Here is a 260,537-nt window from a genome sequence, read left to right as displayed (position 1 = left end):
GAGGGAATCGTGGATGAGCCCCAGTGAACAGGGATGCACTGTTTAGCTGCGTTGAGCATATGCATAGCTAAAGAGCCATGGTAAGTACGTCTCGGCAAAGGCGAGAGGTGAAGGAGGCACTGGGATGGGGTTGGATCAATGTCATATGTGGTAATTTGGGAGGTGAGTCTGCAAACTTCTCTCCAGTAATTCTGCAGTGAGGGACACGACCACCAGATGTGGAGAGGAGTTCCTCTGTCTTGGTTACATCTCCAGCAAATGTCAGTGGTGTTGGGGGCAAATTTGTGAAGAAGGGAGGGTGTGCGGTACCATCTCGATTGAATTTTGTAGCCGTTCTCTTGAACGCTGACGTTTAGAGAACCCCTGTGAATTGTATGGAAGATAGCCTCCCATTGCTCGTCATTGATTGGCAATGCAAGGTCTTCCTCCCAACGTTTACATGCAGTGGTAGAACCTGGGCGCACTCCATCAAAAAGTAGGTTGTGTGTGAGCGCTATTAGGTGTCTTTGAGGGGTAGATTGAGTGCACAGGGTTTCGAACGGAGTGAGTGCCCTAGAGCATTGTGAATTCACGTTCAGGGAGCGCAGGTAATGGGCGATCAAGATGTAGGTCCATGGAGGGATGGGTGGTCTATCAACTGAACTGGCGATGTTCTGAGCGGAAGCAAGTGTCCCCTTCTCATAAAAGTGGTAGGCGTTCAGTCTGTCTTTAGGCCGACCCTAGGAATTTAAGGAGGCCTGCCCCCTGCCAATCCAAGGTTGGGTTTGGTCAGAGCTCCTTGAATACCCCAAGCAGCTCCACCTCTCCTCCCAGAACATTCTAGAAAGAAGTGGGAAGTCCTGGTGATGCCGCTTGTGAATCACCCAGCTCTACCCTGAGTCACTCCCAGACCCAGATCAAACACCAGGCTGCCAGCCAAGCCTGGAAAATTTACCAGCTCTCATTACAGTAAAACCTTGATTTGAAAGTAACTTGGTTTGAGAGCATTTTGTAAGACAATCAAAATCTTTTAATAATCTTTGACTTGACAAACAAGCGATTTCTGGATATACAAGTAACGTCAAATCAAAACGGAGTATAAAAGAGAAAGAGAGACGCCTCTACGTGTAGCAATATAGTTACATTTAATGAAGGTTCAACATTTAGCAACTGATGATTAAAAACAGGCACAGCTAAGTATGCAAGCATCCAGGGTAAAGCTGTCCACATAGACCATCCTCCGACCACCCTCCACGTCATCCCTTCCACACTGCGCTCCACGAGCGGTTCAAGCCTCAAATTTCAGATCACTGTACTGCAGAGTAGTCTTCCCAGTCACGATTGCAGACTGACAGCAGTGAGAGCCGGCGGTGCAGAGGATGGTCTATGTGAACAGCTTTACCCCGGAGGCCTGCATACTTAGATGTGCCTTTTAATCATCAACCATGTGAGTTGCTAAATGTTGGACCTTCATTAAATGTAATCATATTGCTACACTTAGAGGCGCAACTCTTCTCTTTTATACACCATAGCTCCTGCTGAATTTTGCTTCTAATCCCCTTGTGGAGGCTGCCATTTGTGGATGGATATTTTATGGTTACACAACTTGGTCACATTGCTATAATCTTTTTATATGGACTATAAATGGAAAGCTCTATGAATAAATGGTTGTGGAACGAATCATCTGCGTTTCCATGATTTCTTATGAGGAAATTTGATATACAAGTGCCTTGGATTACAAGCATGTTTCCGGAAACAAATTATGCAAGGTTTTACTGTACTACATTTATAGCACACTAGAGGGTGCTACACATGATAATGGTAAACAGGACAAATAGGGGGACACAGACAGCAATAAAAATTGACGGCTGTTCTAATCTCTCTCCCTTCTATCCAAAACTAAAAAAAAAGTTTTGCCTTTAATTATACTTTGTTAAAAGCTTAACAAACATAGTTCCTTAAGCGCTAAGAATTGTGGATCAAGGGATGATGTGAAGCATCCAAGGAATTGTGACTCATCCAGACCCAGAGCAGCTGACCAATAACGTGGCATAAAAGAAAACAACTCACTGTCAGCGCTCCATGGACTAGATAATCAAGTGGGAGAACTACAGGAGTTAATTAAGCCACTGATGAACTAAACAAAGCCTACATCTATGGACATAGTAATAGGTTAAAAAAGGTAAAAAAGTGCCAAGGATACCACTATGATTCCCATGGGCGTGGAGTAGTTAACACCATCCAGAGGACCGGCTGATGGAGCATGGGGACGTGCCAATGTCCAGGCTGTGAAAGATGGAAACGTGGTCCAAGGGATCCCTGATGACTGAAAACCAGAGCACCGACATTCCTGAGAGATGTCACAACCGCCCGCTCAGGGATGGTGTGTGCCAACCAGGAGACCCGGCTGGGGTTTTCGGTGTCGCTGCTTGTATAAGTGTTATTGACGGTCGTGGTGGAATGGTAGAACCACCCAAGGGAGCCGAGAAACCGGTACACCTGGATGACCTGTGGCACCAACGGCATGTGTAAGGAGGAGATGGAAGCCCATTAACCTGCATGCAACGCAAGCTTGTCTGTTGCCGTGATGACACGTTTCGCTCACATGCGCTTTGTCAAAGTCACGGGGACAAAACAACCTGTTGGTGCTGCACATCATCCAGGCATGCCGGTTTCTCAGCACGGTTCCACTGGTCGGTTCTACCATTCCACCATGATCGACATGTGACGCTTCCAGAGGCAGGGACACTGGATGGCCAGCCGGGTCTCCTGGTTGGCACACACCATCCCACTGCAGGTGGTTGCGACATCTCTCAGCTACATTGCTGCTCTGGTTTCCAGCCATCAGCGATTCCTTGGACCAGGTTTCCATCTTCCACAGCATGGACATTGGCTTCCCTGGGTGGTTCTACCATTCCACCACGACTGACAATGACACTTATACAAGCAGCGACACCGGAAACCCCAGCTGGGTCTCCTGGTTGGCACACACCATCCCTGAGCGGGGGCGGTTGTGACATCTCTCAGGCACTTCGGTGCTCTAGTTTCTAGCCATCAGGGATCCCTTGGACCACGTTTCCATCTTCCACAACCTGGACATTGGCACCCCCCCTCCCCCCCATGCTCCATCAGCTGGTCCTCTGCACGTTGTTAACCCCTCCACGCCCATGGGAATCATAGTGGTATCTTTGGCTCTTTTACCCTTTTAACCTATTACCATGTCCATTGATGAAATAAACAATGCCTACATACATGGCCTAATTGACTCCTGTAGTTCTCCTACTTTATATATCTAGTCCATGGAGCGCTGTCCATGTGTTTTCGTTTTGTTAAAAGCTTGATTAAATCTCGTGTGAGTGATCTTTGTAGATTGTATAGCCGTGGCCAAAAGACTTGAGAATGACAGAAATACAAATTTTCACAAAGTCTGCTGCTCCAGACTGGGGAGCTCCCTCAAAGGCAACGACAGCCTAGCGCTCCCCCTCCAGCTTCCGCCCCAGCTGGGCTGACCCTCGCTATTTAAGGAGGCTTGCCCCCTGCCAATGCAAGTTGGGGTTTGTTAATATTTATGTCATTCTCAAAACTTTTGTCCACACCTGTATAAATATATTAAAAGAAAAGTAATGAAATTTTAATGTAAAGCAATTCAGAATAACCATAGATAAGCATTAATGAAGTCACTAAAGTGTATTATATAATTAGTAGAGGTACTGTGTATACCTGAAGGGAAAATGGCGGGGGAGCTGGACGAGTTCTAGATCTTTTTTTTATTTTTTATTATTAAATCTAGCAGTCGGCTGTTGCTGCAAGAATATTATAGAAGCTGGTTAACGTACTTCAAAATTGCTGAAAGCTACAGTATAATTATTCATATATTTTATTCAATATACAAATATCGTAATGGTGATTCCAACATTAGGAGGAAACTATTCAACCTCAGGTCACTCAAAGACACACAGCCACTCAAAGCTGGACGAGAAAAGATTCAACATTAAACTGCAGAAAGAGGCTTTTACTGTCAAAGCAGTAATGTTGTGGAACTCCCTTCCACAATCAGTGGTTGCACCAGGTAATGTAGCTCAATTCAAAAAATCCTTTGATGGACATCTTATTAAACACAATATTCAGGACTATGGTAGGGGCAGTGTGTGTATGTATATGTGTATGTGTATATATATATATATATATATATATATATATATACACACACACACACACACACACACACACACGTTGAACTGGATAGACTTTTATTCAAACTTAATGCGGAATTTCACCAGGGGAAATTCAGCTTGTTGCATCCTTCCAGAACAAGCTGTCCTGCAGATGTAGCAGTTAGAGTGCGGAGACAAACCAGGGGTGCTTACGATGATCAGCTTTTATCGATGTTAAAGAAAAAAAAAAGCCTACAGAAAGAAAACGAATGCAGTCACCACATCTAAGGAGTGGTAAGCTGCAATGTAATACATTTTTGTTTTAAATAATATAAATTATTACTTTTTTTTTTTTTATATCCACAGTTACCCCTTGTCTGCATAGGCAATTTTTTGGAATGGTGATCTGACCCTTTAAAGACTTGGTAGGATCCTGGAGGTAAGCGTGCCCACTTTCAACATGGGGTACTTGCTGGAAGTCAATATGTATATTGTGGAAGGGAATACCTTCTAATATCACAGTATGCACTGACTCAATGTTTATTCTGTCTGTGTACAAATACATTTTCCTCTATTAGTATGCCCCACTGTTGCCTTGGTATTTGTACAACTACAAAAAAAGACAACTCTTGTTTGGTGTGCAGAGCTTCAAATCCCAGCATGGCCACCCACCACTGCTACATCATTTTGCTGCTTCCTCAAGTCTAACAGACAACCCCTCTTCTCTACCACACTATTGGCCACCGGCTTCATTTTCTGAGTGACCGTCACACCCAATGCACTTCTAACATCTGCACAGATTGCACACATTTCACAACATTCCCCAAGAAATATTCATTTTATAACTAATAAGTGTATTCAGTTTATCACAAACAGCATTTTGCAAAAGGAGTTTTGTTTTTTTCTTAGGGTTCATTCGTCAGTAAAAAGATAAAAAATATAAACATCAGCACGATTCTACAAAAAACAAAACTTGCTTAACCACTTCAGCTCAGGAAGATTTTACCCCCTTCACAACCAGGCCATTTTTTGCTACTCAGCACTGTGCTACTTGGGATTGCGCAGTCGTGCAACACTGTACTCAAAGTCAATTTATATCATTTGTTACAGAAAGAGCTTTCTTTTGGTTGTATTTAATCTCCATTGGCTTTTTTTTTTTTGGTGATATGAACAATAAAAACATTTTTGAAAAAAAACACGCAATATTTTTTACATTCCAATATAAAACATAACATATCCAGTAAATAAAACAAATCTAAATTTCTTCATAAATTTTGGCCAAAATGTATTCTGCTACATGTCTTAGGTTAAAAAAATAAAAAATCCTAATAAGTGTATATTTTTTCTATACTAATAATGGTGGTGATCAGCAATAATTATATATATACATATACATACATATACATATATATACACACACACATACATACACACAGTGCCTTGCAAAAGCATTCGGCCCCCTTGAACTTTTCAACCTTTTCCCACATTTCAGGCTTCAAACATAAAGATATAAAATTTTTATTTTTTGTGAAGAATCACCAACAAGTGGGACACAATTGTGAAGTGGAACGAAATCTATTGGATATTTTAAACTTTTTTAGAAAATAAAAAACTGAAAAGTGGTGCGTGCAAAATTATTCGGCCCCTTTACTTTCAGTGCAGCAAACTCACTCCAGAAGTTCAGCGAGGATCTCTGAATGATCCAATGTTGTCCTAAATGACTGATGGTGATAAATAGAATCCACCTGTGTGCAATCAAGTCTCTGTATAAATGCACCTGCTCTGTGATAGTCTCAGGGTTCTGTTGAAAGCGCAGAGAGCATCATGAAGACCAAGGAACACACCAGGCAGGTCAGTACTACTGTTGGAGAAGTTTAAAGCCGGATTTGGATACAAAAAGATTTCCCAAGCTTTAAACATCCCAAGGAGCACTGTGCAAGCAATCATTTTGAAATGGAAGGAGTATCAGACCACTGCAAATCTACCAAGACCTGGCCGTCCCTCTAAACTTTCAGCTCCGACAAGGAGAAGACTGATCAGAGATGCAGCCAAGAGGCCCATGATCACTCTGGATGAACTGCAGAGAACTACAGCTGAGGTGGGAGAGTCTGTCCATAGGACAACAATCAGTCGTATACTGCACAAATCTGGCCTTTATGGAAGAGTGGCAAGAAGAAAGCCATTTCTCAAAGATATCCATAAAAAGTCTCGTCTAAAAAGTTTGCCACAAGCCACCTGGGAGACACACCAAACATGTGGAAGAAGGTGCTCTGGTCAGATGAAACCAAAATCGAAATTTTTGCCCACAATGCAAAACAATATGTTTGGCGTAAAAGCAACACAGCTCATCACCCTCAACACACCATCCCCACTGTCAAACATGGTGGTGGCAGCATCATGGTTTGGGCCTGCTTTTCTTCAGCAGGGACAGGGAAGATGGTTAAAATTGAGGGGAAGATGGATGCAGCCAAATACAGGACCATTCTGGATGAAAACCTGTTGGAGTCTGCAAAAGACCTGAAACTGGGACGGAGATTTATCTTCCAACAAGACAATGATCCCAAACATACAGCAAAATCTACAAAGGAATGGTTCACAAATAATAATCCAGGTGTTAGAATAGCCAAGTCAAAGTCCAGACCTGACTCCAATCGAGAATCTGTGGAAAGAGCTGAAAACTGCTGTTCACAAACGCTCTCCATCCAACCTCACTGAGCTCGAGCTGTTTTGCAAGGAAGAATGGGCAAGAATTTCAGTCTCTCGATGTGCCAAACTGATAGAGACATACCCCAAGCGACTTGCAGCTGTAATCGCAGCAAAAGGTGGCTCTACAAAGTATTAACGCAAGGGGGCCGAATAATTGCACGCCCCACTTTTCATTTTTTTATTAGTTAAAAAAAGTTTCAAAAATCCAATAGATTTCGTTCCACTTCACAATTGTGTCCCACTTGTTGGTGATTCTTCACAAAAAATAAAAATGTTATATCTTTATGTTTGAAGCCTGAAATGTGGCAAAAGGTTGAAAAGTTCAAGGGGGCTGAATACTTTCGCAAGGCACTGTGTGTATGTGTGTATATATATATATATATATATATATATATATATATATATATATATATATATTATACACACACACACACAAATATATATATATATATAGCACTGTGCAGTGGACAATCTGACACTAACCGACAGACATCACCAGTGACACTAATACATTGATCAGTGATAATACTATAAACGGTCACTGTATTAATGACACTTGCTGGGAAGGGGTTTACCATCTTAGGTACACAAGGGGCTGGAACTACACTTAAAAAAATGTACCTGTTCCAACTTACAAACAGATTCAACTTAAGAATAAACCTTCAGACTATCTTGTTTGTAACCCGGGGACCGCCTGTAATTTGTGGAGACAGCACAGCCTCTCAGAAAACATATGGTCCAATGAAGGATGACGATTCTGTGGGTCAGAACTTGACAGGTCTTCCTACACCTTAAAGCAGAACTACACTGCATTTGAGCACCACAAAAACAAAACAAAAAAAAAAAAAAACACACAATTTAATTTTTCATATTCAAAGAAAACTCACCCATCCATCCATGTCTCCATAATTTTGTTGATAAGTCCCCCTAGCATTTCAAACCATGGCCATCTTGAGTAAGGGCAAATGATTCATGTAGCATTTACTTCCTGGAATCCATCTGCCCTTAGCTCAGGAATGCAGGCAGGAGGGTGTACTTAGCTGAGAAAACTCCTCCTTGCCTCCTAAAGGCTCCTGGAATGTATAACATTTGCCTAGTCTTGGAAACCAGAAAGCAAAACAAAAAAAGTTCAACAAGGAAATGGCATTAGCAAATAGAAAGCAAAGTATATCCTAACAGCAAAAGGGTCCTTTGACATCGGTGCTCTGTTCAGTTTATCCGTTCAGTCACATTTTTTCAAAGCAAAAACGGATGAAGTTTACATCCGTTTTTCATCCGTCTTTCCATCGGCTTTTTACATCTCCCTGAGCCATTTTTTTAAGGGAAGCAAATGTAAATGGTTCATGGTCCGTTTATACCCGTTTTTCCATAGAGATGCATTGATGTCTGTTTTTCATCCACCAACAGATGGATTAAAAAAAAATCAGACAAACAGAAAACCCACAGAGGTCATCAAATACCACCAAAAGAAAGCTCTATTTGTGGGAGAAAAAGGACGCAAATTTTGTTTGAGGGCAGTGGAAGACTGCGTAATTGTCAGTTAAAGCGACGCAGCGCCAAATTGTAAAAAGTGCTCTGGTCAAGAAGGGGGTAAAATCTTCAGCGACTGAAGCGGTTAAGTAACGTTTCACTTTAAGCAAAAGGGACATTCTTTTAAGGCCAGTGTGGTGTACATTTTGGACAGAGAGGGCAGCTGGTCCACAAGAGGTGTAAAAGAGGTCATCTATGTCCAATACTAAATAAGGTTTGTGAGCATTTATCATCTGTCACACGCAAAGTATATTTTTTTTAACATCTTTACATTGGCTACATCAATGACTATGTACACCTTCAGTAACAAACAATTACATGCCCAGACTTCATGGCCCCATGATGATTAGAGCATGCATTTAGAACACTATCATTTTACAAACTATCACATCTGCCGTTACAGATTCCATGAGTTACCAATGTGGCTAAAAATGCTGGGATATGTTCTGGACACCTATTAGAACTGAATAAGCCACTTGGAAAAGTAACACAATGCTTTGAACATTACAGAGAGTCCACTTTAATGTGGGTAACCTACACCAGCTATACCATAGCAAAAAATTGGAAAAATTAAAATCTTTGCAAACATGTCCACCTAAAAGTTTTGGGTGTCCCTACCTACTGTTTCTAGTGCTTTACTCCTATAAAAAAAAATTAAAAATAATTCAGAAGAGATAGCAGGACGCCCCTTGTAATGGCCAACCCAGAAATCCATGCACAGCTTTTCTCACCAGAGATATATAAAGGACTGTGGGTGGTTCTGATATTTTTTTTGTGGATTGGCAAATACTTGGTAACTTCATATTAAAATGTGTTTTTGCTTTCAATATTTTCCACTGAAAATGACCAATTACACTTCTGCTAGTATGTACTCTCCACTCAAAACAAAAGTGCCTTAGAATTGAGCTGTCATTCACAGGTCCTAAAGCTGAACGCCAGGCAAACCGCAAAACACACAATAAAAAATAAAATAAAGAAAAAAAACACACCTGTCAAAAGATTTATATCCCTGTTAATCTAGTCCTGATATACACAACCAACTTGGATTACAAAGCTTACGTTGATGGTATACAGTGGTGTCTTTTCTCCACCCCAGGTTTTTGGCTTTACACCGAAAGGGGAGCAGCAGACTAAAACCCCTTTCAGGCCGGGTTCACACTACACGACAGTAGTAAGACTTTCATCCTACTTTGCGACATCAGTCCTACATCCATCCGACTTTCATGAACAGGATACTACTTTGATCCGACTTTTCAGATAGTACGACTTGTCTTTTGATCAATCAAAATATACACACAATGGGAGGGGCTACAGCAGGGGGCAGGAAATAACACAATGTCGGATGCCAAAGTCCGATGGTTAGGACAAGGATCCGACTTTGATCCTACTTCAATGATAGTCAATGGGCTGAAGTAGCATCAAAGTCGGACCAAAGTAGTACAGGGAGCATTTTCAAAGTCGGACCAGTTAAGACGGCTCCTATAGAGAAACACTGATTTTCACACGTCATGCAACATGAGCTCCCAATGTCGGACCGTTTGTCGTACTAGTGTGAACCCGACCAATCTGATCCACCTGTCAGTTTTTCAGGTGGATCCGATCAGACAATTAGAACACCGGCTGACATTTGATCCGTTCACTAAAAACAAACGTATAGGGCAGGGATATGCAATTAGCAGACCTCCAGCTGTTGCAAAACTACAAGTCCCATCATGCCTTTGGGTGTCATGCTTGTGGCTGTCAGTCTCGCTATGCCTCGTGGTATTTGTAGTTCTGCAATAGCTGGAGGTCCGCTAATTGCATATCCCTGGTATAGGGGATCAGTTCCCCATCCATCTGGTGGATTGGATCAGATGACAGTCCATTTCCATCCGACTGCCCATAGAGGATAGCAGGCTGTGTCTGTGTCCGCTCTGCATAAGTGGAGCAGGCCTGTCATCTGCTCAACGGGGATCAAGGCGGATCTGCTGCCAGTCTGCCCGTCTGAAAGGGGCCTACAGTGGTCATCTCTCTGTTCTGTTCTCTTATCTGCATGTTTCCTGTCAATATATTTGCATACAGAATGCCTGACTGTCTCCCAGTCCTGCCCTTCCCACTCTGAGTGCTGTGGTGGAATTGTAAGAGACTGAAGCAAAATCAAATGTTGGTCTGTACACTTAATTACAATTAGGATAAAGCTGTATTCATTTGTGTTGATAGATGCTTGGCATTCATCTTTAATGTTTTGGGTGTCAAATATTTTTTTTTTTTTTTTTTTTTTTTATTGACCTGTATAGCATGCCCCAAAAGAAATGCACTTTAGCAGATTACAGAGAAATGAGCATAAAAATATAATTTTTATCTATAAAGTATTTATTTTCTTTTAAGTTAAACAGGCCCTGTACAGCAGACACCATTGTAGTATTGTAACCAAATTAAAATAAAAACAAACAGTTACCAAACTATACTTTTCATTAAAAAAAATAATGTTATTACATAGGCATTATTTCCATAACAATGAAAATGCAATTCTGACCCCCTTGCGCTGCCTACTCACGGCAGAGAGGGTCTTTTAGGAAAGTGTTCCTTCTCTTTCTTCATTAGGCTGGGGATAAAATGCTTAAATATAATTTACAGCAAATGACTTTGGCACACCATGTCATGTAAACATACCTAAATATCAAAAGCAAATTTCTTCTTTTGCAAGGTACTGTATGTCACAATGAGAATGCAGCATTAAAAAAAGGACTAAAAAGTTAAAAGCATGGTAACTACATTTACACCATTTTTTTTTTTTTTTTTTTTTAAACCATTAATTTGCAAAACAACCTGCCAGTACAGAATACAGTAAAAATAAAGCAATTTCTGTGAAATTACAATTTTGTTCATTCATGAAAAAGAGGCAATAGATCTCACAGGCAGCGTTTGGAGCTTTTGTAGTCAGTTTAGTGGTTAAGTGTAGCAAGATGGAGATTTGCTTTACACACCATTATAACACCAATCACACTGAATAGAATAGAAAAGGGTGGTGCACAATCCTGCAAGCACTGTTACAGTATTTGTGTAGTATATGAGGGCAAACTGCATGTAATATGAACTGCAGCCAGGCTATGGACATTCATACATTTTATATATACAGTGGTGTGAAAAAGTGTTTGCCCCCTTCCTCATTTCCTGTTCCTTTGCATGTTTGTCACACTTAAGTGTTTCGGAACATCAAACCAATTTAAACAATAGTCAAGGACAACACAAGTAAACACAAAATGCAATTTGTAAATGAAGGTGTTTATTATTAAAGGTGAAAAAAAATCCAAACCATCATGGCCCTGTGTGAAAAAGTGATTGCCCCCTAAACCTAATAACTGGTTGGGCCACCCTTAGCAGCAACAACTGCAACCAAGCGTTTGCGATAACGTGCAATGAGGCTTTTACAGCGTCCTGGAGGAATTTTGGCCCACTCATCTTAGCAGAATTGTCCTAATTCAGTTACATTAGAGGGTTTTCGAGCATGAACTGCCTTTTTAAGGTCATACCACAACATCTCAATAGGATTCAGGTCAGGACTTTGGCTAGGCCACTCCAAAGTCTTCATTTTGTTTTTCTTCAGCCATTCGGTGGTGGACTTGCTGGTGTGTTTAGGATCATTGTCCTGCTGCAGAACCCAAGTTCGTTTCAGCTTGAGTACACGAACAGATGGTCGGACATTCTCCTTCAGGATCTCTTGGTAGACAGCAGAATTCATAGTTCCTTTTATCACGGCAAGTCTTCCAGGTCCTGAAGCAGCAAAACAGCCCCAGACCATCACACTACCACCACCATATTTTACTGTTGGTATAATGTTCTTTTTATGAAATGCAGTGTTCCTTCTACGCCAGATATACTTGGACACACACCTTCCAAAGAGTTCCACTTTTGTCTCATCGGTCCACAGAATGTTGTCCCAAAAGTCTTGGGGATCATCAAGATGTGTTGTGGAGAAATTGAGACGAGCTTTGATGTTCTTTTTGCTCAGCAGTGGTTTTCTCCTTGGAACTCTGCCATGCAGGCCATTTTTGCCCAGTCTTTTCCTGATGGTGGAGGCATGAACGCTGACCTTAACTGAGGCAAGTGAGGCCTGCAGTTCCTTGGACGTTGTTGTGGGGTCTTTTGTGAGCTCTTGGATGAGTCGTCGCTGCGCTCTTGGGGTAATTTTGGGCGGCCGGCCACTCCTGGGAAGGTTCACCACTGTTCCATGTCTTCGCCATTTGTGGATAATGGTTCTCACTGTGGTTCGCTGGATTCCCAAAGCTTTGGAAATGGCTTTATAACCCTTTCCAGAATGATAGATCTCAATTACTTTCTTTCTCAATTGTTCCTGAATTTCTTTGGGTCTCGGCATGATGTGTAGCTTTTAAGGATCTTCTGGTGGACCTTACTGTGTCAAGCAGCTCCTATTTAAGTGATGCCTTGATTGTGAACAGGTGTGGCAATAATCAGGCCTGGGTGTGGCTAGAGAAATTGAACTCAGGTGGGGACAACCACAGTTATAGTATGTTTTAACAAGGGGGGCAATCACTTTTTCACACAGGGCCATGATGGTTTGGATTTTTTTTCACCTTTAATAATAAACACCTTCATTTACAAATTGCATTTTGTGTTTACTTGTGTTGTCCTTGACTATTGTTTAAATTGGTTTGATGTTCCGAAACACTTAAGTGTGACAAACATGCAAAGGAACAGGAAATGAGGAAGGGGGCAAACACTTTTTCACACCACTGTACATATATATTAGTGTTTAGAAAGCTGGAAGGGGGGAGCTGAATTTACAGAAGGACCTCAGTGCTTCTGCTGTGAACTTTTAAGATTAACTATTCCACAGGGCCTGCAGGTAGAGAGGTCAGTGAAGGCTTGTTTTAAAGTTACTTTACTGATTGTTAAAAATAATAGCATTTTAGTACTTTCCATAAATACGTTTTCAGCTGGTTGAACGAAAGAAAACGAAATTGAAGCAATTTCCACCATTTACGCATTCAAGTTGGGGGGACAATCCCTACCAGGGAGCCTTCCTGCTGAACCAGCTGAATTCCAATTCATCTATGGCTAGATAAAGGGGGTCAGGGGAGTCCTTTGCAGAGACACTTCCACTTTGCCCTTCATGGACAAGGTGTTATTCAATGTCTATGGCCTGTCCACAGTTACACTCTAAGGTTCATACGCTATTGTCAGCAATGGAACTGTTAAAATCAATGCAACTCCAACTTTGCAGTGCTGCACCGATTTAAAAAAATAAAAATAATTAAAAAAAAAGGTTCCTGCACTATTTTTTGCAATTTCAGGTACGACTACATGAAGTTGCACAGATGTTAGTCAAGTTGCACCTTGAAATTGTGTAAGGGAAGGGGGGGGGGGCGCTGACAGTAGAAAGGAGGTGATAAAAACCAGTAGCTGTAACCATTCCTGACCTTACAGAAACGTGGTTACCGTTTCCCCACTCGAACGATAGACATCCATTGTTTTTTGGTGTCCAGTGGTCTCAGGAATAAGAGGTGAAGTAAATTCTACTCAATTGGAGCACAGGCAGCATTAAAAATCTGGCAAAGTAAGTTTCATCTGGGATAGCGCATTACCAACAAATACTATATATTGCAATGGGCAAAAAAGAACTTTACAATTTTTTCTGTGTGTGTGTGTGTGTGTGTGTGTGTGTGTGTGTGTGTGTGTGTGTGTGTGTGTGTGTGTGTGTGTGTGTGTGTGTATAAATATAAAAGAGGCAATTGATGGGGGTGCACAAACTGGACAGATTTCAGAGTAAGCTTTTGAGAATATACATTTAAAGTGATTGTAAACCCTTGTTTTTTTTTTTATTTTACAATAACAAACATGTTATACTTATCACTGTGCAGCTCATTTTGCATCCTCTTCCAGGGTCCCCCCTTTCGGCACTGGTATCTCCTCCCCACATCAGTATAACCCCCTAGGACATTGATGGCAAACCTTGGCACTCCAGATGTTTTGGAACTACATTTCCCATGATGCTCATGCACTCTGCAGTGTAGTTGAGCATCATGGGAAATGTAATTCCAAAACATCTGGGGTGCCAAGGTTCGCCATCACTGCCCTAGGAGAAGCACTCTGCCAGGGGGTTACCTCCGGGCGTGCTCCTGAGTCCAGCATTCAGCATCCATAGACACGAATGCCGACCTGGCCCCGCATCATTGGATTTGATTGACAGTAGCGGGAGCCAATGGCTGTGCTGCTATCCATCTATCCAATCAAGAGCCGGGACAGCATGTGTCCGCCGAGGGAAATACGGGGCTAAGGCAAGTAAAACAGGGGGCTGGTAACTGCCAGGTGTTTTTTCATCTTAATACATAGGATGCATTAAGGTGAAAAAACACGAGGGTTTACAACCACTTTAACCACACATAACATGTAAGGGAGCTGCCTCCCCACAGTTTTCAGCAATTTGATAACATAGATTGAAATTTGATATAATTGAACAGGAGACAAATATGTATTCCACAAAGCTAAAGTTATCTTCTATTTGACCAGTTTAGTGTGCAACATTTGTGAAGGTACCCATATGCAAGTCAGTTAGAAGTAAAAGGTTACATTTATGCCTATGTTGCCAATAACTGGTGTGTGCCCCTGACATTCCTGCCAAATCACTACCATTCAGCCGGGATGAAAAATCCAAATTGTATAATAGCACACAGCTGGCTATTGTGCTACATTTTGTTAAGGGATTCCCTGGCAGTTCAGAAGGTCTAACAATGACAATATACTGAATTGTCAATGTGTGCCTATTGGCAAATTGACTGCCCAAAATCAAGCTCGTCATCTTGGTTGATCTGATCTTGGCTTAATTGACTGCTGCAATTACATAGAAAATTTACTGCACCAGTAAATTGACTTTTTTTTTTTTTTTTTTTAAATCTGCCAAAACAATATATAGCTTTTAATTGTTTACCTCTTAAGTACTGTATTTGTAGAAACAAAATAGATAAATTGATGTAATTATGGTACATTTTAACAGGAGACTGGTAACTTTTCCCCCTGGTTGCTTCAAACTGACCTGAATAAAATTATACCACAAACATTTCTCAATAAAGTCTATGATAAAATAGCAGAGCATGAATAACCAAAACGATTGCGGTGGTGTACATATGGAAGTGGACCTTCTTTCAGTAGTCTGGTGTGATTAGTCCTCAGCTTCCATATATCCTGCAAGCGCACTTCAAAAGTACAGAACAGAAAGTACAGTGCCCAAATGTATTTTATTTTCAAAAGACTAGTAAATTTAAAGTACTAAAAAAGAGCTATTATTTCTGTGCATTAATTATAGGCTCCCTTATGGGTGCATAAGATTTTGACTTTTTAAAGCTGATCTGTAGCCATTCCAAGTTGCATTTATATTTCTTATGCGCAAGAATGCTGCGAAATGGATTTACCTGTGAATTTTAACCACTTCTGGATCGGCTCATGACAATAAACGTCGACACTTTGAAGAGGAATATAGTTATTATGGCAGCAGCTGGCTGCCATAACCCTGGTATTCTCTTTAGTGAGTGGTCCGGTTTCAGAAAAAAGTGGTCTCTGTGGCGGATTTGCCGCAAAATCACTTATCAGTGACGGGAGAGGGGCACCCCCCTCCCACCGCGCTCCGGTGCCCTCAGACGCTTACTGGAGCTGATGGGATCCTTGTGTGTGTGATACAGAGCTGAGTGAGGGGAAGATGGCCCCCACCCAGCTCCATACCATTGCAGGGTGGAAGCGATGTCAAAACAGCACTTCCGCCCATAGCTCTCGAATGGACTCCCCCCCCATTAAATTTTTTTATTTATATTTTTTTTTATTGCATTTTAGTGTAAATATGAGATTTGAAGTCTTTTTGACCCAAGATCCCATATTTAAGCTCTTGTACACACGGTCGGAGATTCCGACGGAATGTGTCCGATCGGACCGTTTTGTCGGATATTCAGACTGTGTGTGGTCTACATCGGACTGTTTCCGACGGACCAAGTTTTCCAACTTGTTGGTAAAATTTTCAGACAAAATGTTCTGATCGGACATACTCCGATCATGTGTAGAGAATTCCGATCGGACAAAGTGCCACGCATGCTCAGATCAAATTTCTACACCAAAGCTATTGGCTACTAGCGTGAACGTAGTCCCGTTGTAACGAAATAATGTAGTCACGTCTGATTTTCCGACAACTTCGTCCGACCGTGTGTATGCAACAGTTCGGACAAAAGCCGACGGATTTGGTTGTCGGAATCTCCGTCCGTGTGTACAAGGGCTTAGAGGTCCTGTAATTTTTGTTTTTTTAAAAAGAACAGTTTAAAAAAAAGTAAAATAAAGAAAAAAAAAAGTAAAATAAAGAAAAAAACATTTTTTTAAATGCACCCCGTCTCACCGACCTCACATGCAGAAGCAAGCGAATACGTGAGTAGCGCCTGCATATGAAAAGTGTTCAAACTACACATGTGAGGAATCACCGCAATCTTTAGAGCGAGAGCAATAATTCCAGCCCCAGACATTCTCTAACTCAAAACATGCAACCTGTATAATTTTTTAAAGATTGCCTATGGAGATTTTGGCCAGTGTGTGTAAAAGTCACTGCAAGCTTATTTTCCTAAATCCCCCCCACAGACCATTGTATATATAATTACCATGCCTGACAGCTTGGAAAGTGTGAACACTTCATCAGAAAATTAAGCCACTAAAGTTAATTATTCACATGGATATGATATCAGTAAAAATATTTCCAAGCCAGTTGCATTACATGCCATTTTTTTTTTTTAGGATTGCTATAGTTTAGCATTAAAATGGTTCTAAAGGTTGAAGGTTCCCCCACCCCAGTTTTTACCAGAGTTGGTTCACAATCCAGCAATATGTACAAGAGCAATTGCTCTCCCGGGTCTCTGCCTCCTCATTGGTTGAGAGACAGCAGCGAGATCCACTGGCTCCTGCTGCTGTCAATCAGAGCAATTGTGGAGGGAGTAGGGGCTGGGCCTAGCCCCACTGTGTGTCTTATGGACACACAGAGTGGGGCTTGGGAGCGAGCACACAAGTGCCCCCATAGCAATCGGTGAAGGAGCCAGGAACGCCCTTGAGAAGAGGAGGATTGAGGCTGCTCTGTGCATAACCATTACAACATTGCAGGTAAATATAACGTTTGTTATATTTTAAAAAAACTTTAAAAATACCAGAGTAAGCAAGTGACAAATAACCCATGAAAGGAGTGTTCGCTTTAATTCATGGACAATTGTATTAAAAAACACTTTTTTTTATTTTTTTTTATTTTCAGACTTCCCTGACACTCCTGCTGTCATATTCACTGAGCCGTGTTGTAAAACAGAGCACTTCCTATTTACTTCCCTGTCTTTCCTGCCTACATGACCTTGAGCTTTAATAAAAAAATAAAAAAAACCTAAGCATTGCTTCCATTTTTTTTTTTTTAAGGGATGTTTTGCCACATGACCACATATGAACTCTGCAGGGTACACGTGCAAAGAAAAATTGGAATAAATTAAATAAAAGACGATGGTGGATGCAAGGCTTGATTTTATTGAAATACATGGAGTGGCATTTTATTTTAGTGCATGGTCACTTGGGCAAGAACGACAGGGTGCTGTGCTGTCATTGAGCCACCTCGCATGACATGTAGGAGGGTCACGTGTATAGCTAGGGAGGAAAGAGGAAGTTCAAAGCTTCCTCACAATGAATTTGGAGTATGTAGGGGCAGATTGGCAATGCAGAAAACTATCTACTGCAATAACGTGGCCACAACCCAACTAGATTTTTTTTTATTTTTTTTAGAAAGCAACAGCACACATAGGGGTCGATTTCCTACAACTAGAGAGTGCAAAATATTGGGCAGCTCTGCATAAAAACCAATCAGCTTCCAGGTTTTATTATCAAAGTTTATTGGAACAAGGTGAAGTCAGAAGCTGATTGGCCACTATCCACAGCTATAATAAATTATGAGTGCTCCAGTTTTAATAAATATTTCCCCCTTAGTGACATCAATTATTTATGAAGTTTAATGTCTTGGGTTCACTGACACTTTAAGTTTACAAGTCTTTTAAAAAGAGCACAGTTTTTGAACTTTCAGTTTAAGATCATTAAACCTTTTTAATTTTAAACACTATACAGGTGTACAGTTAAAGTGTTTGCTTTCATTTTTAAAAACATTGCTCTTTGATAAAGAGACATTAAAAAAGAAAATAATAATTTTAGCAATGCCAAGCAATAGGAAAGCGTTCTCTTGTGATTGGATTTTCTAAATTTGTTTAGAGTTCACGATTCAGAAAGTTGGTTTAAAAAAAAAAAAACAATATCACTGTATTCTGATCAATAAAAAAAAAAGGTAAAATCATTCTGACACAATTGAAATGCACACATATTCACTCAAAGCTCAAGTGAGAAAATACAAAAAACTTCTGGCAGCGACTGGACTGAGCAAACATGATCTTCTACTGTATAAGTAATTTGATGAGGACTAGCAATTTAAAAACTTTTTATACAACACAAGAAATGGTTCTACTGTCCTGATTTCTCAGGCGTCACCTCCAACCAAGGAAGTATTGCATTTATTCAGTCTTCTGAGAAGCTGCAAACATACTTTGCAATATGTTCAGATCAAGGGATCTGGACCACTTTTCCCAATAAAGAAAATGTTTTTAGATAGATAGATATATATATAAAAAAAACTATGTCCACAGAAATGCCAGATATGATTTACCACTTCTTTTCAAGCGTGTATCTATACCTCCCCTCTTGCAGTAACATAGTTTATTTTGTTGATTTTCCTCAAGGGCCCATGTACAGTGATACAATACTGTTAACCAATCACAACAAAGAGCAGAAGAAGGCCCTGGTCTTGCAGTTCTTCTCCCAGCCTACATCCCACATTCCAATGTCAAGATGGAATACTGAGGTATATAAATTCCGCAGAACGTTCACAAATACATCTGCAATGCGTTCGGAATCAATGTCCATGAAATGATGCTTATTTCCCCCAACTTTTCCTAGCTGTTGAGACTTCCTACTGTTGCAGGTTAAGCGAAAATTTCCACTGCTGCGATAAAGAAGGACTGCATGCTTCTACTGTTAGACCACCGTTTTTGGCGTTTCGACTGTCTAGGCAAAAGTTGCTTCCGACATGCCTCAGCTTGGAGTTGTTTTCAATTTGTTCCCATTTCTAAATTAAAAGGAAAGTGGGAAATAAAAAATGAAAGTTAGAGAAAACAAATGTAGATGACTGATGAACCTACTTGTGCTTTTAAAGAGTCACGGCAAAGTCACATTATCTGTGTAAAGTCCACCCCCGGACACAATCACGATCCCCTTTTCTAGCAATCCCATGCCGCTCTCTCGTGTCAAAGCTAGGACAAAATTCTCGATGCTGCCAGGTATTGGGGAGCATGTGACCTTCAATAATTTAGTGCTTGGCCTGGCAGCTAATTACTGGGATGGAATATTGCCTCATGAGGTATAGGGTGAGGTCACCACTCTTTTACGCCAGCCAATTTGATAGGTAATCGTCAGAGAAGTATGAGTGGGTCAGGGGGCGCATCACACAGATATGGTCACTTTGCGCTGAATGAGAAACAGATTGCTAGAAATGCAAGGGAAAAGTCTCTGACCCTTTTCCTAAAAACGCAGTTGCAGGGGACCGCATGGTGCTGCAGCACCGTGTGGCTTCCAGCACCCGAAAACTCACTGTATTTTCAGATGCGTGAAGGTGCCATTAAGAATGAATAACACCCCAGCACGCCTGCTAAAGAGCAGCAGGTTTTGCCTGCAGGTTCAGGTATGCGTGCGATTTACACCTGCTCCACCATAAGTGTGAACCTAGCCCTAAGATTTACCTGTATGAAAACATTTCTAATAATTATGAAGCAGCATTGGTATACCAAGTAACAAAAAACAAAACATTTTATAACAAAAATCATTGTAATGTATGCAACCATACCTGTCAGGAAGTAAAATCAGAAAGATAAGTAGAAACAGCAGTCGGTACCTAATAGAGTTAACCTTATTATATGGTCCTATTTCTGACTATCAATTCACAGAACTAGAGTTCTTTCTGCTTTAAAAAAAAAAAAAAGCTTCAGTTTAACTGAAAATGAATAGATCACACTGAACTGCTGTAAAGGCTGTTTTTTATTTTAACTTTTTTATAGATTACGTTCAGATTTTAGTCTGCAGACATCTACAGTTTCAATAACTGACACTACTATTTTCGTAAGCAGGATTTCCTAGGATCCTTATCACTCTGTTCCCTTTCCCATAAGTCAAAGCAGAACTAAAGGTATTAAATACTCGCCTGTCTGGTGGTTCCTTGTTAGAACCAGCATCTTCTTCTGAGTGCCAGTCTTCAAGCCTCTTCATTGGCCGGCACGGAAGGATGCAACACCTGTGCATATACAGCAGCCAGTCATTCCGGCTGGGCGCTGCTCAGTTAACAGCACCAGAGAAGACAGTGAGCAGGCAAGTAAAGGAATTTTATTGCAGAAAAAACACTGCATGTCTTCTGCAGTAAAAACCTGCCTGCTTGCTGTTTTTTTTTTGTTTTGTTTTTTACAGCGGAACGTTAGTTCTTCTTTAAGGTTAAACTACAGACGGGATGCAAAATGTGGAGTGAGGTGAGAACACATGTGAGTTGTCTCTCTGCCTCTCTACCTCCTCACTTCTCCCCTGATGGACGAAATAGACAGCAATCGCTGAGCAGGCAGAGAGCGCCGAGTGAGAGACGGGAGGCTTGTGCCACCGAAGAATGGCGAGCTACGCAGAAGTATACCGGAACTCCCAGAGTGGAGCCGAAAGACGCTGCACGCTGCCTGAGGGGAGTGCTGGAAAATGAGGAAATGATGCCTCTCAAAGAACGTGAATTACAGACCAAGGGGTCTGTCGGACCATTTCCCAGTGGCTGTGTCACTAGAGCTGGGAGAGTGTAAACATCCTGGGGAGTGGAGGATAAGCCCATTTTGGATTGAACTGATGGAGGATCCGAGCGAGGTATTGGTGTCTCTGGGGGAGTTTCTTGACTTGAACAGAGGTACCACCTCAGAAGGAAGAATATGGGACACTCTAAAGGCCTTTCAATGGCACAATGATTCAACAAATTTCAAAAATCAAAAAACAGACTAAGAACTGATTAATAGGGGAGAGGGTGACTACAGCAGAACATTACATTAATGACCTGACACCGGATAGACTTAGGAAATGGATAGAGGAACAACAAAGTTACCAATTAATGACCCTCAGGAAGATAGAGAATAAACATCTCTTCCAGTAACAATTAGCCTTTGGAGAAGGGGAAAGCATGAGACGTATGCTGGCACAGCTAGTTAGGTTAAATTCCCCCTCATCCGTTTGTACCCATGATTACCATAGGAGATGCGAGGGTGTCCTCATATACATCAGAAATAGCGGGCAAGTTTAAAGAACATTACGAGGACTTGTATCGACCGCGACAGGAGGAAATGGAGGATGGAATGGATAGTTTTTTTAGGGATCTGAATCTCCCCTATCTAAATGAGGCAGCTAGAACTGAGTTAGAGGGACCTATAACGATAGAAGAAATACAACAGGTCACTACTGAGATGGCGTGACAGAAATCCCCAGGATATATCGGCAGTACGGGAAGGTATTGCTCCCCGAACTGTTGAGGGTACTGAATTGGTCACTGATAAAGGGAGCGCTTCCCCCATCAATGATGGAATCCACCATAATCATCATACATAAGGAGGGTAAAGACCCACTTTATCCTGCCTATTGCTTTTGAATTTTGACATAAAAATACTGGCAAAGGTCTTGGCAGCTAGGATGAATAAGGTTTTACTGAAACGTATCCACCCCCTGATCAGGTTTTATTCCAGCACAAATATAAGGCGGGTATATTTGAATCTCCAGGTCCCTACGGATGAGGGTGGAGAGAGGGCCATTCTGTCTTGCCGCCAAGGCCTTTGACAGTCTTGAGTTGCAGTATCTCTAGAGAGCTATGAAGACTGCCCAATTTGGACCAGGCTTCATTAATTGGGCAAAAATGTTTTATAGGGCACCAGAAGCTAGCTAGGTGAACAATGAAAAGTACGCTAAATTTGGACTAGGGAGGGGGATGAGACAAGGGTGTCCCTCGTCACCCCTCCTCTTTGCCATTGCAATCGAACCTCTGGCCACCTCCCTGCGGTCCTCTGCTCAGGTGAAGGGTTTTAGAAGAAGTGACTCGAAAGAAAAAGTTGCATTATATGTGGATGACCTCTTGTTATTTCTCGGCGACACGCAGGATTCCCTTCGGAAAGCTATGGACTTTATTAAGACATTTAGCCAAATCTCCGGATTTAAGATTTGGGAAAAATCTAGTCTTCTGCCAGTAGACCCTCTAGGACAGTGATGGCAAACCTTGGCACCCCAGATGTTTTGGGACTACATTTCCCATGATGCTCATGCACTCTGCAGTGTAGTTGAGCATCATGGGAAATGTAGTTCCAAAACATCTGGGGTGCCAAGGTTTGCCATCACTGCTCTAGGAGGCCTCTTGCCTAAGGAGGTGGCCCAGATCCAAATAGTAAATAAATTTAAATACTTGGGTATAACTATATCTAGATACCCTGAACAATATGCAGCAGATAATATAGTCCGGTTACTGGCTAAATTTAGGAGGAAGATAAAAGTGTGGGAACGCCTGCCAATATCTATGGCAGGTCATTGTAACTTACTTAAGATGATCTGGATGCCGCAGCTCCTCTATGTATTACATAACTCCCCAATTTGGCTGTATAAAATGTGGTTTCAAAAGATAGACACAGTGTTCAGGGAATTGATCTGGAAGGGCGGGTTGGCAAGGATACGACCGAGTACTCTGCAGTTACAAAAACAGGATGGAGGAGTAGCACTCTTACACCCCTTTAGTTATTTTCTTGTGTCACAACTCCAGCACATGGGGGGGGTGTAACCTAGAAGGGGGATAGGCAGGGAGAAAAACGCTTCTACAAAATACCCCACATGACTCAACGGTGGAAGCTCTGGAGGCAGGACTCCCTATGTTAAGTTTAATGATGAGAGTGTGGGATACATCGAGGCCATATTAAAGTATAGTGGATTCAACGAGTATACCCCCCTATGGGAGAATAGCAAACTGGGAAAACTGAAGAAGATGGGGGCAGTAAGAGAATGGGAGAGATGTGCAATAAAATCTATCGCTCAGCTATACCAAGATGGTGCCCTGAAAACGTTTCAGGAATTGCAAGACTATTTTGCTCTATCGAATAAATCTTTCTATAGGTACTTGCAGGTCAGGCACGCACTGAAGGAACAGTTTAGAGAGAGGACTTTAGAATAGAGCACAATTCCAATTCTCCAAAAAATAATTAACACAGAAACAGGGAAAGGTTTAACCACTTCAATAACGGGCACTTAAACACCTTCCTGCTCAGACCAATTTTAAGCTTTCAGCGCTGTCGCACTTTGAATGACAATTGCGCAGTCATGCTATACTGTACCCAAATGAAATTTTTATCATTTTTTTCCCACAAATAGAACTTTCTTTTGGTGGTATTTAATCACCTCTGCGGTTTTTATTTTTTGCTAAACAAATAAAAAAAAAAAAAAATGTTTTTTTTGTTTCAGTTTCAAAACTTTGTAAATAAGTAAACTTTCTCCTTCACTGATGGGCACTGATGGGGATACACTGATGGGCAATGATAAGGCGGCACTGATGGGCACCGATGAGGTGGCACCAATGAAGTGGCACTGACGAGGTGGCATTGATGGACACGGATGGGCGGCACGGATGGGCGGCACGGATGGGCGGCACGGATGGGCACTGATAGGTGGCACAAATTGGCACTGATAGCTGGCATGGATGGGCATGGGTAGGCGGCACAGGTGGGCATGGGTAGGCGGCACAGGTGGGCATGGGTAGGCGGCACAGGTGGGCATGGATGGGCACTAATAGGTGGCATGGATGGGCACTAATAGGCGGCATGGATGGGCACTAATAGGCGTCACGGATGGGCACTAATAGGCGGCACGGATGGGCACTAATAGGTGGCGGTGTATTATAATATACTGTACTAATGGATGCCAATCGGTGCCAAACAATAATGCATGCCAATTAGTGATGCCCATTGTGGGCACTGATTGGCATCCATTATGGGCACTGATTGGCATCCATTGGGGCACTGACTGGAATCCCTGGTGGTCTAGGGTGGCATACCTTATCCTGGGCATCCCTGGTGGTCTGGTGGCGTCCCTGGTGGTCCAGTGTGGGCATCCTCGGGGGGGCTGTGCGGATAATCAATCAGCACAGGCCCCTCGTCAGAGGAGCAGCCGATCGGCTCACAATCCTGAGGACGTCATATGACGTCCGATCAGGATTATGAAACCACTTTGCCACCGTCAATTTGTAATAGGGTGGGCGGCAAGTGGTTAATGTTGAAAATATACCCACATATAAACAAGTGGAGAATGGGAGGGATAGAGGCCCCTATGTATAAGAGGAAATAGGAAAAAGATTTGGGAAATATTTCTGAAATACAGTATAATGGAATAGAATTCTTGAACTGGCTCTGCATGTATCCCTCTCAGAGGATGTCGCACCTGTTCCTACTATATAGAACTTATTATACCCCTCGTAAACTTTTTCAGTTTGGCCGACAGTCGGATGCAAGTTGTCCCCGGTGTGGAGACATGGAAGGGGATATGATCCATATGCTCTGGAGATGTCCGTAGCGGTTTCGCTATTGGATGGAGGTGACAAGAACCATTGATCGGGTGTTTGGAACCTCCACCAGGATGGAGGCGAAGTATTGTCTTCTGGGATTAGCGGAAGGAGTAGGAAACCCAGAGGGGATGTCTGACTGTGATGTACTTTGTAAACAAAAAAAATATTTAATAAAGAAATAAAGTTTAAAAAAAAAAAAAAAAGGGTGGTTAAATTACAGGCACCTTTGAATGGAATGGGACATTGCAACATGATTTCTTAAGCTGGCCATACAACATGTCTGTACAATTCACTTTAAATGTATCAAAGCTTTGTAATAAGACAAACCTGATCAATTCAGATTTGTATCTAGTCAGATAGGACTACATCATTGTTAAGAGAATCTCCTTTAGATGTATACATCGTGGGCACAGTGTTTGGATTTTTTTAAATGTATTTGGGCCAGGCAAGGTCTGGGAGCTGCAATCCCTTCTGGCACAGATAAGTACATAGCTAATCTTGCTTGTGGCAGCAGGGATCTTATCACATATTGCCAGCTTTAAGCTTACTGCCATAGAGATTTCACTGTATAATGCCGGGTTTGAGCATGTGATTATAGCAAGGGGTTATTCTACTATTAAACAATGATTTTTAGAATGAGCAATAATATATTCACATAACAGAAGCAGAGAAAGCTCATACAGTACAGTGAAAACAGCGTATATACAGTATCTCACAAAAGTGAGTACACCTCACATTTTTGTAAATATTTTATTATATCTTTTCATGTGACAACACTGAAGAAATTACACTTTTTTACAATGTAAAGTAGTGAGTGTACAGCTTGTATAACAGTGTCAATTTGCTGTCCCCTCAAAACAACACACAGCTATTAATGTCTAAACCGCTGGCAACAAAAGTGAGTACACCCCTAAGAGCCGGTTCACACAGGGGCAACCCGGGATCCGACTTCAGGTCGCCCCAAGTCACGCTGTTAAGAAAATCAAGGTAGTGAATGGTGCCGTCTTAATGTACACTACAGCAGTCTCTCAGACTTCAAAAAAGGTTCCTGTACGACTTCAAACAGACTTCTAGGCAACTTATACCCATTGATTTCAATGGAAGTCGCCTCCAAGTTGGATCTACATCTATATTGAAGCCACAATGTCGCCTCTCTAATAAAAACTGGCATCGGTTCCCCTCCAAGGGCAAACCAGGCCCTCAGCGTCGTGTCAACATTGGAGGAAGAGAAGAGGGAAGAAGACAATGCAGAAGACCGGGCCACCGCTAGCGGAGGAGCTGGAAGAAGATAGCGGAGGAGCTGGAAGAAGATAGCGGAGGAGCTGGAAGAAGATAGCGGAGGAGCTGGAAGAAGATAGCGGAGGAGCTGGAAGAAGATAGCGGAAGAGCTGGAAGAAGATAGCGGAAGAGCTGGAAGAAGATAGCGGAAGAGCTGGAAGAAGATAGCGGAAGAGCTGGAAGAAGATAGCGGAGGAGCTGGAAGATAGCGGAGGAGCTGGAAGAAGATAGCGGAGGAGCTAGAAGAGGAGGCTGGACACGGGGAGAAGAGGCTGGACACGGGGAGAAGAGGCTGGACACGGGGAGAAGAGGCTGGACACGGGGAGAAGAGGCTGGACACGGGGAGAAGAGGCTGGACACGGGGAGAAGAGGCTGGACACGGGGAGAAGAGGCTGGACACGGGGAGAAGAGGCGGAAGAGAGCGGAGAAGTCGGAAGAGAGCGGAGAAGCCACCTAATAAATTACTTTAAAAACCTGTGTAGTGTTTTTTTTATAGATGTAGGGGGTTCCCCTTAAAATCCATACCAGACCCAAGGGCCTGGTATGCTCTTGGAGGGGGAACCCATGCCAGTTTTTTTATATAAAATTTGGAGTGGAGTTCAACCTCGAGACTGATTATTCTGTGATTGGCCACGGCCAAAGTCGCCTGGCCTGGGGCGTCTTAAAAGTCTTGTTGTAAGTCGCCCCAAGTCATGTTGAAGTCGCGCTGTGATTCATACTCAAGTCATGTCCAAGTTGCCTCCCAAAGTCACGCTAGAAGTCATGTTGCCCCTGTGTGAACCGGCTCTAAGTGAAAATTCCCAAAGTGTCAATATTTTGTGTGGCCACCGTTATTTTCCAGCATTGCCTTAACCCTCTTGGGCATGGAGTTCACCAGAGCTTCACAGATTGCCACTGTAGTGCTCCTTCCACTCCTCCATGACGACATCACGGAGCTGGTGGATATTAGAGACCTTGCGCTCCTCCACCTTCCGTTTGAGGATGCTCCACAGATGCTCAGTAGGGCTTAGGTCTGGAGACAAGCTTGGCCAGTCCATCACCTTTAGCCTCAGCTTCTTTAGCAAGACAGTGGGGTCATCTTGGAGGTGTGTTGGGGTCATTATGTTAAAATGCTGCCCTGCGGCCCAGTCTCCCAGGGAGGGGATCATTCTCTGCTTCAGTATGTCACAGTACATGTTGGCATTCACGGTTTCCTCAATGAACTGTAGCGCCCCAGTACCGGATGCAGCCCCAGACTATGACACTCCCACTACCATGCTTGACTGTAGGCAAGACACACTTGTCTTTGTACTCCTCACCAGGCTGCTTCCACACACACTTGACACCATCTGAACCAAAAAAAGAATATCTTGGTCTCTTCAGTAAACAGTTTGCTGTTTTTCTTGTGCATCATCTTTAGAAAAGGCTTTCTTATGGGACGACAGCCATGCAGACCAACTTGATGCAATGTGTGGCGTATGATCTGAGCACTGCACAGGCGGACCCCCCCCCCCCCACCCTTTCAACCTCTGCAGCAATGCCCTTAGCCCTCATACGTCTATTTCCCAAAGAAAACCTCTGTATACGACGCCGAGCGCGTGCACTCAACTTCTTTGGTCGACCATAGCAAGGCCTGTTCTGAGTGGAACCTATCCTGTTAAACCGCTGTATGGTCTTGGTCACCGTGCAGCTCAGTTTCAGGGTCTCGGTAATCTTTTTATAGCCTATGCAATCTTTATGTAGAGCAACAATTGTTTTTTTCAGATCCTCAGAGTTCTTTGCCATGAGGTTGAACTTCCAGTGACCAGTATATGAGAGACAGCGATAAAGCCAAATTTAGCACACCTGCTCTCCGTTCATACCTGAGACCTTGTAACACTAACGAGTCACATGAAACCAGGGAAGGAAAATGGCCAATTGGGCTCAATTTTAACATTTTCACTTAGGGTTGTACTCAGTTTTGTTGCCAGCGGTTTAGACATTAACGGCTGTGTGTTCAGTTATTTTGAGGGGAAAGCAAATTGTTATATAAGCTGTACACTCACTACTTTACATTGTAGCAAAGTGTCATTTCTTCAGTGTCGTCACATGAAAAGATATAATAAAATATTTACAAAAATGTGAGGGGTGCCCATTGCTGTATAAGATTGGGCTCAGGTAAGAAACGGGGGTGGGGGGCTTCAGTATAGGTGTTTTTTACCTTAATGCATAGAATGCATTAAAGGTGAAAAACCTTGAGGCTTTACAACCACTAACTTCAAGACAGGAGGTGAAGGAAAATTTCCCCTATGAGACACAATAGGATTTTTGTACCTGCTGTGAAATCCCTTTCTTGCAGTCAATTTAGGAACATAGGAGGTCTTTCCCATTTAGGATGTTCAAAAGCAGTCCAATTGATGGCTGGGGAACATGGTAAACGAATGCTAAAAGGTCCAAGAAAAGAGAAGAAATAGGGACTGCCTGCTGCTGAAAGAGCTGCCTGAAGAACATTATGCTCAATACTGGCATTAGTTGAAGCCACAATGTCTACCTGGTAGAATGTGAAAAATATAAGAACAGAAGATCGTGTGGAAGCCTTACAAATCTGGGATGCCAAAAAAATAGAAAAGCTTAGAATGCACCTCAACAGGAAAAAGTAGAACCTGATCCTTGAGACCATTAGTTTAGAAGATGGTCTACCTTAGCCACCTAGACATAGTGGAAGAAGAAGCCAGTGCACCCTAAAGTAGAGCTAAAGTCTGCAATAGTCATCAATCCCCAATGGCCAGATGTTCATGAGGTCCCTCGCCAGCATCTTGACTGGCCAAAACGCAGGAGTTCATTTATCTCGGCACACAGGCACCATGTCTGAAAGACTGAAAACAGGCAGGTATTCTTTTTTTATTGCTGATGAGCCGTTGCTCATCAGTTCTGAAATTAAAAGCCTGTCTACACATATGTTTTTATTTTAGACTGTAATTTTACGGTTTACCTTATCTGTGCCTATCAGTGCCCACCAGCGCCGCCTATCAGCGCATTTCAATGAAAGAGAAAAATTACCTGTTTGCAAAATTTTATAACAAACTATTAAACAGGATTTTTTTTTTTTTTTTACATCTTTTTTTGTTTAGCAAAAAATAAAACTCCCAGCTGTAATTAAATACCACCAAAAGAAAGCTCTATTTGTGGGAAAAAAAATGATAACAATTTCATTTTGGTAGTGTTGTATGACCGCGTAATTGTCATTCATAGTGCATCAGCGCTGCAAGCTGAAGATTGGTCTGGGCAGGAGGGGGGTTTAAGTGGCCAGTAAGCAAGTGGTTAAAGATTATATATTTGCAGAAGTGTTTTATGCATATTTATTTAATAATAGCTATATAAAAAAAAAAAACAATGAATGGGTAATGGCTAAAATGGCTAAAATGGGGTTAATCTTTTAAGTAGTTAAAAGGAAGTTACCGGTATATCACTCAGCCCTTCACCCATGACGAAGGCAGTAAACCATCAAAAATGCTAGATGCTTGGATGTGATCAAGTGCTATGTATACCAATTGAAAAGCCAGTAACCATTGGTAACTGTGGAGAGAGAACCAGGTTCTTGCGGTGCACTTGGGGATAGTTGCTGTGATATGCGCAATATTAGTGGCTTGCGCGTACCGTTTTAATCTTTAACAAACCCTTCACAAAGATTATTCTTGTTTTAAAGTTAACCAATTGAAAATCTGAGGATTGGATCAATGCGATTTGTTGAAACTCAGGAGGAGCGGTGCAGGAGGGGTGCTGAATGGCATTCCACAGCATGAGGTATGCAGCTCAGACAAGGAGAGCTCAGACAGTAAGGATGGTGGAAGAGCCAGAGAGCGTAGATGCTGGAGACAGTGCGACAGCCACAAATATACCCAGACTATTCAGGTTACATGTTGCACAGGTGTTCCTGAGCACACACAACTCTAGGGGATTCTTAGTATGCGTCTATCCAGTGCATACAGGAAAATCTGCTGGGTGTATTAGTCCCTCTTCCCCTGAGAAGAGTTTTGTAGCATAGGGATGCTTTGCGCAAATAAAACGGGGGAAGATAGGACTGTGGATTAAACTATCAACATACGAGACATAAATCATGAGATTCTGTTTGGACTTGAAGTATGTATGGCCTTTGAAGCGCATACGAACCTGTGGAAATAATTCCGATACAGTTCTGTTTATAGAAAAAAAGTGTATATTAACGGCCTATAATACACCGCTCAGCGCCAAATAAGATCTACAGCTCTCCAGCAGTGCAAGTGTGACTAACTCAACTTTCTAAACAAATGTAAAAAGAATACTACTAAGCAGCTGTTTAAAAAATATTAATATATAAAATAGTAGTATAAAAATATAACAGTCCAATTACAGTATAGTTCAAATACGAAAACAAATATCATGTGGCTAGCACAACTTCAGAAAAGTGTCTTTTGTGTGTAGTGATGATAGGAGGAAACAGTTCAAAAAACGTTATAGGTGATCCATGGTTGTCAGTGTTGTCATAGCACCTTCCAACAAAACTCACATATTTCACCACGTGACGCACACTCCCCCCAGGGGGTTAAACTCACCAGAAAAACTCTAAATGAGTCAGCCTTAGAATTAATGTTCCTCAACCAATCAAATCTGAATCCTCACGACCCGCAGAGATCCAATGACATAAAGGGCTCCAAAAAACGTCATAAAATACAAGAAGAATTGCACATAGCGTAATCCTGTTTAGACGAGTTTCACAAATGCCAAAGAACCCCCCTATATAAAACTACGTACACAGTAAAAACATCAATTGAGCAAAGCAAATGATAAAAACAGCTGTCACCGTTTCCGCCATCCAACGAGTCAGCGTGCGTCTCCTTGCAGACACTGCAATCGCTTTCTAGTATGGAGCCGGAAGTCGGTGGCGCGCAAAACGTCACTTCCGGGGATGTCGTGTGGGTCATGTCCTTACGCGTTTCGTCATTTCCGACTTCAACAGAAACACGTAAGCCAAGCAGATCAAATGCTTTTTATACAAGGGTTCCATGGTCCAGCACATTAGCCAAAGTACCCTTAGCACATGAATGGATACATGCGACAATTGAGGCTTTATAGCAAACCATCACAGCTGAAACATAATGCTACAGCCATCTGCTACATGTGCACTCAAAGAACAAGCTTAAGCAAAAAGTCAAGCTTGGCAGCAATTCGATAATTTTAAGGGATTTTGAGCAGTCGGACATGTTTTGACAATTAAGGTCACAGCCAGAATTAAAGGAACAGCGACAACAGAGCTCTAGAAAGGGCTTCCAGTGGCTTATAGGCTGGGTCCCTAAAGACAGATGAGTCCTATTCCTAAATGGTAAGCCAACCTTTAAGGCGGTACACTGCTGGACTCACAGTGGGCATGCACCACTTTTGCACAAAACCTGTACTAAACAGATAAAAGGCTGATAAATATTTGAGGGGGAGAATTCAGGATAACTCTAATCTCCATAGATAAAGAATAGGAACAATTAGTGCAAAGGGAAAGCCTTTACAGCCTTAAGAGTCTTAAATGACCCAAGACTGGAGACAGCACTGATACAAGAAACTGGTTGATCCTCTAGTTTCAGAGTGGTGCACACTACATTAACAGGAGCTGAAACAGTCTACTGCTAGACTGCCACTCCTCAGGGACAAGCCGATCAGTCAGGGACTGGAGCGACAGATATTGAGTCTCTGCAGCTGATGCTTGGAAACCGCTGAGACTCTGCAGAAATCAGATACAGGAACTGCAGGGTTGGGCAAGAAGCGTGCGTGTGGCCTCTGTTATCTGAGTCAAAAATAACTGGTTAATCTGGGTCCTTGGGTCATAAAATCTTGCATGACCATGCCAACAACCTCAGCAAAGAGTGGACAGGGCCCACACATGCTGGAGTCAAACAGCATAGAATCTAGAATCGGAGATTAGCATGATTCCAGGCTGCTGATGTCGGCCAGAAGGCACAATGCAGGCAGCCCCAGAACTACTAGCAGAAAGCTAGCAGGTGACACTCAGTTCAGGATCCCACCCCCCCCCCCTCCCCGGTGTCTAAATTTATACATGATGCAACAGCGTGGCAGTAAAAAAAACATATTGGTCCAGACCAAATGTCAAGGCCTCAGATACTCCAGAAGAATACACAGCTGACAGCAAGTGACAACCAAAGGGTCGAAGGTAATCAATGTAGGTGGGCCAAAAAAATGGACTGAAGTACAAATTTCCATGGGACTCGCTGTGAGCAAAAGCCGCATTGTGAAAATGGCGGAAAATGTGTGCTTCAATGCTCCCAGCAGATGTCAGTATTTAGTACCACATTAACCCCTTTCACTGCAGACACAGTACTCCAAAAGCCAGGCAGAACTCCAAATGCCAGCAGCAAAAAATAAAAAGAAGAATCACAGAAAAAAAAAAGAATTCTAAGAACAAAGTACTAGGCAAAAAATAGTGACAGCAGAATGGTAGAAAATACATCTGTCCTCCTAGGACATTAGCAGAAACCAGGGCATACTGGGAACATTTATCCTGGGCTTGTCTACAGTTTTTTTTTTTTTTGTTTGCTAGTTTCCATTCCCGTAGGCAGCAATAAAACCCAAAAGTAAAGACTTCCTATGTCCCTCAATGGACGAGAAAGAAGAGGAAAGAAACGAGTTTAACAGTATCTCTCAAAAGCGAGTACACCCCTCACATTTTTGTAAATATTTTAGTATATTATTTCATGCGACAACACTGAAGAGGATGCCTCTTCTAAAGATGATCGACAAGAAAGCCAGCAAACAGGTTGCTGAAGACAAGCAGACTAAGGACATGTATTACTGGAACCATGTGTCCTGTAGTCTAATGAGACCAAGATAAACTTATTTGGTTCAGATGGTGTCAAGCGTGTGTGGCGACAACCAGGTGAGCAATACAAAGACAAGTACGTCTTGCCTACAGTCAAGCATTGTGGTCAGAGTGTCATGGTTTGGGGCTGCATGAGTGCTGCCGGCACTGGGTTGCTACAGTTCATTGAGGGAACCATGAATGCCAACATGTACTGTGACATACTGAAGCAGAACATGATCCCCTCCATTTGGAGACTGGGCCGCAAGTATTCCAACATAATGACCCCAATAACACCTCCAAGACAACCAATGCCTTGCTAAAGAAGCTGAGGGTAATGGTGATGGACTGGCCAAGCATGTCTCCAGACCTAAACCCTATTGAGCATCTGTGGGGCATCCTCAAATGGAAGGTGGAGGAGCACAAAGTCTCTAACATCCACCAGCTCTGTGATGTCATCATGGAGGAGTGGAAGAGGACTCCAGTGGAAATCTGTGAAGCTCTGGTGAACGCCATGCCCAAGAGGGTTAAGGCAGTTCTGGAAAATAATGGTGGCCACACAAAATATTGAGACTTTGGGCCCAATTTGGACATTTTCACTTAGGGGTGTACTCCCTTTTGTTGCCAGTGGTTTAGACATTAATGGCTGTGTGTGTGGACTTATTTGGAGGGGACAGTACATTTACACTGTTATACAAGCTGTACACTCACTACTTTACATTGTAGGAAAGTGTAATTTCTTAAGTGTTGTCACATGAAAAAATATAATAAAATATTTACAAAAATGTGAGGGGTGTCCTCACGTTTGTGAGATACTGTAACTATTCATTACTCTATCCAATACTAAAAAGGTTTTTCCTTTCAATATATTTTCAAATAAATATTTTGCTTTGTCTAAGTTAGAATGCTTCAAAGGACATAACACGCACTTTTCCTCCCTGCAATAACTTTTGCGCAAACGAATATACGCTTTTTTTTACCAAGAATATTTAGAAGACATATACATATCGGCCTAAACTGAGGAAAAATAAATGTTTTCCTATATTTTTGTGGAGTATTTAGGGGCTATTTATTTAAAAGTAAAGTAAAAAAATGTGCTTTTTTTTCAAAATTGGTGCTCTTTTTTTCTTTATAGAGCAAAAAATAAAAACCGCAGAGGTGATCAAATACCACCAAAAGAACGCTCTATTTGTGGGAAAAAAAGGCCGTCAATTTTGTTTGGGTGCTATGTCGCATGTCAGTTAAAGCGGCGCAGTGCCTAATCGCAAAAAGTGCTCTGGTCAGGAGGGGGGTAAAATCTTCCAGGGCTGAAGCGATTAAAAAACTCCCTTCTTAAAATTGCGTGTTATACGACAATAAATAGGGTAATTATTATTAAGATCACATTTGAACCTTGGGTACAGTCCTTACTTGTCTACTGTCGTTTTCTCTGCAGCCTTGAAGTTTTATCAGAGATCCTGGTGCTCTGTCCACAACAGTAAGACAAAGATCCATGTGTTTAACCGACTTGTCTTTCGTAAGAGCCCATTCCTGAAGTAAAAAGAACACAGACAATCAGGAAAATCTAAAATCTTTTCTTACATTTCTCACTTACAACTCACTTTTTAGGTCGTTAGCTCTGCAGCCAACATATAAGTATTGTTCTTGTGATGTATTAGCAGGAAAACATATTAAAGTATCTTCTATTTTCTCCAAACACAAGCATGCCAAATCCAAACTAACGTCAAACTAAACCCTCATACAGTATATTCCCATCTGCCATCTTCTCCTCTATTTACAGTAGATTTGCAGTTCCCATGGTTCTGCACATTTGATCAGCTAGGACATCCACTATTGAGGACTTGAAGGATCAGTAGAGAGCTGACATAAGCACACTGACAACTGTGAGAAGTTATCACCAATGGCATGCCTTGACCAGTATGTGCCAGTGGGCAGAAGGTACATGAAAAAAAAATGCATAAAGCAATGTAGATCTAGTTGAACAAGCATTTAAGATTTATTGAGCATTCGCACTACTGTAGTGCATTGCACAAATGGCGCCCTTTCATTTCAATGAGCTGCCTTACAGGGGAAAAAAACATGCATCTTTTTGAGCTTCATGCGCTTTTAACCACACTTTCTTGCTCCAGCAAAACTGTTGCTCTTGCTTGGTGCGTTCATTAATAATGAATGGCATCACAAGTGTCACATGCTATTTTTTATGAGTTTTGTGAACATGTGAAAAATTACACAACTTTGAAAAACATTCATGCATGAGACAAGTGGAATGCAGGTTAAACTTGTCTTGAAGAAGAACAATTAGAAAAATGATATCCATGTTTTAGGTCATTTTTGTCCACAATAAAAAAAATGGTTACTAACAAAACATTTAACTATACTCCGAACCAAAGATGGATGCACACATTAGGTGATGTGAGTTTAAACATTGCTTCTTAACCTTTTGTTTGCAACACCACTTCAATACCAGGCACTTTCGCACCTTCCTGCCCCAGCCAATTTTCAGCACTGTCGATTTTTAAATGACAATTGCGCGGACATGCTACACTGCACCCAGACTACATTTTTATCACTTTGTTTCCACAAATAGAGCTTTCTTTTGGTGGTATTTGATCACCTCTACATTTTTTTTCCTCTTCTTTTAGCAAAAAATAAGACTGAAAATGTTGAAAAAAAAAAAAGTTTTTCTTCATTTCCGTTATAAAATTTTGTAAATAAGTAAGTTTTCTCCTTCACTGATGGGCACTGACAGGTGGCACTGATACGTACCCATCAGTGCAGCCTATGGGTGGCACTGATAGTTGGCACTGGCAGACATTTTTAATGGGCACTGATTGGCAGCTGCCTGGTGATCTAGGGTGGCATACCTGGTGGTCATGGGTGGGGGGCTGCGCTGATAAACAATCAACACAGAGCCACCCCCCCCCAGGAGAGTCGCCGATCGGCTCTCCACTACTCGCGTCTGTCAGGCGCGAGTGAGGAAAAGGCGATAAACGGCTCTTCCTGTCTACATCGTGATGTGACATGACTGATCACGTGTAAAGAGCCTCCGTCAGAGGCTCTTTACCGAGATCACTGTAGCGGTGTGTCAGACTGATACACCACCGATCACCACACTGCTCGCCCCCCACGGGTGCATGCGCCGGCAGTTATCCTGCTGGACGTTATAGGACACCCATTCAGGATAACTGAACCACCGCCCGGCTGTCATACTGCTATAGGCCAGGCGGTGGTTCAGTTATCCTGAATGGGTGTCCTATAACGTCCAGCAGGATAACTGCCGGCGCATGCACCCGTGGGGGGCGAGCAGTGTGGCGATCGGTGGTGTATCAGTCTGACACACCGCTACAGTGATCTCAGTAAAGAGCCTCTGACGGAGGCTCTTTACACGTGATCAGCCATGTCACATCACGTTATAAGACACCCATTCAGGATAACTGAACCACCGCTCGGCTGTCATACTGCTATAGGCTGGGCGGGAAGTGCTTAAATGGGTTGTTAAGCCACCAATGTAACTTTACATTTTCCTCTCAGTTTTTTACTGTAATGACTGTGCTTTATAAAAATAACGCTGTATATATCTTGTTACAGAGCACTGATCTGCGCACATTGACGCGCCGCCCATCTCCTCTCGGCCCGACAGATGCATCGGGTGGGGTCTGGGATCCCCCACTGACGTCGGAGAGGAGGAGATAGGCGGCAGCTCAATGAGCGCAGATAAGTGCTCTAAACAAGGTATATACAGTATTATTTTTCTACATCACAGTAAAAAACAGATTGTATAACAAATAAACAGTAATTTGAGCAGCAGGGCGGGAGGGGGCGGTGTGGACATGGAGCTTACAGGCAGAGAAGGGAGGGAGAAAGGACGAGAGGACACAGAGCGGCCTTCGGCTGACAGAGGCATCTATGCAGACAACGGTGTTAGGGCACAGCAGCCCTGATATATCGTGGACAGCGTACAGGGGGGAGGATAGAAACTGGCAGGATCATGCAAGCATTACAGGGGGCCAAATTACACAGCACAAGTGCTGTATAACATGCTTTATAGGCATAAGGTCTTTATTTTTTTTGGGTTAACAAACGCTTTAAATGTATGTCAAACCTTAAAGTGGATGTAAACCCGAAAATGTTATTTATTTTGATGATGTCATAGTGTAGAGTATAAGATTTCCTATCATTTGAGCCCAGTCTTGCCAGAAAGAGTTAATCCAGCTCTGAGCAATCATCTTTTATTGTTCAGTGAGATAAATCTTGACAAACAGAATAACTTTGTCAAATCCTCCCCCTTGCTGTGAGTGACAGGTGATTTACATATCTCGTGCACTAGCCTAAGAGACATGCATTATTTTTGAATTCCCTCCCACTCCTTTCTTCTGCTGCTCTGTCAGGATTGGATGTTCCCCACCTCAGCATGATTTGGCATGCTGAAGTCATGTGGTTACTTTCCTGTCTTTTCAATGGATTTTAGAGATCATAGCAGAAGTTCAGTGCAAGAAATACACAGGAGAAAATGCATATTGACAAGGGGAGTGTAGAGGTGGGCGGGGAATCTAAGGATATCACAATTCCACCCATCGAGCTCCAGACGACAAACCCACCCACAGAATCTGCAGTTTTTCGGTTCTCATAACAGACAGAGTGGAGACATTTGACAGGTAAAGATACATGCAGGAGGCATGTATATCCTTCTAGATAACCCCTATGGCAGTAGTTTAGAAAGGATGACATTGGGTTTACATCCACTTTAAGGCACCCCCAATTTAATTGGGGTCTTTCCTCTTTTCACATTAGAGTAATCAGACCAAAAACTCTGAAAACTCTGCATTGATTTGATAGTAAAACGACTTTCTAAAAAATTTCTAACAGAATAACTGTCAGCACATGTGCATGCGTGTTAAAAAAATAAATAAAAATCAGTCTGTATTGTGGATCAGGCAACAGTACCATGTAGGACTTTGACAGTAGTTTAAAGTTGGGTTCCCAGGCAGTAATGTACAGGAGTTGGACAAAAATATGGACACATTACATGATTTGCAGGTGTGAAAGCAGAAGTGATATAACATTCTTTTGCTTCAGCTGTGGGACGAGACACCTAGCTCACAGGTGGGAAGCCTCAATTTCATTATTCACTGCATACGCTGCTAGTAATACAGAGTCATGTCAGAGCTTACGGAGTTTCAAAGAGGGCAAAATGCTGGTGCCCATTTAAGCTGGTGCCTCTGACTGAAGCTGCCAAACTGCGGTGTCGTGATGTACTGTATCAAAAGGGGACAATCAATTCAAAGTTAGTTTATTGCACTGTAGACAATTAACAAGCAAGTAAAGACTGTTCGTGCTGGTAAAGACTGCAGCAAATGGTAAAAAACACGGGGCTTTGTAAATGCATTGTATTAAAAACAAATGGTACCACAATGTCTGGATGAGAAGGGATTAACATCTTCCAGAAGGCTTGCTGATCACACGTGCAGAAGTCATCTCAAATCATGTGGGGAACGGTAATATCCTGGTGGGAGAAAATGGGGTGATGGACAGCCTCTGACAGGTGGTCAGGTACTGTGGGGATCCAGAGGGATACAGCATGAGCAGGGAGACACTGGCTGGCTACGGTGGATGCTGGAACTGATGACCACAAGGATCAAACAATGCTGCGCCAAGCTATATGGGATGTAATGTGTCAGCTGCCGCTGGAGGAGCCGGGGAAGCTGAGCCTAGCCACTGGAGTCGGGCGCATAGGACAACGTCAATGCAACTCCGGAAACAGAAACCCTGTGTGTGGTGGTGTACCACAAGCTAGGAGGAGTTGTCGTGGCTTGCATGTTTTGCACGTATGCGCGTTATCAAAGCCCGGCTCCAGTGGCTACGCTCAGCTTCCCTGGCTCCATCCTCCAGTGGTGGCTGACACATTACACCCCATACAGCTTGGCACAGCGTTGTTTGATCTTTGCGGTCAGTTCCAACATCCACTGCAGCCAGCCAATGTCTCCCTGTTCACGCTGTATCCCTCTGGATCCCCACAGTACCTGACCACCTGTCAGAGGAAAGAGGGGATCCTTTTCTCCGACCAAGCTATTACCGTTCCCCACGTGATTTGGGATGACTTCTCTCCACGTGTGAATGGTGAGCATTCTGGAAGATGTTAACCCCTTCTCATCGAGACATCATCGTGACACCATATGTTTTTAATACAATGCATTTACATATACTTTTTACCATTTGCTGCAGTCTTTACCAGCACTAACAGCCTTGTACTTGCTGGTTAATTGTGTGAAAGGAACAAGAGACACCATCAAGAACAGTGTAGAATGCTGTGGCCGGGGAACACAGCATTGATAGCAAAGGACTGGCTGGGTACAGTAGTCCACCTATTACCATGTGTCAGGCCATCGGGGGAGATATCGTGCTATCTCTGGTCTGGTTAGCACATTGGTAATATCTTCCAAAGACTGTGTGGCTGTCTAACTCATTGATCCATCAGGGAGAGGTTGCGTTAGGCCTCTGGATCTTTGATGCTCAGAAACCGTCATAGTCTGCAAGGTGGAATTATTCAGAGTGATTCTTTGTCAAAATTGGAAGTGAAGAAATAGTGTTTCAGGAATTTGCTGAGAATACTAAAATGTACTACAACTTTCAAGTTAAGGCTATTCAGTATTGTCAAACAATACACCAACTGCTATGGGCATCTCATATCACCCCTTGTTCCACCCAAGTTGTACCCTTCAATAAACGCAACAAAACCCTGCAAATGACTGTTCCTTGTCTTCACTGATCGTGGGTAGTCTGGCAGTAGGGTGATTGGCGGATTGCTAAGTAACCAAATCAGCAGCCCTTACGGGGGTACTGCTACACAGGAATGCCACATTATTAAAAAGGTATACATATATGATAAGCTGAGACTTATTTTAATCATGCACACAGTGCTGGAAAAAAAAAAAAAAAAAAAAAAAAACTTTACTCCACCAGCTCAAGATTTTTCACAAAAGGTGGGAAAACTTAATGTAGATCCCTTGCAAGAATTTGGTGTGATGCCTGTATTCTTTAATAAAGTTAATTTTCTTTAATAAATCTCTACCAGTTTGATGTTACCTGGTATTTAAGGTGGTGAAAATGTAGCAGAGGACCTGACACACGCAAGGCCTTCATTTATGGGAATACCACACTGAAAAGTGGAACTAAATTCGAAATTCAAAACATCAGTAGTCAATGCAAAGCATTACTATAGCAGGTCTTGATTTGCAAGACATTTTAAATACGTATACAGTCAGTTGATTCCTGACTCTGCCAATGTTTTTGTTAATGTAGCAATGCATGAAGATGTAGGGAGTGAGTATGCTATCAGCTTTGTTCCTGCTAAATATCTGCCACTACCTTGCCTGTCAACAAAAAGCCACTCCTGACTGTTTTGGCCAATGTAAATGCCTAAAACCAACCACATATACAGCCACTTGCTTCTGCTCTAACCGTATAACAGAACTTCTGGAAGAGGGAAATCTTTATAATTGCGCCCACTCACTCCATCTATTTATTCTAGCAGCAAGCTAAGAGAAAGGCCATTTCACGTGCAAAAGAAAAAAACAAACAAAAAAAAAACCTTACAACAGTTTTTACATTTTAATATTTTTAACTGCTTGTGACCGACTCACCACAAATGTACAGGAGCCAACAGATGCAAACGGTGCAGATACAAAATGACGCCCCTTTCTTTGTCACCTCTTTCTAATGTCAACAACTTATTGAAAGGCACTCTGGTTATTAAAAGTTTAGCAAAAGGCACTCCATTTGACATACCAAGTAATAATTTCTGCTGGCGTTTCGAACATTTCATATAAATCAGAACACCTTAAAAATAATGCCATCAGTTATTTCTATAAAGGTCTAATACGTACTTGGTTACCCCCTGCATTATGACATTCATAGACACCCACAACTCCATCTGCAAAATGGCCCAATGTGTCAAGACAGTTGGTTCCTTGTTGTAAGGCTCCGAATGCAATGTCCTGATGGTCAGGAACTCTAGAAATAAATTGAAACAAATCAATGAAAATATTATAAATCTGTGTACATTACATACTGTAGCTTCAAATACGTTAATAATCAGTATTTCCTGTAACCTGTTTGTCTATTTTTTTCATTTTGAACAAAGCCAGACAACGCCATGCTGTTATTAAGATGCGGAGCTGGCGCACTCATGAGACACACACCATTTTAATTAAAGGATAAGTGTTCCCTTGTGATAAAAATAAAATTTTATGTTGTGTCTCTTCTGCACACCTGTCTGATTGAACGTCTTTAATTAGCCAGAGCCATATAATGATAGAGATTTTACAACTGGTGAGAGGCTACACACACACACGCACACACCAGTGTTTTGGAAGGCTCAATATGGGCTTAATTTTATTGATCAAGTCTCATTAAAACTTCATTAAAACTTCATTAAAACTTCATTAAAACAAGAGAACAGATGTAATAGTGATCATAGTACAACGTGGGTATAAGTTTCTCAAATTCCGACGTGTTTTGAGACAATCTTCTTCAGGAAACTGAGAAGTACATACAAATCCAGGGGATCGGATATGTAACTGTTAGCCCTTGTACACACGGTCAGACATTCCGACGGATAATGTCCGATCGGACCGTGTTGTCGGATAATCCGACCATGTGTGGGCTCCATAGGACTGTATCTGTCGGAATATCCGACCGACAAAGTTTTAGAGCTGGGCTATAAAATTTTCCGACAACATAATCCGATTGGACTTTGTCCGATCGTTTGTAGAGAGTTCCGATCGGACAACGTGTCACGCATGCTCAGATCAAATTCCTAGACCAAAGATATTGGCTGTTAGCCTGAACGTAGTCCAGTCGTAATGAATTAACTTCATCACGTTCTGAACAAACAGATTTTCCGACAACCTTGTCCGACCGTGTGTATGCAACACCAGTTTCGGACAAAATCCGTCAGACAAAATCCGACGGATTCGGTTGTCGGAATGTCTGACCGTGTGTACAAGGGCTTACAGAAACATCACACTGGAGGGATGTGCATCCAGATATGCTTATTCATGGGGATGTCTGTTCATCTATCCAAACCTATGGCTGCATGGTCTTGAAGTGCAATCCAGCACAGTCTGCCTTATTTTCTCCCTTGAGAGCCTGTGCTTGATTAACATCTATGTGATATCATAAGTTTGAATACATTTCTTTAAATCAAGAGGATGTCACTGGCTCCTAAACTGGACCATATATTGCAGCTTGAGGGCGAGAGGATTCCAGCATTTTGAAACCATTCTTTGAGATGTATGTTTGCAGATCCTGTCGGGATAAGAGGACTCTGTCCTATTGTGTGGTGGTTGTGTATCCCTCCAGTATGATAGTTCTGTAACAGGTACATGATATATGATCCACTGGTTTGTATTTACTTTACCCTGAAGAAGAGTATCTCGAAGCACGTTAGTTTATGAGAAATGTATGACCAAGTTGTACTATGATCACTATTACATCTGTTCTCTTGTTTTAATTTGACTTGATCACTAACATTTGCATATATATATATATATATATATATATATATATATATATATATATATATATATATATATATATATATATATATATATATATATATATATATATATATATATATATATATAATGCATTTGACATCCATACTTCAAAAGTCCCACTCCAACCAATTTTGTCATATGCTATAGGGGCATGCCATGTTCTCTTGGGGGTAAAACACTCACTGCTTTTTCATATTGACTGTACACATGCAAACAATCAATAGGCAGCTTGGTTTAAAGCATTCAGTGTGTTCATAGCCTTCAGCCACTCAAGACTGCCTGTGCTCATTTCTGAATGTTCCCATGTAAAAATTTGAGCAGTTAGCAAGTGGTTTCCCCATTTTATATTTTCTCCATAATTTAGCCAACACAAAGTGGTTGTAAAGGCAGAAGGTTTTTTTATCTTAATGTATTCTATGCATTAATATATAAAACCTTCAGTGAGCAGCAGCCCTCCCAGCCCCCCACTTATGCTTACCTGAACCCCATTTTGATCCAGCAATGTTGCATGAGAGGCTCAGCTGTCCGAAACTTTCCCTCCTGATTGGTTGAGACACAGCAGTGGCACCATTGGCTCCTGCTGCTGTCAAAGTCAGTTAGCCAATAAGGAGAGAGAGAGGGTGGGGCCAAACCATGTGTGTGTCTGAAAGCACACAGGGAGCTGCAGCTCTGCTACCCTAGGACCCCACTCGACAGGAGGGAAGGGCCAGGAGCACCTCAGAGGGACCCAAAAATAAGAGGGACAGGCATGTTATTTAAAAAATAAAAAATACAAGACTTTAGTATCACTTTAGGAAGCGTTCTGATTAGATTCTGGCCAGTTACCATCCGCTTAAAACACAATTGATGTCTCACAACTTTTTATCTGATAAACATACTGGTTGCTGCCCTCACAATTCAGTGCTCTGTGTTGGCAGAGCTGAATAACAGCCTGAACCCTCATCACATCTCTTCACACAAGCTTGCACTGAGGGAATGAATCAGATCAGCTCTGTTACTGAATTCCCAGAGCATTAAATCAAACTCTAGTAGTGCCTACTGATTGATACAGCCCTATATAGACCACCTACACAAACCTGCAACAGGAATATGGTGGCAAGATGATCAAAATAATGGCTGCAGCAAGACTGAAAGTGGTTGTTGGTATGGCCAAACTAAATCTCTATTCATGCGGCTTTAATTTGGCTTTGCTATTAGCTGTAAAATGCTTTAGGAATTTAGTAAACCACTAAAAGCATAAAAAATCGTGCCAGTCCAGGAACGTGCAGTTTATAAAAAAACAGTCCAGGTAGCTGCTCCTATAGTAATTTAGAAATGAATAGAAATTTTATTTTGCATCCAGAATGAAATTCACTTTGGATTCCGACCTTCAGAAGAAATGACGTCGTCACAGAAACACAAATCTTACCTGAGCTCTGGATATACATTCTCCAAGTACCACTTGAAAGGTTTGCAGCCCAGTTTTTTCTTCAGCTCTGTGCGGCTCTGAATACTAAAATTGAATGCATAAGTTAAACTTAAAATTTGCTAAAGCCCAAATACAGCCAAAACAGATTTCATTTTGAATAGTCTGAAGAAGGGTTACAGCCTCTCAAGTATTTATTGCTAATGTATTCCCCAACTGGGAAAACCCCCGCCCTCCCTCACTTCCTATTAGTATAGGAAGTGATGGAACTTTTTTTCCAAAGGAGACAGAAAGTGCTATATTTTTAGTTGAGTGAGGAAGGATTACTTATGACAAGGTTTATTTATTGCTCTCTGTGCCTCCTGGTCTTCGTGACAAGCATACCCTTTTTTCTTGAAAAAGTGTCACAAGACAAAATCTCACCAATGAAGTCAAAGACAGCACCTAAAATCTGCTGAATTTAAAGTCTCTCCTACTCTATCCCAAACAGTAGCTCATGTAGAATACATTTATCAAACATGTATGAATAAGAAATTATGGGGGGAATTTCTCAAAACCGGAACAGACAGAATCTGGATCAGCTGTGCAATGACAACCAATCAGCTTCTATCTTTAGCTTGTTCGGTTACGCTTTGAAAATTGAAGAAAGAAGCTGATTGGTTGCCAAAAACAGCCGTTTGATGAATTCCTCTACATGTGTATTGTTACTTGAATTTAGGAGCCCCTGGATTATTCCAAGTCTGCAGTATAGCAGCAAGAAAGACTCGCAACTATATTTATAAGGTAATAACTGGGTTTGCAAAAACATTTAGGGCACACCACGTGGATTTACATGTTTTATGGTTACTAAGGAACATATGTAAAATTAAAGTTTTTGTGCCTGGAGTTCAGCTTTGACACAAGTGTCTTATGCCACCTACGTATAAGCAAAAGACTGCGTCGAACAGTAAATCTGTTCTTACAGGTACCTCTGCAGTTCTTGGCTGTACTCACAAATGTATGACACAGATCACCCCCTGCTATAGCAGTGTAATTACTAGGGGAGAGAAGTCTAAGAAAATGCTTTGTCCTGCCTGCAGCAGATTGGCGACATGATCTTAGCCTAGACACTCTCACTTGAATGAAACTCAAGAAATGCTTTTTAATTACAAAAGGTACAACACTTTATAAAAAAAAAAAAAAGGTTTACTCGTTCTGTACATTGTGACATGTCAAGAATTTAGTCATACACACTTGTACAGTTACTGACCGTTCCATCTTGATTAAATAAGTTGAGTCAAAGCAAATACTTACTTTCCATAAGGTACATTTCTAGCAGAGGGCACAGCTGCATAATAAAAATTCTTGTATTCATCCATCCAAACCTCTGCTGCCCTGCGTGTGTTCCTGAAATTGGAAAATACACAGATTACAATATGTACTTGAAGGAAGAGATGTTTAATGTTAAAGTAACCCAGTCACTACAGCATCAAACCTGAAAAAATAGTTACCTGTAAAAGACGAGGCATACTAGGAGCTGAATCGCTGCTGTGATGCTGCTCCTCGTCCACTGCAAGTATTTAGCCCTTTGAATGAGTTGACTATTTCCTTTCCCTGCTGCATGCCGTGGTTCCTCAAAGCCATCACATGCACTTTAGTAATCTATTAGTTGGCAGGAGGAACCACAGTGTGCAGAGGGGGGAGCAAGTACTATACACATTAGAAAGTATGGCATACATGGAGCAGTAGTGGAGTATCACCACCACAGTGTTCCAAAATCGACCACAAGAAGGTAAGTATAGAAACTCTTCTTTTATAAAGAATTCATTCTTTCAGTCTTTACCGTGCAGGAACAGAGCCACTTGACGGTTACAACCATAACTCAATATGCTTACATCAATATGGAAAAAAATAAAAAAAATAAAAAGTGTGTATAATTGTGCTATTAAAACACAAACTTGTGAAAAAAGTCTAAACCTTTAAGATAAGATCATTTAGTTAAAGACCGTTTCCAAATCTCAAACATTTTACATTTAGGCTCGGTTCACACTGTGGCAACTTGGGGTCTCACAAGTTGGATCCCAAGTTGCAGCCGTTTGAAATCCCACGTTAGTCAATAAGAACGGTCTTAATTAGCACTACTGAAGCTCCGACTATAGAAAACGTTCCTGTACTACTTCAAGGTGACTTCTATCCGTCTTGTGCCCATAGACTTTAATGGAAGTTGCCTCCAAGTCGGATCCTCATCTACTGTATATGGACGCGATTTGGATCCAACATTACAGAAATATTACCCAGGCATTTCCCAAAAGTCTCTCCAAAGTTGCATCAAGTAGTAATCAAGTCGCCCAAGTCGCACCGCAAGTCGCAGCAGTGTGAACCGAGCCTTACAAAGATTTAAAAAAATTGTTTGCGTGGTTAGTCAAAAATTACCGATAGACGAAGTATGCAACCTTTTTATTTTTTTAAACTAATTTAATGGGAAGAACTTTCTGTAGCGGTCTGATATTATGGGTTCAAATAGAATGTTATTTTGTATACATTTTCTTGATTATGGTTAGGCTCGGTTCACACAGGGGCAACACGACTTTTGGAGAAAACTTGGACGCGACTTGGACGCGACTTGGACACTACTTGCAACACTACTTGCAACACTACTTGCAACACTACTTGCAACACTACTTTAAGTCGCCTCAGGCTAGGCGACTTGCCGTGGCCAATCAGAGAATGATCTCTCAGGGGGGAACTCCTTTTGAGAGCTGATAATTCTCTGAGAGTCGCCTCCGTATAGACGGAGATCCGACTTGGAGGCGACCTCAATTGAAATCAATGGGTACCAGTCGCCTACAAGTCGGATTGAAGTAGTACAGGAACCTTTTCTGAAGTCGGAGCGACTTCAGTAGTGTGCATTAAGACAGCTCTCATTCACTTACATTGATTTCTACATGTTGTGCGACCTGAGGTGACTTGGGGCGACTTGAAGTCGGATCTGAGTCGCCCCTGTGTGAACCGGCACTTAGGACTAAAAACAAAAACACAATAAATTAGAGACTTTCATGCAGTCAGCAGGTAGAGCCCTAGCCTCTCAAATAGAGACAGTCAGCCCAACGGCCAACTGAAGACTTGCACAACAGGCTAACAAAGCTGCAGCTAATTTAGAGGTAGTGGTACACACTAGTCTGCACCTTAACCTCTTCCCATCGGCTGCACACATATATGCACCCTCTCAGTGGGTGGGCTTTAACGCCAAGAGGCCACATATATGTGGCCTAAAAATAAACATTTCTGTGCTGGGAGCGTGCTCCTAGCACAGTTGCTGGCGGGAATCAGAAAGCTCCCACTGCATTCTTTTTATCGGGAGCTTCCCGATCATATAACCACCGTGACAGCCTATCACAGCAATCACATGACCCAAATGTCCACCTCCCGGCATCTAGAAGCTCCTAAAGGTTTTGAAGGCAGCGATGGGAAGGGATTAAACAGCAGCGGCTTAGCGTGCAGGCCGTAGACATTTTGGGCTGCAGAGCCATGTGATAGGGGCGGTGTGATGTGTGTTTTATTGCATCATACAGCTCACTTTTTATTTTTTTTAGTTTAAACTTCATGTGGAGTGCACAAAGTGACACTTCATTCATGTCACTGCACATGCAGGGCCATCCAGAGAAGTACAGGTTATGTAAACATGTTGCATAATGTCGCACAGCTCTGGAATGCATAGAAGCACCACATTCTGGTATGAATATGAGGCACAGAAAACGATGGCATTCTGTATGTCATTGCAGTTACTTGTATTTATCCACATAGTGTGAACAAGCCCTCAGTGTGGACAGTCGGCAGCAGAAAATTAGTTACTGGCTAGTTCGCTAGGTAAGAAACTTTGCAACAGATTTAGAAATTATTTGCCTCAACAATGTCATGCAGTAAGGCATGATGCCAAACATACAAAACATAGATTAGGGCTTAACATACACTTTAGGCAAACAATTCACAGCTGCTCAAAATGACAACTTATACAACAGTGGAGTTCAGAAGAGTACATCTGAACAAATCTTGAAGACATTGGCTATAGCAGTATAAGACCATACTGAATTTCACAGCTGTCAGCCAACATACGGAAAAATGGAGTCTGCAGTAGCCATAGGATCACTAATACTGGATAACTGGAAAAACATTGCATGGTCTGACAATTCTCATTTCTGCTGTGACATATTGATGGAAACAAGTACACAGGATCTCACTCTGGTTGGAGCAGGAGGTTCACAGCATGAATGTGACAAATCTGTTGGAGTGATGCAATCTTGGCAGTATTTAACAAAATCCTTAAAGGAGTGTTTTCGCCAAATCACAGAATACATGCCATAATAATTAAAGTGTTTGTAAAAGGATGTATTTAAAAAACAAAAAAATAAAAACATGTTGTACTTATCAGCTCTTTGCAGTGGTTTTGCAAAGAGAACCCCGAATCCTGCTCGTCTCTGTGCTCTGCTGGCACTCGGCCCCCCCCCCCCCTGCTGAGTGCACCCATAGCAAGCTCTTTGCTATGGGGCACTTATGCATGCTCACTCCTGAGCCAGGTCTGTGTCCATAAGACACACAGAGTGTAGCTCAGCCGCGCCCCCTGGTCGCTGGCTCTGACTGACCACAATGGGAGCCACTGGCTCTGTGACGGGATTCACTTTGGGTAGGGGGGCTTGTGGAACCCAGCTTACCTTAGAGAGGTCAGGAAACTCCTTGTCCAACTCCCCGTCCCCTCTTAGGCGTAAACTATCCTGTGCCTATTAGGGAGATAGGGTGACTGAGAACCCCAGCCTGGTATGTCTATAGGTGTGGTTTGTGTTGAAAGGATGAAGGAGCTCTTTCACTTGGGACATTAATATTTATGAACACTCTCCCTCAAGAAATATATGAAGATACATAATTCTACCTTTTAGACTGCTAGAATATTGTAGGAGTGTCTCATAGACCACTGCTAGATAGTTTGAGGTGGGGTGGGGGTTGCTATGTGTTTATGATTAAGTGGCTCTATCCCATTGTTCTATTGTTTCTGTCTGCCTTGGCAGCAAACGATTATAGGATGTATATGCTTATGTGCATTAGCTGAAGGGTTAATGAAACCACTGTCAGCCATTAGCTGTTAGAGAGGAGGGGAGATTCCTCCTGGAGCCCTTCATAAAGGCTGTTTGTTTGTCATGTTACTGAATGTAGTTTACCCGCCTTGTATCATTATGGAAGGAGGGATTGTACCCAGAGTGTATAGCTCTTTGTGTCTGTGTTTGAACAAACAGTCTTATGTCTTCCACCACCCTACACTGATGTCTCCACAAGTGACTGGGTGGGCTAAGGGATCTTGGATTGTGCTGGGATGGGGCAAGGAAAGCTTATACAGTGGCCATAAGCCTCTTGAGTACGGGGTCCATCACAGGCTCCTGCATCTCAGCAAATGAGGAGAGAGATACCTGGGAGAGCCATTGCTCTTATGCACATTGATGTATCAAGATTGGGCTTAAGTAAATATTAGTGGGGGCTGAGGGGGGAGCTGCACACTGAACATTCTTTTATCTTCATGCATAGAACCACTTTAAACTACACGTCCACCCTTAGTGAACTTGTGCTGTACTTAAAGCGGAGTTCCACCCACTTTTATAACTTTGTCTTAAAAGGAAAGACACCACCACTCGTTTTTGGTTACTTTTTTCTCTAATTCACCATTTCTGAAGTACTAAGTGTACTTCCGTTCCAGCCAGGGCGTGGCACAGAACATCATGTCCTCTTGTGCGTCGAGCCCCCACCGTTGTCTTCTGGGACTTGTGTGTCCCCCAGAGGACAAGCTGGCCATTCACAAAGCGCCACGCGACTCACACATGCGCAGTAGGAAACCGGGAGTGAAGCCGCAAGGCTCCACTGCCAGTTTCCCTTAGTCAGATGGACGGATCGGCTTCAGGGGGAGCTCAATATTGCGGGCTCCCTGGACAGGTAAGTGACCTTATTTAAAGGCAGCAGCTACAGTGTTTAAAAAAAAAAAATAATAATATGTTTGTGGCGGGAACTCCGCTTTAAGTGTCCACATCACAGTTTCTGCATTCCGGATGCATTTCTGCAAAAGTGTTTTGAATGCTTTCTAGTGCTTTATTTCCCCCTTCTTTTTTTTTTACTTCATCAATTGAGGACACATGCATTCAGGTGCGTTTTGCCACGTTCTAGATGTTTTTCCATACAGAAAAAAATGCAATGTTCTACTTTTGTTGAATGAACTAGAACACAATGCACTGGTGTGAACAAGGGCTATTGGAATCCATATTAAACATTGTCTATGCATTTATGATGCAGAATAAAAATGCACTGGACTGCACCTGTTGTGAACCAGCCCTAAGTGCAACTTGCTTGGTCGAATACTTGCACCTTTGAAAACAGTAATGGGGAACCTTTCTCTAGAAAGGTTGTACAGCCTTGGGCAAGATCAGTGATGAAAAGGAAGGGAAGTATTTGACACACAAGCTGCACTCAGGACTGGTGGGTATTTAGGTATAATACACGTTTACCAAGAGTTCAATGCAAGCATATGTATATTGTATGTGTAAAACATACATATATGCGTACATTTCTGGATGTACATGCATAGACAAGTAGCAGCTTTTTTACACATTAAAAATGGAGAGCTTTAGGACTGGTAGAATAGAATAGACCAGGAGTAGTGAATTAAAATTCACTCAAGTCACTAAAAAAAAAAATGTTTTCGTCTGAGGTCAGAATCACTAGTCTGTGCCATGAAAGATTGTACGCATCTGCTTTCCTTTTTTTTGGCGCAAGCCGTGCTCTCTGGCGCTTTTCTTACCGTTTCCTTCACACACTCTGGCATTACTCTGTAAATGTAAATGTCCCCATCAGAGTGCCCCCTTACATCAGGTGTCCCCCATCACAGTGCTACCTTACATCAGGTGTCCCCCATCACAGTGCCACCTTACATCAGGTGTTCCCACTAACATGTGCCCATCAGCATACCCCACTAACATATGTGGCCCATCAGCATGCCCCTATTTTATGTTAAGGGGCACCCTGATGGCCGTATTTTGTTAAGGGGCACTCTGATGGGTAAATGTATGTTGAGGGGCATGCTGATGGGCACATTTTGTTGTACCCATAATCGTGCCCATTTTTGTTGTACCCATCATCGTGTCCCTTAAAATACGGCCATCAGAGTGCCCCTTAACATAAAATGTGCCCAGAGTGCCCCTAACAAAATATGGCCATCAATGTGGCCCCTAACAGAATGTGCCCATCAGAGTGGCCCTTAACATAAAATAAGAGACACTCTGATGGATACATTTATGTTAAGGGGAACCCTGATGGGCACAACAAAATGCGCCTTAACAAAATATGGCCATCAGTGTGCCCCAAACAAAATATGGCCATCAGTGTGGCTCATACAAAATATGGCCATCAGTGTGGCCCATACAAAATATGGCCATCAGTGTGGCCCATACAAAATATGGCCATCAGTGTGGCCCATACAAAATATGGCCATCAGTGTGGCCCATACAAAATATGGCCATCAGTGTGGCCCATACAAAATATGGCCATCAGTGTGGCCCATACAAAATATGGCCATCAGTGTGGCCCATACAAAATATGGCCATCAGTGTGCCCCAAACAAAATATGGCCATCAGTGTGCCCCAAACAAAATATGGCCATCAGTGTGGCCCATACAAAATATGGCCATCAGTGTGGCCCATACAAAATATGGCCATCAGTGTGGCCCATACAAAATATGGCCATCAGTGTGGTCCATACAAAATATGGCCATCAGCGATCCTCTTAACAAAAAATGTGCCCAACATACCTTTAGGGCAGGATTCTACACATGTGGCAAGCTGCAGGGTGCAGAAGCTGTGAGGTCTCATACCTCGCAAAGAGTGAGACGAGCTGGGAGCTACGAGTAGCAGAGGGACAGGGCGTGCACCTGACATCAAGCCCCAACTCGCGGCCCTGCCAGGAGTAAGAGCCGGAAGCGAGAGCCGAGCTTAGCGGCAGGAGGCAGGGCACACACGCAGCTGAAATGCGGCAACACGGTCCGAATAGGAGTGTCGCTTGGTCTGTGTTCGGACCTCGGGCCGCTATTTAATGACAGCTGATGTAGACTCTTCGTCTGCCAATTCTATTGAAATGGGTAATTGTTTACTGTGGCAAGAAACAAAGGTTGTAAGCACTATAATGATCTCAATTGTTATTTTTAGTAACTGTATGTAGTTTGTTTTCATCTTGTGTAACAAGATCAAAAGGGTTTAGTCAGCCAATTATAAACCTCTCCAGGGTTAGCCACTGGTATTAACATGAATATTATAGGGAAAAGTTTTTAAGTCTTTAACGATAAAGGCAAGAATTATAGAAGGAATAGTAAAGAATATACATCATTGCATGCATGAAAGCCACCTGGGTGCTTATATCTGACATAAATGCTAGATGGAAAATGAATGTATATTATTTTCAAGTGATTCACATCAGTCATGAACTATATTTTAAGGGCCTGGCAGCCCATATTTATTAAAAAAGGCAAAAAGAAAAGGTTCAACATGTAATGTCTCCCACACAATATGCACAACTGAAAAAAACTAGCCAACCTGGCTACTCCCTTTAGCAGTACCTCTGCTCTTTATGCCTTTATCACCCAGACCATAGGTTTTTCAGTGCCGATGGGTACACTCTAACACACACACAGCTACTCACTAGCCTCTGTCCTCAAGCCGTTTACCGTCTCTTACAGACAAACATGCTCTGACTGCCTCCTGGACTCCTGGAGACCTCCTGTCCCTCTTGGGTGGAGCCGTCTCCAACGGGGAGCCCTGAGGAATTCCTAAACCTCCATTATAAGGGCTGTGTGCACCTGAGCACACACCCTGCTGGTCCTCCACAAAAAACCTGGTCACAGCGTTGCAGATTCCATCCCACCCAAGACACTATGGAATCTCCGAATTACAGAGCCCCATCCAGGAATACCAAAACCTGGAGAAAGCTGCCAACGCAGTTTTCCTTACTCCACATCTAAGCTCTGTAGTCCTGCACTGAGCCAGTGCGCACACCTTGTGTCCTTTAAATGGCCAATTTTATATTGACAGCCTCTCTTACTCTTCTAGAGACATTGCAGCTATTAATTGTTCTCACCCGGGCAGGGTGAGGTGTCCTGGGTTAAATTGGATGTAAACTCAATTCATGACATTTGAGCTGGGCACATATCTGCAGTGTTGTATCTCTCTTCAAAGCACCAAGTCCCATGGCTTTCTCCTGCTCCATTCTTCTGTTAACAGCACGATAACTTCTTACAAGTTCTCCGTCAACTGAGATAAAACCAGGCTGAATTTTGTGTCAGGAAGGTTGCTATAAATAGATTAGCAGAAAGCTAAACTATTCACAGAACAGCTCTGAGAGTCTCTGCCTATGTGGAGTGAGGGTGTGTGCCTTTTCTCCAATCAGCTGTCTTAGCTGAATGCCCAGACTCCCAGTTCTGAACAGGAAGAGAAAATCTCTAACATGATCTGAACTTTGTAAAGCATATATAAAGATGAAGATAGCAGATATACATGTAAAACTTATGTAGGGAGATTTGTTTCATCTGTGTGTATCACCTGAGGCTGTTCACTTCACTGGGTGTATGTGAGGGTTTACGTCCACTTTAAGTTTGGCTGGAAAGGACTGACCTCCAAAACTCTCTGGATTGCTAAATATGTATTACTGATCTGGGATTTTATGGGTTTCAAAGAGACTTTGGTAGGAACAGCCTCCAAACCCTGACTACCAGGACTCAAAGGAGTTAAGTCCCAGGTGAGGAAGGCTTGAAAGGCAGCAGAGGGAAAACAGCACCTGTGTCAGGGAAGTGAGTGGAAGAGAGACTCACAAGCCATGTAGGCAAGTAGGAGCTCTCAGACAAGCTGAGACGCTGCTGCTAACATCCAGTGTGACCTGCATGGCACCCTTGCTATGGAAAAACTCCTGTATGGGATCAAAAATTGGCGGTGAGCCTGCTGTTTACTTTTGTGATACCAGGAGTGTTTATTGACTTTGGCTGAAGTAAGCGGTCTTGATTTATCCGCGATTCAAATCAATGGCCTGTAAATTAGAGCTGCACGATTCTGGCCAAAATGAGAATCACAATTTTTTTGCTTGGAATAAAAAGATCATCATTCCCGTGACATAAAATCTTTCACATTATACATGGGATAACTTTACTGGTTAGTGTTTTTTTTGTATTCATTAAAGTAATTTTTTCAAAAAAATTGCATTGGAAAGATCGTTGCGCAAATACGGTGTGACATAAAATATTGCAACAATCACCATTTTAGTCTCTAGGGTGTCTACTAAAAAAATATATAAAATGTTTGGGGGTTCCAAGTAATTTTCTAGCAAAAAAAAAAGTGTTTTTAACTTGAAACCAACAAATGTCAGAAAAGGGTTTATTTAGTGTTTAAGTGCCGGTTCACACTAGTGCGATGCCAGACATTGCATGTAATTTGCAGTGCACTGCTGTTCACATTACATGCGATGTCTGTGCGGGTGCGATGTCAGCCATACAGATAGCATGGCTGATATCGCACCGCATTCGGTCCAAACACGCACAGGACCCTTTTTTCTGTTCGGACCAGAATCGGATCGCATGTGTGTTCACACATATGCGTTCCGATTCATTTCCGAACTGTCAGTTCGCAGTGCGATACGCAAGCTGAAATGGAGGTGTCGTTAACATATAATGACACTCCCCAGCAGTTCGCATATGGCAGTGTGAACTGCCGTGCGTGTCGGGAGCGATGCGGGAACCCACACATGATTCGCAGGGTTCTCGCATCGCGCTAGTGTAAACCGGCACTTAGTAGTTAAACTTTTTTCACTCACACAGTCTATTCCATTGACAAATTGTTACAATGTTTATACTTAAGTTCAACTGATAAAGAATGTTTTGATTCTTGGCAGATTGCCCAGTTTTTCTCTTCCTTTCTTTTGAGGGCTGTGGCTTCAGAAGAGCAGAGAGAATTCTTTGCATAGAAAGAATTGTGAAACACTTTAGTCAAGATTACGATAATGATTCTTGACGTTTAATTGTGCAGCTATAATATATATATATATATATATATATATATATATATATATATATATATATATATACACACACACACACAGTAGAATAAGTATTGAACCTGTCACCATTTTTCTAGGTAAATATATTTCTAAAGATGCTATTTGCATGAAAGTTTCACCCTATGTTGATAACTCATGCAATCCATACATACAAAGAAACCAAAAACAAATAAGTTAATAAATGATGTGTAATAAAATGGAATACAGGGACACAACACCAGCTGAAATCTTTCAGTAATTAGAAAGCAATCTTGCCCCTCGTCAGTGCAAATTTAAATAAAAAGGGGCCTCATTACCAAGATGTCACACAAGAAACACTCATGATGGGTAAAAGCAAAAAGCTCTCTCAAGACTTTTGCAACCTTATTGTTGCAAAACATGCTGATGGCATTGGTTACAGATGAATTTCTAAACTTCTGAATGATCCAATGAGCACTGTTGGGGCCATAATCCGGAAGTGGAAAGATCAATTCACCATAAACTGGCCCTGACTAGGTCAAAGAGCCAAGGACCAAGTTGTCCAAGAGCCAAGGACTACTTGTGGAGAGCTTCAGAAAAACCTGGAATTAGCAGGTACAGATGTTTCAAAGAAAACAATAGTTAATGCACTCATCCGCCATGGCCTGTATGAACGCTCACCATGCAAGACTCCTTTACTGAAGATAAAGCATGTTGAAGCTTGTTTAAAGTTTGCTGTACAACATTTAGACAAGTCTGTGAAATACTAGGAGAATATAGTCTGGTCAGATGAGACCAAAATTGAACTCTTTGGATTCCATAAAACACACCATGTTTGGAGGTCAAATTGCACTGCACATCACCCCAAAAACATCATACCAACAGTGATGTTCGGAGGTAGGAATATCATGGTGTGGGGCTGTTTTTCAGCATATGGTACTGGCAAACTTCATCTCATTGAAGGGCGGATGAATGGAAAAATGTACCAAGACATTCTTGATAAAAGTATGCTGCCATTTACTAGGATGAAGATGAAACAAGGGTGGACATTTCAGCAAGACGATCCCAAACACAAAGCCAAGAAAACTCTCAATTGGTTTCAAAGAATAAAAATAAAGCTGCTAGAATGGCCCAGCCAATCACCTGACTTGAATCAAATAGAAAATCTAGGGAAAGAACTAAAGATCAGAGTTCATAGAAGAAGCCCACAGAACCTTGAAGATTTGAACACTGCGTGGAAGAATGGGCCAAAATCACACCTGAGCAATGCATGCGACTAGTTTTTCCATAAAGGAGGAGTATTGAAGTGGTCATTACCATTAAAGGATTTTGTACCAAGTATTAAATACATTTCAGTTAGCGTGTTCAGTACTTTTTACCCTGTATCATTCCATTTTATTACATATAGCTTAAATTTCTGAACTTGTTTGTTTTGGTTTCTTTATATATGTGGATTGCATGGGTTGTTACCGACATGTGGTAAAAAATTAATTTTATATATAGATATATGTATAAACACATACATACACACACTGTACATTCTCAAATAGTTACCGTATTTATCGGCGTATAACACACACCCCAAGTTTAGGATGGACTTTAAGGAAAAAAAACTTCCATTTAAATGCCCATCAATGCAGCCTTATCAGTGTCATTTTCAGCTTTGCCGTTTAAAAATGGCACCGCCGGGACACAGAGCTGGATGTCCTGTGTATCTCGGCAGCAATCGGTAACTCTCGGCTATTCTTGGCAGCTTTTGGACGTTCTCAGTAGCTTTTGGCCGCCGAGAACGGCCAAAAGCCGCCCAGAGGCTCATAATTGGCGGGGGATTGGCATATAACACGCACCCATGATTTCCCCCCGATTTTAAGGGGGAAAAAAAGTGCGTGTTATATGCCAATAAATACGGTACTTTCCAAGCGCTCTGTGATTTTTCCAGTGTAATTACAAGAAGCATTACTTTAAATATTTAAGTCATTTGGCTTCGCTACCTAGTAAGCAATTTATTTTAACACATGTGCAGGACATTTCAGACTTTCCAGGTCAGTTACTTTTAAGGTAGCAAAACCAGGATTAAAATAACAGCCCTGGAGCTTAAACCTCAAAGTAATTACAGTTCCTTTTTTCTTTGCCTACAAGTTCCTTATAAGCAATAAATACAAAGAATGCGCCAAAATGCTCCTTACCTGGCAAACACAGTTCCACTTCCTCCTGGAAATGTATACGGATGCTGTTTTCGAAATACATGTCCCACTCTGCTACAAGGAATTATTTCCAGACTTCCACCACACTGCCATACCCGGAATGAAATCTCTAATTGATGGTCAAAGAGAAACACAGATTTAGGAAGAACTCAACCAATGAGAACTCAAGTGCTGGAATTAGAAGAAACATGTCAACTGCCCTCTGCTGGGTATACTCTGGGAATATATTCTGGGCCAAAAACCTTTAAATGTATCTATATCATTCATAAGGATTACAGTAAATATTAATGCACAGTATATACGCTATGTTACCAAAAGTATTTGGGTGCCTGCCTTTACACTAGGGTTGCAACTAACAATTATTTTCATAATCGTTTAGTTGGCTCATTATTGTTTTGATTAATCGGTTAATAACCTTAAAGAGTGTGGTGTATAATTTAGTGAATAAGTAAAAAAAAAAGCAATTTATTCTTAAATATCTCTATATGCAGTGGTAACTCTAAATAACCAACTATATGGTTACGGAGTAAAATCTCTAATCCACTCTGAAAACAGACAGGAGACATATACTGTATATACTATTAGAGGTTGAATCTGGTAAATATCATCAGACTCAGATCAAATTTTTTTTTATTTGAAAAATGTTAGAATGTTTTGCAGATTTTCAAATAGAACTGTAATATATTATATGCTGGCCATACAAAAACAATGTCTTCCTTCAAAACAAAATTTCATTTTATGAACGTTTGTTCGATTTTCTAATTGTTAATGTGGTCAAATGGACGTTTGTTTTCAACCCCAGTGACAGGAAAATTTAGAAATAGAAAACTTCTTGGTCAAATTTTCAGTGTATGTGGTTTTCGTTCAGAAATTAGATAAATTAAAAAAAAATGTTAAACACAAGTGAAAATTTCAAACAATATTCTTTCATTCAGCGATGGTACAAAGATTTTTCATATGCATTTTCTCATCAGAAAATTGGTCCGTGTGGCCAGTATAAGGCTCGGTGCACACCTATGCACTTTGCTTTCAATCTGTTTCTGCAGTGCTTTTTTCTGTGCGTTTTCATTTTTTGCGCATGTGATTTTTCTGTGATTTGCGGTTTTGCATTTTTTGATGCCTTTTGTTGGCCAATTTGTTGTTGGGCAGATTAAAATAAAAACACATTACATGCTTTTCTGCAGCTTCTCCATTGAAGTATATTGAACCAAAAAAAGCACAGTTTTGTTCTGAAAAAAGTCCTTGACCCTTTCCAAATAGATGTGAATGTTAAATGAACTGTAGTGCATTTCTGCAAAAAGCACCAAAAAGCACATAGTTGTGAACCCAGCCTAAGATGTTTAGTAACATAATGGGGTTAAAAAAAAAAAAATATCCCTTTAGTACAAAAAGAGCAAATAATCACTACTGTAAGGGGTTCATTATTTTACTGTGCAACAGTGAACGTAAAATTTACAGTAGCGATTTGCTCTTTTTGTACCCTAAAGGGCCAATTTTAGTTTTTTTAACCCCATTATATTACTGGCCAATTAATCGATTATGAAAATAGTAACTAGATTAAGTGTTTCAGCCCTACTTTACACGCACATGAACTTTAATGGCATCCCAGTCTTAGTCCGTAGGGTTCAATATTGTGTAAGCCCACCCTCTGCAGCTATAACAGCTTCAACTCTTCTGGGAAGGCTGTTCATAAGGTTTAGGAGTGTGTCTATGGGAAGGCTTGACCCCAAACTCACTCATCCATCTCTATATGGACCTTTTTTCCTTTTTTGTGCACTGCTGCTGAGTCAGGTTGGAAGAGGAAGGGGCTATCCCCAAACTGTTCCCACAAAGCTGGGGGCATATAATTGTCCGAAATGTCTTGGTAAGCTGACGGGGGGGGGGGGGGGGGGTGGGGGGGCAGGATACCTGGACAGGTACCCTGTTCCCACTTCCAGGAGCCACAGCCATTGACATCACCGATCAGCTCCCTCCAGCCTCCCTTCATGTGCATGTAAAGGAAAGCGCCCCAATACTTTTGGTAATATACTGTATGTTTAGCCATCTTCAGAAAAAGAATGTTTATTCACCCTTCCAAAAAATAAACACACAGATAATACAACATTTTTGTTAATAAATTGGCGCTCATGCACAATTTAATCATTTGCAAGTCCAGCGGTAATTGTTTTTCTTAAGGGCCTATTCACACTAGATGTGGCTGGACTGACAACTTTTTTTTTCCAGTGCAGCAGGTTTTGACACAAATCTCTGAATCGCAATGCCACTGCTGCAAGATATTTTAATACAGTTCTGTGCAAAAAAAGTTAACAATGCAATGAGCCAGGATTGACACATTTTCTTGATCATAAGCAAACAGAACCATCAAGTCCAATTTGTAATTGCATGTCTATGGGGATGCAAAAACCACTTGAAGTCAGTCAGAAGGTGGTCAACTCCAGGTCAAATGCACCTGGCACTCTAAATGATCTCAGAATCATCTCAAACTGATGCCATCAACATTCTCCAAAGCCTGTCAACACAGGACCTTACTCATTGGTTGTCCACAGCATTCAGTACATGCGCCCTGGCACATAACATACCTAAATTTTCACCTCCCCAAACATCCATCATCATATCATACTTTCCCAGCTCTTCAAAGTATAACTTGTCCATTACAAACAGCCCACCGGCAATCATTGGTGTTCTGGAAAGAAAAAAAGAAAATGTACAGGATTCACAGGACAGAAAATGGTTTAATCAGAGTAAAACAAATAAAACTGAATAAAATAAAACTGAATAAAACAGATTGTCTACATGCTTTCACTCACAACCAAGTAGGCTTAGCTGCTGGGAGATTTTAGCTAATATTTATTAAATATCAGAGTGTGAAATTAAAAAATAAACACAAATAAACACAAATTTCTGGTGTACTGATTTATTTACTTATTTATTTTTACTACTACTACTTTTTTTTTCCACATGCTATTTTGCGATTTTGATACATGTCTTATATCTGTTACTGCAAAAACCAATGCAATAGCTGCATTGGTTTTTGCAGTAACCAAAAGCTAAAAGAATAGGAATAACCACACCCACAGTATTACATTGTTGTTTAGTACTGATTATTCGAATACCATAACTCTTCTAATACACTCAAGACCAACAGACATGTCTGATTTTGTTGTGCATGGTGCTCTTAATGCCACTCTCCAGTGAGAACATGTTCATAAGACACACTTGATGTATGCGATTAGGACAATCTTTCTCAGGTGCGATATGTCAGTACTTTACACTCTGCACAATTATTAGTCATGTTGTATTTTTGAGGATCAATTTCATTATTGAGCAACTACAGTGCCCTCGGTCAATCCAGAACGTTAAACCTCAAACTTGAATATTTAAGTAAAGATGTGAGGTTTTAGCTTTCTTAGGTGCTACAATGCCATGAAAATGCAGCCTGAATTTTGCTGCAAGTAAACTGTGCATGATATTGTAGGGGCCACAATGACAACACTGGAGTCAATGGAGCTTGACAAAACGTTTTTAGACATTTTTATAGCATGTTTTTGCACATTTTTATACAGTGCCCTGAAAAGGTATTCAATACCTCCTTGACATTTTCCACATTTTGTCGCCATGTTATTACCAAAAAACGTAAATGCATTTTATTGTGATTTTATGTGCTAGACCAACATACACATAATTGTGAAGTGGAAGGAAGATGATAAATGGTTTTTAATTTTTTTTTACAAATATGTGAAAAAAGAAGCATGCATTTGTATTCAGCCCCCTATACTCGGATACCCCTAACTAAAATCTAATGGAACCAATTGCCTTCAGAAGTCACCTAGTTAGTAAATAGAGTCCACCTGTGTGCCATTTAATCTCAGCATAAATGCAGCTGTTCTGTGAAGCCCTCATAGGTTTGTTAGAGAACCTTGGTGAACAAACAGCATCTTAAAGTGGTTGTAAACCCTTACAAACCACTTTTACCTACAGGTAAGCCTAGATTAAGGCTTACCTGTAGGTCCAAGAAATATCTCCTAAACCTGCACGGTTTAGGAGATATTTGCCCAAAGACAGACACTGCTGTCTACGGCGCATGCGCCGTAGACAGCGGCGCGCAGGCGAACTGAGCACTCCGCTGTCAACATGCCACGAGTGGCGGCTCCCGTGCGCACGCGCGGGAGTGACATCGCGGCTTCGTCAAATGACAGCGGCGGAGCAGCGAGACCCACCGAGAAGATGGATGCGGCGGACTACAGGTGACAGCGGTGACTTCGCTGGCTCCTGTGTCAGGTTAGTGACACATAATGGACTACTATGCGATGCATAGTAGCCCATTATGCTTTACCTTTGCAGGGAATCAAAGAGGAAGTAAACCCATCAGGGTTTACTTCCTCTTTAAAGGCCAAGGAACACACCAGGTCAGGGATTAAGTTGTGGAGAAGTTTAAAGCAGGGTTAGGTTATAAAAAAAAAATATCCCAAGCTTTGAAAATCTCACAGAGCACTGTTCAATCCATTATCCAAAAATGGAGAACGTATGGCAAAACTGAAAACCTACCAAGACATTGCCGTCCACCTAAACTGACAGACCGGGCAAGGAGAGCATTAATCAGAGAAGCAGCCAAGAGGTAACTCTGGGGGAGCTGCAAAGATCCCCAGCTCTGTTGGGAGAATCTATCCACAGGACAACTATTAGTCATGCACTCCACAAATCTGGCCTTTATGGAATAGTGGCAAGAAGAAAGCCATTGTTGAAAGAAAGCCATAAGAAGTCCAGTTTTCGGTTTGCAAGAAGCCATGTGGGGGACACCGCAAACATGTGGAAGAAGGTGCTCTGGTCAGAGGAGATCAACATTTATTTTTTTGGGCCTAAAAGCAAAACGCTATGTGTGGTGGAAAACTACAGCTGCACATCACCCTGAACAAACCCTCCCCACTGTGAAACATGGTGGTGACAGCATCATGTTGTGGGAATGCTTTTCTTCAGCAGGGATAGGGAAGCTGGTCAGAATTGATGGAAAGATGGATGGAGCCAAATACAAGGCAATTTTATAAGAACCTGTTAGAGTCTGCAAAAGACTTGACTGGGGCAGAGGTTCACCCTACAGCAAGACAATGACCCTAAACATACAGCCAGAGCTACAATGGAATAGTTTTGATCAAAGCATATTCATGTGTTAGAATGGCCCAGTCAAAGTCCAGACCTAAAGCCAATTGAGAATCTGTGGCAAGACTTGGAAATTGCTGTTCACAGAAGCTCTCCATCCAATCTGACAGAGCTTGGGCAAAAATGTCACTCTAGATGTGTAAAGCTGGCAGAGACATACCCAAAAGGACTTGCAGCTATAATTGCAGTGAAAGGTGGTTCTACAAAATATTGACTCGGGGGGCTGAATACAAATGCATGCCACTCTTTTCAGAGATTTGTAAAAAAAAAAAAAAAAAAAAAAAGATTATGTGCCACTTTGTGTTGGTCTATCACATATAATCCCAATATAAAAAAAAAAAAAAAAAAACATTAAATTTTTTGGATGTAACATGACAAAATGTGGAACATTTCAAGGGGTATGAATACTTTTCCAAGGCACTGTATGTGTGCGCAATTATTGGGCAGCTACTAGTGCGCAGCATTATTATGCAACTAAATAAAAACAAAAAATTCCCACCATACTTGTTTATTATTCTCACTTTAATAGATGAAAAATTAATATTTACAGCATTTATGTTTATAAATCATTCACATAGGGGGACACTGCCATAGGAGGCAGTGCTGATGGTGTATACAGGTTAGTGTTACGAGAGCAACAAAAGGGGAGGAGGGGCGGCTCACACACAGACAGAGAGGGGAGGGGGAGGAGGGCACAGGAGCAGAGAGGAGAGCAAATAGCAGGTTACTGATGACAGAAGCACATAAACTGACCACGGTGTCTGGTTTCAGCAGCCATGATACACCGTGGTCAGAAACTGGCAGGATCGGCCAGGTTTTTTTTTAAGCGTTTCAGGGGGCCAAATGTCACAGGACAAGCACGGTGTCATATAACATGCTTTAACCACTTTCAGACCGGACCATTTTGCTGGTAAATGACCAGAGGTCTTTTTACACTTTGGCACTGCGCTGCTTTAACTGGTAATTGCGCGGTCATGCAATGTTGTACCCAAACAAAATTTGCGTCCTTTTCTTCCCACAAATAGAGCTTTCTTTTGATGGTATTTGATTGCCTCTGCGATTTTTATTTTTTGCGATATAAACGTAAAAAGACCGCAAATTTTGAAAAAAAATGATATTTTCTACTTTTTGTTATTAGAAAAATCCAATAAACTCAATTTTAGTCATACATTTAGGCCAAAATGTATTCAGCCACATGTCTTTGGTAAAAAAAAAGTCAATAATTGTATATTTATTGGTTTGCGCAAAAGTTGTCACATCTACAAACTAAGGTACGTTTTCTGGAATTTACGCAGCTTTTAGTTTACGACTGCCTATCTCATTTCTTGAGGTGCTAAAATGACAGGGCAGTACAAAACCCCCCCAAATGACCCCATTTTGGAAAGTAGACCCCCTAAGGAAATTGATAAGAGGCATGTTGAGCCCATTGAATATTTTATTTTTTTGCCTCAAGCGATTGAATAATGACAAAAAAAAAATTTTTTTTTTTTTTTTACACAAAGTTGTCACTAAATGATATATTGCTCACACATGCTATGGGCGTATGTGAAATGACACCCCAAAATAAATTCTGCTGCTTCTCCTGAGTACGGGGATACCACATATGTGGGACTTTTTGGGAGCCTAGCCGCGTACAGGGCCCCGAAAACCAAGCACCGCCTTCAGGCTTTCTAAGGGCGTAAATTTTTGATTTCACGCCTCACTACCTATTACAGTTTTGAAGGCCATAAAATGCCAAGATGGCACAAAACCCCCACAAATGACCCCATTTTAGAAAGTAGACACCCCAAGCTATTTGCTGAGAGGCATGTTGAGTCCATGGAATATTTTATATTTTGCCACAAGTTGCGGGAAAATTACAAACTTTTTTTTTTTTTTTTTTTTTTTCACAAAGTTGTCACTAAATGATATATTGCTCATGCATGCCATGGGCATATGTGAAATGACACCCCAAAATAAATTCTGCTGCTTCTCCTGAGTACGGGGATACCACATATGTGGGACTTTTTGGGAGCCTAGCCGCGTACGGGGCCCCGAAAACCAAGCACCGCCTTCAGGCTTTCTAAGGGCGTAATTTTTTGAGTTCACTTCTCACTACCTATTACAGTTTTGAAGGCCATAAAATGCCAAGATGGCACAAAACCCCCACAAATGACCCCATTTTAGAAAGTAGACACCCCAAGCTATTTGCTGAGAGGCATGTTGAGTCCATGGAATATTTTATATTTTGCCACAAGTTGCGGGAAAATTACAAACTTTTTTTTTTTTTCACAAAGTTGTCACTAAATGATATATTGCTCACGCATGCCATGGGCATATGTGAAATGACACCCCAAAATAAATTCTGCTGCTTCTCCTGAGTACGGGGATACCACATATGTGGGACTTTTTGGGAGCCTAGCCGCGTACGGGGCCCCAAAAACCAAGCACCGCCTTCAGGCTTTCTAAGGGCGTTACAGTTTTGAAGGCCATAAAATGCCAAGATGGCACAACCCCCCCCCCCCCCCAAATGACCCCATTTTAGAAAGTAGACACCCCTAAATTTAGGGGTACACTAGTGAGACTAGGTAATAAATGGCGGGTGCCCTGAAACTATAAAAAAATAACTAACCAACCAGCGTCACCTGTAACAGTTATATGGTGATCACTGGTGAAAGGGTTAACTAGGGGGCAATCAGGGGGCTTTATGCGGTAGTATATGGGGGTCCCTGGCGCTATAAAAAGCTGCGGCGAACCTAAATACCTACCTGCCTAACTAGCGTCACCTGTGACACTAATACAGCGATCAGAAAAACGATCGCTTATTAGGCTGGGTTCACACTGGAGCGATGCGGGAACGCCACGAATGCGCGGCGGGTTCCCGCATCGCATGCCTCCCGGCGGCAGTTCACACTGCCCTATGCGAACTGCTGGGAGTGTCAGTGAAATGTTAATGACACCCCCAGATCAGTTCGCATATCGCAGTGCGATCTGCAAACTTGGATCGCATGGTGTGAACACCCATGCGATCCGATTCTGCTGCGGACCAAAAAAAGGGTCCCGTGCGAGTTTGCGGCGGGTGCGACACGAATTCAGCCATACTATCTGTATAGCTGAACTCGAATCGCACAGAGATCGGATGTGATTTGCACTGCAGTGCGGTGCGAATCACATCCGTTCTCATAAACCGCTGCAATGTGAACCCAGCCTTAGTGACACTGGCGACGGGGGGTGATCACGGGGTTAAACCTTTATTGGGGGGGTTAGGGGGGTACCTTAGAACTAAAGGGGGCTAACCCTAACTGCCCTAACAGTTATTAGTCACAAATGACACCTGCCGGGTGATCAGGGGGTTAAACCTTTATTAGGTAATAAATGGCGGGTGCCCTGAAACTATAAAAAAATAACTAACCAACCAGCGTCACCTGTAACAGTTATATGGTGATCACTGGTGAAAGGGTTAACTAGGGGGCAATCAGGGGGCTTTATGCGGTAGTATATGGGGGTCCCTAGCGCTATAAAAAGCTGCGGCGAACCTAAATACCTACCTGCCTAACTAGCGTCACCTGTGACACTAATACGGCGATCAGAAAAATGATCGCTTATTAGGCTGGGTTCACACTGGAGCGATGCGGAAACGCCGCGAATCCGCGGCGGGTTCCCGCATCGCATGCCTCCCGGCGGCAGTTCACACTGCCCTATGCGAACTGCTGGGAGTGTCAGTGAAATGTTACTGACACCCCCAGATCAGTTCGCATATCGCAGTGCGATCTGCAAACTCGGATCGCATGGTGTGAACACCCATGCGATCCGATTCTGCTGCGGGCCAAAAAAAGGGTCCCGTGCGAATTTGCGGCGGGTGCGGCGGGTGTGGCGGGTGCGGCGAATGGCTGAACTCGAATCGCACAGAGATCGGATGTGATTTGCACTGCAGTGCGGTGCGAATCACATTCGTTCTCATAAACCGCTGCAATGTGAACCCAGCCTTAGTGACACTGGCGACGGGGGGTGATCACGGGGTTAAACCTTTATTGGGGGGGTTAGGGGGGTACATTAGAACTAAAGGGGGCTAACCCTAACTGCCCTAACAGTTATTACAGTCACAAATGACACCAATGCAAAAAAAAAAAAAAAAAAAAAAAAAATGACATTGGTGTCACTGTGACTGGGGGGCAGGGGTAATTGGGGGGGTGATCGGGGGGTAAAGGGGGGGTGTGAGTGTGCCTGGCATGTTCTACTGTGTGTGGGATGTGTTGGTGCAACTCACTGATCCGCTCTCCTCCGTGTCGGAACGAAAAATACCGACACGGAGGAGAGAATACATCACTTCCTCTCCTGTGTTTACATTACAGGAGAGGAAGTGATGTCACCGGGGATTTCCATTCGTCGGGAGCGATCGCGAGGGGGTGGCCATGAATGAATGGCCGTCCCCTCGTCCGGGATCGCTCCCGAACGAAAACCGACCGCCGCAGGCACCGGGCGGGGGCCCGATCGGGCCCCCGACCCGCGGGAGGCAAAGGACGTACATGTATGTGCTTATGCCTGCCCGTGCCATTCTGCCGACGTACATCGGCGTGCGGCGGTCGGCAAGTGGTTAAGGAAGCAGGATCCATTTTATATTTTTGGTTAACAAACGCTTTAAGGCCTTTACTGACTAGCCATGCAGTGGAGTACTTTGATGCATGCAATGGAGTATTGTCCTGCATAAATATTATGGTCTTCTTAAAAGAGGCAGACTTTCCTGTAACACTGCTGAATGAAAGCGTCTTCTAAAAATTGGCAGTATGTTTGGGAATTGATTTTGCATCCACCTTCAGCCCAAAAAGGTTTAACTAGCTCATCTTTAATAATACCAGCCCATACCAGTACCCCAACTCCACCTTGCTAGCGTCTGAGTTGAAATGGAGCTCTGTGCCCTTTACTGATGCAGCCACAGGCCCATCCATCTGGTCCGTCAAGAGACACTCATCTCATCAGTCCATAAAACCTTTGAAAAATCTGTCTTGAGATATTTTTTGGCTCAGTCTTGACATTTCAACATGTGTCTTTTGTTCAGTGGTGGTCGCGTTTCAGCCTCCCTTACCTTGGTCATGTCTCTGAGCAGGTAATTATTTTTTTTATTTTTATTTTTTTTACAAAAATAACAAACATGTTATACTTACCTGCTCTGTGCAATGGTTTTGCAAACAGCAGCCCAGATCCTCTTTATTACCAGGTCCCCTCTCAATGCTCTTGGCTGCTCCTCTTCATCCAGTGCCCCCATAGGAAGCTGCTTTCTATGGGGGCACTTGTGTGGGCTCGCTCCTGAGCCCCACTACTTGCGTCAGACAGACAGACTGCAGGGCACAGCCCCACCCCACGCTCCCTTGTTACAGAGTTTGATTGACTGCAGCATGAAGGTAAAAAAAACTTCAGCCTTTAGAATCACTTTAATATCACAGAAAACACCAACCAAATGCCTACCAACCAGGGCCTCACGCTACAGATAAATCTCTTGGTATGCCTCTTGTGTGGCTTGATAGAAAAAAATTCCTACATTAGTACCATGTCTTCCATCCATAAAGTCTGATCTGATGTGGGGGGAATCTCCCCTGAGGGCTAACCAGCGGGGAAGATACAGCCATGGATACAATGCTGCCCGCTTCACAAAAGGTTTTTTTTAATTACACATTAGTATTTACAACATCTTACTTTGTGGATTTCAGTTACATGATCAGCAGTGGATAAGGTAATTTTCCACAATTTCTGACTAATAGTGAACATGCATTTAAGGCAGGAATATAGTGTGCGACTTTGCCTTACATTTTGGTTGTATTTCTTGTAATTGTGACTGAATCTTTGGTAATATAATATTTTTTAGTGAGAGGGCAAGATTTCAAGTCTTGCCAAGTTTCTTTGTGCTACTTCTACACTGTGGTTTTTGTATCGGAAATGACAGAAGTTTACAACCGCCATGCATTTTTAATGATACAGAAGGATTAATGCCGGGGGCCAACCCCTTCCAGCTTGCTCACCATAAATGGTTGGTGTTGGTCCCTGGGCTATCTGAGGAGGGATGGGAGAGGCTACGGAGATTTGCCATCAGGAGTTTATTCATACTGCTGACAGATTTATTCAAATTAAGTTTATCTACCATCTTCACTATACTCCTGCTAGGTTGGCGCATGTGTGATTTGGATCTGTGGCTGCCTGTCCTCGTTTTAACCTTGGAGGCACGGATCTTCTGCATAGGTTTTGGGCTTGCACAATCCTGTCTACATATTGGCAGGATCTGTTCTCTTTTTTTGACACCACCCTTCATTTGCCAGTCCCCTATATCCCAGAAGTTGGATTGCTGGGCATCTTGAATGACATTGCATCTCGGACATATGCTCGTATTTTGATTTGTTTGCTTTTATTTTATGCTCATAAATTATTTTTGCTGAATTGGAAAAACGCAGTGGCACCTTCCATACAACACTTTTACAGTTTGGTTAATACGGATCTATCTAACTAACTAATCTAGAATTGCCAGGCCTGCAAAAGTCTGGTGGCACCGGCTTGATACTTCAGATGCCTTTTGGGGTTTCCCCACTGGCTAAAATCAATGTGTAAACTTTACATGTGTAAAGTATCATGAATTGAGCCTTTAACAATGCCAAAAGAAAATCATTTAGGAAATTGCAAATATTTTTTACATACATAGTGTGTATGCAACACTTTGTAAGTTTCCCCCAGTGTGAGTATATGTATATGAGAGACATTTCATTTCTATAGTGCTTCAAAAATGAATTTAGAGATGAGACAAAAAATGCTTACTTAATAGGGGCTACTGGATTTCCTTGTCTTGTTCTTCTTTGTTCTGGTGTCATATAGTCCCACTTGAAAACCAGGTTCCAATCAAATCCTAGAAAAAATAAATAAAAAATAAAATTAAAACAAAAATTAAGAGTATAGCGTTTATAGGTTCTTTCAACAAATGCTATTTTTTAGTTTTTTGTAGAAGCTGTTTCTCGACAGGTATAGTACAGTAAGGGAGCACATTCACCCTAGGACGTGAAGTATGTTACTGATAGGATAACTGTGTGAAACAAAGGAAAAAAGCCTGGAGAAAAAAAAAAAAAGAGAAAACAAATGAAGCCATCTAAGGACTACATTTTTTTTTCTTGATTTCATTACCACTTTAAAGGAGAAGTATGGGCAAAGCTTTTTTGGTCACTTCTCATGTGGGTCACAGGCATGCACTTCGTTCTGCACTTTTGTGTTCCAGATTCAGCCGACAGTGGGCTGCTCTGGAGGGATCCCAACCATATTATCAGGATCCACCCAGATGCTTGACAGGCAGCTGGCTCAACCTCTCTGTGCAACCGCCAGAACACTTGTGTCAGCGCTCCCAGCCACTGGCTGAGCACACTGATTGGGACATGACCAAAAAATGTCTGCCATCGGCAGGCGTCAGCCGAACGGCCTGCTTCTGTCGGACTGGCTGCAGTACACATGGGCCGAATGTCGGCCGTTTTCTATTGAGCTGACCAATGCCGCCTGACATTCGGCCCAAGTATACTAGGCTTTAGAGTCAGCAGGGGCCAACTGCAGCATCGGACATAGTCTGCATCCACATAGAAGAGAGTTAGTTTGTTCTTTTGTAATCCTGTGCTTCTTTTAAATTTTTAAGCAAATGTAAAACAATATTTAACACAAATTTTCATGGATATACAATGGCAACACAGTTCAAAGCAATGTCATGATTCAATGATGATGAATGATCAAGACCTTTATCTGCTATGAATGTATAGACTGAAACTCGTTCTGAAATAACTATGTAGGCTGACATTTCTGGCCTACATCTGAAACTGTTAATTGCCCAGCTGCCTCTGGAGTCTCTGACCCAGAGCAAGCAAACAACAAGTAAAATAAGAATTCCTGAATATGCTTGTTCTGAGTCTGACTTAGAAATAATTTATATTAGAATTTATATTAGATTACCATGATAGCCATGTAGCAGAAGTCAGCAATGACAGCCTCATACGGTACAGGCTTCCATCATCCCTGCGTATGCATTAAGAATCTGGATGCCATTGCAACTCTGGAACCAATTGTACATGTCTAGCAAATTCAGAAATAATTAATTATACAGCTTAACCTAGTGTGTAAAGTGTTTGTAAAGTGGGAAAGCATGAGAGTCTTGGCAAGGTGGTCCAGTTGCTGTTATATTCTTAAACTCCATTCATGACTGTTTTCTACAGTCACAAAGGTTTTATAGTGACCTCACGAACTCCCTTACTTGGTAACGGGAGATAAAGTAGGGTACTGTGTCTCAGCATGCATGAAAAGTAGCAGTGTTACTTCGTGTCTGTTGCCAGCTTACAATTTATTTATTTATATTGGAGATATGATCTTGTGTGCCACTGTAAAGAGTAACTGATATAACTAAGGGTAGTAAAGGTAATACAATACATACAATGTTCTAAAGACTGCTAAAAACAGTTTAGCAAAACATGATTATTAACGGGCCTTACATGTACAAGGTGATGAGTGGAAGAAAACAAAAAGGAAAAGCTAATCTAAATCCAAAAAAGCAAACATATTATAATGTATGTTACGGATTACCAGTCCTTAGTTGTGGCTAAATTTATTTTGTTTTCAGGCTTTTTTTTTTCTCTTGGAGAACCTGCCAAGAACACACTTCGTGTCCTATCTAGGGTGACAACACTGATTCATGTACTGCATCTATGAAGGAGCAGCACTGTCACCCTAGGCTGCTTTTCTGAATGGACGATAAACATTACATTACATTACAGAAGATAACTGGGGGAAAGCTCAAAACATTGGAACAGCTGTATAGAGCTACCACCTCCTGTGAACCATCCACCGCATCTAAGCCATGGCTCCCAGCCTCAAAGGTCTCTGCAAACTGCCAATCTTCAAATGAGCAAAAAAGTAAAGGCTAGAGCCAGTGGAAACCAGCTAAAATGCCTAGTCCTTTAATAACCACTTCCCGCCACCATATAGAAAAATGACGGCAGGAAAGTAGCAGCATTATCCTGATTGGACATCATATGAGGTCCTTTAGGATAAGCCAAGGAAGCATGCAGCATGCAGCATGGCAATCGGTGGTGTGGCATGTCAGTATGACACACCGCATCTCCGATTGAGGTAAAGAGCCTCTGACGTAGGCTCTTTACACTGTGATCAGCTTGCCGAACACAGCTGATCACATGGTAAACGGGAAAGGCCATTTATCGGCTTTCCCTCCACTTGCACTGACAGAAGTAGAGGAGAGTCTATTGGCTGCTCTCCTGACCGGGGGGGGATTGCGCTGATAATCAGTGCAATGATCATCATTGCAGACCAATCAAGGATGCCCACTGGAGACCACCAGGGATCCCCACTAGAGACCACCAGGGATGGCAAACAGTGGCCTTTAGGATGGCACTCTTTGCCCACCAGTGATTGCCTGTGACAGTGTCTCCTGATCAGTGCTGCCTCATCAGTGCCAATCAGTGCCGCCTCATCAGTGCCAATCAGTGCCGCCTCATCAGTGCCCATCAGTGAAGGAGAAAACGTACTTCTTTATAAAGTTTTGTAGCCAAAACAAATTTTCAGGCTTTTTTATTTGTAGAGCAAAAAATAAAAACCTCAGTGGTAATCAAATACCACCAAAAAAGAACAAAAAACTATTTGTGGGGGGAAAAAAATATATAAAAAATGTGTTTGGGTACAGTGTTGAATGACCATGCAATTGTCATTCAAAATGTGACAGTGTTGAAAGCTGAAAATTGGACTGGGCAGGAAGGGGGTAAAAGTGCCCTGTATTGGTGGTTAAATAAAAATCCAATTTGTTTCGGCTCTCAGCCATGATTAAGGCATGAGGGCAGAGATGTGTTGGCTTTTTATTGCGGTCTGTTACAAGATCTTCTACTACATGTCTGCTGATAAAAATCTACATGAACCCAGAAGTGTTCAGGAACATTTGATATAGTTACCTGAAATATTCAAAACCCGGAATAGTTTTAAGGTAATACACAAACATATACAGTATCTCACAAAAGTGAGTACACCCCTCACATTTTTGTAAATATTTAATTATAACACTGAAGAAATTACGCTTGGCTACAATGTAAAGTAGTGAGTGTACAGCTTGTATAACAGTGTCAAATTGCTGCCCCCTCAAAATAACAACATACAGCCATTAATGTCTAAACCGCTGGCAACAAAAGTGAGTACATCCTTAAAGGAAAAATGTCCAAATTGGGTCCAAAGTGTCACTATTTTGTGTAGCCACCATTTTCCAGCACTGCCTTAACCCTTATGGGCATGGAGTTCACCAGAGCTTCACAGGTTGCCACCGGAGTCCTCTTCCACTCATCCATGAAGACATCACTGAGCTGGTGGATTGTTAGAGACCTTTTGCTCCTCCACCTTCTGTTTGAGGATGCCCCACAGATGCTCAGAAGGGTTAAAGGTATGGAGACATGCTTGGTCTTCACCTTTACCTACAGCTTCTTTAGCAAGGCAGTGGTCGTCTTGGAGGTGTGTTTGGAGCCTTTATGTTGGAATACTGCCCTGTGACCCAGTCTCCGAAGGGAGGGGATCATGGTCGGCTTCAGTATGTCACATGTTGGCATTCATTAGTTCCCTCAAACTATAGCTCCCCAGTGCTGGCAGCACTCATGTAGCCCCAGACCATGACACTCCCACCACCATGCTTGACAGTAGGAAAGACGTACTAGTCTGTACTCCTCACCTGCTTACTGCGAAACACACTTTACACCATCTGAACCAAATAAGTATATCTTGGTCTCATCAGACCACAGGACATGGTTGTTTGCAGGCTTTATTGTGCATCATCTTTAGAAGAGGCTTCCTTCTGGGATGACAGCCATGCAAACCAATTTGATGCAGTGTGCAGTGTATGGTCTGAGCACTGACAGGCTGACACCCCCCACCGCTTCAACCTCTGCATCAATGCTGGCAGCACTCATATGTCTATTTCCCAAATATGATGCTGAGCACACGCAATCAACTTCTTTGATTAACTATGGCGAGGTCTGTTCTGGGTGGAACCTGTCCTGTTAAACTGAGGTATGGTCTTGGCTACTGTGCTGCAGCTCAGTTTCAGGATCTTCTTATAGCCTAGGCCATCTTTATGTACATCAACAATTATTTTTTTCAGATCCTCAGCGAATTCTTTGCCATGAGGTGCCATATTGAACTTCCAGTGACCAGTATGAGAGAGTGAGAGCGATAAAACCTAACTTAGAACACCTGCTCCCCATTCACACCTGAGACCTTGCAACACTAACGAGTCACATGACACCGAAAAAGAAAATGGCTAATTGGCCCAATTTGGACATCTTCACTTAGGGGGTGTACGCACTTTTTTTTGCCAGCGGTTCAGACATTAATGGCTGTGCATTGTTATTTTGAGGGGATAGCAAACTTACACTGTTATACAAGCTATACACTCACTAATTTACACTGTAGCAAAATGTAGCAAAATAGAAAGGGTATGGCACAGCAAACATACCAAGACATGGCCGTCCACCTAAATGGCAGGCCGGGCTAGGAGAGCATTAATCAAAGAAGCAGCTAAGAGGCCCATGGTACCTCTGGAGAGCTGCAGAGATCCATGGCTCAGGTGGGAGAATCTGTAAACAGGACAACTATTAGTCATGCACTATACAATTCTGGTCTTTATGGAATAGTGGCAAAAGCCATTAGAAGTCCCGTTTGCAGTTTGCAAGAAGCTATGTGGAGGACACAGCAAACATGAGGAAGAAGGTGTTCTAGTCACAGGAGACCAAAATGTTATTTTTTGGGCCCAAAACCAAAAACACTATGTGTGGTGGAAAACAAAAACTGCACATCACCCTGAACACTTCATCCCCACTGTGAAACATGGTGGTGGCAGAATCATGTTGTGGGAATGCTTTTCTTCAGCAGGGACAGGGAAACTGGTCAGAGTTGATGGGAGGATGGATGGAGCCAAAGATAGGGCAATCTTAGAAGAAAACCTGTTTGAGTCTGCAAAAGACTTGAGACTGGGGTGGAGGTTCACCTTCCAGCAGGACAATGACTCTAAACATACAGCCAGAGCTACAATCGAGCCGTTTGGATCAAAAACATATTCACGTGTTAGAATGACCCAGTCAAAGTACAGACCTAAATCCAATTGGTAATCTGTGGCAAAACTTGAAAATTGTTGTTAACAGATGCTCTCCATCCAATCTGACAGAACTTGAACTATTTTTTAAAGAAGAATGGTCAAAAATGTCACTCTAAATGTGTAAAGCTGATAGAGACATACCCTAAAAGACTTGCAGCTGTAATTGCAGCGAAAGGTGGCTTTACAAAGGACTGACTCAGGGGAGCTAAGTTCAAATGCACGCCACATTTTTCACATATTTCTTTGTAAAAATATTTTGAAAACCATTTATAATTTTTCTACCACTTCACAATTATGTGCTACTTTGTGTTGGTCTGTCACATAAAATACCAATAAAATACAGTTACGTTTCTGGTTGTAACATGACAAAATGTCAAAAACTTTAAAGGGGTGTGAATACTTTTTCAAGATACTGTACATGTTTTTGTGTTTTACATGCATTTTTTTTTTTTTCTATGCATGAGACCCTGCAAAAAATAAAGCAGAAATGCATGTGCATTTCATGCTCTCTCATTGAAGTCTATGGGGTCAAAAATACACTGTGCTGCACCAAAAAAGCAGTTGCACCTTTAAAAAAAAAATAAATGTGAACAGGCACTATTTGGAGAATAACATGATTTACATTGTTGTGCACTGCAATGCAACGGCATACGCAGGGAAGAAAAATAAATTTGCACTAGTGTGAACGGGACCTCAATATGGGCATCTGTTCCATGATAAAGTTGCGCAGAGACAATCGTACTTACCCTTACAACTGAAAAACTGATGTTTCCAGGAAGTGGGGATCATGGTGTTAACTCATGGACACAGAAAATCTCCTTGTATGTAGATAATGCAATCCTTTAATTGGATTGTTCGGTGAGTCACATTTTGAAAGTTGTAGATACTAAGACATTTCTCTAGTTTACAGGTCACTTTAAAATTATCTTCCCCTGATACTTTCTCATGTATGGTTCCCTTAACCTGCCAAGATCAGATCAGCCTTGTTTCATTGTGTCCTGGAGTAGACCGCCCCATGTAGGGGGGTTTTGTACAGGTAGCGATGATCTACACAGCAGTTTAGACCACAATCCTCTTTATTTACTATATTTATCGGCATTTAACACACATCTTAAATTTTAAGAGGAGAGTTTCAGGAGAAAAAATGAAATTTTAAATAAAGGACTTTGAAGTAAAGCAAGGGTCAGTGCCCATCAATGCAGCCTCACCAGTGCCCATCAATGCAGCCTCACCATTGCAGCCTGATCAGTGCCCATCTGAAGCCTCACCATTGCAGCCTGATCGGTGCCCATCTGCAGCCTCACCATTGCAGCCTGATCGGCGCCCATCTGCAGCCTCACCATTACAGCCTGATCGGCGCCCATCTGCAGCCTCACCATTGCAGTCTGATCGGCGCCCATCTGTAGCCTTGCCATTACCCATCATTGCAGCCTGATCAGTGCCCATCTGTAGCCTCGCCGTTACCCATCATTGCAGCCTGATCAGTGCCTATCTGCAGCCTCACCATTGCAGCCTGATCAGTGCCCATCGGCAGCCTCGCCTTCGCCCATCAATGCAGCCTCACCAGTGTCAGATTACATAGAGCTGGGATCTCCTGTGTACTTGGCAATTGCAGTCACTCACACTCCCAACTCCTGACTCAGCTCCCATGATAAACATAACACCGGTCCAATGACAGGACATATGACATTGATGCTAGGAGCTTGGCCAAGAGGCGGAACTATGTGTGACAATGCGACCACGAGTACACAGGAGATCCCGACTCTGTGTAATCCGGTGGTGCTTGACCCCTCCCTCCCCTCCAAGGCAGCCAGGTATCGGCGTATAACACGCACACATGATTTGTCCCCTATTTTCAGGGTCAAAAATGCATGTTGTACACAAATAAAATACGGTAATTCCTAGCTTTAAATAACTATAGGCAGAATTTGCAGCATGATCCAACCGTGGCTTGAATTCAGCAGACTTCTGGCAAGGGGTAATCCAGCCCCTGAAAAATGTACTGCTCTTCAAACATCCAAAACCATCTCCATGTGTCTCCTTGGGTTGGCGGAAGGGCTGGCACCACTTAGGGCGCAGAGAACCCTACTTACTGTGACCCTATTTTATGCTCTTAAAGAGATTTTACTGCATTGGAAGAAAGCAGAGGTCCCCTCACTAACTTTTTGAAAAGCCTCTGCTACACCTACTTTTTTTTTTCTTTCAATAGATTTTTATTGAGGGGGAAAAAAAAAAGTATACAACATTCCAAAATGAGGAGGAAAGCTCCCCGGCTGTACATAGAAGCAAATGTACAAACAATATCTTGGGCGACTTGTAAATATTGTAAGAAAACAAGTATGGCTTTGTGCAGAATTTAGGTTAGGGGTAATATCAGGGCAGAAAGAAGGGTGGCAGAGCAGGAGGAGAAGGGGCATGTGGAGGATAAGGAAGGAGAGAAAGGAGAGGGAAGGAAGCGATGTTAGATGGGCGATAGACGAGTCTTAATACTGAATAAACTTACAAGGAGAACCGATCTGCATTTTTGAAACTGAAGTGTTGCTGCAGGCTCTGTTTGGTCCAAGATCTGGGGGATATACGTCTCAGATGTGATTTTTTTTATCCGAGGGGGAATGATTCTAGTCATACTAGTGAAATGCTTCAGGGATTTGATAACCAGGGGTACCAGAGCTACACCCACTCTTACATGAGGCAGCCTTTAGCCCAGTGTTTCTCAAATCCAGTCCTCAGGCCCCCCCAACGGGTCATGTTTTCAGGTTTTCCATTATTTTTCACAGGTGATTTGATCAGTTTCACTGCCTTAGCAATTACCACAGCCGTTTCATCTGAGGGAAATCCTGAAAACATGGGGGCCTGAGGACTGGATTTGAGAAACACTGCTTTAGCCTGACACTTGGTTCAGGTACATAACACTCCCTGTTGAGGCTTGGGTGTTTTTTTCCCATTGCTGTTACTCTACATGAGGTTTTCTCCTGCCCCTTTAATGGTGTATAATGTTTGCCTGTTTGATATTGCCTTTTAATTGTCCTTTGCTTTTACATGTCAGGGTGGTTTTCTTTTTGTATGCATCCTGTGGGAGGGGATGCACTAGGAGGGCATTCGTTTTTCGTTCAGTCAATGGGCACAAATTGAAAATCAGTTGCAATGTTTTTGAGCCCAAAAAAAAAAAACACAAAGGGAAAGTTTGGAAAACTTCTGAACGGACGATCAAATTGAAAGGTTAACCACTTACAGACCGCTGCACACTGATGTACATCCTAATTTTGAAGAGGAATATCGTTATGGCAGCAGCTAGCTGCCATATCCCCAGTTATCCTCTTCTCCGGCGGTTCGCTTTCCGATAAGAGTGGTCTCTGCAGCGGATTCGCCACCAGATCACTTTTAATCCGCTCCGGTGCCCTCTGCCGCTTACTGGTGCCTTTGGCAGCGGTGGAGGCAATTGGATACTTTGTCCTCTGTGAAATGGAGATGAGTGAGGGGAAGATGGCCCCCACCCGTCTCCATACCATTGGAGGGCGAAAGCAACATCAAAACATCACTTACGCCCATAGCTCTTAAAAGGGATTTTTATTTTTTTTATGTTTTTTATTGCATCTTCATGTAAATATGAGATCAGAGGTCTTTTTGACCCTAGATCTCATATTTAAGAGGTACTGTCATGCTTGTTTTCTATCACAAGGATGTTCACATTCCTTGTAATAGGAATAAAAGTGATTTTTTTCTTTTTTTAAAGAACAGTGTAAAATAAAAAAAAGGTAAAATAAATAAGAAAAAAAAAAGTAAATGCATCTCATTCCGCCGAGCTTGCGTGCAGAAGTGAACGCATACGTGAGTAGCGCCCGCATATGAAAACTGTGTTCAATCCACGTGTGAGTTATCACCACGATCGGTAGCGCGAGAGCAATAATTCTAGCACTAGATCTCTAACTCAAAACATGCAACCTGTAGAATTTTTTTAAACATCGCCTATGGAGATTTTTAAGGGTAAAAGTTTGTTGCCATTCGAGCAGGCGCAATTTTGAAGCGTGACATGTTGGGTATCAATTTACTCAGCGTAACATTTTCTTTCGCCACATGAAAAAAAAATTGGGCCAACTTTACCGTTGTCTTATTTTTTTTTATTCCAAATTTTATTTTTTTCAAAAAAGTGTGATTGTAAGACCGCTGTGCAAATACAGTGTAACAGAAAGTATTGCAACGACCGCCATTTTATTCTCTAGGGTGTTAGAAAAAAAATGTATAATGTTTGGGGGTTCCAAGTAATTTTCTAGCAAAAAAACTAAAAAAAATTGCTTTTAAATCTCAAAAAGAGGATCAGTCCTAAAGTGGTCAATATGTTTCTCACTCATTAAATATTGGACTATTGGTACTGCACATATGTGGGAAAAAAATAAATAAATATATATATTTCTTTTTTATTATTATTTATTACCGGAGCCCCAGCTTAGGTATGCTCTGGGGGCACGCAGCAAGGGGGAGGGGCAATGAGTGCCAATGGAAGACCCTAGAAGATGAGGCTGGTGACCAGTCTGTGAAAATCCACTGCACAGAGCAGGTAAATAAAACATGATTGTTTTCAAAAAAATTACATTGGAACCTTTAGAATCACCTTAACTGAGTCAGTTGCATAAATTGCATATCGCCATTTTATATGGCCAAGCGGCTTAAAACACCTTTGGCTCCCACAGCCATTAGCTTTGCTTGTCATGCATATTTAATCCAATTTGACACTCTTTGTTAGGAGCTAGCTTACTCCCTGGAGGAAATACTACTGTCTGACTCAATGGATAAGGCTTTCGGACCCTTTATAATCTTATTTACAATCACAATCTTATCTGGACATCCTTTTCACATTCCCCTTTTAGAAAGGCCACTGAGGTATACCCAAACTGGATAAAAAAAGAAAAATGGCAAAGAAAGGATAAGTAATACAAGGATATTTGTTTTCAACATTTATTAAAATTGCTGTATTCACTGTCTTAATTTGGAAATTACATAATTTTCATGCAACTCATAAAAAGTGTACTCAAAGCTGAACTTTACTCACTTTTTTGTGTCCCACTACTTTGGTTTCAGCAAATTGGCCAAAAAAAAATTTGAGGATTATTTTTTCAGCACAGATGCAGCTATCTACACTAATTGCATTTAAACACATTAAAGCCTTGTATGCTGGGTTGAACAAAAAAAAACTGACTGCTCGGGTTAGAGCCACGGTACTAACAATCCAATGTTAGTACAGTGATCTCTCCTGCTGTTCTATTGGGTTCGGACAGGGAGACGTCCCCCGCAAGAGCACTCTGGTCAGCAGACCTTTTCAGTCATGAGCCTTTGACAGAAGCTGGCTGAACGGACCGTACCCAAACCGGTCTAATGTCAGCTGGTTTCTATTGAATGCCGGCCGGCATTCGGCTCATGTGTACTAGACTTTAAGGCTCATTCACAGGGGCACACAAGCCCATACAGCATGCAGAAGGGCCATGTTTATGTGCCCAGGAAAAATAAACATGGCCCTGTGGAGGATCTTTTACAAACTCGAAAAGCTGCAAGTAAAAAATGAAAACTCTGATTTTTTTTAGATTTTTTGATTTTTTTTTAGAGAAATTTGGTTATTCACAGTTTTGTGAACGTTTGATTATCACAATTTTGCAAAAAGCCACCATTAAAAATGTACAAATATATTTGTTATTTATTAACTCAATACTGGTTAACCACATTTGGTAGGATTTTAGCAGAAATTGTAAAATTCGCTGTGCTTGTATCTGCTAATAATGATTTAAGTGTATTTTTAGTGAAAATATAGTTATTATAAACTAATATTACAAGGCCCTAAAAATCAGTAGCATTTTCTTTTATTCTACTTCTCATGTGCTTTTAGAAAATATATGGTTTAGGGGGGTCTTTTGCAAACTCTGAAAGCTGTAAGAAAAAAAAAAAAGCGATCACGGATCACGCTCATTTACCACGTGATCGCTCTGTCAAATGATGGAGCATTTCACTTGTAAACAAACCGGCGTCGTCATGACGCCGGTTCCTCTCTCCTCTCTGTGTACCGATCGGTACATTGTGAGAGGAGAGGGGGAGAAAGCGGATGGCAGTAGCACTGTGGGCACTGCAGATCCAACCCACATCGCTGCTGCCATCCGCTGTGACAATTGCAGTCACATCCATCCATCCATGCTCTGCCATACCCAGCCATAACCAGTCATACTTGGTGATATCCAGACATGCTCAGCCTCTGTATGTGGCCAGGCTATGGAAGTCTCACACATGTGGGATCGCTGTATTCAGGAGGAGTAGGAGAATCTATTTAGGGGTGTAATTTTTGGTATGTACATGCTATGTGTTAGAAATATTGCATAAATGGACAACTTTGTGTAAAAAAACAAAAACAAAAAACATTTTAACCACTTCTCCCGGCCATCATATGACGTCCTTGACTTTGTGCGGGGATATCATGGGTGCAGCTGCAGGCATCATTCAGATATCAGGTTTTTTATCCGGCAATTTCCTACACCATAAGAATGATCATAACGGCTGTTCTGCTGCTTGATAGTTCTTACGGGAGGTGAGAGGAGACGCCCCCCCCCCCCCTTTTACCGACTCACCGCTACAATCAAAGCCAGGATAGTTTTTTGTGTTTTTATTTTTTTTTATTTCAGACTTTCCAGCCTAGAGGTGAGATGTGGGGTCTTGTTGACCCCCACATCTCACTGTAAAGAGGACATGTCGTGCCATATTCCTATTAAAATGGATATTTACATTCCTTGTAATAGGAATAAAAGTGATCAAAAAAATCTTTTTGGGGGGAAAAAAGCGTCAAAACTAAAATAAAGTAAAATGTACAAAAAAATAAAAAATGAAAGCGCCCCTGTCCCCATGTGCTCGCATGCAAAAGCGAACGCAAGTCCCGCCCACATATGAAAATGGTGTTCAAACCACACTGCGAACGTTAGAGCGAGAACAATTTTGGTCCTAGACCTCCTCTAACTCAAACCACATGACCAGTAAAAAAAATTAAAGCGTCGCCTATGGGGATTTTTAAGTAGCAAAGTTTGGTGCCATTCCACAAGCGTGTGCAATTTTGAAGCGTGACATGTTAGGTATCTATTTACTCGGCATAACGTCATTTTTCACATTATGAAAAAACATTGAGCTAACTTTACAGTTTAGTTTTTTGTAAAGCACAAAACAGTTTTTTCCCCAAAAAACGCGTTTGAAAAATTGCTGCGCAAGTACCGTGCGAGATTTATTATTTTTTTTAACAGCATTTTCAGTCTTTTTTCTTGTTTTCTTTTTTCTTTAGAGCAAAAAATAAAAAAACCAACAGTGATTAAATACCACCAAAAGAAAGCTCTGTTTGTGTGAAAAAAAAAGGACAACAATTTCATATGGGTACAATGTTGTATGACTGTTGTATGGTTATTAAGGTGGTTTAAGTGCCCAGTGGTCAAGTGGTTAAAAGTGGAACACAGGGCCTGGCACTGGAAGGGTTAAACCTCTTAATTCTTAAATGTACCACATAGAAGCATTCTGTGGGATGGAGGCGTTTTGATTTTCCTTTTTTTTTTTTTAAACCATAATACGCTTTCAGAAAGTACAGAATATTAATTGGATTGACAATAGTGATCCATTTATTCAAGGATGTAAAAATTTAATATAGAAAAGAAAAAATATAAAACTGCACCCAACCTGAAACACAACTAAATGAACCTCCTTGCAGAGGTACAAACTGTTACCACTGGTTAGACCGTAACAATCTTCTGATGTTCTTAAAGAGGAGAGCCAGATTTAAAAAAATTTTTTTAAAAGTCAGCAGCTGCAAACACTGTAGCTGCTGACTTTTAATAAGCAGACTTACCTGTCCAGGGCGCCCGCGATGTCGGCCGCCCGAAGGCTGACCCGTCCCTCGGGTCCCGGCGCCGCCATTTTAATTAAGGGAAACCGGCAGTGGAGCCTTGTGGATTCACTGCCCGTTTCCTACTGCGCATGCGCGAGTCGTGCAGAGCTTTGTGAACGGGGAGCGCTGTGTTCTGGGACACACAGTTCCCAGAACACAGCGCGACCCATTACCCAGAAGACGCCGCACAAAAAGGAGAGAAGACCGAAGATCACTGCGGAGGAGGAAGAGGCAGATTAGGACGATATGCCTAGCAACAGGCATTTCTGGTAAGTTTTAAAAAAACAAATTATTTTTTTCTGATTTTTTTGCCAAATTTTAATGTATTTTTGTTTTTCAGGGTGGCCCTCCACTTTAACTTTACTTTAGCTTAATGCAATCTACTGCATTACATCATTTTGGTCTGTTGAGGCTATGCATAAGCGGATTGCTGCATAGCTCAATTTCATGAACAGACTAGACAGAAAGTCAGCTTACTGCAGCTAAATGCTTTTTTTTTTTCCCCTCCGCAACAACCACCCTATTTAAATTACCTTTAGATTAATATAATTAAATTGGTATTTGTAAAGGTTATTAGAGCTATGAAATATATGTCCATGCATGTTAGGCTGGCCATATACTATACACATTTTATTGTAAAATGTTCCTTTAAATTTACCAAAACCATATAATAGGAGTTCATACCTTAAAAACACAATATGCAATCAGGCAAGCCCTTGAACTACATAGTTGAAGGTAAATCTAAAGGAAATTAAATAAGAAAAGTATAATGTATGGCCAAGCCTGTGTTACTTGGTGGTGGGTGCATACAACTAAGGACATCATATTTAACCAATTCACCACCCGGTCAATAGCAGATTGATGTTTGGGAAGTGGTTCTGTTATCCTGACTAGGCGTCATATGACGTCCTTCAGGATAACAGCCGCCGCACACCCATGTCCAGTCAGGGCTGATCATGATGTAAATAGGAAAAGCCGTTGATCGGCTTTTCCTGACTCCCGTCTAACAGACGCGAGTAGAGAACAGATCGACAGCTCTCTCGACAAGGGGGGTCTGCGCTGATTGTTTATCAGCGCAGACCCCCTCGGATGCCCACACTAGACCATTAGGGAAGCCCCAAGGACCACGAGGAACGGGGGCAACATGTGGATGGCCAGGTATGTACACTATGGCCATCCACATGTGCAAATGACAGCCAAATCTGTGCCAATCAGTGCCCACAAATAGGCATTGACTGGCACCATCATATAACAAATGAACTCAGTGATGCCCAGCAATGCCACCCATCAGTATCAGTGCCACCCAGTGCCCATCAGTGCCACCCATAAGTGACGATCAGTGCAGCCTATGAGTGCCCATCAGTGCCGCATATCAGTGCCCATCAGTGTCAGTGCCACCTCATTGGTGCCCATCAGTGCTGCCTTATTAGTGCCCGTCAGTGCAGCCATATCAGTGCCAGTCATTGAAGAAGAAAACACACTTATTTACAAAAAAATTTACAGAAAAAGAAAAACGTGTTTTTTTTCAAAAATTGGTCTTTTTTTATTTGTTGCGCAAAAAATAAAAGTCGAAGAGGTGATCAAATACCACCAAAAGAAAGCTCTATTTGCGGGAACAAAATGATAAAAACATTTGTTTGGGTACAGTGTTGTATGACCGCACAATTGTCATTCAAATTGCTACAGCGATGAAAGCTGAAAATTGGCCTGGGCAGGAAGGTGTCTAAGTGCCTGGTATTGAAGTGGTTAATGAATTCAGGTTCTCTGCAAGAGACTCCCTGGCTGGTCATAAACAGGTAGCATTTCATGTGCAAAAAGTTTGATTTTGGAACAATTTTCTAATGGCTAATGGGGTCAAAAAGCTGACAATTTTCAACATGCTTCCCCTCAGTGCTCAATTCTCAGTTGTAACAATAAAGAACGCAGGGTGAGAAACTTTTTATGCTTGGCTTTATCATAACTGTAAATGCAAATATTTATAAAACCTCCAGTATTTAATATGCTACATACCTCCTTTTAAATCTGCCGATGCCCCAACATACTGGAAGTTGTCCATATTAATCACATCAATTATTGGGGATACAACTCTAGTTTTGTCCTAAAAGAAGTGAAAAAAAAAAAATTCAAAAAAATGAGTACAGACTAGAAATGTGGCATTTAAAAATATTGTATATATAAGTAAATAAATAAAAAAGCGAAAAATTTTTTTACCATTAAAGTGGATGTAAACCCACTCTCATCCTTTCTAAACTACTGCTATAGTGATCATCTATAAGGATATTCATACCTTCTGCATGTATCCTTACCTGTCAAATGTCTCCTCTGTCTGTCTGTTATGTGACCCGAAAAACTGCATATTCTGTGGGTGAGTCTGTTGCCCGAAGCTTAGTGGGTGGAGTCGTGATGTCAATAGACTCCCCGCCCACCTCTGCACTTCCCTTGTCAACATGCATTTTCTCCTGTGTATTTCTTGCACTGAACTTCTGCTATGATCATTAACATCCAGTCAAAAACCAGAAAAGTCACCATATGACTTTAGCATGCCCAATCATGCTGAGGTGTGGAGCAACTAATCCTGGGAGAGCTGAAGAAGAAGAAGATAGGAGGCGGGGATCTGAAGTACACAGAATGGGTCTCTGAGGCTCCTGCATGAGATATGTAAATAACCTGTCACTCACAGGAAGGGGGAGAAATGGACTATTTCTTTGTCTTATCTTTTTTCAATGAGATGAAAATGGACAGAAGACTATTCAGAGCTGGATTAACTCTTCTTGGCAAGACTAGTCATAGATCACATGAAATCCTATACTGTACAAAGTGCAAGCCTTATTTAAAAAAAAAAAAAATTGGGAGGTTTACATCCACTTTTTTTCATATGGGCAGACCGATCGGCTTCGCCTGCCAAGTTTTTTTTTTTTTTTTTTTTTAAGACGGACCCAATCAGACCATCCATTGCCCTCTATGGGGCATGACACTCGCCGACATCTGATCCGCTAAAAACAGACAGATGGGGAATCTGTTCATCTGTCTGGCGGATTGGATGACACAAAGTTGAGCCATGATTTTACTGTCTTCCCAACCACGGTTGTACACATGCCATGGCATGAGGCTGTGCTGCATCCACCCAGCAAATGCACGCAATTGAGGTACGGTAGAGCAGCTTTTATGGCAGTGATTCTCAACCAGGGCTCAGTGGAACCCTAGAGTTCCTCCAATGGTTGCTAGGGATTCCTTGAGCAATGAGAAATTTTTGCCTCTCAATTAAGTTCCCACTGACACCAATAATCTTTTTAGCAACCTTTAAAAAGGAGGAAATTCTTCCCAATGACTACAAGGAGCTTTCCTCCCACTGGCCATCACACCAATGTTTCATGAATTGTAGATCTAGTCATCCAAGATCAGAAAGTTATTTCAATGGTTCCTCGATGTTGAAAAGCTTGAGAATGTCTGCTTTAGGGGGTTAAAACGGGCAATGAGGAGGCGATATATCAACTCCTCACCTCCTGTTAAACACTTCTGAAAAGTGCTCCGACAACTTTAATTTCAAAAGGACATCATTGGATGAACTGAGTTGAATAGATTTGCAAGAAGCCACATCTATAGTGGGGCAAAAAAGTATTTAATCAGCCACCAATTGTGTAAGTTCTCCCACTTAAAAAATGAGAGAGGCCTGTAATTGTCATCATAGGTATACCTCAACTATGAGAGACAAAATGTGGAAACAGATCCAGACAATCACATTGTCTGATTTTATTATGGTGGTATTATTATGGTATAATGGAAATTATGGCGGAAAATAAGTATTTGGTCAATATTAAAAGTTCATCTCAATACTTTGTTATATATCCTTTGTTGGCAATGACAGAGGGCAAATGTTTTCTGTAAGTCTTCACAAGGTTATCACACTGTTGCTGGTATGTTGGCCCATTCCTCCATGCAGATCTCCTCTAGAGCAGTGATGTTTTAGGGCTGTCGCTGGGCAACACAGACTTTCAACTCCCTCCAAAGGTTTTCTATGGGGTTGAGATCTGGAGACTGGCTAGGCCACTCCAGGACCTTGAAAAGCTTCTTATGAAACCATTCCTTCATTGCCCGTGCGGTGTGTTTGGGATCATTGCCATGCTGAAACACCCAGCCCCATTTCATCTTCAATGCCCTTGCTGATGGGAGGAGGTTTGCACTCAAAATCTCAGGATACATGGCCCCATTCATTCTTTCATGTACACGGATCAGTCGCCCTGTTCCCTTTGCAGAGAAACAGCCCCAAAGCAAGATGGTGCCACCCCCATGCTTCACAGTAGGTACGCTGTTCTTTGGTTACAACTCAGCATTCTCTCTCCTCCAAATGACGAGTTGTGTTTCTACCAAACAGTTCTACTTTGGATTCATCTGACCATATGACATGCTCCCAATCCTCTTCTGGATCATCTAAATGCTCTCTAGCAAACCTCAGATGGGCCCATACATGTACTGGCTTAAGCAGGGGGACACGTCTGGCACTACAGGATCTGAGTCCCTGGTGGTGTAGTGCGTAACTGATGGTAGCCTTTGTTACATTGGTCCCAGCTCTCTGCAGGTCATTCACTAGGTCCCCCTGTGTGGTTCTGGGATTTTTGCTCACCGTTCTTGTGATCATTTTGGCCCCACAGGGTGAGATCTTGCATAGAGCCGCAAATCGAGGGAGATTATCAGTGGTCTTGTATGTCTTCCATTTTCTAATTATTGCTCCCACAGTTGATTTCTTCTCACCAAGCTGCTTTCCTATTGCAGATTCAGTCTTCCCAGCCTGGTGCAGGTCTACAATTTTGTTTCTGGTGTCCTTAGCTAGCTCTTTGGTCTTCACCATAGTGGAGTTTGGAGTGAGACTGTTTGAGGTTATGGACAGGTGTCTTTTATACTGATAACAAGTTCAAACAGGTACCATTAATATAGGTAATGAGTGGAGGACAGAGGAGCGTCTTAAAGAAGAAGATACAGGTCTGTGAGAGCCAGAAATCGTGCTTGTTTGTAGGTGACCAAATGCTTATTTTCCACCATAATTTGCAAATAAATGTGATTGTCTGGATTTGTTTCCACATTTTGTCTCTCATAGTTGAGGTATACCTATGATGACAATTACAGGCCTCTCTCATTTTTTTTAAGTGGGAGAACGTGCACAATTGGTGGCTCACTAAATACTTTTTTTGCCCCACTGTATTTAATTCTAGGAAAAGACTTTGCCAATAAATATATTAATAAATTTAACAATATATTCTAATCTAAACTAGTATTTAAGCAGACCACACACAATTTTTTGTCTGCAGCATCACTCACTAGAAGAAAAAGATCACAAGCCTGAAGGGTAATGTATAGAAAATATCCAGCCCACACAAGTACCTCTATCAATAAAGCTGTGTTGACAGCTATGGATGTACTACGGTCAATGTTGTAAAGAAAGGCAGAACGCTATGGGGACAAAGCGGTGGTTCTCCAGTCTCCCATGTCCAATATAAGCTATATTATATGCGATTATGCTAGAATGTGTATAAAAACTGACACATTTAAGGAATAAATAAGCAAGAGCTAAAGATAGAATAAAATAAGCAAGATTTTAAATAAACTGTCATTAGAACATTAATAGGGCACCTGGTTTGGGAGGAGTGATGACGCGGCGTACGTGAGCGAGGAGAGGTGAGGGGAGGGGCTCGACTACGGCACCCTCATGTGTGGACGGAGGAAATCCCGCTATACCAGCGGGTACGGAGCGTGGTGAGAGAGCGCTCGGCTCCGGGAAAACGAAGCAGTCCTCACCTGTTGACGGCACCCCCCCCCCCGCCGGTTCGCCGGTCTGCCTGCCTGCTCGCCTGCCTGTCTAGCCGCCGGGTGAACGAAAGTGAAAGTGAAATGCGAGGCAAGTTGAAACAGAGGTATCAGCGTGACTAGGAGAACGCCATCTGGCGGCAGGTAGAAGAGAGGAGGCTAACCGGAGACGGAGGAGCCCCTCCTGGATCCCCCCCTTCTGCTTTCTCCCCCTTCTGATCTCTCAAAGGATGATCGCCCTGAAAAGGCTGAAAAGGCTGGACCCTGAATGGAACAGGAAGAGCTGGAAATAAGGTCAGATCGTTACTGGGCTGTATCTCTGTTATGTAGATCAAGAAGTGACAGAATAATGGACTGTTGAAATAAGTGATTCAATTTAACTGAGAGATAGGAGAGTAACATTGTGTACAGTTCGGAAGCTGGAGGCACCAGGAAGAAGCTGAGTAAAAACACAATGAGTATAAAGAGTGCTGACTAACCCTGATTACCCTCCTTGCCCCCTATTATCTTTGCAGTCTCCCTCATTTTTTGGTTGTTTCCGTTTATCCTAGTGTTTTGTATGGATAGACAGCGTGATAAAGGGGATAACATCAGAACCTCAATATTATCTTAGAGAAAGTGATGTTTAAAGGAGAAGGCATCTTAAATACTAGAAGTAGAGAAAAGGGGGAAAATATTATCGTATAAACCTGTGGTAGAAAAAGGGGAGAAGCACGAACAGTGGTGGAGAGAATTGAAAAAAAAAAAAAAAACACCCCCTTTCCCCCTCCTTAGATTTGTCTATTACAAAAAATACTGGGAGGATCGAGCATTAAGCTGTATGGACAGTTGAGCAACATGGAGTGATATAATTACTTGCAAATAACATACTATCAGCAGGTGAACAGCTAGGAATCCAGAGCTGGACCTAGGATGAAACAGTTTTAAGTGCTGGTGTCTTTACCCTCATTTTGTTTGCAGTCGCTCCCCTCCTTACCTGCGCTCAGCATGAACAACCAGTTTGGTGGATTAAAGGACATTAAATTCCACAAATAAGTAATGATTTAAAAGGACGGCACTTAATATTTACATAATCACTATAATTGCAAAAAACGTTATATAGGGGATGGTGCAATGCAGGTGATTTATTTACAGACAATATATCAAAACAGCAAACCATATGGTCGCAGCACGTAAGTGGATATAAGTGTAACAGCTCAGGAAGTAAATGAGTGACATGCCGTGTACCGAATGCTGATTGCAGGAGATAAACTCCAAGAAAATAGTGGAAAAGTTATATGTGTGAATATATGCTGGTGGAGTGAACGGTAGTAGTGGATTTCTTAAGTTATTACTTAACGCCTCTTTGGGAAGATCTCAGGCAGAAGTAGTTACTCCACTTTGGCCCCTCCCCCCCTATTCCCAAAAGCAAAAGGAGGAATCCTGGGGAAGAGAAAAATAAAAGACAACATGAGGGGGGGAAGAAACCCCAAAATGAATGACCCGAAAGCCCCGAGGGAGAGTTTAAACACAAGTACAATTCAGAAATATCTAAAGGAAACAACCCAAAAAAGCCCTGGGCTTGAGAGAAATCAAAAAGGAGTAAGAGAGAGGAAGAAAGACACGGGAAAATCAGAAGGGGCACGGGGAGGCACCTCCGGAGAGGAGACGGATTCGGATTCGGAGAGCAGAAGGAGGGAGCCAAGGGTTTCCTCGCAAATACCTACAAAAAGTGAAATGTTAGACATGTTTGCGAAACTAGAAAACACTATTAAATCGGAGATCTTAACAGTAAGGACGGATTTGGGACACTTATTGAGGCGAGTGGAAGAAGTGGAGGAACAAACAGGAAGACAGTCCAAAGAAATATCAGATTTAAAATTGCAAGCTTCGAAAATGCAGGAGGCACACAGGGAGATAATATATAAGATGGAGGAGCAGGAAAACCAAAATCGACGCCAAAACCTGAGGATCAGATCCTTACCAGAACAACAGGGAGAAGACCTGAGTGTGAAAATAGGAAAGATATTCAAACCAATCTGGGAAAAGCAGAAGATGCAGAGCTAAAAATAGACCGGGCGTACAGAGTCCGGAAACCCCCAGGGTTAAATGAAGAGGTACCGAGAGACGTGATTATAAAATTTCATCTCTTCGAAGATAAAGCTAAGATATGGAGTAAACTTAGAGGACTATCTTCAGTCCAATTTGAAGGGGAAACGCTACAGGTCTTCATGGATTTATCTCCAGGGACTTTGGCACGGAGAAGAAGACTAAAACCACTACTGGACCAATTGAGGAGAGCAAACATAAGATATAGCTGGGGATACCCAGCAGCACTTGTGGTTCAGAGGGAGGGAAGAACTGTTAGGCTTAAGTTCTTAGATGAACTGGAGGACTTTTGCAACAAAATAGGAGTTCCAACCCCTACGATTCCTTTAGATCCATGGGAAATGCAATTTTAGTGGAGAGGGGAGGGGGGTAAGAAGTTTACTCAATGCAATGGTGTTTCTTTGATTGAGGGGGGGGGGGAGCGGGGGGGAGGGGGGCGGAGGAGGGGATGGACTGCTGAAGAAGGGGGAGCTGAGCTCTAATGTTCCTTTCCAGCAGGGGGCATTTTTTTTTGCTTTCTGGGGGGGAAGGGGAGCTCAGAAGGGGGAAGCTGTAGTCGGGGTCAAACCCTGGGAGAAAGGGCTTGCAGAAGGGGTATATCTCACAATGCAAAGCAAAGGCCAGGAATGGGCCGGAGGGGGGGTAAGGATAAGGGGGGAGGGGAGGGGGGATTTGGGTAGAAGAATGGGGAAAACTAATTTCTGGCAGCTGAAAAAAAAAAAAAAAAGAGAAGAGGGGGTGCAAATAGATCATAGAAGGTGGAGATTAATGTTTCTTCCAAGTAGTTTCGGATGACAGAGATAAGGTTTGTGTCATATAATATAAGGGGGCTTGAATTCTCTTGATAAGAGAATTAAGCTCTTAAAGGAATTACAGCAATATAAAGCTGAAGTAGTGTTTCTTCAAGAGACCCACTTAACACAAGACACGAATGTTAAACTGTACTCCGATAACTACCCGAACTGGTTCTATGGAGATTCGCCAATAAAGAGGGCTAAGGGAGTGGCAATTGGGTTCGGGAAAGAGATAAAATTTAAGGTGACAGACAGACTGACTGATCCGGAGGGTAGATACCTGTTCCTGAAGGGGCACCTAGGGGAAAAAATGTTTACCTTAGCAAATGTGTATAGTCCAAACAAAAATCCAATAGGATATTTAAAGCAAATCCTGAGGAGACTTGCGGATTTCAGAATAGGAGAAGTGATACTGGCAGGGGACCTTAACTTTTGCATGGACCCGGCATACGATAGTACGTCCTGTGTGGGGGGGGGGAGGGGGAGGGGTCTGAAAATGATCAAATCCAGACTAAGACAAAGTCAATTGATAGATGTATGGAGGATACAACACGAAAAAATAAAAGACTACACCTTCTTCTCCCCAGTACATGGGACGTACTCTAGATTAGATTATATGTTGGTTGAACATAGAATGTTGGAGACTATTTTGGAAACAAAGATAGGAATTGTAACCCTGTCAGATCACTCTCCTATTATAATGAATATGAGGATACCAGGAATACAGAAGTACCCATTCACCTGGCGGTTAAACGAGGACCTTCTACAGGATAAAAAAACTGCGGAATTAATACAAAAAGAAATAGAGTTTTATTTTGAGACAAACGATACCAGAGAGGTGTCGGGTGCCTCCCTTTGGGAGGGGCATAAAGCCTATGTCAGAGGTATCCTCGTATCCATAGGGGCGGGAAAGAAAAGGGAAAAAGCAGAGGAAAAGGAGAAATTGGTGAAGGAGGTTTTCAGGTTGGAACAAGAACACAAGAAACAAAGGGGACAGCAACCGGACCTCTTTCACCAATTGATCATAAGGAGGGAGGAATTGAAAGATATATATGATCGGGAAGCAAGAAGGTCACGAGAGGGGAGAGCTAGAGAGAAATATTTTGGGGAAAATAAAATAGGAAAATATCTAGCGAGACAGGTGAAAAACAAAAAAGAGTGAGTAACTTTATTGAGAAAAATCCAGGATAAGAACGGGAAAATGGCTCACACCTCCAGGGAGATAGCGGAAGTATTTAAACAATATTATGAGGCTCTGTATAATGTAGACCAGAAAGGTGAACAAGGTAGAGGGAAAACTGAGAAAATTAAAGAATTTTTGAATAAGGCTAAATTACCGCGATTATCAGAGAGCGACGGGCAGAGTATGGATAGACCGATCTCAGAAGAGGAAATTTACAACGCTTTAAAAGAAACGGCCTCAGGTAAAAGCCCAGGACCGGACGGGTTCACGATCACTTATTATAAAAAATACAAGGAAATACTAGTACCTCATTTTTGTAGATATATAAATAATCTAGGCACAGAATATGGAGCGAGTAGAGACGCCCTCCGAGCCGCTATAACACTGATTCCGAAGGAGGGCAAAGATCATACGCTCTGCGGGAACTATAGGCCGATAGCCTTGCTGAACACAGATATAAAGCTATATGCCAAAGTATTGGCGGCCAGGTTAAAAGAAAAAATGACAGAGCTGATACACGCGGACCAAGTTGGATTTATACCTGAGAGAGAGGGAAGGGATAATGGGGTGAGGGCACTGCTCCTTATCCAAGCTTTAAAAGACAATGGGTCCCCAGGTCTATTCCTGTCGATGGATGCTGAGAAAGCCTTTGACAGGGTAGACTGGGGACTCATGTTAGAAACCCTGGAGGTGATGGGAGTGGGCCCAAGGATGATCCACTGGATCAAAGTATTATATAAGAACCCACAGGCGGCGGGGTTAAGGTCAATGGAGAAATTTCTTCACAGCTACAAATGGGAAACGGTACTAGGCAGGGGTGTCCATTATCACCCCTGCTGTTTGCGATCTCCCTTGAACCCCTGTTGGCATCGATCCGTCTTAACCCAGATATAAAAGGGATTAGGGTGGGAGAAGAGGAGCACAAACTCGCAGCATATGCGGATGATGTGCTCCTCTTCATTACAAACCCAAGAATAACGATTCCGAACTTGCTGGGGATCCTGGAAACATTTGGAAAAATCTCAAATTTGAAGATTAACCTAGGCAAGTCCGAAATCCTAAATATTAACATCAGTAACCAGGAAGCAGAGAGACTGCAAGCGGAATTCCATTTTCCCTGGCGTAAAGAGATCAAATACTTGGGAGTCTTTCTTGCAAATACTCTCAGGAAATATATCTGAAAAACTATATTCCACTATTAGAGGAAATAAAGAGAGAAATTAAAAAAATATCATTTAATTCCCTATCGTGGCTAGGACGGATAAATGTAGTGAAAATGATCCTAGTACCGAAGATCATATACAAGTTCCAAATGATGCCTATCTCACTCCCTGCGGCCTTTTTTGAAATATTAAGGAAATTGATCTCGAAATTTATTTGGCAATATAAAAAGCCGAGGATCGCATTTGCGACATTAAGGAGGAGGAAAAACCAAGGGGGACTTGCGGTTCCGGACTTGAAAAGATACTATAACGCAATGGTTCTCTCACGGGTGATAGAGTGGGCAAAAGAATTAAACGAAAAAGATGGGTTAGCTTAGAAAATATATTATCTCAAACACAATTAGGGAGAGTAATATGGAATCCGCCACAATATAGGACAGTAGGACCTAACACACATGAAATAACACGGCACGTTTTAAAAATTTGGGATCGAACACACATACAAAATAAATGGGAGTATAACTCACCCATGATTTACCTAAAAGAAAACAAATTTTTTCCACCGGGAAAGTTAGAAATAGGGGGGAATTGGATAAAAAAAAATAATGCACAATTAAAAGATATTTTGGTAAAAGGTAAAGTAAACACTTTTCAAGCATTAAGGGAGGACAACGAATTGATGAGGATTGATGCTTGGCGGTTCCTCCAACTCTGTCAGTTTGTAGCAAGATTGCCTCAACCCTTACGAGATGAAGAAGCACTGAGGCCCTTTGAACGTCTCTGTCAGAGAGTAAAATCAAAAAACAACATTGGTAAAATCTATAAAATACTTTCAGAGGGAGACGAGCTGGAGGACCCCGCATTTATCAATAAATGGGAAAACGATTTGGGGTCACAATGTAACACTCAAATTAGAAAGAACATTTTTAGACTAGTACACTGGGGGGGGGGGGGGGGGGAATAAATTGATCGAGACGAATTATAAGTGTCTGGCAAGATGGTATATCACCCCTGATAGATTGGGCAAGTTCGGAACTGATCAATCCTCGGAGTGTTGGCGGGGCTGCAAGAAGATTGGGAATATGGGTCATATATGGTGGGACTGTCCCATTATTAAAGATTTCTGGAGGAAGATTATTGATATAATAAAAGTAGTAACAAAAAAAGAAGTGAGAGAAGATCCGTGGACCATCTTGTTTCACGGGACAGAGGAACCAATAAAACAATATAGTGCCACGATAATCCCCATATTACTCGATACCGCAAAAAGCCTAATTCCAAAAAAATGGCGAGAGAAGGAGAGTCCCAAAGTACAGGAATGGATCGCCCGAGTAAATCAAATACAACAGTTGGAATGTTTAGAGGAGGAGGGAGAGGATATGACAGCTAAAGAGGAGGGACTGGGGAAATGGGAATCCTGGGAAAAATTCAAAAAATCATGGCGGTATATGGAAGAGATAACTCAATAGCATGAAAAATTAGAAACCTCTGATTGAAATGAAAAAATTATGACCCCTAGAGAAGCAGGCAGTTAGGGGAAGGGAGGGGGGGGGGGGGGAAGGGGGGGAGGTGAAGTAGGTTCGGGATTAAAGGGTTTGACGGTATAGGAATAAATTAAGAAAGTTGTAAGAAATGTACATAAATGGACGGATTGTACCGTTGGATAATAATTGTTATACTGTTGGAAAAATAAATAAAGATTATTTAAAAAAGAATAAAATAAGCAAGAAAACAATAGAAATGTTTTCTTTAATTTAAGTATTTTTTTTTTTGTATTGCAGCTTAGAAATTCTTAGATGCGGTGGCTGTGTTAGTTTTCTTTTTTATGGTTTTCCCCCCTCTGCTTTCACCTGGCGACCTGGCCAGTAACCCACCTTCTGTATTAGAGTGCCCCCACTGTGGACAAAGCAGCAACAGAGACACCCATGGACAAAAGCATAGTCAATCTGGGGAGAGGAGGTAGTGTAGATGGACTAGCAGATTTAGAAGCACTAAACAAATTGAAGCCAAACTCCAGCTAACACTTTTTAAACAGCTTTTTAAGCAACTGTGACAAACAGTTTTGTTCCTTAAACTGCTATATCTGCAGGGCAGCTTGTTCTGCTGAAAAACAACAGTTACTGGCAGCATTACCAGGTGAAAATAAAAAAGGAAAGAAAGCCCAACGGTGAGCTAAAAAAAACAAATACAGCAATCACATCTACGATTTGGTAAGCTGCAGTATAATAAAATGTTTCCTTTTGGGTTTAATAAATCTTTAACCACTTAACGACTGCGGCTCTATTACGTGAATCACCATACCAGTACAGCAATAGATACAGCGGGTGTGCTCACGCAGCGCCAATGCGCGTGGCTGGCAGCCGCATTGCCTGCCAGCCACTCCACAGAGATGCAGAACAGGGATCTGCTATTATACACAAGGCAGATCCCAGTTTTGACAAGGGACTAGAGAGATAGTCTGTTCCTAGTGGTCAGGAACAGCGGCCTCTCTGTACTTCCAGTGAGTCCACTCCCCCCCCCCCCCAGTTAAAAAGCACCTCCCAAGGACACACTTAACCCTTTGATTGCCCCTAGTGTTAGCCCTTTCCCAGCCAGTGTCATTTATATGGTAATCAGTGCATTTTTATAGCACTGATCGCTGTATAAATGTCAGTGGCCCCAAAAAATTGTCAAGTGTCCGATCTGTCTGCCGCAATGCCGTAGTCCCACTAAAAATTGCAGATCACTGCCATTACTAGTTTAAAAAAAAAAAATGATAATAAAAATGCCATAAATCTATCCCCTATTTTTTAGATGCTACAACTTTTGCATAAATCAATATGCGCTTATTGCTATTTTGTTTACCAAAAATATGTAGAAGAATACATATTGTCCTAAACTGATGAAGAAATTCGTTTTTTTACTTTATTCGATATTTATTATAGCAAAAAGTAAAAAATATATATTTTTTTTTAAACTGCCGGTCTTTTTTTTTGTTTATAGCGCAAAAAAAATAAATAAAAAAAAACGCAGAGGTGGACAAATACCACCAAAAGAAAGCTCTATTTGTGGGGAAGAAATATCAATTTTGTTTTGGTACAATGTCGCACAATTGTCATTTAATGCGGAATAGTGCCATATCGCAAAAAATGGGCTGGTCATTAAGGGGTAAATCCTTCTAGGGCTAAAGTGGTTAAGTCAAAATACAAAATCTATATCTCTGGCCAAAAAGAATTTTTAGCAAAATAGACATTAGCCAGATTTTCACAACACAGAGCTATGGATGGAAAGGCATTTAAAACTTATGCACAGTGCATACGTCCTTCATGATGAGACACAGCAAAATGTAGGAAAACATATCCAGGTAATTGGTAATAAGCTGTAGCCTCTAAAAGGCACATTGGGAATATTCTGACAGGTTGAATTGTTAGACTGGGAAAAAAAGAATTCTCTTTTAAGTGTGATGGCTTCTTTCCTGAAAACTCAAAGGTGTGCCTAAAAACGTTTACTGTGTGTGCTGTGCAATGTTTTCTATAAGCAATGTGCCGGTTTTTACTCCCTGCTTTGCAGAGAAACGAAAATGGTCACAATGCCACAGAGAAGAGAGCTCTATGTTGTTTACCTACACAGAGCTCTCTTCAGTCATTCACTCAGCCATAAATTATTGGCCGGGACCCGCTGATTGGCTTGGGCTGCAGCGAATGGCAGCAAAGCCATCCATAAAGAAGCAGATCACGTACATGATCTGGCGCTGGGGAACGCTCTGTCACAAGTGGTTAAAAAAATAATCATTTTGCTCCTGTGAATTTGTGTCCTAGTAACTTCCTGTGCACTGAACTAAAATCTCAAATAATGTTACCAGCCTTTCCAAATACAGTATATTCTATGAACTTGTCAGTGGAGACAAGGAGAGGAAGCGGAATTTGAAGTTCAAATCAGAAGACTTGCCTAGGATGTTAATGTTACTTCCTGTTAGGACAGGAAGTGAGTTGCTGGCAGAATCCTCAAAAAAAATAATAATAAAGAAAATGGTTTTACCCGTTTGGTAGGTTACCATAACATGCTTTGCTTCTCTAGTGCAGCCCAAGTAGTATGCAGCAACCCAAAGATATGCCCTGGCTAATATGTTTGCTGGCATGAGGATAAATAAATTAGCACTTTTTGTCTCAATACTGTCTGACCTAGGACAGGACACTGTTCCTTAAAATGGTTACTAAACCCAGGACTCTGCATTCAATATAGCTGGTCTCCCATAGTACACAGAACATGTAAATTTAATTATTTTAGTAAATATAAACTGCCCCTGATCCTCTGTCTGGGCAGTGCCGATTAAGGATGAGCTCAGGCGTGCTTGCATAGTCCACGTGCAGAGCCCGCCAGGAAGTCGGCGCCGTGCTATGCTAATCACAGGCAGAGAGACATTGTCCCAATGAGCAAAACAAAACATTTTTTTGTGTGTTGCGCTGCTGGGTTATGTATGTCTAGGATGGGGGGGGGGGGGGAGGCTTGTGGGAAACGGAGGGGAGGAAAATGGGATGGGGAGATAAGGGGTATATGCTGTGGCTTTGGTATATAACAGTATTAGGGTTTCAAATCTGCTGCTCCACAGAATTCTGCAGTTCTTAGTAAATATGGCAGATAATAGTCAATAAGTAACTGGCAGGTTTTGATGTAAAATCATAGGTTGTAGCCAATAGTCAACAGTTATAAGAATAGTTAGTTATAGCCATAGGGAAAAGAGGATTTCTTAGCACAAGCAAGTAGGCAGCATGTTCAAGGGTAGAAGGCACCTTTAAGAGATATACAAACAGAAGAAAAACAGCGCCAACCTAAGTGCAGTATTTTAGATCACAGGTATTTATTTGTAAAGTAGTACACTCACTCTGATGCCTGAGGAAGGAGCACGCATGCTCCGAACGCGTGCAACGACCTCATCACAGCGCGACCCCGTACGACCAACGAGCTGACCTCCGTGACGCTGCGACACGGGGCCGTGAGACGCTGGGAACCACCGGCGCCACCGGACGGGAAACAACAGCAGAAAGAGGACCGCTTCTCCCCGGGAGCCCTGTGATGTCCCCCACAAACTTTTCTTACACGTAAAACGTCATGTGCCTGAACCATTCCGACAGAGAGTGAGGCCGCGTACACACGGGCGGATTGTTTGCCCAACTAAGTTAGTCAAACAATCCGACAGACAGTCCGTCCAAATTTTGAATGAACGGACTTGACCACACACGATGAGCAGACAGTCCGCTGAAAGCGTGCGCGATGACGTGTACAGCACGTACGACGGGACTAGAAAAACGACGTCCAATACACTGCAATGCAACCTTCGGCCATGTAAATCCTTTCTGAGCATGCGCCATACTTAGTCCGTCCAACTTGCCTACACACGAGCGGACTGTCCGCTGAAACCAAGTTTGAACGGACAAAATTACGGAAATTCCGTAAGACTTTGTTCGTCAGACAGTCCGCTGAAAAAGTCCGCTGAAGCCCACACACGAGCGGATTGTCCGCTGAAACACGGTTCAGCGGAATAAGTTGGACAGACAATCCGCCCGTGTGTACGCGGCCTTAGTGTACTACTTTACAAATAAATACCTGTGATCTAAAATACTGCACTTAGGTTGGCGCTGTTTTTCTTCTGTTTGTATTGTCCCAATGAGCGGCTGCAGAGATCGGGAAATGTCTCACTGCCTGTGATTAGTACAGCGCCGCACCGACTTCCTGGCGGGCTCTGCACGTGGTCCATGCGAACACGCCTGAGCTCATCCCTAGTGCTGATCACATGCACCCTTCCAAGAAAAAAAAAGAAAAAAAATAACTGTAACTGCTTCAGCCGCGGAAGATTTTACCCCCTTCCTGACCAGAGCACTTTTTGTGACTCGGCACTGTTACTGACAATTGCGTGGTCGTGCGACGTCCTTTTTCCCCCCCACAAATAGAGCTTTCTTTTGGTGGTATTTGATCACCCCTGCAGTTTTTATTTTTTGCACTATAAACAAAAAAAACAAAAAAAAAAATAAAAAGAAAAAAAAAAAAAAAAGATAATTAAACACATTCTTTTTTACACTTTGCTATAATAAATATCCCCCAAAAATATATAAAAAAATTTTTTTTTTTCTCAGTTTAGGCCAATACGTATTCTTCTACATATTTTTGGTGAAAAAAAAAAAAAAAAATGCAATAAGCGTTTATTAATTGGTTTGCACAAAAGATATAGCGTTTACAAAATAGTGGATAGTTTTATGGCATTTTTATGAATTTTTTTTTTTTACTAGTAATGGCGACGACCTGCGATTTTTATCGTGACTGCGACATTATGGCAGACACGTCGGACATTTTTGGGACCATTGTCATTTATACAGCAATCAGTGCTATACAAATGCACAGATTCCTGTGTAAATGACACTGGCAGTGAAGGGGTTAACCACTAGGGGGCAGGGTAAAGGTTAAGTGTGTCCTGGGGCGGGTTTATAAATGTGGGGGGGGGGCATGGCCACGTGTGACACGTCACTGATCTCTGCTCCCGATCACAGGGAGCAGAGATCAGTGACCCGGTCACTAGGAGATGCTAGCTTACATTAGCATCTCCCCGCGAGGCGATCGCGGGTATCCCCACGGCGATCGAGTCAGCGGGACCCGCGGTTCGCACGCGATGGCACGTCGGCAAATTTAAAGGGATGTACCTGTACGCCCATTTGCCTGTCCGTGCCATTCTACCGATGTACATCGGCGTGCGCCAAGCGGAGGATCAGAGAAGACAGGATCACAGCCTTTTTACACAATACAGAGGATTAACCCCTTATGTTCCACAGTATTAACAAGCATGCTTTACTACATATACAGACTGAATTTATTGTTGTGGGTTTAGTAACGCTTTAATGAATAATAGAAAAAAAAATCTTGTCTCATTGCATCTGAATCATCATAACTTAAAAGCTCCCAAGGGAAATATAAAATAAAAAAAAAAGTTAAAGTTATTCTCAATAAAGCAATATAAAGAGTTTCCCAAAAAAACTGTCTCCTCCGGCATAACATTAGGAATCATTTTCAGCCCTATAAAATGCAGCTGATCCAGGAACTGAAAGGCAATGACACAGACAGGTGCATATAATAAGTGGAAATTAATTAAGGTTCTACAGTGATGAAGCCTCATTTCATCTCAATAGAAGTGTCAGCCGTCACAATAAAAGCTACTAGTCTAATATCACCCAAACTGGATGGCTGTAGACTATTTTCAAACGGATCCACAAATTATGCTGTGGACAGGGATCTTTGCTAATAGATTGATTGGGCCATAATTTTGTTCAGTAATGTAACAGGAGAAAATCTCCCCTGTAGACTGCAATCTTTTTCCATCTCTCAATAAGATGGCATTCCTTTGTAGCAGCAACACAAAATTTAGTTTCAGCAAGACCATGACCCATCACATTTTTCTATCGCTTTTCAAATGGGTAGATAGGAAAGCAAATTCCAGTCAAATCGCCTCCTAAGGCCCCTTTCACACAGACGTTTTTCAGGCGCTACAGCGCTAAAAATAGCGCCTGAAAAAAGCGGCTTCTTTCACTCCAGTGGAATGAGCCGTGACAGGAAAAGGGGGCACCCACCCCTTTAAGGCATAGGCCTGAGCTATGATCTGTTTGAGCCACCGAGAAATGGTGGTCAAGGAAACCACCAGACCTTTCTTCGGACCAGCCACCGAGACAAACCGAGGGTCTGACTTCCGGAAAGGAGCCGTAGCAGACAGCTACACCCATAGCGGTTTGCGGGGGCAAACCTTCCTGCGGTAACATTTTTGCTCACGGACTTGTTTGGGTTTGTGAAACTAGTGACCCTTTTTTCAGTCAGCAGGCGCCTTGTCGGACTGGGAACGCTTAACTGCTGACCCAGGCAGGGCGAAAAAGCAGTTTCTGAGTGGAAAAAGAGGGCCCTTGCCTACGGCGTGGCTCCTTACCCTTCTTGGGCTGTGGGAGCAATGTGCTCCGCCCACCGGTAACATTTTTAATAATGTCATCCAGCGAAGTTCCAAATAGCCTGTGACCTTGGAAGGGCAAATCCGCCAGTACTTTTTTAGATGTCTGGTCCGCAGACCAGAAGTTCAGCCAAATCAGGCATCCTAGCACCACTGCTGATACTGATGTTCTAGAGAGCAGGGGTACCGTATCCAGGGGCACATCACAGACATACTTAAGGCCATGCACCAACTGATCTGCCAGTTCTACGCAGACCAGGGAAGACTGTTGCGACACCAAGGCAGTAGCCAGCACAGGTTTAAACGCTGACCACCGTAAACATGGACCGGTCCACTGCCTCGGCCCTCCTGTCGGCAGGGTCCTTGAAGGCAGGAGTCCCTTCTACCAGAACCATGGTTACTTTATTTAACCTGGATACCGGGGAGATCAACGACCGGAGGAGACTGCCATTTTTTCAGGAGGCTCTCCTCAAAGGGGTAACGCACCGCCATTCTTCTTGGGACTGAAAAGGCCGTTGCAGGCTTTCCCATTCCTTGTAGATGAACTTATCAAAATAAGTCAAATATGGAAACACCTTAGGCGCGCGGGCTGGTTTGCGGGGCCCAAAAGGGACCGCCACCTCAGCAGAAGTTCCTGCTGCATCCTGTATCTTCAGGGTATCCTGCACCGATGTGATAAGTGCTCCTACTGGCACTTTTTCCCGCGCTAACCTGGACACAGAGTCAGAGTCATTCTCACTGTCCGAACGGTCCTGGTCTGCATCTTTTGACACGTCAGAGCAGGGGCCGCCAGTCACTGCGGGACCAGAGTCTGAATCAGAGCTCTCTCCAGAAGATGGGGGGGGTGGCGTTTTTACCCCCCTTGTGTCCACATTCCGCTTCCACCTTGGCAACAAAGGTCTCAATGACCACCGAAAAATTGTCAATAGGAACCTAATTTTGGGCAGGTGAGCCGGGTGCAATAGCAGGGATGTCTGCAGTAGAAACTCCAGCTTCTGATGCCATGCTAACCCTCTCTCACCTGCCACAACTTAGGAACTTAAGGCACAGTACACAAAATCACACCCTCCTTAGCTGCTCGCAGAATGAGGGGCCCTACGCAGGACTCCCCGCCCTGACCGAGTACTGCGCTGTGCTGCTGCCGTCCGCTCTGCCCTGTGTCAGTCATGCAGTTCTCAGAGTAAAAACTGAGCTGTTCTGAAGTACACAGACACCAGCACTAGAGGTAAACCGTGCTGAGGCTACAAGAAAATGGACGCCGGCCGTCCCCGCAAAAGAAAAAAATTCACCAAGAAAATGGCAGCCGAACCTTCTAGAAAATGGCTGACAGCATATACAATGCATAAGGTTACAGGAAAATAGCAGGCCTCTCCTCATAGCAAATAGCCTGAGTACCTCACAGTGATGGAAAAAAAAAAATCAGGGAAAGAAAGAGAGGACCCTGACAGCCAGCGAAGCCCCCCTGACAAGGCCTGGAACCCCTCCGGAGGACCCCTGGCCAGGTACATACACCAGAGGAGGGAATGAAGGATAGAGAGAGAGGAAAGGGAGAATGAGAGACCCCCTAGTCGACCTCCCAGGAAATGCACAGCTGCTCCATCCTGCTGAGACAGGGAGAGCCATATTTTCCCCTCATGTCGGGATTGCTGGACGCATTCCACCACAGACCCATCACCCGAGCAGTACTGGGTGGCTATTGGCCACAGCACACTGACACGGACAGCAGTAGCCAGGTCATATGTGCGCCCCGGAGCATATAGCTCACCGGCCGCCCCTGGACCAGAGGGGGCCTGTCGTGGCCGACCCAGCGTGTAGCTAGGGTCTGCTCACACTCGAAGGCCAGGCTCGGGAGACTACAAGGATATAGATCCAGCTGGTCATCCAGCCTGGCTGTTGATTGTAGATCACAGGATCAAAATTGCAGGGAAAAAATGAAAAAATTCCCAGGACCAATGGTCCCATCAGGGAGCCAGGTCCTTCTCCTACACTAGGCAGAAAAAAAACTGAGCTGCAGGAAGCAGAGTGAGGGGTTATAGCCAGAGGCCCCCTGGGCGGTGCTGTGCAGTCTTGCTGTTTTTACATGTTTTATATGTTCTGCCTAGTCCTCTCCTGAAGGTGGCGTGATAACCCTAAGGTCAAGAATTAAAGGAGCTGTGTACATCAATGAACGAAAGAGAAATAAGGGTTTATGAGGATTGCAAATCATTGTCACACATCATTCTGTTTTTATATAGATTTTACAAAGCATTCCAACTTTTTTGGAATTGTTCAGACAATTAAAAGGATAAGTTCACCTTTATGGAAAAAAAAATTAAACAAATGCACATTGTTTGCAGGTAAAAAAAAAATATATTTTTTTTGCTAGGAAGCTGTAAATCAGTGCACCCATGATCAGCAGATTGTAGGTGTAATGAGGTGTAATGACATGGTCCTGCAGACTCTCTGTACCTCCAATAAGTGAAGGCAGTTACACTCTGACAGGAAGACTCAATGAACTACTAAAGTGCTCAACACTAACCTGGTAGTTCATTGAGAACTACAAGCTGACGGCCACAAAGGTTGTAGTTTTCCTATCCACAGAACACTTAATGAATGACGTGGCCAGGTGGACGGAGCCCTACATGGCCACTTTTTTTTTTTTTAGATTGTGACAGCCAGTAAGGGGATAAGATCCCCCCTCGCTGTCAAAACAGGGGATTGGGGGGTGCAGGGGCCTTTGCATTTGTAACATGTTACACCCCGAATATGGGTGTAACATATTACAAAAGGTGAACCTATCCTTTAAACAAGGTTGAATAGGCAGTATTATGACACAAAGATCCTCCAAATATATAGCAGAGAATATATTATAGTTTTAGCTTTTATGCATGGATTTTACCAAACCCAGGATAGTAGCTGCGGTGCATTGACTCATCTGAAGGCCTAACAATGATCATCCTGTGTCAACAAGCTTCTGTTTGCTTCAAGAGGGTTGTGCATTTAAATACAAGTTTATGGGAATGCAAAACCCACTTCAAACAGGTCAAATGCAAATCAGAAGGAAAGCTGCAGGTCAAATGCAAATGTCAAGGATTTCTAAATCATCTCAGAAAGTCACATTATATTAATCTACATTTTATAAACTCATAACAAATCTGAAAGTACCACAGTGACCATTAACACTATCACTACACAAGTCATAGACGCCAAGTAGTATTTATCAGTTATCAAAGGCAATCTGAAAAATAAGCCAGGATTGGTAATGCTATTAATAAAATCATGTAACAGGATCATCTACGCAAATCTTCTAATCTTCTCTAGTACAGCTGGCTGCCAGAGACAATTAACATTAAATGAATATTTGGAGCATGGCTGAAAGAAACTAGTTTATGATGTACACACAAGATGTAGAATAAAAAATAAAATAAAAAAAATAAAATAAAAAAAAAGGACACATTTTCTTTAGAAAGTGATTTTTAAGCTCCGATTACTCGTGTTCCCCATACAGGGCCATGTTTTGCCAGCACGGGGTACAGGTGTTGCATGCATCCCTGTGCCAGCAGTCCCATGTATATCAATTGGGATACGCAGGTATACGGACACAGCTGCTGTGTCCCAACGTTATGTCCGTGCAGGTGCTCGTCTCCGAACACAACCAGGGTGTATTTGGGGACACTTAACCGCACCAATGTCACATTGGGACATAGCGGCTTTGTCTGTGCAGCTTCGTGTACCAATAAAGATCTATGCAGGGACGTGCAGTGAGATCAGTGGCTGGTGAGGCACTGGTTAGTATCAGAGTCAGATACAGATTACATATACTGCAATCGTTAGAGCGATTCTAGTACTAGACCACCTCTGCAACTGTAAGCACATAACCTGTAAAAAAATGTAAAGCATAGCCTAAAAAAGAAAAAGAAAAAAAAAGGCGTTTGAAAAATTGCTGCGCAAGTAAGTACCGTGTAACATAAAAAGTTGCAATGACCACCATTGTATTCACTAGGATGTCTGCTAAAACAATATTTAGGAGGGGGGTGTGACCACCTGTACGGTGCCCTGGAAAAAAAACCTTCTTTGCTTTCCCTAAGAAATGTTCTGGAAAGAGGGCGGGCTGGGGACTGGAGTGCAGGCAGTGTATATGGCCCTGGCTCAATCATTAATTTGTATGGGCAGGGGCAGGACTGATATATAAATGGAGGTCACATGCTTCCTGGGGAGGATGGGAAGAAACTGTGGAAGGACGCTGCAAAAATGTGACTCTAGAGAGCAGGCTTGAAGGCCTGGGGGTTCAAAGACCCCAGCGCTGGAGAGCAGGAACCAAAACCTGAAGGCATGAGGATTCAGACAACACCATTTCACCTAAAAGGAAACACTGGGAGAAGTGAATCAGGCATCCCGGCTGGGATGGTTCTATCCACAAGCGGGAAGTAGCTGCAAAGAGGATAGAGTGGACCGGAATGTCATCTGGACTTTCCTGAACTGACCTGGGAGGATAGCAGGAGGCAAGATGGGAAGGTGAGGCCTGGGACTTCCAGCATCCATTTACCAAGGTGCTTTTCAGAGGGGCAACGTCAGTTCATTAAGGGAGAGGGACTTAACTACTCTAAAGCCTTGTACACACGGTCGGAGAATCCGTCGGAATGTGTCCTATCGGACCGTGTCGTCGGATAATCCGACTGTGTGTGGTATGCATCGGACTGATTCCGTCCGAATCTCCGTCCAACCCAATTTTCCAACATGTTGGAAATATTTCCCGACCAACTGGGCCGGAGGGACCTAATCCGATCATGTGTAGAGAATTTTCATCGGACCAAGTGCCACGCATGCTCAGATCAAATTCCTACATCAAAGCTATTGGCTACTAGCCTTAATGTAGTCCCATCGTAACGAAATTACGTCATCACGTTCTGAAAGATCGGATTTTTCGACAACTTGGCCCGACCGCGTGTATGCAACAGTTTCGGACACAATCCATCGGACTAAATCCGACGGGCAAAATCCGACGGATTTGTTTGGCAGAATCTCCGACCGTGTGTACAGGGGCTAAGGAACCAGAAGGAGGAGGCAGCTCATATTTCCCTCTATTACCATTACACCTGGACTGCAACAAGAATAAGTTATTTGTTCAACCCTTATTGATTGTGTCTGTTGCGAATCATGCGGGGTGGAAGAACGGAGGTAAGTTAGCAGTACTGTATGAACTACCCAGCAGCTCCCAAGGGATTAGTGCGCTGCATATATAATAATGTTTGGGGGTTCTGAGTAATTTTCTAGCAAAAAAAAAAATTAAGATTTTTACATGTAGAAGAGAAGTGTCAGAATCGGCCTGGGTGGCAAGGGGTTGATTACCATAAGTAATATACAAATATTATAATTGGTGCGGTCATGCTACACTTTTTTCTCATATGAAACTTTTATAATTTTTTTTTTTGTTAACACAAATAGAGCTTTCTTTTGGTGGCAATTAATCACTACTGGGTTTTTATTTTTTGCTAAACAAAAAAATAAAAATATTTTTTGAAAAAAACACTTACTCCACTACTTAGGCCAGTAGTTCTCAACCTTTCTAGGGCCGTGACCCCTTGATAAAATTTCCCAAGTTGTGCGGGCCCCTAACAGTAAAATTATTTTCGTAGCGTGGGTTGTCAGCACCTAAGGCAAGACAAGTATATTTTGCGCCGCTAACCCAAAGACATTTAGCGCTTCCTGAGTCCCTTCCACTCAGTATTAAAACCCCCTATGGCAGTGGTTATCAACCCTGTCCTCAGGGCCCACTAACAGGCCAGGTTTTATGTATTACCTTGGGGAGATCCAGACTAGAATGCTGCTATCACTGAGCAGCAAATGATATCACCTGTGATGTATTTCAGTTACACTATCTTGCAAACCTGGCCTGTTAGTGGGCCCTGAGGACAGGGTTGATGACCCCTGCCCCATGTAATGTACCCTCCACCATGACATTTCCCCTGTCATTTGCTCTGCCGCAATTTATTTTCCCATGTCATGTCCCGTGAATGGATCAGCTCACATTAAATAGGTACGTTTTTATAAGTATTCATTTAATGTTATTTCTACAAATAATTTTTGTTAAGCTCGCTGATCAGATCAATGTTTCGTGAGCTGTAGATGTGAACATTATTTCAGGGGTTCCTCGAGAGCTCAAACTTTTTGCCAGGGTTTCCTCCAAGGTAAAAAGTTTAAGAAACACTGCTATATATTATTGGCAACTATAATCACAGGTAGTGTTACTCACTGCGTCTCCAACTTTGTGGTGTCTCGTAGCAGCGACACCTATACCGAAATCAGGAGGAGGGTCTCCTCCAGAGTAAGGGGCCAGGATCGCCCCTTACTCTGATCTGTCATCAGCAGAGTCTCATGGACTCGCTGATCACAGAGCGAGCCGCGCGTGCCCCGCAGGCATCAAATGCACGGAAGGACGTACATGGACACCCTCCCAGCAATTCAGGCCAAGTTGGAGCGGTCTTTTGGCTATAGCGTGGCCGGCAAGAGATTAAAAAGAGGAGTATGGGACTCACTTTTTTTTAAAAATCATACTTACCTAGATGGATGTAGCATCACTCCGATCCTGCACCTGTCCCCATGCCGGTTTTAAGATTGAGAACTGAGCGATCAAACACTGCTGATCGCTCAGTTCAGAGCTACATAAGCAGAGAGCTGGTGACCATCAGTAACCGCGGTCTTCTCTGCCCCTCTGCCCCCTTCCCCCCCACTCAATGGAGTGCTGAGCTGTGGATTTGGTTCAGGGTTGTGAACGGATCCCAAACAACAATGTTGCAATCTTTCCACAGCCTGGACAGGTTTTCGCCCACTGTCTGTTGAAAATGGGTCACAGGGGTGCAGAACGGACTGCACTCCTCTGATCCACATCCTTTAGTAAAATGGAAATGCTGGTGCTGGAGGCTGCAGTAGAAACCACCAACCTCCAACAGCAAGTTAATGTTATATCGAGTGGCACAACCATATCAAGGCATTAGACTGAATTTAAAAAGTGAACATTTGCCGTTATAGGAAACATGCAGAAATGTAAATTGTGCCTTAGAAGTAACCTGAAAATTAGCAGTATGCTTTCTGGTATGAGAGTGTACCTTCAGCCTCATAGCTGAATATCTGCAGTATGTTTTAAAGCACTGATGCTTCTGACTGCTAGGAAATTTGGAGTGAAATCTGGTAATGCCACCACTGTGTTGCTCACGGTTCTCCTTGCTGGAGGCTCTGACATGAGTGAGCTAAGCCCTTCCTCTACCAAAATGACTGCCTATTCCGACACAGTGCCGATTCACACTAGTGCGATGCGAGAACCCTGCAAATCAACTGTGGGTTCCCACATTGCACTCGATACGCACGTCAGTTCACACTGCCATATGCGAACTGCTGGGGAGTGTCATTATATGTTAACGACACCCCCATTTCCGCTCGCATATCACACTGCGAACTGACAGTTCGGACATGAATCGGATCGCATATGTGTGAACACAAATGCGATCAGAAAAAAGGGTCCTCTGCGTGTTTGGACCAAATGCGGTGCGATATCAGCCATACTATCTGTATGGCTGACATTGCACCCGCACAGACATCGCATGTAATGTGAACAGCAGTGCGCTGCGAATTACATGCGATGTCTGGCATTGCACTAGTGTGAACCGGCACACAAACATAAGGCTGAACGATACATGGCAAGGCAATGATGACGGGAAGATCAGCTACATGAAGACCACAGGCAATGCTGATGGCAATTCCTTTTCAATCTATATATATATATTTTTTTTTTTTTTTTTTTTTTTGAGGCACAGCTTCCAGAATTCAGACAGCAGGTGGCACAGGTACCAGCTATTATCTTTACTAGCAAGAACCCCCTCTTCTATGTGCCTCAGGATTCTGTACTAATGAGTTTTCCTTCTGAACTGAGGAACTGCAGTCTGCTCACATAATTTGAATTAAAATCATCTTTGACATTCTGAAGCTTCCCTCCAAACACTTTGCATATTATTGTATATATACTGCGATTCTGTACTTTCCAAATATGCTGCAGAAATCTCCCTCCACCAAGTCTGGCTGCAATAATTTTAACTGTGGGCAGCTGAAGCTGCTGCCTGTTCACTTCCTGGATTTACACAGATAAGCAGAAGCACACCTCCAGCTCTGCAGCTCTCATTGGCCCTTTTACGACTCACCCCCCCCCTCCCTTCCTGGCAAATGCTCACAAGAGTGAGAGAGAGCTGTGCATTATGTCATAAGCCTAGGCTTTTTACCAGACAAGGAACAGGAAGTGAGCTATATAAGGCATTTACTGGGTGGAAAAAAAATGTTTTACTATCCAAAGTTAAAACCTCAAGGGCAGAAGATTTAATAGATGGAAAGTTGAAAAAAAAAAAAATGACTGAAGTTCTACTTTAATGCAAAGCCCTGCCAACCTGCCTGCATCCTGTCCAATAAGAGCTCCTATAAAAGGTCACTAGTCAAATCTCAGCTGTATGGAAGGGCTTAGCACAGAATTTAGGAATGTACAAAAATGGCCCACAGAAGAGGGTTACATATATGAAGCAATTATACATATAGAAAAATATAAAAATCACTGTCATCTTCTCAGCTGGAGATAGAGGAGAGTATACTAAGGAATCAGATACCTCAAACTATCTTGTGCACCATCGCCCCATAAAGTGTCAGATCATCCCCATACAATTACTGTATAACGCTGGTTGATAGTGGTGCAATCCTCTAGATATACTGCACACACGCCACAGTATACCGGTGTGCAGACTCCATTCAGCCTTCACCTGTACTATGCAAGTGCACCACTGTGACTGTTTCAGAAGACTCAGCCACCCATCCATCCCTCATATACTCCACATCAAGTCTGGCCCTGTACTACTGTTGAAGTCATAGATTTGCTAACTCTGGTTAAACCGCATTACACTCTTATCTGCAGTCACTTGCACTAGTTCCTGTTTGATGCAACCATTGGATGAGTATGTGGTGCATGTGTGATACGTGTGGCCGCACGCAGCAACTTTCTTGTCTGGTTTTGACAACATCATTTTTTACTTTTTGTTAGGTTGGAGATTTTTGACTTTTTTTCATTTTCCATTTTTACACACTTTAATAAAACTTTTTAAAACTAACCAATTGATCCTCTTTGAAGATTTCTTTTAGGACCTTTAGTCCTCCTTTTTTTTTTTCCTGTAATGATTTTTATTAACTTTTCAACACAAAATTAACATGAATATTCAAATCGTCTCAAACTTAACTATCACAAAGACAGGGCTTACACAACATTCAAGTTATTACAAACTTACATTTTAACTCCTCCCAAAATCCACACCTAACCCAGCCCCTTGATGAACACACAGCGCCAACCACTCCAGTTCCGATGGTATTTGACTGGTTGGAAGAGAGTAAACACCGCCAGGAGCAAAAAGGGGGGGGGAGCATCCCCCCCCACCCCGCCGGGCTGCACGCCCGGAGGCCAGGCCAATGGGGGGGGAGAAAGCTCGCGGGCCAGGTGGGAGCTAGGCCCGCCCGGGCGCCCCATCCAAGGGGTAGCCCATCTCACTCAGCCAGGGGTTCCATAACGCCCCAAATTTCTTTAGATTGTTCTGCTTTATGTACATCACCCTTTCACACCAAATTGTGGAATTGATAACTTTAACCCATGATTCAAATGCAGGGGGGTTTCTGGCTTGCCAGTTCGCTGCTATTAACCGCCTAGCCTGGTACAGGCACCTTAGTACCGGCGTCCTTGCCGAGGAGGATATTCTACCCTCCTCCAGGATCCCTAAAAGACAGGTCCTAGCTTCTGGCTTCAACGTATTCTTAAAGGTCCTGTTTATTCGATGTACTATTTCTATCCAATACCTGTACAGCTTTGGGCATTTCCACATCATATGGATAAGATCCCCCGGTGCTTTGCATCTAGGGCATTCATCCCTAGGTTTCCTACCCATTTTCCACATCTTTTGTGGGGTATAATATGCTCTATAGGTAAAGAGAAGGTGGGACACTCTCTGTGAGGGGGATATTGATACCAAGCTCACTTGTTCAAGGATCTTCTCCCATTGCTCCTGGGTTATCAGCCCTACATCTCTAGCCCATCCCTTCCTGCTCTTGTCGGGTCCCTCTCTCCCTTTAGGGTCTTGTCCCTAAGCTTGTTATATAGTTTAGAAAGCAAACCTTTCGCTTACGCTTGTTCGACAAGTCCCTGAAGAGGGGAGTTTCAACCCTCTCTATAAATAATGACCTGAACTGGGCTTGAATTCCATGCCTAATCTTCAGGTACTTATAAAACATCCTATTAGAGGTGCCAAATTCTTGCCTAAGATCTTCAAAAGATTTCATGAGGTTCCCTTCGTATAGTTGCGTTAACCTGTTAATTCCCTGCCTTTCCCATTCCCAGGGTCTATCTATGCTACTTAATTCAACCAGATTTCCATTGTGCCATAAGGGGGTATAGTCAGTCACCCCCGTGTATCCCATAGGTAGCTTTGTTACCTGCCACACTTTCCTCATTAAGACGCTGGTAGGGCACTTACGGTCGAATGAGTTGGCCTCCAATACCTCAACCAGTGAACTATGGGGTGCGCTCTCAATCGTCATTTTGTGATTCGGACACTCTCTGCCTTGAACCCCCCCCCAGCTAAATGTTGGAGAGGGGCTGCCAAAAATATGATCTCGGATGCGGTATTGCCACTCCTCCCCTCCTAGCAGGAAGCTGCATTGTTTGCAAGCGGATCCGAGAGTGGCCCTTCTTCCAGATTAGATCCCGGAATAGCGATTCCAGGTTCTTGAACCATTTCTGGTTGATCCAAGTTGGAGAATTATGTAAGATATATAATATTTGTGGGAGCCAAATCATTTTAATTAAATTGCAGCGTCCTGCCACGGAGAGAGGAAGACAGCACCAAGTGTTCACTTTCTGTTTCAGTTTCATTAGTAATGGTACTAAAATCTCATTGACATTATAATTTACTTCACCAGAGATCCAAACTCCTAAATATTTCAGCTTTGACACCACCTCCAAACATGTAATTATAGGTGGTAATTTATCCCCAGGTCTGGTCAATAGTAAAAGAGCTGATTTTCTCCAATTAATTACTAAGCCAGATTGCTGCCCAAACTCTCCCATCATCTGTATCACATTGTTTAAGGTAGAGTTCATGTCCCAGATAAAAAACAGGACATCGTCCGCAAACAAAGCGATTTTATCTTCCCCAGACCTACGTCGGAATCCCTGGATATCCGGACGCAATCTCGTCAGGACAGCCAGGGGTTCCATAGCCAGGACAAACAGGAGGGGAGACAGCGGACATCCCTGTCTCGTCCCTCTCTCTAGCTGGAATGTCTTGGAGAATGCAGTGCCCATTTTAAATTTTTGCCCTAGGCTTATTATAGAGTAATTTTACCCATCTAATAAATAGAGGGCCGAAGCCGAATCGCTCCACCACTCCCCATAGATAGTCCCATTCCAGACTGTCAAACGCTTTAATGGCGTCTAGGGCTAATATAACACCAGGCCCATCGTTGTCCCTTGGTATTTGAATATTAAGGAAAACTCTTCTGATATTAATACTGGTTGTCCTGCCGGGAATGAAACCAGACTGATCTGGGTGTATTAATTTATGGATATATTTATTTAAGCAAATCGCCAGTACTTTGGCTAAGATTTTAACATCTGAGCATAGTAAGGAGATTGGGCGGTACGAGGAGACTTCCTGTTGATCTTTCCCTTCTTTAAGTATTAGAGTAATATTGGCTTCCAACATTGAAGTGGGAAGCTCGCCCACATCCAATGCTTGCCTCAATGTTTCCAGGAGTTCCAGCAAAAGCACTTCTCATAGCGTTTATAAATTTCTATTGGCAGCCCATCTGGGCCTGGGGATTTTTGGTTGGGCATTTCCGCCACTGCATTTTTTAATTCTTCTAATGTAAGTGGTGCCTCAAGGCTCGTTTTATCATGTTCTGATAGAGTTGGAATTCCCATTTGATGTAGAAAATCAGTGGCTATTCTACCGCTACCCCTAGTAGTCGATTTATATAAGGTTTCATAATAGTCCCCAAGTACCTTCATGATCTCTGGGGGGCTAGAGACAAGGTGCCCTTTGCGGCGCTTTAATCAACTGGATCGCTATAGGGCAGTTGTTAATTTGGATCAAAAGGGAGAGGGCACGACCCACCCTCTCCCCTTCACCAAAGTAATATTGGCGTTGAAATATTCGCCTATTCTCGGCCCTTTTCATGAGTGTCATTTTATATACCTGTTGACTATCTAACCAATCCTTCTGCTTATCAGGCATTGGATCTTCTATATACCCTCTCTCTGCTTGGGAGACTCCGTTTCTTAAGTTCCTTTTCTGTTCCCTAGTCCTCCGCCGTATATCTATAGAAGCTGGTCGGCAAGTGCTTAAAGTGATACTAAACACACAGTTTAAATTTGCATGGTCTTTTCTATTTCTATGTGTGTATGATGGCACTGCAATCATTTTAATAAAAAAAAAAAAAAAAAAAAAAAAAAAAAAAACTAAGTACCCTTTTCCTAATCGATATACAGCTGTCACATGACCCAGATCTTTTGAAGCCCGTCTGCAGGGAAGCATAAGCAGGATGAGCTTCTAGTCCTCTACTGCTGTTCACATGTGCAAAAGCCATACCTTAGAATAAGAGGGAGGTAAATCAAGATGTAATACCCCACCCCCATTGTGTTTAGCTGGTTAGTGGGCATGGAGGAGGAGGGAGGGAGTGGGCAGTCATTTACCACAGAGTATATGCCCACATAGGCTGTTCAGGAAGGATAGGGAGAAAATTCTCAGCATAGAAACTCACTGAAAATTGAGCATGTGCAGAGCTGCCACCACAGCTGCAAAATCCCTAGCTGAATTGCTGATCAATGAAGCCATTTGCATAGAAAACTAATTTCATAGTGACAGAGTATGAGTACAGCATACATTACACCATCTATTGATAGTTTTATATGATGTGGGTATAGTGACGCTTTAAATCACTGACTGGTTTACTTTAACCTCTACCTACAAACAGTCTTTAGTAACTAGTCATGCCCTTTCCGGAGGTATATTAGTCCAGTTACCAGCTGACACTGTGCGCAGCTGCTACCTGTCAGACTGGGCTGTCACTGACTGCTTTGGTCCGTAAATATTGGCAACCATATAGCTGAGATTTTCTCTATTTTCCATACTGATGAAATTATTAGTTTAGTTTAAACATCCATGGGTGCTCATTATTTTAGATTTAAAAACTCATTACTTAGAATGCAATATATTTATACCGTGCCCTGCATCATTCTCTTTGTGTACTATATTTGTTGATTTTGTTCACAAATTTAATGAAAGAGTAATATATAAATGAAAGAGTAATATATAAAAATATACTCAGTGAAATGATTGGCCTCGGGGTACACAGAAATAAACAAATCTTCCTACACAAGTTGTACCTGCTTATCTGCAGCCATCTCTCCTCTACATCCCTTCAAAATTTACATTTTACACAGCATTTTTGAGCTCTTGCAGGCAGAGGGCAGGGATCTGGTGTCACACACTGCAGAGAAGACAGCCAAGTGTAATCTGAGACCTGAGTGCAGGGAATGGATACACTCTCCTCTACACAGCACATAGGGAAACATGTACAGCTGAGGCTGTAAATCACAGGCTGTGTGATGAAGCTTCCCTATCCCCAAAATTCTGTGATGTGGGAATTACCTGTCAGAAGTGACTCATGCAGGTAACAGCGGGAAGATGCAGCAGACAGAAATCACATGCAATGCTTTGGATTGAGGCAGGTACACACTATTCTTTGTTCAGGGTTTACAACCACTCTATCCCCTGGACAACCCCCCACTGTAAATTAACATCCTCATGTACCAGGAAGCCCCTAATTAAAGTGCAAGTAAAGCCGCCTATCCTTTAGGGGGGCTTTACACAGAGTTACTGCGCTTTGGTTGCAGCACATTGTACCCTTGGTATTGGTGTGGGTTAGCTGCGCTTTGCCATAGCATTCTCTTATGTCCTGAGGATTTGGTGAATTTTCTGAAAGCACACCAAAAGTTTTGCATGCTGGACTTTTGGTGTGCTTTCAGAAAACGCACCAAAACTGCAGGACCTAGTAGAAGTCTATGCCTAAGCGCAGCTAAGCTCACCAAAATGCACTGCATGCGAGCTGCTGCCAAACCAAAGCAGGGCAGTGTGAAGCTGCCTTTACAAAGAAGCTGCCATCCAACCATCAAAATGGCTGGCATCATAACCGATCACATATGCAGCACAATGGCAACTGCAGATCCAACAGAGGGCAAGATGGCAGCTTCCTTGGTTGTAAAGAATAGGAGGACCTATTCTAACGCCTATGATGGAACAAGGAATAAAGCAATTTGACCTTATTCTCTGCTCCTTACCCATGCACTACTAGACAGAGCATTTAACCCTTACATTGGAGGGAGGGGAAGGGAGGGGAGGGAGGCGAAGCAAGGGGAGGGGAGGGTAGGGAGGCAAGGGGAGGGGAGGGAGGCAAGGGAAGGGAAGGGAGAGGGAAGGGAAGGGAGAGGGAAGGGGAGGCGAGGGAAGGGGAGGCGAGGGAAGGGGAGGCGAGGGAAGGGGAGGCGAGGGAAGGGGAGGCGAGGGAAGGGGAGGCGAGGGAAGGGGAGGCGAGGGAAGGGGAGGCGAGGGAAGGGGAGGCGAGGGAAGGGGAGGCGAGGGAAGGGGAGGCGAGGGAAGGGGAGGCGAGGGAAGGGGAGGCGAGGGAAGGGGAGGCGAGGGAAGGGGAGGCGAGGGAATGGGAGGCGAGGGAATGGGAGGGGAGGGAATGGGAGGGGAGGGAATGGGAGGGGAGGGAATGGGAGGGGAGGTGTACTGCAAGGGTAAAACATTTTTATTACATTTCTAATTCCTGGAACTGGGCTTTAATGTTAGCCAGGTGACAAACTTTACTGCTGCATGTTACAATTTTAGCAGCTTTTCTTTGCTCACAGCAACTTCCAGCTGTGAAAAGACAACAAAGACTGCATTTTCTATTTCTTGTTTTATTAAAAAAGAATAAAAAATACATAAAAATAAAAAAGCCATAGCTCAAGGTAACAAAAAAAACATTACCAATTGAAGGTCCTATATGTGCTTAGAAAATTGTATGCAATTCATTGTTATGGAAAGCAGTTAAAAAGCCATTGTTGAGTAAACCTGTGCATCCCAAAATAACGAAATCCGATCTAGTAAGAAAAATGTTTATTACCCTGGGACTTGAAAGGGTTAACAAGATGTGGGTGGTTATCAGTTTTACCAAATACTATTTTTAAGTTACCTCATCAACTCTTTCGAGGAGGGGTTCCAACCAATGCTCATTACACTCACAGTGGCTATCAAGGAAGGTGAGAACCTTGGACTGAGCTGCGTCTGCTCCTTTAACACGAGAACGCATAAGACCTGTTATAAAAGACAGCAAGACTATTAGCCCTGCTCACACGAAGAAAACCATAAAGAAAACTTTCGGAAAAAAAAAAAATCCAAAAAAAAAAAAAATCAGACTTTTAAGTAATACCAAGTGTTAGCACAAAACATAAAATTTACCCAAATTATGAGATCACCACAAGACAATCTGTATGGCTGGACCGAACAATGATCCTCACAACCTGAGGCTACCAGCAGTATGCAGCAGACAGATATCTAGGATTAAGTGGATTATTCAATATACTGTATGCTATATGTCTTGTCCTTACATCTAGCATATACAAACAACAGTGCTAGTAGCCAAGTACTTTTAGAACATATAGAGACAAGGAAAACCTAGCGTATATAAAAAACAAAACAAAAAAAAACACAACATACATTTTATTATAGCATTCAATATATGCCTAAAACACAAACTGAACAATAAATAAATGAATATAAATTCAAGTTATTTGTTTAGATCCAATAAACTCTACATGTATACTTAATGCAGTTTGATAGATTCTCTTCTTCAGAAGTACATGTGAACAATCTTTAAAAGAAAAAAACGTGCATATTAAAATTGCATTCTAATTGGAAGCACTCATGTCATTATAGGAGCATATATTTGTTAATACCAGCATGATTACACTAAGCATTTTCACAAGTACTTGTACAAATGCTCCGATACTAAAACTGAAACCTTTAGACTCGATTCACATACAGTAGATTAGATTACTGAAAGAATTGGAATGCCTGCTTTTACACGCACATGAACTTTAATGACATCCCAGTCTTAGTCCGTAGGGTTCAATATTGAGTTGGACCACCCTTTGAAGCTATAACAGCTTCAACTCTTCTGGGAAGGCTGTTCACAAGGTTTAGATGTTTGTCTATAGGAATGTTTGACCATTCTTCCAGAAGCGCACTTGTACACTGCTTTGTGCACTGATACAAATCATTTGGTGGAGGGGGAATTATAGTGCGAGGTTGTTTTTTAGGTGTTGGGCTTGGCCCCTTCGTTCCAGTGAAGGGAACTCTTAAGGCATCAGCATAGCAAGACATTTTGGACAATTTCATTTTTCCAACTTTGTGGGAACAGTTTGGGACTGTTTCAACATGATTGCTCACTAGTGCACAAAGCAGGGTCCATAAAGACATGGATGAGTGAGTTTGGGGTGGAGGAACTTGACTGGCCTGAGTCCTAACCTCAACCCGATCTAACACCTTTGGGACGAATTAGAGCCGAGACTGTGAATCAAACCTTCTCCTCCACATCAGTGCCTGACCTCACAAATGCGCTTCTATAAGAATGGTCAAACATTCCCATAGACACACTCCTAAACCTTGTGGACAGCCTTCCCAGAAGAGTTGAAGCTGTTCTAGCTGGAAAGGGTGGGCCAACTCAATACTGAACCCTACGTACTAGGACCAGGATGCCATTAAAAGTTCATGTGCATGTAAAGGCAGGCATCCCAAAACTTTTAGTAATATAGTGTATGTGTTGGCCAGTTTGCAATGCAATTTCAAAGGCCAGACTGGTGCACATATGTAAATAGGCTGTAAAAGCGCACATGAAAACTGAGGTCTCAGCAAGTGAATGTGTAGTGTTCCCATCAGTTTTCATGCATGTATGGTATGAACGAGCCCTTAAAAAAACCATCACATGACAAAAAAAGGCATCAGTAATGGTAAGTGGTATCGGCGAGTACTTCAGAAAAAGTATTGGTATTTACGCTTGGTCTTAAAAAACTGGTATCAGTTCATCCCTAGATAAACAATAAATTCACAGGAATCCTACAGATGTGTCGTCTCTTTCCCATTGGGGGGGATTGGGTAGGAGGTTCTCATAAGGTAAGGTGTATGCCAAAGGCATTAGAAAGACCTCCATGGTCACCCAAAATCTACAAGCAAGAAATATAGCGTACCTCATACTATACTGGAATCAATACAAAAAGAGTAAAGAATGTATATCTATAGGGTGTGTATAGATCAATGGTCTTCAAACTTTCTAAACAAAGCCATTTTGCCGTCTTTCAGACTTGAGAGGGGCCAGGAGGAGCAGAAAATGTCCTGGCGTCGGCAACAATACCCCCTCATTGGTGTCAGTGGGAGGAATAGTGTCCCATTGCTGGTGTGAGTGAGAGCAAGATAAGGGCAAGCAAAGGGCCGCATCCAGCCCCAGGGCATCAGTTTGGAGACCACTGGTATAGATGAAACATGATAAATTACCCAATTAGATGGACACATCAATTACAAGATAAAAAGGTACACCGTTATCCGTTTCAGAGTGGAGAACTACATTCTTTACTGTTTGTATTGAGTTCAGTATAGGATAATGTATTTTTTTTGTTTGTAGCTTTGGATGACCACTGAGGACTTTCAAACACTTTTTGCATATACCTTACCCAATTAGAACATCCTACCCCCCCCCACGGGAAAGCAATTACACACAGGATTCCAGTGAATCTATTGTTTTAGTACAATGAGAATTATGGAATTCAGCACGCTGGTATGAACAAATATTTAGGATATGCTTGTATTATGACATGAGTGCTTCCAATTAGAATGTGTTTATAATATACCTGCTATATATATATATATATATCTCTTTTAAAATCGTTCACATGTACTACTGAAGATCTATCGAAACGTGTTTTGACTTTTATTGATTATAATAAAACTTATGGTTTTTATTCATGAAGGGTTTTCCTTGTGAAAAGTTCCTCTAAACATCCCTGGCTACTACCACTCATTTGTATATGATATATAGGATTAGGCTACATTGTGGGTCTCTATTCCACAGGCACACCGAGGTCCCGGGGACCATCTCCGGCTAGGTTATTTAAGTGTCCTAATCTGTTTTTGACTGCTGCTGCAACATCATCTACATTCAGGTTGTATCAGATGGTACATTGATGGTACTTGTCCTTGAATTTGCAGTTTGGTAAAAAAGTGTGATCTACAGTGGTGAAAATGATTTGATCCCCTGCAGATTTTGTAAGTTTGCCCACTTACAAAGAAATGAAGGGTCTATAACTTATCATAGGTGTATTTTAAATGACAGAATATCAACCAAAAATCCAGAACACATGCTAAAAATTAAGTTGCCGTTCAGTGAGTTAAATAAGTATTTAATCCCGAAGCAAAACATGACTTCGTACTTGCTGGCAAGCACAGAGGTGAAGACATTTCTTGTAGTTGGTTACCAGGTTGCACACATCTCAGGAGGGATTTTGGTCCACTCTTCTTTACAGATCTTCTCTTAATCCTTAAAGTTTCTTGGCTGTCTATTGGAAACTTGAAGTTTCAGCTCCCACCATAAATTTTCTATAGGATTAGGGTCTGGAGACCACCTCTTTTGTTGGCTTGGTGGTATGTTTTGGGTCACTGTCGTGCTGGGAAGACCCACCCGTGACCTATCTTCAGTGTTCTGGCTGAGAGAAGGTTTTCATCCAAGATTTTACAAAACATGGCGCCGTTCATTGGCCCCTCAATGTGGCAAAGTCGGCCTGTGTACCTTTAGCAAAGAAACAGCCCCAAAGCATAATGTTTCCACCTCCATGCTTGATTGTAGGGATGGTGTTCTTTGTGGTCACAGTCAGCATTGTTTTTCCTCCAAACACGGCGAGTCAAGTTAATGCCAAAGAACTCAATTTTGGTCTCTTCTGACCACAGCACTTTCTCCCAATCCTTCTCTGAATCATTTAGATCAGGGACTATTGCCCTTCAACTGTTGCAGAACTACACCTCCCATGAGGCATTGTAAAACTAACATTCACACACATGACTAGGCATGATGGGAATTGTATTTCCTGAACAACTGGAGGGCCATAGTTTAGAGATCCCCGATTTAAAAGTTCATGACTGTACATGTGCCTTCTTGAGGATGGGGGATTCGCCGAGTTTGGAGGAAGAAAAATGCTGACTATGACCCCAAGAACACCATCCCTAAAGTCAAGCATGGAGGTGGAGACCTTATGCTTTGGGCGGTTTCTCTGTTAAAAAGGTACAAACCGAATTTGCCGGGACCAATGGATGGGCCCACATATTGTAAAATCTTGGATGAAAACCTTCTTCCCTCAGCCAGAACACTGAAGATGGGTCATGGATGGGTCTTTCAGCATGACAATGACCCAAACTATACCACCAAGGCAACAAAGGAGTGGTTCAAGAAGAAGCACAGCAAGGTCATGGAGTGGCCTAGCTAGTCTCCAGACGTTAATCCTATAGTAAATTTATGGAGGGAGCTGAACCTTGCAGTTGCCAAGCTGCAGCCAAGAAACCTTAAGGATTAAGAGAAGATCTGTAAAAAGTGGCCCAAAATCCCTCCTGAGATGTGTGCAAACCTGGCCATCAAATACAAGAAATGTCCTACCTCTGTGCTTGCAAGGGTTTCTCCACCAAGTACCAAGTCATGTTTTGCTTGGGGATCAAATACTTGTTTTACTTACTGAACTGCAACTCAATTTATAACATTTGTATCATGCGTTTCTTTCTGGATTTTTGGTTGATATTCTGTCTTTATCATTTAAAACACACCTATGATAAACATTATAGACCCTTCAATTTCTTCGTAATTGCACAAACTTACAAAATGTGCAGGGGATCAAAAAATTATTTTCCCCACTGTATAAACATGCAATGGGGACAAATGGGTAGCAGGAGGAAGGTCTGTGTTGGTAATTTCCCAGTTGAAGTGCTGATAAGGCTGGGATGGGGGTGGGAGACAGTGTTGTAGACACCACTGCTCTCTGTATGACATCAGCCACCAGGTACTCTCATAGCAACTAACTGCTCTAAGGGAAATTAGATTTTAAATAGTACACCAAGACCATAATAAAATAGATAATTGTGGAAAATAAAGAGAGAGCATTTTGGGAATTGGAATATAATTGTGCCGCTGCACACTGGCTCTGGGGAATCAGAATTGCTTCCAGAATATTTAATTACTGGGAGCTTTTCCAGTGTCTCGTTAGTACAAGTCTGGCTTCTGTGAAAGCATGAAGAATACAAATTCTAAATATCTTCTGAATAGTCCAACCTTGAGTTAAATAGGTCAATGCTGGAATAAATGTATTAATATAATCGACCACATTAGGAATTTAAATACTGCGGCCCATTAACAGGTCTTTGCTGTACATTTTTTAGGGTCCATGCACACTGTGTTTAAAGTGGTATTAAAGTGCTCTCTCCTCATTAGCTCACTAACTGACTGACATTAGCAGGAGCAAATGGATCCTGCTGCTGTCAATCATGCACATCGCTGGATCGAGAGGGAGCTCAGGTGAGTATTAGGGGGGCCACTGCACACAAGTTTTTTTTTTTTTTTTTTTTACCGTCATGCATAGAATGCATGCAGGTAAAAACCTTTGAGCCTTTAAAACCACGTTAAAAAAAATGATACCACTTAGGGAGTTTTGTATTTTTTTTTCCTTTAGAAGCAGCTCAATGTTATCCTATGTCTCCATGCACATTAGGACGTTTAGATGCATATTTTAAGCTCAGCTTTTAGTGGCCGGAAAAAAACCTTCCTGGATCACGTATTTGAAAGGGGCTATCAGGCAGAAAAAATTGTTAACGCACCTAAATGCGGCGTGTAGAAACGTTTGCATTTTCAAGTGTACATTGAAAAATGAGCAGAGGGTAATGTTTTGGGGGGAAAAAACGCTTGTAAAAAGCAAATGCCCATGAACTCACTAAACTTTTGTGCAATATGAGCTACTACGAGCCTTTTTTATGCTACTTTTTCTGCCAAAGGTTCTGGCATTTTTTTCAGCTCCTAGTGTGCATGAACCTTTAAGGGCTCCTTCACACAGGCGGACTCCACCAGCAGATCTGTCTACTCGGCAGGGAATCTGTCCGCTGATCCCCACTGAGCTGGTGGATGACAGGTCCGTGTCCACTCTGCTTATGCAGAGCAGACACAGCCGCTTTCCGCCTCTGTGGATGGTCAAATGTAAATGAACCCCCTGTTCATTTACATCCCATGGTCTTCTGATCTAATCCGCCAGACGGATGGGGAACGGATCCTACAATCTGTTTTTAGCAGATAGGATTGGATGTCACAGGGTGTAAACACACACTTGTCCATTTACATCCGCTGCTCCATAGAGGGCAATAAATGGTCCGACTGGGTCTGCCTAAAAAACAGAGGGGGTAGACCCAATAGGTCCAGCCATGTGAAAGGGGCCTGCCGCCTTTCTGATATCTGATGTGGCCACCATATTTCTGCCATCATATGTGAGGAAAAGTATAATGCAATTTCTTTGGCATTGGTCAATAAACACTACTTAGCATAGCTCAGTGCAAGCATGGCTTAGGAATGATCTTAAAGTGATTGTTACTTTATATAACTGATCAGGTATAACGTCATCTTTACTAAATAATATAGATATTTATTTGTCCCCACAGGCAGCCAAAAAAAAAAAAGGCAATACGATAAGGTGGGGGTTAGCTTTACTGAACAAAAATTCAAAGTCCTGCAGAATGACCTGACCATGTGCTTGCACACATTAGCTCTGCTTCCCACTTGTGCGTGGCTGTGAGGCCTGGGTGTTTCCCACAAAATAAAGATGCTTGCACCTTCTTAAAAAAGTTTCCACAGGGAAATCACATGGTACTTTCGACTATGCAATTTCCCTGCAGTTCCCAAACCTGCAAGGGCGCTGTGGGTTGAGATGCGTGGAGGTGCCATTAAGGCCCATTTCACACCAGCAGACTGACCAATCAGACCACACATTGTTTTCTATGGGGAGGTGGATGTAAACTGATGTGTCTATTTACACACGCATGCATCCAATCCGATCTAGTCCGCCAAAAACAGATGGATTAGGATCCCCCTCTGTCTAGTAAATTGAATTGGAGGACAGTCAGATGGAAACAGACAGGCGGTCCGTTCCCATCCGACTGCCCCATAGAGATCAGCGGGGCTCATCCGCCTACTCAGCGTGGATCAGTGAACAGATCCCCCCCCCACTGAGCAGGCAGATACACTACACAGAGTCCACCCCATGTGAGAGGGGCCCAAGAATAAATGGCAGCAGCGTGATTTGGTTAAGGGTGCAGGAACCGGTGCGTTTCCTGCATCTGCAACTATCCGCTCACATGCAGGCAAGTGTGAACCTAGGCTTACTGTAAACAAGCTGTTCCTGACCACCATTACAGGGTACGGTTTGGAGATGGGTGACCTGCTCTGCACTAAGCTGAATGAGCAAAAGTGTCTCCTAGGATCAAATTTTAAAGGAGCACATGATGGTGTACTCAGTCAGGAGGCTGCAGACTATCGCTGAAAACATTATCATCTGTAGGTTACTTATACTAGAATTTTTTTCAGAGGCTCCTAGGAGTAGTATAAATAAGGAGTACAAAGTTCAGACTTAACCCACGTATGAACACTTTCTTTATACCTAGCAAACTGCACGGGAAGAGACATATCTTGGTTGTAAAATTATTACTATTACTGCAGTCATTTTGCAACAGACAAAAAAAAAAAAAAAGCAGCTTTAAAAACATGCTTAAAGCCACATTTTTCAAACATGCTCAGACGCGTCAAAGTGTGTCAAGCATTTGGGCGTTAACTAATTTCATTGGTCAGAATATACATTTTTCCTAGCCATTCAAATGAATAAATGCTCCTAGGGTTTAGATGCATCAGGCGTATTTGCTGACCAAACGCTCCTCTCCTGAGCATGATTTTGGTGCGTTCAAATTTTTCTTTTCGCCTTACAGGTCCCGGTCTCTAAACACCTGTAAATGCCTATTCATGCATGGACACACAAGCCAATGTACAGGGGCGTTTAGGGGCAGAAAAAAAAAAAGGGGGGTCAAATGCCTGTAAAACGCGCATCTGACAGCTGCAGTGCGCATGTGGCCATACAGGTTGATAAGAGATGCAGAGTTCTGTTATTTTTTGGAAATTGAATAATTAAGTCTGTTAAAAAGTAACAGAACAGGCTATTACTTCACAAGCTGAAGAATTTTAAACCATCATTAATAAAGTGCCAAATATTCTTATGGTCTGCGCCCTCACGATGCAGAAAAGTCATAGAAGTGTCAGCTTTATTGCAGCTATTGCCAGTGGGGAGGTGGGCATTAAAATGCCAGAGCTATCGTTAGGTAAACTTGGCACTGCCTCAGACCAAGTTGTCCTAGTTTAAAAGTTTATCATCTCGGCAGCTTTACACACACCGCATACATGCTTACCTTGGCTGTTCCAGATTACAACAAGTAACTGTTCTGTTACTTGCTGTAACTACATTTCCAAGGTTGACATGAAGTCTTATCACGTTGGAAGCTATGTTGGCACTTTACATATGAGTCATTACTCATAAAAAGCCATTGCCATGCCCAAGTCACTTGAAAAGGGAGAAGTATGTGAGAAGTTTCCAGGTGCCATTTGTTGATAAAGGGTTCAATGACAGAATAAATAAACGTAATTGTTGCAATTAAAAACTTTAAACCACCTACTCCATCATGGAGTTTTAGAATAATGAACGTAAAGCAATGCCATTAAGTAAGCCTCAGCAACCAGACACCAGCATTCATTAGCTTTGTGTACTTAGGCTAATGTAATGTAATTTCTTTCAATTAAAGAGGAAGTAAACTGCCATACCTGACTTTTACCTGTAGGTAAGCCTATAATAAAGGCTTACCTATAGGTAGTATAAATCTCCTAAACGTGCACAGTTTAGGAGATATTTACATTACATGCTGCCAGTGACATCACTGGCGCATGCGCTCTAAAGGAATCGCCACCCATGCTGTTCCCTCCGAGGCCTGTGCCGTGAACAGTGGCTTCCGCACGTGCAAGATGGAAGCAGCTGCAACGCTGACATTGCGGTGCTGCAACAGCTTCGTTTTAAGGCATGTTTCACATAATGTGCTAGTATGCAATGCATACTAGAACATTACGACTTTACCTTGTAGAGAGAAAAAAATAAATAAAAAGGCAAGCAGTATACAACCGCTTTAAAATAAATAAAACCTGGTTCCCACTTTTCTTTAAGATTTTCGCTCACATTTCATAGAAATATTTACCAATTGGGAATGGCTGTGAGTTAAATATATAAAACTGCAAATTTAAAAAAGGAGAGATCACATGAAAACAAAAATGTAAAAAAGGGTCAATTCAGCCAAAAAATTATATATTTAGGTATACAGTAGATGGTACTCAAGGAAAGACCTAGATCAAAGAGGTCACCCGTATTCTTGGTCATTTGAGTATGTGCAACTGCAGGGCGGGTAATGTCCTGGCTGCTGCTGACCAGGTAGCAGTGGGCAGAAGTCACAACTTTTTTCCTGGTTCGGTCTTAACCCAAGTTCAGACCAAAATTGTGCTCATCCTTACGTACCAACAGAATCAAGCATAAAAAAAAAGTATTTGGTGGGTAAACGCTTCAGCATTTTCCAACAACTGAAACACCAGTTCTGTGAGGAATCGCACCGCATTCCTGTGCACATCAAATGCAATCTCTGTGCGGTGCAAATTTGAGTCATACATTTTGTATGGCTAAAACGGCATTGCATCTGCCCCAAAATGGTGCAGGGCCCTTTTTTTCTGCACATGGCACTTCTGGCAATCACACTGCGTTTTGCGAGCAGTTTCAGGGTGTTTTCAATCTAACAATGACACCCCCGCAGCAGATTGCATGGATGCCATGCAATTGCATGTGGTGCGGGAAACGCACAGAATTCGCTGTTTCCCACATGGCAGTGTGAATCAGGGCTGAATCACACAAAGATTCATAGATCCTGGCCTCTGTAACTGCAGCATCTTGCCTGAAAACTAGAGAACAAGAAGCTGTCCAAACAAAGCTTTAATTCTCAGAACTAGCAGAAAGCATACAGCAGAAAAGTAGTTTGAGCTTTTTTCTAAGTCCTTTGTCAGCAGAGCGCTTCAGCTAAAATCCACACAAACCCAATCAATAAAATCTCCAACTTTAACACAATAAAGTAAATTTCAAAAGTCAATGCTTTTAAATCTGAGGCTTCCATTAAAAAAATTGTGCCAAGGCACTTCCTGTTAAAAAGGTGACAACAATCTATTCCAATGTCCTAATAGTTCCAATGTGTTTTCACCCCATCACAGCAGTGTTGATATGCAACAGATGAAAAACGGTGAAACAAAAAAAAAAATAATTAAAAAATAATATTAATGATGTATGGTGCTTTAGCAAAGTAGAATTTTTACATCTGCTTTAAGCATTTCAGAGACCATTTTATTTGTTTTGTTAAAGTGCAATAGAGCAAGAGGAAATTATACTTTAATCAATGGTTAGGTCCACTTTATTTACAGCTTAATATAACTGACATACCTTCTCTGCGGTCATTCCTAAGGACCCGGACTTTCTCTATCCTTCCAAGCAGAGCGCCATCTTCAGCTTAAAAACAAAGTAAAATGTTAAACTTTTAAAAAGGCCACTGGCTACAAGAAATTGTCCAATAATAAATACCAAATAGACGGCCATTTAGCCTATTGGAGACATACTAAATGGCCAAACGTTTGTGGATGCCAGACCACCACACTCACCATTTGGCCAAAAGTATGTGGACACCTCTAAGTTATTGTGTTCAGGTGTTCCTAAGTAAAGGGTACAGTTAATGCTACACCTTACAAAATACAGACATTTGCATGCTTCTGGCCCTGTAAAAAATTATTGAGGAGGCTTTTTTTCTGTTCCAACAAGACTGTGCTCCGGCCTCAGACAGAATGATTTTCTTTCCTAAAAAACAAAACAGGTTGCAGGAAAGAAAAATCGCTCGATTCCGCCATCAACACAGTCAGTGATGATGGGAAGAATCCCTCCCCCAGACAGAGCTGGGTTCGAAACGTCTATGGCTGGCTTTAGTTTGAGGAGTTTGGTTTTGGAGGAAATCGTACTGTCTGTGTAGACACTGACTTCAACCCTACCTAAACGCCTTTGGGATTAATTGCAATGCCAATTGCAAGCCAAGTCTTCTCATCTTACATCAGTACCTAACCTCAAAAAGGTTTTGGCCATGTTTTGGGCTTACACTTTCACAAGTACAATCCAACCGCTTGTAGAACATTTTTTGGAAATCAATGTCCAATAAGCTCATAAAAGGTATGGTGGTCATGTATCCATAAACTTGTGGTCATAAAATCAGGGCAATGCAGTAATGTTCTCAAATATCCAGCTGACTTCCTGTCTAGTAAACTTAAAGTGGTTGTAAAGGCTTAAAGCGTTTTGTTTTTGTTTGTTTTTTAGGGTAACAAATTGATCCAGGTTCTTTAAAGCATGAACAGCACCAGTGCTTATGCTGCGTAATTTGTCCCCCTGTATCAGCTAAAATATCTGGCCGATACTGCCCGGTGCTGCCCTCCACCACGGCTGCTGAGCCCTGACACCATGGTCAGTTTACGTGCCTCCGTCATCTGCAGCTCTGCTCTGTCCTCCTCTCTGCCCTCCCTCCCTGCCTGTCAACTCGTGCCAGTGTCCACCCCTTTCCTCCTGCTGCTGAAATAATTATTTTCAGGCAGTGTTCCCCAGTGTTAGATAATGCTATGTCTCCACTGTATGGGCTTTATAAAAAAAAAAAAAGTCTCTGTATACCTTATCGAAAACAAGGGGGTTGCCTGAAAATTATAAAGCAGAGTTTTTTTTTTAAAAAAAAAGGTATTTTTTGCTCTAATGCATTCTCTGCATTAAGGTAAAAAAAAAAAAAAAAAAAAAAAAAAAAAAACTTCCATGATCAACGCAACCCCCCCAAAACAACACTTAAATACTTTCCCCAAGACGGATCTCGATCCGGCGCTGCTCTCTTCTCACTGCACATGGAGGTACCAGCGGGAGCCATTGGCTCCTGCTGCTGTCAATTAAATCCTGTGAGAAGGGAGAGGGGGCATGGCTGAGCTGTATCAAGTCCACATATCTGCCTCTCTAGAAAGCAGCTCACTAGGGGGTAGACAGTGAAGTAGAGGTTTTGGGCCACTCTGTGCAAGACTATTGCAGAGAGCAGGTAAGTATAACAATGTTTGTTATTAAAAAAAAAAAAAAATCTATATATCTATCTATCTATATCTATCTATCTATCTATCTAACGTTACAATCACTTTGATCTTCCTGAGGCCATACAATGTAAATTTCCAACATATTATCATGCCTGGTCATATTGTTGCTCATAGTAATGAATGACTGTACGTAGGTATTAGCTTTACATGTGCAAACTCTTGAGTGGGCGTAAACCTCTATGAAAAATACATACTATGTCCAAAGATTTAACACAGTGTGTTTCAGTCTTGTTTAAAAATTGGCAGTAAAAAAATAAAAATAAAAAAAGAAATACATATGCTACAGAAAGAGTAACAAATTGGAAGAAAAAAAAAAAAAAGGTTTTTTTTACATTTGAATGGGAACATTTAAAATAAACCTCAAAAAATATAGAGGCTGCCACTGCAAAACCAACCTTCTGAAAATACTAGTTGCAGGCTGTCACACAGATTCAGTGATTACAGTCATTTCTAAATCACTGATTAAAAGAAGAAAGATTAAAGGTTTTGACTACCCTTTAATCCCACACACTGCATACATGTTACAGATCAGTAACACAAAGCATTTAAGTCAAGGGGTAAACATGACATGCTGGGCAACTAGCATGTTCAGAAGAAGATCAGCAATGTAATGTCCTATGCTACTGGCTCACTGCTTATTCACTTATTACTCCATCCTACAAAACCTCCAATTAGTGCAACGCACTTGTATGGCATGATATAATTTGCCCAATTTACAATTTGGGCTAAGAATAGTGATGAGCTCAGGTGTGTTTGGAGTGGGAACTGAACCCACAGGTTCAAGCCCACAAGAAAGCGGATTACTTGTCTGGAACAATCATCTGCAGTTGGGGCATTCCCCGACTCCACATGGTATGTCCATGGTATACATTGAATGCCACAGCAGCTTATGTTTTGCCCCTTCGTGGCGAATTTGTTAAGGTGGGTTTAGATTGAGTTAAGACTAACTAAAATCACTTCAATAAAATGGTTTTCTGATTTTTGTGGTTAGGGACGCCATTCAACATTAGCATCAAGTTATCAAAAAACAGTCCCAGATCTGAAACATATGGATATTTGGAGAAAAAAATTGGTGAAATTTCAACTCTGGGGGAACAGTCCAAACATGGATACATGCCTCCAAAACTAGGGGTAGGTGAGAGGTTTGGTAGTATCCATACATAAACAGAAAAAAAAAATCCCTTCTCATCATTTAAAGTTCTACAAAAGTTCCTTTGCTGTTAAAAAAAAAAAGAAAATTCTATAAAGTGAAGATAAAAAAAAAAAAAAAGTAGTGGCGTCCGTTGACAAACATTTTGCATTTTAGCGCAATACAAAGCTATTGCATGAATAGGACACATTGGAAATTATTTTCCAGATGTCCTTCCGCTGATCTGCATTTTACAGCTGCACTAAAATGCACGGGTGTGAATTGGCCCCAAGATATTCTTCGGTTTAAAAACGGACATTAAAAAAAGAACTTGGCTAAGGAGTGTGCATACACTGGACCTATATAATGAACAATAAACTATTCTTAACATTTCATTTAGGAGATCAGCTAATTTTCCTATCAGCATTTTTTAGGTTGACAAAAATGAACACAAAAAATATTAATAGGTTTTATTTAAAGTGTTAGCTCACTTTTTCAGAAAACATTAAAAAAGGTGAACACCCTGCAACCTTCCCCATCCATCCCCTGGTTTCCACTGTACTTGCCTCCTTGGGCGATGAGCCATCAGTGACTATGCAGCCCATGTAGCATTCTGGGGATTTGAAATCCCCTACTCTTCTTCCCCCTTCTCCCTGTAGAGCATCCAAGATGGATCAGAGTCATTCTGGTCAGTGCCGGTACATGATTGCTTTGACCAGTTGGAATTGCTTTGATTTGTCCTAGAAGCCCTACAAAAGGAGAAGAAGAGCAGGGATTTCAAATCCCAAGACCGCAATACGTGGGCACTAACAGCTCATCGCCCACTGAGGGAAGTACAGCAGGAGATTCGGGGAGAAGGGGTGTAGGGTATTTGTTCATCTTTTCATTATTTCTGTAATGGAAATTTGTAGGTTCTGTATATAATTGTATTCTATTTTATATGTATTGCACAATGCCCTCACTGTGCACACGGCACTAACAATGTTTTCAGTACATGTTTTGCATTCTTTCAAGTCCAGATTAGAATTAGCCTGCCTATGTAACGCCCCTTGTTACCATAAACGTACAATTGTAATATTAATGTGATACCTACGTAATCATGTGTATAAAAGCCTTCAAATGCGTCATAATAAAGGAGAACGGTTATTTGGAAAGATGCTGAGCGTATCTTTTGTGTCTGTTCCCTACTGCAGTAGTTATTAATTTGGAACCACTAATCAATATGAGGCTAGGAGTTGCCTATCATCAAAATATCCATTTCAGTAAAACATACACTTAGCAGTTCTGACTGTAAAATTCAGAGACTATAAACATGAATTTCAGAACATAAAAAGCAAATGATGAAAAAATAAAAGGTGTTAACTCACCACTGTCACTGTAATCATCAACTAGTATAATTTCCTTTATAAGATGAGGAGGACTTTTTTTTAATACACTGAAATAAAAAATAAAAAATGTATTTTACAGGGTTTATAGAAAACAAAACAAAAAATAGCATAACCATGCAAGCCCTTATATAGTTACTGTAAAAGAAATACAGAAAGTAACTATAGAAAATGTTCAAAAGTTTATATGGTTATAGCAAAAATATTACTTAGATGGGCAAATAAAGTATACTAGAGGGCGTTCAAGTTCGGACTAGATTGGGTTGTGGCTAAAGAAAACAAATTGTAAATCTCACCACACACTACAATCGGATTGTAAAATCTCAAATAGGCTTGTAGTACTAGGGCCTGCCTGATTGCATACTTCAGGTAGGTCCTCATATTACATAGTTTTGGTATGCCTAAGGTTTATTGTTCAGAAATTGTATGCTTAGATCGCAATTAGGTTAGTTACCCCAAGACATGTGTGCTCAATGTAGCTCTCCAGCTGTTGCAAAACTACAAATCCCATGAAGCATTGCAAGGCTGACAGTTACATGCATGAATCCCAGAGGCATGATGGGACATGTATTTCCACGACAGCTGGAGGGCCACAGGTTAAGCACCCATGCCCTAAAACATTACCCTTAGACTCAAGACACCTAGAAGTTAAATTAGGCTTTAAAGTAAACCTGTCAAAAAAAAAGAAATACATATGTGAATGCCTTTGTTAAAGAGGAAGTAAACCCTGATGAGTTTACTTCCTCTTTCATTCCCTGCAAAGGTAAAGCATAATGGACTACTATGCATAGTAGTCCATTATGTGTCACTTACCTGACACAGGAGCCAGCAAAGTCACCGCTGTCCCCTGTAGTCCGGCCCATCCATCTTCTCGGTGGGTCTCGCTGCTCTGCCGCTGTCATTCGGCGAAGCCGCGATGACGTCACATGCCCCGTAGACAGCGGTGCCTGTCTTTCGGCAAAAATATCTTGGACCTACAGGTAAGCCTTAATCTAGGCTTACCTGTAGGTCAAAGTGTGTTGTAAGGGTTTACAACCACTTTAATTTCTTTCTGAAAATGCTAGATGGCCAATTGTCATACTGACTGGTTTAAATTCTTTGTGGTCAGGCCTTGAACAAGTCTGTGCAGATCAATAAAAATTCACAAAAAAAAAAAAGAAAAAAAAAGAAAAAAAGAAGAGTCAAGTTTAGCTGAATACTTGTTCTAGGTCACTATTTTCAATAATAGAAGATCATTCGCACGTTTGCATAGAGCTGTGCTGATCTGCAGCACAAAGTCTCCCGAAAACAAGAGGTGACAGAATCCTTCAATGAGGACACCTATTCTGAGGACCATCTTCACTTTTGGAGATTTCCTCTAAAATATTTTGTCTCTGTGACAAGTAAAGGAAGCTTTCTCTGATGGTACATAGACCACAAAATAAACTGGTAGGGGGGATTTAAACTTTACGCTAGCCCAAAAAATAAAAAAAAAATAAAAAAATAAAAAAAAAATTTGGCTATACATACATTTTATATAAAAAGGGAGCAGCCATTCGGGTATATAACAAATATGGAATTTGCCACTTTCAATAATGACTGCAGCAGAACTGTCAACTGCACTGTGAATAAACCTATTTAAAAGGGCTAGAATATGGGGGATGCTCTAAGACGCCTTTCACGCTGAGGCGCTTTTCAGGAATTTTAGCGCAAAAAAAGAAAAACGCCTCATGCCTCCCCAGTATGAAAGCCTGAATGCTTTCACACTGGGGCGATGCACTTGCAGGATGTGGAAAAAAGTCCTGCAAGCAGCATCTTTGAGGTGGTGTGGGAGCGATGTATACACTGCTCCCACACCGCCCCTGACTATTGAAATAAATGGGTGTCGCTTTTGAAAAGCGTTTTTGGAAGCACCGCATCATGGGAGCTTTTAACCACTTTTTAACCCCTTCTTGGGGGTTAAAAGCACCCGGCTACAGGCCGAAAAGCAGCACCAAAGCGCCACTAAAACTAGCAGCACTTTACCGCTAATGCTGGCACCTCCCCAGTGTGAAAGTAGTAGCCTTAGGGACTCAGGGGTGAGATCCATGTGCTGGAGATCCCAGGCATGTGTTCCAACTGTGGCCCATTCTCCTTGTTGTATGATCAGTTTATTTATAGGTTGCATAAAAATCTAGTAGACCCTTGGGGAGTATGTGTCGAGGCACTCCAGGAATAGGTTTTCATGTAGAATCGTCATAATACATTGGTGAAAACAAATCTTTATTATACTAGATCATGTTATTTAACACCTTCAACTTCATAGTTCTTGGGCAGCTTTATTAGGAATGGTGCATAGACACGTGTATCCATGCCAGCAGTAAGATGGCTCCTCCAGCACATAGAGCTTCCCTAGACAGTTTTTACATCAATAAAACGTGTAATGACCCCTTACCAACAGGTCTGCAGCGTTCCTACCTATCTGTATGCTGGAGAATGCAAAAGAAGCAGTGAGGACACAAATTTCTATGATAACCCATAGAAAAATGAACCATAACTATTCCATGGCCGCCATATTTTTTCTTATGCCGCGTACACACGATCAAACAATCGGGTGGAAAAGTCCGGCAAACTCAAGTTCGCCGGACAATCCCCCCCGTGTGTAGCCTCTGGCAGACTTTTTTTACCCGAAAGTACGGCGGACTTAGAAAGTAGTTTTGCACTCCAATCTTCCTGCCGGACTCGCATTTCGGCAGACAATCCGGCCGTGCGTATGCCAGTCCGCCGTACTTTTGAAATGAACTGACTTTTTTCCAGACCGGAGAAAAGTCCGCTCATTTTGAGCGCGTCTCCTTCACGGGGCCCGTGAAGGAGACGTTGCTGACCCCGCCACCTGGTATGGACTTAAAGGGGAACCCCAACGCCGAAAAAAAATCGGCATGGGGGTCCCCCCAGGTCCACATCAGACCCTTGTCCGAGCACGCTACCCGGCCGGCCAGGAAAGGGGGGGACGAGCGAGCGCGGCCCCCCCACCCCAAAGCACCTTGTTCCCATGTTGATGAGTTCAAGGGCCTCTTCCCGACAACCCTGGCCGTTGGTTGTCGGGGTCTGCGGGTGGGGGCTTATCGGAATCCGGGAGCCCCCTTTAATAAGGGGGCCCCCGGATACCGGCCCCCCACCCTATGTGAATGAGTATGGGGTACAATGTACCCCTACCCATTCCCCAGTGAAAAAAAAAAGTACAAAAAAAAAAAACAACACAGGGTAAAAATAGTTTATTGCACAGCTCCGGGGGTCTTCAGTCTTCGGGGGTCTTCTCGCCGGACTCCTCCGCTATCTTCTTCTAGCTCTTTTACTAGCGGAGGAGCCCGGCTTTCTTCCTCGCCACCGGCCTCTTCTTCCGACTTCGGGGGTCTTGTCCCCCTCTTCAGGGGTCCTGTCCCCCGCTTCGGTTCTTCTGCCGGGCCACCGCGCCTTCTTATAGCTCTTTTACAGGCGGTGGCCCGGTCTTCTGTCGCCGCTGTCATCGCCTTCTGTTCTTCTCTTCAGATGTTGCCTCGTCGCATCCTCCGCTCACAATGGCTCTGACGCGACGCGCGGCGACTTATATAGGGACATCACCGGATGATGTCCCCGCCCATTATGGTGTCACAGTCTCAGAGGATGCTGGGACTGTGACATCATAATAGGCGGGGACATCATCCGGTGATGTCCCTATATAAGTCGCCGCACACCCGGTCCCCGTCATTGTGAGCGGAGGGAGCGACGAGGCAACATCTGAAGAGAAGAACAGAAGGCGGAGACGACAGCGGCGACAGAAGACCGGGCCACCGCCTGTAAAAGAGGTATAAGAAGGCGCGGTGGCGCGGCAGAAGAACCGAAGAGGGGGACAAGACCGCCGAAGTCGGAAGAAGAGGGCGGTGGCGAAGAAGAAAGTCGGGGCTCCTCCGCTAGTAAAAGAGCTAGAAGATAGCGGAGGAGTCCGGCGAGAAGACCCCTGAAGACCCCCGGAGCTGTGCAATAAAACAATTTTTGTGGGTTTTTTTGGACTTTTTTTCACAGGTGAATGGGTAGGGGTACATTGTACCCCATACTCATTCACATAGGGTAGGGGGCCGGTTAATAAGGGGGCCCCCGGATTCCGATAAGCCCCCCGCCCGCAGACCCCGACAACCAATGGCCAGGGTTGTCGGAAAGAGGCCCTTGTCCTCATCAACATGGGGACAAGGTGCTTTGGGGTGGGGGGGCCGCGCGCCCCCACCCCTTCCCCAAGGCACCCCCCATGTTGAGGGCACGTGGCCTGGTACGGCTCAGGAGGGGGGGGCACTCGCTCGTCCCCCCCTTTCCTGGCCGGCCGGGTAGCGTGCTCGGACAAGGGTCTGATGTGCACCTGGGGGAAGCCCCCACGCCGATTTTTTTCGGCGTTGGGGTTCCCCTTTAAGTGCATACCAGGTGGCGGGGCCAGCAAGGTCTCCTTCGCGGGCCCCGCCTACCTGGAGACGCGCTCAAAATGAGCGGACTTTTCTCCGCGTGTGTGGGCGAGTCCGTTCATTTCAAAAGTACGGCGGATAGTACGGCGGACTTAGTACGCTGTATTAGTCCGCTGAAAAAGTGCCGTGTGTGGGCAAGTAGCCCGTTTGGAAAGTCCAGCGGACAGTCCGCCAGACTAAGTCCGCCGGATAGTCCGCTACGTGTGTACGCGGCATTATTTGCACCATTTACTAGTGTGGTTAATTGAACTGTTCTGCTTACTTAAGCAAACACTTTGTATGGGTAGAATAAACATTTTCTAACATTCACGTAAAACATACAGGTATGCTGCATTCAATGTATGAACAACACTAACTATAAGGGCCAAGGATTACCGACATTGATGCCCTCCATAAAGAACTAGTTTCCTTGTATTACACATTTCTAATACTGCACCTTGGGGTGTTTAATGCCCAAGCAAACAGACAGCCCTTAGCACACTTTGGTGGTGCAGCTTTCTAGTACAATAACCAAAAGAAAATGTTTCTATTATTCTGGGAAACCATCTCAGGTTTACCAGAAAATCAGGTTTTCAGTGTCAATCTAAAATTAACAAAAAGGTAAACATTAGCCCACTTACTCACCTGACAACAGTGCGGAGTAAGGCAGACCTGGCCTCATTGTGAAATGTTATGACAACACTTGTGGCTGGTAAATCCGTTTTCCAGTGCTTTTTTCGGCATCTATAAAATATTAACAATACGGTAATCAGTACTAGTAAGTATTAACAAAAAACAAAAAAAAAAAAAAAACAGGAAGGAATGCAGTTTATATCTACACTTTAGAATAATTTTCAGAGATTCGTAGCTGGGCCTCTTGCACACGTAAGCCTAGATACTGTACATCAGTTTTTAGGCATTCAGACTTTTTTTTTTACTGATCTAAATTCATCTCATGCGGTGTATACATCAGGAAAAAAATACTATATAATTATATATATACACACATACATATATATATATACATATATATATATATACACATACATACACATATATATATATATATATATATATATATATATATATATATATATTATATATATACACACACACACACACACACACACACACACACATTATAATAATAACAACAATAATAATAATATGCACATATGTCACACTTTGTTGATTATAGAAAAGATAGAATAATTTTTACACATGGTACATGCAAATACGCAGGCCTATACAGCCCATCCTCCTTTATGTCAGTAATATCTGAGGTTCATACATCTGTATCGGGTGCAAATACCCTATATGTAATGTTATATCCTAATGTTACAACATTCCAAGAACCTATATCTGTAGGATATCAAGTGCCTAGAGAAAGTTTAGAATATGAAAAATACCAGAAATAATATGATTAATCATAATAAAGCGGTAATGGATCCCTTTGAATGGCATATTAAATGGTTGACTCGACTCGCAAAACGGAAGAAGTGCAGATCCAAACAAATGCTAGTATGTACCGACAGAAATGAATAAAAAAATGAAAAAATAGGTGGATTAAATAGTCCACGGGACTTTTGAATCATTTAAAAAAAAAAAAAAAAAGTTATAAAATGTACTAAGTAAATTACATTACTGTCAATTTAAAATACCACAACGAACTATAAAACATACACAACCTTTTATTCCAGGCCTTTAGTACAATCTGATGACCAAGTATAATTAGAAATAGATCAGGAGTTTGTGCTTCAACTAGGTGGCATCCCTGTTCATAAAAATTAATCTGCACTATAGACTTAAGAAAAAATATCTGTCCATGGGTAATTCTCCCCCTGTACATCTAAAATAGCAGATTTACAAAGTTCCCGTGAATGGCAGCTCCCAATGGTGATCACAGACCTGTTTGCTGTTTCATTCTGTAACACACAGTGTCACTCAAAATTTGTGTGTCCATTGATCACATCAGTTTAACAGCAAAAATGTATCATAATCCAGTTACAGCAGCTTGTAAAATCAGCTTCAGCAGGTTGGCACAGCTAAATTCTCAGAGTTAGCACCGTGGCATCAATTCTCCACCCCAGGCCAAACATACAGCCCGATGCTGCAATCAGAACCTACATCTAGTACTGAGATCATCCTACTGCAGCCACTAAGCTCGAAACTGGTTCCAATAATGTGCATGGAACACACTGATTTTGATGACGATTTTACAAGTCCTCGTACACATTGCTCTTTGTGAAAAGGCCAATTGCAATGTCAGGAAGCACATGGAAGCAAATTGTGAATAGTTAATAAAATTAGGAAGTGGGAAAGGGTTGTTCTCAGATCACCCAAAGTTAAAAGTTAGTGTGGTGAACTGGTGCACTACGGCTCCATCAGAATGAAAAATTCAATCCTTTAAGAATGTTATTCCTGACATGTGTCTGTTGTACCATGAATTTGTGTTATAAAGTATCCTGTTGGCTGAAAAGAGTAGCCAAAATCAATGTGATGGAAGATTTGGTAGCCACAGAGAAGGGCCACCATGAAAAAAAAAAAAAAAAAAAAAAAAATGGTACACAGAACTAGTTTGAGTCTTTGAAAGCGGAGGACCAAAACGTTGATTCCTCTGACCTGGACGAAGTTTCGGGCTGGCGACCCTTCACCCTCCCCCCCCCCCCCCTTATCTCCCACTTCTTCCCTCTTCTCCTCCTCCTCCCCTTTCTTTCTAGCGGAGACCTTAGGGGTCTATTCTAATCTTTTGTGCTCATCACACGGTGTCGATCATGCAAAAATGTCATATGGGATACAGAGACTCCTTAGACCTTGACACTCATGGTCTGAACTTCAGTCGACTGTTCACAACTACATGTGTGATATCCTGTGTGATGATGATGATCATTTTATTCTTGGAATTTTTTTTTACATGTGGTCTCTGCCTACCGTATGTTCTTTTGCAAAAATAAAGAATTGGAAAAAAAATATCCTGTTCTCTTTGTATTGCTTTCTTTGTGTAAAATAAGTGGTGATCCTGCCAGTCTATCTGCTTTTCTATTCCAAACTGACCACACTAGGCATGAAAGCATTTCCATCCCAGCATGGTCAGTTTTTCAGGAACACCGGGGAGCACCGCCTGCCTGTCCTCTTCAAAAAGAAAACCCCCCTTAGATGGGACTTTAATAGTCCCATCCCATCATAGCCTGTCTGTCCTCCAACAGCCAAACTGTGTGCTCACATGCATCACCTTTCACTAGGTAGATCAAGCGTGCTACCGTTTCTTCAACTCTACAAGCCCCTTACATAGCTGAGAACAAAGATTATGTGGATTACTGATTTAAAACACACACACACACACACACACACACACACACACACACACACTTTTGCCTTTCATTTCTACTTCATACTAAATGGGTTGTTTTATAAAAAGGTAGAGGTTCACATTTACTTTGATTATATGACGCACCAACCACGTAAATGTACAATAGGAAGTTTTCTATATTTTATCTTTTCATCAAGACCCCTTTCACACTAAAGGCAGCTTTCAGGCATTTTAGTGCTACAAAATAGCCCCTGTAAAGCACCTGAAAACCGCCTCCCATACCTCCCCAGTGTGAGAGCCCGAGTGCTTTCACATTGGGGCGGTGCACTTGCAGGTAAGTGTGAGCTCCAGCGTGTTCGCACACCCCACGTGCAGAGCCTGCCAGGAAGTCGGCACAGCGCTGCGCTAATCACAGGCAGCGAGACATTTTGCAATCTCTGCAGCCGCACATCGAGACAATGTCTCACTACCTGTGATTAGCACAGAGCAGTCCCGACTTCCTGGTGGGCTCTGCACGTGGGGTGCGCGAACACGCTGGAGCTTATCCTTTCTTGGAAGACAGGGGGGGGGGGGAAAAAGCAGCATCTTTCGGGCGGTGTAGGGGGGAATGAATGGGCAGCACTTCCGAAGCTCCACAACACGGGTGCTTTTAACCCCTTCTTTGGCCACTAGCAGGGGTTAAAGGCATCCCGCTAGTGGCCAAAATGCACCGCTAAAACAAGCGTCGCTTTACTGCCAACGTGGCTGCAATCGCAGTGTGAAAGTAGCGATAGTGCCACAAAATTACGTGCCGATTCTGCCAAAAATCTTTTCTTAGTACTCTGCCTCTTCAGAATGTCATCAGTAACACTGTTCCCCACAGACTACAAAACTACAAGGGGAGGTGTTTTGTAGTCCTTATACACTTCCTGTCCTAGGGTGACAATGCTGCTTCCCCACACATCCAGTACAGTCAGTTAGCACTGTCACCCTAGGACAGAAAGTGTGTTACTGGCATGATCACAGGGTAGAAGTCCAAATAAGTAAGAAGTGACTGGAAATTATGAGTGCACAAACACCACCAACGCGTGATCCAGCACCACATAGATGTCACGCTTACCAGAAGGCAAGCTTTGTTAAAGCCTGTATAGTAGATATCAACCCAGCAACGGCACCTCCGCGGACCACCTTGGTATGGTCTATGTAGGCAAGAGACCTTCCAAATACCAAATCGCTTGGGTGCATGCTAGCCGGCCTGCGAAAGATTATTACAGATACTTGTTTTTACCGAATATATGTAAGTGCAATTTTATTATTCATTAAATGTTGTCCCACGGATTCACACTATGGTTATCCTCTTTTTCATCTCCATGAGCCTGTAACTATCGTGTGCTCCGTGTGGCTGCTGCTGTCCCTGGTTTATCATTGATGCTTGGTCAAGGAGAGGTGACGCGAGTGATTTGGTATTTTGGAAGGTTTTTGGATATGTATTATAGCAGAAAGTAAAAGAACAAAAAAAAAATAAACATTTTCTTCAAAATTGGGTTTTTATAGCGCAAAAAATAAAAAACGCTTTATTTGTGGGGGAAAAAAAAAAAAGATATCAATCTTATTTGGGTACAGTGTCACACGCAGATGCAATTGTCAGTTAAAGCAACGCAGTGCCAAACCGCAAAAAATGGCCTTGTCATTAAGAGGGTAAAACCTTCCGGGGCTGAAGTGGTTAAAGGAGCTTCAGCAATGGCTGTGTGGTACATGTGACAACAATCTCCCGTATTGTCCATGTCTGAGCTATGGGGTACAGTGGCAAGACAGAAGTCTTTTCCTACAAGGAAAAACATCCAAGCCTGGCTAAAGTTTGTAAAAACACATCTGAAGTCTCCCAAAAGCATGTGGGAAAATGTGTAATGGTCTGATCAAACCAAGGTTGAACTTTTTGGCCATAATTTCAAAAGATATGTTTGGCACAAAAACAACACTGCACATCACCAAAAGAACACCATATCCACAGTGAAGCATGGTGGTGGCAGCATAATGCTTTGGGGCTGTTTTTATTCAGCTGGAACAGGGGCCGTAGTCAAGAAAGAGGGATTTATGAACAGTTCCAAATACCAGTCAATATTGGCACAAAACCTTCAGGCTTTTGCTAGAAAGCTGAACATGAAGAGGAACGTCGTCTTTCAGCATGACAACGACCCAAAGCATACATCCAAATCAAGGAATGGCTTCACCAGAAGATGATTAATGTTTTGGAATGGCCCAGCCAGAGCCCAGACCTGAATCCGAATGGAAATCTGTGGGTTGATCTGAAGAGGACTGTGCACAGGAGATGTCCTCACAATCTGGCAGGTTTGGAGTGTTTTTGCAAAGAAGAGTGGGCAAATATTGCCAAGTCAAGATGTGCCATGCTGGTAGACTCATACCCAAAAAGACTGAGTGCTGTAATAAAATCAAAAGGTACTTCAACAATAAAGTATTAGTTTAAGGGTGTGCACACTTATGCATCCATACTGTTTTATTTTTTTTATTTTTTTTACTCCCATTCACCTAAAGGATTTCAACTGAGTTGTACAGTTTATAGGTCACATTAAAAAGGTGGAAAAAGTTCTGAAATTAATTTACCTTTGTCTCATTTATTTACATCACAGAAACCCGACAACCCAACTTTTTATACCCACTGTATGTAAACCCTACCGGTTAGCCCTACCTACCTGCTGTCCTTCGATCAATTAAATACTGAAAGTTTTTAATTAGATCTGATTAATAAAGGCAAAAAATGCCAGTTGGTTCCGCTAGAAATCTACCAAGCTTGCAACTTCGGCTGCATTCACACCTGAGCGTTTTCAGCTCGTAAAACGCTCATCTCGAAAGTTTCAAAAAGCCCAACAAGCAAAATCACATTCTTTTAAATGGTCCCTGTTCACATCTGACCAATCTGTTAAGCAAAAACGCTCAAAAAAGTACACAAGCTTTTAGGCAGATTACAGGTATTTTACATTGGTGACTTTTGGACCTCAAAACACCTGTACAAAAACACCAGAAAAAATGTCAGAAAAACGCCTGAAAACGATACGCTCAGGTGTGAATGCAGCCTTCCTGTGCAAATCTCAATTTGCGAATGCACTTGAAACCCCTTTCTGTACATAAAGTGGGCCTGAGATATTAGGTTCCGTTTACTTCAAAACTGTTTTTTTATGCGAGTCATGGGATTTATTCAATCAAAAATATGCATCTTTTTATCATTAAAAAGCAATTTGGGATATGGATGGTGTCAAAATGTTTGCTACAAAATGTCGTTAGTTTCTTTATGTTTAATGAGAACAGCACAGCCTAATTAAGAATTTTAAAAAGTACTAATGACCAAAATATTTTGGAAGATAAAGTCGTTTGTTCCTTAGCATACGGATGAGTGACATGCACAATGAGAAAAAGCCACCTAAGACTTTATCTCAAGTTTATTCCCAGGCTGCAGGTCTATAAATCGTCTAAATCGTCTAAATCTTCTTTCAACGTACTGCATTCCAAACGCAGATTGATAACTTGATTTGCTTAAATCTTTTACATCCTTCGGCAAATGCCACCAGGATATACTGCATGCATCTATAAGAGATGGTTTCCAAATTTCCAATTATATGATAAAGCAGCTCAACCTATTAAGGACACTTAAATATTTGTATAGCAACAGTGCATGAAGTATATTTACCAGGTAAACATAGAATCAGAATATCAAACAAGGTTGGTCAACCATTCACTGTAACCAATGTAGTTTGAGGACATACCTAAAAGATCCATTCAGTTAGTGTCAAATCAGGTAGGCAATTGTAGTTAGTGGTAGATATTAAGGAGGTTGTACAATCAACATGTATATGGTCAGCTTTAACCATCGTGACAAAGGACATCCTCAATCTAATGCCATGTGAGTTTTGTAAATATTTAAAGTGATACTAAAGTCAATTTTTTTTTCTTTAAATAAAAAAAAAAGAAGGTTATACTTTCTTGCTCTGTGCAACCATATTGCACAGAAAGCACCCTCTTCTGTTCCTCTGGCAGTTCACTGCTGGGGCTATTGGCCTATCCCTACTTCGGGTGCTAACTTAGAAAGCTGGAGGATAATGAGGCACCTGTGCAGGTGCGCTCCTGAGCTGGACTGTGTGCATCCATAGACACAAACAGCACGGTAAACCACAACTCTGCTGCCTCCTCAAAAATCTGACTAACAGCAACAGCAGCCTATGGAATTACTTCCCTCAGTTTCTCCTGTAAACACGAGGGGGGGGGGGGGGGCTGGGGGATACCAGCCATATGGTCTGGATTTTTTTCAGAGCATAGATTGGCTCTGTAAAGTCAGCCGACAGCAGCAGTGTTAATTTTGGCAGCAAATTTCATTTTAGTCTTAGTCTAATGCCGCGTACACATGACCAGACTTTCCGGCAGACTAGGTCCGACTGTCTTCCCGATGGACTTTCGGCAGAGTTCCGACAGACTTTCCAACTGAACGGACTTGGACACACACAATCACACCAAAGTCCAACGGATTCAAAACGTGATGATGTACGACCGGACTAGAATAAGGAACTTCATAGCCAGTAGCTAATAGCTGCCCTAGCGTCTGTTTTCATCGGAACAGCATATAGACGAGCGGATTTCTCCATAGGAACTGGGTCCGGCGGAGTTACGGCAGAAAACTTTGAAAAATGTTCTATTTCTAAAGTCCGTCAGATTTTTGGACAGCAAAGATCCGATGGAGCCCACACATGATCGAATTGTCTGACGGATTTGTTCCGTCGGACCTTTGTTGTCGAAAAGTCCGGTTGTGTGTGTACGCAGCATAAGGACTAAAATGGCATTTTAGTTTTAGTCCCATTTTAGTCATCATATTTTAGTGGACTAAAATTTCAAGCACATTTTAATTGAATAAAATCATTTTAGTCTACTAAAATCAAATGTGTTTAGTTAAATTGTAATGCATTATTTAAGCATTTCTCTAGAATTTCCAAACTCTAGACTGAAGAGGTTAAAGTGGTTGTAAAGCCTTACATATACCCAGTAAAGTGACTGGCCTCAGGTAATATACAATGAAAAAATGAAACAAATCCTCTTACATATGATGTACTTGTGTAACTACAGCTGTCTTTCCTTACATCCATTCAAGGTGGAGAATTTACACAGGATCTCTCAGTTCTGAAAAGCAGGGGATGGAGAGCTGAAGTTAAATCAGCGATGAGAGCTCTGAGAGCTGATTGGAGGGCAGAGACACACCCTCTTCAAACAGCAAGAAAGCCGAGGCTGTCAATCAGCTGGAGCTCCCTCCCCTGTTATCATTTTTCTCTTGGTTTCAACAAAACTTGTCAGAAGTGACTCATACAGATACCAGAGGAATGAAGCAGCAAAAAGAATGGAACTTAGCGCTCTGGATTGAGACAAGCACACACTATACAGGGATATGTATTGTTCATATTTCATTTTTGAGGTTTACAACCACTTGGCCACGACTACCTAACAGTTTGTAGACATGGATTCATCAAACCTAACTTCAAGGTGAAGTTCACCTTTACAGAAAAATCTGTAAGGTGAACTTACACTGGACCCTCTACTTACACCCCCCGGTGTCGTTGATCTGGAGTCCGGCGATTACCTGCACTGACATCGGGTCACTGCTTCACCGATCCGGGGCTTCTGAATCTCCTAAATGCAACACGTCAGGAGGTACATATAGGTGCATTCTAATTGGTCGACACCGTCACATAGACAGAGCTGACTAATCAGAACCCGCATAGCCCATCCTGTCACCATAGGCAAAGAGGAGAGAAAGCCTCTGGGATTTCATATACCTGAACCACCCGACTCCAGGTTAGCGGGACGAGGTTCTATTTTAAGTTGACCTTACAGATTTTCTGTAAAGGTGAACTTACACTTTAGAAAGGAGTGCTGACATACTTTTCACATTTTGTGAAGATTCCAATAGGATTGCCCACAAAAGAATCAGAGACTGTTAAATGTAATGTGTTTGTTTCAAGAGAATCAGTGTGGTGAGATTCCCATTGCAACAGAGCAAGCATAAGAAAAGGTCTGACATGAAGGAAAAGTTAGGGAGAAGAGAACAGACAACGGTTTGGTAGAAAGGAGAGAGTGATGGAATGATACATATACCATGTATTCATTGGGTTAAAAAAATACAAAAAATAAGGGGCACATTCGAGTTTTGGTTGCAGCTCAAAGCACAATAAAAGAATCTCTAGGTAAAAAATAGAGTGGAAAGCGGATGGGCCCGTTGTCAAGTTTTCATGGTCCTGTGCCCTTCTGTTTGTAATGGTGACCACTGTCTCAGAAAGACAATGAGAGAAATCCAAAATCTAAACGTTGTCCCTATAACAAGAGGTAGGGGGGAATTATCCAATGGGGACACCTGTCCCAGGGGCAAATCTCACATTTTTGGAGATTTCCTCCAAATTTCAGTTGTGCCTCTGGGACAGGAAGCGAAGAAGATTTTCCCCAATGGTACACAGATGGCAAAAATAACCTGGCAGGGGTAATAACCCTTCCTTGTTCCTTTGAAAACTAATAAAATATTTTGTCGATGCATACAATTTCATCTCTAAATAAATGGACCAGTCACCCAGGCACATCACAAATATGGACTTTGCTGCACTTAGATACTAGGCCAGTGACCATCTTTTTTGCAATTCAGCTTTGCAATATCACAAGTCAACATTTAAAGGATAAGTTCACTTTTGGGAACACATCTGGTAGTGACCGTATGAACAGCATGTAATACACCATTTGATACATATTTTTTTACAATGTTGCTTTAGGAACTCAAGTTTTAACCCTTCCCTACTACCCAAAACCAAAAAGCAAAGATTTGTCTATACATACGCTTTAGGAATGATTCATTATAACTGGGGGGCAAAAGGAAAAACAAAACTAAACTAAGAAAATGACCTAAAGCACCAGGTGTCAAATGCCATTTTATAGGGGGAACTGAAAACGAGAAACTGACTAGCTGCTGTAGACAATTCTACCTCTGTTCTAAATTTCTCCAGTTTTAATGAATCAATCCCTGGTCCCTGGGGATTAGGGATAAAAGGATGTGGTAAATTTAATGACTTAAGCAAGCGGTAAGGTAGACACAGCTTGTCAAATAAATTCATTAAACGCCAAGCAGATCTCCTACAGAACTGTTTTTAAGCGTAATTTCTGGCATATCAGAATACTCATCACCCTTTGAAAGTTTACATTAGAGCGTGGTATCAGTAGTATAATAACTCAGATTGTTCAGTTGCTATGACAATGCCCTTTCTATGGCAATACTCTGTTTCAGGTTCTGCTCTTTGTGCCATCTGCTGCAGCTTCAGTTGCTGAATGAAGGAAATGTGCTTGTCTGACAGCTGCCTTTGTCTGCGTTGTTGTGGGTTCAGAGCTGCTTCACAGAATAAAAATCTGAGGATTCTGGGGAAAAGAATGAAACTCAACAAGTCAGGGTCACAAGCAGAAAAGCTCCGTACTAAAAAGGTCAGGAATCCTAGTAAGATCTGGTAGATGGAATATTTAACAACCTAATGGTTTACAGACTTCAGTAGTGAGATGTTAGTCTTCACACCTACAATGACAGCTGCTATGAGGTCACGCATTTGCTATTAACACGATATTAAAAGGCCTGTACACACAATACAAACATTGGATGGAAAATTTGTGCAACAAGCTGTCTGACGATTTTCAGATAGTTAGTACAGTGCTTTCATCAGCTGCAGGGGCGGACTGACCATTCGGGCACTGCCCGAGGGCCCCATGCCACTAAGGGGCCCCATCAGGGTTGGCAGCCTCAATAAAACCAGGGACAGTATGTAAAAATCTGTTTTTAAAAAAAAATCACAAGATTATAGCTGCCCCGCCTCTCCAGTACCTTTTCAGTGTGCGTGTGTGTATACTGTGTGTGTATACTGTGTGTGTATACTGTGTGACCCCATAATCTATTGGGGCCACATGAGTTGTCAGTCCGACCCTGGTCAGCCGATTTCGCCTTTTCATCAGACAAAAGCTGGATGTGCAGGCTATAACATTTTTGTCGGATGTGAACTTGTCCGATTTTCGTTTCATTAGTACAGTTTTCCTAGGAAAAAAAAAAAAAAAAAACACAAGAGCAAGACAATGCACACTCAGAAACGAAAGAATACATACAGAACTATTCAAACACATTAAGTCACTTCTGGCAACGTATACTGTCGTACGAAAGTTTTCGTATTGTGAGTAAACTCTTCACTTTCGACATGAGACTAGCGTGCCACAAAAAAAAAAAAAAAAAAAAAAAAAAAAACAGACTTTCAGTCCTCCTCTTCTTGGGTCCCCCGCCTGCGCTCCTGGCCCCTCCCTCCTGACCCCACAGCAAGCAGCTTGCAATGGGGGCACCCAGGCAGGCTCGCTCCCGAGGTGCTGCTCTGCATGTCTATTCACAGACAGAGCCACGGCTCAGCTCTGCCCCTCTCTCTTTTCATTGGCTTACTGGCTGAAATTGACAGCAGCGGGAAGTAATAGCTGCCGCTGCTCTCTCAGCCAATGAGGGAGAGTCCCTGGCAAGCCAAGGTTCTTGTGCACAGCCCTGGAGGAAGATTGGACTCAGGTAATTATTGGGGGGCTGCTGCACAGAGAAGGTTTTTTTACCTACCTTTAGGCTGGGGATGCGGATATAAACTGCTAAAATACATTTTCTTATCAGCAGTATATAGCAGTCCATCAGTGTCCTGCAGAGCACCAATTCAAGCTTGTAGGAGGAGTTTTCATTCTCCTCTGACTGTCCTACGAGGCTGCATGACCCCTGACCCTCTGTCTGGACAGTGCCGATTGGCTCACATACACCATCTCCAAAATAAATGAAACACTCTACTAATACAAACCAAACTGAGCATGTGCAAAGTACACCTAAGGCTCTGTGCTATCAGCAGATGGATTGGGGACAATGGAAGGATCAGAGAAGACAAGATCAAATAGCCCTTTTACACAATGCAGAGATTTAACCCCTTTGGTTCCACAGAGAGTATAATAAACATATTTACTGCATTTACAGACTGATTTTACGGTTGTGGGTTTATTAACACTTTAATAAATCATTAAAAGTATTTTTATATTACATGCAGTGCAAGTACCCAAGTTTGACTTCATGCTAGCTCCCTGCAGTCTACTGTACAGTCTGCATCACAAATTTAAAAACAAAAAAACAACAACGGATACTGGTTTGCACTACAAAAAAAAAAAAAAAAACAAACAGATCTAAGCCATCTGCTGCAAATGGTAACAGAACTGTAAGCTGAGTGCAGCACATTATCCAGTATGTAGACACATTAAAACGCAAAAAAGTTCATGCAGAGTTCAAATGCTATACCTTACAGCTCGAGAAGCACTCTAAACTAGAAGAGATCCAGTAGCATTTAAATTTGAAAGGAAATAACTTTAACCACTTGCCAATGACCCAATAGCAAATTTACTGTGCAGGATTACACATACATACATACATACATACATACATACATACAATCCTGCACTTCTGGGCACGAGGAGGCACCACCAGCGGCTTGCTCCTGCTGCGATTTTACACAGCAGGAGCTGATCAGAGGGTCCCGCAGACCCCGATTTTCATTGGCACCTGCTGATCGTTCGGTACACATGTAGAACTATGTAAACAAGGCAGATTGCCATTCTGTCAGTACAGAAAGCATGGATCCTGTGTTCCAACCTGATCCATGCCTTCTACTAGTAAAAGCACCTCCACCACTACACTGTAACATCAGCTAGGCACACATTTAAACCTTTGATCACCCCTGATGTTAACCCCTTCCCTGCCAGTGTCATTAGTACAGCAAATGCATATTTTTAATCACTGTAATAAAAATAAAAAAATAAAAAGTGTCAGTTAGGGGTCCGATTTGTTCACCCCAATATCACAGTCTTGCTATAAAGTTGTTAATCGCTGCCATTATTAGTAAAATAAAAATTACATAAATATAGCCCATAGTTTGTAGACGCTATAACTTTTGCGCAAACCAATCAATAAACACTTATTGGGATTTTTCTTTAACAAAAATATGTAGCAGAATACATATTGGCCTAAACCAATGAAGAAATTAGATTTTTTTTACTGGAAAGGTTTTATAGCAGGAAGTAAAAAATAGTTTTTTTTTAAATTGTCGGACGTTATTTGTTTAAAGCGCAAAAAATTTGACGATCAAATACCGCCAAAAGAAAGATCTAGTTGTGGGAAAGTACATCCTATTTGGATACAGCGTTCCACAACCACACAATTGTCAGTTAAAGCAGTGTCATATCGCAAAAACTGGCCTGGTCAGGAAGGGGGGTATATCTTCCAGAGATGGTGAAGTGATCAAATCATACACTTACACCTTAAAGTGCAACTCCACTCAAAAGGGAAAGCTGCTCCCCCCCCTGCCACATTTGGCAGGTCGTTTTCTTCTTGTGTGTGGGGGGGGGGGGGGGGGGTATAGCGGGCACCTAGTTTTGATAGGCTCTCACTTCCACTCAGATTGCCTAGGTGATCTGAGTGGAAGTTCTTCCTCTCGGCCTCCCCTCCGGCTGCAGGACCAGTCTCAAAGCACAGCTCACTAATGAACAGTGGGCAGCTGGCCGTGAAGAAGAAAGCAGCATGTTTTGACTCCAGTGTCGGGAACCTGAAAGCTAGTGAAGAACTAGCCCGGGTGATGATGACGCTGGATCCCTGGACAGGGAAGTGTCCTTTTATTTATTTTCCCCAGATTGAACTTCCTTTTTAAAATCCTTCTACAGTGGCTTTAAAAAGGAGGTACTGTTTCAGGGGTAACCCCCCAACAACATGGATCGAGATCAGGTCTGTGGGGTGTGCACCAGTGCTGGAGTGCACACTACCCTCCTGCCTCTTCCTCTCATAAACATCCTCCTCGCAGCATTCTGTTGCTTGGAGATCTCATTTCGGGGAAGCTTTTCCCCTTCATCAGCCACTAGACAGTTTAAGTGGCTAAATATAGATCCAACTCTAGAACTTAACTGGCAGCAATTAATCATAATTAATTAGAGCTGCAATCAGAAACCTTACTAACTGGCAGCTTCAATGGCTTGTTTTGGGATTTCGCTTAAAGGGGTTGAAAACCTTTGTGTTTTTTCACCTTAATGCATCCTATGCATTAAGGTAAAAAAAAACACCTGTTAGGCACCGCCCCCCCCTCCAGTTTTAACTTAACCGAGACCCTTCATCTGTTCGACAGGGGAGCGCTGTCCCTCTCTCCACTGGATAGATTTATAGCAGCACAGCCACTGGCTCCTGCTGCTGTCAATCAAATCCAATGACGCGGGCGCTGGGGCAGAGTGCGGCATTTGTGTCTATGGATGCAAATGCTGGATTCGGGAGCGCGCCCCACAAGTTAACCTGATCAGGAGAGCGCTTCTCCTAGGGGATTATCTGAAGCGGGGAGCCGCCGGGGGACCCCAAAAGAGGATGTTCGGAGCCACTCTGTGCAAAACAAGCTGCACAGTGGAGGCAAGTATGACGTTTCTTATTTCTAAAGGATTTTTTTTTTTTTAATCACTTTAAAGGGGAAGTAAAGCCAAATTTAAAGAAGGATAAAAAATAGACCCTGTAAGGCAAAGGCATAATGAGCTAGATAGCCGTGGCTTGTCCCTGCCCCTTCTCTTTCCCTCCTTGGCTCATCGAGTTTGATTGACCACTGCTGTGTCTTAGCCAGTCAGGAGGGAGGGTCCTAGACAGCCAAGGCTCTCATGCAACATTGCTGGATCGAGATGGGGCCCAGTAAGTATTAGCGGGGCTGAGGGAAGAGCTGCACACTGAAGGTTTTTTATCTTAATGCACAGACTGCCGCAAGAAAAAAAAAAAAAAGCCTTCTGCCTTTAGAGCCACTTTAATTGTATTTTAAAAGCAACTGGTGTTAAAGTGGTTCTAAAGTTAACAGATGTTCTGCCTGAACTCTTTCTCTGCATTAAGGTTAAAAACCTAAGCTCATCCGTTTCTCTGTTCAGATGCCATATCAGCCATAACCCACTGCTGCCCCTTTATTTAGTGATCTCATGCATAAGTCACGTAAACCAGACCCCCCACCCCCAGCCCTTGGGAGTTCCATTTTTGCCTGCAGAAGCTTAATCCTGGTACACACTAATAGTGTTTTTTCAGGTAGAGCGAAAATAAACTGATAGCTCTGGTCAGAGCTGCTGTACTAACAGTCTGACGGTAGTGCAGCGATCTCTTCCGCAGTGCTGTTGTGTTCTGATAGTGGGACACCTACCCAGCCACACTCTGGCGGAAAAAAGCACTGTATGCTTCCTATTGTCAGGCCACTGTGGTCTGGTCACGAGATCAGTTCCTTGTGTCATCAAGCAGCAGTTTCAGGGGAAAGGAGGGAGCGCTGACAATGGATGGCCCATAGTAAGCCTATGGGTGACATCACTACTCAGCCATTCCGGTCATTGTCTAGCACTCTCTTCACTACCCTGTAGCTGCCGCTGGCTGACACATATGAGATCACATGAACAGATCGAAGCGGCCTGAAAATAGGCAAGTGTACAGATCTTTCTTCCACAGGGTAGTTAGTAAAGGTGTTAGAAGGGTGGAGGGTAAGAGCAGTTTTAAGACTAGTTGGCTTTAGGCCAGAATCCCACTTAAAGAGGAAGTAAACCCTGATGGGTTTACTTCCTCTTTTTTTCCCTGCAAAGGTAAAGCATAATGGACTACTATGCATCGCATAGTAGCTCATTATGTGTCACTTACCTGACACAGGAGCCAGCGAAGTCGCCGCTGTCACCTGTAGTCCGCCGCATCCATCTTGGTTGTGGCGTCTCTCGCAGCTCCGACGAATGACAGCGGAGAAGCCGCGATGACGTCACTCCCGCGCATGAGCACGGGAGTCGCGTCTCGGAGCTCCGACGCTGCCATTCGCCGGAGCCGCGATGACGTCACTCCCGCGCATGCGCACGGGAGTAGACAAATTTGGCAAATCCATTCTTGGACTTGCCGCATTTAGTGCGCCTGCGCGCCGCTGTCTACGGCGCATGCGCCGTAGACAGCGGTGCCCATTTTCGGGCAAATATGTCCTAAACCATATAGGTTTAGGAGATATTACTTGGACCTACAGGTAAGCCTTAATCTAGGCTTACCTGTAGGTCAAAGTTGTTTGGAAGGGTTTACTTCCATTTTAAGTTTTTACAGGTTTGTCATAACAGTTTATATACATACTGGTCATGTCGCGTATCAGGAACATTTCTGTCCATGCGCAATTTGTCACTTTCCACTTGATTAAATTTGTTACGTGCATAAGCATCCTGACCGGGTCGCACTGCAGTGACTCCAACATAAGCATCTTGATCGAAGTCCTGCCACCGTACCTTACCTAAGTTGGGAAAATAAAGGGGGGGGGGTTAATTGTCTGGTTTAATAAAACAAGTTTAAAACAGTATAGGCAGTGCAAATGCAAATCCAACTTTTTACTTAAGTATAGTGGTGGAATAAGTGAGAAAGCAAACTATTCATGGTAAGGCCCATTTAAATCTTCAGTTGAAATCAGATAAATGCATTGGGAGTTGCATTAAAACAAAAAGGTGTTAAATGTCTGAAGTTTTTAATTTTCCCAAGGCAGCCACTTCCCAAGTCGAAAATCCTTTCCAATACCAAAATGCTGCAGAATGAGACAATTACTCACTTCTGGTAAGGTTCACCATGCCCCCTGCTGAGTCAGAGCTTCTAACGAGCACGGAGCATGAGCTTTGCCAATCGCAGTTATACCCCCCGACTTCCCTATAAAAGGCATGTGTCAGACCTCTGCAGGGAGACCATTGCTTCGCCATAGGGAGCAAGGGTCCCACTCTGCAGCTGTTGGCAGGGGACAGGCTCATCTTAGGCTGCAACTGCTTCAGATAAAAAAAAATGAACTGTAAGACCTTAAAATACCTTTTGTTTTGGATGCCCCTGGAATGTATTTAACCAATTTAGGGCCTGTGTTAATAGGCTTTGGACTTGTGTTGATGGCATCACTTCTGCTTCCGAGATGATTTAAAATTAATTGATAGATGCATTTGACATCTAAGCAGGTTTTGGGGTGCCATCGACCTGTAAGGGCAAAGAGGACATTGCACAAGTTGAAAAATTGAGAATTGCGTCACAGGGGTGCAGAAGGGCCATGGATCTTACTGCCTTTCCATAAGTCTGAGATACCACCACCAAACGACAGCTCCTGACCATAACTTTCAATAAATTTGGTCTTGTATTATGAAGGTAATGTTTTACCATATATAAAACACTTAATTATTATAATATATAAAACACACACATTATAATATTATTATATATATATATATATATATATATATATATATATATATATATATATATATATATATATATATATATATATATATATATATACATATACACACACACAAAACCCGATGTTCTTGTCATATCAATTTTTGGTCAATGCACTAAAATTGCTTTTGCCAGGAATTCAGAGCAATTCACTCATCACATTCTACCCCTGCCTATAACCTGGTTTCCGTCATCTTTTTTTTGACTCCCAATTTTTCCCAGGAAATATTTAAAGCAGAGCCAAACTTTTACTTTAAAATCAGCTAAATGTATACCAGGTGCATAAAAACAAAATCATCAGAGGCCAGATACTATACTTGTACTAGGTGTCACCGACTCCTAAAGTAGTAATGTAAGGATTAGGAAGCACCTTCTAAATAAGTCAGGGGAGACAGCTCCCATATTTCTGTTCTAACAGCTTTCACTGACAATAGATATGTATTGAAAAATTGAAGTACAAAACATAGCGTAAAAGGACGGTTTGTAATTGCCGAGAAGGTGTTAGACAGCTAGAACGCAGCTGCCAAAGATGTGATAACATCCAACAGTAGAAGTAGCATATTAATAAACAAAATTTGTAGCCTGCAAGTTAGAGTAGGCATCAAAGGGCCAGAGGTAACTGTCACAGGACGTGAAATATTAAGCAGATCAAAACATCAAGTCTGAATAAACAGCATGATCTACAACAATAAAATAGGAAAGAAAAAAAAAAAGGGAGAGAAGGATGTCCACAGTAGGAAGGTGGGATAACAGATAGACAAACACAGAGAGTGTGCCGTAAATCAGGGGAGATCTGGGCATGCTCAGTGACATCATTCTAAAGAACAAAAAGGATTACAACAATACTAAGCAAGTAAGGAGATATCTTCAAGCAGTGTTCAGTAGGGTTTTTTTTATGCCGATTTACATAGGACAAAGTTGTGGGGGAGGGTTTACAACCACTTTAAGCAAGCAAATAACATTGCCTTGAAATTTTATTTTATATATATATATATATATATATATATATATATATATATATATATATATATATATATATATATATATATATATATATATATATATATATATATATATATAATGTGTGTATGAACTTTTTTTTTTTTTGAATGGGATTTATAAAGAAAATTGCCATCTTAAATTTTGGTCGAGTTGTTTGCTGCTAACAAACTGTAAGTCATTAATTTAAATTGGGTTATGACAGCTTTCAAAACAATAACTTGACCAGCCCAAATCCCCCCAAAGAAAATCCTAAAAGAATATCAAACGGTCAATCTATTTATAGAGTTCCTTAGTAGGTAGCCGGTAGTAAAAACCAACCCTATACCTATATTTGATTTCATATAACGGTCAATCTCAACCCTGTTAGGCTGCGTACACACGCGCGGACTGTTGGCCCAACTTTGTCCGTCCAACAGTTTGAGCGAACAGTCCGCTCAAACTTAGCATGGACGGACATGGCCACACACGACGGACGAACAGTTTGCTGAAACCGTGCGCGATGACGTGAACGGCACGTACGACGGGACGAAAAATACGACGTCCTATACACTGCAATGCAACCTTCCGACGTGGAAATCCTTTCTGAGCATGCGCGAGACTTAGTTGGCCGAACAAGCCTACACACGAGCGAACAGTCCGCTGAAACCTTGTTTCAGCGGACAGTTTTTCGGAATTTCCGTAAGACCTTGTTCGGCCAACTGTCCGCTGAAACTGTCCGCTGAAGCCCCACACACGAGCGGACTGTCCGCCCAAACACTGTTCAGCGGACAAGGTTGGGCGAACAGTCCGCGCGTGTGTACGCGGCCTAACACAAAGTCAGTGATTAGAGTTTTAAAACCGACAGTTAAATTTAAAGCCATCAGTATATGCCTTGAATCCAAAATAAAGATCCAGTATGCTTCTCATCAGAAAAGATGTAAAAACAATTCACGCATTATGTGCCATTTTAATTATTTTTTCTATTACTCGAAAGCCCATATAGCCATATATATATATCTTTTCTTTATGTCATTAACAATCCCTCAGCCTATCATCATCCCTCTTCTTTGTACTCCCACAATAATGAACCTGGCAGAAAAAGCAATTCAAAAAAGATATATCTCACACCTTAGAACTGCGATTTCAAAACAGTATTATTGGTTTATTTTTGTACAAAACTAATGAGGAAAATTTAAGATGGCAATTTTCTTTATAAATCCCATTCAAAAAAAAAAGTTCACACACACACACACACACACACACACACACACACACACATATACATACATACATACATATTAAAATTTCAAGGCACCAATGTTATTTGCTTGCTTAAAGTGGTTGTAAACCCTCCCCCACAACTTTGTCCTATGTAAATCGGCATAAAAAAAACCCTACTGAACACTGCTTGAAGATATCTCCTTACTTGCTTAGTATTGTTGTAATCCTTTTTGTTCTTTAGAATGACGTCACTGAGCATGCCCAGATCTCCCCTGATTTACGGCACACTCTCTATGTGTTTGTCTATCTGTTATCAGGACTTGCTACGGCACAACACTGAACTCCCAGGAGGCTGCATAATCACTCAGCTTCCTCCTACACCCCATGTGACATTCCATGCAGTGTAAACCTGGCCATTACTGCAGTCTTATCAGCTGAAGCTGATCAGACTGACACAGGCAAGCATTAGACAATCGGCACAAGTAAATACTATGAAATAAAAACAAGTCAGCTATGAACAGGGAAGCAGTGTTGCCATAGAAACATTAGAATGAGAAGGAGGCTTGGTTAACAGTACAGGAAGTGCTCCATGTAAGGGCGGAAATACACTCCACTGTGGACTCAAGATAGCGCTGCCTTACCCCTGGAAACAAGTTTTTTTTTTAAGTTTAGTTAAATAGTAAGTAATATGCGATTTGGGCTGGATTACAGAGGTTATAGTTTGATAATTACTTATTATAACGGACTAAATGAAAAGAAGCATCAGAGTTTACTTCCTCTTTAAGTGTATAGATATTTTTTTAATATTATTAAAGAAATGTAAAATTATTATTTTATTCACATTTGTAGGGAACTTCCTGTGAGCCTGAGTCTCTGGAAGCGCTGGGAACCACCGGCGTACCTGGACACATCAACTGCTACTTCACCAGCGAGTAGATAGTCTTGCCCACAAGCCGATGAATCGCAGTATTAACCCCACATGCGCTAACATCTCATAAATCTTGAGTTGCCAATGTCTTTTATGTAATGTAATGACTTTTCTCAAGGTAAGCTTCATACTAGTTTGCTGCCTATTTATTCGTAGTCCTGAGAATGCCCGGCCACTTTTTGGATTATGCTACTGCATAGGCAATAAATCTTATTAGTGCGCAGAGAATATAATGGAACCTTGGATTACGAGCATAATCCGTTCCAGGAGAATACTTGTAATCCAAAGCACTTGCATATCAAAGCTAGTCTCCCCATAGAAGTCAACGGAAACAAAAGATAATTTGTTTGCATCGACGTCTATTGCGTGCAATACCGCATGTGGCCAGAGGTGGGGGGGTGCCGGAGAGCTTCGGAAATACTCGGGGACCGCACCTCTGGCCAAATGTGGTACTGCACACCACATTAGTTGAATTCTGCTCATTTTGCGAGACAATACTCGCAAACAGAGTCGGAATATTTTTTTAAAAGTTACTCGTCTTTCAAAACGCTTGTTAACCGCGTTACTCGTTAATCAAGGTTCCACTGTATAACAACATTTTGATGAGACATTTTGAAGGGTTTAAAGTGGAACTTCACTCTCTCAATCAACATTGACTATTTTGAATCCTTATGCTATAGGATGGTATATTATATTTACTTGTTTTAACCATTTTTTTTTTTTCATTTCTTTAGTAACTTCCCAGTTTCTATGCCTAGGCAAATGTCATACATCTCAAGAGTCTCCAGGAGTAGAGGAAGGGTTTTCTCAACTAAGCACTCTTGCCTGCATGCCTTAAACCTCGTACACACAAATCAGATTTTCCGCAGACAAAACCTCTGACTTTTGTCCGAAGGCATGTGCCTGGATTTTGTCTTGCATACAAACGGCAAGGAATTGTCAGCCAACAAACACAAGCGTCGTGACGTCATACGTGTTTTTTCAGCTCTTTAGCATGACCCTTTGGGCTCCTTCTGCCAATTTTGTGTTAGTAGAAGTTTGGCAAGTGTTTATTCGCGCTTTTCAATTTGTGCTTTTTAGTTCGTTTCTGAACGGCTGTTTGTCAACCAGCCATGTTGCAGAATGAGAATGAGATAACGTGTTATTATCGGCCTTCGAGTTATTGCTTTGATCCAAGTCCAGTCCAGGAACAGGAGGAGGATTTCTTGGATCAAAAATTGGTTGCTTTATTAAATTGTGACCAATTATGTCATATGCCTTTGCTGCGGGAGCTCCAGGAGAATAATCCGGATGATTTTCGGAATCATCTCCGGATGACGGACCCCTGCTGTCACCAACTCTTGGCATTGCTGACCCCCTATATTAAGAAGCAGGACACATGCATGAGGCTTTTATTTTATTTTTTTGGTTGAATAATGATTTGATTTGTTATATTTTCTATATTTTTGGATTCATAGAATGCACGTTTTGGTTAAGTTTTATTGGCAGATAGCATGTCTAATTTTTATTGTTTGTTTTTTTTAATAAAAAAAATTCGGAGAATAATACTTGGCTAAGTGTTTTACTTCAAATGACAGTTTGGGAGTAGGCAGTTACACTTAAAATAAAAATAAAATGTAAAATTGACAAGGGACACCAAGATAGTTGTATCTTTGATCTTAAAAGATATGGGATAATGGTGTTGTGGCAACTTGCCCAAAAAAAAAAAAAAAAAAAAAAAAAAAAAAACACAACACACCATAATATTATTCTTTATATCACTAGAAAAAAAAGCCTTTGAAAATTAGTTTGCAATAACTCAATAAGTATCACCAGCAAAGTAGCTTCATTATTATCCCATTAAAGTGGTTGTAAACCCTTACAAACCACTTTGACCTACAGGTAAGCCTAGATTAAGGCTTACCTGTAGGTCCAAGAAATATCTCCTAAACCTATACGGTTTAGGAGACATTTGCCCGAAGACAGGCACCGCTGTCTACGGCGCATGCACCGTAAACAGCGGTGCGCAGGCGCACTGAGCGCGGCATTTCCAACAACGGAGCTGCCGCGCTTGTCGGCTCCCGTGCGCATGTGCGCGAGTGACGTCATCGCGGCTCCGCCGAATGACAGCGGCGGAGCTGCGAGACCCCACCAAAAAGATGGATGCGCTGGACTACAGGGGACAGCGGTGACATCGCTGGCTCCTGTGTCAGGTAAGTGACACATAATGGGCTACTATGCGATGCATAGTAGTCCATTATGCTTTGCCTTTGCAGGGAATGAAAGAGGAAGTAAACCCATCAGGGTTTACTTCCTCTTTAAAGAAGGAGAATGTGCGCTGCATTTCGAGATTTCGTAATTTGCCACGTCACGTCTCCATTACAACCGCTAGTTTACAAGACCGACCACTTCTAGCTCGTCCTTGCTTCAGAGCATGCATGTTTACTTGTATACACACGCCCGGAAAATCCAACAACAGACATTTGTCTACGGAAAATTTTAAAGACTGCCATCCAACATTTGTCCGTGGAAAATCCGACAACAATTGTCCGATGGATCCTACACAGCCTGTCATCACACATTTCCTGTCAGAAAATCTGATCGTGTGTACGAGGCTTTAGCTATGGGCAGATGGATCCCAGGAAGTAAATACTACATGAATCATTTGCCCATCAGATGGCCACTGGCAGAAATGTCCGGGGATATATTTCAAATGTACTGCACATTTACGCCTTTTTTCTCTTTTTAAACACTCTAGAAGTACAGAACAATACCAGTTGATCTGCAAAAATGCACTCTGTACTTAGCTGCACCTTCTAACCTCTTGTTATAAATATTGAATAATAATATAATATTTGTGAATAATTGTGCATAAATATTTATTGGACTTATGCTTGAGTTGTGGCGCTTTCATTCTTTTATATTGGACTCTTCAGACTATTCCGGGGTTCTCGAGTCCAGAACATCCAAGTTAACAGAGAAGAGATTTCAAAAATATAGAGCTGATACATGTCCACATGCACAATCTGGGTCCATCTCCCTAGCAATACATTTTTTAAAATGTTATTTTATTTCTTTATTTTGTGGAAAAGTGCTGGTGACTGCAGCCTGGGATTGCTAGATTGGAAGCAGGGCAGGGAGTACAGTGTCCAATCAAAAGCACTTTACTTTATTAATTTTTGACTTTATTATTTATTTATTTTTTTTAGGGCATACACGGTACAACCCAGGCTAACAATTGCTAAAATGTTTCACAAAAGACATTCCTAACAGGTTGTTAGTTTGGACATGTAATGCAATAAAAAATTTTTCATGAAAACTAGAAAAATCACACTTTTTTTTTTTATGCAGAGTGCTGAAAAAATCACATCAACACCAACTGAAATTTTTACCCGGTGGAAGGGTCTCCAAGTTTTGAGTTTTCTCTTCTTCATTTATGCCTTGTGGACCTCTTTTTTGAAGAGCCATATCATTCCAATCATCCTGCAATAAAATAAAAATGTTCATTATTCAGTGCAACAATAATTAGTGCTAAACACAAAATTCAGCTCTACAACTCAGTATTTATGTTCTTCACAGAGCAATGAATCCTAAAGTGATACTAAATACACACTGTTTACTTTACATGGCCCCTTCTATTTCTGTATTTCTTCTATTTCTGTATGTGGATGATGGCACTGTAATTATTTTTAATAAGAAAACCCATCCCCAGTACCTTTTTCCTAATCGATATACAGCTGGCACATGACCCAATCTTTCCCAGCTTGTCTGCAGGGAAACATAAGCAGGAGGAGTTTTATAGTCCTCTACTGCTGGTCACGTTTAAAAAAAAAAAAGAGAAAAAAGCCTTTGGAATATGCAGAGTAAAAATAAATATCAATAAACTGTTTTAAATTGCCATACGAATAGATACTGTATTTATTGGCGTATAACACGCACCTTTTCACCCTGAAAATCAGGTGCAAATAGCGTGTGCGTGTTATACGCCAATACTTCAATCTTATCTGAGGGGACAGGGAGGAGGGCGGGACGAGCGCCATCAGATTTAATACAGTAAGAATCTCCTGTTTACTTGGCAGCCTCTGTAATAAGAAGCCCTGTTTCCTGGGAAGCCATTGGACCAGTGTTCTGTCCATCATGGGAGATTCTCACCGACTAATCTGTTGCCGCTCGTCCCGCCCCCCTCCCTGTCCCCTCTAGGATGCAGATGGGCATCGATCAGACTGCACTGATGGCAAATGGTGAGGCTGCTGCACTGATGGCAATGGTGAGGCTGCTGCACTGACGGCAATGGTGAGGCTGCTGCACTGACGGCAATGGTGAGGCTGCTGCACTGACGGCAATGGTGAGGCTGCTGCACCGACGGCAATGGTGAGGCTGCTGCACCGACGGCAATGGTGAGGCTGCTGCACCGACGGCAATGGTGAGGCTGCTGCACCGACGGCAATGGTGAGGCTGCTGCACCGACGGCAATGGTGAGGCTGCTGCACCGACGGCAATGGTGAGGCTGCTGCACCGACGGCAATGGTGAGGCTGCTGCACCGACGGCAATGGTGAGGCTGCTGCACCGACGGCAATGGTGAGGCTGCTGCACCGACGGCAATGGTGAGGCTGCTGCACCGACGGCAATGGTGAGGCTGCTGCACCGACGGCAATGGTGAGGCTGCTGCACCGACGGCAATGGTGAGGCTGCTGCACCGATGGCAATGGTGAGGCTGCTGCACCGATGGCAATGGTGAGGCTGCATTAATGTGGACTGATGAGGCTGAATAAGCTTCAAAAAAGGTGAACACCACCCAGGTGTGTTAGAAAAGCTTATGAATATTCGCTTTCCTAACACTGAACCGCCTCTCTGCCAATCAGGTGCTCGGGTCTGTTACCTGTCTCCTGATTGGACACCTATCAGGAGGAGACGCACGGAGGAGACAGGTCTGACACGCTGCAAGGTCCCACTGCTCACCACCATCACCCGCATGCCTGACCCGCCAGCGAGACAGGGTAAGTACCGGGCAGATGGTGAGCAGACGGGGGGGGGGCACAGTGGCAGCGTTTGATGGGGCACAGTGAGGCTGCAATTGATGGGGCACAGCGAGGCTACAATTGATGTAGCTGCCACTGAGCTGGACCAACAGCTGCCTCAGGCTCTCTATGGCCTGCTGAGGGGCTAAGCCACCCACTCATGTCTCCTCCACAGCCCAGTGCTCCAGTGATCGCTGGAGGGGCAGAGTAGTGACTTAGAGTGGACCCGAGAACTGAGCAATCAGCGATCTCAGAGCCAGCAGGGGGACAGCGGTAGCCATCTAGGTGCGTATGAATGTTCGTTTTTTTTCTTTCCTCACACTTCTCATTTAGGAATGGTGCCATCACCTAGGATTTTTCAAAGTAAAGAAGGTGCCAAGCATCTGCAATATTTGTACAGCTCAATATGATCTACTGGCCCTCACTACCAGTGCAGACTGATGAAACATTTTGCAGGGTTGCTATTTCTACCTCTGTTAGAGCCAAAACAATCATGCTAAGGGCCGGTTCACACTGCGGCGCGAGGCGAGGCGACACGGCTCGCCTCGCCTCGCTCCCGCAAGTCGTCCCCATTGAGTACAATGGAACCGTTCTGAGAGGAGCGACTCGAGTCGCTCCGACTCAGAAAAAAGGTTCCTGTACTACTTCGGGGCGACTTCGGGGGCGACTTGCATTGACTTCTATGCAGAAGTCCTCTGCAAGTCGCCCCTGACCCCCCCTGCAAGTCGCGGCGAGGAAGTCGGAGACGCCTCGCCGCGGCTCGCAGTGTGAACCGGCCCTAATGCAGCCTGCAGAATACATTTGTTTCATAAACAGAAAGTAAAATGTAAACATAGATTTAATTAAAATGCAATTAAAGCTAAATTTCTTTTTTGGCAGATTTCCCCAGTATTTTCTTTTAAACTAAAAAGGTATAGTGAAATCATTCAAGGTAAGAGATTGATAAACACATACATACCAAAAAGAAAACGGTCTTTAACTGTCAAGTTAACAAATCAAAAGATCTTAAATAAACAGGTAAATTAGAATTATTTCACCCCTTAATGACCAGGCCATTTTTGCAATACGGCACTGCTTTAACCGACAATTGCGTAGTCATGTGACGCTGTACACAAACAAAAATTAAGTCCTTTTTTCCCCACAAATAGAGCTTTCTTTTGGTGTTATTCCATCACCTCTGCAGTCTTTATTTTTGCACTATATACAAAAAAATGCTGACAATTTTGAAAAAATTGTATTTATTTTTTTACCTTTTGCTATAATAAATATCCCCAAAAAAAATAATAAAAAAAAAAAAAATACACAAAAAAAATATGCAATAAGCGTACATTGATTGGTTTGTGCCAAAGTTATAGCGTCTACAATTTTTTATTTTTTTTTACTAGTAATGGCGGTGATCATCCATTTTTAGCAGGACTGCAACATTGCGGTGGCCAGATTGGAAATTTGACACTTTTTTGGGACCAGCGATATTTATACAGCAATCAGTGCTAAAAATAGCCACCTATTACTGTATAAATGACACTGGCAGGGAAGGGGCAATCAAGGAGTTACGTGTCCCCTGGGAGGTGTTTCTAACTGTGGAGGGGAGTGTGCTGGCTGGGAATAGAGAGAAAGAAATCGCTGTTCCTGATCACTAGGAACAGGCGATCTCTCTCTACTCCCCTATCAGAACGGGGATCTGTTTGTTTACATTGAGAGACCCCCATTCTGGCTCACTGTTTAGCGATCGTGGGTGGCAAGTGGACATTGCGGCTGCTGGGCACATGCAAGCGGAGCACGCCTGCTACTGCTCTTAAACCTGATGGTGGCTGGTCAGCAAGAGATTAATAAGCATTTTTGTATAGGTAAAAATGGCTACATTACTACAACTCAGCCTTCTCCCAAAGCAGCTAGTGCATACTAATACAATCAGTAGGGCATGAGATCATCCCCTACATGTATTCCCTTTGATTAAACATAGCACAGGATTTCATTGGGTTTCCTTGGAAGGTAGGGCTAGTTGGGGTTGTTTGTATGCCCTTGTTTTGGTATTTTTGTGTAACCGTATTGGCAATTGGGGATTTTTACAGCTTTTTTCTTAGCTCATGGTACCACACAGCATCTTCTTAGGCCTACTGAGGCCTCTTTTTTTTTTTTTATTTTTTTTTTTTTTTATTAGTGCACTTAGATCTAGGCCATGCTAGGCTGCTTGTTTTATTTTTGTGAATGGCATTTTGTAAATGCAGTGTATGCAAGTGTACTCATATTGCTGATGTGCCCGCTGTATGTTGCTGTACAGTGCTACGAAGCCCACGATTTTGCATGAATTATACTGAAACTAATAAAAAGACATTTAAAAAAAATAAAATAAAAAATAAAATCTGTTCTTAGCCTTCAGTGAAGGAAATCTTGCTTGGGTCTTATTTGAGCAAATGTGTGAAAATGTTGAAATTTAGGGTTTTGGCATTTGTGTTATGTTTGTGTTTTAAGTCCATTCAGCGATACACTTACTATAAATTCAGTAGGAATGATGTTATAAAGGCACTGCAAAAATAACCATGATAGAATTAAACAGACAAGCATACAAAATCCCAGCCACATGTACAAGCATGGGCTGGTCATTTAGCTTTTTCAGCAGCTACTTTTGGCTTTGGTGTCAGTTATAGGAACACGACTAGTAAAAAGCACTTTATTTTTTGCAGTTTTTATACCTGGTCCTAAATGCTTCCCTCAGCTGTTTAAACACACAGGGGGTTACACACATTCTAGAAATCGCTGTCGTGCTTGGTCAGGGATTTTTTTTTTTTACAACGCAGCATTCACATAAAAAGCTAGATTTATCCTAGAATATAATTGGCAAAGCTCTTTGAATACACCGATACCATGTCAGTTTGTTTTTTTTTTGTTTTTTAATAGCAAGGCCTCAGGGTGATTTTTACATAGTAAACTCCAAAATCCAAGCTTTGAAGTTACAGGCCCCATGTACCCGGGACGTTTTAAAACCTCTCCTTAATAATTTAACTTGACAGATAGTAACGGATGTTTAAAAACGTCCGTTGTGCTGCATTTACATGTCGTCTTTGCGCTTAGAATCGTTTTTCACATTAAAAATAGTCCAAAATGTTTCTCCATTAAAAACGGCTAAACAAAAATGTGGCTAAACACGAGTTACCACGTTTACAAGCTGTTATGTGCATTTGGCGTTTCAAATGCCTCTGAACGTCTGTCCTAAACGCATTTTTTTTGCTTTCCAAGAAATGGTTCTAAACTCAACTGCCTAGAAACGACCTTGTGTACATGTACTGATAAGATAACAGGGGAGAGTTCAGGGGCAGCTGAAAAAAAATGGCCAACTGCTCCTAAACGTCCGTTTACCAGCAGTAGCGTACATGAGGCCTAAGCAATATTTACCCTTTGACATTACATGGTGACACAAAAGTCAAAAGAATGTCTGAATGAGTCACAAGTATGCTGAATGACACTCACACAATAAACCCAATTGTCATTCAGTGCCTAGTGCGTTCTGCAGGACTCGGATATTAACAGGAAGGTGTATCTTATTGAATGGTCTAATTGTATTGTTATTTTGCTTTGTGCATGGGTCTGTATCAGGTGAGGGGAGCCAAATCCAACTCCCATTCATCTCTGCAACAACAGATCACTTCTAAACTAGTGATCTCCTTCTGGCGGTTTTAAAAAACAAACAAACAATATATTACAATAGCAGTATTCTATTGCTGTTAGAAAGGAGGCAGATAGGTCAAACATGGTTGCTTTGAGCTCACCGAAAATCCTAAAGATGCCAAGGAATTAAAATTCAATAAACAGAAGTTTACAAAAATGCCAAGGAAGGCATGGAACTGCCAAAGTAAACAATGTGGAATAGTTACAGAGTTGAAAAAGTCTTAGCTCTGGACCCCCAAGCTGACCACAAACACAAGTGGTTGTGCAAACTGCTAGGACCTGTCCCGGCCATCTTAAAAGCATGGATAGCAAATTGCAATGCTAGTGTATCATCACATATGGCGACCCATCGCATTTGGGTACCCGCTGGAGTGCGCATGCGAGACGCCGCCATATGTGTTCCAACACTTTTACGACAAAACAGCACACTAAAACCGTCAGATAGTGTGACGGAACTAACGTTGAATTACACTTGTGCAGTAATTATGTGGCTCCACCCCTAAGTCCAGGTTTAAGCCCCACCATCCAAGTGGACATAGAGTTAGATTATAATTATGCCGAGCAAAGCGAGGCTGTGCCCGAAGCGTGGTGAGCGAAGCAAGTCCGCAAGGGGCCCTGTTGCAAAGTGGTGTCTTACAATCAATTATACAGAAGAGCTTTTCTGTAACATCACATTATCTGACGGTTTCACTGCTCCGTATTGTCGAAAAAACTTTTGGAACACATATCGGAATGCGCAGTGCGAAATTTCTCAGCAGATCGTCACTTCCGTAGCCAAATGTGATGGGTCGCCATATGTGATTAACCACTTGCTTACTGGGCACTTAAACCCCCCTCAGTCCCAGACCAATTTTCAGCTTTCAGCGCTGATGCACTTTGAATGACAATTGCGCGGGCATACAACACTGTACCCAAATGAAATTTTTATCATTTTTTTCCCACAAATAGAGCTTTCTTTTGGTGGTATTTAATTACAGCTGGGAGTTTTATTTTTTGCTAAACAAACAAAAAAAGATGCAAAAAAAAAAAAAAAAAATCATGTTTAATAGTTTGTTATACAATTTTGCAAACAGGTCATTTTTCTCCTTCATTGAAGTGCGCTGATGAGGCGGCACTGATAGGCTGCACTGGTGGGCACTGATAGGCACAGATAAGGCGGCACTAATAGGCATAGATAAGGCGGCACCGATAAGGCGGCACTGATGGGCAAAGATGGGCACAGATAAGATGGCACGGATGGGTGGCACTAAGGGGCACTGATAGTGGCACTGGGGTGCAGCACCTTAGTTGAGGCAGATTGTGGGCACTGCTGGGTGGCACTGTGGGCACTGCTGGGTGGCACTGACAGGGGGGGGCACATTTTTTATTGATGTGGCAAAGCAGGGGGCAGGTGGGCACTGGCAGGGCTGGCCGTGATCGGGACTAATGTCCCGATAACGGCCGCCGGTGATCGGCTCTTTTTTTTTCTCCTCGCGCTCTCAGCGCGAGGAGGAATAATAGCCGATTACCGGCTCCGTTGTATCACATAATCAGCTGTCATTGGCTGACAGCTGATCACGTGATAAGGGGTCGGGAACGACCCCTCGCTCGGATCGGTGATCAGGCGAGTCTTGTAGACTCGCCAATCACAGAGCGCGCCGCGCGCGCCCAGGCCGCTCGTGCAAGGGACGACGTCAATAGACGTAGTCCCGGCAAAGGAGATCCGCGCTGTAGCCGTCATTCGGCTATAGCGCGGGTCTCAAGTGGTTAAACACCTGCACGGTTTTTAAAACAGGCAGCTGAGGCAGGAGGTGGCTACTCTATTCTGTTGATCCTATCCTTTGAAGCATGACCAAGCATCCTTTCCTTTGTGTTCTAGATCAAACAGAAGCCTTATCATACAGTTCTACAGTTACCTGACTCTAGTTACCATTAATGCCATCATTGGTCAGACTTTGACCTTTGTCATTTGTCAAAGCACAACTCTGGGCAAATAAAATAAATTATCCCTTACAGTGAGGTTGGGCCTACACATTGTGCCATTCACACTACAGAAGTAACTGGTTTATTTCTGCACTAGAAGAACGAACGCCAGTCACTGATGGAAAACAACTGTTTCCATGTGTCCTTTTCTCAGTGCAACACAACCCAGAGGTCTGGCGCAGTGAGGTGCACACTTTCTGCATAATATGGTACCTCCCTGAATGACACTGCACTGCAAGTGTCATCCAGGAAGGTGTCTCAACTAGGATTATGATCTTTATTAGTTTTTATAAGGATAGATTTAATTTAGGACAGGGGTGTCCAAACTTTTTTCAAAGAGGGCCAGATTTGACGAAGTGAACATGCATAAGAGCCGACCATTTTGCCTGACATTCTTTGAACCATTAAAATTAAATGCAAAATTAACTATTACACTGGGAGGAGGACAAAAAAAAAATTGATTGCTTCATTAGTCGTGACCAATTATGTCATATGCCTTTGTCGCAGGAGCTCCAGGTGAATAATCTGGATGATTATCCAAATTAATGTATTTAGCGGCGTATTTTAAGAGGGAAGTTTCAGGGGGAAAAAAAAATAACGAAAAAAATACATGAAAAATTTTAAATAAAGGAACTTTGAAGAAAAATAAGGGTCAGTGCCCATCTGCCGCCTCACCGTTGCCATCAATGTAGCCTGATCAATGCCTATCTGCAGCCTAGGACAAGGAGGGGGGTAGGGCAAGTGCCGACAGCTTACACACAGTGAGAATCTCCTATGATAGACAGAACACTGGTCCAATAGCGGCCCAGGAGACGCGACTTCCTATTACAGAGGCCACCAAGAAAACAGGAGATTCTCACTGTATGTAATCTGACTGTGCTTGTCCCGCCCCCCTCCCTATCCCCTCTGAGGCAGCTAAAATGTAAGTATTGGCGTATAACACGCACACACTATTTGCACCTGATTTTCAGGGTGAAAAAGTGCATGTTACCGGTATATGCCAATAAATACAGTATCCCCGGATGACGGACCCCTGCTTTCACCAACTCTTGGCATTGTTGACCCCCTATATAAAGAAGCAGGACACATGCATGAAGCTTTTAATTTTTTGGGTTGAATAAGGATTTGATTCGGTATATTTTCTATATTTGTGGATGCATAGAATGCACTTTTTGGTTAAGTTCTATTGGCAGATAGCATGTCTAATTTTATTTGTTTTCTTTCTTTAATGCCCAATAAAAATGCACAATAAAAATTTTAAATATGTGGAGAAGAATACTTGGCTATGTGTTTTACTTCAAATGACAGTTTGGGAGTAGGCAGTTACATTTTCAAAAACACAATGTAAAATTAACAAGGGACACCGACATAGTTGTATATTTGATCTTAAAAGCTACGGATAATGGTGTTGTGTAACTTGCACGAAAGAAAAAAGGGGGGGAAAAAAAAAAAAAAAAAAAAGCAGCATAATGTTATTCTTGATATCACTAGGGGAAAAAAAGCCTTTGAAAATTAGTTTGCAATAACTCCATCAGTATCACCAGCAAAGCAGCTTCATTATTATCCTGTTAAAGAAGATAATGTGCGCTGCATTTCAAGATTTCATAATTTGACACGTCACAAATGTTAATTCTCCATTAAATCCTTGCTTCCGAGTATGCATGTCTGTGCTTTGGACTTTTGTCCAACTAACTTGTCTACACGCGCTCAGAAAATCCGGCAATAGGCATTTGTCCATAGAAAATTTTAAAACTTGCCACCCAAACATTTGTCCAAGGAAAACCCAACAATTGTCCGATGGAGTGTACAAACGATCAGATTTTCCGCCAACAGCCTGTCGTCACACATTTCCTGTCGGAAAATCCGATCGTGTGTACTCGGCTTGAGCATGTTATTTGGATATATCTCATTTATCAGTGTATAACACGCACCTTCACTTTAAGAGGGAAATTTCAGGAAAAAAAAAAAAAGAACTGTGTGTGATGCAAAATAAGGGTCAGTGCCCATCTGCAGCCTCACCATTGCCATCAGTGCAGCCTGATCGATGCCCATCTGCAGCCTTGGAAGGAACGGTGAGGACGGCGTGACAAGTGCCAACCAATTACATACAGGAGAATGAGATATAGATAGATAGATAGATAGATATACACACACACACACTAGAGGTCGACCGATATATCGGCCGGCCGATATATCGGCCGATATTTGCCGTTTTTTAAATAATCGGCATCGGCCGATTTGTGCTGATAAAAAGCCGATTTAGAACTACAGGGGGACTTTGAAATGACTTCTGTATAGAAGTCAGTCTAAGTTGACTGAGTCGTCATAGCAACCCTTTCCTCCTCTCTGGGCAGGCTGCCAAGAAAAGAACATAAAGATACAATGTTTACACTTGAATGAATGAAGTCATCTCAGTGTGTAGAAGTTCTCAGTTTAACCATTTAAAGACTAAATCTTTTCTGACACTTGTTGCTTACAAGTAAAAATCCTGTATTTTCTGTCAGAAAATCACTTAGACCCCCCCAAAAATGATATATATTTTTTTAGCAGAGATCCTAGGGAATAAAATAGCGGTTGTTGCAATATTTTATGTCACACGGCATTTGCACAGAGGTCTTTCAAATGCATTTTTTTGGGAAAAAAATACACCATTTAAAAAATAAAAATAAAATAAAAACAGTAAAGTTAGCCCATTTTTTTTTTTTTTGTCCAAAAGTTTTGACTACCTGTTTTTATTTAATATATATATATTTTTTTTTTATCTAAATCATACATACAAGTAAACTGATTGGAGGTTTGTTTTGTTTAATAAATGTTTAACTGTAAGAAATTTTCTGTATCACGTATGAAGGCCGCTTTCACACTGGAGCGGGCAGGCGTTGATGGTAAAACGCAAGTTTTAGCGGCTCTTTACCATCATTTTAGTGGTGCTATTTGGCTGCTAGTGGGGCGCATATAACCCAGCTAGCAGCCAAGGAAGAGGTTAAATGCGCCCATGAAGCACTGCTGCCAAATCGCATTGCATGCGCTTCGGCAGTGGTGCCCATTCATATCAATGGGCAGGAGTGGTGGAGGAGCGGTATACACCACTCCAAACGTGCTGCTTGCGGGACTTTTTTTTAAGATCCTGCCAGCGCATCGCCTCAGTGTGAAAGCACTCTGTCTTTCACACAGACTGCAGGGGAGCCATTTTACAGGCACTTTACAGGCGCTATTTTTAGACCAAAAGCGCCTTAAAACGCCACAGTGGGAAAGGTGTGTTAGATCAAGGGGGATTAAAAATAAATAAAATAAAATAAAATCGGCCTAACATATCGGCCCAAAAAAAAATCGGCATCATATATCGGCAATCGGCCGCCATGATTTCTAAATATCGGCATCGGCCAGAGAAAAACCCATATCGGTCGACCTCTAACACACACACACACACACACACACACACACACACACACACACACACACACAAGCATTATTAAACTGGAACGCGGGATGGACTTTGGACATGCCAGATTTAGGATATTCTAGTTTGTTCTTTTATGTCAGAGGATTTATCGGTTTGCTGGTTAGGGATTCCTGCAAGCTCACGACTTTGCTACCATGACTTCAACTGGCCATAAGTGGGTCAAATTCCCAAAAAATAATTTATATTATATATTTTTTTTTATTATTATTATATAATTTTTTTTTTTTTTTTACAGAAATTGTAACTAAGAATTTTCTTTTGAAAACCGCACCATTGGTGGGGCTGCAGCAACAGCCACTTTTCATGTGCCCATCAAATTTTTGTCAAAGCTTAAGCCCGGGTTCACACTGATCTGCGGGAATGAAGCGATACAAGTTCAGTTGAACCCTCAAGATTTCACTCCTGCATGTCAGTTCCGATTTTGGGGCGCGATTGCAGAGACATCTTTGCGGTGTTTCAGCACAAATGTCAATGTCGAAATTGCAAAAAGTAGTACAGAAATTACTTTTTGAAACTTTTTGAAATCGGTGCAGCGCCGCGCCGATTAGGATGGTGCCATTGATGGCAATTGCCACCGATTTGACATGTCAAAATGCTCCAGTGTGAACCAGGGCTCATGGAACAAGCGGAAGTTAGAAGCTGATTGGATACCATACATAGCTGCACCAGATTTTGCACTCTCTAGTTTTATTAAATCAACCTCACTGTGTCAGTATGGTTTTTTGTGAGTATTGTAGAAAGCTGGTAGTTAAAATCATGAATGTCAAGTTGTTTCACTGTGTATGGTAGCTACAGTATAGGTAAAACTCCACAGCTTCCCTTGCTTTTGGTTTTTAATTGGGTATTTCATTTGGTTAATTACACTGAACCAGATGAAGAGCAGGGATGCTGAAAACTGTTGTGCCTGTACTTACCTGGGTACTGTATAATTACTTTTCTAAAAAGAATTCAGTATTACACTGTAGAGGAATGGTAGACTTATAACGGTCAGTGGCACCCAATATATAAAAATTTGGGATATACATATATATATATATATATATATATATATATATATATATATATATATATTTTCCACACACACACACTTTATTGTTTATTTAGTTTGGGTAACTAAAAAGGGAAGGAATGGAGCGTATACAGCATATTCATAAGGCAACATACGCTTCAGGAGCTTTCTGCGTATGTGTTAATTCTTCTTACCCATTAATCTTTTTAGGAATAATGAACGTGGCTTAGGATTTTTTTTTTCTGAGGGCGTCTGCATATGTTGCCTGCATCATTGCTAAATTTGGTAACCTTGCATTTAGGCTGTCTCCTCATGACCTATTCATTTTTTTTTTTTTTTTTTTTTTTTTTATATATTTTAGTTATAGCAAGTTTACATGAACACTTTTGAAATAAAAAGTTATCCTTCCTTCATGAATAATGGGAATCCCCTTTGTTTCAGGCTGTTATATAGAGGCGTATAAATGTATGAACACCAGACTTTTGGACGGCTTTGCTCTTGTATGTAAAAGAAGGGAAATAAACCTTTTTTGCGCCTTTAGGTGTCCATCTCAGAAAGCCGGTAGGTGTCCTGTGCACCCGCAGGCAGTCCCATTCATGCCTATTAAGACGCAATGGCTGCAATGACAACTGATGGTCCCAATTTGACAGCCATGCAGGTGTGTATCCCCAAATGCACTCTGTCTGTATTGCATCTTAATAGACATGAATGGGACTGCCTGGGTGTAAGGCCCAAAAAAACAAACCCACCTCTTTATTTTATATTCGCCATGCTGTGTGAGTAGGAACACATACGATACTTATGGTGGGGTTGTCTCAAATTTATCCGAAAAAAAGTAGAACTGCACTTTGAGAAAAATACAGTGCCTTGCAAAAGTATTCACCCCCTTGGCCTTTTACCGATTTTGTTACATTACAGCCTTTAGTTCAAAGTTTTTCTGAATTATATGAGATGGATCAGAACACAATAGTCTAAGTCGGTAAAGTAAAATTTGAAAAAATATATACATAAACCTATTTTTCAGAAATAAAAGACTTATAATTGGCATGTGCGTATGTATTCAGCTCCTTTGTTATGAAGCTCATAAAAAGCTCCGGTGCAACCAATTACCTTCGGAAGTCACATAATTAGTAAAATGATGTCTACCTGTGTGTAATCTAAGTGTCACACAATCTGTCATTACATATACACACCCTTTTGAAAGGCCCCAGAGGCTGCAACACCTAATCAAGAGGCACCACTAACCAAACACTGCTAAGACCAAGGAACTCTCCAAACCAGTAAGGGACAATGTTGTTGAGAAGTACAAGTCAGGGTTAGGTTATAAAAAATATCCAAATCTTTGATAGTCACCATCAAATCTATCATAACCAAATGGAAAAAACATGGCTGTCAAGAGCACTCCAAAACTCACGGACCGAGCAAGGAGGGCATTAGTAAGAGAGGCAGCACAGAGACCCAAGGTAACCCTGGAGGAGTTGCAGAGTTCCACAGCAGAGACTGGAGTATCTGTACATAGGATGACAATAAGCAGTAAGCTCCATAGAGTTGGGCTTCATGGCAGAGTGGCCAGAAGAAACCCATTACTTTCAGCAAAAAAACAAAATGGCATGTTTTGAGTTTGCGAAAAGGCATGTGGGAGACTCCCAAAATGTATGGAGGAAGGTGCTCTGGGCTGATGAGACTAAAATTGAATTTTGGCCAAAGAAAACGCTATGTCTGGTGTAAACAGTCCCTCACGACTGCTTCCTGGGTGCTCACACACTGCTGCAATGTGCACGTTTTTTTTATAGGATCCCAGGCACCCGGAAGGCAGCTTTGGATATCAGCAATGCCTCCAGGAGGTGGGGTGTGATATGGATTTAAAGTCTACAAGTAAAACAACTAAAGTGGAACTATACTGCATCTGAGCACCACAAACCAAAATACTACTTAACCCTTTCGCTGCCAGAGACGTTTTTGCATTTTTTTTTCACACATTTAAGAAAATCATTTTAGGCCTGAACATTACACAAAACTCAGGGATCGGATCATTCCTCGGATCGGATCATTTTTCGGATCAGCAAATAATTGAATTTGCAAAAACCTGTGAAAATTCCACCGCCATATAATCCCCACTGTAATATCGGTTGAGCATGGCTGGGTATGGCAGAGTATTGGCAGGGTAGGCGGTCAAAGAGCAGCGCTGTGGACACTACAGATGCAGCCCACAGCGCTGCATCCATCCGATCTCTCCCTTCCACTGTACAGATCAATACAGAGAGGGAAGAGAGGAGCGATCACATTGTAAACGGCCTGGGTGAAGAAAGATGGCCGCCGCTTCGGAGCTAGGCCAAAGCCACGGCCTTTCCTAAGGCCGTGACCGCGAAGCGCTCCGCTGAGCGTGGCGTGTGCCGATCCGAGTGGGGTGACGAGTTCGGATCACGGATTGGTGACAATCTGTTGCACCCCTACACAAAACCCACAAATATTATATTTTCTGAAAGCAGACAACCTAGAGAGAGTAAAATCGTGGCAGCTCCAATTTTTTTGTGTTACACGATACTACTGCAAAGGTCTAGGAAAAGCAACTTTTTTTTTTTTTTTTACAAAAAACACAAAATGCGAATTTCTCAAATTTTTGATTTAATATAAAAGACGAGGTTGCGGTGAGTAAATAGAAACCCAACATGCCAAACCTTAAATTTTTGTGTGCCGGTGAAAATTTCTATAGGCGACACTAAAATCCCCCCCTATAGGTGTCAGTTTAGTGTAATGGAGAAGGTCTCGTGTTAGAATTATTGCTCTCACTCCGGTGTGCGTGGCGATATGTAATGTGTATCGCAATCGACATTTTCACACATGGGTGCCCCGACGCATGTGTTTATGGGGGGGGAGAGAGATTTTATGTGCGTGGGTGTAACTTTTTTTTTTTTTTTGCAAAAAAACATTTCATCACATAGGAGACAAAAAGCACCCATGTGATTTTATTTTATTTTTTTTGGGTGAAAAGTTCTCTTTATTTAGCTATGCAGGCTCTAAAAGATCCTGGATGTCTCCCCTGTGCTCCACTAAATGTTTTGCAATGCCGATCACATTGCTCATTCCGACATCCGCTGCATGTCTAAGCTAGCCAGGGACACAGAGCTCGACCCGGAACTGGTGTCAGAGACGTTGCTTCTCAGGTCACAAGAAGGGGAGGAGAGCGGACATGTGTCCGCTCTTCTCCTTCCCATCCAGCCGTCGGTACCCACCACGGAGCTCCCGGGCCTGCCAATTGGCAAGCGGAGCCCAGTTAACATGGGGGGGCATGGTGCCGGGGTGTGTGCGAGCGATTGGGCAACAGCGCTGCTGCACGAATTTTCGCACCTTACAGGCAGGAGTCTGCGTGTCAGTTTCCCACACAAATCCCAGTGGCTGCATCCACCAGATTGGCAATAAGCCCCCCCCCCCCCCCCCAACCCGTTGTCAGGTCCACACAAGCAAACATATTGGCCTAAGTTTATGAAGAAATTAGATTATTTTTTTTTCAATTTTTGGAGCATTATTTCTGGAAAAGAAATTACAAATTTCATATGGGAACAGTGTTGCATGCGGTGTTAATTTTGTCGACTTGACTAATATATTTTCATTGACTAAGCCCTGGTCCACATTGGTACGATTTGACATGTCAAATCGCATGTCAAATTGGCGGAAATGGCACCGTCCTAATCAGCCAATTTCAAAAATGTGTTTCTGTTCTACTTTTTGCGATTTCTGGCTGCGATTTAAACGGACATCTGTGCAGAAACCCGTACAGATGTCTCTGAAATTGCAGCCAAAATCGGGACTGACACGCGGGAGTGAAACCGTGCCAGTTCAGCTGAATTCGCACGGCTCAGTGTGACCATGGGCTCAGGGTAAAATTAACACCATTTTAGTTGACTAAAATACGACTAAAACTAAAATGGCATTTTAGTCAAAAGACTGACTAAAACTAAATCGAAAATCATCAAAATAACACTACTCTGCTGCCCATTTCTAAATCGGCAACACAATTCCATCCAGAGCTTATAATAATAGCACAATAAAGTTTAAACATGTATTGCACTATTCCGCTACTGCAAAATAAGGGCATTTACTAACCTGCTGAAAAGAGAAAAAAAAAAGGGATTAAGAAAAAGGCTTTTCTTATATTTTTTCTTAATATTTAATGTCGGTAATATATGCAATGACATTACAGCCAATAGAGAGTTTACAGTTTTGTTTTTTTGTACTTTGCACTTCTGCATGTTAAAAATAAATATTTTTGTTTGTTTACAAAACTTAGTTTTATTTAAAAAGACGTTATAGATCACAGCGGCTAAATCTGTGTCTGTAGTGCATGTTCAACCCTTAAAGCGGAGGTCCACCCTAAAGTGGACCTTCCGCTCATTGGAACCCTCCCCCCCTCCGGCGCCACAATTGGCACCTTTCAGGGGGGAGGGGGGTGCAGGTACCTGTACAGTACAGGTATCTGCACCCACTTCCGGCGTAGATTCTGCAGAAGGTACGCCCCTTTCCGCAGAATCTACGCCCCTTTCAGAAGGTCCCCCGCTGCCTGCTGGGAAACACACGGATCCCAGAGACAGCGGGGACCATCCTTATGGCGCAGCGCGACTCGCGCATGCGCAGTAGGGAACCGGGAAATGAAGCCGCAAGGCTCCACTTCCTGATTCCCATACCCAAGATGGCGGCGGCAGCACCCGAGAGACGATCGAGAGATCGGCTTTGGGTGCCGACATCGCGGGCGCGCTGGGCGGGTAAGTGTCATTATTTTAAAAGTCAGCAGCTGCAGTATTTGTAGCTGCTGGCTTTAAAAAAAAAAAAAAAAACGGCGGACTCCCGCTTTAATACCATAAATAACAGGTTTTTTTATTCTTACTCCAGGAGTACTTAATGAGTTTGGAAATATTAGAGACATTTTTAAATAATGCATTACAGTTTGCCTAAACCCATTTGATTTTAGACGACTAACATGTACTGGAGACTTTAGCCAACTAAAATATGACTGTGTAGGACTAAAACTAAATCGAAATTTTAAGTCAAAACTGGTTGCATGACTGTGAGATAGTTAAATGCGACCCAGTGCTGTATTGCAAAAAATGGCCTGGTCATGAGGGGGGGGGAATTAATCTTCCGGAGGTCAACTGGTTAAATTACTAACTCCCCAACTCTCACGCTAACCCTCTTGTTACAATACTCTGAGTCACGGACGTAAAATGAGTATGCAGGTAACACCTTCAGACCCCCTTTTTTCCCCTCCCTACCTGTTGCAGTCAATCACTGAAACTATTCAAGCCAGTGGGTCAGCATGATAGGCAAGCAACTGGCATTTTCAGGAGGAGGTCATCAATGACAGCTCCCATATTACCCAAAAGAAAAGTTAAAATTACCAGGCACTGAGCAGGTTATTTCTGCTTTATAAAGAGTCATGGTGCTCTATCCGTCTCCCAACTGTGCTTAGTGTGTTCTGATTCAAACACACAATGCAAGTATCTGCCACTATTGTCACCCATAGAAAATCCATTCAGAGAAATGCCATGCAACAGTCACTGAAGTGCATGTATATTGACAGGAAGCCTCTTGCAAAGAGATTACAACAGATCAACGGCAATGAAATGCAACAGTGAAAAGTAAAAAAAAAAAAAAAGTATAATATGGCAACAGTTCATGATACACAGCACTTTGACAAACTAAATGTCATCAAGTTCTTTTGGGCAACAGGTGTTGCTCGATTCTGCATGCGCGATTTTACCGCGATTTGCTGGGCGACAATCGCAGCAAAATCATGCCGCAATTAGGGCGCCATTGAAAATAAACGGTGGATCGCAAATGTGTCCTGTGTTTTGCGGCAGTTCTGGATTTTGGACAGAATTGCGGCGATTCGCCCACAATCCGGAATGCCATTGTGTGAAAAGAGCCTAATGCTGCGTACACACTCCAGCAGACTTTTTTTCTCAAAAGTCCAACGGACCTAGAAATAAAACATGTTTCAAATCTGTCCGACGGACTAAAAATTGGGAAACCCGTTAGACTGTGTGCTAGTCCAATGGACCAAATACGACGCAAGGGCAGCTATTGAACTTGCTTGTTTAGTCCCGAAGTCAAAACGTCAAAACAAACGAACTTTCGAACGGACTTAGTCCGGTCATGTGTGACCAAGTCCGTTTCGTTCAGAAAGTCCTTCGGACCTCTGCCGAACTTCCGTCGGGAAGACCGTTGGAACTAGTCCGTCGAAAAGTCCGGTCGTGTGTATGCGGCATAAGGGTTTACATGAGCTTTAATTATATTAATATACTAGTGCTTGGCATTACTTTAAATTCTGTTTGCCAAAATGATGTGTTTGGAATGATTTAAGTTCTTCTGGCCTTTTCTATACAGCTTGCCGTTCTATGTGTACTTGAAGTATTTGCTTAGAAGGAGTGATCTAGTTAAAGCACATATTATTGTTTGAGTTCTACAAAGGCATCCAAAGTATATTATAACCAACGTTTCTTGTTTAAACTCACAGATTAACCTTGACCTAGACCCCCCCCCCCCCCCCATATTTCTGGATAGCTGCATAAAGGCAGGCATGACAAAGAATGAGAACACTCAGAAACCAAACACTCCAGCAGATCTAAAAAGGCCCTCACCTTACTAAGAACTTTAGGAGTTGATTTACTAAATCAAAATCTGGTGCAGCTGTGCATTGTAGCCAGTTTCTAATTTCAGCTTGTTCAATTAAAAAGTGTTACTAAATCCACACCAGTAAAATCAGTCTGTATATGCAGTAAAGCACCCTTGTTCTATTCACTGTGGTACCTAAGGGGTTAATCTGCATTGTGTAAAAAGGCTGTTTGATCCCGTCTTCTCGGATCCTCCCCTTCTTCCAGAGTCCCCATGCCATCCGATAAGATCCGCTGAAAACAGACGGATAGCAATACGATCGGCATTCGTCCAGCAGATCGGATGAAAACAGACATGCTGTCCATTTTCATCTGCTCTTCCCATAGCGTGGCTCTGACAGGTCCATCCCTGCACAGTGAGCAGAGACAGACCTGTCATCCGCTGCTCAGTGGGGATCAACAGAGCGATCCCCCGCTGAGCGACCAATACGCCCCGTGTGAAGGGGGCCTTAACCAGACACTGATAAAAGTTACAAGATTGCTGAAACTGCTGATGGGAAAGGTATTTAGCAGTTTATATTTACAAAAACGATTACATTTCCATTTTCTGTGTACTGTGGGAGACCAGATATAGTGAATGCAGAGTCCTAGGTTTAGTAACACTTACACTAATCCTTGCCAAATAAACCTGGAAGCGGATTGGTTTCTATGCAATCTGCGCCTGATTTTTCATTTTCCAGTTTTAGTAAATTAACCCCTTTATGTGCTGGTGTTCTTCCTCGCTACCCATCTCCTTAAAGTGGTATTAAACCCAAAATCCCCAAAAAATGTATATAGCCACTTATCAATTCTTAAAGCGGTATTAAAGCCAAAAATGTTTTACAGCTTGCCAATTCCAAAACGTGGTGGCTGCCATTGTTTTCTTTAGGCTTTTTTCCTTTATGCCGCCCCCCCCCCCCCCCCAGTAATTCAGCCAGTAACACTTCCAGTCTCAGGGTATCTACACTCCACTGGAAGAGCATTGGAGCCACCCTTGGATAGCAGCAATGTTAATCTGGGGAGAAGGCAGTGTTAGATGCAAGTAGATTTATATGGACTGGGCTAACAAATTAAAGCCGACTTCCAGCTAGCACTTTTTTTAAGCAGTTATATCAAAAAGTTCATTTTTTTCCCCTGTTTAGGTTAAAGGTTTTTCAAAAAGTGAACAACAGCTAACCATTGTAAGCATCCCTGTCGGTGGTAAACCTCTAACTTTTGCTGGACAGCTTGGTCCCTTAACCACCTGACCACTGGGCACTTAAACCCCCTTCCTAACCAGACCAATTTTCAGCTTTTGGTGCTCTCACACTTTGAATGACAATTACTCGGTCATGCAACACTGTACCTATATGAAATGTTTGTCCTTTTTGCACACAAATAGAGCTTTTTAGAGGTATTTAATCGCCGTTGGGTTTTTTTATTTTTTGCACTATAAATCAAAAACATACTGAAAATTCTGTTAAGAGAACAAAAAAATAATAAAGTTTTTGTTTCTGTGAAAATTTAGCAAATTAGATATTTTATATTATATTTTTACATATATTTTGGACAAAATGTATACTGCTACATATCTTTGTTAAAAAAATAAATAAAAATAAATAAATCGGTATATATTATTTGGTCGGTGAGAAAGTTAGAGTCTACAAGCTATGGTGCCAATCACTGAAAAATCGATCACAGCTGAAGTAGTGACGGCCATCTAATTTCTTGAGACCCCCAACATGCCAGAAAAGTACAAATATCTCCCAAATGAGCCCATTTTGGAAAGTAGACATTCCAAGGCATTTAGAAAGAGGCCCGGTGAGGTTTTTGAAGTTCTCATTTTTTCCCACAATTCTTTGAAAAATCATTTTCTTCTTTTTTTTTTTCCCACAAAATTGTCATATTGTCGTATTATCAGGTTATTTCTCACACACACACAGCATATGCATACCACAAATTACACCCCAAAATACATCTGCTACTCCTCCCGAGTATGGTGATACCACACGTGTGAGATTTTTTACACAGCGTGGCCACACACAGAGGCCCAACATGCAGGGAAGCACCAGCAGGCATTCTAGGGGCATACATTTCAAGTCTAATTTGACTTTGAGGCACTGTAGTAGCATGGACGCGAACTGATGTGGCATGGATGAGCCACCCCCCCCCCCCCCCCATTGTAAAGCGCTGCGTAAACTGTTGCCGCTATATAAATCCTGATTAATAATAATAATACTATTATGAAGACACACTGTTATGGGTTTAGTAAGACTTTAATGGCCAGATAAAAAGGTGACCTTTTTCAATACGCTTTTACCGATTATCAAATTTTGAGCAGAGTACCATTACAGAAAAGAAAAAGTAACATGTACAGAAAGGCCACTTTTTGCAAGAAAATAGTATACATTAAAACATGTAGCAGTCTACAACAAATGGAAATGACAAAAGCTAGTACCCAAGATACTTGTGCGCTCCATAATCAGAGTAAGCAATGAGTAGAATGGATTTTATAGCAAAGGATAAAAAGGGGAGCTCAGATTACAACAACTATTACTCAGCTAATGCTTTTTTTTTTTTTTTTTTTTCCCCAAAGCGGATCTGAGCACCAAAAACACTGTTTATTAATTTTTAAACATTGAAAGCAAACTCACCAATCTATCCATGTCTCCATGCTTTATCTTGGCAAGAAATCACTTTGGAAAACAACCCCTAGCATCTTTGGCTGTGGCCATCTTGAGTAAGGGCAGATGATTCATGTAATATTTACTTCCTGAAATCCATGTGCCCTCAACCACTCAAGGACCAACCAAGCCTCTCTTTCTGAGATTTGTAGTTTACAAGTTAAAACAAAACAAAAAACTATTTTTTTGCTAGAAAAATTACTTAGAACCCCAAACTAATTTAATAAATATATATATATATATATATATATATATATATATATATATATATATATATATATATATATATATATATATATATATATATATATATATATATATATATATTTTTTTTTTTTTTTTTATTATTATTATTTTTTAATACACACACACAATAGTTGCAATACTTTCTGTCACACCGTATTTACGCCAAGTAAATTAATACCCATGTCACTTTTCAAAACTGCACTCGCTCGTGGAATGGCAACAAACTTTTACCCTTAAAAATCTCCATAGGCGATGTTTGGAAGCCAGTTTCATATCACAGGTCATACACCATGGCAAGACTGAGCATACAAGGTTCCATACTGCAACAGCAAGGTCTCTATCAGGCAAATATTTCAAAGCAGATTGGGGTTTTAAGATGTGCTGTTCAAGCCCTTTTGAAGAAGCACAAAGAAAATGGCAACATTGAGGACTGTGGCTATAGTGGTTGGCCAAAGGAAAGCAAGGCACAACCAGACGAAACTTTTTTTTTTTTAGTTTTGGATAGAGAGAGAGAGCGTGATTAAAACACCTGTCAATTTTTATTGCTGTCTGTAAGGAGATCCACCCTCTCGATTTGTCCTTTTTACCATTAAGGCTGGGTTCACACCGCTGCGGCAGCGAGAATCACAGTGCAAATCACATCCGATCTCTGTGCGATGCGAGTTCAGCCATACAGATAGTATGGCTGAATTTGCATCGCACCCGCCGCAAACTCGCACGGGACCCTTTTTTTGGTCCGCAGCAGAATCGGATCGCATGGGTGGTCACACCATGCGATCCGATTCCTGTCCGAGTTTGCAGATCGCACTGCGATATGTGAACTGATCTGGGGGTGTCATTAACATTTCACTGACACTCCCAGCAGTCCGCATAGGGCAGTGTGAACTGCCGGCGGGAGGCATGCGATGCGGGGAAAACGCCGCGGATTTGCGGCGTTCCCGCATCGCTTCAGTGTGAACCCAGCCTAAAGTGAAAGTAACAGAAAACCCCAAAGTTTGAGTTGTCCCCAGGAAAGTAAGAGGAGGGAAAATCTTCCAATAGTGACACTAGTTCCGGGGACATGGGGGTCCCCAAGAAACTCCTTTAATTTGCAGGGATTTCTTCTCACTTCCTATTTGGCTGTGGGACAGGAAGGCAAATCTCCGCAATGGAACACAAATGGCGGGAAAAAAAAAAAAAAACCTGACAGGTGTTATATCACTCCCTTGCTCTATCCAAAAATAAATAAATAATGTTTTGCATATAAGTCTACTTTAATGCACAGATGAAAGTCACATCATGTTTGCTTTTCTTTGATATCGGAAAATGTCCAGCAGTGCCATCTGCACAGAACTGCCAGAAACCAGCGGGACCCAGGTACACCCCATCTACTGTCCGGAGAAGTGGTCACATAGGAACTGGGGTGCAGTAAAATGGCAGAAGGTGACTTGGACTGAGAATTTAACATTTTTAATTTTTGGCTGTAGCAAGAGACAGTTTGCTGAAGGGCTAAATAACAAGGAGTTTTGGAAGTGATGGTTTGGCTGCCAACAGAGCCCTGATCTCAAAATCAAGTCTGTCTGAGATTACATGGAGACAGAAGGCAGTCTACATTCACAGAAGACCTGTAATTAGTTCTCCAAGATGTTTGGAACAACCTACCTGCAGAGCTCCTTCAAAAACTGTGAGCCAGTGTACCTAAAAGAATTGATGCTGAAAGGGGAGGTCATGCCAAATATTGATTTGATATTGATTTCTCTTTCCATTCACTTCTCTTTAATAATTGTGTTAATTGATAAACTAAAAAAAACTAACTTCTATTTCTGAAAGCTTTCCTAATTTAAAGGATTTTTTTTTTCACAGCTGCCTAAAACTATTGTACAGCACTGTACTTTCCTGTCCGTTTACTAATGCTAGTAACAAAGATTAAATATAGTGTTGATCGATAGAGGGAAGTTACACTCTACGCATTTACATCAACATTTCTTTTTTTTCCCTCCCATTTTGGGATAAAGGTTTTATATAAAATAAAAGATGATCACTGTATCATTGTACTTCCACTTTTGCTGCACATCTTGGTCTGTTACAGGAAGTTGAAAAATAACATAACATACCTACTGGCCAGATCACCAGGTGAAAAAAAAAAAATAATAATACGCAGCTCCTCAAACCCCTTTGAGTAATGGATAAGTTATATTTTCTCTTTCACTAAAAACAAATTATGCATAGAAATAAGTTCCCCCCCCTCTTTTTAAAGGTCAACATATACCGATAAGGTTATTAGCATTGAGACACTTTTTTTAATTCATCTTATAAAAGAATAGCTTTAAATCTCCTATTCTGCTTCCCTTGCTCTTCGTTTCAGAAAAAAAAAAAAAAAGTGTTTTTTTTTTTTTTTTTTTTTTACAAATGAATACCAATATAAAAGAAAACCTACTAAATCCTACATTCTGCCAGTTATTAATGATTTGGTAGGCACCTCGTCTCTTAGCAACATAACTATTAAATGATTGGCACAGTTAACATATGTCTATGCATTCTGTCACAAAAGTAGCCTTTCTTGGAATGTTTATTACATCCTTCTTTCCACCAGCCTCAGATGCTGGAGGATTGTTCATCTGGTTAATTTGCTTAGTCTATGCTGTCAGTGACTTTATTCAGGGATCACATGCGTCCCCTGTACCCAAAAGGGACTCGAATTAAGACAAAACATTTTACTATTTTATTGCAATTACAAAAGTCTTGCAGAGGCAAGAAGTCTAAGCCCTTTTTTTTTTTCAACATTCTAACACAAGATGGTATATCTGTAGATCCCTCCTTCTCCACAGTAACCTTTACATTTCATAGGAATCAAGAGGTGTTCCTTCCTTTTCCTCTATAATGAACGACGCATACAGAAGTTACATAAGACAGATGTCAGAGAACACGTTCTAAAAACGATGTGGTTTATTTAATAAAGCTGGAGAGTGCAAACTAATGCCGTGTACACACGACCGGACTTTGGCGGAGTAGGTCTGACGGAATGAATCCGTCAGATATTAGATCGTGTGTGGGCTGCAGCTGACTTTTTTTTTCCCCCAAAAGTCAGACGGACCTAGAAATAAAACATGTGTCAAATCTTGTCCGGTCGAAAAATCTGTTCGTCTGTATGCTAGTCCAGACGGACGAAAACCTATGCTAGGGCAGCTATTGGCTACTGGCTATGAACTTCCTTATTCTAGTCCGGTCGTACGTCATCACGTCTGAACTCCGCCAAAAGGCCTATGTGTCAAAATTTAATTAAATTAAAATTAAATTTAAAAAAAAAAAAAAAAAAAAAGGGAAGAAGCACCTTCTATATTGTTCTCGGCCTCTTCCAAATCTCCAAAAACTCAGTTTGGCTGACTTCTGACGATGGGGCATGACTGGAGAAGATCTGCCGACCGTCTCTCGATCAGCGATCTCAGTCAAAATCTGAGAGAGCTGACCGGAGTGGGCATTCTCCTGTTAGAATACAATAGCACCGCAGGGGAGGTCGCTATCAACATCGCATTGTTAGTACAGCGGCACCCGCAGAGCTGTCACTTGTTTTTAGTCTGGTCTTAGTATGGCCCAACATACCACTCTCCCAAAAGCTTGATCTATACATTTGGCAGCCCCTTACTCCTCTGGCTCCCATTTGTACTCCTGGACAGTGACCTCCTCTGTCTGCCAGGATGCAGCCCAAAACCCTAGTCAGGGCTCGACAAAAAGCCCTGCATACACCTGTACAGTGTGCCGATTGTTCACAAAACCTGTGCCCAGGACTGGAGCTTTCATCCCTCCCAAAGATTTACAAAATCTCCGGGCCCCAGGTTCCAAAATCCTAGGTCATAATCTCTTTTTATCCCGTGGCAGGGCAAAGCACTGTCACAATATTAAACCTTTATCTCAAAAGGGGGGGGGGGGGGGGGGGGGAGACACAAAAAACACACACCAGTTTCCTGTAAAGGCTTAAAAAGTGTTAACTGGAGTTTGGCTACAATTTGTTTTGTGTATTTAAATCTGCTAGTGCATCTAGCACTCCCCTCCCCTCTGACTGAATTCTGCTGTCCAAATGTGCTCCCTGTGCTCCTTCATCCAGAGCGGGGGCACTAATAATGGAGGTAAATTACTGGTCAGATCAATAGCTGAAAACAGGGAAAAAGCCAAATAAATGAAAACTGATGCAGTCACTGTATCTAATGGTTGGCAAGTCACAGCATATTCAATTTTTGGCTTTGGGTTTAATACTGATTTAAGTAGTGGATGTTTGTTTATGGATTTTTTTTTTTTTGAAAATAAAAGGATAACATTTAGTGTTACTTTAAGCAAGCTATAAATTGATGAAGAAAACAGTAGTTCTACATTTTGGATAGAGTAAGGGAGGGTTTTAACCCCTTGTGGAGTTTTTTTTTGGCCATCTGTGTTCCATTAAGGAGATTTTCCTTCACTTTATATACCTTAGGCAAAATAGGAAGTGAGGGGAGATCCATCCAAAAGTAAGGGAATCCCTGGTAGTCACCAGAACTAGTGTCCCTATCAGAAGATTTACTCTCCATTCTTGTTCTGGTGACAACAAGTAAGGATTTTTTTTCCACTTTAACTTGTAACAAAACGGGGGAGGGGGGTGAATCTCCCAAACTGTGACACAGACAACAATAAAAACTTGATAGTGGTTGAAATACAAAATATTATATATTTTATATACACACACACACAGCCTTGCAAAAGTATTCACCAGACACCCCCCCCCCCCCCCTTCGCATTTTTCATGTTTTGTTGCCTCACAACCTAGAATGAATATGGATTGTTTGAGAATTTGCATCATTTAAAATTTACAGAACATGCCCGGAACTTTGAAGATTTTTTTTATTTAATTTTTGTGAAGAAAACAAAAACAGAAAAAGTCAATCTGCATAACTATTCACCCCCTGAAGTCAATACTTTGTAGAGCCACCTTTTGCTGCTATCACAGCTCCATGTTACTTTGGATAAGTCTCTATGAGCTTGCCACATCTTATCACTGGGACTTTTGCCCATTCCTCATTGCAAAACTGCTCCAGCTCCTTCAAGTTGGATGGTTGTGAAAAGCAATCTTTAAAGTCTGACCACAGATTTTCCTATTGGATTGAGGTCTGGGCTTTGACTAGGCCATTCCAACACATTTACATGTTTCCCCTTAAACCACTCAAGTGTTGCTTTAGCAGTGTGTTTGGGGTCATTGTCCTGCTGGAAGGTGAACCTCCATCCTAGCCTCAAATCACACACAGAGTGGTACAGGTTTTGCTCAAGAATATCCCTGTATTTAGCACCATCCATCTTTCTCTCAACTCTGACCAGTTTCCCAGTCCCACTGCTGAAACATGCCACAACCATGTTTCACTTGCGATTGTGTTCTTTGGGTGATGTGATGTGTTGGGTTTGTGCCAGACAGAGTTTTCTTTGAGAGCCAAAATGTTCAATTGTAGTCTCATCAGACCATAGAACCTTCCTCCATACATTTTGGGAGTCTCCCACATGCCTTTTTCGCAAACTCAAAACATGCCATTTTGTTTTTTTCTGAAAGTAATGGCTTTGTTCTGGCCACTCTGCCATAAAGCCCAACTCTATGGAGCATACGGCTTATTTTCATCCTATGTACAGATACTCCGGTCTCTGCTGTGGAACTCTGAGGCCATCTCTTGGCAGGTTTGCTGTCGTGCCGTGTTCTTTCCATTTTGTTATGATAGATTTGATGGTGCTCCTAGGGATCATCAAAGATTTGTATTTTTTTTTTTCATAACCTAACCCTGACTTGTACTTCTCAACAACTTTGTCCCTTGTTTGGAGAGTTCTTTGGTCTTCATGGCAGTGTTTGATTAGTGGTGTCTCTTGCTTAGGTGTTGCAGCCTCTGGGGCCTTTCAAGAAGGCGTTGTGTATATGTAATGACAGATCATGCGACACTTAGATTGCACACAGGTGGACATCATTTCACTAATTGTGTGACTTCTGAAGGCAATTGGTTGCACCAGAGCTTTTAATGGGCTTCATGATAAATGGGGTGAATACATACACGCATGCCAATTATCGTTTAATTTCTGAAAAATAGTTTTATGCATAGATTTTTTTAATTTTACTTCACCAACTTAGACTATTGTGTTCTGATCCATCACATATAATTCAGTTTAAAAAAAAAAAATAAATCACAATTAGTGTCTGTGTATAAATAGTCAATGAATTTATTAGCTCGCACATGGATGCACTAAGGAGGCTAGATACTAAGCCATGAGGAGGTAGAAAAGAACACAGTCAAAAGACCTGCGTAACAAGGTAAAGAAACTTTACAAAGATGGAAAAGGCTATAAAAAAAATAAATAAAAAAAATAAAGATATCTAAAATCTTGAATATGCCAGTCAGTACTGTTCAAATCACTTAAGTGGAAACTTTGGGGATCTCTTGATACCAAGCCAAGGTAAGGTAGATCAAGAAAGATTTCAGCCACAACTGCCACAGGAACTGTTCAGGATACAAAAAAACTAAAAAAAAAACAAAAAAAAAAAAAAACCCACCAGGTAACCTCAGGAGAAATACAGGTTGCTCGGAAAAAAAATAAAAATAAAAAAAATAATAATATATGGTGTGGTTGTCTTTAAAGGAGCACAATACGATGAGCCTGCACTTCTCTTGCAGTTACCTGAGGGTTTTTCTTTGTATCCTGAGCAATTCTTCCACCAGTTGTGGCTGCAATCTTGGTCTACCTGACCTTGGCTTGGTATTAAAAGAGCCCCTAATTTTCCACTTCTCAATAAGTGATTAAAGAGGAAGTAAACCCTGATGAGTTTACTTCCTCTTTCATTCCCTGCAAAGGCAAAGCATAATGGACTACTATGCATCGCATAGTAGTCCATTATGTGTCACTAACCTGACACAGGAGCCAGCGAAGTCACCGCTGTCCCCTGTAGTCCGGCGCATCCATCTTCTTGGTGGGTCTCCTGCTCCGCCGCTGTATTCGGCGAAGCCGCGATTACGTCATTCCCGCGCATGCGCACGGGAGCCGCCACCCGCGGCCTATCGTCGTTGAACGCGGCACGCTCAGTGCACCTGCGCGCCGCTGTCTTTCGGCAAATATCTCCTAAACCGTGTAGGTTTAGGAGATATTTCTTGGACCTACAGGTAAGCCTTAATCCAGGCTTACCTGTAGGTCAAAGTTCAAGGTCAAAGTTGGTTGTAAGGGTTTACAACCACTTTAAAAAACAGTACTGACATAGTCGATAGATAAAGGCTGACACCCTTTCAAGTTTTTAGCCCTTCATCATCAAGGATGTAAAACTAGGCATATCCACAGACCCAGATTACAAGATCAGCAGAAGACCTTACATTAGTTTATCTTTTTTTTTTTTTTTGGAGAAAAGGGTTGGAACCAGTGACAAATCGTACCCTTACTTCCCATTGTTGAGGCACAGAGGGTGATTTAGTAAAGGCAAATAGGCTGTTCACTTTGCAAATTCATTTTCCTTTAGATTAGCAAATGTGGTGGAAAAAAAAAAAAGTGACAGGATGATAGAAAAAAAACAAAGGTCAGAATTTCTTAAAGTGTATTACTGACTTCTATCGTCTTATCTTGGTGACAACATATTTCTTGATTCCTTCTTCTGTAACAGAGACAAAGTTTCCTCTCCAATAGGAGAACAGATAGCAATAACAGACATAGGTTCTAATTCTCCCCTACTCTATCCTAAACAAGGGAAGGGAAAAAAAGAAGAAGGAGGGGGATGATTTTGGCTGCAGTAAGGTTTCATGTAAAGTTATATCTCTCAAATGTGATGTGTCGTCATGGAACAAATGGGAACTTCGGATTAATTACAGGTAATGATCCTTCCACATAATCTCCAGGACAGCACACATATTTTCCTACTTTTGCATTTGCCTCCGTGTTAATATCCCTTAAATCCATGTCAGTCTCTGAGGAATGTAAAAGTAGCCAAGAAAAAATAAAAACAGTTTCCGGTGCACCAATTCCTCAAGTGTGCCGTCGTTTAAATTTTGTTGCCGGTTTCACCAGTTTTTTGCCTTTTGTTTTTTTGGAAAAAACTGCCAGCATTTCAACAATTTTACAAAAGTAAAGTGAAAGATGGAAGCATTTCTTAGTAATCACGTAAAAAGAATATTGTATGTATTCTTCTATCAGAATAGCTTTTTGAGTTTTCAAATATACTAAAAATATACCGATCTTTAGTTAGACCAACTGTATTAGAATATGACCTGGGCATGGCTGTAATAAATGATTCATGCAAACAGTCACAGTATTCCCATCCAATGCATTCACAATGACTTCCCCAAAGATGTCATGTTTACCCTGCATCAATTAACATTCTATTGTACCCACAGAATCCTATTGTACCCAACTAGGTCACATTGATCTCCATTAATACTGCAACTCCTGTAAATGAAAAAACAAATATCTAATACAGTTGTGCTCTTAAGTTTACATACCCTGGCTAAATTTATGATTTCTTGGCCATTTTTCAGAGAAGATGAATGATGACACAAACTTTTCTCTTTCACTCATGATTAGTGTTTGGCTGAAGCCATTATCAACTGTTTTTACTCTTTAAAATCATAATGGCAACAGAAGACTACCCAAATGATCCTGATCAAAAAAGTTTACATACCCCAGTTCTTAATACCATGTATTGCCCCCTTTAACATTAAAGGCAGCTTGAAGTCTTGTGGTATTTCTGGAGGAGCCTCTTTACCTTCTCAGATGGTAAAGCTGCCCATTCTTCTTGGTAAAAAGCTTCCAGTTCATGTAAATTCTTGGGCCGTCTTGCATGAACGGCACGCTTGAGATCTCCCCAGAGTAGCTCAATGATGTTGAGGTCAGGAGACTGAGGTGGCCACTCCAGAACCTTCACTTTATTCTGCTGTAGCCATTGACAGGTCGACTTTGCCTTGTGTTTTGGATCATTTTCATTTTGGAATGTTCAAGTACGTCCCATACGCAGCTTCCTGGCTGATGAATGCAAATGTTCCTCCAGAATTTTTTGATGACTTACTGCATTCGCCTGCCACCAGTTTGACCAAATTGCCTGTGGCTTTGTAGCTCACACATCCAAAACATCAGCGATCCACCTCCGTACCTTTCATCATAGGCCTTGTTGACGCCTCTCCAAATGTAGTGTTTATGGTTGTGGCCAAAAAAACTAAAATTTGGTCTTCTCACTCTAAATTACTTTGTGCCAGAAGGTTCGAGGCTTGTCTGTGTTGTTTGGCGTCTTGTAAGCAGGATACTTTGTGGCATTTGCCTAGTAATGGCTTTCTTCTGGCGACTCGACCATGCAGCCCATCTTTCTTCATGTGCCCCCTTATTGTGCATCTTGAAACAGCCACACCACGTGTTTTCAGAGAGTCCTGTATTTCACCTGAAGTTATTTGTGGGTTTTCCTTTGCATCCCAAACAAATTTTCCGGGCAGTTGTAGCTGAAATTTTAGTTGGTCTACCTGACTGTGGTTTGGTTTCAACAGAACCCGTCATTTTCCACTTCTTGAGTAGAGTTTGAACACTGCCGACTGGCATTCTCAGTTCCTTGGATATCTTTTTATATCCCTTTCCTGTTTCATACAGTTCAACTACCTTTTCCCACAAATCCTTTGACAATTCTTTTTTGCTTTCCCCATGACTCAGAATCCAGGAACATCAGTGCAGCACTGAATGAAAGATGTAAGGGTGAGTCAAAAGTCCAGAAATGCATTGACCTTTTACACACACGAATTACAAGCAAATAGATCTCAGGTGAGGGTGGTTACCTTTAATAGCCATTCAAACCCCTTTGTGTCAACTTGTGTGCATGTTATCAGGCCAAAATCACCAGGGTACACTTTTGATCAGGGTCATTTGGGTAGTTTGTTGTCAATTATGATTTAGCCACCTCAATACCAGGCACATACACCTCCTTCCTGCCCAAGCCAGCTTTCAGCGCTGTTTAAATGACAATTGCGTGGTCATGCTACAATGTACCCAAACAGAATTTTTATCATTTTGGTGGTATTTGATTACCTGTTTTTTTATTTTTTGCTAAACAAATAAAAAAAAAATTTGCTTTGGTTATAAAATTTTGTAAACAAGTTTTCTCCTACACTGAAAGGCTGTACTTATGGGTAGCACTGATAGATGGCATTGATAGGCATCACCCTGGGTGGGCATTCAAGGGGGGTTGTGCTGATAAACATTCAGCACAGACCCTCCATCCGTCAGGAGAGCAGCCGATCGGCTATACTCTACTCACGTCTGTCAGACGCGAGCGAGGAAAACCTGATCAACGGCTCTTCCTGTTTACATTGTGATCAGCTGTGATTGAACATTGCTGATCACATGGTAAAGAGCCACCGTCAGAGGCTCTTTACCAAGATCAGTGTATCGGTGTGTCTAGCTGACAAACCGCACCACCGATCACCGTGATGCATGCCCCCACGGGAGAGTGAGAGCAGTCATTCTGGGTGGATGTCATATGATGGCCTCCCAGAACGAGAGCTGCCCCTCCTAGCCGTCATTTGATGCCCAGCGGGCGTGAGGTGCTTAAAAAGAGTAAACACAGTTGATTGATAATAAATGGCTTCAGCCAAACACTAACCATGAGTGAAAGATTTTTTTTGTGTCATCATTCATATTCTCTGAAAAATGGCCAAGAAATCATAAATTCTGCCAGGGTATGTAAACTTATGAGCACAACTGTATCAGAGTCTCTCCTGACCATCAAGGTTCTGGCATTGGGTATCTTAAAGCTGAACTCCAGGAATGATCTTCAGTGCAGAGTTACATTGGTCAAGATTGGCACAATGTAATTTTGTACGTTTCATACCCAAGGGACCTTGTATTAACCACTTCAATACGGGGCCTATTCTGGCACTTCTCGCCTACATGTAAAAATCATAATTTTTTGCTAGAAAATTACCCAGAACCCCCAAACATTATAGATGTATGTTTAGCAGGCACCCTAGGTTACCAGTTTAAAGTTACAGAGGAGGTCTAGGTTTAGAATGATTGTTCTCGCCCGAACGCACGCACCGATACCTCACATGTGTGGTTTGAACTGCGTTTACATATGTGGGTGGGTTTTACGTATGTTTGTTTCTGAGCGCAAGCTACCAGGGACAGGGGCGGTTTAAAAAAATATATATATATTTTTTTATGTTATTTTACATTACTTTTTTTGATCACTTTTATTCCTATTACAGGGAATGTAAACATCCCTTGTAATAAGAATCTATCATGACAGGTCCTCTTTATGGAGAGATGCGGGGTCATTAAGACCCCACATCTCTCCGCCAGGCTGTAAATCATAAGACCGAAAAAAAAAAAATTCTCCGATCTCATGCCGACAGCCATGATCGCGGCTTTGTTTACAATGCGAAGTCCGGACGCGACGTCATAGAGATGACTGGTGACCATCTGGTCACCAGAAATCTCCATGTCACTATGCTTGTCATTCGGCGGTGGACGACTCTTTCTCTGGGCCCCCGATGGCACGGGAGAGCCCGGATGGCGGCAGGAGGGGAACGTCGCCTATTAGAACAATCAAGTGGCAGAACTACCGCTATGATCATTCTTATCCTGCACAGAATCGCCGGCCAGAAAGATTGATGCCTGTAGCTATAGGCATCATTCAGATATCACTGCAAACTAGAGGACATCATTTTACTGTCACCGTGTAGGGAAGAGGTTAAAGAACTCCAGCTTTACCCCCCCACCCCAAAACAGATGCATTGCATCCCAGCCACACTATCAGTTTGTGTGCAACTTACCTCCTATAGCTGTAAACAGAAGGCTTTTGTTTCTGATACAGAGCTGCACAATTAATCGTTAAGATTGCGATCTTGATTCACCCCCTCTGACGATCCGTATTGCAGCGTTTCCCAATTCTTTCACGTAACAAGTATAGAGTTCTCTGTTCACTCTGGCAAGTTTTTAACATTGTAACTCTTCCAGGGAGAAAATTTCTGTGTGAATATGCAGGAGTTGAACCCCCCAAACATAATACAAATTTATTTTAGCAGCGGCCCTAGGGAATAAATACAATGGCGATTGTTGCACTAAACAGCAAAGTTAGCCCAATTATTTTGTTTAATGTCAAAGATGTTGTTACGCTGTGAGAATCATGAGAGAATGATGATCTTTCTTCTAAAGCCAAAAAATTGCAATTCTCATTTTAGCCAGAATCGTGCAGCTCTACTGTGACATCACTCCTCCTCCTGGCTGAATTTCAAAGTTCTGACTTACTGTTTCCTTCCAATTCCAGTCCCAATACTACATGTCCCATGATCCTTTGAGCCTCTAACTTCGGGAAGGGCTATGGGAGTCACTTGTACCAGTTCTGGGAGTTGATTAGGTGGGTCTTTAAGTTATTGTGGGTGTTTCTGGGTCCTCATGGGGGTGGTGAAACATATAAATGTGTCATACCACCTCCTGTGTCATTCTTGTCTTGCAGCATGCCAAAGAAGAATAGTTTACTGCAAGACTACAGAGGAAGGGCTATGGGAGGTAATTATGAAGGCGTTTCCTTCATATGTAAATGAATCACTTCACAGAGAGCAAGGCTCTGGTGGGGTGGGAGCTGAGGGGTGGGATTCTTCCTTTTCACACTGGTTGGCATATTTAACTGGGCAGGATTGAATTGTGATCTATTCAATTCTGCCCAGCAGTAGCACAGCTAAATCTCAGAACGGGCTGTGTATGTTTGTGTATGAAGGGGTTTCCTTCTTGAATAATGCTGTGATCTTTGAGGCGGGACTTGGGAGGTTTGGGCTCTTCCTGTAGGTGTGACTGGGAGGGATTGAATGCTAATTAGGATGTATTCAATCCCACCCACCATCAGGGCTGTGAAGGAAGTTCCATCATTTGCAGAGTCTGAAAGACAACAAAAGGGAGTGTTACAGACTCTAGCTGCTGCTGCAGGAAGTGGCTGCGGAAGCGACAGAGTCTATCAGAAGGATATATAGAGTGTCACATGACACAAAGCCACTACTAAACCCAGAATATCAGGGCATCTGCAGACAACAGAATAACATTGTTCAGAGGTATAATGCTGCGACTGATCATTCCATTCAGTTCTGGTGACAAGAAAGTGGAGTTCAGCATTAATATCAGTCCACCTTATAGGTCAGTGGGCTCTATTCACAGAACCGACCCAGCATGCCCCAGTCAGCGACGTCACAAGCAAGAAGGGCTACCCAGGAAACAGTGGAGCAGTCATTCAGTAGGAACGGAGCTTTTTGTTATTTTGTTTTTCGAGTCAGCGGCAGGCATTCAACACGATTGATGCTGCATCTACACTGGGGGACATTTTCTATTTTTAATAAAGAGCTTGCCAAAAACTGCTTCTAGATGCCAATAAGCCCCTGTTGTGAATTCATTAAGAAAAAAAAAAAAAAAATACATTTTATATTACTGTCAGAGAGGTGAGATTTGTTTAGGCATCAGGAACAGATGAACTACGATTTTGCTATCATTGAACTATTACCCTCTTGAAGAACACAAAATACATGATCTCATGTTCACTACATCAACTATTGAAAACTTTTACAAGCATGCATTGGGACAGAAACTCGCTGAAACAATGGTATTTTCTGTCCCACCCACCAAACAAAAAGCTGTTTACTTATTTCGTTGGTTATAGTGAGAAGACCAAACTTGCATAAGTATTTATCGCATGGAAATAACCCTTAACTAGAAAACCCCATTGTGCGTAAGTAAAAAGACTGTTTGGATAGTATACAACCATGCAAATATATATGGCAAGGTTTGGGCTATTCTTTGGAGTACCTGTGACCAACAGCCATTAAACCTGAATGACCAGAACAAATATCCCATTGTCTCAAAAAGTGAGAGATCAATAAGCCAAGTAGTCAGTGTTGTCCTAGCTTCTCAGGAGACAATGACTAAGATACAAAGTGGAGATCTACCCCAAAAGGGCAAATAAGACACCTCCATTAGAAAAGTAAACAATGGGACTGTATCCTGAATGTTCAATGTTCATTTGAAGACACTACGAGGAAACATTAAAAATTGTGTATATTTTTACATCATGAATATACGTATATTAGAAGCAGGGATATGATATCTTACTATAGTACAAATGTCTCAAAAAATGGTGTAAGAGAAAGATTCAAATCAGACATATTTCAAAAACACTTCAAGTGATTAAAACTGTATGTGATATTTGTGGGTCAACAAGGAGGAGATATTGTGGTTTGGTACCTAGTGATCTGGGGAAATTGTCATGGAGAGATTATATGTGAAAATGTGATCATAAGTAGAAGTGTTTTAGCAACAAATTAGTATTATGAAAAAACATATAATCATGATTATAACTGTATAAGAATTTAACCTATGTTTAGATAAACAAATATTGATTGGATACCCAAATTATACATGTATCCATATAGATAATAATTGTATGTGATATTGTTTGATATATATCTAACCTGGGTCCTTTCTAAATGGACTAAAGATTAACAGATATACATATATATCACCATTTTATGCAAGTGATTATTGAAAATTATGTTAAAGCGTATTTTATATTAGGCCATAATTCTTGAACACTCGAGATCTATTCGTTAGAACATATATAAACAACGAACGTATATTACAGAAATAAAAAAATATTAACTTAAAGAAATAAAACACCAAACCCATGAGAGACACCTGGTGGTTGAAGGTGCTATTACCTTAAAATCACGAGACTCCCGGGAAAGCTAACCATTACATGTTGCCGGTCAATGAGGAGGGAACACATACCCTCTGGGCAGAACTTAGTATAATTTTATGACCTTTTTGTTTAACCACTTAAGGACCAGGCCTCTTTTTCGGACTTGGTGTTTCCATGTTTAAAACAGTTTTTTTTGCTAGAAAATTACTTAGAACCCCCAAACATTTTATATTGGTTTTTTTCTAACACCCTAGAGAATAAAATGGCGGTCATTGAAATACTTTTTTTCACACCGTATTTGCGCAGCGGTCTTAGAAGCGCACTTTTTTTGGAAAAAATTCACTTTTTTGAATAGAAAAATAAGACAACAGTAAAATTAGCCCAATTTTTTTTTATACTGTGAAAGATAATGGTATGCCGAGTAAATTGATACCCAACATGTCACGCTTCAAAATTGCGCCCGCTCGTGGAATGGCGTCAAACTTTTAGCCTCAAAAATCTCCATAAGCGACATTTAAAAAATTCTACAGGTTGCATTTTTTGCGTTACAGAGGAGGTCTAGGGCTAGAATTATTGCTCTCGCTCTACCGATCGCGGCGATACCTCACATATGTGGTTTGACCACCGTTTTCATATGTGGGCGCTAGTCACGTATGTGCTCGCTTCTGTGCGCAAGCTCGTCGTAACGGGGTGTTTTTAATTTTTTTTTTTTTTTCTTATTTAATTTTAATTTATTTTATTTATTTTTACACTTTAAAAAAAAAAAAAAAAAAAATGGATCACTTTTATTCCTATTACAAGGAATGTAAACATTCCTTGTAATAGAAAAAAGCATGACAGGTCCTCTTAAATATGAGATCTGGGGTCAAAAGGTCCTCAGATGTCATATTTGGGCTAAAATGCTAAAAAAAAAAAAAAAAAGAAAATCTGACATTTAAAAAAAAATATATACCTTTAAGAGGTATGGGCGGAAGTGACGTTTTGACGTCGCTTCCGCCCTCCTATGGTATAGAGACGAGTGGGGGCCATCTTAGCCTCACTTGTCTCTATGCCCAGCCGACAGAAGGACCCGATCGCCTCCGCCGCTACCGACGGCTCCGGTAAGCGGCGGAAGGTGCGGGAGGGCGGCGGGAGGGGGGGGTGTCACCTCTCCCGCCGCCGATAGCGGTGATCTCGCGGCGAATCCGCCGCGGAGACCACCGTTATCGTACAGCCGACCGCCGCCTGAAGAGATGGACACCTCGGTTGTGGCAGCAGCTGCTGCCGTTACCGAGATATCCCTCTTCAAAAAATGGACGTACATAGTCGTGCGGCGGTCGGCAAGTGGTTAAGAGGATATTTAAGAAACTAAAAAGATAGGGAAGACAGAGAAGGAAAAGAAGCTCGGAGGAGAGCTGGGGGGAGAGAGTCAGGGGGAAGCTTAGGGACCCCCCTGAGAAGGGACACTGGAAGACATGCATGAATACACATTTTTACATTCATGAAGATCCCTGCTCCTTGGAACTCGGTGGTCACACAAAGTAATTCCTCTGTAAGAGAATCCATGTTGAAGCCACGGCAGCCATCTTAAAATTCCTGGTAACCAACAATCCACACTAGTAGCCATATTGGAAATGGGTAAATATATGTTTATCATCTATTCTATGTTCTCTTAAATATTGATTTTTTGAATGTTCTATTATTGAAAATATTTCTCCCGAATCAATAACCGCCTTTTAGATTTTTTCTAAATTTAATTTTTCATTGAATTTCTTTTTGCATAGATGCCAACTTTATTGACAAACAAATGTCTAAATTTATTTCACATTGTTAACCACTTACTTACCTGCAGTATAGTAACGGTTGGGCGTGTGAAATATAGACATTCTGTTTAATTGTCAATTATTAAAAGGTTATTGATTCTGCCGAGAAGTGATAATGGTGATAATTGTGTCCAAGGTACTACTACGCCCAGTTTGAGGGTGTTTCCAGTAATTGTCAAAATGATCAAGTAATGCAATCTGTATTTTAATATTTCATGTAAATATTTGTTTTCTGTCAACCAATAAATGTAGCTATTTTGTATGATCACTTGTCTCCGTGAATAAGTTTCACATATATAGACTGTGTCATATAGACTGATTCTGTATCTTAAAAATATCTTCGTTAAAAATTACTTAGTAAATATTGTGCGGGAAAATTGTCCTTAAAAAGCACAACACCCCCCATCCTCAGACAACCACAAGCCAGAGGCCCTTGTCCCCATCACCATGAAGCTGCCCCCCCCCCCCAATATGTTGAGGGCATGTGGCCTGGTATCACCCCCCCCCTCCCCCCATGCTCAGATAAGGGTCTTGTGAGGATTTTTTTGGGGGGTGGGGCCCATGCCATTGAGGGTTCCCCTCAAAATGTTTACTAGTCCTGAAAGGCGTAATGTCGATGGGAGGGACCCCCACAACATTTATTTTCATTGCCGGCAATTCTTTTTACATTCAGCTGTCAGCAGGAACACCACTGGCAGCTAATGACTCATCGGTTGTTAAGGAACTGGCGGCCGGCCACTCCTTAACCAGCTATTTACACCGTTCGTCAAGGACGCTGGCAGTAAATTATCGAAGGCTTTCACTATTAAAATACGGCATGACTTCACAAAAGAGCGCATACATTATTTTAGTAGCGGTTTTTTAATGAATAGCAAAAAAAATGTTTTGGAAGACACTGTATGGTTTCTTAGCACTATATCCACAATATTCCATTCAATAAATTTCACAAACTGTTGCAATTTCTTCCTTTGCACTTGTGCTCCAATATACATAAACTGTGCAATTTTTGTCACCACCATTCAAAGCACCCTCACCTTCTGCATATGCCTTAAATGATGGGCTGCAGATGGGTACTCAAGTACTCTGATGGGCAATCTGTGACTGCGCTTTACTACTGTAATCGGTAACTAGCTGTTAGCAATCTCCTCCTCACACAGGACCGCCATGTGAAGAGGAGAACCTGGTAAACAGCTAGTTACAGAGGTTTGTTGACATTTGTGACTGGACACAGCCGGTCACGTGGTAAAGAGGCAATTCCATTGGCTCTTACCCTGATCGGGGATGGGCTGTGTCAGAGTTTCACACCTCATCCACGATCGCTATGCTGTGTGCCCCAGCATGTACAAAGACAGTGCATGTAACCAGTTGTGAATGGACACAGCCGGGAGACAACAAGCTTCGAGAGCCAAGAAACATTGACATTTACCGTATCTATCGGCGTATAACACGTACCTTTTTCCCCCTATAATCAGGGGGAAATTGGAGGGGCGGGGGGGTGTTATACACCGATCCCCCGCTGTTTCTATCCCCTTCTGCCGCTCTCTGCGGCTTCTGGGTATTTTCGGCAGCTTTCCGAAAACGGACGAAAATAGCCGAAAATACCCCAAGGCCGTCGAGAACTACCAAGCCCCGTCGAGATACACAGGACATCCGCTCTGTATCTCGGTGGTGCCATTTTTAAACGGCAAATACACCAACGAGGCTGCAATAGAAGGCTGCAAATGACACTGTTATTTGAGGCACAGTATGCCCATCCCAGCCTTGGCTCCATATGACACGCTGTGGTTGATTTTCTAAAAGAATAGTACATTTTCACTTTGTAAAAGTGAATTTTCACTTAGCTATGAATGAGGTGAAACTAAATAAAAATGTACCTTGCAAAGAATACAAATAAATGTGAAAAAAAAGTTTGGAAGCAGGATTTTTGCTCACAGATTTGATTGAAGTCAGTACAACTTCACCTCATTCACTAAGCTGAGAGAAAATTCACTGGGCCACAGAGAATTTTCACTTACAGTGCCTTGAGTAAGTATTCATACCCCTTGACATTTTCCACACTTTGTCACGTTACAACCAAAAACTTAAAATGTATTTTATGTGATAAACCAACACAAAGTGGCACATAATGCTGAAGTGGAAGGAAAATTATAAAATGGTTTAACACTTTTTACAAATATGTGAAAAGCATGCATTTGTAGTCACAAAAAATGTTCTTCTGTAGTGTTGCTCAACACTGTACCCCCAATGTTGTAAGAAAAGCCTATTGTGTGGCCTCCTATAAACAATTTCAAACTCAAATATTAGTTCTCCGTCAAACTTATATTTCCCCAAAAGCTGCAAATTTGACCTAGGAAGTAAATGTGATTTTTAATGAAGTGGTTAAAAAAATAAAAATTAAAAAAAGACCCCTTGAGGGGGTTTGCAGTCTTTGTAATGGCATCCAAACGCCAATAACATGTAAATGTCAATAACAAAAGCACAAAACAGAATTTCTTGATTTTTAAACCTACTGCAATTGAAGTATTTCACCACGTTATGGAAGTTGTAAATATGTTTGTGTCAACAATATTCTTTGTGACCAACTAACAGAAAACATCCTTTGTTTGGTTCTATTGACCCTTTCCTTTAGCACTTATTGTACTCCCAATATCAAGAAGCTCTTTATACAAGAGCAGAGAAAATAAAATGAGAATAAAAACAGAACTGGTACCCACAATGTCTAATGTGATTCTTTAATTGATTTTCCAAGAGAATAAGCCTGGATTCACACTTGAGCGGATTTATGCGGTTTTGGAAAAATTATTTTTATTTTTTCACGTTTTTCAGGCTTGAACATTTTGTTTTAGCCAATGAAAAGATAGCTACTAGGATAAGACCACAACATTTCGCAAAAAAATAAATAAAGTATATTCATGCATTTTCAGGTGCTCCCTTTGAAGTCTATTGGGACCAAAAGCATGCGAATATGTCCCAAAACAAGCTTGTACTTTTTCTAAAATGCTGAGAGATAGCTCGTTGCTCAGATGGGAATGAGCACAATAGAATAATATGGGATATCAGGTATGAACATAGGAACCGCTTATGGAAACGTGCTTCAAACTGCGCAGTGTAAATTGAGGCTAAATATTATAGCAGATTGGTCCTTATGGGAAACAACTTTGCTTCATTTCTTCTTTAGTTCTGTAGAACAAAAACTTTTCTTGACTATGGATCACTAGTGAATTGATCATTTTATTAGTTACCAAAATGAGACTTTATAGTGGAAAATATTAAATTGTGTAAAAAAATAAAATAAAAGAAACTCCGATAGCTCGGTCAGTGAGCTGGGAGAATGCAATGAGTGCGCTCCCAGCACACAGCCTCCTGCCGCTGTGTGCGGTGGCTGGGTTTTCTAGCCCAACTTAGGGTCAGCGGTTTGAATCCCAACCATAGTACTACCTGCCTGGAGTTTGCATGTTCTCCCTGTGCCTGCGTGGGTTAATCTACTTTCCTTCCACACTTCAAAAAGATGCTGGTAGGTTAAATGGCTCTGGTCTAAATTAGCGCGTGTGTGTGTGTGTGTGTGTGTGTGTGTGTGTGTGTGTGTGTGTGTGTGTGTGTGTGTGTGTGTAAAGAGTTAGGGCCGGTTCACACTGCGAGCCGCGGCGAGGCGTCTCCGACTTCCTCGCCGCGACTTGCAGGGGGGGTCAGCGGCGACTTGCAGAGGACTTCTGCATAGAAGTCAATGCAAGTCGCCCCCGAAGTCGCCCCGAAGTAGTACAGGAACCTTTTTTCTGAGTCGGAGCGACTCGAGTCGCTCCTCTCAGAACGGTTCCATTGTACTCAATGGGGACAACTTGCGGGAGCGAGGCGAGGCGAGCCGTGTCGCCTCGCCTCGCGCCGCAGTGTGAACCGGCCCTTAGGGACCATAGTTTGTAAGTTCCTTGAGGGCAGGCACCGATGTAAATATATAATAATGTGTGTGTAAATTGACTGTGCTATATAAATACTTGTAAAAATTAAATAAATAATTTAAAAAAAAAAAAAACGTTCTTGCCATCACATTTCAGCATTACACAGCTGGTGCACATTTAACCACTTGCCTACAGGGCACGAATGGAGAAACCCCCTAGACGTGGGACTTTATAGGTACTACCATTTCAACATAGAAAAATATAAAATGTATTATACAATCAAAGAAAAAAGTACATAATTACAATAACAAAGAAAAAAACACATAGATGGTCAAGGATGCATAATAATATACAGACAATCATGGATTAGTATAATGGAATGACCCAAACCCATTCCATTCATTCCATTATACCAATCCATGATTGTCTGTATATTATTATGCATCCTTGACCATCTATGTGTTTTTTTCTTTGTTATTGTAATTATGTACTTTTTTCTTTGTATAATACATTTTATATTTTTCTATCAATGTTGACATGGTAATACCTATAAAGTCCCACGTCTAGGGGGTTTCTCCATTCTTATATTTTTGGGGATGTGGTACACCTATACAGCAGATTTATTCAGATAGCGCTTTCTCATAAATGCCTACAGGGCACTTACCCCCCCCCCCCCTTCCTGCCCAGGCCATTTTTCAGTGCTGTTGCACTTTGAATGACAATTACGCGATCATGCTACACTGTACCCAAATTAAATTTTTATCCATTTTCTTCACACAGAGCTTTATTTTGGTGGTATTTAATCACTGCTGTTTTTTTTTTTTACTTGGTTTCCATCAGTAAATTTTGTAAATAAGTAATATGCCGCACTTATGGAAACTGAAGGGTGGCATTGATGAGCGACACTGATGGGCATTGATGGACAGCACTGATAGGTGGGACTGAAAGCCAGCACTGACTGGCATCACTAATGGGCACCGATTACAGTAGTACCACAAATCAGTGCCCTGATTACATGTGAAGATGTCTCCTGTGAGGAGATGTCGCTGTTCGACTCTCCTTGCCAGGCACTCTTGTCAGTGTGAGGCGAGGAGTGCTCATCACTGGCATCTCCGTGTTTACATGTGACCGGCTGTGATTGGACACTGCCAATCACATGGTTAAAGGGCTGCAGACACGGGTCTTTACAGAGATCGGGGTAGCGCCGTGTCCTAGCAACACGATGAGGCTGCGCGAAAGTGCCCATTCTGGGATGCCATCATCAGATGCCATCCCAGAACGAGAGCCGCACCGCTCCACCATTTGACGGTGGGCAGGCAGCAAGCAGTTAAAGACAAAATATAGCCAAAGCTTTTTTGGCCATACTGCTCCTCTAGGTCACAGGATAGCCCTTTTTTGTGCGCTCCTATAACCCAGAATAAGCCAATAGCAACCTAAAGCCCGCTGTTGGCTGACATCACAAAGCTGGTCAAGGCTCTGGCCTGTGTCAGCTGTTTTAGCTTCTCATTGTGGCACCGAGAGCCTGAGCCAGCCAATCCCACTCTTCCAAAGCCCAGCACTCTAGTGAGCATTGGAAGGGCAGAGCAAAGAGCCGGTGACTGACAGACACCAATCCCTGCTCAGAGCGGACCGATAAAAAAGTGATCAGGCTTAGAGCTAGCAGTGAACAGTTGCAGCAGCACACTGATGCTGCAGCATGGAGAGGAGTAAGTTTGTTTGTTTTTTAAAACCCATCCTTCTCCTTTAAAAGGATGTGCACACACATAGTACACTACCATACCAAAATTATTACTACATTATAGTCGCCTTGCATCACAAGATCATGTGGCATCACTTCTGGTTTCAATGGAAACCAAAAAAGTAGGTGGTGAGAAGCTCTGTTTATACAGGAACACGTTTTATTTACGAGACTGTCATTTTGGTAATCCAATATTTACAGAGGAACTGCAGTCTGCTCACGTAATTTGCAATAATAAAAAAAAAAGTCTTTGCCATTTTTGAAGCTTCCCTCCAACCACTTTGCATAAATACATATACACACACACACACACACACACACACGCACACACACACACACACACAGCACTTGCCAAAATATGCTGCAGAAAATGGTACCTCCACTAAGTCCGGCTGCAACCATTTTAACTGTGGGAGAGTGAGAGGGGCATTATGTCATAAGCCTAGGCTAATGACCAGACAAGAAAGGAAGTTGGCTGTATAAAAAAGGTATTTACTGGCAGAAAAAAAAAAAAAAAAAGAAGTTTTACTATCCAAAGTAAAAAACAAGAGCAGAAGATTTAAATATGGTAGATGGAAAGTTGAAAAACAAAAAAACTAAATTATGACTGAAGGTCCACTTTAAAAAACACCAGTTCACACTGCTGCGTGGTGGGAGATTGCGGATTCGAGCCACAAATCACGTGATGTCCATGTGATGCGAATTCAGTCAAAGATAGTATGGCTGAATTTGGACCAAACTCGCACAGGTCCTTTTTTGGTCCGCAGCAGAATCAGATCACATGGGTGTGAACATCGCACTGCGATATGTAAACTGATTTGGGGGTGTCATTAACTTAAAGCAGGAGTCCGCCGGGACTCCGCGTTTTTATTTATTTTTTTTTTTTTTAAGTCAGCATCTACAAATACTGCAGCTGCTGACTTTTAAAATAGTGACACTTACCTGTCCAGCGCGCCCACGATGTCGGCACCCAAAGCCGATCTCTAGATCGACACTCGAGTGCTGCCGCCGCCATCTTGGGTATGGGAATCAGGAAATGGAGCCTTTCGGCTTCATTTCCCGGTTCCCTACTGCGCATGCGCGAGCCGCGCTGCGCAATGAGGACGGTCCCCGCTGCCTCTGGGAGCTGTGTGATTCCCAGCAGGCAGCGGGGCACTTGCGGAAGGGGGCGGGCACTTGCGGAAAGGGGCGTAATGTACGGCCCTTTCCGCAGAGAGCTAGCCCGGAAGTGGGTGCAGTTACCTGGATTATCCAGGTAACTGCACCCCCCTCCCCCCTGAAAGGTGCCAATTGTGGCGCCGGAGGGGGGGAGGAATCCGATGAGCGGAAGGTCCATTTTAGGGTGGACCTCCGCTTTAACTGACACTCCCAGCAATTTGCATAGGGCAGAGTGAACTGCCGGGAGACATGCGATGCAGGAACCCGCAGTAGATTTGCAGGGTTCCCACATTGCAGCAGTGTGAACCGGCCCTTACAGATATTAAGCTATGGCCATTCTTTGTGTTCTGGTTTTGGAGGAACTACAGCTGCTTTACATAATGAAAGATGCTTGGTTAATAAGCTCTCAGGAGGACCAGAGAAGACAGACAAGTCCTGGCTTTAAAAAGGGGAATCTCCGTGCGCAATTTAGACCGTTAATTTGAGCATTTTCCTTAAGGCTGGTGGCCAATTTATACAATGGTGAAGCACTTTGGGATTCTAAATCGGATGATCTATGGTGGCAATGATCGTAGCATTTACACGGCTTCTAGGTTTGCGGTCTTATGAACTGATTGCACTGGGATTGTGGATTTATTTACATATCTAAAAGAGGTTCATGTTTATGTTGGACTGACAGCACCGAGATTGTAGACTCACCTTTTATATAAAGTTGTAATTTTGAGTTATGCAGTTTTATTGACTTTAAATCGGTTTAGTATTATTTAAGTTCCTTTTGAGCATTGAATTGATGATGAGAAGGATGATGTAAGGGTAGTGCTACACATCTTTACAGGCATTCATATTACTTTGTTACTTCATAAATGGCATCAGGTAGTTCGGTCACTTCCTTAATGCTCAGCGGAGTGTAGCAGATGCTGTGATTATTATCTAAGCTGGTCATCCAATATTATCCTGTGTCAGTCTAAACTTACATCTGTATCTAGAAGAGGGCAGCAGCAGCAGATGCCAGTTGGTATCTTTCTGGCAGCTTTGCCCTCTACAGCCCAGGCTGTCAGCCTCCTCAAGTACCTATGAAAATAGCAACTTTCCTAAATTCGCTTAGTACAGCCGTGGTCAAAAGTTTTGAGAATGACACAAATATTAAATGTTCACAAAGTCTGCTGCTGTGTTAGATCTTTTTTTGTCAGATGTTACTATGGTATACTGAAGTAAAATTGCAAGCATTTCATAAATGTCAAAGGCTTTTATTAACAATTACATTACATTTATGCAAAGTCAAAATCTGCAGTGTTGACCCTCCTTTTTCAAGGCCTCTGCAATTCGCCTTGGTATGGCGTCAATCAACTTCTCGGCCACATCCTGACTGATAGAAGCCCATTCTTACATAATAAATGCTTGGGGTATGTCAGAATTTCGCCTTGGTATGGCGTCAATCAACTTCTCGGCCACATCCTGACTGATAGAAGCCCATTCTTACATAATAAATGCTTGGGGTATGTCAGAATTTCTGCGGGGGGATTGAGGGCTGCAGAGTTTCTGGCCATGGACCCAGAATTTTGATGTTTTGTTCGCCAAGCCACTTCGTTATCACTTTTGCCTTGTGGGAAGGTGCTCCATTGTGCTGGAAAAGGCATTGTTTCTCACCATATGGTCCTTGGATGGTTGGGAGAAGTTGCTCTTGGAGGACGTTTTTGTACCATTCTTTATTCATGGCTGTGTTCTTAGGCAAATTTGTGAGTGAGCCCACTCCCTTGGCTGAGAAGCAACCCCACACATGAATGGTCTCAGGATGCCTTACTGTTGGCATGACACAGGACTGATGGCAACGCTCACCTTTTCTTCTCTGGACAAGGATTTTTCCAAATGCCCCAAGAAATTGGAAAGGGGATTCATTCGAGAAAACTACTTTACCCCAGTCCTCAGCAGTCCAATCTGTGTACCTTTTGCAGAATATCAGTCTGTCCCGGATGTTTTTCCTGGAGAGGAGAGGCTTCATTGCTGCCCTTCTAGACACCAGGCCATCCTCCAAAAGTCTTCTTACTGTGCGTGCAGATGCCATTCCTGAGCAAGCTCTGCACTGGTGGTGCCCCGATCGCAGATGAATCAACTGTGGGAGATGGTCCTGGAGCTTGCTGGAGTTTATTGGGCACACTGAAGCCTCCTTCACAAATGCAGTGGAAATTATTTTTTATGGGATCAAGTTAATTTTCACGGCATAGAAACTTTGCAATTAATTGCAATTTATCTGATCACTCTTCATAACATTTCGGGAGTATATGCAAAATTGCCATCATGACAACTAAGGCAGCAGACTTTGTGAAAATATAATATTTGTGTCATTCTCAAAACTTTTGGCCATGGCTGTACACAACCACAAGAACATAAATGGCAGTGAGAGATCATTCCAGCTTTGATCACTGCATTATGACATGAAATTAGAGGGTTAGCACACTCTGTTCCTGGAGGAGGAGGTGCTCTGGGTGGCACTAGAAGGTGGGGACAACAGAGTGAGAAAGGAACAAGCTAACAACTTATGATGTCAGATACCAAAGCAGCTGGAGCTTAGAAGATGAGAGTTTGCCACAGGCTTGATTCCCCGCCCCTTCACAATAGTACATCCCATCGCAGTGTATTAGCATGCATCCCATTAGGCATCCACGTTTAGGACTGGCTGCGAGCACCCATGGCATTTTCTTTAATTTACTACACCACAAAGCATGGTGAGTAATAGTATACAGTGGCGTGCTGCAGGCTAATATATTTGTGTTTTGAGATGCCATTCTTGAATGACTTGATATAATCCCATGACGTGTTCCTGAGAAGAGCCTGGGGTAAAGGATGCTGGAGCAACATTCAGCAGGTTTACTGGTATTAGAACAAACAAGAACAGATGTCACCAGCACGCCATTGATCCTTTGCATATCTTCTAAGCATTTATTAGAGCATTCACATCACTAATAGTGTCAGTGCAATCTTTCAAGGCTGAGCTGGAATCTGTCATCATCCCTGGCAAAGTATTCCTGCCCAACCTCAAAAAGTTGCACTGTCGCGGTTTGTGATGTGATTGCACCAATAAAGAGGATCTATGACGTGCTGGTGATATCTGTTCTTGGCTAGTCTAAAGGAATCACATTACAATGCATCACACTGCATATTGCATGTTAACCTGTTGGAGTAACACCCTGCAAAGTGTTATTGTGAAGCATAGATGTTGCATTGGCTCTAAGGTAAACCTTCCTAGAAAGAAACATGGAGGCTGTTGTTGCGGACTGCCTTCTGAAAATACTAGTTGCCTGGCTGCTATACTGACACCCTGACATCAGTCCTTTCTGACCAGCAACAAAAACGCAGTCAGAAACTTCAGAGGAAGGTATTGAAGCCAAAGGGTCAAATGACAGCCAAGAGACTACCAATTGCAGAAAGGAGCCAAGGAACAGTGCCCTGTCGCTGGCATCAGGCAGAAAAATAGAGCCCCATCATTAGTATAAGGGTGGTAGCAGGGCCCCACATTTCAAATGAAGGGAGACAATTTAGGGAGCACTGTTGTAACCCTGCACAAAAAAAAAAAAAAAGGGGAAGAAGGAAAAGTTTCACCTTTATCCACACTTCAATAACAAATCAGAGAATCTATATCCTTATTCTAGAGAATTTATACGTCAATACATGGAATCTGGAAATCCATTGAAAGCCAAGAAACAGATATTTGTTTACAGACAATCCACAGACACATCAGAGGCCTCCCCAGACCCCAGAGTGAGCTCCCCCCACGGGGGCCAGGTACGGATGCCTCCTGGGGAGTTCGGGGGGGGGCAGTCGGGGGCCAGGTGCGCACGCCCCACGGGGAGTCGGGGGCCAGGTGCGCACGCCCCACGGGGAGTCGGGGGCCAGGTGCGCACGCCCCACGGGGAGTCGGGGGCCAGGTGCGCACGCCCCACGGGGAGTCGGGGGCCAGGTGCGCACGCCCCACGGGGAGTCGGGGGCCAGGTGCGCACGCCCCACGGGGAGTCGGGGGCCAGGTGCGCACGCCCCACGGGGAGTCGGGGGCCAGGTGCGCACGCCCCACGGGGAGTCGGGGGCCAGGTGCGCACGCCCCACGGGGAGTCGGGGGCCAGGTGCGCACGCCCCACGGGGAGTCGGGGGCCAGGTGCGCACGCCCCACGGGGAGTCGGGGGCCAGGTGCGCACGCCCCACGGGGAGTCGGGGGCCAGGTGCGCACGCCTCACGGGGAGTCGGGGGCCAGGTGCGCACGCCTCACGGGGAGTCGGGGGCCAGGTACGCACGCCTCACGGGGAGTCGGGGGCCAGGTACGCACGCCTCACGGGGAGTCGGGGGCCAGGTACGCACGCCTCACGGGGAGTCGGGGGCCAGGTACGCACGCCTCACGGGGAGTCGGGGGCCAGGTACGCACGCCTCACGGGGAGTCGGGGGCCAAGTACGCACGCCTCACGGGGAGTCGGGGGCCAGGTACGCACGCCTCACGGGGAGTCGGGGGCCAGGTACGCACGCCTCACGGGGAGTCGGGGGCCAGGTACGCACGCCTCACGGGGAGTCGGGGGCCAGGTACGCACGCCTCACGGGGAGTCGGGGGCCAGGTACGCACGCCTCACGGGGAGTCGGGGGCCAGGTACGCACGCCTCACGGGGAGTCGGGGGCCAGGTACGCACGCCTCACGGGGAGTCGGGGGCCAGGTACGCACGCCTCACGGGGAGTCGGGGGCCAGGTACGCACGCCTCACGGGGAGTCGGGGGCCAGGTACGCACGCCTCACGGGGAGTCGGGGGCCAGGTACGCACGCCTCACGGGGAGTCGGGGGCCAGGTACGCACGCCTCACGGGGAGTCGGGGGCCAGGTACGCACGCCTCACGGGGAGTCGGGGGCCAGGTACGCACGCCTCACGGGGAGTCGGGGGCCAGGTACGCACGCCTCACGGGGAGTCGGGGGCCAGGTACGTACGCCTCACGGGGAGTCGGGGGGCCAGGTACGTACGCCTCACGGGGAGTCGGGGGGCCAGGTACGTACACCCCACGGGGAGTCGGGGGCCAGGTACGTACACCCCACGGGGAGTCGGGGGCCAGGTACGTACACCTCACGGGGAGTCGGGGGCCAGGTACGTACACCCCACGGGGAGTCTGGGCCAGGTATGTACACCTCATGGGGAGTCTGGGCCAGGTATGTACACCTCATGGGGAGTCTGGGCCAAGGTCAGACAAGACACTAGACAATGCTTCCTTCCTCCACTGACAGGACGACCATTGTGCAATCCTCACACGTCAGACGTGGCTGTAGGAAGTGTCCCCCCCCACCCCTCTCTCTCCCCTCCTCCTCTCCGGCACACACAGGGTTACACACAGTACAGGACCCCATTCCTCCTCATTACCTTTCTGCTGCTCACAGAGCTCCCCGAATACATGTAATAGGCGATTCCCAGGAGCCACAGGAAGGCGAAACACAATAAGATCCGAGATTTCCTCCTCATTGCTCTTCTATAGCACCGGGCAGGGAATAGTGATAGAAGAGAGATCCCTGCGCTGCCTGACGAGAGTCCTCCCCCCTCCTCCGCCTCCGCCTCCTCCTCCGTGCAGCGTCAATCAATCCCACCCTCTACCTCTGGCTCTCCTTTTGGCACTCACTCGTTGGACTCCAACAAGGCCAACGAACAGGAAACAGCGAGCATCATCAGGTCAGAGGGCAAAGGTTAAGCTCTGCCTGGTCAGCCAATAGGAGATCACGAAGGGGGTTGCCGGTAGAGAAGGGTGGGATTCCCGTCGTTTCCATGGTTACTATACGCCGTTTCTGCTGAGCTTCCGCTGAGGTCCGCCGTCTTGTGGCTGCGGGACAGGGAAGCCAGGCGGACGAGTTCCCCTGAGTTTCCTTACTTCTCCTACATCTGCTTGTATTGTGTCAGTAAATAAAAGTGTCCAATTGTATACCATAGAATAACACATAGATTATCTGGAGTGTGATCAGTGTGGGGGATCTGGTGTGTAATCTAGAGGTATGAACAGAGTGGAGGGATCTGGAGGTGTGATCAGAGTGAGGGATCTGGAGGTGTGATCAGAGTGGCAGGATCTGGTGTGGGATCTGGAGGTGTGATTAGAGTGGAGGGATCTGGGGGTGTGATCAGAGTGGAGGGATCTGGGGGTGTGATCTGAGTGGAGGGATCTGGAGGTGTGATCAGAGTGGAGGGATCTGGGGGTGTGATCTGAGTGGAGGGATCTGGAGGTGTGATCTGAGTGGAGGGATCTGGTGTGTAATCTAGAGGTATGAACAGAGTGGAGGGATCTGGAGGTGTGATCAGAGTGGAGGGATCTGGAGGTGTGATCAGAGTGGAGGGATCTGGTGTGGGATCTGGAGGTGTGATTAGAGTGGAGGGATCTGGAGGTCTGATCAGAGTGGAGGGATCTGGGGGTGTGATCTGAGTGGAGGGATCTGGAGGTGTGATCAGAGTGGAGGGATCTGGTGTGTAATCTAGAGGTATGAACAGAGTGGAGGGATCTGGGGGTGTGGTCAGAGTGGAGGGAACTGGAGGTGTGATCAGAGTGGCGGGATATGGTGGTGTGATCAGAGTGGAGAGATCTGGTGTGGGATCTGGAGGTGTGATCAGAGTGAGGGATCTGGAGGTGTGAACAGAGTGGGGGATCTGGAGGTGTGATCAGAGTGGAGGGATCTGGTTTTTAATCTACAGGTGTGAACAGAGTGGGGGATCTGGAGGTGTGATCAGAGTGGAGGGATCTGGTGTATAATCTAGAGGTGTGAACAGAGTGGGGGATCTGGAGGTGTGATCAGCGTGGAGGGAACTGGAGGTGTGATCAGAGTGGCGCAATCTGCAGGTGTGATCAGAGTGGAGAGATCTGGTGTGGGATCTGGAGGTGTGATCAGAGTGGGGGATCTGGAGATGTGATCAGAGTGGGGTATCTGGGGGTGTGATCAGAGTGGGGTATCTGGGGGTGTGATCAGAGTGGCAGGATCTGGTGTGGGATCTGGAGGTGTGATCTGAGTTGGGGATCTGGAGGTATGATCAGTGTGAAGGGATCTAAAAGTCCACAGGTTAGGGGGCGCAAATTATTTACTGTGCCCCAGCCACTGATAACCCACAATACGCCACTGGATAAATGCAATGGGGGTTATTTACTAAAGGAAAATCCACTTTGGACTGTAAGTGCACTTGGAAGTAAAGTCGCTGTAGATCCGGGGGGGACATGCAAGGAAAATAAAAAACAGCATTTTAGCTTGCACATGATTGGATGATAAAATCAGCAGAGCTTCCACTCATTTCAGATCTACCCTTTAAATTTAGAGCGACTGCACTTCCAAGTGCACTTTCAGTGCAAAATGTATTTGCCTTTCGTAAATAACCCACAATATCATATAGGACACATATAATATAACACTATGACCACTGACCATAAAAGAACCCACTAGACATCTGAAGGTATGCTGTGGAATCTTGTACCAAGCTGTCCATAGCAGATCCTTTAACCTGTTCCTGCCCATGTTATAGCTAAAAGATGTCCACAGTGCAGACTTACTTTGCCAGGAGGGCGTCCATGGATGTCCTCCCATGATCACGCTGCCCTCGTGCCCCATGCACCAGGCTCTGTGAACGTAGTGTCCCTAGGACACAGCTGATCATAGATCGGGGTACCATGTGATCAGCTGTGTCCAATCACAGCTGATCACGATGTAAATACAAGCCAGTTGTCAGAATTCTTTCCTCATGCTGAAAGCGTATTGAGAAGAGAGGAGAGCCGATAACTGGCTTGTGTGAAAGGGACATCTACACTGACAATCAGTGCCCACCAGTGCTGCCAATCAGTGCCTCCTCATTAGTGTCACCTATCAGTGCCGCCTCCTAGTGCCCATCAGTACTGCCTACCAGTGCCTATCAGTGCTGCCTCATCCGTGCCCATGAGTGAAGGAGAAAAATTACCCGTTTGCAAAATTTTATAATAAACTATAAAAACGCTTTTGTTAAAAAAAAAAAAAAAAAAAATTTTTTAAGTCTTTTCTCATCTGTTTAGCAAAAAATAAAAACCCAGTGGTGATTAAATACCACCAAAATAAATGTATGTGGAAAAAATTATAACAATTTAATATGGGTACAGTGTTGTATGACGGCACAATTGTCATTCAGATTGTGACAGCGCGAAAAGCTGAAAATTGGCCTGGGCAGGAAGGGGTGAAGTGGTTAAAATGGTTTTAATACTTACCCATAACAACTTGATACATAATAATGTTCTTTAGCAAGGAACACACATTCCACATTAATAATTATGCTTCCAAAATGAGTGTGTGCTGTAAATTGTCTCCAGCATTGCTCCTATTTCCTTTTGCTGGAGGCTGCCATTTTGCTGAAGCCCAGAGCCCCGGAGCAGAAGTAAATCATAAAGCAGAACTAAACCCAACAGTTTAAAAAAAGTTACATTCCTGGAATGCCATAATTCCTAACTGTCACTAACTTTGCTTGTTTCCTCAACTAAACTGTCAAATTTTCAAATAACTAGTGTCATAACTGACTACATGTGCAGTATGGCAGTTGCAGATTTAACAGATGCAGCTTCCTTGGCTGTAAAGGATACAAGGATTTAATTCCACTTTAAGGCTGTCAGCGCCTAAAAATTGAGAGGAACTGAGCAAGGGCAGAGCAGGGTGAGACAGTGTATTACTGGATTTTAAACAGTATAGGTACTTATTTTTATTGTTTTAGGGGCCAGCATGAGGTTATCTAGCAGGACTTTATTTTCTGACTAAAGTTCCATTTTAAATGTAACCAGTGAAGTGACTGGCCTCAGGTGATACACAGATTAAACATATCCTCCTACATATGTTTTTTTCTGTCTATGTGCAGTCTTCTCTTCTTTACATCTGTTTAAAGTACAGAACTTATAAAGCTGGTCTGAGCTGTCAGAAAAACGTGGCAGAGAGCTAAAATTATACTCTGCAGACCACAATGTGGAGGGTTCTGAGAGCTGATTGGAGGGAAGGGACACACTCCCCTTTCACACAGCACACATTAAGAGAGCTGAGGCCGTCAATCTGCTGGAGGTCACTTCACTTTTACCATTTTTCTCTTGGTGTCAGAAAAACTTGTCAGGAGTGATTCATGCTGATAACAGAAGAATGAGGTAGCGCATAGAAACTACACTTAGTGCTCTGGATTGAGACAAGTACACACTATAGAGGGTAGGGTTGCCCCAATACCACTTTTTTAAAGTGGTTGTAAACTCTTACACACCACTTTTACCTATAGGTAAGCCTATAATGGCCTATAATAAGGCTTATCTTTAGGTACTGGAAATATTTCCTAAACCTGAACGGTTTAGGAGATATTTATCGGCACAAGCGCACAAAAGAAAGTGCCCTTTCTATAGGGCCGGTGTCGTGACTGACGGCTCCCACACGCATGCGCGGGAGTGACGTCACACGACTCCGGCCAGTCACAGAGCCGGAGTCCACGGCCCTGGAAGGAAGAGGGGTATAGATGGACGTGGCCACCAGCAGGGACATCATGGGCTTTGTTTACAGGTAAGTGCAACATAATGGGCTAGTATTCGATGCATACTATCCCATTATGCTTTACTTTGCAGGGAAATAAAGAGGAAGTAAAACCCATCAGGGTTTACTTCCTCTTCAAAACCAAATACAAGCACCAATACTTTTTTTCAAGGACTCACCGATACTGATTACCTATACTTTTTTTTTTAATGTCATGTGACAGTGGCACTATTATGCAGCACTGATGACATGGGGACTGTGTCAGTATTTTATTTAAAAAAAAATATTTTTATAATCTATTATTTTTTTTTTTTACAATGCTTACTTTTTTTCTGGAGGGGGGGAGGAGGAGTGGATGGTGTCAGTGTGTTTTTTATTTTATTTTTTGTTATTTTTACAATTTAACCTTTTAAATATTTATTATAATTCTTTTTTTTTAATCAGCCCTGTGGGGGGGGGTGGGGGGAGGCTATGGTGGGATATCAGGGGTCTTAACAGATCCCCGACATCTCCCCTTTGAGACATAGAAGGGGACTGAGGATAGAGATTCCCCAGTCCCTTTCTCAGCAGCCTCAGCTGCACTGAAGAGGAATGGAGAGGAGAACAGAGGCTCCTCTCTATTCATAAACGGAGGCATTGTAAACACAGTTTTTGATGCTCAGTTATGAATGGACAGAGTCACTGACAAGGAAGGAGCGGGTTAATTACATATTTACCCACTCCTTCCTCTGCTCTCCATCCTGACAGATCCAGGACAAAGGGGAAACAGTAATAAAATATAAATACAGCGCTCACAAACAAAAATTCATAATAAGTGATAACAAAAACATAAAGTCCATATAAAACTGTGAATGTGCTTCACAAATAAAAAATGCAGGAAATGCGTCACATCTGGTGTGCAGAAAGTGCAGAGAAAATGTTGCAGAAAAATTTTCAGGTGTACCCAGACACCCCCACATGTGTCCCCACTCACCAAATCACAATGACACCCAGCTTTGCAGTCTGGGAGACAAAATAGGCTTATAGCGATATCCAGAGGATGTTGCAGGATGGCAGGTTCACTGATGAGATGATAAACGATCCTTTAACATTAATACTCAGCCATAAAAAAACAGGTACCCAAAAAAGGAGAAAAAATGGGGGGCCCTTAGTGAAGTATGTTCAGACTGAAAATGTATTGCGCATAAAAGGTTATACTTACAAATGTAAGTTGAAATCAGGCATTGAAATTATCAGAGGATGCAGCAAACACCATTCATTAGCATTCCCGCGAGACAGGAAATTACGCCAGTACTGGAAGTTTGTCACGTCTTTCGGTACTGATGTCATTTCCTGTCTAGACGTAGCGTGAAGTGTCATTTCATCAGAGTTGTAACATGAAAAGATATAATAAAATATTTACAAAAATGTGAGGGGTGTATTCACTTTTGTGAGATACTGTAGATATGACCAGAAATAAGGGCTCGTTTGTAGCTGAGAACATATTCTTAAACAAAGCAGAAATGCATATGCAAAAAAAAAAAAATGCTAATATATTGCAGCTTACCAATCCTTAAAGAGGGAGTCCACCTACAAAAAAAATATTAAAAGCCAGCAGCTACAATTACTGCAGCTGCTGACTTTTAATAAATGGACATTTACCTGTCCCAGGGTCCAGTGATGTCGGCAGCCGAAGCTGAGCAATTGCTCGGTTCTTGGCTGCTGCCGCCACCATTCTCATTGAGGGAATCAGGAAGTGAAGCGTTGCGGCTTCAATTCCCGGTTCCCTACTGCGCATGCGCGAGTCGCACTACGCGTCGTAAGTGATCCCCGCTATCTCCTGGGACCTGTGTGTTTCCCAGGAGACAGCAAGGGGAGTGTGGGAAGGGGCGTGACTCCCGAGGGAGTCTATTCCCAGAAGTGGGTGCAGATACCTGTGTTATAATAGTATTCTAATAGTCCTCCTATCCCGGCAGCGTCTGATGTCACTGCCGGTAGGCGGACGCATAACGAGAACACCCATGTGCATGTACAGAATCAAAACAAAGCGTGCGTCATGTGAGTAAAGTGACAGCTAAAACAGCCCAAAAAAAACCTCAATATGCAGTATAGTAAAACGAATATAAATTTAAAAGGGACTAAATGCAACTAGTGACAGGACTTAATGGTGTACGGCCACCAAAGAAACTATGCAGATAGGAGCTGCCTAGACAGGAACGTTATAAAGAAAAGATTTGAATAATAAAATCTGTGACATAAGGGTAATTGAAGTGTATTAATAATGATACACATAAAAATCAGCATCAGGGGAGTCTTGCAAAACCACCCACACCTACAAAAAGAAAGAAATAGATACAAAGGGAAATTACATGTAGACATGACAGTAAAAATCATGGCAAAAATTGATCCAAAATTGAATACATAAAGTAACAATATGATACAGAGTTTATAAACAAAAGGGCCTTCGCGCTACCAAAAAGATATCACTGAAAGATGGAAAAATTAATAACTGATAAAAAAGTGAAATATACACAAAAATAAAATGAACACAAAAACTAAGTGTACATTCTAAGTGAAAATAAGCAGTGCTAATAAAATAAACCTGCTGCAAAACCTATTCGTGTTCACAATACACAAAGCAGAAATAAACAATATACGGTAAAGTGATCTTGAGCATTGGTGTATTAGCAATCAGCCTAGAAGCTGACAATAATGTAACAGTGAATGATAAAGTCCAAGAAAATGGTCAAAAAAAGGGGTGGCGGTGGATTTAAAATAATTATACGGTCTAAAAAATAGAATGGAATATATAAAAAGAAATGAAAATAGCAAGGGTCCATACACGGATATATATTCATATATCAAATAAATGTCCACTTCTCCAATATGTCATATCATAGACTCCACTCCCATCTATAATATATATCTAATAGACAATGAGCTCACAGAACTCTCACCTCAAATCTGTATGTAACCAGCATCAACAGCATAACGGCAGCCTTTAACCTTCTATTACTCCATCCTTCACTATGGCGTACCCGTCTTTAAGGAATTATCAAGGAATCATGAATCAAGTACTGGGATTTGGTGATGGACACACCGTGTCCGGCCCTATGTGCTCAAATAGTGACCAAAATCACCACAGGAGGGAAGGAAGCAAAGGAATGCCTCCAATACTGTAGTATGGTAAATAACCACAAATAATTTATTAAATACAAATGGTTGGACTCTTACATTAAAAACAAAATTAAAAAGCATAAAAATACAGAGTATGGCATTCTATTCGCCTTCTCACTTCACTTCCGGTATACGGTCTGAGTCCACTTTCGGGCATTCCCTACGCGTTACATCACTACGTGACTTCATCAGGGAAACCGGATTGGCTGTTGTGAACTTCCTTATATATCGTCAAACCGGAAGTGATCGGGCAGCCATTTTCTTGTAGCCCGCTATACTGATACTAGCGCAGCCATTTAAATGGTGATCTACGGCTGAAAACTATGTGGCGAAGTAGTACATTTGTCAGCCAATATTATGCTGATGCCAAAGAAAAAATATGTGTAGTAAAAAAATGCTATATAAATTCAGCTCTATGGTCCTAATAATATCATAAAACTGGACACTCTCATACGGCCATTTTTTGATGGTACGTGGCATAGATAGTGGTGCGGCCATTTTAATGGTGGTATATGACTGAAACACATAAGAGGCGCCCATTTTAGTACACCCGGAACCAGTAACACATGTCCGCCATTATTAGGCTGACTCCGCAAATAAAAATAATGGTATTTCCGCAAAACCAAAATGGCCTCACAATCCTAATATATAAAAAACATCTATAAAAATAAGATAACCACCAAAGCGTTAAAAGGACATGATACTAATGTCCTGGCCCATAAAACAGGATGATAAGTACAGTATTTATAATAGTGACATTACGAATTAAAAAAAATGGAAAATAAAATATAAAATAATCAAACTAGTACATGCCTTGACCGCATACCGGAAACTAAATAATAGAGGACATCAACAGCAAATAAATACAAAAAACGTCTATCTACTAAAATTGATGTATAATAAAAAAAATAGCCTAAAAATTACTTAAAAAACAGTTGAGATCAAACTCTACGTTTAAGCCTTCAGGTGTGAGAGTTCTCTTAGTGTGTATCCATCTTGACTCTTTTTGGCTAATAGTCCTAATCTTATGACTGCCTCTCCAAGCCCTATTGTATCTTTTGATACCCCAAAATTGTTGTTCTCTTGGATCTTTATTATGTACTGCTGCAAAATATCTTGATACACTATGCTTCGGGAAGCCATTAATAATGTTCTGGACATACTCTTGTACTCTAATCTTCAATGCCCTTTTTGTCCTCCCTACGTATTGTAAATTACAATTACATTACAGGGCATACACTACTCCCTCTGTATGGCAGCCAAGGAAATCTCTGATCTCGTAAGACTTTCCTGTAGTAGTGGCTGTAAAATCAAATCTTTTATTTTGAAATTTCTTGGAATGTTGACATGCATAGCAATTCTTGCATGGGAAGAATCCTTTCCCAGTAAAAAAAAGTATATTCGGTTTTGGGGGGTTGTCCTACTACTGATTTCACAATCATATCCCTTAAAGTGAGTGCTCTTTTATAAATAATATTCGGTCTATCTGGCAAAATAGTTCCCAAATCTTTGTCATTCCTTAAAACATGCCAGTGACGTTGAATCAATCACTCTACTTCTTTGTCTAATATCAGACATGGGACTTCTTGTTGATGTGTTTCTTTGGGTTTATTTTGTAGCATAACTGTTCTGTCCATTTCATGAACATGTTGAATCTGTTTTCAATCCAAATATTGTTAAAAAGATAACTCTTCACTTTGAATCTTGCTCCAATCAATTCAGCCTGCATCTTGTAGTCAGCCTCTTTAGTGCAATTTCTTCTTATCCGAATTAATTGTCCCTTAGGTATATTGTATAGCCAAGGTTTAAAGTGACAACTATCCAAAGAGAGATAGCTGTTAGTGTCAACATTTTTCAAATGGGTTTTTGTGACAACTTTATCTTTCTCCAAAGTGTTTCCATCCTCATTGATCAATATTTGGATGTCCAAAAATGTCAATCTCTGTTGATTTAATTCAAAAGTAAATTTTAAATTGTAGTGGTCGATTTTAAGACTGTCCAGGAAGAGGTGATCCTTGGTCCCTGTCCAGACAAAGATGATGTCTCCAAACTGGTGTCTGCTCAAAAAACGATTGCATATCTTCCCTAAAAAAGAGATTGTGCGCCCATTTTTTTGATACACAGAACGCCGTCTTTACTTGGCTGGATGCCAGAGCGGATCCGGCCCAAGACCCAGCCTAAAGATGCAGCCAACTATCACCAATGTACGCCCAGATCATGCTGTAATGAATCCTGCGCAGAATGCTCATTCTCCTGGCAAGTCTAGCACAGACTCACTCTAAGGTACTGTGTCCCGCAACCCCCTATACATCGCCTCCCCTGAGACATTGCTGTCACTGCTAACCTGAACTGTCCCATCTCTCCCCCCCCCCTCTGAACAACTGCCTCACATTTGACCTCACTGGCAAGCTATCACCCCTCTGTGACGCCCGGAATACAAACTCAAACCTCCATATCCTTTTATCTCTTCCACCCATGCTATCCCGGAGATCTGAAACCGGGGGTCTCACCCCTCATGCTGCTGCTCGATCTGCAGCAGATAATCGCTCCCCTAGCCGCAGGAACCCTAACAGGCCCTGTTGTTTTCAATTCAAACTGTAACGTTCGCTGTTTAGAGCAAGTATTGTTTCTCTGGACTGTCTGGTCCTTGCAGAATATCCCCGGAAGGTTCCCGGGGTGCTGTTGGCCCGGACAGGACAGTGTGTTAGTGTGTAAGTTAATATGGCTTTACTTCTGGTTTATTGGTTCATATTTCGTGTATGCTGAAAGAACTTTTTCTTGTTGGTATTTACTTAATGACGTGGCTTCTGAGCAATATCCTGGTGCCCATTGGGTGATTGTGCCAATTGGGCTCAGTTGGATTACGGTGCATTGCTGGGTCCTCACTGCCCTGGGCCCCCGGGGGCTCTCATGTGCTCCCTCTTCTTTGGGGTGGGCTGTGGGGGTGCTGGGGTGGCTCAGGGTGGCGGGGACACTAATAGTTATCTGCCTGCCTTGATGCCTACCCTGAAATGTATTATGTGGAATGTGCGGGGTATTAGGGCCAGGCCCAAGAGGAATGCAGCCCTGTCATACCTCAAAGCACAGCGGGCCGGTATTATGGTCCTGGTGAAGACTCACCTTACAGGCCAATTACTACTGTCAATTAAGAAACCATGGGTGGGTTGGCTCTATCAGGCCGCCCATACTGCCAACTCCAGAGGAGTCGCATTATTGGTGGCCAAAACTGTACACTTTATGCTACTGACTCTTAGATCTGACCCACAGGGTAGATTTCTATTTTTACATGTGAAAATTAATGGTCTGGAGCTGCTGATATTGGCGGTGTATATACCTCCCCCCTTCCAGTTTAATGTTCTCATGGATGGTCTCTCTTTTATGGCCCAATTTCCTGCTGGTCCCGCAATATGGTTGGGGGATTTCAATAATGTAATAGAGAGCTGGACAGGTTGACTTTGACCCCCCCGACAGTCCTTCCCACCCAAGAATTGACCCTGGTGGAGACATCGTCATCCCCAGGACAGGGTGTATTTGTGTTTCTCAGCATCACATAATACTATGTCACGAATAGACCTTATATTAATTTCACACTCACTCCTTCCAAGGCTTGGGGAGGTAGGTTTTTGCCCCCGCATACTCTCTGATCACGCCCCCTACTGGGCTGAGTGTACACTGAACCCTCCATTGTCCTATACCTGGAGACTTAATCCCTTTTGGCTATCGGTGGTCCAGGATTTGGGGGGGGGGGGCGGCGGTGCCGAGTGAGATTTCTTCTTCCAGACAAATAAGGACACAGCCCCATTCGAGATTGTCTGGGACTCCTTTAAAACCCGTTCCCATATCATATTGGCCCAACGCATTGCCTGATACAGAAAAACTTCCTCCCATGCGCTTACATTAGCTGAGCAATCCCTTGCGGATATTGAGTTGGAATTCTCCAACGACCCATCACCCTCCAATGCTGATCGGTTAAAATTGCAAACCCGAGTGGTAAACAGTCTCCATTTTGAAAAAGCTGAGAGGAAAATATTCTACACTAAGCAGGGGCTGTACGAATGCGAGGAACGGGCAGACATCTCCTGGCATACCTGGCCCACAAACCACCAACGGTGGTTTCCCTCCGCAACTCTGACGGGGATCTGATTGCGGCCCCTACTGAGGTGGCTGGGGAGTTCCGCTCCTTCTTGCCAGCAGTATACTCCTCTGCTGCCAACAATTCTCCAGAGGAGGTAGCGACACTCTTAACAAATATAGACTTACCCATGCTCTCTCCATTGCAAGTGGATATGCTTGAGGCCCCCATCACCGAAGAAGACATATCCAGGGCAATGTCCCATCTCAAACCATCTAAAGCACCCGGATCTAATGGGCTTCCTCTTGAATTTTACACAACATATGCCGAAACCATGATCCCTAGACTACGGGAACTATTCTCCCATATATTCCGGGTCGGCTCCTTAGCCAAATCCATGGGGGGAGCCTACATAGTACTCATACCCAAACCCGGCAAGAATCTTGAACTCCCTGAATCATGCCACCTGATATCCCTTTTCCAACTGGATATTAAAATCTGGCACTGCGTTTAAATGAGGTGATACTGACCCTGATCCACCCAGACCAGACGGGGTTTATGCCAGCAAAGCTTACAATCTACATAGGTTAAACATGAATCTACAAGTTGGGCATGACCAGATGGGATCCAGAGTCGTGGTGTCCTTTTGACGCCGCAAAGGCGTTCGACACAGTTGAGTGGGGCTACCTCTGGGAATGCGTGACGCGATTTGGCTTCGGGCCCAACTTTATTAGATGGATCCAGCTCATCGACTAGAGCCCCAGTGCCAGAGTGTTGGTTAACTGGAGGGTCTCTGACTCCTTTCCCCTCTCCAGGGGGACGCGTCAGGGCTGCCCCTTATCGCCCTTAATGTACGCCCTGGCGGTAGAACCTCTTGCGTCTTCTCTGCGGTCACAACAGGAGATCAGGGGACTACAATGTGGAAATCTGGTTGAAACAATAAGTCTATACGCTGACAATATGCTCTTATACCTCGCGGACTCTGGCCCCTCCCTTCTGACAGCATTAGATACAATACAAACCTTTGGTAATTACTCGGTTTTAAGGATAAATTGGGGCAAATCCCAGATTCTGCCTATAGATATAGGTCCCCCCACGGAAATTAAAGCCTCCTCACCCCTTATCTGAGTTAGCTCTATGAAATATTTAGGCATAGTCATTACCCGCTCTCCCGAAGATTATGTCAAGCTCAACTTGGAGCCTCTGATTGCGACCCTTAAAACCAAAACACAAATGTGGGCTAAATTACCCCTAGGCGTAATGGGTCGGATAAACCTGATAAAAATGATGTTGCTCCCCCAATTTTTATATGTATTATGGCATGCCCCACTATACTTGCCCCTTAGAATTTTTAAAACCATAGAAGCCATCCTGAACTCTTTTGTGTGGGGAACCAGTAGACATAAATTGTCATGGCAAGCGCTAAAAAACCCCACGGACCTGGGGGGTGCAGCACTACCCGATTTGAATACATATTATATAGCAGCGCAATTGTCCCACCTCTATTACTTAGACAAACAGGATAAGGATCACTACCTGTCGCTGGTGTGCGCCCCCCATGTCCGTGCATGCACCCACCCTTTTTAAATATTATTTAGAGACCCAGTAGACCCTTGGGTGTTGGGTAGCCATAGGGGATTGCTCTACAACCATTTTAAAATATGGGAAATAGTGAGACGTAGATTAAGGGCACCTCGCACGCATTCGCACACACCGCTATGGGATAACCCAGGCCTGAGGGAATTATTATCTGTACCTGATCACAACCTTTGGATTGGATGTCCCGGGGCGTAACATATCTTTCTGATGTTTATCGTGACGACACTTTGAAATCTTTCCAACAACTCAAAGACAACATTAAGCTTCCCAATTCCATGCTCTTCCGATACTTCCAGCTCTGTGACGCCATCCAGACTCAGTTCTCTGATCACTCTCCAAATATAGAGCGCATAGACACTGTGGGTGTTTTGATGGGACAGGACCCCTCAAAGCTTATCTCAATGCTCTATAACGACCTTAGCCGACCTACAGCTGTAACACTTGCATATGATCTGAAAGATAGGTGGGCGGGGGATATGGAGGACGAGGAGTGGGAGCACGCGTTGGACACCTGTAAAAAAGTCTCCACTAAACTCTCTGACCGTCTAACACAAATTTATATCATCCACAGAGTTTACATTACCCCCTGACGCCTGGCCAAATATAGACCAGACCATAATCCGCTTTGTCCTAGATGCAACAGCCCGTCTAGTACCGTCTATCATCTTATTTGGTCATGTCCCGTAATACAGTACAACTGGTCCTAAATCGTGAAATTCATACATGACGAGATGGGATCCCCCTTGACACTTTGCCCTAAGCAATGTATACTAGGAGTGTTCCCAGACCCTGATTCGGATAAATTCCATATTACCTTTTTGCATGAATCGTTATTCACAGCCAGATTACTGATCGCAAGAAAGTGGTTGAGGCATCGCCCCCAATGCTCCAGGAATAGGATCTCCGCCATTAATAACGTTCTACCCTACAAAAAAGAGGTCTATGCCCATAGGGGTTGCCCGGCCAAATACGGGAACATCTGGGATCCATGGCTGGACAATGCAGCCACATGTAACGATGCCCCCCCGAACCCTCATGATACCTGACCTGTAAATCAATATGCATTCTGCTTTTATGGCATAGCCGTTAGTTGGGCTGCCTTTGTATATGTACCCAGTTTCTATACACATGTAATGTACTAAGAGAACAGTCTATGTCTTCTTGTATATGTTATTTTGATGTACCCTTACATTACTTGTATGTAATGCCAATGTACATTGTCTGTAAATGTGAAGTTTTTTCCAATAAACAAACACGTTATTTGTAAAAAAAAAAAAAAAGAGATTGCTCTCCCACCCCCCCAGATACAGGTTGGCGTATGAGGGGGCACAATTGGTCCCCATGGCCACCCCCTGTATCTGGAGGTAGTGGGAGCCACCGAATAGAAAAATATTGTTGGTTAAAATAGATTTGAGCAGATCCAAAATGAATTTGTTGTACAGTTTGGGCGCATCATTGTTCTCAGAAATGAAGCCCTCTACAACTTTCACACCCCCAATTCATGGAGGATGGAGTTGTAGAGGGCTTCAACATCAAAGGCAACCAACCAGGATCCTTTTGGAATGGTAATTCCATCCAGGACACCAGGCCTTCCATATGGGGTCTAAGGAAGTCATCAATAAGTTGACTAGCAGTTTCAGTAAGGCAGCCGTTGCCTGAGACTATGGGTCGTCCAGGTGCATTAAGAGGATTCTTGTGAATCTTAGGAAGCACATACAGGGGTGGCATTTGTGGTGATGATATATTCAAAAATTCTCAGGTTTTCTTATTGTTTAAGCCTTGGTGATAGGCCAAACCAAAGAGTTGCTGGTATCAAATTGTGGTTAATGTTAAATGACTTTCCGAAACTTTACGGTACCATTCCCAATTCTGCAGGATAGCCACAACCATCGATTCATATTGATAGTTATCCATTACCACCAACTTACCACCCTCATCAGAAGGTTTTATAATTACTTGTTTGTTTTGTTGTAATGAAAACAGAGAATTTTTTGGAGTTGGAGTTAAGTTAGATAAATGGGATAAATCTTTCCATTTGGTTTGACAAATGTTATTAGTTACTTGGTTGGTAAAGGCCCAAACATTGGGGTTTCCCTGAAGTGTTGGAAAAACTCTAGATTTGGATTTATAGTCCTTGGGAGTAGATATTATCAGAGGTGGAGGGGGAGATGGACATGGGTTATCACACTCTGACCAAATACGTTCAGCCTTCAGGTATTCGGTCTCCTCTATCTGGTTCCCGACCAGCGCACGACGATGTACGTCGACAGAATGGTCCCCCACAATGTCGCAGTCACAATAAAAATCGCTGATCGCCGCCATTACTAGTAAAAAAAAAATAATAAAAAATTATTAATAAAAATGCTATAAAACTATCCCTATTTTGTAAACGCTATAACTTTTGCGCAAACCAATCAATAATCGCTTATTGCAATTTTTTTTACCAAAAATATGTAGAAGAATACATATCGGCCTAAACTGAGGGGAAAAAAAAAGTTTTTTTATATATTTTTGGGGGATATTTATTATAACAAAAGGTAAAAAATAATGCGTTTTTTTCAAAATTGTCGCTCTATTTTTGTTTATAGCGCAAAAAATAAAAACCGCAGGGGTGATCAAATACCACCAAAAGAAAGCTCTATTTGTGGGAAAAAAAGGACGTCAATTTTGTTTGGGAGCCACGTCGCACGACCGTGCAATTGTCAGTTAAAGCGACGCAGTGCCCGAATCGCAAAAAGTGGTCTGGACTTTGACCAGCAAAATGGTACGGTCTGTAAGTGGTTAAGTTACCCTCCTCCCGCAATTCCAAAAATTCCTCCTGTGATTACTTTGAATTAGACATTCCGATGGGGGGCTCTGAACCTATATAAGACGTATAATTTTTCCATTTCTGAATCAGGTCTATACCCAGCTTTTTAGCAGTTCAGGTGAGATTCTGCTTCTTTCCCACTCCTATATTATTGTATTTGCATTTTTCCCCCTTATTACTATATATATGGAATGACTGTATCTGTAATGGCAATTTACCTATCCCTATTTGAACAATTTTGCTTGTTAATCAAACAATCAACATGAGAACTCATCCTTGTCCTTTTGTTATTCCTAGTATAATTTACATCTTACCAGAAACTCCTGAAGAAGCTTCAAAAGCAAAACATGTTGAGTGGTATTGGTCATCTTTATGCCCTAAAGTGGAATTTATAACCTTTTTATGGACGGTTTAATTTCCTCATGTTTTTTGTTTGTATAATAAAATATTTACATTTTAGTGAAGCTATTGTGTCCTTACCTTGTATGTACTGAACACCGTTAAAGTCCCGGGGCTTCTTACCCCTTTTCCCTTCCTTTCATCATATATATATTGGGATGTGGTGTTCTTTCTGATTTGTCTGTCTTAAGTCTTTCTTTTCGATGCAATTGTCAGTTAAAGTAACGCAGTGCCCTTTTTACAAAAAATGGCCTGGTCAGGAAGGGAGGTGAACCTTCAGGGGCTGAAGTGGTTAAGGATTTAAAAAAACAAAAAAACCTTCAGGTCTGAAGTAAAAGCCAGTAAATTAAAAAAGGTGCACTGTCTCCTTAAAGTAAACAAATGTGCACATGAAAAAAACTTTGTTCCATAATACACAAATAAATAAAAAAAAAACACAAATAATACACTTCAATACTAACTTATTACCGATAAAAATGAAATCAATATTTGGCAAGTACAGAATTACAGTATATATAAAATAATATGCAAAGTAGTTGGAAGGAAGCTTCAGACTGGCAAATATGTTTTTATTACAAATTATGTGAGCAGACTGCAGTTCTTCTTTAAAGTGCTTGTAAGGTAATGAGGCCTCTTACCAGACCGCAATGATCTCAAATTATAGCGATTACTTACACTAGTGTAGCTTAGAAGAGCCAAAACTCCCAACCTCAGATTTCCATTCAGACCAGTGACCCCAGTGCAGTGGCTATGATTAACAGCAAAGTCAACAGCACCTGCTTTGACCTCAGCCAGCACTCACAGACCTCAGCCAGCACTCCATATGGTCAGGAACGTTTCTGAGCTTGGAGCAGCTCTCAGGGCCATCTTAATAGCACCATGGGCCCCTGGGCAAAGTAACGCTCTGGGGCCCCTACAATGGAGACAGAGCAGGTAAATAGACTTCAAGTACAGTGGTGTGAAAAAGTGTTTGCCCCCTTCCTCATTTCCTGTTCCTTTGCATGTTTGTCACACTTAAGTGTTTCGGAACATTAAACCAATTTAAACAATAGTCAAGGACAACACAAGTAAACACAAAATGCAATTTGTAAATGAAGGTGTTTATTATTAAAGGTGAAAAAAAATCCAAACCATCATGGCCCTGTGTGAAAAAGTGATTGCAATAATCAGGCCTGGGTGTGGCTAGAGAAATTGAACTCAGGTGTGGACAACCACAGTTATAGTATGTTTTAAAACATACTATAACTGTGGTTGTCCACACCTGAGTTCAATTTCTCTAGCCACACCCAGGCCTGATTATTGCCACACCTGTTCACAATCAAGGCATCGCTTAAATAGGAGCTGCTTGACACAGTAAGGTCCACCAGAAGATCCTTAAAAGCTACACATCATGCCGAGACCCAAAGAAATTCAGGAACAATTGAGAAAGAAAGTAATTGAGATCTATCAGTCTGGAAAGGGTTATAAAGCCATTTCCAAAGCTTTGGGAATCCAGCGAACCACAGTGAGAGCCATTATCCACAAATGGCGAAGACATGGAACAGTGGTGAACCTTCCCAGGAGTGGCCAGCCGCCCAAAATTACCCCAAGAGCGCAGCGACGACTCATTCAAGAGGTCACAAAAGACCCCACAACAACATCCAAGGAACTGCAGGCCTCACTTGCCTCAGTTAAGGTCAGCGTTCATGCCTCCACCATCAGGAAAAGACTGGGCAAAAATGGCCTGCATGGCAGAGTTCCAAGGAGAAAACCACTGCTGAGCAAAAAGAACATCAAAGCTCGTCTCAATTTCTCCACAACACATCTTGATGATCCCCAAGACTTTTGGGACAACATTCTGTGGACCGATGAGACAAAAGTGGAACTCTTTGGAAGGTGTGTGTCCAAGTATATCTGGCGTAGAAGGAACACTGCATTTCATAAAAAGAACATTATACCAACAGTAAAATATGGTGGTGGTAGTGTGATGGTCTGGGGCTGTTTTGCTGCTTCAGGACCTGGAAGACTTGCCGTGATAAAAGGTACTATGAATTCTGCTGTCTACCAAGAGATCCTGAAGGAGAATGTCCGACCATCTGTTCGTGTACTCAAGCTGAAACGAACTTGGGTTCTGCAGCAGGACAATGATCCTAAACACACCAGCAAGTCCACCACCGAATGGCTGAAGAAAAACAAAATGAAGACTTTGGAGTGGCCTAGCCAAAATCCTGACCTGAATCCTATTGAGATGTTGTGGTATGACCTTAAAAAGGCCGTTCATGCTCGAAAACCCTCTAATGTAACTGAATTAGGACAATTCTGCAAAGATGAGTGGGCCAAAATTCCTCCAGGACGCTGTAAAAGCCTCATTGCACGTTATCGCAAACGCTTGGTTGCAGTTGTTGCTGCTAAGGGTGGCCCAACCAGTTATTAGGTTTAGGGGGCAATCACTTTTTCACACAGGGCCATGATGGTTTGGATTTTTTTTCACCTTTAATAATAAACACCTTCATTTACAAATTGCATTTTGTGTTTACTTGTGTTGTCCTTGACTATTGTGCAAAGGAACAGGAAATGAGGAAGGGGGCAAACACTTTTTCACACCACTGTAGGTAGGAGGCAGACAAGCAGAGCTTCCCCTTTTGGGTGGAGCTCCGCTTTAACCAAATGAACAATCATTCTGTACACAAAGAACAGTAACAAAGCTTTCCTGTGCATATAATATATCTGCTAGATTGATGCCTCCCTAGCACTATTGCCCCTCTACACCCCAGATATCCCCCTAGCACTCTGACTCCTCTACACTCCAGATATCCCCTCAGGACTCTGACCCCTCTACACCCTAGTTATCCCCCCAGCAATATGATCCTTCTACACCCCAGATATCCTCCCAGGATTCTGACCCCTCTACACCCTAGAAATCCTTCCAGCACTCTGACCGCTCTACACCCCAGATATCCCCCCAGCACTCTGACCCCTCTACATCCCGATATCCCCCCAGCACTCTGACCCCTCTACACCTGAGATATCCACCCAGGACTCTGACCCCTCTCCACCCCAGATATCCCCCCGGCACTCTGACCCCTCTACACCCCAGATATCCCCCAGCACTCTGACCCTTCTACACCCCAGATATCCTCCCAGCACTCTGATCCCTCGACATCCCAGATATCCCCCCGGCACTCTCACCCCTCTACACCCTAGATATCCCCCCAGCACTCCGACCCCTCTACACCCCAGATATCCCCCCAGCACTCTGCCCCTCTACACCATAGATATTTCACCCAGCACTGTTACCATATACCATAAGATACCCCTTGTATTGTGACCCCACTACATCCCTGATACCTCCTACACTGTGGCCTCTCTATATCCCTGATACCTCTGGCACTATAGCCCCCCAAGCTACCCCGAGCACCCCTATACACCCCAGATCCCCCCTCAGCATTGTTTTCCCCCATACACCCTTGATTTTCCCCAGCACCATTATTCCATTCATGTAGTACCCCCTTTTCCAGTGGAGATACAGTGCATGTAAACTTTTGGCTATGTGCCCACCTCCAGCACTGGACTCACCTATACCAATCAAGCAGGCAGAAGGCGGGGCGGAGGAGGGAGCATCCCTTCGGGAATTCCAGGCCCTTCGGTGCAAACAGTGCTGGACAGTTGGCTCACAATGACACCATCCACAGTGCTACTTCCACAGGTGGGCTCTCAGTGCTGCCGACTCAGCAGCTCCCACTCCAGCTCCTACCCCTCCGCCTTCAATTCCTGAGCATTCAAGCTGCATGGGGCAGGGTAGGAGCATCACTGGTGCTCCGGCCCTGCCCTTCCCTGCTGGCTGTGAAATAATAGGTATCATTCTGCACAGCATGGTGCACCGCTGCCAGCCTGCCTCCCCTGTGTATCCATCACTCTCAGTGTCATCATGGGACCCCCAATTTTGGGACAGTGTGGGCTCAAGGACCAGCTGCTTTGGGGAAAGTGCTGTATCATTATTCATGCTGCCATCTTCATAACTCCACACCTATATCCAGAAACCTCTCAAGCTCTCTGAAGACAGAGGGGTTTGTTAGACAGACTGGCAGCAGCTGAGCACACTGAAGAGACCTAACTAGCTGCACTAATTACAGTAAGCAAACTAAATTTACCTAACAAAACAATCATAGCCACACGGGGTACAATGAGGCAATTTCCAACTTCGAAGCGACACTTTACTCTGGTTATACTATACCAGATATTCAGTGGACAGCCCCTCAGTCAGCTCTCTCTCTCTAGTTTTAGGGTCTGAGATGCACTCAGGCCCTCAGGTTGCCCATCTGAGGCCTTGCAACAGCAGACATGTGGCAGTAATGCCCTGGAGGGCAGCAAGCCCCTCCAGGCTGGACTGTTTTTCTCCAGGAAAAGACTCAGAGCTCATTGTTCTCAAAGAATATATACAGTATCCCAGCATGCTCTCAGGGTGTACCTCCCTGGGACTGTCCAGCAGCCGTCATTTGATGGTGTGTGGGCAGCAAGTGGTTGAAGGGGACACTGGCTGGTGTTCTGAAGAGCTTAGTCCACCTAATACACTGTAAATGGGACTCTTGTGGCTCTAAAGAAAGGAGTTTGCAGTTAACTACTACTACTACCTCAAAGCCCACTGTTTGTTGCAAACATAGACTTCATCACAGCTTTCCGAGAAAGAATACCTAGTTTTAGACCTGTTTTAGAGTATCCCACTAAATTCCCTCAACTCTATCCAAGTTCTCCAAAAATAGAGAAACAAAAACAACATCCCTAGACTGGTCACTAGAGAAAATGTGTGAATGAGCCTGTGTGCCTGGCTGCGGGGCAAAGCTTTTGGGGAAGACCTGGATAGTATTTCTGCGGCTCCTATGGGAATAGCACCACACTAGGTTCAGTAAAGAAACATATTGCTTAAAATTGTTTCTGCTAGTTGTTTTTTTTATGCATTTGTTTTCTCTAATCTTTTTAATGGATCTTGTCAAGGAATAACAAATGTAGTACCTGCACTTTATAAAACATTGCCCACACTTCAAATAGCATGGTCTCAGTCACTAACTGTCTCCTACATCATATCCCCAGTCTCCAACCACACCTGTAGCATGTCTTCAATATATAACCATCTCCTGTAGCATGTCTGCAGTCTCTGACAGGTTTGTGGAGCATTGCATGTGCAGCCAGTTGGTGAAGTCAAGAGCAGCGATTGAGGCACCCTATATACAATACATTGACCATCACTGGTGAAATCAAATAGGTTATTGTTTTTAGTCTGAAGAAAATCAAATTACACTCATATTTCCCTTTTTTTCCCAAACAAAATGTTGATTGAAAATGATCTCTTTCAAGTACAATAACTAGTTTAGTTACTTATCTGAGATAGTGGAAATATGGGAAAGATATGGAAAAGATGGATGTACAGAGTAACAATCATTGCCTGGAGACAATAAGAACAATAAATGAGAATATAATATTTTTATTTTTAATTTGTTTTAGTGCTATACCACCATAGGTTAGCACTACTGATGCAACATTTGTTATGTAAATGTTTCAATAAATTACAATAAAATGGAACATAATTAATTAAATAAATACCTAAATAAATATAATAAAGCATAAGCAAGCAGGTGCGATTAAACATATCAATGAACATGCATGGCATGTTAGCTGTTTAACTTTGCATACGAAATGTCCCTGAAAAGTATTTCATTTGAAAGTGACATCGTTTGTGGCTACAGCTACATGCTCCTAATTTTTTGCTTGCCTGTGAAGATTTGATTTCATTAAAGAATGACAAACTTTTTTTAGTGGCTGACAGTTGATGTTTCCAGAGAAGGAGTGTTGGCAGCTCCACCTTGATGTTCTTGTTCAGACATTTGACTTGCCTCAGCAATCTCAGCAGTTTCAAATGTTTCATAAAATCTCTAGAAAGAAGAGTCAATGTTTAGCGAAGTTTACTCCATTACTTATTTCCCCTATGCAGCAAGCAGGTGCAAGTTAGAAATGTTTCTGAGGCTGAATTTAGCATTCACAGTAGGGCTAGTCGCCCGTGCAATTGTAACCTTAAGCCCCATACACACATTTTCTGCTGATTTTTGTCTTCAGATTTACCAAAACCATGTAGTGCAAGGGCCTGCCTGATTGCACACATATTGAAAGGTTTGACCTCATATTATATGGTTTTGGTAAATCTGAAGGAAAAAAAATCTGCAGAAAATCTGATAGTGTGTATTGGGCTTTAAAGTGTAACTCCAATCAAAATCTTTTAAAGTTTCGATAGAACTTTTGTTGCATTTTTATTGGTACAAGGTTAAAAATGCTTTCTGAATCTGCACAGTCATACCATATATATATATATATATATATATATATAGATAGATAGATAGATAGATAGATAGATAGATAGATAGATAGATAGATAGATAGATAGATAGATAGATAGAGAAAAAAAATAGCAGAGTGATGATGATCCAATCTAAAACAAATACTTCTAAAGTATCAATTCTGTTGCAAGAAAAATGAAGTAATTATCTGCTTAGGCTAAGGTATCCTTTAAACATTAAAACATATATATATATACAAATTGAGCAAATGCTAATATGAAACATGAATACATTTCTTCAAGCATATAATACTATGGATGTTTTGAAAGGAAGAATCATTGTAATTGTAAGCTAATAAATAAAAGATAAGTATGTAACAAGAGGTTAAGACCAACTGTGTCTGCTATGCAGCAACGCACATACTCTGCTCTACTGCTGGTGAACTGACAAGAGAATCAGGTTCCAAAAGTTTAAATGTTTGTTACCCTAACATTTCATATTGCGGATATGGGTCTGTTGTACCATGTACATGTGTTAAAAAGTATCCTGTTCGCTTTATATTTGTATTCACTCCCTTGTGTGAAATACCTAGTGATCCTGCAAGTACCCCTGCTTTCCTATTTCAAACTGACCACACTAGTCATGTGAGCACATCCATCTCATCGTGGTCAGTTTTCTAACTGAGATTATTATGAGGGATAAAACATATCAGGAGAGACTTCAGGGACGTAAAGTGGAGTTCCAGTCTGGGTGAAAAAATAAATAAAAGTCAGCAGCTACAAATACGGTAGCTGCTGACTTTTAATATAAGGACACTTACCTGTCCAGGGAGCCTGCGATGTCGGCACCCGAAGCTAACCTGTCCATCGGCTCTGAGTCAGAAACCATTCAGATGCTGTGTGATTCCGGTATCCTTACTAAGGGTCACAGGAAGTGAAGCCTTGCAGCTTCACAGCCCGTTTCCTAGCTCGCATGCCCGAGTCGCGAAGCGCTTTCTGAATGGTCTCTCCCAGAAGGCGACAGGGGGCGGAGGGCACCAAAAAACCCCGCAAACGTGGCATACCTCGCTACGGCACCATGTGACAGAAGTCCAGAAAAAAATATCCAAAAAGGTATGAAAAAAAATATCCAAAAACAAGGGGTGGGGTGGGGGGGTGCTTTTGTTTCAAACTGAGTTTTAATACGTACAGTCTGAAGGAAAGAACAGAACAGGGGGACATGATTGAAACCTTTAAATACTTCAAGGAAGTAAAAAAGGGTCAGGAGGGCAGTATTTTCAATATGAAGCCAAAGTCAAGAACATTAGGCCATGATCTCAAACCTAGATCTATACGCCTACAATAAATATATATTAATAAAAAATAAAAAAAATGAACAGATTCAATGGACCACTTTGTCTTTTTTTTCTGCTATCACTCTTCTATGTTTCTATGTAATAGAAACTTATTTTTCGGACAGATTTAAGCACATTCGGCCCCATAGACTTCAAAGGGAGCACCTTTAAAATTATGCACTCACCCCCTTACCCTTTGATGCTCTCCTCCCTCATTCTACCCACCTCTTTTCTTCTTCTTCCGCTGCGTATGTAGGCCTGGTCTCACAGGGCATATTATTATTTGACTAGATTCTCCTAGCTCCCTCTGTGCGGGGTGTGGCATGCCCTGTGTCGGCATGTGCCTTTTCCAGGCCCGTTGCCCCTTGCCAGAGGCCCAACGCTGTACAGGTCATGATCTGTCTGATGAGGAACACACACTCTATGTGCTTGTTTTTGGCGGTACAGGGGTGAATTTTGGACCTTACTGTCCCACTTCTTTAGTGTTATAACTCTTGGCACCCATTATAGTTTTTCAGTGCAATATTAGACATTCTTGACGTATTGCAAATTTTATATGCACTGGTATGCCTTGCAATTCTCCATTCCACTTTATAGTTTGTACATTGTACAATCGTTTCGTATTTTATTTAAACCTCAATAAAAACCATTGAAACAGAAAAATTACACACTCACATATTAGAAATCTATGGGGCCAAAAATATCCAATCTTGCTCCAATCTCCTGTATGGCATATCACTACTAAAATGCTCAAAATAAGCCTGTAAAATCACCAAAATATGCTATGCTCAAGTGTGAGTGTAGACAAATGTAAACATAGAGAGCGGAAAAAGGGTGAATGGGGAGTTGTTTTGCTAAAGGAAAGTCTGTCAGGACCCAAAGCACCTGCTGGTGGCACTGTGGTCCTCAGTCCTGGTCCCAGAAATTTGGAACCAGACCTGGTCCTGGAAATACCTGGGTTCTGGTCCCAATGCTAGTTGCTGGGAGGGTATTTAGGCCCTCCTCTAGCTTTCCACAGTGTCTCATTTTTATGCCTGTATACCCATCTGATCTATATCAGTGAGCTGTAACCCTGATCCTGCCTGCTTGTATCTGGCCCATGTACCTTCTCCCCATTATGGCGTTAATTCCTGACCCGCTATGCCTTGATTCTCAGCCTGATCCTGCTCTGTCCTACTTATCCTGCTTTCTGTACATAACTTAGTTTAGGCAGGTGTGCTCGTGTTTGCTTTTGTTAGCTTCTCTTCCATTGGTTAAGTTCACTTTTATATAAGTTCACTGGGTTTTTGTATTTTTTGGTGCATCCAGAGATTTGGTTGTTGTGTTTTTTTATTTTATATTGCTTGTCACTTGTGTGGTTTTCCTAATAAATCATGTTTTTTATTCTTTTAGTTTTGAGTCTGATATTCTCTGTGCAGATCCACACATCTGGCCATATACTATACAGGATGTGTATATAAATACTTGTGCACTGCTATGTATGAACTAAAAAGTTACTGAAGAAAAGCACTAGAGAGTGCTACCAATAAATTAGATAAAAGAATAAATAAAATAAATGGACAAGTAACAGAAACTAAAGAAAAAAGAAAGAACAGCTGCAACCATTACTTGGTGAAGTCCAACACTGCATAAAGTAATAATCAATGAAAAAACAGTGCGCTTGTTAAAACGCTCATCTCTAAGTATATAACAAGATATATAAATCAACAAAATTGTGCAAAAAAAATGTGAAAAAGTGAACTGTGTAATTCAAAAAATGCTTGTGAGTCCAAAATAAAGATAAAAAGATGCTTAGTCCAACAGATGATAACTATTTTTTTCAGGAGAAAAAAATCCAGAGAAAAGCCTTCAATCTTATATAAGTGAACTAGGACCACCACCTGTGGGTGAAAAAGCCATTCCTCTCAGGGAATGACCAATTGGTCAGACTGCGCTTTAAATAACAAAGACTTTCAGGTCCTAAACGCTTCCATCTGCATACTACATACTGCATACTGGTCCTAGTTCACTTATATGAGATTTAAGGATTTTCCCTGAATTTCTTCTGCTGAAAAAAACATTTTTTTCTCATGAAAAAATATGTTTTGTCTCCTGAAAAAAAAACAGTTATCACCTGTCGGACTAAGCACCTTTTTTATCTTCATTTTGGACTCTTTGGCTTTTATATATTTTTTCTTGTTTTTGTGAATAGTTTTTGAATTACACAGTTCACTTTTTCACATGGTTTTTGCACAATTTATTTATTTATATACTGGTATCTTCTTATATACTTAGAGATGAGTGTTTGAACAAGAGCACCATTTTTTCATTTATTAATATCATAATATACAGGATACCAGCACTTGATATCCAAACATCTTCAGTGCTTATGCAGGTAACGTGTTACTAAACCCAGGACCCTGCATTCACTATATCTGCACTTCCACAGTACACAGACATGGAAATGCAATAGTTGTAGTAAATACAAACTGCTAAATACCCTTTCTCATCAGCAGTTAGAGCAGTCTTGTGACTTGTATCAGTGTCTGGTTAAAGCTTGTAGGAGGAGTTTTCATTCTCTTCTGACTGTCCTATGAGGCTGCAGGACCCCTGACCCTTTGTCTGGCCCAGTGCTGATCACATGCACTCTCCCAAGAAAAGAAAAAAAAATCTCTAGCAATACACACCAAACTGAGCATATGCAGCTTGTCCCCTAATGCTCTGTTCTATTAGGTGATGGATTGGAGTCAGTAAAAGAAGAGGAGGATCAGAGAGACAGGTTAACACAGCCTTTATACACAATGCAGAGAATTGACCCCTTAGGTTCCAACGTGAGTATAACAAGCATGCTTTACTGCATATATAGACTGATTTTACTCTTGTGGGTTTAGTAACACTTTAATTTTGAATATAAACTGTTCCACAGTGCCTGCAGCTACAGAGGTCAGTGATATCCTATTTAAAACGTATTTACTCCATGTTTAGAATATGCTTGAAGGTCTATGACCTTGCCAAAGATTCCCTTTAGGCTCAGAATAGAGTGGCTTCTCTTTCCTTGCTTCCAATGACTAAACAGAGTAGTGGCAGAGTGAAGGAAAGCAGAGTATGTCCTCCTGGGGAAAAGCAAAGCACAACTTTGCATTAAAGTGATTGCAAAGGCTTGTTTAAAAAAAAAATACATGTTATACTTACCTCCTCTGTGCAGTTGGTTTTGCACAGAGCAGTCCGGATCCTCCTCTTCTTGGTTCCCTCTTTGCTGCTCCTGGCCCCTCCCTCCTATCGAGTGCCTCCACAGTCAGCTGCTTCCTATGAGGGCACTGGAGTCAAGTCACAGCTCCGTGTGTCCATTCAGACATGGAGCCCCGACCTGGCCCCACCCGCTCTCCCCTGATTGACTGACTTTGATTGACAGCCGCGGGAGCCAATGGCGCCGCTGCTGTGTCTCAGCCAATCAGGAGGAGTGTCCCGGATTGCTTAGACATTAGTGGACATTGCTGGAGAGAGAAGGGTCTCAGGAAGGTAATTAGGGAGTGCTGGGGAGGCTGCTACACACAGAAGGCTTTTTATCTTAATGCAAAGAATGCATTAAGATAAAAAAACCTTCTGCCTTTACAACTCCTTTAGGTTCAAAGTATAAAAAATCACTTTAACAAATCTTAACTTACCTCTGTTTGATTTTGAGTTTTAGAAAGTGGACATACTACAAGGTTTACACTACCAGAGGACAGAGTATCAGCTGTATTGTCTCCATCAGCAGCTGACAGACCTGACAAAACAAGAGCACTAGAAAAGCCTTTCTTTCCAAACAAAAGGCTTAATGTTGAATTTGTGGATGATGTGTAACCGGACTGTTGCAGCTCTTGGGTTTGTTCATTTATATTTTTATTCGCACAAGAAAAGGGAGAGGGAGTGCAATCTGGTACACAGTGTTGACTTGAAGATAGTCTTTTGGTAAGTTTGTAATCATCTGTTGCATCACAACACACATGGCGTTTTTCCTTGTTTGCCCCGGAATGTGCAGAAATCTGGTTTAAAGAAGAATGGGTGTGTGCTGATTTACTCTTCAATTTTCTTTTACCTGTAAAATATAAAAGATTTATACACAAATATATATTTAAAAAAAAGGTGAGGCCAAAAGGAACCATAGGTACATTGGTACTATTCTTTGAACTTTTATTTCCACTATAATAAACTGAAAGGACATTTATCAACACGAATACGTTTAAAGTGATACTGTCGTGAAAAAAAACAAAGGGTATCATTACCAAACTCCTTCTGGGAAAAAACAGGAAAATCTGGGTCAGCAACCAATGTTCGGAGCTGAAGGGTGAACAAAATAACCTGCACAGCAAGATTTTTCAATGCCAGAATTACCAGCCTTCATGCTGACAAGTTTCCTTAAACACTCCAGCCCATGAGGAATTGACCCCCGTAATGATCAGGCTATTTGTTGCGATACGGCACTGCGTCGAATATAAATGACAATTGCGAGGTCATGTGATGTTGTACACAAACAAAAGTGATGTCCTTTTTTCCCACAAATAGAGCTTTCTTTTGGTGGTATTTTATCACCTCCGCGGTTTTTATTTTAAGCGCTATAAACAATAAAAGACTGACAATTTCGTTTTTTTTTTCCTTTAAGGACGTTTTACTATAGAAATCAGCAAAGAAAACACATAAAAATAGGGCATGCGGTTGACACTAAGAATCTCTTCTAAACATTGCTAGCCCAATAGGGGCAGGGACACTCTGGTCAAATATATAGCATATCTATCAAAAAAAGCCTGGTATGTTCCCGTCAAGGCTGGCAGGAACCAGAAAACCAAATGAGTGTCCCAACATGCAATGTGAAGATAGTTAATGAAATTTTATTATAAATTTACAAAAAATACAAAACACTCCACAATGGGAGGTAAAAGTATGTAAACACCTGTGACTAAATAGCATCCAGAAATACCATGTTGAACATATTCTAGATGTGACAACAAAAGGACCAATACACATGACATCTAACAGAGCGTAGATACTCAAATTAAACGTTCACTCAGTAAGCCTGCTTCTTTAGCAAATTTAAGCTTTTCGTTTTGGGTTTTTACTATTGCTGGGAATGGATTATTCTCTAGAAGTTTATAAGTATCTCCATCCCCCAGTAACCGTATGGCTTCACCTTCATAACGTTTTTCACTTAGTAAAACTACATTCCCACCCTTATCACTTCTTTTGATTACTATCTCTTTGGCATCTTGTAATTTTTTGAGGGCTAAACATCTGCTTTTGAAAGGTTGTCTATACCTTGATGTTTCCAATCAACTTTGTTCAGGTCCATTTTAATCATGTCCTGAAACAAGCTGAGGTATTTTTTTTTACCGAGAGGGCATCTTTTTGGATCTAATAACTAGGTCAGCCTTTCTTTTTGTTATAATCTCATCACTAATGTGCTCTTCACTTTCTTCCAACAAAGCATTCAAAATATCCAAGGCCTCTCTGTCAGTGTTGTCTATGGTTAGATTTCCCGCTATCATATCATCCTCTGTATTATACAGAGAACGATAGTATACCTTGCGTAGAAACAGGGTGACATCTTTATAGACGGTAAATTTGTCCATATAATCTGTTGGCGAGAATGACGTTCCTTTACTGAGCAAACCTATGTGTCTTGCTGTTAATTGAAAGTCTGATAAGTTTATGACCTTCATGTCACTTCCTTTGCTCATTTCCTGTCTGGTTGGCCCAAGTGCCTGTTAGGGACGCACTGCCCACTCCAGAAGATGTGCGCCTATGCGCACGTGCAAACCACAGACTTTGCGCATAGATGCGCGCACTCGCGAATCACGGACATCGCTCACAGATGCGCGCACTCGCGAATTGCGGTCCTCGTGAACACATTCGCACGCATTAGCGCGCATTGGTGCCCAAACAGTCTATAAAAGATGCTTTCAGTATGCTGCCCCTTGCGGTTTGCTCTGCTCCTGTTACCCGTGTTCCTGACTCTGTGCCTGTATCCTGTTCCTGTGTTTGACCCGGCTTCCTGACCTTGCTTCTGTCTCCAGTCCAGACTTCGGCTTGTTTGACCCTGCTATTTCGTCTGCCTGATTACCTGTTGCCAAGACCCAGCATGGACTCTGACTACTCTCTGCCTGCCGTTTATGCTGTTTACCCTGATGTGTATGACCCGGCTAGTCTGACTCCACTTCTGCCTGCAAGCCTGCATCTGCCGACCTGCACCCGCTGTTCTGCAAACCTGCTCCGGTCCACCGGCACCCATTTCTCTGCAAACCTGCATCTGCGGATCTGCATTCATCGCACCGGCTGGCCTGCATCCGCTGCTCTCCATGTCTGCTGTTCCAGCTTCCACTTGGCGATACAGCTCCAAGCAGTGAGGACCAAACAGGAACCTTTACCTCACCGTGCTCTTACCACCACTGTCTCCACTCCAGTGGTCTCCGAGCCGGGGTGGTACGGGAGGTCTCCCTCCACACGTCAGGCTCACATATGAGGTACATTACAGTGCCAATCTTTTTGACTCCGTGTTCTTGTTCCCCCTTGAGTATTCCCCCTTTGTCCTTGTTTGCCTTGTGCTTTTTTCGGGGGTATTTCGCTTTGAGAGAGTGGGGCTGGGGCTGATCGTCTTGTTCGTCTTCTCCCTCCTCCTCAGGTACTAAAAAAGTCACAGATTTGCCTCCTCCTTCACTGTCAATGTCAGTCTGGTATCATTGTAGAGGGTTTTGTATTTTTTGTAAATTTATAATAAAATTTCATTAACTATCTTCACATTGCATGTTGGGACACTCATTTGGTTTTCTGATTCCTACTATAGAAATCAGGCATACACAGAGATGATGGATGTAAAAAACGAAAAAAACACCAAATTAATTACAAAGTGCTGATGTACTAAAGGTTACTAATTATAAATATATGTATTAAAAATGGACAGAGAAGGAACTCGTTAGGTAAGGGTAAATACTGCAAACCGAAGTTCATACATTTAGCTGTAATACTGAACATATTTCTCAAAGTGCAAGACAGAGAATATTCTCTGTCACCCCTTCACTGTCTAAATGATAGCTGTTGTAGTTAAGTGTATATCTTCTTTTTTATTATTATTATTATTATTATTATTATATCCCAGTTTAATTTAACCACTTTATTTTTTAGAGGTATCAGTGCCACACCCACACCTTAAAGTAGAACTTTACCCATAACAACCAGATAATAAATAATGTTCCTTGCTTCCAAAATTAGTGTGTGCTATAAATTGCCTCCAGAATTGCTCCTGTTTCTTCTTGCTGGGGGCTGCCATTCCTGGAATGCCAGGATTGCTAACCGTAACATTTTCTTGTGTCCTCAAACAAACTGTCAAACTATCAAATGGTTGGTGTCATAACTAATCATATGTGCAGCACCATGGCAGTGACAGATCAAACAGAAACAGCTTCCTTGGCTGTAAAGGTTAGGAGGGTGTTATTCCACTTAAAGGCCTGTCAGCAGATCGGTCTCTACAAATTCGGCAGTGCCTAAAAAAAGAGAGTTACTGAGCATGTGCATGGCAGGGTAAGGCATTGTATTACTGGATTTTAAACAGTATAGGTACCTATACCTGCAAAATCGGCCATCCTGTAGTGATATAGCAGGACTAGATTTTTTTACAAAAGTTAAATTTTATGATTTGGAGCTCAGACATCGCTGAGAACTCTTTCTATGCCTTCCCTGTGACAGCACTGGATGCCTAGACAACCAATCACAACCAATCACCAATCATGAGTGCTGACATGCAGGATGAACGCTCCCTATATCTGGAAGTACTAAGTATTTATTTTCCCTATATTGATAAAACAGCATAGCAGGGCGACAAAAATCTAAGGCTGCATTTACAGTGCCTTGAAAAATACCCCTTGAAACTTTCCATATTTTGTCATGTTACAACAAAAAATGTAAATGTAATTTATTGGGATTTTCTGGGATTTGATGTGATAGATCAACACAAAGTGGCACATAATTGTGAAGTGTAAAGAAAATTATAAACGTTTTTCAAGTTTTTTTTACAAATAAATGTGAAAAATGTGGCGTGCATTTGTATTCAGCCCCCCTGAGTCAATACTCTGTAGAACCACCTTTCCCTGCAATTACAGCTGCAAGTCTTTTTGGGCATGTCTCTACCAGCTCTGCACATCTAGAGAGTGACATTTTTGCCCATTCTTCTTTGTAAAATAGCTCAAACGCTGTCAATGGAAAACGTCTGTGAACAGCAATTTTCAAGTCTTGCCACGGATTCTCAATTGGATTTAGGTCTGGACCATTCTAACACATGAATATGCCTTGATGTAAACCATTCCATTGTAGGTGAACCTCTGCCCCAGTCTCAAGTCTTTTGCAGACTCTAACAGGTTTTCTTCTAAGATTTCCCTGTATTTGGCTCCATCCATGTTCCCATCAACTCTGACCAGATTCCTTGTCCCTGCTGAAGAAAAGCATCCACACAGCATGTTGCTGCCACCACCATGTTTCACAGTGGGGATGGTGTGTTTAGGGTGATATGCAGTGTTCGTTTTCTGCCACACGTATCATTTTGCTTTTAGACCAAAAAGCTACATTTTTGGTCCCATCTGAGCATGGCACCTTCTTCTACATGTTTGCTGTGTCTCCCACATGGCATCTCGCAAACTGCAAACTGAACTTCCTATGGCTTTCTTTCAACAATGGCTTTCTTCTTGCCACTCTTCTATAAAGGCCTGATTTGTGGAGTGCACGACTAATAGTTGTCCTGTGGGCAGATTCTCCCACCTGATCTGTGGATCTTGGCAGCTCCTCCAGAGTTACTATGGGCCTCTTGGCTGCTTCTCTAATTAATGCTCTCCTTGCTCTGCCTATTAGTTTAGGTTGACGGCCATGTCTTGGTAAGTTTGCAGTTGTGCCATATGCTTTACATTTTCAGATGATGGATTGAACAGTTGTCCGTGAGATGTTTAAAGCTTGGGATATTTCTTTTTTTATAACCTAGCCCTGTTTTAAACTTCTCCACAACTTTATCCCTGACCTGCCTGGTGTGTTCCTTGGCCTTAATGATGCAGTTTGTTCACTAAGGTTCTCTCACAAACCTGAGCAGAACATCTGTATTTATATTGACATTTAAATTACACACAAGTGGACTCTATCTACGTATTAGGTGACTTCTGAAGGCAATTGGATCCACTAGATTTTAGTTAGGGGCATCTGAGTAAAGGGGACTGAATACAAATGCGTGCCACACTTTTCACATATTTATTTGTAAAAAATGTTGAAAACCATTTATCATTTTCCTTCCACTTCACAAGTATGTGCCACTTTGTGTTGGTCTATCACATAAAATCCCAATAAAATACAATTACTTTTTTTGGTTGTAACATGACAAAATGTGGAAAATTTCAAGGGGTATGAATACTTTTTCAGGGCACTGTGAGTGAACTCATGCTTTGCCCTGCATAGATAAAGCACAGGTTAATTGTAAAACAGCCAAGCTTGTTGCAATATAAGTCAAGTCATCTTGTAGTTTTGGATACATATAAGGACAAGTATCACTAAAAATAAAGACTCACCTATTGGTTGCAAACTTTTTATTTCCAAGCATTTAACGTCTTGATTTTCATTACAAACATTCTGAGAGTTTCTCAAACTTTTGCTTCCATTGCTTTCCGAAGAGCTGGTTGCTGAAGATAAACTTCTATCACAGTCAGACTCTTCAGCATTTCCGACATTATCATTACTTCTGTTGTTCTCTTTCCTCATGCTAGATAAAAGGTTGATAATAAGCTAAACTGTACAATTAAATATTCCTGAATGATTTATTCAAAAAATTATATTCGAAACTAGACTTACATAATGTTGACCTGTTTTAGGATTTATTAGTAATTAAATCAATATGTATATGTGTAACCATTTTTTTTTGTTTTAGAGTAAGAATGTGTTAGTAGCCGTGACAGGTTTTATTGCCACCTATGGTTTGGCTGGAGAGATTCACCGTCTCCATATTACCTATGTATCCATGGTCCCCAAGAAAAAAATTGAAGAGATATTCAACATTTTCCAGTTGTCACTAGGTCATGAGGTGAGAGGAAATCTTCCAGTGGAGTTACCTGTTCCAGTTACAAATGTCTAAGAGGGGAATTTCCATTACTTTGTAGCTATTTTCCCTCATTTCTTGTTAGTCTCTGGGACAGAAAGTGAAGAGAAACCTCCCCTACTCCAGGGTTTTTTAATTCGGGTGCCGCAAAGTAACCCCAGCATAGATGGGACAGGGTGTTTTGTTTTGGGGGTGGGAGGGATATTTGTGGGGGGGGGATTTAGAAGGGGGTTTGTGCAGGGGGTTGAGGAGGATTTACAACCTACAGAGTGCTTAAATATGCTTTACAAACTACATTTTAGGGCTTTTTCACACCAGGTGCAGTGTGGTAACGTGTGAAATTGTCTGAAATGTAGATTGCACTAAAGTGAATATATACCTTAAATAATTTGATGAGTTATACATAGCTGACCCCATGTGCTGTAGGTGTATTAAGCATCCAGCCAGCACAAAAATGTAATTGAAATCGGGCATTGCATGCTTAGAAAATGTTTATTAGAAACATCTATGACCCATTTCCTTTTCTATCCTATCCTCTTCTCCAATAAAAAGGTTAAAAAATATAAATATTTTATATACATCAATTATTTTATTACTCAAAACGGGGGGGGGGGGGGGGCATGAATTCTATTATTGATGTTCTTAATGGCTCTTCTATGTAAAAAGGATGAAGCAGTCAAGCATAATTTTATGTATGGTTGTCCTTTCAACCCTTCACCCTTGTACATCCATTAGACATGTGCATTTTGTTTCGTTCCGAATCAAAATTCAGACGAATTTTCATTATTCGGACATTCGGATACATCCGAATTACCCAATTACAATGCTAACGAAATTCAAATCAAATTCCCCAAAGTCGGGTCGCAAAATGTCAAGCACTTTTCTGCAGCAGAGAATGACATTTTGCGACCCGACTTTGGGGCCACGTATCTCGGGGTCACTTGGTGCTAGAAACCCCAAGATTTTGTAGTGCTAGTTCTACTGTGTTTGCATACCAAATTTGGGGTTCCTAGCTACAAGTGGCCCCGAGATACGTGGCCCCAAAGTCGGGTCGCAAAATGTAATTTTCTTCTGCAGAAAAGTACTTGACTTGATTTTTTTTTTTTGACATTCGAATTTCGTATAGAATGGATTTGAATTTGAATAGAAAAGATTAGAATGGAAATAGAGAATAGACTAGAAAAACAATAGAACAGAATAGAATATAGATACTATCTATTTCATTTTTAATTTCTTTTGCAGATTACTATTTGTTTCCATAAGATCTCCTGCAGACTATTAGCATCAATTTCATTTTTTTGCAGATCTCCTGCAGACTATTAGTATCTATTTTGTTTTCTCACCAGATCTCCTTCAGACTATTAGCACCTATTTTATTTTCCACTTGCCACTTCACCTGCCACAAGTTGTGTATTGTCCACTTGCCACGTCACCTGCCACAAGTTGTATATTGTCCGCTTGCCACGACACCTGACACGAGTGCCACGTGACCAGCCACGCGTGCCACGTGACCCGACATGAGTACCATGTGAACGGCCACGAGTGCCACGTGACCAAGTTGTGGATTGTCCACTTGCCACGTCACCTGCCACCAAGTGACCCCAGATTTGGGCAAAATGCCAAGTACTTTTGTGCAGCAGAGAATGACATTTTGCGACCCGACTTTGGGGCCATGTATCTTTGGGGTTTCTAGCACCTAGTGACCCCGAGATACGTGGCCCCAAATTCGGGTCACAAAATGTCAAGCACTTTTCTGCAGCAGAGAATTACATTTTGCGACCCAACTTTGGGGCCACATATCTCGGGGTCACTTATAGCTAGAAACACCAAATTTGGTATGCAAACACAATAGAACTAGCACTACAACATCTCCAAATTTGGGGGTTTTAGCACCAAGTGACCCCAAGATACATGGCCCTAAAGTCAGGTCACAAAATATTTTTGAATCCGGTTGAAATAGTTTGGAATGCGGTTGAAATAATTTTGAATCATGTTGAAGTCATTTCAAATCCGGTAGAAATATTTTCAAATTTGGTTGAAATATTTTCGAATGCGACCGACTTTTCGAATTCGGTAGAAAACGAAAGGAAATCCAAAAACAAATTTAATGAATTTAACAAATATAACTAAACGAAATTAATTAATTAACGAATTAAAACGAAACGAAACTAAACAAATTTTTTCCTTTTGCACATGTCTAACATCCATAGAAGAAATGTAATTCCCTTTATAAAAAACTTAAGCTATTGTAGGAACTACAGCAAAATACATATATGAGCATCTTTCTCAACTCCATCTTTACTAAAAAGAAGAGCTTAAATGGTCTGGCCATTTGTCTAAATTAATACAAGTTAAAGAAAAATACTAAGCATGAACCTTTCATGGTAACAGGCAACCATTAAGGATAGAAAAGAAAAAGTTGTAAGCCTCTGCAGATTTTTATTGCTGTAACTCCTTTAGGGATATTGCCTCTCATTTTTCTAGAGAACACATCAGAAATGTGATTTACTAGCTATCAGTGAGGTTGATTTACTAAAACTGGAAAGTGCAAAATCTAGTGCAGCTCTGCATAGATACCAATCAGCTTCCAAGTTTTATTGTCAAAGCTTAATTGGACAAGTTAGAAAGTTAGAAGTTGATTGGCTACCATGCACAACTGCACCAGATGTTGCATTCCCCAGTTTTAGCAGAAAAACACCACCGTGACAATGGTTGCCAGGATGGTGAGTATAAGTAATTTACCCCAACAAAGATACCAGCAATGATAAATACCAGAATTTTTAAACCTTATTCACAGTACCCAAAATTAGAATAAAAATGTGACTGCAGTTTCACTTAAAATACTTAAAATCCACCTAACCTCTAATATTATATATTTTCTGTTTACTGTAAAGCTCTAATATCTAAAATAGTCTTCAAGTTAGAAAAAGGGATATACTACTGTACATTTTGCTTTTGTGACAAGATCTAATATTATTAACCTAGGCATGTATCCATCCCTTCTGTTGAGTTTCATATGCTAAATATTTCAATTTCAGAAGCATTAGCTAAATACCTTCATGCCATTGTAAAGTTATTTAGAGGAGAAAGGACACAGGAGGAGAGGAGTGCAATTCATTTTGCCCTTCGCAGTATCATTCATTGGTCCCACTTTAACATACTGTTCAGTGAAATGTAATTGATCATTTAAAAAACGATATCTCTTTTGGTTGTCATGGTGAAAAGAATAAAAGAATCATATTACCGTGATAAACCTCCAAATCTTATTATTCAAAAGGACAAAAAAGAAAGTGTCATCTTTTATGCATGCTTTTAAAAGCGGGCAAATGATGTGAGCCCCGAATAACAAATATAAAAATATCACTGATTATTGATGGCCACATCAACTACTTCAAAGAAGAACATCTGTTTCTAAATATAATTTCATAATAAATTGTCCATAAGTTTCAACAATAAAAAATGCATATTTTGATGCAATGTTTACCTTCTCTCTGGCATTGTCTCCTATATGCCAGTTGTCTTCTGTTCTGAATGACGGTCAGCTTAATTTTACACACTTCCTTTGAGTCCAAGCTGTCATGGACTCAAGCCCTGGGGGTGATCACCACACCAGCCTGGCTTCTCACTACATTAATGCAGAGAGAGTCAACACTGCTCTCTGCAATAGAAGACCAACACCAGTGCAAAAGAAGAAGGGCCCCAGATTGTCATTTGACCAGCCAGAATACCACTTGATTTAAAGTAGGTATAACAATAATTAAAAACAAAAATAATGTGGAGATGGTCTTGTGGGGTTTGTCTTTGATAAGTGTTTCTCACGTGTTCAGGTCTGAATAGAGAAATGCTTTGATGAAATTTGATGGACATTATGTTGAGTTCAGAATACAACTAGATATTAGGAAATGTTGTTTGAATTACCTCCATAAAACAGTGGATAACTTTCAACCCCTTCTACAAGTAAACTAATATTATAAATTAACCAGAAGTATACATATAATAGTTCCACACAGGAGGAAAATATGATGAATACATGCCAGGTTACTGAACATGCACACAAATTAAAGAGCTATTCCAGGCAACAAGAGAAAACAATGGGGTTGATTGCAAGGAAAATTGCACTTTGCATTGGAGTTTGCCCCGGAGCTTATTGAATGCGGTGATATAATCTAAGCCTCACAAAATTAGTATGCAAAAATGCATATAATGTACTACTTACATGCGCCATTTTGTTTGAAATAATGTTGTAATATGGCCAACATCAACTGGTCCAGCCAATAAAGTATTGAGTTGCTCATGCATTCCCAGGTAAGAAATAGTTATAGGGGAAACATATATAGGATAACCCAGAGGCTGATCACAGGATGAGTTGATTAGATTTCTTAACACATGCTTGTTATTCTGAATGCTGCCCCGTTCATGGTCACGGTTCCTAAGGAAAATTAGTTCCTGTTGTTGTCCAGCCCAAAGCCCTCGAACACATTCCTTATTGACCTGAAATGAAAATGTAATGATTAAAATCATAAACACAGAAATTACTATTACTATTAATGAATGTGTATTGTGTATGTGTATTCTCATGAACTGAATATGCATTGTAAAATATTTGTTCTACTGTTAGGTTAGACCTATCGCATGCAATCTGCAAAGAACACTACAAAAGGAATTCTACCTCCACATAAACAAGTGCCCTTATTTGCAGCACACTGATAGGGAACACAATGTTTTTTTCTGAAAAAAAACAATTGAGTACTGTCGTAATTCTTTTTTTTTTATTTGCACTAATATAAAATTTTCAGGATAGGGAGTCCATCGGGGCTCACCTCCCCGCCTCACCAAGTAAGTGAAAAAGTGACAGGGCGCCACTGGCGAAATACCACTACTCATAATTTTTTCACTTACCCAGTGAGGCAGGGGGGCAAGCCCCAAAGGGGCTCTCAGTCCTGAAAAATTGGATGTCAGTACAAATAAAAAAGGTATCAGACATTTCTCAATTGTTTCTGTTGCAAATGCACTAATACGGTTACCATCACCTCAAGTTCTGAATGAAATAAACTGTAAGATTTTGAATACCTTTTGTTTTTCAGCCTATGCATCTACACAGTGGCCCCATTCATCCATGTGAATGAGTAATCTTAAAGCTGCTCCCACCCTCCTTCTAACACCTATATTAACTAACCTGTAGAAGAAAGATGCATATATTTACCCATTTTCAGGCCGTTCCAGTCCAGTCATGTGATCTCCTCTGTATCAGCCAGGGCTGACTCCAGGGGAAATTGCTCTGTCACTGGCTGGAATGTCTGAGTGGTGCTGTGATGTCAACCATAGGCTTAATATGTGTCAGGGCTGGCCTCAGCCCTTCCTTCTCTGAGTAGACGGTCAGTTGTCGGTTAATTGACAGCTCCAATCTTTCCACAGTGACTCACCTGGTGATGATATCCTGTTCGTCAGTCCTGCTGGTTACCTAAGCCATTCAGTCCAGACCATCTCTGCCTTTGCTTTGGTCAAACACATCAAGATACGTGCTCCTGTGTTCCCGTTCAAGTGGAGTTCCGCACAATTATTTTTTTAAAAGTCAGCAGCTACAAATACTGCAGCTGCTGACTTTTAAAATAAGGACACTTACCTGTCTAGGGCACCCATGATGTCCTCACCCGAAGGTGATCTGTCCCTTGGCTCTCGGGTGAAGGCGCCACCATCTTCGGTAAGGGAATCACAGCCTGGTTCCCTTCTGCGCATGTGCGAGTCACACTGCGTGTCCTCACTGGTCCCTGCTGTCTTTTGGGACCTGTGTGTCTCCCAGAAGACAGCGGGGTGGACAGAGGAGGGGCCAGACATGGCGTAGATCACTGCGGAGCCTGCAGCGATCTATGCCCGGAAATGGCAACAAATACCTGGATTAGACAGGTATCTGCTCCCCCCTCCCCCCTGAAAGGTGCCAAATGTGACACCGGAGGGAAGGGGGAGGAATCCGATCAGCGGAAGTTCCATTTTTGGGTGGAGCTCCGCTTTAAACACTTGCTTGGCTAACATCCCTTCTGGTTCCAGATCCTGCTTGCTGTTCCACTGCGCTGATTCTCTGGTTCTGACATTCTGGCTTGTCTGGCTATCCGTTCCAGTTTCCAAACTCTGGCTATGTTTTGACTACATTTGCTCTATTTACGTTTTACCGTTATTATTAATAAACAGTGTGATTTTAGTGCACTTCTTTCTGTTTCATGGTTCCTGATAGTAGGAAAAGGCCATGAAATAAGAAAATGCAGTTAATCCACTTGGTAAAGTGGATAAAAAAAAAATTTCACTTGGTAAAGTTGGAAAAAAAAAAATCCAGTTTGGATGAGCAGGATCACCGCATGGATCAGTTTGCCATAGCGTTACAGATGCCCCTGAGAAGCATGGCTCACTTGAAATTTCCCACTGTGGCTGCTCCAGTACATGTGTTGTAGGCCGTCCCTGCTGCTGTCTCTGTGCAGGCACCTACCTTGAGTAGTACCTCTATAAGATGTCTGGTTCCGCTTCGCTTCCCCATTGATTTGGGGGTGATCCAGTTCAATGCAGAGGGTTTCTCAACCAGATTGAAGTATACTTTGAGATGCTGCCCCAGGCATTTCCCACGGACAGAAGCAAAGTAGGTTTTGTGATATCTTTGCTTTCTGAGAGAGCCTTGGCCTGGCAAACCCTCTATGGGAGCCCATTGTCCTGAGTTACCCAGAGTTTGTGGTTCCTTTAAAAGGGTATTTGACGTTCCCGCATGCTCCACTTCTGCTGCCAAAAGCCTCATGTCCATCAAACACGGTACGAGAACGGGTGCTGATTACGCCATTGACTTCTTTATTCTGGCAGCAGAGGTTGCGTGGAACAATGAGGCCCTCGTGGCTGCTTTTTTTCATGGTCTCTCGGATAACATCAAAGATGAGATGTGAAGTTGATCACGTTTGCCATTCTTATTGACTCCAGACACCGAGAGAGACCTTCCTTTAAGGAGTGCTTGCCGAACCCTCCTGTACCTTTGGCTCAGAGCTTTGCAGTCCCACCCTTGCCTCCCTCAACTCCCATGCCTCCTGGTACTGAGTCGGTCAGTGAAGTGGAACACATGCAGTTGGACTTCACACGTCTCTCTGTGGATGAGAGGGCCTTTCGGAGGAGGGGGAGGGATAGATTGTGCCTTTATTTTGGACAGGCAGGTCACTTTTTGAAGTCTTGTCCTACCAGTCCAGGGAACGCCTGAACCTTGAGGTTCTGTGGGGGACAGACATTAGGTGGCGTTGTGTCCTCCCCAGCTATCCAGAAGGATAAGCCCCTGGTTCCGGTTACCCTTTCTTGGTCCGTCATCCGTCGAGATACAGGCTCTAATCGACTCTGGTGCTGCAGGCCTGTTTATTGATGCTGCCTTTGTATCTAAGCCCTCGATTCCGCAGCAGCTTCGTGGCACTCCACTTGCCATTGAGGGTCCTTATGGGAGACCTCTACAGCCTGCTCCACTGTCCATGGCCATAGGGGCTCTTCACCATGAGATAATCCAATTCCAAGTAATTTCCTCACCTACGTTTCCGGTGATTATTGGTTATCCTTGGTTACAGAGGCACAACCCCTCTTTTGATTGGCTCGTCCTGAGGTTCTTTCCTGGTCGCCACACTGCAGCACGACATGTTTTCAGAATGCGGCTAAGGTCCTGTGCACCTCTTCACTCTCCCCCCTGCCGGAGGAGTACCACGATTTTAGCGATGTCTTTGACAAAGGTCAAGCCGGTAGTTTGCCTCCACACTGGTCATATGATGCGCAATTGTTTACCCTTTGTCTGTCTCGGAGGACAAGGCCATGGAGAAGTATGTTGCAGACACACTCTTGAGGATTCATCTGTAAGTCCTCGTCTCCTGCTGGTGCTGGTTTCTTCTTTGTCTAGAAGAAAAGTGGTGAACTGAGGCCTTTTTTTGATTATAGGGGCCTCAATTGTTTCACGATTAAGAATGCTTATCCAATTCTGTTGATTACGGAGTTATTTGGCTGCCTCAAGGGAGCAACGGTTTTCACAAAGCTTGTTTGAGAGGAGCATACAGTCTCATGAGGATCAAGGAGGGCAATGAATGGAAAACTGCCTTTAATACCAGAACAGGCCATTATGAATACCTCGTAATGCCATTTGGCCTTTGCAACGCTCTGGAAGTTTTCCAGGAATTTATCAACAATGTGCTCCGAGATTTGTTGCAGCTATGTGTGGTGGTTTATCTCAAAGATATCCTCATATTTTCCAATTCCCTACAGAGCCAACACACAGATGTCTGTTGTGTGCTTCAGAGGCTGAGAGAAAAGACCAAGTTAGACTTACCGGTAACTTGTTTTCCAGAAGTCTTTCAGGACAGCACCTGAGAGATAGTGACTCCTCCCTCCTCGTTAGGAAACACCTTCTTCCTCCAGACTTTAAAGGGAGGCGCCTCCCTACCACACCTCAGTTGTAGAAGAGAACCTCCGGCCCCGGCTGGAACACATAAACACATACGTTAGTCACAGCGTAGCATAATACAATACCATAGGGCGGGATGCTTGCTGTCCTGAAAGACTTCTGGAAAACAAGTTACCGGTAAGTCTAACTTGGTCTTTCCCAAGGCGTCTTTCAGGACAGCACCTGAGAGGATAACAGAGACTTACCCCTTAGGGCGGGACAACAGCTTGCAGGACCTTTCTGCCAAACGCCTGATCGCTGGCAGAAGTGAGGTCCAGTCTATAATGTTTCACAAATGTGTGAAAATTCGACCATGTCGCCGCCTTGCAGATCTGCTCCGGGGTGGCACCAGCTCTCTCTGCCCACGTAGACGCCAGAGCCCTGGTTGAGTGTGCACAAATTTCTGCTGGAGGAGATAATCCTGCCTGGGAATATGCCTCCGAGATAGCTAATTTCAGCCATCTAGCTAAAGTAACTTTAGAAGCTTGAAAACCCTTTTTTCTTCCTGAGAAAAGTACAAACAGTGAATCTGAACGTCTGAAGGACTCCGTCCTTTCTAAATAACTCAGCAGAGTCCTCCTGACGTCCAAAGTATGGAAAAAAGTCTCCTTATTTCCTTTGGGGTTAACACAAAAGGTTGGCAGTACTATGTCCTGTATACGGTTCTGAACTGAAGCTACCTTCGGTAAGAATTTTGCATCTGTTCTAAGAATAACTCTGTCAGGAAAAATGGAAAGATATGGTTCTTTAACTGACAGCGCATTTAGCTCACTGATCCTGCGTGCAGAGACAATGGCAATCAGAAAAACGTTTTTTAATGTGAGAAACCTAAGGGAAGCCTCCACAAGAGGCTCAAAAGGCCCCTTTGTTAGAGACTGTAGGACTACCGACAAATCCCATCTAGGAAAAACCTTAATAGGAGCTGGCCTAGATCTTTTAAGGGCTCTAAAGAATCTGATCACCAGCGGATCTGAGGCCACAGATTTTTCTAAGAACACTGTCAGGGCTGCTACCTGCACCTTCAGGGTACTAACTGCCAGTCCCTTGTCTGCTCCATCCTGTAAAAACTCCAAGATGGAGACAAGGCTCCCTGTCACCTGGGCGGCTGACAAACACCAAGTTTTATAACGCTTCCAAACCTTAGAATAAATGGCCCCCGTAACCCTTTTCCTACTTGCCAAAAGGGTAGAGATCAAACGGTTGGAAAACCCCTTGCTCCTAAGGAGCTGCCTTTCAGAAACCAGGCCGTGAGGGCCAGGCTGGCCACTCCTGGATGGTTTACTGGGCCCTGCAACAACAGATCGTGCCTGAGGGGCAGATGCCAACAAGGCTTGATTGCCAGACCTAGAACTGTCGAAAACCAGGCCCTTTTTGGCCAAAAGGGAGTGATTAGAATAACTGGCACCTTCTCCCTCTGAATTTTTGTTAAAATTAACGGGATTAACTGAAATGGGGGGGAAAGCGTAGCAAAGACGAAATTCCCATGGATAAGCTAGCGCATCCGTGCCCAGTGAGCCATCGCGACTGTCCAGGGAAAAGAACTGGGGAACCTGGGCGTTCACCCTTGAGGCGAACAGGTCCACCTCTGGTAAACCCCATTTTCCGGCAATCATTGTGAATACCTCCGGGTTTAGAGACCATTCCGCTTCCTGAATAGCGTTTCTGCTTAGGAAGTCCGCTAACCTGTTTACATCCCCTTTTAGGTGGACTGCTGATAGGGATAACAAACGTTTTTCCGCCCACCATGGCCAGTACCTGAAGCGATCTGCTTCTTGTACCCCCCTGTCTGTTTAAATAAGCCACCGCCGTGGCATTGTCTGTTAGGACCTGGACGTGATGGGACTAAAGCTCCTGAACAAACGACTCCAGAGCCAAGGCAATCGCCTTGAGCTCCCTCCAGTTTGAGGACCTTATTGTCTCCTCTTTGGCCCAGGACCCCTGAGTGAAACGTGTTCCTAGATGGGCTCCCCACCCCCAGGAACTGGCGTCGGTTGTTAGTCTTTTCTCGACTGGAAAAGCCCAGACTAACCCTTCCGATAAGACATCCTGTCTTTTCCACCACCATAGGGACCTTTTTACCTGGGTTGACACTCTCACCTCTGCCTCTAGGGATGCCACTGTGTGATCCCAAGATTTTAGAAGGAAAGCCTGCAGACACCTGAAATGCATTCTTGCCCACTGGACTGCTGGCATTGCTGAAGTTAGAACCCCCAAAGCTGACATAACCTGTCTTACTGTCAGATTTTGGCTGGTCTGTAAAAAAGACACTGCACCGGAAATCCTGTCCTTTTTGTCTAAGGGAAGGAAGATTTTTTGATCCACCGAATTTATTAGATACCCTAAAAACCGAATCTCCTGAGATGGGTTTAGGGACGACTTTTGGAGGTTCAAAAATCACCCCAACGCCTCCAGATGGCTGCGAGCTTTGCCTAGATTGGTCTGCAATTCCTCGCTGGATGGGGCGAAAAACAGCAGATCGTCTAAATAAGGAATGACTGCGATTCCCTGAAGTCGCAGCGGCGCTAAAGCTTCTGCCATTATTTTGGTAAAAATTCGGGGAGATGATGACAGGCTGAAGGGTAGGGCCCTGAACTAGAGATGATGAACCACACCCCCCAACCTCACTGCCAGCCTGAGGAACTTCTGAGACTGGGGAGAGATTGGAACATGTAGGTATGCGTCTTTTAAATCTACTGACGCCATAAAACATCCTGGCGTCAACAGATTTCTGACCGAAAAAATTGAGTCCATTTTGAACTTCCTGTACCTTATGGACTCGTTTAAAGGTTTTAGGTTGAGAATCAACCGAAATTTTCCTGTCGGTTTCTTTACTAGGAAAACATGGGAATAAAACCCCTCCTGCTGTTCTTGCATGGGTACCTGTACTACTACGCCCTGTTGCATCAGTTCCTCTAGAGAGGACTTCATGGCCAGGGCCCTTACTGGGTCCCGCGGGGTGTTGGTAATCAGGAACCTTTTTGGGGGGTCGTTGACAAACTCGAGTGAGTAACCCTGCGCGAGAGTGGTCATGATAAACTGATTTGAAGTTATCCCTGACCACTGCGGAAGAAATTCTTGTAATCTTCCGCCCACCCGCAGAGACGAGTCATTGCGATTTTTCGGCCTGTGTAGGAGGACGGAAGAGAATTCCGCCTCTACCCTTCGGCTTCGGGGTGGACCAACTTTTCCTTCTCCCCTGCAACTTGCTGTCCTGATCCTGAGCTTTTTGAGGTCGAAAAAGACGTTTTGGTACCTGCTTTTTCTTTTTGACCGGAAAGGATCTCTTTTTATCGGCTGTCCTGTCAAGAATATTATCGAGGTCAGGGCCGAAAAGCAGGTCCCCTGAAAAGGGTAACCCACACAGCTTATTCTTTGAAGCCGAGTCACCAGGCCAGGTTTTAAGCCATAAGGCTCTCCTTGCAGCATTAGTTAGAGCTGCTGACCTGGCTGATATCTTAATTGCCTCAGCTGAGGCATCTGCAACATAAGCCACTGCCGTAATCAGTAGGGAAAGAATCTAAGATTTCCTGTTTAGGGGAATCTGCAGCTATATGTGACTTTAACTGGTTAACCCAGTATTCTAAATTTCTGGCTACACACGTTGTGGCCATTGCTGGTTTTAAATTGCTCATAACTGATGATCTCTTGAGCAAAAGATCCATGCGTTTGTCCATCGGATCTTTCAAAACTCCCATGTCCTCAAAGGACAGATCCGTGGACCTTGAAACCTGGGAAAAGGCGGCATCCAGTCTGGGCACCTTGTTCCATACTGCTGCAGGGTCCTCCTCAAAAGGAAAATGCCTTTTGTGGGCTTTGGAGAAAAAGGGCTTTTTCTCTGGATCCTGCCATTCTTTCCTAATGACCTCAGAGATGACCGGATGAACTGGGAACGTTCGGCCCTTAGGCTCATCCAACCCAGCATACATGCGGTCATGGAGTGATAATTCCTTTTTCTCCTCACTTAAACCAAGCGTAGCATGAATGGCTTTAAGGAGCCCATCGACCTCTTCAAGGGACAGTTTGAATTTAGAGGGGGCTACCTCAGAATCCTCCAACTCCTCTTCCGAATCTTTAACGGAAAGAGCAGAGGACTGCTTTTCCCTATCTGAAGGGTCTTCAGGCAGAGATTCCAACACCGGGATTGAGAGAGACCCCTGGGAAGACTCTGAAGTGGCAGGCTGACTAGCAGCCGGATTTGCTAGTGAGTCACGAAAATTCTGGATCGTGGCGTATAGCTCCTTCTTTACAGAGGCCACCAGATCCTCACATACAGAGGCAGATTCCTCCTTAACTAAAGAAGTAATGCAGGGACTGCATAGGGTTTTCTTCCAATTTTCTCCCAGCTTGGCCCTGCAAGAAGGACATCTTTTCTTTGGGTCAGAGCTCTTAGCCTACGAAGAAAAAAGGGAAAAAAAACAGGGAACCCTTAGTGAGACCCAGTCTCAGCCTTGATAGGGATCACCACACAGGTGCACTGAGAAGAAACCAGTCAGCTTCTAGTGCCCAGACAGGCCCCTTGCCACCAGGGGGGAAAAAAAGAGAGAGAGAGCGAGACCAAACGCCAGGAAATAGGGGAAAGAAAGGCAGACTTTAACCGCTGCCTCTTACCTGGGCTTTGCTGGTGCCTGTGCCTGTCCCCACCGCTGCAGACGCTGAATATTCCATAACAGGTGTGCAGAAATCCACTTGTGGCTATACGCCGCCTCCGGAGTCACGTAATGCAGCTGCACCGGACCGGAAGCGGAAATAGGCACCAGCACCTGTCCTCCCTCCTCCCCCCTGCGTCCACGCCGGAAACGACGTTTCAGCTGACCCGATGACCCGCTCTGTCACTTCCGGCGCGACCGCCGAAAAAAACATGGCGGCGGCACACGCGCGCCGCCGCGCCTACGAACATGCAGGCCACCGAATCTTCGGATCTCTCCGAGCACAAGAGGGGAAGAGGAGCCCGCTTGCTACCGCTGTTGAGGCGTGGGTAGGTCGGGAGGACAGCGGGTCTCTAAAGGAGGAAAAAAAAGGGAAAGAAGCCTAGTCCCTCAGGAACACCTTAGAGAAAAAGACACCCTCCCAAAAGGTGTTCCCTCCGGGCCGGAGGAAACACAAAAACTGAGGTGTGGTAGGGAGGCGCCTCCCTTTAAAGTCTGGAGGAAGAAGGTGTTTCCTAACGAGGAGGGAGGAGTCGCTATCTCTCAGGTGCTGTCCTGAAAGACGCCTTGGGAAACAAGCTGTATTGCAAATTGGAGAAGTGCGAGTTCCATCGTGAACAGGTTAAATTCCTGGGTTATATAATTTCCACTTCAGATTTTTCGATGGACCCAGAGAAACTTTCAGCAGTCTTACAGTGGCCCTGACCCATGGGGTTACGCCCTCTGGAATGTTTACTTGGCTTTGTCAATTATTATTGGAAGTTAATTCGTAACTTCTCGTCTCTGTTCAAGCCCCTGACTCAAATGACCAGAAAGGACGGTAACCCACAGAGTTGGTCTCCGGAGTCCATTAAGGCCCTGACATCTTGCCCTCGGCGTGTCTTCTGGGTTTGTGACTCCGACACTGTGAGTTGCCAGAGCCGCGATGACGTCACTCCCACGCACTTGCACAGGAGTTTTCTTCCCGGCAAGGTCCGGCAACACTGCCGAACCTTCAGCTGGGGCATTCAGAGCGCATGCGTCAGCGGCTGCATACATAGGGAATATCTCCTAAACTGTACAGGTTTAGGAGATATTAATTTTACCTAAAGGTAAGTGTAAAATTTGAATATACAACCACTTGCCCATGTCTAATGAACTGGCTTCCATTTTTGATCGGGAGATCTTTCGCTTACATGGGCTACCCAAGGTGATCGTCTTGGACAGGGGTAGTCAGTGTCCCGGGTTCTACCAAGGCTTTTGTGCACAGTTGGGAATTCAGCTTTCTTTCTCCTCTGCATATCACCAGCAGTCTAATGGGGCCGCAGAACAAACCAACCAGTCCTTGGAGCAGTTTCTACGTTGCTATATTTCTGATCATCATAACAACTGGTCAGACCTCTTACCTTGGGCGGAGTTTGCTCACATTAGTGCCATGAATTATGCTTCCCGATTGTCCCCATTTATGGCGAACTATGGTTTCCAACATCCATGTTGCCTGACTCATTTGTTCCTGTAACGCATTCCTGCGTTAAAGGGAGCTACTCCATGATCTTCGTTCCACTTGGGTACAAGTCCAGGAGGCCTTGCGACATGCCAATGATAGGTACAGACGCCATGCTGACCGCAGGTGCCTGCCTGCGCCTTCCTACCAGGTTGGAGACAGAGTCTGGCTGTCATCTCGCAACCTCCCACTCCGTGTTCTCTCACTGAAGTTTGCATCTTGGTTTATTGGGCCTTTCCGTATTCTCTGCAGGATTAACCCAGTGGCTTACGCTTTAGACCTTCCTTCGAATATGCGTATCTCAAATGTATTTCATACCTCCTTATTAACATGTACCTGGTTCATTAGAAAGGGTATGGTCCGGATGAACGCTCTTGGGTCTCATCTTTGGACGTACATGCTCCTGTTCTGCTCTGTAATTTCCATAGGCATTTCCCCCTCAAACCTGATGGTCCTCCGAGGGGGAGGGGTCATTTAGGAGGGGGTACTGCCAGCGGTTCCTTCTCTGAGCAGGCCGTTCAGCTGTTGGTTAATTGCAAGTTTCAATCTTTTGACGGTGACTCACATGGTGATGATATCTTGTTCGTCAGTCCTGCTGGTTACTTAAGCCGTTCAGTCCATATCATCTCTGCCTTTGCCTTAGTCAAATATATCAAGAGACGCTCTCCTGTGTTCCCGTTAAAGACTTGCTTGGCTGATATCCCTTCTGGTTCCAGATCCTGCTTGCTGGCCTGTTCTGAAGTAGGCTGATTCCTGGCTCTCTGACATCCTGGCTTGTCTGACTATCGGTTCTGGTTTCCAAACTCTGGCTATGTTTTGACTATGTTTAATCTATTTACATTTTATCTTTATTATTAATAAACAGTGTGATTTTACTGCACTTCTGTCTCAGTCTAGTTCATGGTTCCTGACACTATGGGCCATCTATTGTTGTCTCTCCCTCCTCTTCCCTGAAGCCGTTACTAGCTAACAGAGTGAGGCTAGGTTCACATTGCAGCGATGCGGGAACGCCGCGAATACGCGGCGGGTTCCCGCATCGCATACCTCCCGGCGGCAGTTTACACTGCCCTATGCGAACTGCTGAGAGTGTCAGTGAAACGTTAATGACACCCCCAGATCAGTTCGCATATCGCAGTGCGATCTGCAAACTCGGACAGGAATCGGATCGCATGGTGTGAACACCCATGCGATCCGATTCTGCTGCGGACCAATAAAAGGGTCCTGTGCGAGTTTGGGCCGGGTGCGATGCGAATTCAGCCATATTATCTGTATGGCTGAACTCGCATCGCACAGAGATCGGATGTGATTTGCACTGCAGTGCGGTGCGAATCACATCCGGTTCTCGTCACCGCTGCAATGTGAACCCAGCCTGAAGCTGATCCCTTGACGGGACCGTAGAAGCCAGAAAATAGGTAAGTATATGCATCTTCTACATCTATAAGTTAGTTAGTGTAGGTGTTAAGCCCCGTACAAACGGGTCGAATATCAGCCAAAATTAGCTAGTACAGTAGATACCGGCCGACATTTGGCACAGGATGATCACTGCACAAATATTGAATAGTTAGTACGGAGACCTCCTTGTGAGCTGCTCAGTCTTTTTTTAAAAACTTACCGCGTGTACCAGGCTTTAGGAAGGGGTGGAAGCAGTTTTAAGATTAGTTAGTGATAGCCCAGAATTCTACTTTAAAGCAACCTGGCAAGTAAAAAAAAAATATTAACCATTATTTTAGCCTAAAAAAATAAAAAAATAAAAGATATGCATTACTTTTCTACCTTAAAGTGATTAAAAGGCAGAGCCCAATCTCGATCCAGCAATGTGCAGAAGAGACTTGGCTGTCCGGGACTCTCCCTCCTGATTGGCTGAGACACATTGACTCCAGCTGCTGCCAATCAAAGTCAGTGAGCCAATGAGGAGAGAGAGGGAGCAGGGCCAAGATGCAGCTTTGTCTCTGAATGAACACAAAGAGCACTGGCTTGGCTCAGATACACCCTATAGCAAGCTGCTTGCTGTTGGTGCACTTGGCAGGAGGGAGGGGCTAGGAGCACTGGCAAGAGACCCAAAGAGAGGAGGATCTGGGCTACTCTGTGCAAAACCACTGCACAGAGCAGGTAAGTATAACACGTTTG

The 260,537-nt window shown here is 42.5% G+C and overlaps 2 protein-coding genes across 4 annotated transcripts in view; both read right to left on the bottom strand.

Moving 5' to 3' along the window:
* Positions 1-18,232: 18,232 nt before the first annotated feature.
* Positions 18,233-210,265, bottom strand: GALNT2 (polypeptide N-acetylgalactosaminyltransferase 2). Of its 2 annotated transcripts, XM_077486200.1 has the most exons (17): positions 209,979-210,265; positions 160,058-160,148; positions 153,143-153,301; positions 152,432-152,585; positions 136,563-136,661; positions 131,473-131,540; positions 127,259-127,324; positions 116,818-116,939; positions 84,553-84,640; positions 69,296-69,383; positions 59,944-60,047; positions 57,347-57,473; positions 45,395-45,487; positions 44,105-44,188; positions 41,023-41,149; positions 34,550-34,669; positions 18,233-19,533 (listed from the first exon to the last, which is right to left on the bottom strand). In XM_077486200.1, the coding sequence occupies exons 1-17, from the start codon at positions 210,075-210,077 to the stop codon at positions 19,378-19,380; spliced, it is 1,845 nt and encodes a 614-aa protein (XP_077342326.1). In that variant the 5' UTR covers positions 210,078-210,265; the 3' UTR covers positions 18,233-19,377. The 2 variants fall into 2 exon arrangements, with proteins under 2 accessions (XP_077342326.1, XP_077342327.1); XM_077486201.1 differs by lacking the exon at positions 153,143-153,301 and having other exon boundaries at positions 209,979-210,255.
* Positions 210,266-231,573: 21,308 nt separating this feature from the next.
* Positions 231,574-260,537, bottom strand: part of PCNX2 (pecanex 2) — a 272,275-nt gene continuing 243,311 nt past the window's right edge. For both annotated transcript variants that reach the window (XM_077486198.1, XM_077486199.1), the window contains 4 exons: positions 248,061-248,335; positions 243,321-243,511; positions 237,414-237,826; positions 231,574-232,037 (listed from right to left, as the gene is read on the bottom strand). In XM_077486198.1, the coding sequence (XP_077342324.1) occupies positions 231,918-232,037; positions 237,414-237,826; positions 243,321-243,511; positions 248,061-248,335 (999 nt within the window). In that variant the 3' untranslated portion in view covers positions 231,574-231,917. The remainder of the gene's footprint in view (positions 232,038-237,413; positions 237,827-243,320; positions 243,512-248,060; positions 248,336-260,537) is intronic.

This window comes from Lithobates pipiens, unplaced genomic scaffold (assembly GCF_037356315.1).
Source record: "Lithobates pipiens isolate NorthernLeopardFrog02 unplaced genomic scaffold, aLitPip1_a1.2 Scaffold_18, whole genome shotgun sequence".
In the NCBI taxonomy this organism is placed as follows: Eukaryota; Metazoa; Chordata; class Amphibia; order Anura; family Ranidae; genus Lithobates; species Lithobates pipiens.
Note: the sequence above shows the minus strand (reverse complement) of the source record. Positions and strands in the feature narration are given on the sequence as shown.

Bases quoted from the DNA above. Each gene is read 5' to 3' on its own strand.
- GALNT2 (XM_077486200.1), bottom strand. From the start codon at position 210,077: ATGAGGAGGAAATCTCGGATCTTATTGTGTTTCGCCTTCCTGTGGCTC. The intron at 153,302-160,057 runs GTAAAAATTTCA...TTGCCCTTACAG, and splicing joins CTTGGAGACCCTTCCACCGG to GTCGATGGCACCCCAAAACC. The intron at 34,670-41,022 runs GTACGTATTAGA...TTTTTACTTCAG, and splicing joins ATAATGCAGGGGGTAACCAA to GAATGGGCTCTTACGAAAGA.